General features: G+C 40.7%; 4 protein-coding genes across 6 annotated transcripts; 2 read left to right on the forward strand and 2 right to left on the reverse strand.

Moving 5' to 3' along the window:
* Positions 1-64,726: 64,726 nt before the first annotated feature.
* Positions 64,727-79,586, reverse strand: si:ch211-140b10.6 (protein POLR1D-like). Its single transcript, XM_059964140.1, has 3 exons — positions 79,257-79,586; positions 74,881-74,955; positions 64,727-65,890 (listed from the first exon to the last, which is right to left on the reverse strand). Exons 1-3 carry the CDS (start codon positions 79,280-79,282, stop codon positions 65,605-65,607), a joined length of 387 nt encoding a protein of 128 aa, XP_059820123.1. The 5' UTR covers positions 79,283-79,586; the 3' UTR covers positions 64,727-65,604.
* Positions 79,587-79,807: 221 nt separating this feature from the next.
* lnx2a (ligand of numb-protein X 2a) lies at positions 79,808-197,412 on the forward strand. Of its 2 annotated transcripts, XM_059964141.1 has the most exons (10): positions 79,808-79,943; positions 102,680-103,193; positions 147,993-148,243; positions 169,203-169,402; positions 173,762-174,130; positions 174,231-174,383; positions 175,953-176,130; positions 178,534-178,765; positions 182,549-182,707; positions 193,230-197,412. In XM_059964141.1, the coding sequence occupies exons 2-10, from the start codon at positions 102,787-102,789 to the stop codon at positions 193,363-193,365; spliced, it is 2,085 nt and encodes a 694-aa protein (XP_059820124.1). In that variant the 5' UTR covers positions 79,808-79,943; positions 102,680-102,786; the 3' UTR covers positions 193,366-197,412. The 2 variants fall into 2 exon arrangements, with proteins under 2 accessions (XP_059820124.1, XP_059820125.1); XM_059964142.1 differs by lacking the exon at positions 178,534-178,765 and having other exon boundaries at positions 193,230-193,368.
* Positions 197,413-230,368: 32,956 nt separating this feature from the next.
* Positions 230,369-252,624, forward strand: mtif3 (mitochondrial translational initiation factor 3). Of its 2 annotated transcripts, none has more exons than XM_059964145.1 (5): positions 230,369-232,647; positions 238,241-238,740; positions 239,385-239,536; positions 241,070-241,235; positions 250,433-252,624. In XM_059964145.1, exons 2-4 carry the CDS (start codon positions 238,242-238,244, stop codon positions 241,217-241,219), a joined length of 801 nt encoding a protein of 266 aa, XP_059820128.1. In that variant the 5' UTR covers positions 230,369-232,647; position 238,241; the 3' UTR covers positions 241,220-241,235; positions 250,433-252,624. The 2 variants fall into 2 exon arrangements, with proteins under 2 accessions (XP_059820128.1, XP_059820127.1); XM_059964144.1 differs by lacking the exon at positions 250,433-252,624 and adding an exon at positions 241,917-242,068 and having other exon boundaries at positions 230,371-232,647.
* LOC132391235 (transcription factor IIIA-like) lies at positions 241,221-263,746 on the reverse strand. The gene is made up of 9 exons (XM_059964143.1): positions 263,504-263,746; positions 258,163-258,263; positions 253,650-253,746; positions 252,869-252,957; positions 252,720-252,793; positions 248,520-248,603; positions 244,085-244,314; positions 242,849-242,902; positions 241,221-242,018 (listed from the first exon to the last, which is right to left on the reverse strand). The coding sequence occupies exons 1-9, from the start codon at positions 263,729-263,731 to the stop codon at positions 241,797-241,799; spliced, it is 1,179 nt and encodes a 392-aa protein (XP_059820126.1). The 5' UTR covers positions 263,732-263,746; the 3' UTR covers positions 241,221-241,796.
* Between the last annotated feature and the right edge of the window lie 24,612 nt (positions 263,747-288,358).

The following is a 288,358-nucleotide window of genomic DNA, read 5'->3' on the forward strand; positions in this document are numbered from 1 at the left end:
TCCCACCATGATCCAACACCAACCATCACCAAATTTCCAATGTCACTCAACTCCAAACATCACCCAACTCCTACCATCACCAAACTCCCAGCGAAAACCAACTCCCACCATCACCCAACAACCACAATCACCCAGTAACACAGTCACAATTGGAACTGGGGTAGGGTGGGAACTGGGTGTTGTTGGGAACTGTGTGAGGGTGGGAACTTGGTGATAGTGGGAGTTGGGTAACCGTGGGAACTCAGTGATGATGATATCTGGAGATGGTGGGAATTGGTAGATCATGTGATTTGGGTGACGGTGGGAGTTGGGTGATGGCGGTACTGGGTGATCCTGGGTGTTGATTGATGGTGGAAGTTGGGTGACTGTGGTACTGGGTGATCGTGGGTGTTGGGTGATGATGGGAGTTCGTTTTCGTTGGGAGTTTGGTGATGGTAGGAGTTGGGTGATGTTTGGAGTTGAGTGACAGTGGAAATTTGGTGATGGTTGGTGTTGGATCATGGTGGGATCTGGGTATTGTGGAAACTGGGTGATGGTTGGAACTGAGTGTGGGTGGGAACTGTGTGCTAATGGAAATGGTTGATGGTGGGAGCTGGGTGACAGTGGATATTGGGTGACGTTGGCACCTGGGTGATGGTGGGTGTTGGGTGAATCTGGGAATTGGGTGATTGTGGGAACAAGGTGATGGTGAGATTTGGGTGATGGTGGGATTTGGGTGACGGTGGGAACTAGGTGATGTTGGGAACTGAGTGTCAATAGGAACTGGGTGATGGTGGGAATTGGTAGATTGTGTGATTTGGGTGACGGAGGGAACTGCGTGATGGTGGGACTTGGGTGATGGTGGGAACTGCGTGATGGTGGGAATTGTGTGACGATGGGATCTGGGGTAGGGTTGGAACTGGATGATGATGGGAACTGTGTGAGGGTGGGAACTTGGTGATAGTGGGAGTTAGGTAACACAGGGAACTGAGTTATGATGATATCTGGTGATGGTGGGAATTGGTAGATTGTGTGATTTGGATATCAGTGTGAACTGGGTGATGGTAGGTGTTGGGTGAATCTGGGAATTGGGTGGTTGTGGGTACTGGATGATGGTGGGATGTGGGTGACGGTGGGGAATGGGTGATGGTGGGAGTTGGGTGACAATTGGAACTGGGATAGGGTGGGAACTGGGTGATGATGGGAACTGTGTGAGGGTGGGAACGGTGATAGTGTGAGTTGGGTAACAGTGGGAACTGGGTGATGATGATATCTGGTGATGGTGGGAATTGGTAGATTGTGTGATTTGGGTGATGGTGGGAGCTGGGTTACGGTGGTACTAGGTGATCGTCGGTGTTGGGTGATGGTGCCACAGGTTGATCCTGGGTGTTGATTGACGGTGGAAGTTGGATGACTGTGGTACTGGGTGATCGTGGGTGTTGGGTGATGATGGGAGTTGGTTTTCGCTGGGAATTTGGTGATGGTAGGAGTTGGGTGATGTTTGGAGTTGACTGACAATGGAAATTTGGTGTTGGTTGGTGTTGGATCATGGTGGGATCTGGGTATTGTGGAAACTGGGTGATGGTTGGAACTGTGTGAGGGTGGGAACTTGGTGATAGTGTGAGTTGGGTAACAGTGGGAACTGGGTGATGATGATATCTGGTGATGGTGGGAATTGGTAGATTGTGTGATTTGAGTGATGGTGGGAGTTGGGTTACGATGGTACTAGGTGATCGTCTGTGTTGGGTGACGGTGCCACTGGTTGATCCTGTGTGTTGATTGACGGTGGAAGTTGGGTGACTGTGGTACTGGGTGATCGTGGGTGTTGGGTGATGATGGGAGTTGGTTTTCTCTGGGAGTTTGGTGATGGTAGGAGTTGAGTGACAGTGGAAATTTGGTGATGGTTGGTGTTGGATCATGGTGGGATGTGGGTATTGTGGAAACTGGGTGATGGTTGGAACTGAGTGTGGGTGGGAACTGTGTGCTAATGGAAATGGTTGATGGTGGGAGCTGGGTGACTGTGGATATTGGGTGATGTTGGCACCTGGGTGATGGTGGATGTTGGGTGTATCTGGGAATTGGGTGATTGTGGGAACAAGGTGATGGTGAGATTTGGGTGATGGTGGGATTTGGGTGACGGTGGGAACTAGGTAATGTTGGGAACTGAGTGTCAATAGGAACAGGGTGATGGTGGGAACTGGGTGATGATGGGAGTTGGGTGACGATGGGAACTGGGGAAGGGTGGGAACTGGATGATGAAGGCAACTGTATGAGGGTGGGAACTTGGTGGTAGTGGGAGTTGGGCAACAGTGGGAACTGGGTGATGATGATATCAAGAGATGGTGGGAATTGGTAGATTGTGTGATTTGGGTGACGGTGGGAGTTGGGTGACGGTGGTACTGGGTGATGGAGGGAGTTTGTTGTCGCTGGGAATTCTGTGATGGTAGGAGTTGGGTGATGTGTGGTGTTGGGTGCCAGTGGGAGTTGTGTGATGGTGGGAGTTGGGTAATGTTGGGAGTTGGGTGACAATCGAAATTTGGTGATGGAGGGTGCCGGATGATGGTGGGATCTGGGTATTGTGGAAACTGGATGATGGTTGGAACTGAGTGTGGGTGGGAACTGTGTGATAATGGGACTGTTTGATGGTGGGAGTTGGGTGACGGTTGGAGTTGTGTGATGGTGGAAATTTGGTGATGCTGGGTGTTGGGTGATGGTGTGAATTGGGCGATGGTGGGAATAGGGTTATGGTGGGAACTGGGTGACGGTGTGTACTGTGTAATGGCTGGAGCTGGGTGATGGTTGGAGATGGGTGACGGTGGGAGTTGGGTGCTGGTCGGTGGTGGGTAATGATGGCAACTGGGTTCCAGTGGGAGTTGGGTGACGTGGGAACTGGGTTATGGTTGGTGTTGGTGTTGTTGCGAAGTGGGTGATGTTGTGAACTGGGTAATGGTGGGAACTGGATGAGGGTGGGAACTGGGTGACGTTGGGAACTGAGTGTCGATGGGAACTGAGTGATGGTGGGTACTGGGTGATGGGATTTGGGTGTTGTTGGGAAGTGGGTGATGTTGTGATCCAGATGACATTGGCTCTGGGTGATGATGAAAACTTTGTGAGGGTGGGAACTGGGTGAGGGTGGGAGTTGGGTGTTCTTGGGAATTGGGTGATGTTGGGAACTGGATGACTTTGGCTCTGGGTAATGCTGGGAACTTTGTGAGGGTGGGAAATGGCTGAGGGTGGGAACTGTGTTCTAATGGAATTGGTTGATGGTGGAAGTTGGGTGATGGTGGGAGTTGTGTGATGGTGGAAATTTGGTGATGGTAGGTGATGGGTGATGGTGGTTCTGGGTATGATGGGAACTGGGTGATGGTTGGAACTGAGTGTGGGTGGGAACTGGGTGATTTTGGGATTGTGTCATGTTGGCATTTGGTTGATGGTGGGATTTGGGTGACGGTGAGAACTAGGTGACTTTGGGAACTGAGTGTCGATGGGAACTGGGTGATGGTGGGAACTGGGTTATGGTGGGAGTTGGGTGTTGTTGGGAACCGGATGACTTTGGCTCTGGGTGATGCTGGGAAATGGGTGAGGTTGGGAACTGGGTAATGGTGTGAATTGGGAGACGGTGAGATTTGAGTGACGGAGGGAGTTATTTGAATGTGGCTGCAGGGTAATGAAGGGAACTGGGTGATGCTGGGAACTAAGTGATGATAGGGACTGTGTGAGGTTGGGAGCTGGATGATGATGGAAACTGTGTGAGGGTGGGATTTGGGTGATGGTGGGAGTAGGGTGACGGTTGGAACTGGGTAATTGTGGGTACTGTGTGATGGTGGGATCTGTGTGACGGTGGGAACTGGGTGATGGTGGGTGTTGGATGATGATGGGAACTGGGGTAGGGTGGGAACTGGATGATGATGGGAACTGGGTGAGGGTGGGAACTTGGTGATAGTGGAAGATGGGTAACAGTGGAAACTGGCTGATGATGATATCTGGTCATGGTGGGAATTGGTAGATTATGTGATTTGGGTGATGGTGGGAATTGGGTGACGGTGGTACTGGATGATCGTGGGTGTTGTGTGACGGTGGGAGTTGGTTGTCGCTGGGAGTTGCATGATGGTAGGAGTTGGGTGATGTGTGGAGTTGGGTACCAGTGGGAGTTGTGTGATGGAGGGAGCAGGGTAATGTTGGGAGTTGGGTGTCAGTGGAAATTTGGTGATGGTGTGTGTTGGATGACGGTGGGATCTGGGTATTGTGGAAACTGGGTGATGGTTGGAACTGAATGTGGGTGGGAACTGTGTGATAATGGGACTGTTTGATGGTGGGAGTTGGGTGATGGTGGAAATTTGGTGATGGTGGGAGTTGGGTGATGGTATTTCTGGGTATTGTGGGAACTAGGTGATGGTTGGAACTGAGTGTGGGTGGGAACTGGGTGATGGTGAGTGTTGAGTAATGGTGGGCACTGAGTGATGGTGGGAACTGGATGACGGTGGGTACTGTGTGATGGTGGAAATTGGTTGGTCGTGGGAGTATTGTGTCAGCGGGAGTGGGTGATGATGGAAGTTGGGTGATGGGAACTGGATGTTGTTCTGTGTTGGGTGATTGTCACAGTTGGTTGACAGTGGGAGTTGGGTGACGGTGGGAATTCGGTGAAGGACGGAATTGAGTGAGGGTGGGAGTTGGGTGACGGTGGAAATTTGGTGATAGTGGGAACTGGGTGACACTGGGAATTGGTTGATGGTGGGAGGTGGGTGACGATAGTAACTGGATGTCGGTGGGGACTGGTTGATCATGTCAACTGTGTGATGGTGGGAAATGGGTGATGGTGGGATTTGCGTGATGGTAGGAGTTGGGTGCCAGTGGGAGTTGTGTGATGGTGGGAGTTGGGTAATGTTGTGAGTTGGGTGAGAGTGGAAATTTGGTGAATGGTGGGTGTTTGCAGGTGGTAGGATCTGGGTATTGTGGAAACTAGGTGATGGTTGGAACTGAGTGTTGGTGGGAACTGTGTGCTAATGGGACTGGTTGATGGTGGGATTTGGGTAACGTTTGGAACTGGGTAATTGTGGGTACTGTGTGATGGTGGGAACCGGGTGGCAGTGGATATCGAGAGATGGTGGGAACTGGGTGATGGTGGGTGTTGGGTGAATCTGGGAATTGTCTGATTGTGGGAACAGGATGATGGTGGGATTTGGGTGACGGTGGGAGTTGGGTGACGATGGGAACCAGATGATGTTGGGAACTGACTGTCACTGGGAACTGGGTGATGGTGGGAGTTGGATGACGATGGGAACTGGGGTAAGGTGGGAACTGGATGATGATGGCAACTGTGTGAGGGTGGGAACTTGGTGATAGTGGGAGTTGGGCAACAATGGGAAATGGGTGTGATGATATGAAGAGATGGTGGAAGTTGGGTGACTGTGGTACTGGGTGATCGTGGGTGTTGGGTGATGATGGGAGTTCGTTTTTGTTGGGAGTTTGGTGATCGTAGGAGTTATGTGATGTTTGGAGTTGAGTGACAGTGGAAATTTGGTGATGGTTGGTGTTGGATCATGGTGGGATGTGGGTATTGTGGAAACTGGGTGATGGTTGGAACTGAGTGTGGGTGGGAACTGTGTGCTAATGCAAATGGTTGATGGTGGGAGCTGGGTGACTGTGGATATTGGGTGACGTTGGCACCTGGGTGATGGTGGATGTTGGGTGTATCTGGGAATTGGGTGATTGTGGGAACAAGGTGATGGTGAGATTTGGGTGATGGTGGGAGTTGGGTGACGATGGGAACTGGGGTAGGGTGGGAACTGGATGATGAAGGCAACTGTATGAGGGTGGGAACTTGGTGATAGTGGGAGTTGGGCAACAGTGGGAACTGGGTGATGATGATATCAAGAGATGGTGGGAATTGGTAGATTGTGTGATTTGGGTGACGGAGGGAGCTGCGTGATGGTGGGAATTGGGTGATGGTGGGAACTGCGTGATGGTGGGAATTGGGTGACGATGGGATCTGGGGTAGGGTGGGAACTGGATGATGATGGGAACTGTGTGAGGGTGGGAACTTGGTGATAGTGGGAGTTAGGTAACACAGGGAACTGAGTTATGATGATACCTGGTGATGGTGGGAATTGGTAGATTGTGTGATTTGGATATCGGTGTGAACTGGGTGATGGTAGGTGTTGGGTGAATCTGGGAATTGGGTGGTTGTGGGTACTGGATGATGGTGGGATATGGGTGACGGTGGGGAATGGGTGATGGTGGGAGTTGGGTGACAATTGGAACTGGGATAGGGTGGGAACTGGGTGATGATGGGAACTGTGTGAGGGTGGGAACTTGGTGATAGTGTGAGTTGGGTAACAGTGGGAACTGGGTGATGATGATATCTGGTGATGGTGGGAATTGGTAGATTGTGTGATTTGGGTGATGGTGGGAGTTGGGTGACGGTGGTACTAGGTGATCGTCGGTGTTGGGTGACGGTGCCACTGGTTGATCCTGGGTGTTGATTGACGGTGGAAGTTGGGTGACTGTGGTACTGGGTGATCGTGGGTGTTGAGTGATGATGGGAGTTGGTTTTTGCTGGGAATTTGGTGATGGTAGGAGTTGAGTGACAGTGGAAATTTGGTGTTGGTTGGTGTTGGATCATGGTGGGATCTGGGTATTGTGGAAACTGGGTGATGGTTGGAACTGTGTGAGGGTGGGAACTTGGTGATAGTGTGAGTTGGGTAACAGTGGGAACTGGGTGATGATGATATCTGGTGATGGTGGGAATTGGTAGATTGTGTGATTTGAGTGATGGTGGGAGTTGGGTTACGGTGGTACTAGGTGATCGTCGGTGTTGGGTGACGGTGGGAGTTGGGTGACGGTGCCACTGGTTGATCCTGGGTGTTGATTGACGGTGGAAGTTGTGTGACTGTGGTACTGGGTGATCGTGGGTGTTGGGTGATGATGGGAGTTGGTTTTCTCTGGGAGTTTGGTGATGGTAGGAGTTGAGTGACAGTGGAAATTTGGTGATGGTTGGTGTTGGATCATGGTGGGATCTGGGTATTGTGGAAACTGGGTGATGGTTAGAACTGCGTGTGGGTGGGAACTGTGTGCTAATGGAAATGGTTGATGGTGGGAACTGGGTGACAGTGGATATTGGGTGACGTTGGCACCTGGGTGATGGTGGGTGTTGGGTGAATCTGGGAATTGGGTGATTTTGGGAACAAGGTGATGGTGAGATTTGGGTGACAGTGGGGAATGGGTGATGGTGGGATTTGGGTGACGGTGGGAACTAGGTGATGTTGGGACCTGAGTGTCAATGGGAACTGGGTGATGGTGGGAACTGTGTGATGTTGGGAACAGAGTATCAATTAGAAGTGGGTGATGGCTGGAGATGGATGATGATGGGAACTGGGGTAGGGTGGGAACTGGATGATGATGGGAACTTTGTGATGGCGTGAATTTGGTGATAGTGGGAGTTGGGTGAATCTGGGAATTGGGTGATTGTGGGTACTGGGTGATGGTGGGATGTGGGTGACGCTGGGGAATGGGTGATGGGATTTGGGTGACGGTGGGAACTAGATGATGTTGGGAACTGGGTGATGGTTGGAGTTGGAATCACCCAGCTCCCACCATCAACCATTTCCATTAGTACACAGTTCCCACCCACACTCAGTTCCAACCATCACCCAGTTTCCACAATACCCACATCCCACCATCACCCAACACCCACAATCACCCAGTAACACAGTCACAATTGGAACTGGGGTAGGGTGGGAACTGGGTGTTGTTGGGAACTGTGTGAGGGTGGGAACTTGGTGATAGTGGGAGTTGGGTAACCGTGGGAACTCAGTGATGATGATATCTGGAGATGGTGGGAATTGGTAGATCATGTGATTTGGGTGACGGTGGGAGTTGGGTGATGGCGGTACTGGGTGATCGTCAGTGTTGGGTGACGGTGGGAGTTGGGTGACGGTGCTACTGGTTGATCCTGGGTGTTGATTGATGGTGGAAGTTGGGTGACTGTGGTACTGGGTGATCGTGGGTGTTGGGTGATGATGGGAGTTCGTTTTCGTTGGGAGTTTGGTGATGGTAGGAGTTGGGTGATGTTTGGAGTTGAGTGACAGTGGAAATTTGGTGATGGTTGGTGTTGGATCATGGTGGGATCTGGGTATTGTGGAAACTGGGTGATGGTTGGAACTGAGTGTGGGTGGGAACTGTGTAATAATGGAAATGGTTGATGGTGGGAGCTGGGTGACAGTGGATATTGGGTGACGTTGGCACCTGGGTGATGGTGGGTGTTGGGTGAATCTGGGAATTGGGTGATTGTGGGAACAAGGTGATGGTGAGATTTGGGTGATGGTGGGATTTGGGTGACGGTGGGAACTAGGTGATGTTGGGAACTGAGTGTCAATAGGAACTGGGTGATGGTGGGAATTGGTAGATTGTGTGATTTGGGTGACGGAGGGAACTGCGTGATGGTGGGACTTGGGTGATGGTGGGAACTGCGTGATGGTGGGAATTGTGTGACGATGGGATCTGGGGTAGGGTAGGAACTGGATGATGATGGGAACTGTGTGAGGGTGGGAACTTGGTGATAGTGGGAGTTAGGTAACACAGGGAACTGAGTTATGATGATATCTGGTGATGGTGGGAATTGGTAGATTGTGTGATTTGGATATCGGTGTGAACTGGGTGATGGTAGGTGTTGGGTGAATCTGGGAATTGGGTGGTTGTGGGTACTGGATGATGGTGGGATGTGGGTGACGGTGGGGAATGGGTGATGGTGGGAGTTGGGTGACAATTGGAACTGGGATAGGGTGGGAACTGGGTGATGATGGGAACTGTGTGAGGGTGGGAACGGTGATAGTGTGAGTTGGGTAACAGTGGGAACTGGGTGATGATGATATCTGGTGATGGTGGGAATTGGTAGATTGTGTGATTTGGGTGATGGTGGGAGCTGGGTTACGGTGGTACTAGGTGATCGTCGGTGTTGGGTGATGGTGCCACAGGTTGATCCTGGGTGTTGATTGACGGTGGAAGTTGGATGACTGTGGTACTGGGTGATCGTGGGTGTTGGGTGATGATGGGAGTTGGTTTTCGCTGGGAATTTGGTGATGGTAGGAGTTGGGTGATGTTTGGAGTTGACTGACAATGGAAATTTGGTGTTGGTTGGTGTTGGATCATGGTGGGATCTGGGTATTGTGGAAACTGGGTGATGGTTGGAACTGTGTGAGGGTGGGAACTTGGTGATAGTGTGAGTTGGGTAACAGTGGGAACTGGGTGATGATGATATCTGGTGATGGTGGGAATTGGTAGATTGTGTGATTTGAGTGATGGTGGGAGTTGGGTTACGATGGTACTAGGTGATCGTCTGTGTTGGGTGACGGTGCCACTGGTTGATCCTGTGTGTTGATTGACGGTGGAAGTTGGGTGACTGTGGTACTGGGTGATCGTGGGTGTTGGGTGATGATGGGAGTTGGTTTTCTCTGGGAGTTTGGTGATGGTAGGAGTTGAGTGACAGTGGAAATTTGGTGATGGTTGGTGTTGGATCATGGTGGGATGTGGGTATTGTGGAAACTGGGTGATGGTTGGAACTGAGTGTGGGTGGGAACTGTGTGCTAATGGAAATGGTTGATGGTGGGTGCTGGGTGACTGTGGATATTGGGTGATGTTGGCACCTGGGTGATGGTGGATGTTGGGTGTATCTGGGAATTGGGTGATTGTGGGAACAAGGTGATGGTGAGATTTGGGTGATGGTGGGATTTGGGTGACGGTGGGAACTAGGTAATGTTGGGAACTGAGTGTCAATAGGAACAGGGTGATGGTGGGAACTGGGTGATGATGGGAGTTGGGTGACGATGGGAACTGGGGAAGGGTGGGAACTGGATGATGAAGGCAACTGTATGAGGGTGGGAACTTGGTGGTAGTGGGAGTTGGGCAACAGTGGGAACTGGGTGATGATGATATCAAGAGATGGTGGGAATTGGTAGATTGTGTGATTTTGGTGACAGTGGGAACTGCGTGATGGTGGGAATTGGGTGATGATGAGATCTGGGGTAGGGTGTCAACTGGATGATGATGGGAACTGTGTGAGGGTGGGAACTTGGTGATAGTGGGAGTTAGGTAACACAGGGAACTGAGTTATGATGATATCTGGTGATGGTAGGAATTGGTAGATTGTGTGATTTGGGTGATAGTGGGAGTTGGGTGACAGTGGAACTTTGGTGATGGTTGGTGTTGGATCACGGTGGGATCTGGGTATTGTGGAAACTGGGTGATGGTTGGAACTGAGTGTGGGTGGGAAGTGTGCGCTAATGGAAATGGTTGATGGTGGGAACTGGGTGATGGTGGGAACTGGATGATGATGGCAACTGTGTGAGGGTGGGAACTTGGTGATAGTGCGAGTTGGGCAACAGTGGGAACTGGGTGATGATGATAACTGGTGATGGTGGGAATTGGTAGATTGTGTGATTTGGGTGACGGAGGGAACTGCGTGATGGTGGGAATTGGGTGATGGTGGGAACTGCATGATGGTGGGAATTGTGTGATGATGGGATCTGGGGTAGGGTGGGAACTGGATGATGATGGGAACTGTGTGAGGGTGGGAACTTGGTGATAGTGGGAGTTAGGTAACACAGGGAACTGAGTTATGATGATATCTGGTGATGGTGGGAATTGGTAGATTGTGTGATTTGGATATCGGTGAGAAATGGGTGATGGTAGGTGTTGGGTGAATCTGGGAATTGGGTGGTTGTGGGTACTGGATGATGGTGGGATGTGGGTGACGGTGGGGAATGGGTGATGGTGGGAGTTGGGTGACAATTGGAACTGGGATAGGGTGGGAACTGGGTGATGATGGGAACTGTGTGAGGGTGGGAACTTGGTGATAGTGTGAGTTGGGTAACAGTGGGAACTGGGTGATGATGATATCTGGTGATGGTGGGAATTGGTAGATTGTGTGATTTGGGTGATGGTGGGAGTTGGGTTACGGTGGTACTAAGTGATCGTCGGTGTTGGGTGACGGTGCCACTGGTTGATCCTGGGTGTTGATTGACGGTGGAAGTTGGGTGACTGTGGTACTGGGTGATCGTGGGTGTTGAGTGATGATGGGAGTTGGTTTTTGCTGGGAATTTGGTGATGGTAGGAGTTGAGTGACAGTGGAAATTTGGTGTTGGTTGGTATTGGATCATGGTGGGATCTGGGTATTGTGGAAACTGGGTGATGGTTGGAACTGAGTGTGGGTGGGAAGTGTGCGCTAATGGAAATGGTTGATGGTGGGAACTGGGTGATGGTGGGAACTGGATGATGATGGCAACTGTGTGAGGGTGGGAACTTGGTGATAGTGCGAGTTGGGCAACAGTGGGAACTGGGTGATGATGATAACTGGTGATGGTGGGAATTGGTAGATTGTGTGATTTGGGTGACGGAGGGAACTGCGTGATGGTGGGAATTGGGTGATGGTGGGAACTGCGTGATGGTGGGAATTGGGTGACGATGGGATCTGGGGTAGGGTGGGAACTGGATGATGATGGGAACTGTGTGAGGTTGGGAACTTGGTGATAGTGGGAGTTAGGTAACACAGGGAACTGAGTTATGATGATATCTGGTGATGGTGGGAATTGGTAGATTGTGTGATTTGGATATCGGTGAGAAATGGGTGATGGTAGGTGTTGGGTGAATCTGGGAATTGGGTGGTTGTGGGTACTGGATGATGGTGGGATGTGGGTGACGGTGGGGAATGGGTGATGGTGGGAACTGCGTGATGGTGGGAATTGGGTGACGATGGGATCTGGGGTAGGGTTTGAACTGGGTGATGATGGGAACTGTGTGAGGGTGGGAACTTGGTGATAGTGTGAGTTGGGTAACAGTGGGAACTGGGTGATGATGATATCTGGTGATGGTGGGAATTGGTAGATTGTGTGATTTGAGTGATGGTGGGAGCTGGGTTACGGTGGTACTAGGTGATCGTCTGTGTTGGGTGACGGTGCCACTGGTTGATCCTGGGTGTTGATTGACGGTGGAAGTTGTGTGACTGTGGTACTGGGTGATCGTGGGTGTTGGGTGATGGTGGAAGTTGGTTTTCTCTGGGAGTTTGGTGATGGTAGGAGTTGAGTGACAGTGGAAATTTGGTGATGGTTGGTGTTGGATCATGGTGGGATCTGGGTATTGTGGAAACTGGGTGATGGTTGGAACTGCATGTGGCTGGGAACTGTGTGCTAATGGAAATGGTTGATGGTGGGAGCTGGGTGACAGTGGATATTGGGTGACGTTGGCACCTGGGTGATGGTGGGTGTTGGGTGAATCTGGGAATTGGGTGATTGTGGGAACAAGGTGATGGTGAGATTTCGGTGACAGTGGGGAATGGGTGATGGTGGGATTTGGGTGCGGTGGGAACTAGGTGATGTTGGGAACTGAGTGTCAATGGGAACTGGGTGATGGTGGGAACTGTGTGATGTTGGGAACAGAGTATCAATTGGAAGTGGGTGATGGCTGGATTTGGGTGATGATGGGAACTGGGGTAGGGTGGGAACTGGATGATGATGGGAACTTTGTGATGGTGTGAATTTGGTGATAGTGGGAGTTGGGTAACAGTGGGAACTGGGTGATGATGATATCTGGTGATGGTTGGAATTGGTAGATTGTGTGATTTGGGTGAAGGTGGGAGTTGGGTGATGGTGGTACTGGGTGATCGTCGGTGTTGCGTGATGGTGGGAGTTGGTTGTCGCTGGGAGCTGGGTGATGGTAGGAGTTGGGTAATGTTGGGAGTTGGCTGAGAGTGGAAATTTGGTGATGGTGGGTGTTGGATGATGGTGGGAACTAAGTGATGTTGGGAACTGAGTGTCAATGGGAACTGGGTGATGGTGGGAGTTGGGTGACGATGGGAACGGGGGTAGAGTGGGAACTGGATGATGATGCGAACTGTGTGAGGGTGGGAACTTGGTGATACTGTGAGTTGGGTAACAGTGGGAACTGGGTGATGATGATATCTGGTGATGGTGGGAATTGGTAGATTGTGTGATTTGGGTGATGGTGGGAGTTGGGTGACGGTGGTACTGGGTGATCGTTGGTGTTGGGTGATGGTGGGAGGTGGGTGATGGTGCTACTGGTTGATCCTGTGTGTTGATTGACAGTGGAAGTTGGGTGACTGTGTTACTGGGTGATTGTGGGTGTTGGGTGATGGTGGGAGTTGGTTTTCGCTGGGAGTTTGGTGATGGTAGGAGTTGGGTGATGTTTGGAGTTGAGTGACAGTGGAAATTTGGTGATGGTTGGTGTTGGATCATGGTGGGATGTGGGTATTGTGGAAACTGGGTGATGGTTGGAACTGAGTGTGGGTGGGAACTGTGTACTAATGGAAATGCTTGATGGTGGGAGCTGGGTGACAGTGGATATTGTGTGACGTTGGCACCTGGGTGATGGTGGGTGTTGGGTGAATCTGGGAATTGGGTGATTGTGGGTACTGGGTGATGGTGGGATGTGGGTGACGGTGGGGAATGGGTGATGGGATTTGGGTGCCTGTGGGAACTAGATGATGTTGGGAACTGGGTGATGGTTGGAGTTGGGTGACAATTGGAACTGGGGTAGGGTGGGAACTGGGTGTTGTTGGGAACTGTGTGAGGGTGGGAACTTGGTGATAGTGTGAGTTGGGTAACCGTGGGAACTCAGTGATGATGATATCTGGAGATGGTGGGAATTGGTAGATCATGTGATTTGGGTGACGGTGGGAGTTGGGTGACGGTGGTACTGGGTGATCATGGGTGTTCGTTGACGGTGGGAGTTGCATGATGGTAGGAATTGGGTGATGTGAGGAGTTGGTTGCCAGTGGGAGTTGTGCAATGGTGGGAGTTGGGTAATGTTGGGAGTTGGGTGATGGTGGGAGTCGGATAATGGTGGGAACTGGGTATTGTGGAAACTGGGTGATGGTTGGAACTGTGTGGGTGGGAACTGTGTGCTAATGGGACTGATTGATGGTGGAAGTTGGGTGATGGTGAGATCTGGTTAATGGTTTTTTTGTGTATTGTGGTAACTGGGTGGTGGTTGGAACTGGGTGATGGTGGGAATTGGGTGATAATGGGAACTGGGGTCTGGTTGGAACAGGGTGATGGTTGGAACTGAGTGTGGTTGGAAACTGGGTTATGTTGGGACTCTATGATGTTGGTAGTTGGTTGATGGTGCGAGTTGGGCGACAGTGGGAACTGGATAATGATGGGAACTGTGTGAGGGTGGGAGCTTAGTGATGGAGTTTGTTTTTTGTGGGAATTGGGTGAAGGTGGGTACTGGGTGCGGGTGGAAACTTTGTGATGGTGCTTGTTGGTTAATGGTAGACACTGGGTGATGCTGGGAACTGAGTGATGATAGGGACAGTGTGAGGGTGGGAACTGGATGATGATGGGAACTGTGTGTGGGTGGGATTTGGGTGATGGTGGGAGTTGCTTGATGGTTGGAACTGGGTAATGGTGGGATTTGGGTGATGGTGGGAGTTGGGTGATGGTGGGAACTTGGTGATGTTGGGAACAGAGTGTCAATTGGAAGTGGGTGATGGTGGGAGTTGGGTGATGATGGGAACTGGGGTAGGGTGGGAACTGGATGATGATGGGAACTTTGTGATGGTGTGAATTTGGTGATAATGGGAGTTGGGTAACAGTGGAAACTGGGTGATGATGATATCTGGTGTTGGTGGGGATTGGTAGATTGTGTGATTTGGGTGACGGTGGGTGTTGTGTGACGGTGGGAGTTGGTTGTCGCTGGGAGTTGCGTGATGGTAGGAGTTGGGTGTTGTGTGGAGTTGGGTGCCATTGGGAGTAGTGTGATGGTGGGAATTGGGTAATGTTGGCTGACAGTGTAAACTTGGTGATGGTGGGTGTTGGATGATGGTGGGAACTGGGTATTGTGGAAACTGGGTGATGTTTGGAACAGAGTGTGGGTGGGAACTGTGTGCTAATCCGGCTGTTTGATGGTAGGATTTGGGTGACGGTGGGAGTTGGGTGACGGTGGGAACTAGGTGATGTTGGGAACTGAGTGTCAATGGGAACTGGGTGACGATGGGAACGGGGGTAAGGTGGGAACTGGATGATGATGGGAAATGTGTGAGGGTGGGAACTTGGTGATAGTGTGAGTTGGGTAACAGTGGGAACTGGGTGATGATGATATCTGGTGATGGCGGGGATTGGTAGATTGTGTGATTTGGGTGACGATGGTACTGGGTGAACGTGGGTGTTGGGTGATGGTGGGGGTTGGGTGACGGTGCTACTGGTTGATCGTGGGTGTTGGTTGATGGTGGGAGTTGGTTGTCGCCGGGAGTGTGGTGATGGTAGGAGTTGGGTGATGTTTGGAGTTGGGTGACAGTGGAAATTTGGTGATGGTTGGTGTTGGAGGATGGTGGGATCTGGGTATTGTGGAAACTGGGTGATGGTTGGAACTGAGTGTTCATGGGAACTGTATGCTAATGGGACTGGTTGATGGTGGGAACAGGGTGACGGAGGATATTGGGTGACGTTGGGAACTGGGTGATGGTGGGTGTTGGGTGAATCTGGGTATTGGGTGATTGTGGGTACTGGGTGATGTTGGGATTTGGGTGACAGTGGTCTGGGTGATCGTGGGTGTTGGGTGACGGTGGGATTTGGTTGTCGCTGGGAGTTGCTTGATGGTAGGAGTTGGGTGATGTGTGGAGTTGGGTGTCAGTGGGAGTTTTGTGATGGTGGGAGCTGGGTAATGTTGGGAGTTGGGTGATGATGATATCTGGTGATGGTGGGAATTGGTAGATTGTGTGATTTGTGTGACGCTGGGAGTTGGGTGAAGGTGGTACTGGGTGATCGTGGGAGTTGTTTGTCGCTGGGAGTTGCGTGATGGTAGGAGTTGGGTAATGTTGGGAGTATGCTGACAGTGGAAATTTGGTGATGGTGGGTGTTGGATGATGATGGGAACTGGGTATTGTGGAAACTGGGTGATGATTGGGACTGAGTGAGAATGGGAACTGTGTGCTAATGGGACTGGTTGATGGTGGGTGTTGGGTGATGAGGGGATCTGTGTGATGGTGGATCTGGGTGATGGTGGTTCTGGGTATTGTGGTAACTGGGTGGTGATTGGAACTGGGTGATGGTGAGAGTTGGGTGATGATGGGAACTGGGGTAGGGTTGCATCTGGGTGATGGTTGGAACTGAATGTGGTTGGAAACTGGGTTATGTTGGGACTCTATGATGTGTAGAGTTGGTTGATGGTGCGAATTGGAAGACGGTGGGAACTGGGTGACGTTGGGAACTGGGTCATGGTGGGAGTTGGGTGATGATGTGAACTTGGGTAGGGTGGGAACTGGATGTTGATGGGAACTGTGTGAGGGTGGGAACTTGATGATAGTGGGAGTTTGGTTTTCATGGGAATTGGGTGAAGGTGGGTACTGGGTGAGAGTGGAAACTGGGTGATGGTGGTTGTTGGGGAATGGTGAGCATGGGGTGATGCTGGGAACCGAGTGATTATAGGGACTGTGTGAGGTTGGGAACTGGATGAAGATGAGTACTGTGTGTGGGTGGGATTTGGGTGATGGTGGGAGTTGGTTGACAGTTGGAACTGGGTAATGGTGGGTACAGTGTGATTGTGGGAACATGGTGATGGTGGGATTTGGGTAATGGTGGGGAATGGTTGATGGTGGGAGTTGGGTGACGGTGGGAGTTGGGTGACAGTTGGAACTGTGTAATTGTGGGTACTGTGTGATGGTGGGAACTGGGTGACAGTGGATATTGGGTGACAGTGGGATCTGGGTGATGGTGGGATTTGGGTGACGGTGGGAACTGCGGTAGGGTGGGAACTGGATGATGATGGGAACTGTGTGAGGGTGGGAACTTGGTGATAGTGGGAGTTGGTTAACAGTGGGAGCTGGGTGATGACGATATCTGTTGGTGGGAATTGGTAGATTGTGTGATTTGGGTGATGGTGTGAATTGGGTGACGGTGGTACTGGGTGATCGTGGGTGTTGGTTGTCGCTGGGATGTGTATGATGGTAGGAGTTGGGTGATGTGTGGAGTTGGGTGCCAGTGGGAGTTGTGTGATGGTGGGAGTTGGGTGTTTGTTTGTGGGAGGTGGGTGGCGGTGGCAACTGGGTGACGGTGGGGACTAGTTGATGATGGGAACTGTGTGATGGTGGGTATTGTGTGATGGTGGGAGTTGCATGTTGTTGGGAAGTGGTCGATGGTGGGAACTGGGTAATGGTGGGAACTGGATGACAGTGGGAACTGGTTGATGCTGGGAACTGAGTGATGATGGGAACTGTGATAGTGGGATCTGGGTGATGGTGGGAATTGTGTGACAATGGGAACTGGGTGATGATGGCATCTGGAGATGGTGGGAGTTGGGTGATGCTGCAAATTGGGTAATAGTGGGAAATGATTGATGGTGGGAGTTGGGTGATGGTGGGTGTTGGGTGAGGGTGGGAACTGGGTGATGATGGGAACTGAGCGATAGTGGGAGTTGGCTGAAGGTGGGATTTGGGTGATGTTGGGAATTGGGTGACAGTCTGAACTGGGTGACGGTGCGAACTGGTTGATGGTGGGAACTGGGTGATGGTGGTAACTGGCTGATGGTGGGAACTGAGTGATGGTGGGAACTGTGTGATGGTTGGAACTGGGTGATGGTTGGAACTGGGTGACGGTCAGAGTTCGGTGACTGTGGGAGTTGGGTGACGGTGGGAACTGGGTGACAGTTGGAACTTGGTGATGTTGGGAACTGGGTGATGGTATATGTTGGGTGAAGGTGGGAGTTGGGTGACTGTGGGGATGGGGTAATTGTGGGAGTTGGATGTCTGTGAGCATTGGATAATGGTGGAAGTTGGGTGATGGTTGGAGTTTGGTGACGGTGGGTGTTCGGAAATGGTGTGAACAGGGCGATGGTGGGAATGGGGTGAAGGTGGTAGTTAGTTGACGGTGGGAGTTGGGTGATGGTGGAAAGTGGGTGTTGGAGGGAGTTGGGTGACAGTGGGAGTTGTGTGATGTTGGATGTTGGATGATGTTGGGATCTGGGTATTGTGGAAACTGGGTGATGTTTGTAACTGAGTGTTCATGGGAACTGTGTGCTAATCTGGCTGGTTGATGGTGGGTGTTGGGTGATGGTGGGAACTGGATGACGGTGGGTACTGTGTGATGGTGGAAAGTAGGTGATCGTGGGATTATTGTGACAGTGGGAGCGGGTGATGGTGGGAGTTGGGTGATGGGAACTAGGTGTTGTGTGTTGGGAAATTGTCAGAGTTGGTTGACAGTGGCAGTTGTTTGACGGTGGAAATTTGGTGATGGTGGGTGTTGAATGACGATGGGATCTGGGTATTGTGGAAACTGGGTGATGGTTGGAACAGTGTGTGGGTGGGAACTGTGTGCTAATTCGACTGGTTCATGGTGGGAGTTGGGTGACAGTTGGAACTGGGTAATTGTGGGTACTGTGTGATGGTGGGAACTGGGTGACAGTGGATATTGGGTGACAGTGGGAACTGGGTGATGGTGTGAGTTGGGTGATGATGGGAACTGAGTTAGGGTGGGAACTGGATGATGATGGGAACTGTGTGAGGGTGGGAACTTGGTGATAGTGGAAGTTTGGTTTTCGTGGGAATTGGGTGAAGGTGGGTACTGGGTGACAGTGTGAACTGGGCGATGGTGGGAACGGGGTGATGGTGGTAGTTCGTTGACGGTGGGAGTTGGGTGATGGTGGAAAGTGGGTGATGGAGGGAGTTGTGTGACGGTGGGAGTTCGGTAATTGTGGGAAGTGGGTGATTGTGGGAACTGTGTGATGGTGGGAACTGAGCGATAGTGGGAGTTGGCTGAAGGTGGGAGTTGGGTGTTGTTTGGAGTTGGGTGGCAGTGGGAGTTGTGGTGATGGTGGGAACTGCGTGACGTTGAGAATTGGGTGACCGTGGGAAAATGTTGATTGTGGGAGTTGGTTGACGGTGGGAACTGTGTGATGGTGGGAAGTGGGGGACGGTGGGAACTGGGTAATGGTGTGAGAAGGGTGATGGTGGGAACAGGGTGATGGTGGGAGATGGGTGACAGTGGGAGATGAGTGACAGAAGGAAATGGGTGACAGTGGGAGTTGGGTGACGGTGGGAACTGGTTGATGGTGGGAACTGGGTGACAGTGCGAACTAGGTGACGGTGGGAATTTGGTGTTGTTGGGAGTTGGGTGATTGTGGGATTTGGGTGCTGGTGGCAGTTGGGTGATGGTGGGCGTTGGGTGACGGTGGATGTTGGGTGATGGTGGATATTGGGTGATTGTGGGAACTGGGTAACAGTGGGAACTGATTGACAGTGGGAGCTGGATAATGGTGGGAACTGTGTGACAGTGGGAACTAGGTGATGATGGGAACTGTGTGATGGTGGGAGTTGGGTAATAGTGGGTACTGGGTGTTTTTGCGTGTTGGGAGATGGTGGGAGTTGGGTGACGGTGGGAGTTGGGTGATGTTGGGAGGTTGGTGATGGTGGGATTTGGGTGATGGTGGGAACTGGTTGATGGTGGGAACTGGGTGACAGTGCGAACTAGGTGACGGTGGGAATTTGGTGTTGTTGGGAGTTTGGTGATGGTGGGATTTGGGTGCTGGTGGGAAACTGGGTGAGGTTGGGAACATGATGGTGGGAGTTGGGTGATGGTGAGAATCGAGTGATTTTTGGAGTTGGGTGACGATGTGAACTGGGTGACGATGGGAACTGGGTGACAGTAGGAATTGGGTGAGGTTGGGAACAGGTGATGGTGGGAGTTGAGTGATGATGGGAACTGTATGAGGGTTGCTACTGGGTGACGTTCAGAGTTTGATGATGGTGGGAACTGTGAGATGGTGGGATCTGGGTGTTGATGGGAGTTGGGTGACAGTGGGAGCTGGGTGATGGTGGGAACTGGGTGATGGTGGGAGTTGGGTGATGGTGGGAGTTGGGTGATGGTGGGTGTTGGGTGACGGTGGATATTGGGTGATTGTGGGAACTGGGTGACAGTGAGAACTGGGTGACGGTGGGAGTTGGGTAATGGTGGAAACTGTGTGAGTGGGAACTGGGTGATGATGGGAACTGGTTGACGGTGGGAGTTGGGTAATAGTGGGAACTGGGTGCTTTTGCATGTTGGCAGATAGTGGGAGTTGGGTGACGGTGGGAGTTGGGTGATGATGTGTGTTGGGTGATGGTGGGAACTGGGTGATGGTCAGAACTGGGTGATGGTGGGTGTTGGGTGATGTTGGAAACTGAGTGATGGTCGGAATGGGTGACGGTGGGAACTGTGTGACAGCGGGAACTGGGTGATGGTGGGACTGGGTGATGGTGGCAGTTGGGTGATGGTGGGCGTAGGGTGACGGTGGGTGTTGGGTGATGGTGGATATTGGGTGATTGTGGGAACTGGGTAATGGTGGGAACTGATTGACAGTGGGAACTAGGTGATGATGGGAACTGTGTGATGGTGGGAGTTGGGTAATGGTGGGTACTGGGTGCTTTTGCATGTTGGGAGATGGTGGGAGTTGGGTGACGGTGGGAGTTGGGTGATGTTGGGAGGTTGGTGGTGTGAGAAGGGTAATGGTGGGAATAGGGTGATGTTGGGAGTTGGGTGATGGTGGGATTTGGGTGATGGTGGGAACTGGTTGATGGTGGGAACTGGGTGACAGTGCGAACTGGGTGACAGTGCTAACTGGGTGACAGTGCGAACTTGGTGACAGTGGGAATTTGGTGTTGTTGGGAGTTGGGTGATGGTGGGTGTTGGGTGCTGGTGGGAAACTGGGTGAGGTTGGGAACGTGATGGTGGGAGTTGGGTGATGGTGAGAGTCGAGTGATTTTTGGAGTTGGGTGACGGTGTGAACTGGGTGACGATGGGAACTGGGTGACAGTAGGAATTGGGTGAGGTTGGGAACAGGTGATGGTGGGAGTTGAGTGATGATGGGAACTGTATGAGGGTTGCTACTGGGTGACGTTCAGAGTTTGGTGATGGTGGGAACTGTGAGATGGTGGGATCTGGGTGTTGATGGGAGTTGGGTGACAGTGGGAGCTGGGTGATGGTGGGAACTGGGTGATGGTGGGAGTTGGGTGATGGTGGGTGTTGGGTGACGGTGGATATTGGGTGATTGTGGGAACTGGGTGACAGTGAGAACTGGGTGACGGTGGGAGTTGGGTAATGGTGGAAACTGTGTGAGTGGGAACTGGGTGATGATGGGAACTGGTTGACGGTGGGAGTTGGGTAATAGTGGGAACTGGGTGCTTTTGCATGTTGGCAGCTGGTGGGAGTTGGGTGACAGTGGGAGTTGGGTGATGATGTGTGTTGGGTGATGGTGGGAACTGGGTGATGGTCAGAACTGGGTGATGGTGGGTGTTGGGTGATGTTGGAAACTGAGTGATGGTCGGAATGGGTGACGGTGGGAACTGTGTGACAGTGGGAACTGGGTGATGGTGGGACTGGGTGATGGTGGCAGTTGGGTGATGGTGGATATTGGGTGATTGTGGGAACTGGGTAACGGTGGGAACTGATTGACAGTGGGAGCTGGGTAATGGTGGGAACTGTGTGACAGTGGGAACTAGGTGATGATGGGAACTGTGTGATGGTGGGAGTTGGGTAATAGTGGGAACTGGGTGCTTTTGCATGTTGGCAGCTGGTGGGAGTTGGGTGACAGTGGGAGTTGGGTGATGATGTGTGTTGGGTGATGGTGGGAACTGGGTGATGGTCAGAACTGGGTGATGGTGGGTGTTGGGTGATGTTGGAAACTGAGTGATGATCGGAATGGGTGACGGTGGGAACTGTGTGACAGTGGGAACTGGGTGATGGTGGGACTGGGTGATGGTGGCAGTTGGGTGATGGTGGGCGTTGGGTGACGGTGGGTGTTGGGTGATGGTGGATATTGGGTGATTGTGGGAACTGGGTAACGGTGGGAACTGATTGACAGTGGGAGCTGGGTAATGGTGGGAACTGTGTGACAGTGGGAACTAGGTGATGATGGGAACTGTGTGATGGTGGGAGTTGGGTAATGGTGGGTACTGGGTACTTTTGCGTGTTGGGAGATGGTGGGAGTTGGGTGACGGTGGGAGTTGGGTGATGTTGGGAGGTTGGTGATGGTGTGAGAAGGGTAATGGTGGGAATAGGGTGATGTTGGGAGTTGGGTGATGGTGGGATTTGGGTGATGGTGGGATTTGGGTGATGGTGGGAACTGGATGATGGGTGGAACTGGGTGAAAGTGGGAGTTGGGTGATGATGGGAAGTGGGTGATAGTGGCTGGGGTGATGTTGGATGATGTTGGGAGTTGGGTGATGGTGGGATCTGAGTGATGGGTGGAACTGGGTGAAAGTGGGTGTTGGGTGATGGTGGGAGGTGGGTGATAGTGGCTGTTGGGTGATGGTGGGAGTTGGGTGATGTTGGGAACTGTGTGACAGTGGGAACTGGGAAATGGTGGGAGTTGGGTGATGGTGAGAGTTGGGTGATGATGGGAGTTGGGTGATGGTGGGAACTGGGTGATGGTGGGAGTTGGGTGATGGTGGGAGTTGGGTAATGGTGAGAGTTGGGTGATGATGGGAGTTGGGTGATGGTGGGAACTGGGTGATGGTGGGAGTTGGGTGATGGTGGAAGTTGGGTAACAGTGAGAGTTGGGTGATGGTGGGAGTTGGGTGATGGTGGGAACTGGGTGATGGTGGGAGTTGGGTGATGGTGGAAGTTGGGTAACAGTGAGAGTTGGGTGATGGTGGGAGTTGGGTAATGATGAGAGTTGGGTTATGATGGGAGTTGGGTGATGGTGGGAACAGGGTGATGGTGGGAATTGGGTGACGGTGGGAACTGGTTGATGGTGGGAACTGGGTGATGGTGGGAGTTGGGTGACAGTGGGAGTTTGGTGATGTTGGGAACTGGGTGATGGTGGGAGTTGGGTGATGCTGCAAACTGGGTGATTGTGGGAATTAGGTAACAGTGGGAACTGGGTGACAGTGGGAACTGGGTGATGCTGGGAGTTGGGTGATGCTGGGAACTGGGTGACGGGAGGAACCGGGTGATGGTGGGAACTGGGTAACGGTGGGAGTTGGGTGATGCTGGGAGTTGGGTGATGCTGGGAACCGGGTGATGGTGGGAACTGGGTGACGGTGGGAGTTGGGTGATGGTGAGAACTGTGAGATGGTGGGATCTGGGTGTTGATGGGAGTTGGGTGACGGTGTGAACTGGGTGACGATGGGAACTGGGTGACGGTGGGTCTGCATGATGGTCAACTCTGGGTGACTGTGAGAAGGTAGGAATTGGGTGAGGTTGGGAACAGGTGACGGTGGGAGTTGAGTGATGGTGGGAACTGGTTGTGGGTGGGAGTTGAGTGATGGTGGGAACTGGGTGACGGGAGGAACCAGGTGATGGTGGGAACTGGGTGATGGTGGGAGTGTGATATGAATAACGTGAGAGCTGGAGGAGGAGAGAGTCACTATCTGTAAAAGTTGATTGATGTGTCCAGTTGCAGACAGCCCATTGTCACATTGGCCATGCTGAAGTACTGAGAAGCAGGTTTCATGTGGAAGTCATAACCAGATGTTGCCATGTTGGAACACCGCAAGGAACGGAGCCCTCACTTCTGGCCCAAATGTTCTTATGCTACGGTAGCCTAGTATTTAAATTACTGGACTAATATCCAGAGGCCTGGGCTATTGATCTGGAGAACTGGGTTCAAGCCTCACCTTTGTAAATTCTGTATTTCAATTCAAATAATTAAACAAATTTGAAATTTAGATGCTCAGTTGTCAATAAACTACTGAATTGTCATAAAAGTCTCTGATTCACTAATGTCACTTTGGGAAGGGAATTTGCTATCTCCATTTGCTTTGGAACTCCAGACCACCACTGATGTATTTGATTTTATCAGTCCTTAGGCTTTCAAGCCGTTCCTTTTGGGGTGAGTGGTGGACAATTAGGGTTGGACGTTACAACCCAATCCATCACAGGAAAAACCCTCCCCACCATTGAGTACATCTACAAAGTGCACTATCATCACCAAATACACGCACTGTCCTCACTGCTGCCGTCATGAAAGTGGCAGAGGAACCTTAGATCCCATGGAATCAGGTTGAGGAACATTTATTACCCTTCAGCCATTCAGCCTCCTGAATCAAAAGGGATAACTTCACTTGCCTCAACACTGAACTGCTTCCACAACCTGTACTCTCACTTTCAAGGACCTTACAAATCATGTTCTCAATATTATCTATCTGTCCATCCATCCATTTATTTATTTGTTTGTTTGTTTATTTATCTATTTGTTTGTTTATAGCATTTGCTCTGTTTGTCTTCTATTGCATATTGGTTGTGTGTCCGTCTTTACTTCATTGTTCATTGGTTCAATTGTGTTTCTTCGTATCTCGATGAATCTCAGGATTGTATATAGTGATACACATGTGCTTTGATATTAAAATTTATTTTAAACTTTGAACTTAAATTCTGACGCTTGCTGTTAAATGCCGACACTTGTTGGAACATCCACATTCTGCTGATGATCGGCAAAAACAGAGACTGAGAATCCTTCTGTCCTACTTCAGAGAAAAGGTGAATGGTACAGGCAGAGCAAATCAAATAGGGAGAACCATGCTGTACAAACATGAAATATTGCATAAAGGAAACCAGGAACCTTGCTGAGATCTTCACAGCTTACCAGTGATGTGAATGGTAAATTGGGCTGGAAAATGGAAGTTCAAAATAAATTTATTATCAAAGTACATTCTGTGTATGTCACTATACACCACTCTAAGATTCATTTTGTTGTGGGCATTTACAGTAAATTCAAAGAAACGCAGTAAAATCAATGAAAAACCACACACAACAAAGATGGACAACAACCAATGTGCAAAAGACAATAAACTGTGCAAGTACACTAAATAGTGCATGGAATGGGCTGCCAACGATGGTGGTGGAGGCGGATACAATAGGGTCTTTGAAGAGACTCCTGGACAGGTACATGGAGCCCAGAAAAATAGAGGGCTATGGGTAACTCTAGGTAATTTCTAATGTAAAGACATGTTCGGTACAGCTTTGTGGGCTGAAGGGCCTGTATTGTGCTGCAGGTTTTCTATGTTTCTATGTTTTCTAAATAAGTAAATAAATAGATAAATAAACACTAGGTATTGAGTACATGAGTTGTAGAGTCCTTGAAAGTGAGTCCGTAAGTTATGGAATCAGTTCAGTGTTGGGGTGATAGAAATGATCCCCTCTGGTTCAAGAACCTGATGGCTGGGGGGAAATACCTGTTCCTGATGGTGTAGGATCTGATGCTACAATACTTTCTTCCTGATGGCAGGAGCAAGAAGAGAGCATGTGCTGGGTGATGGGGGTCCCTGAAGATGGTTGCTGCTTTCATGTAGATGTGCTTAATGTTGCAGAGGACTTTAGCTGTCATGGACTGGGCTGTAACCATTACTTTTTGAAGGTTTTTCTGTTCAAAGGCGTTGATGTTTCCATACCAGGCCATGATGCAACCGATCAGTATACTCTCCACTGCACATCTATAGAAGTTCGTCAAAGTTTTAGGTGACATACTGAATCCTCGCAAACTCCTAGGTTAGTAGAAGCGGAACTGTGCTTTCTTCACAATTGCACTTAAGTGCTGGGCTAGGGACAGGTCCTCTGAAATGATAATGCTGAGAAATTTAAAGTTGCTGACCCTCTCCACCTCTGATCCCCTGATGAAGACTGGGTCTTAGATCTCTGGTTTCCTCCTCCTGTAGTCAATAATCAGTTCTTTGGTTTTGCTGACAATGAGCAAGGGGTTGTTTTTGTGGCATCATTCAGCCAGATTTTTAATCTCCCTCCAAGATGCTGACTTATCACCACCTTTGATTTGGCCAACAACATCGGTCTCATCAGCAAACTTAAAATATGGCGTTGGAGCTGTGCTTAGCCTCACAGTCATAAGTATAAAATGGGTAGAGCAGAGGCTAAGCACACAGACTTGTGGTGCACCTGTGCTGATGGCGATTGTGGAGGAGATGTTGCTGCAATCCAAACTAACTGGGGTCTGCAAGAGAGGAAATCGAGGATCCAGTTGCACAAAGAAGTATTGAGGCCTAGATCTTGGAACTTATTAATTAGTTTTGATGGGATGATAGTGTTGAATGCAGAGCTATAGTCAATGAAGAGCATCCTGATGTATGCATCTTCACTGTCCAGATGTTCCAGGGTTGAGCTAAGAGTCAATGAAATGGCATCTGCTGGAGGCAAAATGGAGTGGATTCAAGTCACTCCTCAGGGAGGAGTTGATCCGCTTCATCACCAGTATCTCAAAGCACTTCATCACAGCGGATCTAAACGCTATTGGACGAGAGGCAGGTTGCCATGTTCTTCTAGGACACAGGTATAACTGAAGCCTGCTTGAAGCAGGTGGATACCACAAACTGCCAAACTAAGAGGTTAACAATGAAAACTTGAGCTAGTTGACTAACGCAGGCCTTTGTACTTGGATAGGTACCTCTCCTGGGCCGGATGCTTCCATGGGTTCACTCTCCTGAAGGATGCTCTTACGTCGGCCTCAGAGGTTGAAATCACAGGGTCATCTGGGTGCTGCAGGAGTTAGTAAACTTGCCTCCATGTTCCATCGGTCAAAGTGAGCATAGAAGACATTAAGCCCATCCGGGAGTGAGACCTTGTCACATATATCGCTTCGTTTTACTTTATAGGAGGTAATAGCATTCAAGGCCTGCTACAGATGTTGAGCACCCTTTAGTGATTCAAACTTGGTCCAGATTTCCAATTTGCAGGTGAGATGTCTTCCTGGATTCTATATCTGGACATCTTGTGTTTTACTTGGTCGCCCGACCTGAACACCACTGGTCTGGTCCTCAGCCGATTTGGGATCTCTTGGTTCATTCAGAGCTTCTAGTTGGGGGAAATGTTAAGTGATTTTGTGGGGACATAGTCATCCATGAGTGACTTTAGGAAGTCTCTGACAACCGTGGTGTATTCATTCTGATACTCTGATGAGTCCTTGAACATGGTCCTGTCCGCTGACTTGAAGCAATCCTGTAGCTGCTCCTCTGCCTCCTGCAACCATCTCTCTGAAATGCTTACCTCTGGTGCCGTGCCCTTTAGCCTCTGCCTGTATGTAAGTCGGGGAAGGACAGCCCAATGATCAGATTTTCCAAAGTGTGGTCTAGGGATGGAATGGTAGGCGTTTCTTATGATAGTGTAGCAGAGATCAACTGTGTTGTGACCTCTGGTGCTGCAGGTGGTATGTTAATAATTGGGCAGAGATTTCTTCAAGCAAACCTGACTCAAGTCCTCTGCAATTAATTTTTTTCATTCAATCAATCCTCTGAATAGATAAAACAAATAATTCTTTGCAAAAGAATTTGACTGGCTATTCAAGAACAAAGTATAATGAATTTGTATATCCCTCTAAAGACTGATTTATACTTCCATGTAGGCTCTATGCTATAGCCTACACAAGTGGCCTACATCATTGTGAGCATTTATTCTTGTGCGTTGGTGCATCTGTGTCGCTCTACAATTCGCTGCTAAAACGCAGTTTCTATGCCACTGTGTTGAGTTTCTTCATGCTCGTATGTGTATATTTTTGGACTTCCTCAATTAACCTCTCCTCAATTTGGTCCATTTTCCAACTCATGTTCTTCTTCTTTTTTCTCTCTCAATTCGAAAATGGCGGAGAAGAAGACACAACCGGAAATGCATAGGAGGAAATGCGATGCTACCAAGTGGACCGACCACCATTGTTGCGGTCTGCGTCGCCACGACGTGTAGTTACATTTTTGGGGAGGTGCGCGTCAGGCTACGGCGTAGGGTACCTATGGTATAAATTCAATGCAGAAGTATAAATTGGCCTTTATCATTAATTCTTTAAAGTATTAAAGTAATACTTTTACTATCATTAAAGTTTGTACTTTAGTTCCCAAAACCAAAACTGTTTCTCAGGGCAAAATGACAAGTACTTTGAGGCCTGAAATTTTGTTGCTTTCAAATTGTTCTGATTTTAGCTTTAACAATAAATAAGTTCGAAAGGACTCTGCTGTACTCAAAACAGCAGAGGACAATGATTGACTTCAGTTCTTTAAAATGTACACTTCCTTTGGTTAACTCAGTCTCACAATTTAACTCCTTAGCAATAAATTGAAACGATATCAATGGAATGTAATTTTTTTTATCTAATGAAATGATCTGAGTAATTCCCCATAAGCAATAGTACTTTAATGCAAGGAATCTTTAAATTATGCAGTTATTTTGTTGAAAATAATCTGGTATAATTCTGTACTACCTCAAACATGGGCCCCATGTATACTGATGTATCAAGGTCCTTGGATATGAAGCACAATAACAAGACTTGAAGACCATTATCAGTATGATACCTCCCGCTTGGCACTTTAAATGGTAGGAGTAAAGGGAACAAATGAAATAAGTGGAAGAATAGCTTTTGTAAAACTAATTGAATTGTGGTAATTATAGTTTCTAAAACGCATCTGCTTAGTTGACTGACACCTTTTATGAATGATTCATGGATTCACATTGAGTGTTTTGATTGGTCAATATGATTCAGACTTGTTTTATGTTATCTTTCATTTAAATTGGGAGAGATCAGAAGATTTAGGACACTTGGAGGATGTTAGAAGCCTTAACAATGTCTTTGAAATTTGAGAGTGAACAAGAAAGAAGTATTAGGAGTTTAAAAAACTTATTTTGGATCCAAGTGAACGTAAAATATGTGTATTCAAATAGTTAAGTAATTTCATTTTTAGTTGTTGAAAAAGTGCAGTCACCAGAATCAGAAACAGGTTTAGTATCACCGGCATGTGTCGTGAAATTTGTTAACTTAGCAGCAGCAGTTCAAGGCAATACATGATAATACAGAAAGATAAAAAATAAATAAGTAAATCAGTTACTGTAAGTATATATGTATATCAAATAGTTAGATTAAAAATAGTGCAAAATTGAAATAATATAAATATATTTTTTTAAAGTGAGGTAGTATTCATGGGTTCAATATCCATTTAGGAATTGGATGGCAGAGGGAAAGAAGCTGTTCCTGAATCGCTGAGTGTGTGCCTTCACGTTTCTGAGGCTTAACCAATAAAAACAAAACCAAATTTAAGAAAAAAGATAGAAGAGAAAAGATGACAGCCGTCTAGGAATCTGGCTTGTAGCAATGGCGTATCCAAAGCTTAATAAAGAAGAAGAAAGATTTACCACGTGCACAACAAATGTGTTCTCTACTTGCAACTTGCTTGGAAAATGTATTCAACAAGTCAAGTCAAGTCACTTTTATTGTCATTTCGACCATAACTGCTGGTACAGTACACAGTAAAAATGAGACAATGTTTTTCAGGACCATGGTGTTACATGACACAGTACAAAAACTAGACTGAACTACGTTTAAAAAAAACAACAACACAGAGAAAGCTACACTAGACTACAGACCTACACAGGACTACATAAAGTGCACAAAAACAGTGCAGGCATTACAATAAATAATAAACAGAACAAAACTAAATTAATTCTAAATTCTGACAGTGAGATGCTGTCATTAAATTATTATCTCAGTTTTCACTGACCACAGATATTTGTAATTGTGTTGAAGTATAGTTTTTAAAATAAGCAATAGTGGCAATTCAATGTTTGAAGTTCCCAGAAAATAAAAGATGAATTGCACATCACTCAATGTTATTACTGAGACCCTGATTTGGTCAACAAGTTTGTTTCCCTGCCGAGATTATAAGAAAAGGTACATATGATTTTTGTCCCTTCTATACTCACATCATTCTACAAATGCACAGTAGGGAACATGTAACAAGCTGCATTACTGTATAGCATGGACCTGCAGTGAGGCGGACAGGGAGGCTCTACAATGGGTAGTCAAAACTGCTCAACACATCTCTGGCACCTGCCTATCCACCATCAAGTACAAATATACAATATGGAAAGGTGCTGGAAAAAGGGCCAGTAACCTGAGCAGGGTGGGTGGGAGCCTTGAAGGATTGTTTATCCCACTCCCATCAGGGAAGAGGCTATGGAGCATCTGCACCAGGCCAGGATCACCAGACTCAAAAACAGTTACTTACCCCAAGCAGTAAGTCTGATCAATGCCTCCACACACTAACCCCCAAACACCACTACTTCCTATCATTTTCTGTAAGTCAACTTATGTGCAGACACTCCTCTGCCTAGTTACTTGATGGATATACAATCAATGTATGTATGTAAGTTATCTTACGTATTCATATTTATTGTGTTTTTACGATTATTATTGTGCTTTATCTTATTGTGATTCTTTTTTGTGCTGCATCGGATCTGGAGTAACAATTATTTTGTCCTCCTTTACACTCATATACTGGAAATGACATTAAACATCCTTGAATTGAATTACCTTTGGTTTTATTCTGGAATTTTGAGCATTTCCCTGAGCATATATCATGTGCCAACTAGTGGCTGAAGATAGCATCCAGTATCATTTGTATCTGCTTACATATCTTGGAGCAAAGATTTGTCAGGGAGGAGTTATCTGATTAGATGTGACTTGATCCACAAGTATAGCAATGAAACTTTTGACTAAGCACATCTGTTCCTGGACAAGTGGTCCTAAGGAGATTATCCCTAGTTGGGGGTTGAGTAATTTAAAAGGTATAAAGAAAATTTTGGAGACTAATAGTAAATATCCTCTTTTACTTAACAGCATGTCAGTTAAAACGGGAGGGAGATTCATGTACAATGTACAGAAATTAAGTGCTCAGGTTACAGTTGTACAAAGCATTGGTCAGACATTGAAGTATTGAATTCATTCTGGTTACTGCACCACAGAGAGGATGTGATAACAATAGAGAGAGAGAGAGAGAGAGAGAGAGAGAGAGAGTGCTGAAGATATCCACCTGGAGATTTGAGTCATAGAGAAGTACAGCACTGAGACATGCCCTTTGGCCCGTTAGTCCATGCCAAAACCATTAAACTGCCTACTGCCATTGACCTGCACCAGGACCAGAGCCCATCATACCTCTACTATCCATGAACCTATCCAAACTTCTCTTGTGCTGACAGTTCATTCCAAACTCCTATGACCCTCTGAGAAAAGAAGTTTCCCCTCATGTTCCCCTTAAACTTCTCTACTTTCACCTTTAAGCTATGACTTCTTGGAGTCCCACCGAACCTCAGTGGAAAAAGCCTGCTTGCATTTACCTTACCTATACTCCTCATAATTTTGTATACATCTATCAAACCTCCAATCAATCTTCTACATTCTGAAGAATACAGACCTAACCTAATCAATCTCTCCTTATAACTCAGGTCCTCCAGACCTGGCAATATCCTTGTAAATTTTGTCTGCACTCTTTAAACCTTGTTTACATCTTTCCTTTAGGTAGGTGACCAAAACTGCACACAATACTCCAAATTACGCCTCACCAATGTCTTATACAACTTCAACATAACATCCCATCTCCTGTACTCATTAGCCTTCACAATTCAAAGGCCAATGAGCCAAAAGCATTTTACATCCTATCTATATGTCACTTCCAATGAAATATGAACCTGTATTCCTGGATCCCTTTGTCCTACCGTACTCCTTTGTTCTCTACCGTTCACTGTGTAAGATCCACCCTGGTTATTCCTACCAAAGTGCAAAACCGGCATCAAATTCCATCTGCCATTTTTCAACCCATTTGGCCAGCTGGTACAGATCCTTCTGCAAGCCATGATAGCCTTCCTCACTGTTCATTACATCCCCAATCTTGAAGTCATCTGCAAATTTGCTGATCCAGTTAACCATATTATCATCCACATCATTGATACAGATGACAAACAACAAAGGACCCAGCACTGATCCCTGTGGAACACCACTAGTCACAGGCCTCCAGTCAGACAGTCAACCCTCTGGCTTCTCTCACAAAGTTAATGCCTGATCCAATTTACTGCTTCCTACTGAACCTTGTTGACCAGCCTTCCATGCAGGACATTGTCCAATGCCTTGCTAAGGACCATGTAGACAACATCCACTGCCCTGCCTTCATCCACTTTCCTGCTAATTTCCTCAAAAGTCTCTGTAAGATTGGTTAGACTTGACCTACCTCACATGAACCCATACTGATTATCCTTAATCAGTCCTTGTCTATTCAAATATTTATGGATCCAGTCTCTTAAAGTACCTTCCGTTAACTTTCCTACAGCTGATATTAGACTCACTAGCTTATAATTTTCTGATTTATGTTTAAAGCCTTTTTTAAACAGCTGGACAACATTGGCTATCCTCTAAACCTCTGGTACTTCTCCTGTTGCTAAGAAGATTTATGCATCTCTGCTAGGGCTCCAGCAATTTCTGCACTTACCTCCAAAACAGTCCAAGGAAACACCTTGTCAGGCTCAGGGGATTTATCCATCCTGATTTGCCCCAGGTCAGCAAACACCTCCTCCTCTGTAATCTGTACAGGGTCCATGAAGTTGATGCCCCTTTGCCTCACTTCTATAGACTCCGTGTCCATCTGCTGAGTAAATACTGATGCAAAGAATGCATTTAAGATCTCCCCCATCTGTTTTGGCTCCACACATAGATTACCATTCTGGTCTTCCAGAGGTCTAAGTTTATCCTTTGCAATTCTTTTGCTCTTAACGTATCTGTAGAGCTCCCTAGGATTCTCTTTCACCTTGTCTGCTAGAGCAACTTCATGCCTTCTTTTAGCCTTCCTGTTTCTTTTCTTAAGTGTTCTGTTGCATTGCTGTTGCGTTGTGATACGAGGGCTGCAACCAGAAAGAGAGATTGGGTGGGCTGGGTTTATATTCACTGCAGTGTATGAGGCTGAAGTGTAATCTTTTAGAGATTTATAAGATTATGGGGGCAGAGATAGGACAGATAGTCAAACACTTTGTTCCAGCCCAGGGCAGTCTAGAGCCAGAGGACCAACAGTTTGCTGGAAGTACTCAGCGGGCTGAGCAGTGTCTGTGGGAGGAAAGCAATTGTCAAGTCATAGTACATAGAACATAGAATAGTATAGCACATTACAGGCCCTTCGGCCCACAATGTAGCGCCGACCCTCAAACCCTGCCTCCCATATAACCCCCCACCTTAAATTCCTCCATATACCTGTCTAGTAGTCTCTTAAACTTCACTAGTGTATCTGCCTCCACCACTGACTCAGGCAGCGCATTCCATGCACCAACCACTCGCTGAGTGAAAAACGTTCCTCTAATATCCCCCTTGAACTTCCCTCCCCTTACCTTAAAGCCATGTCCTCTTGTACTGAGCAGTGGTGCCCTGGGCAAGAGGCGCTGGCTGTCCACTCTGTCTATTCCTCTTAATAGAGCCCCAATGCAGGAATTTTACCTGAAGTATTGACAATTCCTTTCATCCCACAGACACTTGTGGGCTCGCTGAGTCAGCAGATTGTTTGCTGTTCCAGATTCCAGTGTCTTTAGCCCTGCTGTATCTCTGTAGAAGTAGAGGGCACAGATTTAAGTGAGAGGTGAGAATTGTAATGGTGATCTGGGGGGCAGGGTACATTTTTCACAGAGGATGCTGGTTATGTTAAAGAAGCTGTCAGAGAAGGTGGTGGAGATAGATATGATTGCAGTGATTAAAAGACAACTAACTTCAATAGGAGAGGTGGACAGGCAAGATGCCTAGTGGAGGCAAACGGGATCAGTACAGAAAGGCATTACAATTGGACAGGATAAGGTGGGCAAAAATTACTTGTTTCTGTGCTGTACAATTTTATTATTTTATACTGCACACGTTGGATTTTTTCTCAATTCAGTATTTTACGTAATATGCAGTGGCTACTTTATTAGCTACAACTGTAAACCTGCTCACTAATGCAAATTTCTATCAGTCAATCATGTGGCTGCAACTCATTGCATAAAAGCATGCAGATGCGTTCAGTTGATGTTCAACCCAAACATCAGAATGGGGAAGACATGTGATGTACATGACTTTGACCACGGAGTGATTGTTGGTGCCAGACAGGGTGGTTTGGGTATCTCAGAAACTGCTGATCTCCTGGGATTTTCACGCACAACAGCCCCTAGAGTTTATAGAGAATTATTTACTTACCATCCATTACCCTACTGATGCTTAGAGCAGCAATGAAACTCCTCTATGTCTGCCTGTCCTTGGCCACTCACATGTTGAAGGATTCTTCATTGCTGTTTCCATAACAATTGTTAGACCTGAGCTGAACCCCTGAACCAGGAGGACCAGTGAACCACTCCTAGTCTGTCCTCTACCCTTTGACCTGCTAGGCATGGGTGACCCTACCAGGAGTCAAAGCATAAAGCCCTGACTCCAGTCAGCTTAGCTCTCCAGGTTACTGAGGCATGGAAGCCTCCAACCATGACAAGGCTGTTGTCCTCCTGGAGGAGCTTACAGAGAATGGTGCAAAAAAAGGGTTTATTAATGGGAGAGGTCAAAGGAAAATGGCCAGAGTGGTTCAAACTGACAGGAAGGCGACAGTAACTCAAATAACCGTGTGTTACAACAGTGGGGTGCAGATCAGCATCGCTGAATGCACAACATGTCAAACTTTGAATTGGACGGGCTACAGAGGTTAAAAGACCACGAACATACACTCAGTGACCACTTTATTAGGTACAGGAGGTGTAAGTGGCATTTAGCATTCTAATTCTCCACAGCAGTAAGTAATTCAAAGATTTAATAGAATATAATGAAGTATCTAAGGTCTGTTTCTATAATGTACTATACAAACTTGATGTATATAATAGCATTTCCAGTGATTTTATTGGCACCTGTGTTCCCAAAAAGTATTAAACACTCAGCTTAGTGAAATGTTTCTCACTGCATCAGCAATTACTTTCCACCCTGTTTATTTATTCTATTCTTTAATGCACAGTAAGGATAAAGCACAGAAACAGGCTTTTCCAGTCCAACAAGCCCACACCACCTACTTACAGCAATGTGACCAACAAACTACCAGCCCATACATCCTTGGAATGTGGGAGGAAACAGGAACACGGGGAGGAAGCCCACATGGTCGTGAGGAGTACATGCAAACCCTTACAGCCAATGGCAGAACTGAGCCAGGTTGAAAGGCATTGTAACAGCATTACACGAACTGCCACCTGATAGCAATATTCTGTCATTTTTATTAATCAATGCATTTTAATGTATTTATGTTTCTCATTTGCCAAATCATACACTTTGCATCTTTACATTTTTACAATATGAATTGCATAATATTGTTTAGCTTTGCCCCATTTAATAAGGTTATATTGTTTAATCTGTGTGTTGTTTAGATAAATAAACAGTGTTTTGTAGTCTCATAATTATTGTTAAAGTCAACAGTACTCACTAGAATATGTACCTTTGCCAAAAATAATAATTTATTTTAGGGTTTGTGATATTAAACATGATTTGTGAATTGAGTTAAGTAGTCATACAGAATTTTCATGCTATTTGTAATGCATTAATAGTTGCATTATACATCAGGGAATCAGAACCATTTGTTTTTGTTAAAAAATAATGCATTTAATATTTTTGGTCCTTGTGTGACCTTTCTGAGTGGGATGATGACAAAATACAGTTTTTAATTACAAAACATTTAATAGGTATGTTTAATTTGGCAACAGAGTATAGATAATAAAATGCTTTCTTAACATAGCGACTTTAAACAAAATTTCTTGTGAAGTTTTCAGTATCTCAGTGAAAGGAAAAAAGCCACAGCCTGTTACCGTGCTGTGTAAATACTGGCAAACTTACAAATTAAAAAGTATTTACATACGGTATTTACTGCTGCTCTCAAGGCATTGTGGAACTTGAAGTTTTCCCTGAAGTATTTCCTGTATCAAATGAAGCACAGGATATATTTATACAAAGATTTACCCTGATAAGTACCTAACCTTTAACCTCAGAAGAGCATCCCCTACTGCACGAGCAAGATTTTCCATGTTCCAAAATGATTTTTATGGCCTCCTCTGAGTGAGATTCTGAAATAGATGCTAGTATTGCTGAATCTAAAGGAAGTTTCAAGCTGTGGACCCGTGTCCAAAGAGACAACCCTAAACACTGCAATCCTGAACAGCCATCAAAGAGAGGAATTCTTCAGTCTGCCTATCCAGGATGGGTTCAAACTCAGGTCCCAGAGGTGAAAGGACAATGTTCCGAGTGAATCAGGTTTAAACTGAACTGATCGAAATTAAATTGATGTGAATTGGTATTGTTGAGCCTGCTGCTATAAGCAAGAAAGAAAAAGAAATATATCCTTCATCTCTATTAAATAGAATGTTCACCCCTTGATCTTCTTAAGCTCCTTTTGGTCAGAAGAAGGATTACATATGCTATTATCTGTCTTTGTGAGTCTGACTTGCTCTACAGTTCCTTTAAGCATTGTGAGTAACCGAACATTCTAACAAAATGCAGGTTTCGGAAAAATCCATGCTAAAATAATTTGAAACTAACTGTATAGATATATTATTTAAATTTATAGTACTTTAGAATTTAATCTATGTTTTACTCTGAAAGATTTTAATGTAATGAAGTAAATTGAACCTCTACAAGTACGCTGGACGTAGTAATAGATAGTGGACAATAGGGAATTAGAGAACCATTTTAATTCTTGCCTAATGTCCTTCTCCATTCACTTCATTAGAAAAGGAAATCAGGAGAGGGGGAGAAAAAACAGCTGTTGATTCGGTGCCACCTACTTTTCACCAAGCAATAAAAGTTATGGTAATTGCCATTGATTTTGGATATGCATATACCAATTTCCAACAAGTTGTAATTCCCAGTATCTTTTAATGTTTATTCTGATTGCTCGTTATAAAGTGCTTGTTAGAAAGGAAATTCAGCTGTTCTTTATTTAAGATGTGAGTCTAGGGCAAAAAAAATCAATGGTGATAACCCTACTGTTATTTATATCACCATATATCCACAGACAAATCTCAGTCTGAGTAGAAAATTAAGAAACGCCTGCTATAACTTTGAATGACTACATCGAGCAGTGGAAATGGTTTCAAAATTCAAAGTTTGTTTAAATATTTACCAAATAATTAATTGAAACCTCAGAGCAAAATTATGCATCTTATACAATTATGAAGAAAATATATGGGATTCATATTGACCCAGACTGTTCTCCTCAGTACACATTCTCCCATAAACATACTCTTTGTGGAAATACATAATTATTTCCCTTTGGAAACCCAGTAGGTAAAATTATTTCAACAGTTTCAACACTGTTCATATGGAAATGAAGGAAAAAGCTTCATTCTGGCACACTTCTGAACTCACTGAAAGCTTAGCAGAACTGACATTTTGATTCAGGAAATCACTGTCAGTGAAGGAAATGGAAAATGCAGTCTCAGTCCTGAAGAATATAACTAACTATTGTAAATTTTACCATTGTATCTACTCCATTAGCTTTGGGTACACTGGAAGGAATCATTTAAGTTAACTCCTCCCCTGCTTTCCATTTCAAATGGAAAAGAACATCAGCAAGATGTGAAACAGTTGCTAATTCCCTGTTGTCCACTTACTGATTTTTCAAGCACCAATATCTTTACATTTAAAAAACATAAATATTAAGAATATTTTTTCTTCTTAGCTGAAAGGTTACTGTATTTGGCTCAGAGGGTGATTTGACTCAGGGGTTTGCTGAGCAGCAGGACTCGAATGGCTGGAAGGGCCCATTTCACACTGTCTCTCAATAAATAAAGAAAATAAATATTTTAGTGAAAGATGGCTGAAGGACAGAGACGTGCTTCAGGTTTAACAACTGAAAATGATAAACTCCACAACAACCAATTGCACTACTACCAAAAGTTTCACTTTTCAGAAACTTCTTGTAGAAAGAGATATAAATTACTGCCTAACTACACATAAAGCAATTATATTTCCCAATAAAATATTACAATTTGCAAATACCATAAGCCAGCACCAGCACTGATGCAGTTAGCACTCTCAGCTGTAAGGTGGAAACTAAGTGCAAAATTTCAGGTGGTAATCCCAGGAAGTAGCGATGAGTTGACTGAAAGTTTTGTGTTTCGGATGAAAAGGAATAAGATACTCATTCCATCACTCTTTCCACTTTAACCTGCCTTCTGTGTCAGTCCATAAGGACGTAACATGTTAAAGAGAGCTGAGTGTCCAGTGGGGACCAGAGGTGAGTGAGTTGTCCCAGACTGAACGCAACAAGCCCCCTCACCAGAGGTACTACCCATCGCTGGACACCTAAACAGTAGCTGTTACATACAACAGCAGCCATATCCCAGTCTCTGCTTTGACTGGGACTAGATTAGGCGAGGGTAGCTGGTGCTCTTTGGACTCTGGTGAGATAGGAATATGCCTGTCCTAGCATGCGAAGCCAGCTCCAGGTGAGATCTATAGTGAGATTCAATGATCAGGAAGGCAGTTCTGCAACACTCTGTGGAGAGAGTAAGGGCATGACAAGGCACAAAAGAAGTTGTGATCATCCACTGTGACCAAGGAGGACCCCAGATGTGAGGCTTGTTCATACCTCTGGACCTGGACTTCCGAGGTCGAGAGTGTGGTGCGAGGGCTTCTCCACTTTAAAAACTCTCCTACACAGGTCTCCTGTCATTGTCAGATAAAATGGACAACCATCAAAATGTTAAAGAAAAAAGGAGTGGTAGGTCATTTCTTTCTAAGAGGTGTCTGAGGAGGAATCTAGGAAAATTTTGGAAGTTCTTCACCGATACATGCTAATCTTCAGGCAGACTATCAGATCCAGCTTAGCCTTTCATTCTCAATTTCTCCATTACTATTTTTAAATTAATAGTTACTAAATTTATCACTGTTATTAAGCACATTGTTATCTACTTCTTATGGTATGTTTATTGTGTCATTTTTAATTAAGGATACAAATTATTTGCATAATTTCTCAGCCGCTTCCTTATGGTTGATTTTAATTTCTACCTCTAAGGGACCCACATTTACTTCTGCCATTCTCTTCTTCTAAACAGGTTCATAGAAATACTTCTTACTTTATATTTATGATTCATCTGCTCTGGTATTCTCTCCTTTCAGTCTGTGTCCTTGTTCAGTCATTTGATGCTAGTTTTCAAAATTGTCCCATTCACAGTTTCCAGCTCATATCAAATTTATTTTCACCATTTTTAGTTTAAAATTATCAAATTTTAGTTAGCCATACATTGACCAGTTTTACTGTAGAGTTTTACTTCTTAAAATGTTTACAAGTGCTTCTTCTCAATTTAAAGCCAATTTCTTCCTCAAAATCTTTGCGATTGGTTTAATTTGAATTCTATCTCTGAATGAATTAATGATCCTTCTGAATTGGTATAAAGTTTAATAATACTGTAATCATTTTTCTTTACAGAAGCTTTATAAAGATGACAGTGATGGTACAACCAGTTCTTATTTCTTGATTCGTACTTTTTCTTCCTGAGTTACTGCTCTTAGAGGATCTGCAAACTCTTCCCCTGAGTGTGTTTTGTCCCTTGTCCTTTCTTATCGCCAACCATTCTGGTTGTAATTCCTTCTTTCCCAGGTTAAGATCATATTTCTCTACTAACCTTATTTCAATTTTCATTATTATTATTACTAGCACCAATTAATTTAGTTCACCTCCTAGCCACCTTTTCCAGAACATTTATCCCAAATGTTTTTGGCCATGCTTACAAGAGCATTTTCTAAAACGTATTGTTATTTTCTTCTAGCATTTTCCCAAAACAAGTAGTAATCTGCAACGACAAATGGGTACACAGAATAAGTCCACCCCAAGTCCCTGCTTATTACGTTTTACCAGTTCTGGGAGATGTGTTTGGATTACCTGGAGTTCAGTTCTGCATCTTCTTTCTGAAAACAACATTCATTCAAAACTACATATTCAATCTGAAAATTCAGTCTTCTCATTCAAGGGTATACTTTACAAAGTGTATTTCTCACATAACTTCTATGGTCATTGAGAGAAAAAGTATTGAAACAAACCCTACAGCCACCAAGTACAACCTTCTACTTGCATTAATCCCATTTCTTATCCTCACCAGCTTCCCAAGATTTTACCACTCGCCAATGGGCTAGGTACAATTCACAGTGAACCAATCAACCTACCTACCTTCATATGTTTGGGATGTGGGAGGAAACTGGAACACCTGGAAGAAACTCGCATAGTCACAGGGAAAATATGCAAACTCAAAGGTTTCAAAGGATCATTTATTTATTATCAAAGTAGACAACTCTGAAATTCTTCAATTCTCTGGGTAACATGCACAAAGCAGCTGAGGTCATGATTGATTTCTGGTTATGGAGTTACAAGATATAACCTCTACTAGCTACTCTTTTACTAGCTACTCACTTGATGATTTTACAATCATTATTTTACAGTAATTATCATAGTGAGGTTGCTGCTGGACATACTCAACTCACAAAGAAGTCATACTTCAAGATATGGTACACAATATGGTTGCACCGTAGGGCAACTGGTGCAGAGACTGCTCCACAGGTCAGAAAACCAAGTGTAATCTCCAACACTTTCAATCTGCAGTTTGCACATTTCCTCTGACCACATAGGTTTTCTCTGGGATGCTTCACTTTCCTCCCACATGTCAAAAGAGCATGTTTGGTAGTCTAATTGGCCACTGTAAGTTGCCACGACTGTGTGACTGTGTGTTGGGTCTCGGGGAGAGATGTGGGAATGTCAGAGGAATAAAAATGGGTTTGAGTAGAATTAATGTAAAAACAGGTATTTGATGGTTGGTGCAGGCTTGGAGAACCAAAGAGCTCTCTGTGCTGTTTTGATATATTGAGAGGATCACAGCTAGAAAAGATTATTTTGTTCCAGAAATAATATCTACACATAACACACCAGTTCCGACTTTGATTGACCAACAATGAGATGTCTGCAATGATATTCAAATCTATATAAGGCTGTGTTAATGAAAATATTAAACTCCACATTTGCACCTAATATAGACTTGCTCTTCCAGATATTTGTGGTTATCATTTCAAAGCTAAATTGTGATGTAAAATACTTTATCCTGCCTGGAACAAAGGAGAATGTTAAGGGATCAGTCAACTAAAACTAAAGCTGCATGAACTAATTTCAAAAGTATTATTTGTCTTCAGGTAGGTTCACCACACTCCTGTGTCATTTTTTGAAATGAATAGAATGACCTTGTATTCATTTAACTAATCCAAATATTGTCTCAGATTTTCAAACAACCAAGCCTCATTCTCTAAAGATCAGTTGCTTTCTCAGCCAATGTACCCCCGACAGCAGATTTATCTATAGAACATTGATTTCCTTGATCTAAGGAGGATTAGGCCAAAGAGAAAGGCCACCCATTGCCTTTGGTTTCATTTAGCTCTATAGACAGAATATTGAGCCAAACATACAACAAAACTGTTCAATATCATTTTCTAAAATCATTCTTTTAAAGCCTGTAGGTAAGTTGTTATGTGTGTAACAAATGTGTGAGATAAATAAGACATAACTTCAAAGAAACCATTTCTTGATAGCCAATTTATAGTGTCTCACTTGCGTATCCTACAGAGGAAATTAAATTGTACACCACATTCAGATAATAAATTAATTTTAACCAAAACAAGGTTCCAATTCAAAGCTCACAATCAAAGATTTTCTTCAATGAGGTTCAAACAAGATAAAAGAAACAAACTCGTTTTCTGAGTGTTGAAGCCTCAGTTCTGGACTTCTGTGTGACCAACATATCAGCTCACAGTAGCTTCATAATGCCCTTTCTTCACATGTTACATAGTTTAATAAGGTGTAAAGCACTTTGTTCAGAGAAGGTTTCTTGCATGGGAACCAATACACTTAAATGAATTGACTTCTAGTCCTCAAAATACAGGTCAAATCAATGAATTTAATGAAGCTAGGTTAACACAAAGAATGTGGCTAGCATTCTGACCTCGATAACTAAATGTGTCAGTGCAGGTCACAAGGCTTTAACTGAAGCATAAGTGGTTAGTACACAAATGAGACAAAATGTTTGGAATCTCTCAGTCTTGTCATGCCCATTTACACGCTGTTAAAGGTGTATTTAGCAACTGCACTGCTAAACTTGGATGAAGTATAACTTTAGCATTTCTTTTTGTTTGTCTGCACTCATCCAAAAGCTCTTGAAAGTTTTTGAAAGATCTTTTAAGAAAATCCCTATTAGCTTCCTGAATGCTTTGATCTTGGCCAGACTCTTCCCTTAGCCTTTTCCACACTCCCAACATTAGTAAAAGATCAATGGCATTTCCAAATGTAATTGGTATTTGTGTTCAAACAGCATTAGTTCTTCTTTATTATAGCTTCAGTATCTCCTTTTACATTTACTATTAGTGATTGGATTAGTACAAATAAGAGTAGTACTGATTATAAGTGAAATTAATAACTCTTCCACAGATATATTTAGTTAAAAATTAAACCACAATTTATGTACAGTTCTGTAGAGACAATTTTTGAATGCCTAATTGTCTAAATGAGCAATAGAAAATATTTTCAGGGTTTCATTCACCCTTCCTTCAGTTCCTATCATGAAGAATATTCTGTTGTTCATATTTCATATGCTAAGCACTGACACGGTATGAAGGGTCTCGGCCCGAAACATTGTCTGTTTATTCCCCTCCATAGATGCTGCCTGACCTGCTGAGTTCCTCCAGCATTTTGTGTGTGTTACTTTGGATTTCCAGCATCCAGAATCTCTTGTGCCTATGCTACGATGAACATTGGGAGAGCATCTGCAAATGGGATTATTTTCTTTAGAAAACAAGGCATACCATTTAAGAGAAGCTTGAATTATAGGTTAATCTTATTTTAAAAACATGAAGTTATGTTAATGACAATGTTCATGCCATCATTTCCACCTTTCAAGACTATTTTATTGATGGTAAACTGAAAAGAAATTAAACTTAAAAATCACTTTCTCTGACATGGAGGTTTCCACGGTTACAGCATGAACTGGAGATGCATTATTCAAAATCTTTAAAAATGTTTACACAATGTTCTGTTCACAAATATAAAGCCACGCCTCAGGTCTGCCAAAGATACTCAGGAAATTACATCCACTGTTTACTGCTGTCATTTTTACCACCCAAGTCAAGAATATACTGTAGGCCGTATTATTTTTTTAACTTAGTTGGCAAAATTACACCAGATTAATCATGCATTGTCACATGTTCTTTTCCTTCTTCTGAAATAGTTAAATCAATTGTACAGATAATTTATAGAAACTGCTTCAGTAGAAATGTTTCAGGGGGATCCCTTAACATGTGGGAAACAATCAACATTTTTTTGTTTCCTTTTTCTGGCTGTCAGTAAATACTAGAAAGGAATTAAAATTCTCCAGAAAATATATCTCAGGATTTTATATCTATTTTTATATCACCATCAAAATTTGCATTACAAATAGCAATCACAACATAACTTAGTATAAAGGAATATATTTTAGATTCACCAGGATTTTCTTCTTTTTAACACTTTCAGACTGCCAGGTTGGAATCATTATTAAATCAAGCAATGTACTTCAAAAAGTGACCACTTCTTGGAATCCTTACCTCCTCTGACAACTTAGTTCAACCGTGAAGCTTCTGTATTTTAAAGATATGGTGCTAGGTATGAGATGTTAATCCGTGTTTATGGTCATCTCGTCTAAAGGACAGTGCTATTCAAAAAATACAGGCTATTTTCCCAGTGTCTCAGCATCACCTATTTCTTGAGCACCATTTGCATTATGTGACATATATTTCATTGTTACTCTTAGGGCTTTGATGCTTGTGAAAGACAGGGGCTTTTCCTTACATTATAAGAATAACCGCACCTCAAAAATATTTACTTGGCTCTAAGTAATTGCAGACTTCCTGTGGCTCCAAAAAACAATAACCAATCAGAAGAAAAAAAAACTGTTGGGCAGGATGCCTTGGGAATCCGTTGAAATTGTATATAACCAAAATTGTATTCAACAGTCTTCTTAGCTTGCAAAAAATATGCTATTGTTTTTATGCTTAAAGTATATTTTTTCCAATGGTTCAACATTTCCCTTTGACATTAATTCCCTTTTCCTGACAATCATTAAGCTTCATTTTATCTGTATCACCAGCCAAATATAATTTTCCTTCTTAATGTTTCAGTGATACTCCTTCATTTTATATGAAGTATTACTAATCATAACAGAAAGTACTTCTCCAGAAACATTGCTTCTTAATTGACAATAGAATCCTATATCAGAATTATTCAAAAAATCCCCAAGTAAAAGAATTTTGTGTTGAACTTTAATGCTATGATTTCTTCAACATATTTTCATACTATACCTTATATATAATATTTAACATCAGATAAATAATTATGCAGAGATTCAGACCTGCAAAATAATAAAAATCATCATTGCATAGATGACAAATGCATTAAATATTTTTTGTATGATTTGTGGTGAGTTCATCCTGTGATTAATAGACTCTTGAGTTTTTGTGCTGAATTTTCATGTATTCTCACACTAACTTACAGATGTCCAGGTTGCCTCAAGGATGTCATTATTAGTCAAATGTCAAATATTTATTTGACATTCAGTAAGGGGAAGTCGGGAAAATACACTCCATCCCTTATTTGAATGGTCAGTGGTGGAAAGGGGCAGCTGCTTCATGTCCTTAGGTAGCAATATCTCAGAGGATCTATCTTGGGCTCAAAACATTGATGCAATCATGAAGAAGGCATTAGGAGTTTGAGAAGATTTTGTATGTCACCAAACACTCTCATAAATTTCTACAGACGTGCATGGAGAGCGTTCTGACTGGTCGCATCACTGCCTGGTATGGAAACTTCAATGCACAGGATTGTAAAAAGCCAGAGAGCATTGTAGGCTCAGCCAGCTCCATCATGGGAACTAGCTTCCCCATCATGAAGGAGATCTTTAAAAGGCAGTGCCTTCAGAAACTCCATCAAGGGAACTAGCCTCATTAAAGACCCTCAACATCCAAAACATGCCCTCTTCTTATTACTATCATCCATAGACACACACTCAACGTTTTAGGAACAGTTTCTTCTCCACTATCAGATTTCTGAACAGTACACGGACATATGATCATTCCCGCACCATTTTGCCCTCTTTTTGCATTATTGTAACTTAAAGTTATTTTTATGCATTGCACTGTACTGCTGCCATAAAACAACAAATTTCATGACAGTGATAACAAACCGTATTCTGATCTGGATTTTGACAAGATCTTGAACCATTTTAGAAATAATAACAACCCACTTTGTTCACTCGTGGAAAAGAAAACAGATTTTTAAAATTCTGGGTCACATTGAATATTATTTAAACATCAGATATATTTCTCCTGCAGAAGTAAGTGGAATGTTGCACACCACTCTGCAAAACATGCTGCAGTAGTTTGACACAAAATGGGATGCCTGTCAACATAACCACACTGGTTTTCAGCAAGTTCTCCCTCACAACTAAAGGGCCAGGAAAGTCAAAGGAGATCCTGCAAAATGGTTTCACATGCATCACAGGAGAAATGAGTAAAACATCAAAGGAAGATAATCTGCCAAAAGAGGTGGGACCAAAAATCTTCTCCTTCCATTCTTCTACCTTGGAAGCTTATTCTAAGCAATATCTTCTCAGGCAAAGAGGAACTATCGCACATCTAACTCTCTGAAAATCTTATTTACAGTGGCCAGTCCGTGACTCATAATTGCTTTCCAAGTCAGGTCAACCTCACTCTCAGAAACCTTGCCTCAGGACTCCGACTGCTGATAGATGTCACACTTGGTGCTTTGCTGCCAATGCTGCTTTGTCGCTCAGATGAAGTTCCACTAACAAAGTAAGGAACTTTTAATAATTGTTCAACAAAACTTTTGCATTTACAGCCATTTAGCTGCATTTCAGGGTTCTCAGAAGTGTAAGATTTCAGAGATCATCCATGCCCTTTCATATACTTAGTGGTCAGATTCTCATTAATCCTACAGAATGTTGAAAGGCCTTGATAGAATGGATGTAAATGTTTCCTGTAGTGGGGAGTCTAGGTCCAGAGGGTGCAACCTCAGACTAGAGGGAATTCTATTTAGAATAGAGGTGGTGGAATATCCTTAGGCAGAGGGTGGTGAATCTGTGGAATTCATTGCCACAGGCAGCTGTGGAGGCCTGGTTACTGGGTGTATTTAAGACAGAGGTTGATAGGTCGTTGATTAGTCAGGGCATGAAAGGTTACAGGGAGAACGCAGGAGAATGGGTTGAGAGGGTAAATGGATCAGCAATGATGGAATGGAGGAACAGACTTGATGGGCCAAATGGCCTAATTCTGCTCCTGTATTTTATGGTCTTATGGTCTAATTCCTTGGGAAAATCCTGTCAGGTTTCCTATAAACACGGAAGCTGCCTCCTGCATGAGCTGTGCTTCTGAAGCCTGTGCTAGTTTCTCTGCACCCATGGGAAAATTCTGACGATCCTTCTTTCTCCACATTGTTCCTATTAATGCAGCATGGACTTATTCCTTGCCTACAACATGCCTCAGTTGCTGAAAGAGTGAAGGTTTTGTCTTTAAGGGCTACATCCCAAGCTCAGAACATTGAGGGCAATTGATTCTAATCCCCAACCCCTATGACTCCTAAAAGCACAGTTAAATAAGAGAGACCACAAGAACTGATTTGGAACAGCACTTGCAAATTTTCTTGTTCTTAATATGGCTGTAGATTGATTGCTAATATGTTAAGAGTTTATGTCCCTGTTTTAATGCCAGCTTGGTGTCTTCCGGTAGAACAAGTCTGAAATTTAAACAATAAATGCTGATCTGAAATATGTTTCCTGAAATTGTTGCTTATTTCTCAAAAGATTCTTGTCGTTTCTTCCTTTCCTTCCACACTGAGCTTTGTAGCAAATGAAGTAGCTCTTACGTAGTGAAATTTAACACAATTGCCAAAGATGTACCTGAAATATCATTCCATCATTTTTACTGTGAACGCTGACAAACTTTCCAAGTTTTTCTACAATTTCTGACTTTATTTCAGAATTACATTTGTATTTTCTTTTGTATGTGAAAAACCATTGTGCATTACATAAAGAGAAGTTGTCCGTGAAGCCATTGTGTTAAGCGGTTAAACCCCGTGTGTGTGGATGGCCACAATGGATGGGCTGTACTGTCTAGATGCTTCGTACCAGACCCCTGAAACAGGCAGTCCATTCCAAACTCTGTATGGGAAGTGAATGAAGGAAAAGATTCATAAATGTGCTCAAAGTTTCCTTGAAAAATGGAACATCCCCATTGACTCCTAGGAATCCCTGGCCTTTGACTGCCCAAAGAAGAGAAGGAGTATTTGAAATGATATTGAGAACCTCAAGACCATGTGACAAGAGTACAGAGAAGCCCTACATAAACAGCAGAAAGAGCACACCAGCTCACAATCTGTGGAGAAATTTGCCTTCCCCACTTTGGGAAGTGATAATGGACTCTCTTTCTAACCATGCAGTCCAAGAATAAATATCAAAATATAGCTTCAGTAAAAAGAATATACAATTACTGACCTTATTACAAAACTACAATATTTTCTTTTGTATGTGAAAGACAATTGTATATTGAATAAAAATTTTTGCGGAGTCAGTTCCCTTTTCATTACAGTTTGCATTCTACATTCTCTCTGTTTCTAATCATTCCATTGTAATAACAGAATAAAAGATTACATTCAGTCATCACTCCAAACCATATTTGTAAATCCAGCCATGATATAAACCATACCACTATAACTGCAAATGAATCCCTTGAGCATTCCCTTTGGTCCTGCTTCTGTGCGTCTGTTCCAATGCTTGCTCCTTCAGTGCCTGTTGATGACATTCAGTGTGGTGGACTGCAGGTAGACTGTAAGATGATCCGAAACAACTTTGAGCCCCAAATACCTGTCTTCACACCATCGCGTTTTCTCACATGTGGTTGCAGCATTGGCTGCCAGCAACAGTAAGAAGACCAGCCGAGTGGCAGATTGAGAGGAAGAGTGGATACCAGGACCTTACTCCATTGGATTCCCCCGTTCTCCTTTACTTTTCACACCTGCATTCAGGAGACCTGTCAATCACCGGGCATTTCATGGTGTGTGCACATTATTAGCTTATCGGAAAGGACTTACTTACAGCAGAACCCTTGAGTTTACACTGATTGAAGCTTGTTAATCAGAAGAGATTGTGGATTTAGGGGAATGGAGGAAGCAGGAATTTCTATGTCAGGTGCACTGTGCTGGGGCTTACCATGGATTTTGTGGCCAGTAGTCTACTCTACAAAGAAACTGAAGCTCCATTCATCCCTGTGTGCTTGGTGCTCCTGATGTCAAATGTGCGACGGGTATGCTAGTAACCAAAAAGGCACAAGCTTCCACATCCCATGTTATGCCTTGGTCCTGCAGCAATATTGTTTTGTGCTTAATGCCCAATTAAAAGTGCATCAAGGAGCAGGGACTCGATTAACCCCGGGATGGTGGAGATGCTGCCCTGCTCCAATGGAAGAGGTCCAAGGAGATGGAAGTAGGGGGTCAGAAGGGCAGCTGCCTGTTGGAAGATCCATAAACTGGGCTTTATGCCGTGAACCTGTCATGTGGAACTGCTCTGAGTGACACAGGAACAGCTGCCAGTGGTGCACACCAGGAGATGTGGGTGTGAAGCTTAGCACAGTGTTAAATGTATACAGTCCTCATAGAACATTTAACGGTAAGCTCCCTGTCCTAACTAATAAAGCCATGTGCCTTGAGGATCAGATTACAGATTTTAACCTCCTGCATCACTGCATCCATGTGGCTTGTTTCCTGTCCCTCACCTCAGTTGTTGCTTTCTTTCTCTGCAACCTTACCCTGTGCCTCAAAACGTTGCAAAATCCCAATGAGTGAAGACCCTCTCCCCTCCATTTGTCTAGCAAGGTCTCCAGAAAACATAGGTGGTCATCTTCACCCATGTTTAGTCATGCCCTCTGGCATCTAGCACCTCTGGAAAAGCTTCTGCCACTAGCTGAAGCCAAAATTCAACTCCATTTTCAGGGCTATAGGCTGGCTTCAATGAGCCTGAGCTGGCTTGAGCAGGTGTTAGCCTGACATTAAGAACTATTGTCATACACCAACAACAGTAATAGCACAGTTGGTGCTGAATAGATGCTGAAGTCATGTTAATAAAAGCACAACGCAAATTTTGTGTTCAGTATACACTTGGTCAAACTGGCTGCATTAATCATAATTACTGGAACCCTTTTCTGCCACTATCCACTTTAGACTTCACTATGTATTAAATTGTTACATTTGAATTATAAACTCAAAGGTTTCAAAGGTAACTGAGATGAAGTCTAATCATACTTGGGGGCTTGTGTGTTTGAAATATTTCTTTTCATAATAGTAAAAATCATATTAAATCACTTAACCTGTTGGCAAAATGGTGAAGTATGACTGTTGCATTAAATGATAGTTGGAAATCTTAAAACCCAGCATATTCCTGCAGTTATTTCAAAATAAGATATCATTACCAAATCATAGTGAATTGACTTGGTGCTTTTCTAATCAGAAAAGAGAACAGGTTAGATGAGCTTAGTTTTGTTACAAAAGGCCTTCAATTTTAGGAAGAATCTAGATCTATATATATAACAGAAAATAATTCATTATGTTTGATATAATACAGAATTCACATTTATATTATTTTACAGCTTTTCTCTAGAAAGCGTATTTTTCTGTTGCATCATATGTCTATCTAGATTTTATTGCATTTTGATCTTTTGTCTTTAGATTTGCTACATTCATCGATCAGTTACTTTTTGTCAAACATCTTTGACTGTTCTACTTATATCTGCCTTAAAGCTGTCATTTACTGCTGCTTCTTTCCCTCTATATTTGACAGCACTAGCTTTCATTAGCTTTTATCTTTTTTCTTCACATTATGATGTAATCTGTGCAAAGTGGCACAGCTTCCCAGTTCTTATATGTAAAATTTGCAACATTTTTTTGAAACGGGTCAGTGCCCATTTTTGGTTCCTTTCTTTATTGAGTACCGTGCTAAAACTTTTTTTGCAGATGCATACTATTCAGGAGCAGTCTGTGGCTACATGCAGAGATGTGGAAAGAAGAAAAGACCTTTCCTTTTTCTGATTACCATAGTAACTAGAACATTGCCCACCGCTTGTCACTTAAATGGGCAATAGCAAGTTAATATAGTTTCCTGTGCAATCAAGCCCTCTACTGGAGATTGTGGCTTGTGTGACACAGGGTTACTGAAAGGCCAATATGGTTGTTTCAATTAAAATCAAGCATTTTGCTTAAAATAATACCCATTTGTATCCATTTTGTTCACTATAAAACAGCTGCTGTATTCAAGATGACAGCAGTTTAACCAGTGTATCATGTGATAGATTGAAAATAATTAAAGAATGTTTTCTCTAACAAGCTAAATTTAGATTAGGAAATCCTTAACAATATTATTCACATACACATTCGCATCCAAACACACAAGTGCAAGCATGCAAATCCACAAGTGCTTGATATTCATATGAATATCATGCACAGCATTTACTACTGAATATGATGTGAAATAGAGATTTTATTTCAAATAGTAAACAATTAAGTACTTTTCATCCAATTGGTATAAAATACTTATGCCAAATTACTTTATATCTCCACCTTGCCATTCTAGAATAATAACGTTAGACAGTGGATTCTGGTTAATTGGGCCATTGTTTAATCGAGACAGCCACTTATTTGAGGCAACTGTTAAAAGAACAAAAACGAATCCAGAAAATAGCTTGGGACACTATGCCGCTTAATTGGGACAGGAGACAGTTTACTAGCATCAGCCACATGCACGTGTGTGTGTTCTGCTAAGTAGTACATTGTGCTTAGAACAAACAGTTTTAAAATAGCACCAGTTGCTTGTGCTTGTGTTCAAAAAGCAATGATATTTGTCACTGATAATTAGCAAGAAATAAGCAGAGAGGCAATTCAGAACAGTTTTTCACACTGCAGTTTCAAGCTTTCAGTCTTGGAAATGCCAGAAATGGCTGGAAGAGAAAATGAAATGATTCCTTTACTTCTACAAGTTAGCAAATATGAAGGATTTGAAGGTATTGTTTTGAATGTTGCAATGAAAATGAGGATTTGGAGGATTTGAAGGCTGTCCATTATCTGCACTAGGTGTCTGCACTGATTTTGTTCATTTACAGTCAATCTAAAGAACATGGCAATGTACACACAGGAGGAATTCTGCTGTCAATAAATATCAGGAGCTATAGATTTATAGTACTGTATTAGTATTGTTAGTATTCTAATATGTTCTGTCTTTTATTGAAGTACATATATAATTTGTTACTCAGTTAAATGGTAGTTTGCCTTCTTTATACATTTTTAACTATTTCCATGAAACCTCAACTAATTGGTGCAGTCACATAATTGAGCCAAAATATATTGGTCTCGATCTGTCCCAATTAATTGTAATCCACTGTACTTCTGCTTGTAGTAGCATAATAAACAAAAGCATTTACTATTAATATTTTATGAATATTTTAAAGAAGCTGGTAAACCTAGATAGTAATGTGTGTAACATAAGTTGCAGGTTCAGCTCCTCTTTTCAAATATCATAATCCATTCATCCACTATGAGGCTAGTCAGGTTTGAAACCATTTGCCCTTATTATTGAAATAGATTATTTGAGATCAGCAATCTGCTGCATATCAGGATTAAATAGTTATTTATGAAAAACGTATAAATATGTATCCGGTATTCTCCATCTGCATTAAAATAAAACAATAGTTCATCAATCTATTTCAGTGTTTAGCTATTACCTAGAACTTTTTTGATTGACTCTCTCTGGTACAATCCCTGCCGTGCAAGAGTACCACAACAGTTCTTACTGAAAACAATAATAGGTTTGTTATTGTGATAAGGTGATCTACCCCATTGCTTTGTTCTCAAACTGCCCGCAGCCTTTCATGTACAATTCTCTTCCCATGACTCCCAACTGTTGACCAGCTTAGTAGGATCATAGTCAGCTGGTTCCATTTCCTCTCTAACAGTCATAGATGGAAAATCACCAGTATAGTCTTCTCTGTCCATAACTGTGCATTTATTTCCATAGCTCTCCATAGCCCCTTCCAACTTCTTATCTATCTACATTTTTATTGATGACAATCAAACTTACCTCCTCTCTCAGCACCTTCATCCCCCATGCAACACGCACAAAATGCTGGGGGAGCTCAGTAGGTCAGGCAGCACCTATGGAAATGAATAAACAACCTTTCTTCGGGGTTGGGAAGGAATTGGGAAGAATAAAAAGGTGGCGGGAGCAGAAGAACGATAGAAGGTGAGAGGTGAAGCCAGGTGGTTGGGAAAAGTAAAGGGCTGGATATGAAGGAATCTATTAGGAGCGGAGAGGGGACCATAGGAGAAAGGGAAAGAGGATGGGCACCAGGAGGAGTTGAGAGGAGGTAATGGACCAGAGTGGGGAATAGAAAAAGTGGGGGGGGGGAGGGAATTTTTTTACCGGAAAGAGAAATTGATATTCATGCAATCATGTTGGAGTCTCCCCAGATAGAATATAAGGTGTTGCTCCTGCACCCTGAGGGTGGTCTCTTTGTGGCACAAGAGGGGACCATGGGCAACATGTCAGAATGGGAATGGGAATCAGAATTAAAATAGGCAACTGGGAAGTTCTACTTTTGGCAGATGGAGCGGAGGTGCTCAAGAAGGGAGTCCCCAAATTTACGATGGGTCTCACCAGTGTAGACGAAGCCGCATCGGGAGCATAGGAAATGATAGACAACCCCAGTAGGTTTTCAGGGGGAGTGTTGCCTCACCTAGAATGACTGTCCGGGGCCCTGAATGAAGGTGAGAATGGGGTGGTGCTGCACTTTGGCTGGGAGTGAGAATAGTGGGGAAGGATGAATGGACAAGGGAATCATAGAGGGAGCAATCCCTGTGGAAAACAGAGAGTGGGGGGGGGGGAGAGGTAGAGACATGTTTTGTGGTAGGATCCTTTTGGAGATGGCCCAAGCAGCAGAGAATACTGTGCGTTGAACATGAGGCTCATGGTGCGGTAGGTAAGGACAAGAGGAACCCTATCACTGTTAATGTGGCAGGAAGATGGGGGGGAGCACGGATGTCTAGGATATGGGGCACCAGGAGGAGGGTAGTGGTGGAGGGGAACTGGTACAACAGCACCCCCTTTGTCTGTGAGTTTGATGGTGAGGTTGGTATTGGTGTGGAGGGCAGTGCATTTAGAAGGGTTAAGGTTCGAGGAGGAGAAAGAAGTGCTGAAGTTGAGCTGGTTGATGTCTTGTCAGCAATCAGAGATGAAAAGATGCAGGGGAGGCAGAGAACCAGCACTGGGTGTCCAAGAAGAGGAAAGGAATTGGAGATTATTGGTGCAGGATGGGGAAAGAAGTGGGCTCATAGATGGAGGTGATGGAAGAAGAGCTCAGCGTTGTGGTGGGTGTTTAACTCACTGAGGTGCAAGTGAAGGGGGACAAAAGTTAGGCCCTTGCTAAGAAGAGCTGCTCGGGGGGGGGGGGGGGGGGGAGGTCAACGGGAATGGTAAAGACACAGCAGGGATTAGACCTCGGATTCAAGGGTGGAGGAGATTTGGAGGGTCAGGGTGCTCAGGGGAGGTAGGGTGCACAGAAGGTGGAGGCTCCAAGAACAAACAGGTGACAGTAGAACTTGAGAGATCTGCATTGGAGGGTTGTGGTGGGCGAAGAGGAGCCCAGGGGCCCAGTGGCAGTGAGGAAGGTAATGGCCTGGAGGTGCTGGTGGCCTTGGTCTAGGGTAGAGCTGGAGCTAGAGGCCACACAATTTGCAGTCTGAAGGCCCCTATGCTGTCTGACAATCAATATTTTCCAAGTAAACAGACGTACTGAAACCAGCATCTTTGGTCCCCATTCCCAACTTCACTTCATTATTTGAAAAGGTGGAAATATGTTTGCAGACAACATATCAGTAAATGCTAATTCCCATCTCCATACAGACTCAACTTCTGTCTCAGTCATCAGTTATTGAAACCCTCACAAATCTGGTCTTGATTATTCCACTGTTCAAAAGGCACAAACACTACAGGTGCAGAATACATCAAATAAAAATGGAAAATTCCAGAAATTGTCAGCATCTGTGCAAAGAAGAACAGCATTCATATTACAGGTTGATTAGTTATTAGAATGGTCAGACTTGTCTTTATTCTTCCATTCTCCTCGATTCGAGTTGCTGCTCATGTGTGATCATCCCCAGCTCTCTTGTCATGTTCTAAAGTTTACCAATTCACATTCGCCTACCATTCCTATTGACCATCACTGGATTCTGGTCATATATGATTCAATTTCAAAGCTTCTCAAATGTTTTGTACACTTCTACTCCTCTGTCATCCCTCTCCACCTCCTTATCCCATTATTGCCCTTGCCCTTACCTACCCAAAGCTCAACTAATTTTGGTATCTTGACCATACCTGAATCTAATCATTCAAGCAATGGTGGTCAGACCTCTAGCTGCCAAGGCTCTGAGCAATGGAACTATCTCCTAAACTTCTCTCTATCACTCTTTGCTTTTCTTTGACGAAGCAACTGCTGTAATATATCCTTATGTTGCTTAACACCACTTTTGATTTGATAATACTCCTGTGAAAAAACTTTTACAGAAAACAACACTTTTTCAAATAAGTGTTCCTTTGTATTTACTGTGTATGCCCACAAGAAAATGAATCTCAGGATAATATATGGTGATATTTATATACTTTGATAATAAAATTACTTTGAATTTTTGACATATTTTGCCATATTAAAGTGATTATCTCAAAATTATTGTTGTAATCTTATTAAAATTCCACATCTGGTTTATCATATGATTATACAAAGCTCATAAAATAGTGAACACGAGGAAATCTGCAGATGCTGGAAATTCAAACAACACACACAAAATGCTGGTGGAACATAGCATGCCAGGCAGTATCTATAGGGAGAAGCACTGTCGACATTTCAGGCTGAGACCCTTCATCAGGACTGAAAATAGTGATGCAGTTTTAACCAAACACATTGATTTAATTTTGTCATATCAAATACTTTCAACTAAAAACCTTCTAAGTTTTTATGGTTGAAATAAGTTTGTGCACTTTATATTAGATATGTAGTAAAGAAGTTAATTTACCAGATTAGCAGCCAGAGGCCTGTACTACTGACCCGGAAACAGAAATTCTAATTTAATTTCAAATAATTGCCTGTCAATAGTGAGCAGGATTGAACACCTTGTGCCTTCCAATACTCAGTGATTTCACTTTGAAATTCAATCGCACATCACTATTTCCATATAACTGAGAAGTCCCTTTAGCTCTTGAGTGTATTTATGCAGTAACTTACCTCAACCATAAAGCACACTAGACTTAGGAAATTTTCTCTCTTAAATATAATTAAACATCCTCCTGAATTAATTATGTGGTATTTTAAAATGTAAAAGGAATTGATTTTTTTTCTTATAGATATGCAGTATAAGTCTTTTTGTTCATTTTTTTCCACCAACTTCCTTCCATTCCCACTTTCACTCTTCCTCTCCAGTGTTGAAATAGTTACTTCCTTGTTGAACGACTATTCTTGCCCAAATGGGAATTTTAATTTGGTGAATATGACCAAGCTATTCCTCCTCAGCATCTTGGATGAGCATACTCCAAACCACACACTTGTTTTTACCTTTTTTTCCAGAGAACAGTAACCGCAGGGCAATTTCACTGTCCTGACCTAGAGACACTGAGAATAGTTACTGAAGCTGAATTGGCAACCAGATTCTGATTAATTAATTTATAAGGTAAATTATGAGTTTTCTGGATGTGTAAGTTGTGGGTATGCTATGTTGCCATGAGAAGAGTGGTGACACTTGTGGGCTGTGTCCAGCAACTAGACACAGTTACATGTCCATGTAACGGGATGTGTAACAAATAAAGCTCATCTTCAAATCTCTCTAGACCATTGGAGGCCAAGGGGATACCTGATTGAGGTTTTTTAAATTATCAGGGTCATATATAGGGTGGATGGTCAGAAACCAGGGTGGAAATGTCACCAGAGGACTTGTTTTTAAGGTTAAAGGGGGGAACCTTAAAGGTGATATACCTGTAAGAGAAATGTTTGTTTTACATACCATGCTTCAAACAGGTTATCAGGGATAGTAATGGAAGCGGGCAGTTTGGTGGAGTTTAAGAGGAGCTTAGATAGGCACATTCTATATTCTATGGCAGAACACATTCTATTCTATATTCTATGGCAGAACTGTTCATAATTTCAAAGCCTACAATTAAAATTTCATGCTGACTTCCATATCCTGACTTTCTCCATATAAACAGAGCTGCCCATCTGTTGGAGGTACCATGCTGCGTGCTGCAAGGCAGTGAACTAGGATGGATAGTACAGAGCAAATAGTGGCATGACAGTTATTAAGAGGAAAACAGAATACAATTTAACATCATTATAATAGGTTTCCTTGAAAACTAAGAATTCTGCAAAATTCTGCTAAACAACTTGGTCAGATTCCAGTGCTTCGAGCAACTACTTTAGTTAGGAGTTAGGTTTACAAAATTGGTTGGAAGTAAGTACAAGGTTGTGGGTCCTTATTTCATACTGGTTGAATCTCTCTCGTTCACTATGTCCTGTGGGTCAGCATGCTTTGAATCGGTGGTGCAGATCTGACTGATTAATTAATTAATTACAACGACGATCCAAATAAAATTAAGTAAAATTGCTACTACCTACCAATGCAACTTTCGCAATCTCAGCCAACAGTGATCTTAGCTGATAACATTTCCGACTTATGGAAACTTTGGTTTACAGATACTCCTGTACCTAGCATCACTTTATGTACATAAATTATAAGAGAGTTCTTAGACTCCTCCAGTGTCCATTTCCCACAACTGTCCCTCAGTACTTAACAATAACAGTTCTCCCGAGGAAGATGATCAGGCTGCGTTTTCTGTGGTCTGACATTTCCCATAGTTCCAGTCAATTCCCAAGTGTGCCTGACTAGAGAGGTTCAACCTGTATTTCTACACTCCACCATTACAAGTGCTAGGCTACAACAAAATTTTGTATGCTTGCAGTGTTTATTTTTTAAGTTATGTTATTAAAGCTTAAGTGTGTGAAAAGTTAAATAGAACAAGAATTATAAATGAAGATCATCTTACATGGAATTTCTTCAGAGCCAGCACTAGTGTAATGGGCTGAATGGCCTATTCCTTGCTGTACAGTTTTAAGTGGATAGAATGCTAGTAGTACAGAACATGGGTCGGCTACCACAGTGCCTATTGTTTTCCATTGAATTTAATTGAAAGGATAATTGGGTGTCTGATATAATAAACAGCCTATGTGCTGCCTCCTGCCTTGCCAATGTTGATTTTTTTTTAAATGCACATAAAGCCATCATGGAAATACTGTACGTTAGCAGAAAAAGCATTTTGTTGCAGGTTAAAAATAACTAAAATAAAAAAGGGAAAAATTGCATTTTAAAGAATGAAAAATTTGATTATAAGTAGTGAGTATAGGTCAAAGGATATCAAAAAAGGAATGTTAGAATTCCATTATCTTGAAAACCTGAAATTGAAGAAAATAATGATTATTTTATATGTCTTTCCCCATTTTTTTATAAAGCATTTGAACTCATGGGCAGATATTATTACATAACAATGTAGTTGCTATTTACTTTGGCTCTGAGCCCTCTAATATTTACTAGTAAAATAAGACTTTCATTTATTAGAATTTGAGCTTTTTACTCCATTTATTTCAGTTGTCCTGGATCATAGATTCATACAGTTATCATTTTATCTGCATCATTTTATGCCATAACAAAACTATATTAAAAAGTTGATAGTGGAAAAACAAAATTTATTGTAAGTTATGTCAAGTTTTTAAGTTTTACATTTTCAGTATCTTATAGAAGTAATTACATTCTGCTTTAACAAAGAACTCACTTATATATAAAAACTATAGGATTAAAGCAGAAATGTTATTAGTTCAGTTCTCAAGTTCATGGTCCCAAATCATACAGATGATAATATTATTTTAAAAATGTGCCTGCTCAAAACAGTGTGTCTCAAAACAATCTTTGTGCAAGCTCTGAACTCAAAATGAACAGCAAATGTAAAGGTAGAATGAAGAGAAGTTTTAGAAAGGAATGCAATGACTCTATTAAAGAAACTAAAAATCATAGAAAAAAGTGCTAGTTTTATACTACAAAATCAGTTCTTTGGAACTTTGTAAAAGTGTGGTTTATTTTAACAAATCAAATAATTAATTCTGGAGATTGCTTGTCCTTCCTATTTAAAGAAAGCTATAACGAGATAGATTCAACATACCAAAGTCCTTTGGTTTCAAGTGATTATTTTAAACATATGGTATCCCTATGTACTATTGATCACATTGTCACCTGCACCAGTTCAGGTTGATTTTGTGTTCTTTTATATTATCTAGTTATTTTTAATTTATATGTACTGGAAACGTATCTTTCTCTGCTATAAATTTCTCATGTAACACTGAGCTGTTTAGTTTTTTTTCTAATTCTGTATTGTTGCCATAGATACAAGGTTGTGGAATTCTTGATTTAAATCATTTATATACTGTACTGGACTGAGCTTATTGTTTAAAGTTGTATTCACTCAGTGTTTTGAAGATTTACATTTTTAATGGCTCATTTATGTAATCCCATAAATAAAACACCAGAAAAAAGCACCCCTACACAAATGAACGTGAATTGGGGTTTGAAAAGCTGTCGGAACAGGTCACAGAGGGTCTCAGCTGCTGGGCCTTGATTGGTATCAACTACGAAACTACTGTGGCAAGAGACTTAAGACCACCCAGTCAGCCAAAATGGTGTTTTACCAAGCAATAGTGGGATGGTGCAACAGTTCACTGTCCCTTTTTTAAAAAAAGAATATGGAGTTCTGCAGCAAAACCATTGCTGTCTAATACCCTTTTACTTATTGCTTTGACAGCTGCACATTTCAATCCTATGTTCAGATGACTAGTTCTTCTATCTGCAGACTTCAATTTTTATTTTGGTGTCCTAAAGGAGTTTAGTGACGGTTATTTCTTATTAAACTGCATGTTTATAATTTATTAGACATTTGCTAAAATGGGGTTGATATAGCTACAGCCAAAATATGATGGAAGTTAAGAACCATTCCAACACGTAATTTTGCACATTCTTTTCACATTTCATTTTTATCCTGGAAGTCTCAAGTGTAAAAATGTTTATTATTTTCTATCCACTTTTTAATCAATTATTATTCTTGAAGTTATGTATGTAAACTTTCAGAGTTTTAATTTGGAATAATACTTCAGAAATAAACAAATCAACAATTCACAATTCCATCTATTTAAATGATATATTGGTAGGATCAAAGGAAATTTTCTATTATTTAGAACATGGTCTGTTAGTGGATTTACTAGTCAAATATGTAAATGCTTAATAAGAAGATTAAAGTGGAAATGTATTCTGCATAAAGTCATATTTCCCACTGTAACTGGTTCTTAAAGAGAATTTAAAGACTGCAGTAATTCCTGCTTCAATTTGTTTTCACCCACTGTCTTGAATCCACAGTGCAATCATTTACTCCTGAGGAACTTTAAATTATAATAATACATTAAGTGCCTTCTCTCATCAGCAAAGTTATAGAAGATTTCATCAATATTGACGAAAGAGCTGAATTCCAGAGGTAAGGTGAGAACGTACTATCAAGGTGCCTAGTAAAACTGGCCAATGAGCATCAAAGAGAACACAGTCCAGTGGTTGCTGTCATAATTCACACGTACCTAGGCCTCACTGCATGCAGGCTGGGGCTACTCCCTTTGCTGAGGACCAAGCACTTATCAACAAGCATCTCCTTTTTCCATGCCTGCATGCTGTAAGAACTAGAAAACATTTAAGTATATGCTGATACGTGGCAAGCAAAGCTTGAACCACAAGTGTTAGGTACTGAGCAAGTCCAGTAAGAACATTTCTAACCACTTAAATGCAATGGCACTACCATCACTGAGACCTCCATCATCTATATCCTGGGATCACCATTGACTATAAACTCAGCTGGACCAGCCATATAAATTCTGTGATTAAAAGAGCAGGGTCTGCTGTGGGAAGTGAAATACTCACTGCTTGCCTGGACGAGTACAATGCCAACAACTCTCAACACCATCCAGGATAAAGCGACCTGCTTGACTGGCATCCCATTGACAACCCTGAACATCCATTTCTCCAGCACTGCCCATGACTTTGTGGCTAGGTATAGCTCAAATACCATCTATGAATTTGCTGATGATACAACCATTGCTGGTAGGATCTCAGATAGAGATGAGAGAGCGTACAAGAGCGAGATATACCAGCTAGTTGAGTGGTGCCACAGCAACAACCTCGCACTCAGTGTCAGTAAGACCAAAGAGCTGATTGTGGACTTCAGGAAGGGTAAGACGAAGGAACACAGACTAAATCTCATAGAAGGATCAGAAGTGGAGAGAGTGAGCAATTTCAAGTTTCTGGAGGTCAAAATCTCTGAGGATCTAACCTGTTCCCAACATATTGATGTATCTATAAAGAAGACAAGACATTGGTTATTTATTAGGAGTTTTGAGAAATTTGATTTGTCAACTAAAACACATGAAAACTTCTATAGATGTACCATAGGGAACATTCTGACAGGCTGTGTCACTGTCTGGTACTGGGGGGTGGGGGTGGGGGAGGTTTCTGCACAGGACTGAAAGAAGCTACAGAAAGTTGAACAATTAGTCAGCTCCATCTTGGATACTAGCCTCCTTGGATACAAGATACAAGGCATCTTGTTAAAGCGGTGCCTCAGAAAGGCGAGGTCCATCATTAAGGACCCCAATCACTTACAACATGCCCTCTTCTCGTTGTTACCTCCAGGCAAGAAGTACAGAAGCCTGAAGGCACACACTCAGCAATTCAGGAACAGATTCTTCCCCTCTGACATATGATTCCTAAATGGACATTGAACCCATAAACACTACCACACATTTTTTTTTCTTGATATATATTATTTGTTTTTGCATTTTTTAAAAATCTATATATGTATGTTTGATTTATTTATTTCTATATTATCATGTATTATATTGAACTGCTGCTGCTAAGTTAACAAATTTCACAACGAAGGCCCAGATAATATACCTGATTTTGATTCATATTCTGGCTTCAGTGTGAACTAATGTTCACACTGCAGTTACTTGTCCTGGTTACTTGAAATCTATGATATTTATCACCAAAAAAAAAGGATTCAGCTACTTTGAATCACTCTCATTCCCACTATAATTTGTACACAATAATAACTTCAAATTTTAAAAATATATACATGAACTAACAGCACCATGGGAGGGCCTTTTCCTGAAGAAAAACAACAGTTTAAGAAAGTGGTTCAACATCATATTTTCATAAATAATTAGGGATGTGCAATAAATGCTGGCCTTGCCAATGAAGGACAGATTCTGAAAATAATTTTAAAGAATGAAATGTATTTCCAATTGTGAAATATTCCAAGTTGTACGACCAAATTGAAAACATATTAAGCTCATGTGTAAAAAAATAACTCACACTTTGTTTTTCAAGAAACAGAAATTAGGCAGTGTGTTTCTTTAGCTTATGCATATATACATACATATATATACATACCTGTCAGATATGTAGAAGCAAGTACCAGATCATGGGAAGTGCTAAGAAAGTGGCAAAGAATTAATCATTTGGATCAATTACAGGACATGATATCCAAACTCTCCTCTCCTATCAGATTCCTTCATGTCCATCCCATTACCTTTCCCACCCACCTATCACCTTCTAGCTATCCTATTTCCCCTCCTCTTTTTTTTATTTTGGCATCTTTCTCCTTCCTTTGCATTCTTGAAGAAGAATCTCAGCCCAAATCATTGACAATTTGCTTATTTCCATGGACGCTGCCTGACCTGCTGAGTTTCTCCAGCATTATGTTATATTGATAGAGGATTTGTTGGTTAGGAGAACGGAAAGGAGGTCCTGTAGACAAGATCGAGATTCCTGGAAGGTTTATTGCCTCCTGGATGCCAGAGTCAGGGACATCTCAGATTGAGTCCACAGCACGCTTAAACGGTAAATGGAAAATTAGCTGAAAAATGGCAGGTGGGATTTAATGCAGTCAAGTGTGAGGTGTTGAACTCTGGTGAGCAGTAGAACAGAGGAGCCTGGCAATACAGATCTACAATTCCTTCCAAGTTGTGCCACAGGTAGATAGGGTTGTAACGCAAGCTTTTGGCACACTAGGGTTCATAAATTAACATTAGAGTTGGGATGTTATGTTGAAATTGTATAAGATGTTAGTGAAGCCTAATTTGGAATATTCTGTGCAGTTTTGGTCACCTACTTACAGGAAAGATGTAAATAAGATTGAAGAGTGCAGAGAAAATTTACAAGGATGTTGGCATGTCTTGAAGACCTGAGTTATAAGGAAAGGTTAAACTGGCTAAGACTTTATTTTATAGAATGTAGAAGAGGGAAGATGATAGAGATATACAAAGTTATTAGGGGTATAGACTGAGATAATGCAAGGAGTCCTTTTACACTGAGGTTGGGTGAGACTAGAACTAGAGGTCATGGGTTAAGGGTGAAAGGTGAAGTTTAAGGGGAACTTCTTCACTCGGAGGGTGAGAGCGTGGAATGAGATGCCAGTGTAAATGGTAGGTGAAAAGTCAATTTCAACATTTAAGAGAAATTTGGATAGGTATATGGATGGGAGGGGTATGGAGGGTTATGATTCAGGTGCTGGTGAATAGGACTAGACAAATAATTGGTTTGGCATGGTCTTGATAAGCCAAAGGGCTTGTTTCTGTGCTGTAGTTTTCCATAACAAATAATGTGGTATTGTTCATAGACAGTTCAGAAATCTGACAGTGGTAAGTGGAGTACTGCAGGCAGGGGTCAGTGCTGGTCTCACAACTGTTCATTATATACATTAACAATTTGGAAGAGAGGACCAAGTGTAGCGAATCTAAATTTGCTGATGACACCAAATTGAGTGGAAAAGCAAATTGTGCTGAGGATGCAGAGAGTCTGCAGAGAGATATAGATAGGTTAAGTTAATAGATAGGACAAGGGTCTAGCAGATGGGAGTGCAACATTGGTTATTGCGAGGTCATCCACTTTGGAATGAAAATAGATCAGATTATTATTTAAATAGTGAAAGATTGCAGCATGTTGTTGTGCAGAGCAAATTGGAAGTGCTTGTGCATGATTGATTTGTAGGTGCAACAGGTTATCAAGAAGGCAAACAGAATGTTGGCCTTCATTGCTAAAGTGATTGAATTTAAGAGCAGGGAGGTTCTGCTGCAAATGTACAAAGTACTGGCGAGTAAGCACCTGGTGTACTGTGTGCAGTTCTGCGCTCTCTACTTAAGTAAAGATATCCTTGAGTCACCTGGGACTAGAATCACTGGAATTCAGAAGAATGAGACGGGATCAAATAGAAACATATAAAATTCTGAGAGGGATAGATAAGATAAAGGCTGGAAAATTGTTTCTACTGTTGAGTGAGACTAGAGCTAGGAGACATGACCGCAAGATTCAGAGGAATAGATTTAAGACAAAGAAAAGGAGCAACAGCTTTTCCCTTAAGACATTGGAGCAGAATTAGACCATTCGGCCCATCAAGCTTGCTCTTTTCCCAGGAATTAGTGAATCTGTGAAATTCTCTGCCTGCAGAAACTTACATAAGGTGGAAATGTCAGGGCCAAGTTTTTTACATTGAGGGTGGTGAGAACGTGGAATGGGCTGCCAGCAACAGTGGTGGAGGCAGATATGGTAGAGTCTTTTAAGAGACTCCTGGATAGGTATATGGAGCTTAGAAAAATAAAGGGCTATAGGTAACCCTAGGTAATTTCTAAAATAATACATGCTCGGCACAGCATCATGGGCCGAATGGCCTATACTATGCCATAGGTTTTCTATATAAATATATTTAAGAAAAAATTAAATAGGTTTTTGTATTACAGGAGAATAAAGGGTCTTGGTGGAAAAGGCAGGTCGATGGAGCTGATTTCACAGCCATATGGCCTACTCCTGCTCCTATTTTTTGTGTTATTATTTCCTATTCACCTATAATTGCATCAATGTCTAAAACAAGTTAATGAGATTGAGGCTCAAAGCATCTCAACTCTTTTGGTAACAAGATGAAACAGGCCTTATCAACATGTAGCTAAAAAATCCATCCTATATTTCCTAAACAAGAGAAAATCTGTAGATGCTGGAAATCCAAGCATGCTGGAAGAACTCAGCAGGCCAGGCAGCATCTATGGAAAAAAGAATAGTTGAAATGGTGAGGGGGGAGGGGGTTACTGGGGAGAGTAAAGAGCTTAGAAGTTGATTGGTGAAAGAGATTCAAGGCTAGGGAAGGGGAAATCTAATTGGTGAGGACAGAAGACCATGGAAGAAAGAGGGAGGAGCACCAGAAGGAGGTGAAGGGCAGTTAAGGAGATAAGGTGAGAGAGGGAAGTTGGAATGTGGAATGGAGGAGAGAAGGGGATGGGGTTACCAGAAGTTCAAGAAATCGATGTTCATGCCATCAGGTTGGAGGCTACCCAGATGGAATTTGTGTTGCTCCTCCGACCTGAGTGTGGCTTCATCATGACAGTAAATGAGGCCATGGACTGACAGGTCTGAATGGGAATGGGAAGTGGAATTAAAATGGGTGGCCTACCACTTTTTGTGCAACTTATAGTGCAGATCTTATACGCCCTCTATGATATGCTGAACTGTGAAAAATCAGCATACCCTTTGGCTATTATGTCTGTAAGGTTTTTCATACAACAGAGTAATAAAGTCTGCTTTATTAAAGTTATTATACGCTTCACAACATTACTTTAGGTAATATTACCACTCACCAGTAAGTTCTGGTGTAACCATTCATTAACATTCCGAAAAAAAATTTATGCTGTTAAACATTTCCACAATGCATATTGCTAGTGGTTAATTTGGAGTGGGGAAGAAATAGAGGACATTTTTTTCTGAAGTTCTGTATACCCTAACTGCTGACTCTTAATATAGATTGTGTATTTGAGACATCACATCTGTAAGAACAGATTTTCAGTTTGAAAAAATAGCTTGTCCACATGAATAAATATTGATTTTTGTAAATATTTAATTAAGTTTTAGTATAATCAGGATCTATACATTAAACAAACCAATCTAACAAAGGTTATGCTTATCCAGTTTTGCAACAAAATATAAACCATAACCAACCATCAAAAGCCATTCAATGACTTCAATGTTTTACTTCAACACTAATCTGGTCACACCATGTTCCTTTCTTTGAAAATATGTAGTAAGAAAATTGCATATAATTACTGAAACTATCTGGTGTGGATTAAAAGAATGATTTTCTCCAAGTTAATAGAGAACACAAAATGCCAAAACATATACACAATTGTCAAAAAAATAACTAGTTATCTGTATTATCAGTAAGCACTGCACCATATTTCTGGATGGTAATGAATTCTTCATATTTCTGTATTTTATTGCATCATCTTCTATATTCAACTACTACTTATGAAAGAGCAATTGAGCACTCTGGTATGTGTCAATTACTATACTACCATTGAGTGACAATGTTTACCATTGACACAATTATGTAGAACATGGAATAGTCATATGGTATTATATGGATGTTACAGTGTGTATGCTAAAAGCTCCCCATAAAGACAATTCCAGTTGTTCTTGTTCTAGGACAAAGTCCAATTATTTTTAAGCAAGTGCTTCTAATTATTTGAGTGCACTTTTCTGTTCTAATGTTTTTGTCGCTCATCTGATGTACACAATTTTCAATAATCTTTTGTACTCTTGTATTTTTTGGCGTTTCTTTTTGAGTCATTTTCCCTTGGAGATGGAGTCCTGTTGGATTTCATTCTTGTTTTTGATTCATGTTTATAGGGCTGGAAACTGTTTTTATGAGGCTTATCTTTTTTTCTTCGTTCATTCTCATTTAGATCGGGATCTTTAACCTCCTCGCTCTGTCTGTGATCATATGTTGACTTTCGAGATGGCACGGTATTCTTAAGAGTGTTGATCAGAAAACGTTTGTTAGTTCCCGGAAGAGGACACTTCATCCTGTTAAAACAAAAAATAATGTATGCTCTATATTTCACCATTTATAATATAAAAAATAATAAAATCACTTTAGAATTAAACAAGAAATTTAATGGTGCCCCATTTAGGTTTCTACTTCAGAAAATTTAAAGTATTGTATAAATTTAGTTGGAGGGTTTCAATCCTGACAAATAACTATTTGTGAGCAGGAGTCATTCGTACCAGTTTACACTTGTATACCACCTTTTATATCATCAAAGATTTTAAATAGATTCATAGACAAAAACAAAAGATATTGGTTGAAAGTTGCTTGGGTGGTCCTACTGAACTCTCATGGAGCTTCACAATTTCTAGCTAAAGTCATGCTGTGCTGATCTCTTTGAACTGTATGGAGTTTGCCAATCCTGATGATGTCAGCTTTAAATATACAAATATTCAAAAAGCCTTTTTTATAAGCAACACACATAAAATGCTGGAGGAACTCCTCAGGCCAGGCAGCATCTATGGAAAGGAATAAACAGTCAACATCTCAGGCCGAGTCCCTTCAGGAGTGGAAAAACGGATCAGCTATGATTGAATGGTAGAGCAGACTCAATAGGCCAAATGGCCTATTCCTGCTCCTATGTCTTATGGTTTTATCAGGAGTGGAGAGGAACGGGAAAAGTCAGAGTAAGAAAGTGCGGGGTGGGGTGGAGTGAGGCGAGGACGGTGGCAGGCGATAGGTGAAACTGGGAGAGGGAAAGGGATGAAGTAGAGCTGGGTAGTAGATTGGTGACAGAGATAAAGGGCTGGAGAAGGGGGTTAGTCTGATAGGAGAGGACAGAAGACCATAGGGAAAAGAAAAGGGGGAGGAGCAGCAGAGGAAGGTGATGATAGATGAGGGTAGGGAGATAAGGTGAAGAGGGGAAACAGGAATGGGGAATGGTGAAGGAGAGGAGACCCCCCTCCCCACTGAGAGAAGCAGGAATGTGGAATCATTCCCCATTCCTGTTTCCCTCTCTCACCTTATCTCCCTACCTGCCCATCACCTCCCTCTGGTGCCCCTTAGGTTCTCAACAGAAGGGAATACAAGACAAGCTTATCCAACCTTGTCCCATAAGGTATCTGACTCATTCCAAGAATCAGTCGGACAAATTTTCTCTGAATTGCTTCTAATAAACTTACCAATCTTTCATAAATAATACCACTATTGTAAGCAGTATGATAGATGTGTCCTTGCCCCAGATAACAGCATTCTTTAGTATTCAAATCACCAAGCAATAAACATTATTTGTTAGCCCTCTTCATTACTTGCTGCACCCACATACTGAATTTTTATGAATCATGCCCTAGGATATCCTCTAAATTTCAAAACTCTGCAAACCGTCAACGTTTACTTATCCTGTCGAAATAGGTATTTTCACATTTTCTCATACTGCACTCCATTTAGTATTCATTAATGTACTTGCATCCTTTGTAGTTTTTGGATGCTATCATTACAACTTAATTTCCTGCTGAATGTTGCACCAAATTTCCATCTGAAAAATTATAACTTCAGTGGAATAAATGCTGTCAGAGCCATGTTTATGTGCATGTCTAAATGCCACATTATACTGGCTGGTAAGTGGCCTAACTTTCCAGCCAAGCAAGCAGGAAGTGAGAAAAATAAGTTGGAAAAACTGCCTGCTAGACGCAAGTTACAAAAAAAATAACGGTTTAAGAAAGCAATAGGTTTTAAAAGAGAGGGAAATGAGACACAGATATTTCCAGATTTTTTGAATATAGGCCATGACCTGAAAGAATTTACAAAACTAAAGTGAAGGGATATGCATGTGTTGAAGATTTCTGAATTCAATGTTCAAGACATTAGGTAGCCATATGAACACCAGAAAGGCCAGGAATGGTGGCATTATGACCAACATTTTGCACAATGTATGACATAGATGGTGAAGTAAAGATTGGAAAGGGTAGCTCATGAAAGGTATACTTAAAATCTTTTCTATTACAAGACAGGAGAAATTGTAAGAACCCAAGATGAAAAGGCAATACATCCTTATTTACTGTATTTTTATAAATATTTCTTTTTGGTTATATAGGCTTTTGATTTATAAATCCATATTAAATATCTATGCTTACTTCTATTCAATAAAATGGGAAAAGATGCACAATCCTTTTAAACTGTCATAACATTTTAATCATTTGATTCTTATAGTGGTATAACTATGGTCATTAATACAACAACTATTTGAAGATCAGCACTTCTATGTGAAACATAACAAAACTAATCAAGTATAATCCTTCTGAAATGCAAATTTTGGCATTTGGAAATTATAGTTATGGTTCAATAAGCTTGAATATGATTTATCATTTAGTGGTGTGGTTACAATCCAAATATTAACATGCCAAGTAAAGAAGTCACAAAGTATTAATTAATTACATTTCTGAACCCCACACAGGACAGCTCTCCACATTAAAGTGATATACATTATTAACAATTGATTTGTGCAGGAAAAAGACATGAGGACTTTTGATAGATTTGATTGAATTTTTAATTTTATAATCCAACAATAATTCTTTAATGTAAGAATTTAATTGTAATAATGGACCTGTAATTGTACCTTTCCCAAAAGTAGAATGAGTAGAATGTAATTGTACCTTTCCCAATCTAATCACATTAAGGATCTATATCCTTTTTTTCGGTCAGTTAAATTTTGTGCCCTATGTTTTTCAAAATATCTTAATAGTTTTCAAATAACTTGTTGTTCTAAAAACTAGTTAACTATTTGTCAAATACAAAAATACCCTCCAGTCTACAACAGTACACAGGAGGATTCTTGATGTAGTCTTTTTAATTAGCATATTTAAGACTGGACCTTCTCAGATATAAATGAATTATGCAATCAGATAAATTGTAGGATATTAACTTATTTCCACTTCAAGAGAACAAATAAGGATGAATTAAATAAGTTTGGAAACTATTGTATATTGAATGTGCCTTCAGGGGAACATGGTCCAAGTATATCCAAGGTGCTTAATTGTGGATAAATTTACTATATTAATATTTTAGAAATCTGCAGATGATGTGTTGTGCATTTAATATTTCAGTAATATTGTACATACATTGCTTGATTAAGTATTCTTTGCTTGTTTAAATAATTCATTACATGTTATAGTAAAAGTATTCCGCCTCCAACCATTTGTTCACATAAATTAGTATTACAACCAGGGATATTGATCAATTTAACTGAGAACTTTTATTTGTATTCCTTGTTTCATAGTAAAGCCCAAAAAAACAGAAAATTGTTAAGTATGAAAAGCTAAAAATATAAAAACTGAAAAACATCAGCGGTTCAAAAATATTCACCTCCTTTGCTCAGTACTTAGTCACAGTCTCTATTAGCTTTGCACAATGTGATGGAGCAAGATGTGCCCTTTTCCCCTTGCAAAATTGCTCAAGCTGTGTCAGGTTAGTTGGGAGCAGCAGTGGACAGCGATCTTGAGGACTTGCCAGAGATGTTTGATCATGTTAAGGTCAGGACTCTGACTGGATCACTCAAGGACATCAATTTTCTTCATTTGAAGCTACTCCATGGATGCTCAGGCAGTGTGCTTTGGCTCATTGTCCTTCTGAAAGATGAACATCCTCACCATAGAACCATAGAACATTACAGCACACAATCAGGCCTTTTGGCCCTTCTTAGCTGTGCCGAACCATTTTTCTGCCTAGTCCCACTGACCTCAACCTAGACCATATCCCTCCATACCCCTCTCATCCATGTACCTGTCCAAGTTTTTCTTAAATGTTAGAAGTGAGCCTGTATTCACCACTTCAACTGGCAGTTTAAACTTTTTGGCAGAGGCTAGCAGGTTTTTATCCAGGATCTCTCTGTATTTAGCAGCATTCATCTTTCCATCAATCCAGACCAGATTTCTAGTCCCTGCTCCTGAAAAGCATCCTCATAGCATGAACGTACCTCCTCCATTGTTTACAAAAGGGATGGTGTTACCTGGCTAATGCATGGTATTAAATTTAAGTCGTCGCATTAACGTTGAGGCCAAAATGTTCCATTTTAGTCTCATCCAACCACAAGATCTTCTTCCACATCTTTACAGTATCTTCTAAGAGAAGCTTTGCAAAGTCTTCACAGGCAAGGATATGGTTTCTTTTAGCCATGGCTTCTTACTTGCCACTCTTCCATAAACACCCTCTTTGTGCAAGGCCTTAGAGATTGTGGAGCCACAAGCTTCATCTCCAGTTAGTCACTGACTTCTGCAGCTCACTCAGTGACTGCTGGCATCACAGTAGACTCTCTTACAAGTGCCATTCAGCTCCTTCTAAGTATAGAGAGGCGGCTTGACCTAGGCAGCGTGGCTGTGGTTTCATGATGGACTGTACTGAGCTCCGAGGTATATTCCGTGACTTAGGGATGATCTTTTACCCTTCCCCAGATAGGCGCTTTTCTATTGTCATTTCCCTGTCTTGTCCTGAATGCACTTTTGTCCTCATTCTGGTTTGCTCTGTTGAAAATCTACCATATTGTTGCATCTTACAGTCAAGGAGTATTTGCTCTGAAGAATTCAATGAAAACAGATGATCCTCCAATTTTCCACATTAACAAATTGAGTAAGGTAATACAGTATATTGCTCCTGAGGAAACTTAGCAGAGTAATTATAAAATGATGAATACTTTTTCAGCCTCACAATTTAGGTTTTTACATGTTTATAAGTTTTTCTTTTGATTTGACATGATGGACAATATTTTGTAGATTAGCTCAGAAATCCTACTTCAATACATTTTAAATTTGGAAAATGAAATGGTAAAATGTGAAAAAAGATGTGGGGGCTGAATACTTTTTCAAGGCACAGTAATAATTGGTGAACAGCATACATCATCACACCACCACGTCATATGTGTGTGTCTCACTAAAATAAAAATGAAACTAAGACACATGTTCCTGGGTTCCTGTCTCTTTGCTTTCAATGAGCTTTTCGGTTTGGAGTTACAAAACCTAACAGTGGTGATGAGGAAGTTTTAAACAAACCCAAGACGACTGTTGTAGCACAGCAAGACATTCCAGTTAAAAAAAAAGCAGTGCAGCACGTGCTTCTTTGGAAAGGGACAACAACAGTTGAGTTTAAAACAAGGACAAAAAAATGGATGAACTCATGGGTTTATCAACAGTGAGTACTGAGTGATAATAATCATAAAGTTTAAAAAAATAAATGGCTGGCTACAGAAAGATGGATGTGTTCGACTGCACAAGGCACAACAGTAATATGTATACTGAGTGAGCTGAGCTGTATTTTGAAGCAAAATAAAATAGCCAATGTGAAACAAATGCTAGTTTTGCTGAATGCATTGGGTGGAAGAGCATAGAATTTGCTTAGAAGCTCCAACCAAACCAACGAAAATGAGCTTTCAAATCTTCTGAAAGTAATACAGCAACATTTAGAACTAAAACCATTGTTGATTGCAGAACACTTTAGGTTTCATAAGCAGAATTAATGGGAAGGTGATTAAGCATATTTCAGCACATGGCTGAATTAAAGAAGTTGTCTGAGCATAGCCAGTTTGGTAATGGGCTTAATAATGCACTGAGATTGTTAAATTTGTGAAATCTTATAAGAAAGCATTCAAAAATGGCCCCGAACTGAAGCACAGCTGAGAGTTAAAAAAGCTGTATTAATAGAAACAGGAGACAAAGGGATGCAATTGAGTTGTAGTCAGGAATGAAAGTGAGTATGAACAAAATTACAAATCTATACAGAAGCCTGGGCTGCTGGCTCAAAAACTGTGTTACTGTTGTAGCGGGGGCTCACATACACTGGACCAATGCAGATCTGAAGGTGAAATGTACAGAAAATGCAACAAAGTAGGATACATACAAAGAGCATGCCAGGCAGACAAAAATAAATGGACTGAACAGGGAAGAGATAATGATGAAAGTGACACCAAACTGAGAAGCCTTAAGATTCACAATATGACAATTAACCAGAAACAAGCATAATGGCTTACACCAGAAATAAGCGGCAAATTAATTAAAATGGAATTGGGACATTGGCTTGGCTGTTTCAGTGATTCCACAAAATGAGTTTGAATGGCAGATATCCATTCAAATTGAAGCCTGCAGATATCCAATTAAAAACTCATAAGCCCATAAGACATAGGAACTGAATTAGGTTAGTTGCCCCATCAATTCTGCTCCACCATTTCAACATGGCTGAATCCATTTCAACCCCACTCTTCTGCCTTCTCCCCATAACCATTCATGCCATTGTTTTAGATTAGATTCAACTTTATTGTCATTGTGCCGAGTACAGATACAAAGCCAAATGAAATGCAGTTAGCATCTAACCAGAAATGTAAAGAATAATGTTATTTACAAAATAACTGTGAATAAAAATTAAGTGCTACAGCACACAAATATGAAAGTACCGAGGCAATACAATATGGGTGCAATACTGCTTAGCACTGTGATGTGAGGTTCAGCAGGGTCACAGCCTCAGGGAAGAAGCTCTTCCTGTGCCTGCTGGTGCGGAAGTGGAGGCTCCTGTAGCGCCTACCGGATGGGAGGAGAGTAAAAGGTCCATGGTTAGGGCGAGATGCATCCTTGATTATGCTTTTTGCCCTGCCCAGGCAGCGTTTATGGTAGACATTCTCAATGGTGGGCAATTGGGTGCTGATAATCCGCTGGGCAGTTTTCACCACACACTGGAGTGCATTGCAGTCCAATACAGGACAGTTGCCATACCACACTGATGTGTAGTTGGTGAGTATGCTCTCAATAGTACAGTGGTAAAAGTCCGTCAGTATCCTGGGACAGAGGTGAGCTTTCTTGATGCTCCACAAGAAATAAAGGCGCTGTTGCACCTTTTTGATCAGGATGGAGGAGCTCAGGGACCAGGTGAGATCCTCGGAAATGTGGACACGAAGGAATTTGAAACTTGATACAAGCTCCACTACAGCTCCACCGATGTAGATGGGGACGTGAGTGTGGCTCTGAGCATGCCTGAAGTTCACAATGATCTCCTTGGTCTGCCTTCTGGGTGTTAAGGGCCAGGTTGCTGTCGGCACACCACGTGGCCAGGTGCTGGACCTCGTCCCTGTAGGCCGTCTCGTCATCCCCTCTAATCAGGCCAATCACAGTAGTGTCGTCTGTGAACTTGATTATGGAGTTAGAACCATGTACAGGAATGCAGTCATAGGTGAAAACTTACCAAGAAACTATCAACCTCTGCCTTAAATGCACGCAGTGATTAGGTCAACACAGCCACCTGTGGCAATGAATTCCACAGATTCATCAACTTCTGGCTAAAGAAATTCCTCCTCATCTCTGTTCTAAATGGACGTCCCTCTATTTTGAGGCTGTGCCCTCTGGTCCTAGACTTCCCCACCAAAGGAATCCTTTAGTGTGGACCTTTTCACATCTACTATCTAGGCCTTTCAACATTTGATAGGTTTCAATGAGAACTGCACATTCCTCTAAACTCTAGCGATTACAGGCCCAGAGCGTTCAATTGCTGCTCATATGATAACTCGTTCATTCCCAAGAATCATTCTCGTGAACTTCCTCTGAACCCTCTCCAATGACAGCACATCCTTTCTTAAGTAGGGGGCCCAAATCTGCTCCCAGTACTCCAAGCGAGGTCTCAGCAGTGCCGAATACAGCTTCAACAATACATCTTTGCTTTCATATTTTAGTCCCCTTGAAATGAACGGCAACATAGCATTCACCTTCCTCACCACTGATTCTATCTCCAAATTAACCTGTAAGAAATCCTGGACGAAGACCCCTAATCCCTTTGCACCTTGGCTTATTGAATTTTCTCCTTATTTAGAAAATAAGTCTATGCCTTCATTCCTTCTAAGGACCGTGACCATACACTTGTCGACACTCTATTCTATCTGCCTGTTTTTTGGACATTCTCCTAACCTGTCCTCTGCAGGACAAGTTGGCCACAAAGCCATCAATTTCATCATCCAAATCATTGACATACAACGTATAAAGAAGTGGTCCCAACACAGACCTCTGTGAAACACCAGCAGCCAATCCAAAAAGGATCCCTTTATTCCCACCCTTTGCCTCCTGCCAATAGTAACGTTTGAGCAATATTGTAAATATATTGTTTGTTTAAGCATTCTTTACTTGCTGAAATAATTCATTATGGGTTATATGTGACAGTATGTGAGTGGTACATGTCATCATGTCACCACATCACTTGCGCACGTCTTGCTAAAAAGTAAAAACAAAGTAAGTGTTTATCCCTGTCTCCCTGTGTCTTTCTTTTGATTAATTTATGGAGTTACCAAAATATAACAACATGTTCAGAGAATAAAAGTAGTGGAATGAGTACCAGCATGACAGCATGGTAGGCAAAGAAACACTTCAAATTTGCAGAAAAGGCACAAGACTTTACTTCAGCAGATGTTTTAATAGCAGGGTCACTTCAGTAGCAGTGGCGCTAATAGGAGATGTAAATTCTTTATCAACCAAAGTGTTGAATATTTATTTGTGTGTCATGCTTTATACCTCTTTCAGCACCACCTTGACTTTACCACAATCTAGTAAAGGTCTCCATACAATACTGCACTTGCCCTCCTGCAAATTTGTATTTGCTTCTAGCATTCCTTTTCTTTCATCTTGGGCTTTATCAAGCTCCTTCAATGTCACAGATCGCTGATGAGTTTAAGGTAACCATACAAGACTCTCCAGAAATGTTGATTGTTTTCCCTACCTTTTATGACATACCCATTATTAGTGTAACAAACACATTTATCATCCTTTACCAACTGTGTCATCAACACCTAGAAATGGGAATAATGATGTAACTGATTTTTCACTAGAAAATCAAGTAATATTATAGAGTCTATGCAAATCTTAAGCGTTATATCAATTATATTAGAATTGGCACATACCAACATGTCAAATTAGTATTAATATCTCTTGCATATTTCACTGGCATATTGCATTCTGAAAGTATTGTACAACATTTGAATGATGTTAATGTTTAATTTTAAGTATATCCTTACCAGCCCATGGGTCCCATTGTTTCAGCCCTAGCTTTTCCACGTTTTGCTTCTGTAAGAAGTTCTTCCACAGCTTTCCTATTTTAAAGCAAAAATTGTTTTACTGATAGAAAATGGAAGCTCAGCATACAATTTGTTAATTATTACTCCATTCCAGCAAGCTTCCAAACCCAATAGACAATAGACAGTAGGTGCAGGAGTAGGAGTAGAGCCCTTCTAGCCAGCACCGCCATTCACTGTGATCATGGCTGATCATACACAATCAGTACCCCGTTCCTGCCCTCTCCCCATATCCCTTGACCCTGCTATCTGTAAGAGCTCTATCTAACTCTCTCTTGAATGCATCCAGAGAATTGGCCTCCACTGCCTTCTGGGGCAGAGCATTCCACATAACCACCACTCTCTGAGTGAAAAAGTTTTTCTGCATCTCTGTTCTAAATGGCCTACCCCTTATTCTTAAACTGTGGCCTCTAGTTCTGGACTCACCCATCAGCGGGAACATGCTTCCTGCCTCCAGTGCGTCCAATCCCTTAATAATCTTATATGTTTCAATCAGATCCTCTCTCATCCTTCTAAATTCCAGTGTATACAAGCCCAGTCGCTCCAATCTTTCAACATATGACAGTCCTGCCATTCCAGGAATTAACCTTGTGAACCAACGCTGCACTCCCTCAATAGCAAGAATGTCCTTCCTCAAATTTGGAGACCAAAACTGCACACAATACTCCAGGTGTGGTCTCACCAGGGCCCTGTACAGCTGCAGAAGGACCTCTTTACTCCTATACTCAATTCCTCTTGTTATAAAAGCCAGCATGCAATTAGCTTTCTTCACTGCCTGCTGTACCTGCATGCTTGCTTTCATTGACTGATGTACAAGAACACCTAGATCTCGTTGTACTTCCCCTTTTCCTAACTTGACTCCATTTAGATAGTAATCTGCCTTCCTGTTCTTGCCACCAAAGTGGATAACCTCACATTTATCCACATTAAACTGCATCTGCCATACATTTGCCCACTCACCCAACCTGTCCAAGTCACCCTGCATTCTCATAACATCCTCCTGACATTTCACACTGCCACCCAGCTTTGTGTCATCAGCAAATTTGCTAATGTTACTTTTAATTCCTTCAACTAAATCATTAATGTATATTGTAAACAGCTGCAGTCCCAGCACCGAACCTGCGGTACCCCACTGGTCACAGCCTGCCATTCCGAAAGGGACCCGTTAATCACTATTCTTTGTCTTCTGTCAGCCAGCCAATTTTCAATCCATGTCAGTACTCTGCCCCCAACACCATGTGCCCTAATTTTGCCCACTAATCTCCTATGTGGGACTTTATCAAAAGCTTTCTGGAAGTCCAGGTACACTACATTCACTGGCTCTCCCTTGTCCATTTTCATAGTTACAATGTAGCTGAATGCAGAATTTTCACAGTACCTTTATTACTTTGCAAATGCAATGTTATAATCTTAACAGAAAATTCCTTAGCTATCAGTTTGAAAATTAATAGTCTCCATCATCAAGTAATAAAGATGGCTATCATATTTAATTTTTTTGAAAATTTTAAGTGTGTTTTCTCATTAAAATATCTAATAGGAAGCAGGTCAACATTTTCAGAAAACATCATGTCATTCTTGTTTCTTAACATTGGCAACATTAACATCATACTCTTCTAATCTTAAATGAAATAGATCATAGAGTTTTAATATATGTTAGATAAATGATGTGCATTAGCCCTTCCTCATGCAGTCCTTGCAACAATGACATGCAACTTGAACTTGAGTAATTCCCTTACACACAGACCCACACTTTTGAGCATGACAGTTTGCAACACTTGCTTGTGAACAACCTACTCTGGAATTCAAATGAGTTTTGGGCAAACCAGAGAACAGGTTTCACTGTATTAACCATTCCCCAACAGCAGCTGACATCTGTCTTCATCTCTAGGAATTCTCTGTACAGCTCAAAGTTCTGAATTTTGAAGTTGTTCAGGATAGACCTCCACCAGACCCTACAGCCTGATTCCGCTGAAAGACACTGATGACATTTTAAACAGACATCAGACTAATTGATTGTGGTCAAAAATATTTTTGATAATATATTCTACAAGAGACATGCTGCAGAATGATCTAACTAAAAAGAATGTTCATCCTTTGCAGCACTGGGGGGAAATAAAACATATTTTGTATGCAATTAATTTCAAGAACTGGTTAAAATTTAAATACCTTATGCTGATTTGCTTTATGTCAAAGCATTGTACAACGGGGCACTTTTTGTGGGAGTAAGATACGAGGGAAATATGAATTATAAAGGATATTGCTTTAGATGTTTAAGAAGTCCAACAGCGGAACATTAGGGTTTCTGAAAATGTAACTCCTCTGAAGATTACCTTAGCATGTCTATAATAATGTCCCTAATTTATGCAACAATAATTAGAATAGTTATTAACTATGGTAAAAAATTGTCAAAGAATCAAAGATACAGAAATCACCTTAGACAAAATTGAATTCCACCTGCACTGACAAGAGAAAGTCTGCAGATGCTGGAATTTCCACCTACACTGATTTTGCATGAGAGAAAATAATTTTCAGAACCACCATAACATGTCATCTTTCTCACAGATAAGACAGGATTTGAAAACTTGCAGTACCAATTAAGGAGAACATTTGTAGATCAAATTTGAGATCTGAAGTGGCTCATTTTCTTTAGCTATCACCACCAACCTTGCAATGTGTTTACTCTACAGAAGTACCTAAGGCAACTGCTACTGTAAGCAGCTATTTTGCCAAAATAAAAAAAAACTTTATGTAATGAAGCTGAGTTGACTTACGACTAACTACCAAGACTAACAGCTATCAAACAGAAAGTATCCCTGGAACCTGCCCCAACAGATTTCTCACAGGCTGTAATTGGAAACCCATGGGACATTAATGCTTACATTGTATGGCTCCATTGACTTTTTTCAGTACCAGATAAATTAAAACTTAAGAAATGGAAGTAGGATGAGGCATATGGTTCTTAGGGCCTGCTCTGTCATTCAATAATATTATAGCCAATTTGATTTTAGCTTTAATCTGACTTTTGTGCTTCACCTTTCTCCATTTTCAGTCTGCTCTCTGACTGGAACCAGCTCTACCTCATGAGAAACTTCTCAGGTTCAGTGGGTCAGGCATATTTGGCACGTCGTATTCAGAAATGCCAAGGGCACGGAGATCAGAATCGGTATACTTCAACCCCATAACTTTTTGGACACCAGCAAAGGAATTGAGTGAACAACATCATAATTTGAAAATGAAACCAAACTTAAGGGTATTGTAATTATGGAAAAGTAAAATATGACATTGTTAGTTGGAGGAATCTTCTACAAATATACCAGATGTTAGACAAATATGTTGACAATTCAGGGACAATGAGACAACACTTGAAGTCATTAAGGACGTATGTCAAACGTGATGGATTTCAGACAATGGTGCCATCCACATAGGTAAGAAATTGGAGAAGCACTCAAGAGAAACCTTGGAGGACACCAGTGCAGGTAAGGAAAAGAACCAATGATTTTTCCAGCTTTGAATGAACAGTACCCAGATCAGCATAAGACCCAAAAAGATTAACACTGAAGAATTATTGATCCAAAATTTAAAAAGTAAACAGAGCAAATGCATTTGTTGCAATCACATTGATGTAAGAGTGGGGGAGGGGAGAAGAAGAGACAGAAAAGATACTTTGACCAGAGCTATTGCAATACGTTATTGAGATAGATACTACTACATTGGAGGTCTTCAAAGTATGCTGGATGAAATGGGCACAGACTTTCATGTATTTAGGCTACAAATAATGGCATTATCATCAAACAGCATGGATTGCAATTAAAAACATCATGTACACATGGCATATTCCACTGTGATGATATATCGTGGTGTACCTTTAGTATTTAATTTTCTTAATTCAACTGGCATTTAATTTGAACAAAAACAAATGATCGCAAATGCTAGGTAGATCACTCTACTGAAAGATGTTCGATTGAATCCTCTCCCCACAGATGCTGCGGGTCTGCCGGATATTTCTAGCCTTAAGGTTAAGGGCAGTGGACAGTTCACCGCTTGAGGCCATGATCTGCTTGTGAGTGGGGAAAATGGCCATGAGAAGCAACACTTCACAGCACCCTGGACTAGTATTTAGGGACACATACACAAATCGGAACAAGTCGAGCGTGAGGCGGACTTTAGCCAGGGGGAAATACAAAGCATGTAATCTTTTAATCACTTTGGAAAATAATGGTTGACAAGGTAAACAGGGGAGGAACAGGCCTTGCGCCGACGGCCACACCGCTGCCCGCACTAACGTGGCTCCAGTTGGAAGGGCTGAAGGCGCTTCGTACCTCTCGAGCTCGCCATCTTTCTCCATGACAAACCCGCGTGTTTAAAGCAGGTTGAACCCCTTGACTTATTCGGTCACTTCTAAAATCGGGCCCGACACTTTCAGCTGCACTGGGCGAGCGCGAAGGACCGCTGAAGCCCAGCGTTTCCCCGCCTCTCTCCACAATACCGTGCACCAAGATGGCACGTCTCAGTCGCCTGATCGCAGCCCGCCTCCCGCGCCGACCTTCAAATGCTGCTGCTTTTCAAGTAAAACATTTTAAGTGGGAATGTTCTGAAGTGAACTACAGTTTATTATTCCCCCCGCCCTCTCCTCGGTCCGGAATCTCCCTCTCCCATTCATTCAGGCGCTGTATGAAGACGGAAGACCAGGCTCACCCTAACTTGTTTGAGGAGGCGGGCTGACTGTGTCCCCGCCCACTCTGTGATTTAACGTTTTCATCTCCAGCCAGTGGGCAGGATGGTGAGCTTCCCCGCGCTACAATTGGACAGATCTCCTGTCAATTTATGGCGGCTGGCGCCTCAACCAAGCAAGTTAGGCTGACTGGTAATTTTGTGCAAATCTTAAGGGTCGAGTCGGAGTTCTCGACTGTAACTGTTCAATCTTATTGAAATATTTAGCTCCTTGTATGATTTTGTGCAATAATTTGAAGTATATCGTCCGCTGACGCAATTTACATTAACAGAAGGTAAATCGTTTATTTCTAAAAGGTTCCCTGATATTTATTTTGCTGTTGGTTGCCTCTTGACAGCAGAACCCGGGAGAGAGGATCCGTGCGAAAGGGGAAGCACAGAGTCCTGGATTTCATGCGCACCCCTCCTCCTAGCCCACTTTTTTGTTGTTTTATTGTGGATGTATTCCGGTCGGTGAAATGTTTCTTTTCCGTAGACAGCAGATTTGACGGAGAAGCGGGTACAGATTTAAAGTACCACGCAATGTATGCTTGCTGGAGAGTACAGTCAGGGTTGATTTAATGGCATGTGAAGAAAACCGCTTAGCTCAAGTCTTCAGGAATGGGTGTAGCAACTGTTTTAATGTTTGCCTTTATTACGTCTGCATATAACGGCGTGGATTCGGAAGCATCTTATTAGTCGAGAAAACCCGTTAGCCCCGTTCTCACTGTCAAACCAAGCATAAAACGTAGACTCTGCAAGCAATCCTTTTTGGATGAAATCACTCCCATCATGACATTGGCTAGGGGTTTATGATGTGTATTTCACGTTAGCATGGTTGACATTTTCCTACTGGCTGTCGCGTACCTTAGGACAGAAGGAGTAATACCTTGTTTCCTGCAGGGATGCAACTTACAACCTTAGCTGAGCCCAAACAAAAAAAAAGTAGGAAAGTACCATTATGAGATTAGTAGTGTTGTTAGCCTCCGATTTCAATGTTCAGTATCACTAGTTATGGTTTTTCTATTCAAGAACAGGGCTAGCTGCAAGCTGAGATCTCTGGGCCCTCAATCATTTTGCCTTCGTAGGTGCTTGAGGTTAGGTTAGGTTTTATCAAGGTCCACACGCGAATGCTTAGACACATGGGAGATCACTGTGATCACCTCTGCATCTTCCCCCTCACCTTTAAAGCAACCTTTTATGTAACAGTCGTGGAGAGTGTTCATTCCCTTTGCAGCAAAGATGAGGCAGGTTTGACTTTTTGCTGAGGAGATAATTGATTATGGGTGCAACAAAAAAGAATGAAATCTAATTTCCACGCAATTATTTCTGCCGATCACCATATTGCTTTGTATACTGAACACAGGTCAAATATATTTTCTGTGCAATATTAACAATTGATTTATACCTGGAGCAATAATAAACATGTTACATTTTGCCTTTCAGTAGCATTTGTATTATGTCCCTATTTTTTATAAATGCTATTTTAATATAATTAATTAAATTTGTATATTTTTCCACAGAACTATTAATATGCCCATTTGCTCCTGTTATTTTGATTTTCAGTATGATGAGCTCAGACTCAACTTTTTTGGACTTTGACTATGTTAGAAGTACTATATACTTTTTTGGATTTATGATTTGCACACTTCCTAGCAGTGGATATCTGTTTGACATTTGGAAGTAAGTTTTAAAGTAAACTACTGGGCTGGCTCACATTGATATTAAAATACCTTATTCTGTGATTAGGAGCAATAATAAATTATGTAAGTGCTCAGAAATATTTGAAATGCATTTGTATTTTGTTAGTTTGTCTTCTCCCAAATTGAAGGGATAATGTTTTATATTTTAAATACAGTGGGAATTATTTTGGATTTTTGAATAAATGTAAAATCTATTTTATTCTGTAGTTCAAACATTTATTTATTTTGTTTTAAGTTTATGTGGCAGCATGGTCAATAAAATAGTGAAGAAGGCATGCTTGTCTTCACAGGTCGGGCAGTATACTATCTAGGAAGGATATGATTGTGCTGGAGATATGAATGTGGTGGGCCAAAGGACCCATTTCTGTGCTAAACAGCTCTGTGACTGTAGGGTTATTCCATTTCTTGTAAAGAGAAGGTTGAGGGGTAGGCCAGTAAAAATTATTAGGTGACTTGACAAGAATATTTCTACCTTTGTGGATAATAAAATTGATTGTTTTTAGTGAGGAAGGTTGATTGCCAATCATGAAAAGTTATTACAATGTTTAAAGGGTAACCATTTTACATCATGAGAAGTTATTATAATGTTAAAAGGGTCACCATTTTATAAATAACTGGAGTTGACTTCCTAAGGCAAAATTAATGAAATTATTTTGTAAATACAAAGACTTTGTAAGAATCATGAGAAGGTTAAGCATGTGATGAAGTTATCACAAAGTAATGGAAAACATTCAGGACTTTATGGTAAATTTAAAGTGAGAGAGTGCTTTATTTTGGTGAGGAGGAAGGGTGTAGGAAACAGTGAATGTCTGTGATAGGAAGCAGGTCAAAGTTTTTTTTCTCTAACAGCCATTTTTAAGTGATCATTTTTTGAGTAATTGTTAACTAGACTATATTTTATTTTATTACATTGCTTCTGTTCTCTTCTCCCTCACCACCCATCTGAACTTAAAACATTTCTTTTCTCACTTTGCTAGGTCTGATGAAGGGGCCTTGCCATATCAACTTGGGTTTTCTCCCCGCAGACGTGGCTCAATGTACTGAGCGCTTCCAGCACCTTCTGCTTCTGTTAGCGATTTATGTTGATTCAATATTTATAAGGCATCTGTTATTTTGCACAAGTTGTCCAGTCCGTGCATTGTCAATCACATTCAGTGATTCACTGTTATTTTTGCTATTTTTATAGAAAAGTTTGGCCTAAGATCTCAGGCCTAATAGTGATCAAGGTTTTATCCATTTCTGCTTATAATCTGCCTCACTGGATATGATATGATGTACAATTGACAACCTGATTCTATTTTACATTCAAAATACTACTGTCCAAATTATGTCCTGTACCAAATTCCATACATAAGACATAGGAATAGAATTAGGCCATTTGCCCCATCGAGTCTGCTCCACCATTCCATTATGACAGATTTACTTTTGCTCTCCATTTTCCTGATTTCTCCCTGTAACCTTTGACACCCATACTAATCAAGAACCAACCAACCTCTGCTTTAAATATATCCATAAATCAAGCTTGAAGTTAAGGCACATTTATTATCAAAGTATGTTTGCAATATACAACCCTAAGCTTCGTCTTCCTGCAGGCAGACCTGAAAAAGAGAACAAATGAGTTCAAATAGGGACCAATACTAGTTTGATTCAAACATGAAAGCAGGGTTTGCACATGCAGTACAAGGGCAATGCTTGTATAAAAGAATTTTAAGTAAGTGGTTAAATTCCATGCGAAAAGATCTGGAATTGCTTGCAGTTTCTCTGTGCATAAAGCAATTCATATTCACAGAAGAGTTCAAAACAATTTGCAACATTCAATGTAAACTTTCTGTTAACACTGAGATTTGACGGAGTTTTAATGTTGATTGGTAGGTGGGATGTTACTCCGGAATCGATCACAAGAACAGCAAGCTGCATTTATATAGTACTTCTAACATAGCAAAACAATCCAAGACTCTCCACAGAAGCATTATCAAACAAAATTTGCCACTAAGCAATAGACACTAGAGCTATCAAATGGGAAGTCATTTTTACAGAGCATTTTAAAAGGGGAACAAGAAGTTGAGATGTCTTGAGTGTGAAATCTAACTCGAGCGGCTACCAACTATGAAGCGGCAAATTCTTGATTTTTGAGGAGCCAGAATTAATGAAGTGTAGCTATGTCAACAGGACATTAAGAGCATGGAATGATTTGAAAACCCAGATAAGAATTCTCTAAAAGAATAGGCTGTGATTAACCAGGACTGAATGTCATATGTACATTTAGAACAGAGATGAAAAGGGAATTTCTTCAGCTTGAGGGTGGTGAATCTGTGGAATTCATTGTGACAGGCAGCTGTTGTGGAGAAATCTATATATCTATAATATATGATCTGTCAATATCCAAATTATCTTGTATGTAACATCAGTCAGATTTTAAGTTAGTTGTTTATCAGTAGAAAAAGTCATCTCATCCTCCCTTCGCAAAAGTCTCCATCAGGAATTCCACTAGCAGACCTCAGCAAGTTCACCTTGCCACCTAAACAGCTAATCTTCTGTCCTGGTCTCACCTCTAACGTAGATATTCCCTTCGTCCTATCAATCCCTACCTGCCACCTTCTCTACAAATAAAACCATTTTAAAGTCTCTTTCCCCATTCTGGCAAAAGTTTTTTGACCTGAAACATTTATTCTTTCTCTTTTGCCACAGATGCTGCCAGGCCTACTGATTGTTTCAAGCATTTGTTTGTTTTTACCTTGACCTATGCTCACCTTTCTTTGCTAGCACTTCTCTCATTTCTTTCTAAAGTGCCTGTCATTTAGGATCTCTTCTTCAGTTCAGTCACTAGGTCTACATTTTCAGAAACAGCAGAGAGAGGGCCTTTCTGTTTGTATGTCTACCCATGGTAGACACTGTTGCATCAGGTGATGTGCAATAGAAAACTACAGTGGAGAGCCACACACACAACATTTGGATTGTTTGACCATCTATTCCGAATTTAGTTGGCGCTAAGCAGTTCCAAGGCCCATAAGTTATGGCAGCAACCATCATGTGCTGTTCTGAATAACAAGGTATGAGTACGAACAGGAGAGATTCTGCAGATGCTGGAAATCCAAAGCAGCACACATAAAATGCTGGAAGAACTCAGCAGGCCAGGCAGAATCTGTGGAAATGAATAGATAGTCGATGTTTCGGGCTGAGACTCTTCCTCAGGACATGAAAAAGGTACTCAAGATATGAGTTCTCTTTTAGTCATTTAGGTAATAATTAATTATATTTGCTGTATAGAGTGTAACTGGCCTGAATTAGGTCAACCTTTTTTTCTGAAACTATACAACCAAGCCAAAGGAAGCAACACCCTTCCCTAGCAGTGTTCAGGTGCCAGTAGAAATGGTTTTTTTCCTTTTAAGATGGGATAGAATAGAGTATCCAATCCAAAAATGCCTTGCATTGGTGATCATTGGCTGCTGAATCCCTGGGTCATTTTCATCAAACCAATCGTAGTACTTTTGATGCTGAATCCAAGAGTCTCTTTACAGATGTTAGTTATGTAGACTTTGGGGCAGGCTGAACCTTATGGGCACTATGTAGCTTGTTTTAGGGTCATCAGGTTGTCTATGAGGAGCTGTTTGAAGATAGTTACTTTCATAGGGTCCTTGAACTTTGTCCAATCAGTCAATCTATCTATAATTCTATAGCAGAATCACAATGTCATCATCACAACCTGCTCTTCCATCTATTTTCATATCATCGACAAATTTAAAAACCTTACATTTCATTCCCACATGTTATGAATGTAAATAGTAGGCAGTTGAGGGTCTAAAGCAATGTTTCTCAATCCTTTTTAGGTTACTAGCCTCTTGGTTCTCCATCTACATCCCTAGCACTCCCTCTCCCTTTCTGGCCATTGCATAAAAAACTATAAAGAATTTTAATTTGTGATGTACAGATAAAGGGAAGGGAAACTGCTAATTCAAAGCAATGACAAATAGTTGCAAAAAATATTCAATCTATTTAAAGCTATAAATAAAATTAGCACTTTAATTGCAGTAAAAACAATTTCCACAAACAATTTGAGCATACGTTAGTAGTCCAACTCTTCATGACCTCATTGATTTTTCCCCTTTCAGTGAAATGGATGCAGTGATATCAGCTTCACAACATCAGGCTGACTGTAACTCAGGAGACTCAGATACCCATGTTTAGTCATTTGCAATCTGTTTCAATGATTTTAATGAAGTTGGGCAACTGCACTGAAACCACGCTCCACGACAGAAGATGTTGGAAAGGCAATAAAGAAGATCTTGACCTTTTTCAACAGAGCATTGAATTGAATTGACCTTATTTCTTACATCCTTCACATACATGAGGAGTAAAAACTTTTACATTATGTCTGCATCTAAATGTGCAATGTGCAACCATAGTACTTTATAATAAATAGAATAGTCAATGTATCATAGAAGCTTTCCCAGAACCTGTTCATCCTGGCTTTTATGCTGCGGTACCGCTTCCTGGATGGTAGCAGCTGGAATAGATTGTGGTTAGTATGTCTTGGGTCCCCAATGATCCTACGGGCCCTTTTTACACACCTGTTCTTGTAAATGTCCTGAATCATGGGAAGTTTACAACTACAGATGCACTGGACTGTCCACACCACTCTCTGCAGAGTGCTACGATTGAGGGAGGTACAGTTCCCATACCAGGCAGTGATGCAGCCAGTCAGGATACTCTCAATTGTGCCCCTGTAGAAAGTTCGAGATTTATTTCTACAACCAAAAGTCTTAAAATGAGTTTTTAGAACCTTGGCTTCAGCTTAGTTATTTTGTAGCAAGATCAGTTCTTCCTCCATCCTTCCTGTTAACTCCTCATTACAAGTGTTCAGAAATGGATTTATCACCCAGTCTAGAATTTGGATCCAGAGAAGATCCTGAAATCTCTATGACTTGTCTTTTTGCAGCTCACCCAGGTAGGCAAAGTATACTTGAAAATCAACATCTGGTATTCTTTCTTTCTCTTCCTACTCAGAAAGGTTCGGAAATTCGAAAAGGTCGTAACAGCCTATGTTGCTCCTAATGGGGTTAACTTGGACAGAAATGTGGTAACGACTAATTTGACCTTAATAAGATTTGTATTACCTTCTTTCAGTTGAAGATCAATTTCATTAAACTGAATAATTCTGACAAATAACCAATGTCATGCCTAATGACTGAATGAAATATTCAGAGAAGTATATCACAGTTTTTAAAAGCACATAGAAGTACCTCAGGCAGTTTTGTTTTGGGAACCATGGGATTTCTTTGTGCATTAAGAAGTATTCAAGCTGTCCATTGTTCTCAATACAAAGCTCTTGAAATAGTTGAGAATTGAGAGCATGGGACTTGATTTTATTTGCTGCTGTAATAACACTATTTAATGATTTGTGCAGCTGATCACAGGATTTTTTGTGATAAGATGCTGTCTGTGAAATATGTTAGGTACAGCTTTTTCCAAATAAATAATAACTGTCATTGATGGTACCCCATTTATTGCACAAGCAAGAATGTTGATGAGAGGAATGTCCTTCTTGAAAAATAACCCTAAGTATTGGCTTGCCCTTCGTAGTTGTTTTTAGTGCCCTTGCAGATAACAACTTTTAAACCATGCCTTCATCTTTAGAAGCAAACACAATCAAAAAGCAAGGATTTGTTGCCCGGCAAAGTTGACTTATCCGATTGCAGAGCAAATTTTGTGTCCTGAGTACATTACACAACATGCCATCCACATTCTTGGTCATTTCATCTGTTCATCTTTGAACAGAGTTGTCTCAGAGTGGAATCACTTTAATTATTGGGTCTGGTGACTTGTGCAAAACCATACTTAGAATCTCCTTTGCTGCTTGTAGAATCTGTTCTACTCCAATTGTATGGGACTTTCCAGATTTAGCAATGAAATTTTGTATGAAGCACTCAAACCAACATTATTTTGTTGTGCAAAAACGAGGAAATCTGCAGATGCTGGAAATTCAAACAACACACACAAAATGCTGGTGGAACACAGTAGACCAGGCAGCGTCTGTAAGGAGAAGCGCTGTCGACGTTTTGGGCTGAGACCCTTCGTCCTGACAAAGGGTCTTGGCCCAAAACATCGACAGTGCTTCTCTTTATAGATGCTGCCTGGCCTGCTGTGTTCCACCAGCATTTTGTGTGTATTGTTTTGTTGTGAAGTGCTGGCAGATATGTTTTGAAGCGATTTCTGTTTCTGAAAGTTTTCACAAAGTGACTGAAAGCAAATCAATTTTCCTGCTTGTTTTACAAGAGTGAATTCTCTTCAAATGTTCAAGGAGCCTGGATTGGTTCATTGTTCATTTGAAAAAAACCTTTTCACGCAACAGACACATTGGCTGGTTGCTTAGTTCCTATATAAATCCATATTCAGATACCCCATGACTATACTGTCTGCACTTTTTCATTTGGTCTGCTTCTGCCATTTTCTTTATGGATTCATGACCATGGTCAATCACCTATAACTTTCCCCTTTATTGAGTTCAGTTTCAATAAAGGGGAAAGTTATGACTTCATCAGAGCTCAAGCAAAACTTGACTGTCTGCCTGAAAGTACATAAAGTGCTGCAGTGATATCTTAGTTGGGCCATGGGCTAGAGAAATGCAGTCAAGACCAATAGAAAAGGCAGATTCTGAACTTTACTCCATGAATGATATACCCTAATTCACAGGAATTGCATCCCTGTGTGATTAGAGTACGGGAATCGTATTAACTAACATTACCACAGTAATAAAAGACAATAATATATGAACTAGGCCTGGAAATAACACGATTTCTTCACTCCAGATGCATCATAATATACCAAATACAGAAGTGTTACATTGCTTTTCAACAACTATAACATGCTTCAAGCAAAGTCTGTGAACGGTGCGTTAGCAAGAGATGCGATGATTATTTGATCATTGTAATCAATTATGAGGCATTGAGGATCAACTGCTTATAATAAGTAATTAATTTCTTAAATTAAGCTTGTAATCCCTCAGCTTCCTCCTTGTCCCCTTAGAAACCCCCCCTACCTCCAGGGGTGGGGGGCACAATATCACTCACTTTGGAAACCACTGGTCTAAAGCCAATCCCCGAAGTATTTCACCATATAGGTCCTCCAACATATAAAGGACCCACTTATTCCAATCCTTTTTTTCTGTATGACAACTAGTTTAAAATCTATGCTAAAACACTCCTTTCAATATATTGGGCTGTTAATTTGTGCATCAGTTTTTTTATGTGGCACCTTGTCAAATGTCTTTTGGAAATGTAAATACACTTTATCTGCAGGTTCCCCTCTATCACTTCTCCCTTTCACAGCCTCAAAGAATTTGAGAAAAATTGCCAAACACGATTTACCTTTCCTAAAACTGTGTTGACCTGGTTTGATTGTATTTAGCTTTCCTAAATGATTAATTGATTTCCTCTTTGATTGCTGACTCTATAGATGTCATCTTGTTAACAATAGATGGTAAACTAACTAGCCTATAATTCCCTGTCTGCTTTTTTGAACAGGAAGTCACTTTGGATTTTTCTAATCTGTTGTCAACCTCCTGGAATTCAGTGAGATTTGCAATGTTTCAACCAATGAGTCAAGTATCTCTTACAGCCTTTTGATAAAACCTTAGAGATAGGCCATCAGGTTCCAGCAATTAGTAAGCCTTGTCTTCTGTGACATCCTCCCATGTGATTGACATGTTTTACGAGTTCTTCCCTGTTACTTGAAAGTAGTCCATACATTATCTTGGATATATTTACAGTGTCCTCCACAGTGATGAAAAAATTGATTTGATTTATCTGACATTTCTTTGTTTCCTCCCATTAATTCATTAGTCTCATTCTCTGGAAGTCTCACTTTTGGCCACCTTCCTCTTAGTTATATATCCAAATATCTTATTACATGCAAAATATCCCGCAAAAACAGTTTTCACTGTTGTTGTAAGCTTTTTTAGTGCTGCTGGCCTATGGTGAAGGGTCTTGGCCCAAACTGTTGACTGTTTATTCCTCTGCATGGTTGGTGCCTGCCCTGCTGAGTTCCTCCAGCATCTTGTGCATTCCACTTTGCACTCCAATCCCTACTTTTCAATTTAACATTATCTATTACCTCCTTCATTAAACACTGATATGCTGGTTGAAGTTCGTGAGATGTTTGATGGCAATGCTCATGAAAAACAGCACTATTCCTCCCGGATGATCATATCTCCATATCTCTTCAGAGAACATGCTAAGGAAATGGAGCTGCAACTTGATGACCTTTGGTTCATATGGGTAACTGGGGAGGTGATAGATAGGAGCTACAGGGAGGTAGTTGCAGGAGGTAGGTGAATGGGTGACTGTCTGGAGAGGGAAGGGAAATAGGCAGCTGATACAGGGTACCCCTGTGATCATTCCCTCAATAAGAAGTATATCAGGGTACTCCTGTGACCATTCCTTCAATAACAAGTATACCAGGGTACCCCTGTGACCATTCCCTCAATAACAAGTATACCAGGGTACCCCTGTGACCATTCCCTCAATAACAAGTATACCAGGGTACCCCTGTGACCATTCCCTCAATAACAAGTATACCATTTTGGATACTGTTGGAAGGGATGACATACCAATGGGAAACCACAGTGACCAGGTCTCTGACACTGAGCCTGGCGCTATCGTTCAGAAGGGAAGAGGGCAGAAGAGGAATGCAGAGGTGATAGGAATTAACATTCTTAGAGGAGGAGAGCCTTTGGACACGATAGAGGGATCCCAGGTCCAGGGTCAGGGATGTCTTGGATCATGCCCGTGACACTTTAAAGGAGGAGGGTGAGTAGCCATATGTCTTGGTGCATATTGGCACCAATTTAGAGAGCTAGGTAGAAAGCTGAAAATCAGGACCTCCAGGGTAAAAATCTTGATTGCTGCCTGTCCCATGTGCTGGTGAAGGATAATTTGGCAGATGAATGCATCCCATCTGCTTTAAAAAGACAACAATCATATCAGTGCCTAAGAAGAGCAGGGTGAGCTGTCTTAATGACTGTTTTCCAGTACTACTCACATCTATGGTGATGAAGTGTTTTGAGAAGTTGGTTATGACTCAAATCAACGTCTGCCTCAGTAAGGACCTGGACCGACTGCTGTTTGCCTATCACCACCATAGGTCTACAGTGCACACAGTCTCACTGGCTCTTCAGGCAGCCTTGGATCACCGGGACAGTACTAATACTTACTGTATGTCAGGCTGCTATTTATCAACTACAGCTCAGTGTTTAATACAATCATTCCTACAGGTCTGATCGAAACCTGGTCCTCTTTACTTCTCTGTAATTGGATCCTCGACTTCCTCACTGGAAGACCGCAGTCTGTGTAGATCAAAAATAATGTATCCATCTCACAGATAATTAACACTGGCACACCTCAGCACCTCAAGGATGTGTGCTTAGCCCACTGCTCTACTTTTTCTACACTCATGACTGCATGACTAGGTACAGCTCAATCGCCATCTGTAAATTTGCTGATGACACAACTATTATTGGCAGAATTTCAGCTGGTGACAAGAAGGCATACAGGAGTGAGATTTATCAGCTATCTGAGTGGTGTAACATCAACAACCTTGCATTCAAGATCAGTAAGACCAAAGAATTGATTGTGGACTTCAGAAAGGGTAATATGAGGGAACACACAGCAGTCCTCATAGAGGGATCAGAAGGACAAAGTTCCTGCATGACAACTTCTCAGAGGATCTATCCTCAGCCTAACATACCAGTGCAGTTACAAAGAAGACACAACATCAGCCATATTTCATTAGGAGTTTGAGGAGATTTGTTATGCCACCAAAGACGCTCACAAATTTCTATAGATGTACCATAGAGAGATTCTAACTGGCTGCATCACTGCCTGGTATGGGGGTGGGTGGTGAGGGGGAGGGGGAGCTACACAGTATCAAAATAAGCTGCAGAAAGTTGTAAACTCATTCGGCTCCATCAGGGCACCAGCCTCCCCAGCATCCATGACATCTCCAAGGAGCGATACCTCAAGAAGCCGGCATCCATCATTGAGGACCCCCATCACCATGGACATGCCCTCTAAACATTGATACCATCAGGGAGGAGGTACAAAAGTGTAAAAGCACACACTCAATGTTACAGGAACTTCAGCTTCTCCTCTGCCATCAGATTTCTGAATGGACACTGAACCTATGAACACAACCTTACTTTTGTTTTGCACTACTAGTTCTGAGAAATTGGTGTAGGGAGCAGGACTTCAGATTTATGGATCATTGGGATCTCTTCTGGAAAAGGTATGGCCTGTAACACAGGGACAGGCTACACTTGAACCCAAGGGAGACCAATATCCTTGCGGGCAGGTTTGCAAGAGGTGCTAGGAAAGATTAAACCAATTTGGCAGGGGGAGTGGAAACCAAAGTGATAGGGATGTTGGTTTAAAGCAGAGGTAGTGTTTCGTGAGTCTGTCAGGCAAGATGGGCTGATGTTAGGGCAAAATTGCAGTAAGTGGGATGGTTTATAGTATAAAAAGGGAACAAAATTGAAATGGGTGGCAAATACAGGACTGAAGGTTTTGGACCGAAACATCAACTGTACTGTTTTCCATAGATGCTGCTTGGGCTGCTGTATTCCTCCAGCATTTTGTGTGCATTGCTTGGATTTCCAGCATCTGCAAATTTTCTCTTGTTTGTGACAATACTGAAGGTGTTATATTTGAGTGCATGCAGTCTATGAAATAAGGTAGATAATTTTTTAGCGCAGTTAGAGATTGACATGTATGCCATTGTGGGTCATGGCTGGAAGACTATTGTAGTTGGGATTTAATATCCAAAGATACACAATCTATTGAAAGGACAGGCAGCCAGACAGTGGAAGAGGAGTGGCTCTGTTAGTAAAAAATGAAATCAAATCTTTAGAGAGAGCTGACATGGGATTGGAAGATGTAAAATCCTGATGGGTAGAGTTAAGAAACTGCAAGAGTAAGACGCTGATGGGAGTTATTTATAGGCTTCTAAACAGTATCCTTGATGTAGTCTACAGGTTACTGCAGGAGATAGAAAAAGCATGTCCAAAAGGCAATATTATGTTAGTTATGATGATTTCAATATGCAGATAGATTGGGAAAATCAAGTTGATGCTGGATCCCAAGAGAGAGAGTTTGTGAAAAGCCTCCAGGTTGGCTTTTTGGAGCAGCTTGTGGTTGAGCCCGCTAGGGAATCAGGAGTTTTGGGTTGAGTGTTGTGTAATGAACCAGATATAATTGGGGAGTTTATGGTAACCCATGGGAAACAGTGATCATGATATGAAAGAATTCACCCTGCAATTTGAGATGGAGAAGCAAAAATCAGATGTATCAGTATTATGGTGGAGTAAAAGGAATTACAGAGGCCTGAGAGAGGAGCTGGCTAGCGTTGATTGGAAGGGGACTCTAGCAGGGATGACGGCAGAGCAGCAATGGCTGGATTTTTCTGTGAGCAATTCAGAAGGGTGCAGGATAGATAGATCCCAAAGAAGAGGAAATATTCTAAAGGCAGGATGACACAACCATGTCTGACAAGGGAAGTCAAAGCCAACATAAAAGCAAAAGAGAGGGCATATAATAGAGCAAAAATTAGTGGGAAGGTTAACAATTGGGAAATTTTTAAATATCAACAGAAGGCAACTAACAAAACTGTGGAGGGGGAAGAAGATGAAATATGAAGGTAAGCTAACCAATAACATCAAAAATGATACCAAAAGTTTTTTCAGATATATAAAGCTAAAAGAGAAGCAAGAGTAGCTATTGGACTGCTAGAGAGATAATAACGGGAACAAGGCAATGGTGGGTGAACTGAGTAAGTACTGTGCACCTGTCTTCACTGTGGAAGGTACCTGTGGTATGCCCGAAGTTCAAGAATCTCAAGGGCAGGAGTGAGTGCAGTTGCTGTTACTAGGGAGATGGTGCTTGGGAAACTGAAAGGTATGAAGAAGATAAGTCACCTGACTTGATGCACTACAGCCCAAGGTTCTGAAAGAGGCAGCTGAAGAGACTGTGAAAGCATTAGTAAAGATGTATCAAGAATCACTAGGTTCTAGCATGGTTCTGGAGGACTAGCAAATTACAAATGTCATTCCACTCTTTCAAAAAGGGAGGGAGGCAGAAGAAAGGAAATTAGCGTGACCTCAGTGGTTGGGAAGATGTTGGAATTTATTGTTAAGGCTGTGGTTTTGGGGTATTTGGAGGCACATGACAAAGCAGGGCAATGTCAGCATGGTTTCCTTAAGGGAAAATCTTGCCTGAAAAATTTGTTAAAATTCTTTGAAGAAATAACAAGCAGGATAAACAAAGAAAAATCAGTGGATGATGTGTTCTTGGATTTTCAAAGGGTCTTTGATAAGGTGCAGCACATGAGGCAGGCGAACAAGATATGAGCCCAGTGTATTACAGGAAAGATACTGCATAGATAAATCATTGGCTGATTGGTAGGAGGCAAAGAGTGGGAATAAAGGGATCGTTTTTGGATTGGATGCCAATGTCTAGTGGTGTTTCACTGGGTCAGTTATGGAATCATTTCTTTTTACATTTTGTCAATTTAATGAAGAAGTTGTTGACTTCGTGGCCAAGTTTGCAGATGATAGGTGGAGGGGCAGGTAGTGTTGAGGAAGCAGAGATGCTGCAGAAGGACTTAGGTTAGGAGAATGAGCAAAGAGATGGCAGATGGAATACAGTGTTGGGAATTGTATGGTCATGCACTTCAGCAGAAGGAATAAAAGCATAGACTATCTTTTTAAACAGAGAAAATTCAAAAATCTGAGGTCAAAGTGATTTGGGAATTCTCGTGCAGGATTCCTGAAAAGTTTATTTCCAGGTTGAATCGGTAATGAGGAAGGCAAATGCAATGTTAGCACTCTTTTCAACAGGACCACAATATAAAAGCAAGGATGTAATTTTGAGGCTGTATAAGGTACTGACGAAGCCTCACTTTGAGTATCATGAGCAGTTTTAGGCCCTTTATGTGCTGACGTTGGAGGAGATTTACGAGAATGATTGCGGGGATGAAAAGGTTATCATATGAGCAGCACTTAAAGGTTTTCTTCAGCCAGATGGGGGTGAATCTGTGGAATTCATTGCAGTAGTTGGCTGTAGAGATCAGGTCACTGTGTGCATGTAAGGAGGAGGTTGATAGGTTCTTGATTAGTCAGGACGTGAAAGGTTATAGGGAGAAGAGAGGAGAATGGTGCTGAGAGGGGAAATAGATCAGCCATGATGAAATAGTGGAGCAGACTTGATGGGCCAAATGACCTAACTCTGCTCTTATGTCTTATGGTCTTACATCCTTAAATACTATATGATGTATGATAGATCTGGCCCCTCCAGTATTATAAATATAATCTCCCTATCATTATATTCAAATTTGTACAAGCCTCCTGGTAATAAGCAAAACTGTTCTGTTAGCTTTGCTAATTGCTGTAAATCTCTGATTATCCATCATCAGATTGTTCATCTGTCATTTTGCACTCCAGGCTCAGATATGATGCTTCCTTTAACACATTAGGACCAGGTTCCCATGTTCTCTTTTACACCCCAGGGCTTTCTCTGCTGTGTTCTCTTTAACCACATCAGGGACAGTGTACAACTAATTGTCTGGTGTGTTCAAGTTATTGTAATATTCTGGATCGCAGGTCTTGAATACCACAGATCATGCACTCAGCAGACAGCAAATCTTCTGGTTCTCCCAGGGCTTTAGGTTTGTGACAATCTGGTAATTGTTGCGTTCACTGGAACTCAGAAGAATGAGGGGTGACTTCATTGAAACCTATCGAATGGTGAAAGGCCTTGACAGAGTGAATGTGGAGAGGATATTTCTTATGGTGGGAGAGAACACAGGCTCAGAATAGAGAGGTGTCCTTTTAGAATGGAGATGAGGAAGAATTTCTTTAGCCAGAGAGTGGCAAATTGGTGGAAGCTGTGGTGGCCAAGTCTGTATGTACATTTAAGGCAGAGATTGATAGATTCTGGATTGGTCAGAGCATGAAGGGACATGGGGAGAGGGAGGGGGGGATTGGAGCTGAGAGGAAAATTGAATCGGCCATGATGAAATGGTGGAGCAGACTTGATGGGCCACGGGGCCTGATTCTGCTCCTATATCTTATGGCTTTTATGTTCTGGAAGACACACACTTATTCAGGCAACTGTAGATGAAATTGGTGATGGCTGTGGCATATTCATTCAGATCCAAACTTGAATACCAGTATATGGTTCAGTCTACCACTACAATGCAGTGTTATAAACTGGTGCCACCTATATGCCAGGAGAAGAAGTGAGGAAGCCAGGTGTGCTCAAAATAGAGGGATGTCCATTTGGAATAGAGATGAAAGGAATTTCTTTTGCCAGATGGTGGTGAATCTGTGGAATTTGTGACAGTGTGGAATGGCATAGTAAGTGTTCTTGATGGTGGTGTTGAAATGATTGAATGTGTTGGCCCCTCTGGTTCCACAGTTGGCATGTGGTAATTTGTCAAAGACTTTTTCAAGCTAGCCTAGTTGAAGTCCCCTGCAATATTTGGTAAATCGTCAGGTGTCCCAACTTTTCATCTCCTTTTGGCTTTACATTGATTGGGTCAGGTTATTATCATCTGAATAAGTTTGGTTCTCAAGGCATGTTCATATTACCCCAGAATGTACTTTACTGGAAAGCTTCTGCTTGCCAACAAGCCGCTGTTCTGTAACCAAAAAGGGAAAAAAAGTCTTTGTATGCCTACAAGAGATTCCCAGTCAATTGTCTTGATGTCTTTATGCTGTGTTAGTCTACTCTTCCTGATTTCTTCATACAAACTTGCTGGTTGATTGGACAAGGTATACCTCCTTAAATCATGTCTGTTGACACCCTACTGCCGCTTCCACAGTGGAGTCTATTAAGACAGCAATGCATCCCTTTTTTAAGCCCCTCCCTCAGTGCCAATCCATGTCTCATTATTCTACATATGATAAGGAATCCTGGCAGTGATTAACAAAAAAAAGATTTTGACTAGAAAGAAGCAGCAATAAATGAATTTTATTTGAGTTCAAGGAACTGGAAGTTTAGAATTCAGAATCAAATTTATTATCACTAATTTAAATAACATGAAATTTGTTGTTCTGCAGCAACGATATAGTTGCATTCTGACAGTGAATAAAACATGCGCACTCCTATACAATAGCAAATTAACTCTTTCTTCTTGGAAGTACTGTGTAGTACAACTTGCGTGATTTTAAATAACGTAGAGGCAACCTATGTAGATTTCTGCTCTGAAGAATGAGATAAGTACATGGTGGATTATAGCTTAGAGGGATTTTGGCCAAACACAGAAAAATTGGGACCAACATGCTGAGCTGGAGCAAATGAGCAAGTCAGGCAGCATTTATGGAAATGAATAAACACAATGTTTCGGACTGTGACCCTTCATCAGGTTCTTCATTTCCATTGATGCTGTCTGACCTGCTGAGTTCCTCCAGCATTTTGTGTGTGTTAGTCTCTATTTCCAGTAACTGCAGAATTTCTAGAAGTATGGGCACTGTGGTTGCCGTGTACTCATTGGGCCAAAGGGCCAGCATCAGTACTGTATGCTATATGACTCTCTATTGAGTCTATGCTCTTATCCAACATTTTCTGGGTGTGGAGCATGTAAGATTTCGACCGTAGATTCCTCCATCTAAGATCATAGATTCATAAGGTCCTTCAGTGCAGAAACAGATCCTTTGGCTCACCATGTCCATGCCAATCATCAGGTGACTATATCTATACAAATCCCATTCATCAGGATTAGTTTGTAGTCTTTTATGTGTTGGTAATTCAAATTCATCTGTTATGTTACTCAAATATTTTGAACATACATAACTTTACTATCCTCTCTATCAGTTCTTTCCAGATTCCAACCACCCTCTGGATGGAAGGTTCTTCCTCAGATCCTCTGTAAATCTCTTGCCCTTTCACTCTTGACCTGTGCCCTATAGCTTTAAACACTTCCACTGTGGAGAAATATTTCCCACCATCTATCCTACTTCTCATAACTTTGTATACTTTAATCAGGTCCCTCATCAGCCTTATCCAAACTACAGAAAGAAAACCTCACCTATCTATTCTCTCCTGATAACTGATGATGAAGAACTGTATCTCCAGAAAACAAATAGGCCAATTTTTATCTTATTTGCACTTTCCTTGTCTTCACCTACTTCCTCATAGACCCTATTCAATTTTCTGCCAGCAAAGAGCTGCTAAACATTATGCTGGAAGTCAGTGAGTCACTGAACACTTGTATATACCGGATCACGTACCCTTTTCTATATAGCATTTGCTGAGAGTCTTTATCCATTGTTGGGATTGCTATGAGATAGAAGTGTTCTTAAAATGCCACATCTGTGTCCAGCTGAACAGGAGATTGGACAGACCCGAGCCTTTTGTTGTGGATTTTCTACTGCTGTCTTTATCTCCATTAGCAATTGCTCGGTTATGATGTGTGTGTCATTGGGGGGGAAATAATTTTCTTATCATGTTTTACCGAACTTCAATAACCTGAGTCACTGAATGCATGGCCACCTTCTGCACCAATGGGTTGCCATTCTATTAGATCTTCCATAGGATGGGGAAGGCTTGAGTCAGAAATATCAAGGCAAGAGTGTTTTAAGATGATCATTTGTACATATTTTTCATCCACTACTAACTTCAAAGCATATGCAAGTGGATTATGTAAAATTCACTACGTAACTGTGATTTTCCTAGAGTCTTTGTTTCTGATAGGCATGTATTTGATTGTGGAAGTTGTCTCTGTGCTTGTTTCCTTGGCAGAAGTGAGTTGCGTATTAGGTTTAACACCATTTATATAAATTGGATCATTCAGACACAGGAAGCCATTTGCTTCATGAAGTTGATGATTACTGTTTGTGTAGCAACTCCATTGCTCCCCTCTCTTAGCTCTGTAAATAATTTCTTCTTGTGCCTATCCAGTTTTTTTGATTTGATAACCAGATTGCAGTGTTACAGAATAAAATCATTCCCTACATGGATAAAGTTGTGTTCTACAGCCTCAATATATTTTGGTGATCGCGTTGAGATGGTGACCTGGTATTAAAACAGCTTCTTATTTTAACTCTATCTATAGTTCTCACTTCACCTGTTCCCACTCTACTGATTCTTGTGGACTGTCTGAAAAGTAGGCAAGTGGTCTTGCTTTGTGCATGTCATTTGGATGACCTTCCAAGTGCAGCTGTATGGCAAAGATTGGCAGCAACTTCCTGCAATGACCTTGAGGCAAGAAAGCCAAGAGAAACTATGGCTTTGTCCTCCGTAGGTAAAGCTGTCTGAGTACCTATGTGAGATTATTTTTGAGGTGACAGGTAATCGATTTCAAAGAGTACAAGTACAATTGAGTGTAGGCCCTTTAGTAGGATAGTTTGAAGGAGAGCAGGATTAGAGAAAAAAAAAGCTATCTCTTTTATGGGGAAATAAGAATGATCACCTTTCAGTGTTCTGATGCTTCAAACCTAATTACATGTGATTTTTGCGAGCTGTTGTTGCCAATCTTTGCCATGATGCAGTTTGCTGCTCACAGCTTCATTTGGAAGGTCATCCAAACAACATGCCCAAAGCAAGACGTACCATTATTGCCAAAATCTGAAGGAGATTTATACTGGAAAATAGAAATGTGGTCAATAACATCATGTTGAAAGTATAAGAGTTGAATTTATCAGTGAATACTTCTCCAAGAGACTTGCACAAAATTGATCCACTCTAGTTTGAACCAATAGCAATTTATATCTTTGGAATTGTACCAACAAATTTTCAGGCTCTTGTCTCTTCTTGTACTCTCCATCAATATATAATTTTGTACTTTCCTACAATATATTCTTCTTGTCTCTCATGTTCATGTTTGTGTAGTTCTCCATCTCTTCCTGGTATGTTGTGCTGCCTTTCTCCCTGCAGGAAGGAAATAAGAGAGCTAATGAGCGAGAGAAATAGCGTGTGTTGTTCAAATGGTTGAAAACTTGTTTGATTTTTTTGGCACATTTAACTGTCAATTTTTTCCTTTCTTGCATTTATTGCAATCATTTCCAGAATCCATGAAAGTTCATGCCTGCAATATGTTTTTACCTAATGGAGCTACAATTGGATATTATGATCTTCACTTCTTCACTACAGTCAATCACTTTCATTGCTCAGAAAATGCAAGAGAATGGGGCAGATCTTCTTTGACGTAGAAATGCCTAGTCATCTGGTTCCAATGCCATCCTGTTCTTCCTGAGCTCAGATTTTTTGCATCTAGCACACTGCAATGTGAAGTTGGCTGTCTCTCAGACAGGAGTGATCATATTTTAACCTGGACGTACTCACAGTCTTGTAAATATTGAATGTCTGCACTTTGTGTATTTGTTCTGTAGATAACATTTTACAGTTCTGTTTTTTTAAAAAAGGGCAAAACAGTGCTTTTCCTGACTCAAGATCAGTATTTAGTCAAGAACAGTATTAGTGACAGCAAATTCCACCACAGCCTAATTCTTTCCCAGAAGGCCAACTATCAAACCGAACCTAAATATCTAGGGCATTTACAAACATTCTTAATCCCTAACGTTAACAAAATTAAACTTTAAATTGATTTAAAAGTATGAATAAACCCACACACTTGCTTAAAACAATTAAAACGGTATGCAGCACACACAGAATCCACCTGCAGATTTCTCTTGTTTGTGATTGGAAAACAGTTAGCTAAATTAGTTAAGTCAAATAAAATCCTTTATTTATTTCTCGCTGACAGCCTCTTCTCCTGACTTTAATTGGACTTGTGGCAGGTTAACCTGGTATGGATTCACTAACTGGATTTCCTAACCTGTTTGCTGAAAAATTATTGGAACTACACTCTGCCTTTATTGAATTCCATGAGGAATTCACCTATATAGCACAGAAATTCATGCCCAGCACTCTGCTAAGTAGCAGACTTGGAGTTCTGCTCGTGCACTGTCCAATTTTGGACAAATCTGCTGTCTTAATTGTTCTGTATCTTGGTAGAATATTTGCCCAAATTCATTCAAAGTATTGCTGCTTTAAAATAGCTCTAACAATGTGGGTACAGAGAATTCTGGATCTGGCCTCTATTGGTATCCCTCCTCCCCCCCACCCCCTCCATCAGCCCTACTGAAATTAATGTTCAGCCCATTTTCTCTTCTGCCTTCTTGGTGTGATTTTATTATTTGACAGAACCATGCTTCCCAATAGCACATTATAGCCTGTCCTTTGCAGTTGCTTTAAAGCAATTAAGGCAAAAGTGTTGCACCATTTTATTTTTGTCCCCATTGTTAGGTACCTCCCAGTAGAGCAATAACAGAAACTAGAAGCTTAGCATTTGACAATTATTGGAGAGAACCTATATCCTTTAACTCTACAGTACATTAAAATATTGCATTATCCATCATTAAGCCTGACATTCTAATGTTTATAAATATTTAATTTTATGCTGAAATGTAATTCTATTCATTGCAATGTTAAGAGGGAGTAAAAATATGAAACCAGGAAGTTAAATGGGGTTTATGTTATAAATTAGTGTTCTGAACTGTAATATTTGTTACAGGAATGGAATTACAAGTGGGTAATAAAAATAGGGGATCATAACATCCAAAAATGGGAAACATAATGTAATTACACATGCAACCAAAGAATTAAACCAGTGATGAAGTTCTTGACTGAAAATTCAGTGCTTATGATATTAAAAATATAACTTGGCTGGATAAATAAAAATACATTAGTAAACAAGTTAACATTGTACAGCTATGAAAATCACTTTGGATGAAAGGAAGTATCTAAGAAGAAGGGGCAATTTAGATAGTGATAATTTTGTTGAAATCCAGCAGAGAACAACAATGCACCAAGTGGACCCCTACTCTACACAAGCCTAATTGCAGTAACGTTTTTCTATCCTTAAAGCTGATTTTGCTGTATTAAAATAATGCTAATAAAAGGAATATTTAGAATTGGGAAAGATTTCAGTGCATCAGATTATACAGTATTAGCTCCTACAAAGATAGCCAGACACCGCTAGTGCTGAAAATTCAGCTTAAAAATTAATGTGCAATTGTATTCTTCTGGTTTTAGACTAGCTTGTACACAAATCACTTCTATGATATATTGACGCAGAACAACAGTATGACTCACTCAGAGTGGGAGGCATAAGTCATGATTTGTTATTTGAAGACTAATGCATTACTGTGGGTAGTACATAATTTTGATGTATATCAAACAACTATGTAATTTCAAGATAGATATTGCACTCTTGATAATACTTAAATAGCAGTTACAGCAGAAGAAATTGTAAGTCAAGAGAGTAGATGATTCAGAGTAAGGCAATGGATGTCAACAAATATCCTTGGTTCAAGTGAAGCTCCTTGGTCATCACTCCATCCTTTATCAATATTACAGCTATTAACATTTTTAATAGGAAATAGTTAAGTGAATTACACCTACAGTAATATTTAAAATGCTCAGATGGAGATGAGAATTTAAAGGCATTTCTCAGCCTGAAAATGGATCAACTGTAGCAGTTGATTGAGACTGGTGAATATTGGAATACGTTCAGCAGCAGTACATGAGACCAATCTACTGTAACTGAGAATTCTGTATGCTAGAAGTTCATTTGCTTCAAATCTCTGTTAATGCTTCAGAGTGTTGTGTCCTAGTATCAGTTTTGAAAATGATTAGACATGTTTTTTATTTACAATCTGTGTGTAACAATGGAGGCACTATGTTTTAACATGCTTCCCTATTTGTAAAATGCCATATCCTACAAAAAAATAGTTGCATTACTGAAAGGCTTCAAAATGCTTGTTGAAGTGATCAACGTATGGGAAGTATTTTGTGTCACTGTTCTATAGGGGTCCAGGAGTTCATCTTGGACAATAGCCAGGCAGGCACTTGTGGCAGGATGTTGTGTAAATGACCTCCTAGAGTAATATCCAGAGAAATCTGCAGTATACGGGTAAAATATTATGACTTCGTCATACATGTGGTGGCACCTTTTTCATGCATACTTATGATATGATTCTATGAGTATTTGACACCAGTTCTCACTTCGTCACACTCGCTGACAGCTAGACAGTGGTAATAACTTTCATGAAGGAAAATGGATTTTGCTTTTGTCTAACTACAATTCTATAATTACTACCTTTGTAGAGAATTGTAAGATACCTGGATGTCTTGGATGAATACATCAATTGGGAGATCACCCTTAAATGCTTCCATTTAAGCATTCTTGTCCTTCAAGTTATGTCTTCTCAGTAAATGAATATTGACATAAGACAGCTATATATTGATGGACATTTAACTTTATGATTCTTTCCTCCACAGAACAATGAAGCTCTGGGATTGCTGTGACCAGGGTAACTTTAATGAATATCTGACCATGAACTGATGACTGAATGAATAGCTGATTTATAACAGCTGTGCCAAATTGAATGACCATGAGTACTACCAATGCTGATGTTAATGGAGAGGAACGGGAGTTCCCTGTGAACCCACTATGCTTTGTATGTGGTCAGCAGCATTGGACACGAGAGAACCATCTGTACAATTACCAACATGAAATGGATGATGACCTTGTCTGCCATATTTGTCTCCAGCCATTACTGCAGCCAATGGATACACCCTGTGGACATACGTTTTGCTACAAGTGCCTCCAAGACTTTTTGAGACAGAAGGACTTTTGCCCGTTAGATCGCAAACGGCTTCACTTCAAATTCTGCAAAAAATCCAGCATTCTTGTTCACAAACTTCTAGATAAACAGCTGGTATCCTGTCCCTTTGAAAGTGATTGTCAAGAAGTAATGCAGCGTGGTGACTTGGAAGCACATCTTAAATACAGGTAAGATAATATCTGAAAAATAGAAAACAAATTAATTGCATTTTTCCCATATTAGTTGTGCGTGCAATCTTTTTCTGTGGCAGCAAAACATATTAAGTCAGTGATACACGCAGTGGCTAATGTACAGTATGTTTTATATGTATGTCCACACAATTCAGTTGCACATGATGTAAACTTCAACAAATTAATGTTAAAGATCTTGCAAATTCTACCACAAGTTTTGTGCAGAAAACTTCTGCAATGGCCTTTGCACCATGTTTGGATGGTGATGGAGAAAGGCTCCACTTCGCTGACAGTCGACACTGGCGCACCTCAGAACTGTATGGCTAGGCACAGATCAAATACCATCCATAAATTTGATGATGATACAACCATTGTTGCCAAAACCTTAGATGGTGGCAAGAGCATGTGCAGGAGCAAGATATAGCAGCTAGTTGAGTGGTGTCGCAGCAACAACCTTGCACTCCACGTCAGAAAGATGAAAGAGCTGATTGTGGACTTCAGAAAGGGCAAGACGAAGGAATACTCTCCAATGCTTGTAGAGGGAGCACAAGTGGAGAGAGTGAACAATTTCAGGTTCCTGGGTATTGATATCTCTGAGGATCTAACCTAGTTCCAACATATCAATGCAATTATAAAGTCAAGTCACATTTATTGTCATTTTGACCATAACTGCTGGTACAGTACATAGTAAAAATGAGACAATGTTTTTCAGGACCATGGTGTTAGATGACAGTACAAAAACTAGACTGAACTACATAAAAAAAAAACCACAGAGAAAGCTACACTAGACAACAGACCTACACAGGACTGCATAAAGTGCACAAAAATAGTGCAGGCATTATAATAAATAATTAACAGGACAATAGGACAAGGTATCAGTCCAGGCTTCGGGTATTGAGGAGTCTGATAGCTTGGGGGAAGAAACTGTTACATAGTCTGGTCATGAGAGCCCGAATGCTTCGGAGCCTTTTCCCAGATGGCAGGAGGGAGAAGAGATTGTATGAGGGGTGCATGGGGTCCTTCATAATGCTGTCTTCTTAGTGTAAATGTCTGTGATGGCAGGAAGAGAGACCCCGATGATCTCAGCTGACCTCACTCTCCACTGCAGGGTCTTGCGATTGAGATGGTACAATTTCCGAACCAGGCAGTGATGCAGCTGCTGAGGATGCTCTCAATACAATCCCTGAAGAATGTGATGAGGATGTGGGGTGGGAAATGGACTTTGCTCAGCATTCACAGAAAGTAGAGATGCTGCTGGGCTTTCTTTGCTATGGAGCTGATGTTAAGGGACCAGATGAGATTCTCTGTCAGGTGAACACCAAGAAATTTGGTGCTCTTTACGATCTCTACCGAGGAGCCGTCGATGTTCAGCGGGGAGTGGTCACTCTGTGCCCTCCTGAAGTCAACAACCATCTCTTTTATTTTGTTCACATTAAGAGACAGGTTGTTGGCTCTGCATCAGTCCATTAGCTGCTGCATCTCCTCTCTGTAAGCTGTAAAGAAGGCAAGACAGCAGCTATATTTCATCAGGAGTTTGAGGAGATTTGGAATGTCACCTAAAACACTTGAAAATTTCTATGGATGTAGTGTGGAGAGCATTCTGTCTGGCTGCAACATCATCTGGCATGGGGTTGGCTTCTGTACAGGATTGAAGTAAGTTGCAGAGAGTTGTAAAATTATTTATCTCCATTATGAGTACTAGCCTCTGTAGTATCCAAAACGTCTTTGAGGAGTGGTGCCTCAAAAAGGCAACATCCATCATTAAGGACTCCCACCATCCAGGACATACCTTCTTCTCATTGTTGCCATCAGAAAGGGGGTACAGAAGCCTGTAGAAACACATTCAGCAACTCAGGATAGCTTCTTTCCCTCTGTCTTCTGATTTCTGAATAGACATTGAAACTATGAACACTACCTCACTACTTTGTTCAATTTCCGTTTTTGCACTACTTATTTAATTTAACTATTTGATATACATGTATATAGACAATAGATACAGGAGTAGGCCATTCAGCCCAAGCCAGCACTGCCATTCACTGTGATCATGGCTGATCATCCACAATCAGTATCCCATTCCTGGCTTCTCCCCGTATCCCTTGACTCTGCTATCTTTAAGAGCTCTATCTAACTCTTTCTTGAAAGTATCCAGAGAATTGGCCTCCACTGCCTTCTGAGGCAGAGCATTCCACAGATCCACAACTCTCTGGGTGAAAAAGTTTTTCCTCAACTCCATTCTAAACGGCTTACCCCTTATTCTTAAACTGTGGCCTCTGGTTCTGGACTCCCCCAACATCGGGAACATGTTTCCTGCCTGTAGCACGTCCAATCCCTTAATAGTCTTCTATGTTTCAATCAGATCCCCTTTCATCCTTCTAAATTCCAGTGTATACAAGCCCAGTCGCTCCAATCTTTCAACATGTGACAGTCCCGCCATCCAGGGAATTAACCTTATGAACCTACGCTGCACTCCCTCAGTACCAAGAATGTCCTTCCTCAAATTTGGAGACCAAAACTGCACACAATACTCCAGGTGTGGTCTCACCAGGGCCCTGTACAACTGCAGAAGAACCTCTTTGCTCCTATACTCAACTCTCCTTGTCTTGAAGGCCAACATGCCATTAGCTTTCTTGCTGTATCCTTACTGTATTTCAGTTTTTTTCTATATTATGTATTGCATTATACTGCTGCTGCAAAGTTATCAGATTTCACAGCATATGCTGGTGATGATGAAATCTGATTCTGATCATGGGGTGGGTGGATTGTGTAATGGGAATTGGTTGCTGGGCAAGGTGGGATCAGGATAACAGTTCAGTAATACTTAAAGATTGAAATCACAGTTGACTGTTGGATGAAGGGCCATAGTTGCAGTGACGCAGGGATACAGTGGAGGGGAGTTGTAATGAAGGCTATGGATATAAGTTGTTAAAAGTCTGAAGTATGATCCTGACCCTAGTCAGTCTGACCCCTTTAAGTCTTAGTGAAACAGGCCAAAAACTTGTTATGAAGACTTGTTTCTGCATGGTTGGCTACACTGCTGTGGGATATTCATGACACAAGCATTGAATGACCCTGTGCAGTTCTAAGTACTTTTGTGTATAAATGCTCCATGTGTGTCGAGACACTGGAAACAAATTGCTGATCCTTGAGGAATATGCAGTAAGAACTCAGTTGTTGTAAGCAGCGATTTTTCTGATTAAATCCTATTGAGTGGTGCACAAAAACATTACACTTAGTAATGGAATTTCCATGCTTTGCTACTTTTGCAGAATAAACAATATATTAGAAATTATTTCAGCATTAAGCAATCCACAATTTAGAAAATCTATCTGGAAATATTAATAATATGGGATGGAAAATACGGATCAGTTTTGTGTATCATAATTTTGATAACACCAACAAACGTGTTCTTCTTTTGTTGGAAAATTCAGCTGGCTATCTGGTAAGAGTTTAAAAGGTTATTAAGTGGAAAATGTTTTACATTGCCCATCTTAAGCTATATACAGTGGATTCAAGTTACTGCGACACATTGGGACCAGTAGATTTTGGCCTAATTCAGTGGCAGACCCAATTTAATGATTCATGGAAATGGATAAAAGAAAAAAAACTATAAAATTGTGTATTGGTTTTGAATATTTATTGATGGAGATATTCATCTGCCGTGTTCTTTTGATTGACAGTAAATGAACAAAATCAGCCCAGATACCTAGGACAAATAATAAACTGCTTTCACACAATGTTTTAAATGATCGCATCCTCAAAATCTTTGTTTTCATTGTAACATTCAAGATGATAGTCGATAATTTCATAATTCCTAACTTGTTGAAGTAGTGAAATCATTTCATATTCTCTCCTGGCCATTTCTGGCATCTTAGTGTCTGAAGGCTTGAAACCATAGTGAGCGAAATGGTTCAGAATTCTCTTACTGCTTATTTCTCGCAAATAATCAGTGACAAAAATCACTGCTTTGTGAACACAAACATGCACAATTGCCACTATTTACAACATGATTGCTCTAAGCATAGAGTAGTATTTAATGGCAGCATAAATGCACGTGACTGACGCTAGTAAGAAACTGTTCAGCTCCAGTCTCCTGTCCCAGTTAAGCAGCATCGTGTCCCAACTAAACAACGGGAGTCCAGGCTATTTCACAATTTAGTTTATGTACTTCAAGAGCTGCCCTAAATAAACAGCTGCCCGAATTAACAGATGGCCCGATTAACTGGAATACATTGTATATAATAGAGCGATGTTTAATGCATGCTTTGGTCAGTTATACATTTGTGTTAATTAATTGATTGGTCAGGGCATGAAGGGATACAGGGAGAAGGCAGGAGATTGGGCCTGAGAGGAAAGTTGAATCAGCCATGATGAAATGGCGGAGCAGACTTGATGGGCCAAATGGTCTAATTCTGCTCCTATATCTTATGGTCCAATTAATAAGATTATAGGTTGCTGAGAAATTGGATTGGTATTAGTCATTATGTTTAAGAGTGCTTTGCTACCATGTTATTTATACTCAGTATTTTTCAGGTTAGTAATATTCATCATGTCACATTATTGCACATAAAATTAGTCGGGATGTCATAATTAGTCAGGGTGTCAGAGGTGACAGGGAGAACGCAGGCGAATGGGGTTGGGAGGGATAATAAATCAGCCATGATTAAATGTTGGAAGTGGTGGAGCAGACTCAACGGGTTGAATGGCCTAATTCTGCTCCTGTGTCTTAAGGTCTTGTGATACAATATGTTTTGCTAACTACTGTCTCAGTATTTCATGTACTTTAGGGGTCGTATAGGTCCCTGAGATCCCTCAGTATTTGCATGCGGTTACTGATGACATATCTTAAAACCAGAAAGGAGGAGATCGTATAAGAAGTTATGCTCACAAGAGGACATGCCTGCTACACTCTTGTACAGAGTGGCTGTATTTTCTTAAATATATGAATATAAACCTAGCACATTTTGCATTTCTCCTCTACGTATCTGTGAAATGAAACTTTACTTCCTTGTGCTACTTATGTCTTGCTCCTGAATGTGTTCACACTCTCCTTCAAGACCCACAGGTCATGGTCTCCATGTTTCTCTCCCTCTTCAGCCTGCTGCAGCCCTGAAATATATTGCAATCAGTGGTCTACATGATTGGAATATATTTCAGGACATTCCTGGAGCAACAGAATCTCACACATATTTGGGAGAACAATTGTGTCTTTCACTACATTCTGATAGATTGGTGGCTCCTGTATTGGTATTGATGCTGCTTATCTTTTGACGATACCTCTTCTCTGTAACTGACTTGGTGGATTTGATGCCATCAATCAGAGAGTAGTTCTCTGTGACACAAGTTATTTGTATACTGTCCTCCTTTGGATCACCATGCTCAGAATAGAGTGTCACCAGGAAAACAGCGTTGTCATTACCTTCAGACATTGCAAAGTTTCTCTTGCCATTGTACTCCATACAACTCTTCGTATCCTTTTTGATTGCTTTTTGATCCTTTTGATTTTGATTGCTGAGATGAAAATCTTCCCTCTTCTCCCGTCAGTGCAATAAAGTGTCCCCCTTGAGCACCTCCATCAGGAAGATTTCCAAGTGAGGCATCATTGAAGACACCAAGCCTCAGTGAGCTATTTTTTCCAAGCTGTTGAAACTTTGACTTTTTCCAAAAGAATTCTGCGCAATAAATTGTTGGTCTCACGTAAAGTTTGTAGTGGCATTTTTTGTGCTGGATGCTAAGTTGTTCTGCTTCAGCTTCACTGAGGGGCACATCCCATTGTGTGGCATGTGAGAAATGTGAAATATCAAATTGAATTATTAAAAGGAGTTGGCATAGGGTCAGAACGTCGAATCATTGTGGATCGAGTTAAGAAACTGCAAGGATAAGGAGACCCTGTTGGGAATTGTATACAGGCGCCCAAACAGTGGTAAGGATTTGGTCTACAAATTATAGCAGGAGATAGAAAATGCATGCCAAAAGGGAAATGTTACAATATTCATGAGGGATTTCAATAGGTAGGTATATTGGGAAAATCAGGTTGGTGCTAGACTCCAGAATGGGGAATTTCTAGAATGTCTACAAGATGCCTTGTTAGAGCAGCTGGTGGTTGAGCCCACTAGGGAATCAGCTATTCTGGACTGGGTGTTGTGTAATGAACTGGAATTGATTAGAAAGCTTAAGGTAAAAGAACCCTTGGGGGTCAAGTGATCATTATATGATCAAATTCACCCTGAAATATGAGAAGAAGAAGCTAAAGTCGGATGTGACATTATTAGTGGAGGAAAGGGAATAACTCCACTGTTTAGAGTTCGTTGGACAGCAAGAAGATCCAATAAGTCACTACTTGAAGAAATACAGCCAGACTGCTCAATAGGAGTCTTGATTATGAGACAAAAGCTCAAATACTTTGGCCACATTATAAGACAGGATTCCCTGGAGAAGACTCTCATGTTAGGTAAAACAGAAGGTAAAAGGAGAGGATGACAGAGGCTATGATGGGTAGATAATATTACTCAGACAATGCGCATGACCTTGGAAGATGTTAGAGAGGCAGTTTCCAACAAGAAGGCTTGGTGTGCAGATGTCCATGAAGTCACAAAGTCAGATTCAACTTAACAACAAGAACAGAAGCAAATTACAGGGGCACGAGAGAAAAGTTGGAGATAATTGATTAGAAAGGAACACTGGCAGGGATGACATTGGAGCAGCAATGGCTGGAATTCCTGGAAGCAATTTGGAAGGCACAGGATATAGAGTATGCATCCCAAAGAGGAAAAAGTATGATAAAGGAAAGATGACACAACCATGGCTAACAAGAGAAGTCAAAGCCAACATAAAAGCCAAAGAGAGAGCATATAATAGAGCAAAAATTAGTGGGAAGTTAGAGGATTGGGAAGCTTTTAAAAACCAATAGAAGACAACTAAAGAAATCATTAAGAAGTGTAAAGGGGGTTTCTTCTTTTTTCTTTGTTACTGTTGGGAAAGGGTTTCCTTTTGTTAACTAGCAGGAATGATAATTTACTGATAACGAGAATGGTATTCTTTTGTAAACCAAATGGGGATTAATGTTCTTTCTTCTGAGTCTGTAAGCTTTTGTTGACGGGCTTTTGGGGAGATCGGCACGAGGGGGTCGAGAGAGAGGACGCAATGCTCTAAGCTGGGCGAGGATCGGACCCCAAAGGGGGGGTCCGAGGCCGGGAGGTTCTCCGAGGAGGGGGGGATGCAGCTAGATGTGCTTGGTTGACCACTCGGAGGGTCCTGAGCTGCGAGTCGAGGAGTTCGGAGGGGATCGAATGGTGGCCAGAAGACTTCAGTAATTGAGCTCCAACGGTTGTGCATGAAGTGGTTTGGACTTTGATAAGTTTGGAGCCTTTTCTTGAATTTTCTCTTCATATATACTGTATCGTTATTAATCACTTAGTTATAGTAACCTTTATAAATTGTACTCATTTAATCGCTTATGGTGTACCGTCTGTTTTTGGGCGAGGCGGGGACATCACACAGCATCCACACCAGCTGATTACCCAGTTTGGCAGGGCAGATGGCTGCTCCCCCTAGACGAAACGAGCTGAGCGAGCCTGAGGCGACCCAGGGGGTTACAGAAGGAAAAGATGGAATATGAAAATAAGCTAGCCAACAATATTAAAGAGGATACCAGAAGTTCCTTCAGGTACATAAAGTGTAAAAGAAAGGTGAGAGTGGATATCGGACCACTGAAAATCAATGCTGGAGAGTAGTAATGGGGGACAAAGAAATGGTGGACAAGCTGAATAAGTATTTTGCATCAACCTTCACTGTGGAAGGCACTAACAGAATAATAGAAGTTCCAGAAAATGTGTGAAGTTACCATAATTAGAGAGAAGCTTCTTGGGAAATTACAGGTGTAAAGTAGATAAGTCACCTAGACTTGATGGAGTACACCCCAGGGTACTGAAAGAGATTGTTAAAGAAATTGTGACTGCATTAGTAATGACCTTTCAAGAATCATTAGATTATGGAATGGTTCCGGAAGAGTGAAAAAACTGCAAATTGCAAATGTCGCTCCACTCTTCAAGAAGGGCGAGAGGCAGAAGAAAGGAAACTATAGGCCAGTTAGTCTGACGGTATTTGGGAAGATGTTGGATTCAATTATTAAAGATGGAGGCACATGACAAAATAGGCCATAGTCAGCATGGTTTCCTCAAGGAAAAATCTTGCCTGACAGATCTGTTGGAAATCTTTGAAGTAATAACAACCAAGAATATAACGAGGAATATAAAGAATGTAAGAAGAATCTTAAGAAAGAAATTAGAAAAGCTAAAAGAAGATACGAAGTTGCTTTGGCAAGTAAGGCGAAAATAAATCCAAAGGGTTTCTACAGTTATATTAATAGCAAAAGGATAGTGAGGGATAAAATTGGTCCCTTAGAGAATCAGAGTGGATGACTACGTGTGGAGCCGAAAGAGATGGGGGAGATTTTGAACAATTTCTTTTCTTCAGTATTCACTAAGGAGAAGGATATTGAATTGTGTAAGGTAAGAGAAACAAGTAGGGAAGTTATGGAAACTATGACGATTAGAGAGGAGGAAGTATTGGCACGTTTAAGGAATATAAAAATGGATAAATCTCCGGGTCCTGACAGGATATTCCCTAGGACCTTGAGGGAGGTTAATGTAGTGTTACGTATTCAGGCAACAATAAATACATGAGTTTGGCAAGGGTTTTTTATAACAAACGACACGTTTATTAAACACAAAAAACAAACCCCCCAAAAGTAAACACTAACGTAACCGGAAACAAACTGCAGTGCGGCAGCTCAAACAGTTCTTAAAGCGATATTGCAAAAACAGTTCTTTAAAGTGGTATTGCCAAAAGTTCGATATGCTCACAGTCCATGTAAAAGGGAGAGACTTTATAAGACGATTCAAATTCTCTTTCACATCGCTTGCTTCGATCCCCGATGTCGAACTTCCCACGAAGAATTTATGAAACAAAACGGCTTAAAGGCACTGACCTTTCCTCTTCACTACCTTCAATCCTTTCTGGTTAAACCCAGGGATTAACATGAAGATAGTCAATGAAATCCTTCCAAATAAGGATCAAACAAAGGTTGAAACCCATTTCACCGTAGAAAGCGATTCTCCTCGATCTTTAACTCCCGAACTTCCGATCTTCACTCTCCACTGATTTTCGAACTAGCAGAATTGTAAAGAACCTGCTGGCAATGACCTTTTAAACTTTAGGCATTAGATAAAAATTTCATCCTTCAACTAAACTGCATCATCACTTAAAACACGCAATGGCATGAAGTCAACTTGGCAAATCCAGCCACGAACTGCCCCTCCTCACAAGGTGGGGTCTATCTTTTATAACCTGTAAAAAAAAACCTGTCACATGATCTCCACTGGCAGGAAAATGACATCACTCCACCATCACAAGACCATCACTTCAAGTCCAGTATAGCTTCAACCCCAGTCACGTGACAAGGGCACCACTGTCATGTGTCACGAGTACGTAACAGTAGAAATAGCAGGGGCTCTGTCAGAAATATTTCAAATATCATTAGAAACGGAGGTGCCGGAGGATTGGCGTATTGCTCATGTGGTTCCATTGTTTAAAAAGGGTTCTAAGAGTAAACCTAGCAATTATAGGCCACCATCTCCCTCTAGTGCTCCCCTCCCTCTTTCTTTCTCCCAAAGCCTCCTGTCCCATGATCCTTTCCCTTCTCCAGCTCTGTATCATTTTCACCAATCACCTTTCCATCTCTTAGCTTCATCCCACCCCTTCGGTCTTCTATCATTTCGCATTTCCTCCTTCCCCCCACTACTTTCAAATCTCTTAGTATCTTTCCTTTCAGTTAGTCCTGACGAAGGGTCTCGGCCCGAAACGTCGACAGTGCTTCTCCATATAGATGCTGCCTGGCCTGCTGTGTTCCACCAGCATTTTGTGTGTGTTGTTTGAATTTCCAGCATCTGCAGATTTTCTTGTGTTTGCAATTATAGGCCTGTCAGTTTGACGTTAGTGGTGGGTAAATTAATGGAAAGTATTCTCAGAGATGGTGTATATAATTATCTGGACAGACAGGGTCTGATTAGGAACAGTCAAGGTGGATTTGTGCATGGAAGATCATGTTTGACAAATCTTACTGAATATTTTGAAGAGGTTACGAGGAAAGTTGATGAGGGTAAAGCAGTGGATGTTGTCTATATGGACTTCAGTAAGGCCTTTGACAAGGTTCCTCATGGAAGGTTAGTTAGGAAGGTTCAATTGTTAGGTATTAATATTGAAGTAGTAAAATAGATTCAACAGTGGCTGGAGATGCCAGAGAGTAGTGATGGATAACTGTTTGTCAGGTTGGAGGCTGGTGACTAGTGGTGTGCCTCAGGGATCTGTACTGGGTCTAATGTTGTTTGTCATATACATTAATGATCTGGATGATGGGGTGGTAAATTGGATTAGTAAGTATGCAGATGATACTAGGGTAGGTGGCATTGTGGATAATGCACCTTAGGTTTTCAAAGTTTGCAGAGAGATTTAGGCCAGTTAGAAGAGTGGGCTAAGCGATGGCAGATGGAGTTTAATGCTGATAAGTGTGAGGTGCTACATTTTGGTAGGAATAATCCAGATAGGACATACATGGTAAATGGTAGGGCATTGAAGAATGCAGTAGAACAGAGTGATCTCGGAATAATGGTCCATAGTCCCCTGAAGGTGGAATCTCATGTGGATAGGGTGGTGAAGAAAGCTTTTGGTATGCTGGCCTTTATAAATCAGAGCATTGAGTATAGGAGTTGGGATGTAATGTTAAAATTGTACAAGACATTGGTAAGGCCGAATTTGGAGTATTGTTTACAGTTCTGGTCACCAAGTTATAGGAAAGATGTCAACAAAATAGAGAGAGTACAGAGAAGATTTACTAGAATGTTACCTGGGTTTCAGCACCTAAGTTACAGGGAAAGATTGAACAAGTTAGGTCTTTATTCTTTGGCCCGTAGAAGGTTGAGGGGGGACTTGATAGAGGTATTTAAAATTATGAGGGCGATAGATAGAGTTGACACGGATAGGCTTTTTCCATTGAGAGTAGGGGAGATTCAAACAAGAGTTGAGAGTTAGGGGGCAAAAGTTTAAGGGTAACACGAGGGGGAATTTCTTTACTCAGAGAGTGGTAGCTGTGTGGAACAAGCTTCCAGTAGAAGTGGTAGAGGCAGGTTCAGTATTGTCATTTAAAGCAAAATTGGAAAGGTATGTGGACAGGAAAGGAATGGAGGGTTATGGGCTGAGTGCAGGTCAGTGGGACTAGGTGAGAGTAAGCGTTCGGCACGGACTAGAAGGGCTGAGATGGCCTGTTCCCATGCTGTAATTGTTTTACGGTTATGGTTATAAGATAGATAAAGGAGAATCGGTTGATGTTGTGGTACTTGGATTTTCAGAAGGCCTTTGGCAAGATGCCACACATGACTGCTTAACAAGCTACGAACCCGTGGTATTACAGGAACAATTTTCGAATAGATAAAGCAATGGCTGAAGGCAAAGATGGTAATAAAGGGAGCCTTTTCTGACAGGCTGCTGTTAACTAGTGGTGTACCACAAGGATCTGTGTTGGGACCGATTCTTTTTAGGTTATATGCCAATGATTTGCTTGATGGAATTGATGGCTTTTTTGCAAAGTTTGCAGACAGTACGAAGATAAGTGGAGGGGCAGGTAATTTTGAGGAAGTAGAGAGGCTACAGAGGACTTAAACAGATTAGTAGAATGGGCAAAAAAATGGCAGATGGAATACAGTTCCAGGAAGTATATGGTCATTCACCTTAGTAACAAACATGAAAGGGTTGACTGTTTTCTAAGTGGAGAGAAATTACAAAAAAAAACTGAGGCACGAAGGGACTGGGGCGTCCTTGTACAGGATTATTTGCTCCAAAAATCTCTTCAGTGTTGATTTCATAGATGCAAATGTAAGTTCTGTACATGCAGTTAACGCTAGCTGTCTGTCCTCTATGGCTAGACATATGGTATCCAACTATTTGAAAGCTGATACTGTGTCAGGAAGTGCCATTTTGTATTTACACACGTGTAATGCCCTGCTTCATATTTTTTTACTGTTATGCTGTATGTATTACATTTTGGCAGCTCTGTGAAAGCAGTCTGTTCTGTTTTCATGCTTGTTTGGGTTACTGTTGAAGGTAAGAGAGAGGAGAAATGTGTGCCATCCAATTAGGATGGTCGGATTAAGAGGAGGTTTCTTTGGTGAGGGGCACTAAGGTTGGGATTGGAGCTTTTGTTGGAGAGGAGATGAAAAGAGAAGATGCTGGGGAGAACCAGTCATCGCATATGATCCAGTGGGAGACCTGTTTGTTCAAGATGGATTGCGAGCAATATTCAGAACGTGGTATATGCTTTCACATTGACTGAGGGCCCAGCATGAGTGACAGAAAAGTTCCACATGAGCTCCAACTTGTGGACATTTGACTGTTTAATTAGAATGGGCCCTTTTCTTTTTGTTATTCTTTACTAACCCGTTAGTTAAGATTCATGAATATAATTCCTTTAATCGTATGTAGTGTATTGTCTGTTGTTTCCTGGCACTAATTTGTAACAGGGTAGCAAATGACTCAGCATCCACACAAACCGGAGTTTGGGGTGGGATTGAGCTCGCCTCAATCTCACAAGTTTGGCAGGTCCAGAGGTTGTCGTTCCTAGACTTATGCAGCCAAGAAATCCAGGGTGTTTCACATGCAAATGTACTTTTTATTCAAAATCAGTAATATGATCAGCCATATTTTTAGAACTGTTTTTATAAATTTTGTCAAAGTCTGAATATGCCTCATAAATCCAATCCTTTCCTCGCTTCAAAAAAACAGTCTTATTTATTAGCAAGGGCCCGCTTCTTCTCAAACTTCATAACACGAGTCCATATTCCAATTTTATTCTTTCAGTTTTCATAAAATTTGCTCTCACCAAATGCTAGCAGGGTCCTATAATTGGTCCTCTGCTACCGCAGTTCATGGTCAAACAACAAAGGCAATTTTTGCTTTAATTCAAACAACTTTTACTTTCAACGTCTCCATTAAATACATGAGGGCCACCACCTTTTATCCCCACAACCACCACCCCCCCCAACTGTCCTTTGGCATGCATACACATAACGGGTAGTGTGCATGCTTATTAAATACTTACATAGACCAAATGAACAGAACTCAATATGAGTGAGAGTCAATATCATCTCTGTCTCTACTGCAGTGAACACTGAGCTGTTCTGATGAGGAGAAAGGCAGGAGAAATTCAATGATGTAAGTGATGGTGGCAGCTGGAAGAGTGTGGTAGAGCAAAAGGGAAAGTCTGCATCACACTGTGCTTGAAGGTAATCCAACTGGCACACTCTGGTTAAAGGTATTTTTGTGCATGGTGGTTTTCACATTTAGAAAGACCTGAGAGGTTGAACCCAGCACACTAGTTAATTTAAAAGCACTGCTGGTATGTACACACAGGATACTCTGAAGATACTTGCATCTTCATGCTCTCTTGTAAAAATGCAAGCGCTGTAAATTAATTATTGTCATATGTGCCAAGGTATAGTGGGAAAACTTACCTTGCATATTGTCTGCAGATCAACTCATTACAACAGTACATGTCTTTGATATTCTTGGCACTGATTCTCATGTGAATTTGTGGTGAGCAGCAATCAGTCTCTTTAATAACTGAAAAGTAAAGTTGTAATAACAGACCAGAGTTCAAATAGGTAGTCAGAATGATTAATTAAGACTGGATGAGTTCATGACTGATCATGGACTCAATGGGCCGAATGGCCTAATTCTGCTCCTATGTCTTATGGTAATGGAAAATAGTCATTATGGGTTATTGTTCTACAGGCTGTTCAAATGGAAGCTCTTAATTTGTTATTTTACCAAGGATTCTTATTCTTTTATCAAATCACAAGTATCATTTGTTTAGCAGCCAACTGAAACCTTAGATAAGCCTCTTGCCATTGTACCTCTGTTTCCTGTCATTTTATGAGCTGCCTGATTTAAAGGAAGAGAACTAACTTTAACTGCCAGTTGGCTGCTAGCCTTGAATAATTATAGTGAAGAGGATTCCTGTAACTACAGCACTCAGTCTAAAGATAAATTTTACTGTTGAGATCCAATTAGCATGTGTGAATAAGGATGCTGTTGGCATTGGAATGATTACTTAGTACTCCTGCCAGAGATTTCCACTGAAATTGAAGGGAGCTGACTGGTATTCTGAAAAGTGGGCGAAGAGAAAAGAGAAGGAAAAGAGAAGGATCAAGTGTATGCAGTGTTTTACAATTGCATACCGTTTTCAAATGTGGCATTGCTATTTCTTGACCTTCCAACACAAGGTCTTGACCAAATACCTATTTGTAAGATAATTATCCCAGTTATGAATTGGATTCCTGTTTTCCACTCATCTACTTATGAATCTGATGGAAGCATAGACACACAAGCTTCCAGTATTATTCTGGGGGTGGGCGGGGGGGGGGGAGCTAGAATATTTTCTTGCCATTCCTGGAGTCTTCATTTTCCTACATTCAGCAATACTTATGCACAATCAGCTGTTTCAGCAGCTTCATGTGTATGAATTTTGGGATTATGCCAATAGTTTCATCACTGATATCAATGGAGATTCAGTTTGTTCCAAGTAGTTTAATTTCCATAAAGATTGCTCTCTCTGTCCATTGTAACCTTGCCAGGAAAACCAGAGAAGCTAGAGTAAATGATGAGAGCATTTGCAGTACAGTAATCCATTTCCTAAGATTAAGAACGAAAGGGTCTTTGTAACAGAGTTTACTAATAGTAAAATATACTAAAGGCTCTTTGAGAAGTTGCCCTGATGCCCCAAGCCCAAAGACTAATCAGATCGCTGAAATTCTAAGTTGCCTAAATGGAAATTCCAATCCTTGCAAAAGTTACTTATCCCCTATTTCTTTTAGATCAGTGATTCCCAATGGGGTTGGTTCTTCCCCCCCCCCCCGCCCCCAAAGGGCCGGTTACGCATCCTAAGGGGGCGTTAGGGAAATAGAAGTCATCAGGGGTGCGTTCAAGATTCTTGGGGTTTGGTCCTAACTTGAGTCGTGTGACTTGACTGACCATTAGTATAGCGGGTACTTGCAAAAGAAAAAGGATGAGGTACTGGAATACAGGAACAACCGTAACTCTGCAGCTGGTGAGCACTCGTTCATCACAATGCATCTGAAACTTGGCAATCTCATCCGACCTTACCAACCAAATAAGGTTGGTACCAAGACCCTTTGTCAGGACTAACTGAAAGAAAAGATGGTAAGAGATTTGAAAGTAGGTGGGGGAGGGGGAAATCCAAAATGATAGGAGAAGACAGGAGGGGGAAGGATGAAGCTAAGAGCTGGAAAGTTGATTGGCAAAAGGGATACAGAGCTGGAGAAGGGAAAGGATCATGGGACAGGAGGCCTAGGGAGAAAGAAGGGGGGAGGGGAGCACCAGAGGGAGACGGAGAACAGACGACGAGTGATTTTGAAGGGGGCAGAGAGAGGGAAAAAATGGTGAGACAGAAACAAAAGGGGGGGGGGAGATAAATAAATAAATAAGGGATGGAGTAAGAAGGGGAGGAGGGGCATTAACGGAAGTTAGAGAAATCAATGTTCATGCCATCAGTTTGGAGGCTACCCAGACAGAATATAAGGTGTTTTTCCTCCAACCTGAGTGTGGCTTCATCTTGACAATAGAGGAGGCCAAGGATAGACATATCAGAATGGGAATGGGACGTGGAATTAAACTGTGTGGCCACTGGGGGATCCTGCTTTCTATGGCGGACAGAGCGTAGTGTAAGGGTAGCTTACTGAGCACCAGCTCTATCAAACTAACATCCAGATTCCAATCTGAATCCTTGTCAATGTAATCTTCACTGTTGTGGTCTTCATCTTCACCTTGCCTTTTCTTTGCATGCTGCTACCATCATTCCATATATTTCAACTCACTGTTGTCGTCAACATCTTATAGGCATTCCCAGTTTGCCCCATTAATGATGGATAAATACATTCAGCCCAATCTCTATGAGTCTGAAGGTGAAGTCTTGAATTCTAATTCTGCTAAGAAACAAAAACTACAGAAAGTGCGTCAATACAATGTTACATACCTATAGTATGGTTTTATTCTGTTCCTGTCAGATCAGCAACACCCCAAGTATCTTATTTGTAATACTGTACTGCCTAATGAAGCCATGAAATCATCAAAATTGTACGAACACTTCCACAAAAGACACCCTGAAAAGGCTACTTAAGGTATTACTCAGTTCCAGAAGATGAAGGCATTTGAAAAGCATTGCACACTTGAGTCATTTGCCAAGTAAGGATCTTGATAGTGGTCTCATTGCTTCTGATACTACTTTCAAAATGATAGCAAAGTGTGGAAAATTGGTGAAAGATTAATAATACCTGCTGTATCAGAAGTGCTCACCAGTATTCTCAAAATGGATACCAGTATTTTAAAATCAATTCCTCTGAGTAATAAATCTATAGCTCGTCGTATTGATGAAATGAGTGAAGACATTGGTATCAACTATGCAGAGATCTACAGTAAACAGAATTTGGATACAACTGAATGCATTTACTGTGTGAGACATTGCTAGTGGCATATCTATGATTTATCAAAAATGGAAGCATTTATGAAGAGATACTCTTCTGTATGTAGTGCCCTGGTTCACATCTTTACTGTTATGCTGTAGGTATTTCATTTAGCAGCTCTGTAAGAGCAGTTTGTTCTGCTTTCAGCCTGTTTGGGTTATTGTTGAAGATAAGGGATGATGTGAAAGATATATCATCCAATTAGCGGGAGGTTTTCTTGGTGAGGAACAGTAAGGTTGGTCTTGGGCTTGTGTTCGAGAGGAGATGAAGAGAAAAGATACTGAGGAGAACCGGTTGTAGCATACGATTCGGTGAGAAACCTGTTTGTTCGAGATGGATTGTGAGCGCCGTTTGGAAGGTGTGGGCTTTCACGTTGACCAAGGGCCCAGTGCGTGAGTGACAGAAAAATAGCAAAGTGTCCAACTTGTGGGCATTTGACTGCTTAATTAGAATGGGCCTTTTCTTTTTGTTACTCTTTACTAACCCTTTAGTTAAGACACATAAATATAATTCCTTTAGTCGTATGTACTGTCTGTTATTTCGTGGTATTCATTTGTATTAGGGTACCAAATTGCACAGCGTCCACACATACAGGGTTGGGGGTGAGCTCGTGCCTCATTTTCACACATTTGACAGGGCCAGAGAAGGTCTTCCCTAGACTTAAGCAGGCAAGGAAACCAGAGTGTTTCATATAAAAAGTTTACAACAAATTTCAATGGAGAATCAATCTACAATGAACTCAAAATGTATATTGAGTATAAAAGTATCCCAATTAGGAACATGATTTCTTGTGCAACAGATGGAGCACCATATATTGACAAGTTGCCATGCTGGTTTAGTGACAATTACGAAAAAAGAAATTCCGAGTCTGTTTGCAATCCATTGTGTAATTCATCATCAACTTCTCACAGCCAAAACCCTCCGCCAGTGACCTTTTCAGTCATGACTCGTGTAATATTTGCTATCACCAAAATTAAAGCTCATCCATTAAGCAGAATATTTTCCTTGGGAAACAAGATTGAACTTTTACAAGGAGATATGGCATTTCTAGCCAATCTGAATGACAAAATTAACATTCTAAATATGAAACTGCGGGATAAGAATTTCAATCTAATCCAGGCAAAAAGTGCAGTGTCCACTTTTATTGGAAAATTGGAAACGTATATGCAAAACATTGGGAGAAGAATGTTCCTACAGTTTCCCTCCGTGGAAAATATGGCAGTCCCTTGCACAGATGATGATTTGCAAGAGTACTGCTTACACCTGCAGCTACTGAAGAAGGATTTTCTGAATTGAATCAAGGATTTGAACAATCTAGAAATTCCATGCTGGGTAATTAACCTGTTTCTTTGCAAGGTGGAAAAACAGGAAGAGAGCTTGCAAGAAGAAATTATCAAATTTCAGAATGATGAAGAAGCAAAAATGCTTTTCAAAAATGTCAGCTTTTGTGGTACACTGTCATATGAAGATTCCTGGTCTTTGCAAATGCCCTTCATTGCATTTTCTTCCCCCTGCCTTTTTGAAAGAGGCTTCAGTGCAGTGAACCACATACTCACAAAAAACAGAAACCGCCTGGACATTGTGACATGTGGGTACTTAGGCTGAACTACAGAGGTCGGGGTGGAGGTCTGCCCCCTGCACACGCAGCACACAGAACCACCAGTGTGTGGACATGCCCTGATGCTTGTGAACAAGATCCCCACCTGTGGGTAAATAGCCCCACTGCCTTGTGGGCAGCTACAAGAGTAAACCCAGACAGCAGATCCATAGTGGAGCCCCTAAGGCGCCTGGACGTCATTGAACATCGTTCCAGCTGCTCCTGCAGCCAAGCTGGTGCTGAACGTATTGCTTCATAAGCTTTCCTTTGGACTATACTGGTGACCTTGACAACTGGGCATCTCAGGATCTCCATATCATCCAGCAAGGCTTGAGACGATGATGATCATCGCCTATTGTCCTTTGAGACAGATGGATGCCAACCATGAGGCAAGGGCCAGGATCTGGGCCTTGAACAGTGAGGTGTTCAGGAATGTGGGTTTGGTGCGCATCTATAGGTAGTGTTGGGATCAGACTGGGGTACACTGGGGTTCTCTATAGCCCTATACCTCATGAGTACAATCAGGTTATGATTACCTGTTGCTTGTATTGTGATTTTCTGTTATGTGAAGCCATATCATCTGTGCATGTGTTGAGTGTGCAAGTTGTATAAAAAAGAATTTTTAAGTAGTTGCTTTTTTTTCTTACATACATTCCATATTAATGAATTTTACTCTGCATCTCAAACTTTTGGGCAGTGATTTGTGAATTCCCTGAAGGCAAATTTCCGATACCCAAACCACTAATGCTGGGGTCACCTATAATGACAACTTTGTGTAATTAGGTAATTGCACAGTCAATTTCCACACAGCGATTTCCTACAAGCAGCAATGCAAAAATGATTAGATAATCTATTCCTATTGTTGTTGTTTGAGGAATAAATGCTCCCTGGAACACCAGCAGAACTTTGCCTATCTGAATTTAAATTATATTGGAGGAAAGCCGAGTAGTGTTACTGGAGTGCACAGTCAACACTCCAAATTCTAAGCATGCAGTTTAAACAGACACATCAATGGAATCCCTTCAAGAATGTTTAATTTCCCTTTTTAAAGTGAGGTCCCTTTACAAAATTAATAATATAATTCCAAGATATTTAAAATGATATTTTAATTGTATGGTTATAGATGGTAAAATCTTAGAAGTTATATTTTGTCTATTTTTGAAATTCAAGCAAAAATAACTTTTGAGGATTACTAGCAATTCTTAATGAAACATTGGTGAATGAAAGCATGATCACTATTTATGTGCAATGTGCTAATAATTAGTATAAGCAGAACAAACAAGCCCGAGTCATAAATACATTCCTTATCTAGAAACAATGGTATTTATTAGCTTCTATTAGCCCCAAGATAGTATCTTAGATATGCTGTGCCTACTGGAAACAGGTTGTGAAGTAAGTTATAACCACAACAAAATGTATTTATTTCCTCAGTATGAAGAGCTTCCATGAACAAGACACACTGACATCTATAAGTTTGAAATTTACAATTATGGTGCTTGGTGAAAGTAACTCACATAGCCAGTCATTTAAGAACGTGCAAGGCATAAAATGAATGCATTGCCCTTGAATTTTAATTTTAAATGACCATTTTACACTTTTGTATTCAAAATCATTGGCCTTCTAAATTCATACCCACTTCAAGTACGGAATTCAAATTTGCCAAATTACTTACTATTCATATTTTTCTAAGGATTTCTAACCCATGCATAATCTGTTAACCCACTTTTCATTTATAGGCTGTTGTGATTAACTCATCTTATTTTTCTATTTGAATAAATCACCATGGCATAAAACAATCTTGGTTTACACAGTTGAAAGAATTCTAAATGTTTGCTTGGGTTGGGTAGGTAAATAAATGTATGCATAAATATTTTTTTATTGATTTTAGAGAGAGTACAGAGATTTACTACAATGTTACCTGGGTTTCAGCACCTAAGTTACAGGGAAAGGTTGAACAAGTTAGGTCTTTATTCTTTGGAGCATAGAAGGTTGAGGGGGGACTTGATAGAGGTATTTAAAATTATGAGGGCGATAGAGTTGACATGGATAGGCTTTTTCCATTGAGAGTAGGGGAGATTCAAACAAGAGTTGAGAGTTAGGGGGCAAAAGTTTAAGGGTCACATTAGGGGGAATTTCTTTACTCAGGGTGGTAGCTGTGTGGAACAAGCCTCCAGTAGAAGTGGTAGAGGCAGGTTCAGTATTGTCATTTAAAGTAAAATTGGATAGGGATATGGACAGGAAAGGAATGGAGGGTTATGGGCTGAGTGCGGGCCAGTGGGACTAGGTGAGAGTAAGCGTTTGGCACGGACTAGAAGGGCCGAGGTGGCCTGTTTCTGTGCTGTAATTGTTATATGGTTATATTTTAAGCTGTTAAAAATTAGTAACAACAGCTTTCAAGTGAACAATGGCTCAAAACATCATCAGTTCATTGAGAAAATTAGGGGAGCCACTGTAGCATAACGGTTAGTGCGGCGCGATTACAGCTTCGGGTGTCAGAGCTCGGAGTTCAATTCAGACACCGTCTGTAAGGAGTTTGTATGTTCTCCCTATGAGTGCGTGGCATCTTCTAGGTGCTCTGGTTTCCCCCCCCCACATTGCAAAGTTGTCCCAGTTAGCAAGTTAATTGATCATTGTAAATTGTCCTGTGGTTAGGCTAGGGTTAAATAGGTGGGATGCTGAGTGGTATAACTCATGGGGCCAGAAAGGCCTATTCCAGGCTGTATCCCTATAAATAAATAATACATTTAAATATAAGATTCTAATAAGCTACTTTTGTTTGAAATATTATGAAAAAGCAACTCCAGTTTTATTTGGAACAGTATCAGTATTTCTGCAACTTCTTCAATGGAGAAAGAAAATAAATCCACTATAAAGATTCTACTAAAATGACATCTCCATACACAGGTGATCCCTGCATTACAGGGTGTTAAATTCCTAGAAATTGCAAGTTCTTTTTGAGGTGATTGGTTAATGGTATACGTTCAAATCAGTATGCAGTATTATGTGGAGGGGAACCTATTGAGGATGGTATGAGTTTAGACAGAGGGAAGAGTGATTAGTATAGCAATTTTATTGAGACTGGATATCCAAGACATTATTGTGCTTCTGAATCACAAACTTGTCATGAATAATTGAGACACTTATGGATATATTCTACGCCATCGACAATAAAGAGTGGTCAGACTGATTCAGATTACTTGCTGCGGTAGAAGAATGGATTCAGATGTATTTCAGTGCCTGGCAATGGAAATATCATCCTGATCTTTATGGATATTACTTTTGATCAAGGCCCCCAGCTGATTATACTTTCTTTAGATGCACATTTTTCTGACAATCATATAAAACCTATTGGAATAACAAAGTGATTTAGGGAAAAATAAACTTTTAAAAATTATATAAAGACACTAAAACACCAATAAATAACTAAAAGTGTTTCACTGTTTTATTTGAGACCGCAGAGACGGTGACCACAGTCAAAAGTTTGGGATCACTGTTCACACCAGCTTCTTCAAGCGTGAAGCTGAGGACTGTATGCAAGTAACATCTAGATCCTCTCATCATGACTTTGCCACTAGACATGATGGTGAAACTGGTGGCAGAACAGACAGGTGCACGACTTCTGACCCTAGACTTGCACTGTACTGCTGCCACAAAACAACGCATTTCATGATATACATCAGTGATAGTAAACTTGATTCTGATTGTATGTCTGAGGTTTGCTGAGATGAGAGCTGAGAGCAGGGATTGGTTTATTTTATCAACTGCACTGAGATAAAATGTAAACCTTAGTTCTCCAAATATAGATTATTTCAAAACAGAAGTACACTGAGGTAGTGCAAAGGAAAGGCAATAACAGAATGCAGAATTTAGCATACAGTTGCAGAGAAAGTGCAGTGCACATAGACAATAAGGTACAAGAATTAGAGTGAGGTAGATTGTGAGGTCAAGAGTCTTTTATAATTGTAGGATAGAAGCTGTCCTTGAACCTGGTGGTGCATTTTTTTCAAGCTTTTATATCTTCTGCCTAATAGTTTCTGCTCAACTTCCTTTAGAACTGCCAGCTATCAATCAACTTGATTTAGGTCTTTGGTTCTAATTGTAAATGCAGAGAAGCTCTACAATGTTTAGGTAATGAAACAAAATTCCAGAAATTTCTACTGATTTCTGGTGGAGAACACTCAGGCTGGTTGCAGTACAGCCTGATATTTAGACCTAACACTCAGGACTGCAAGAAGCTGTTGTAGACTCAGCCAGCTCCATCAAGTTTCCCCGTCGTCATCTTCAAAAGGCGGCACCTCAGGAAGTTGGCATCCATCACTAAGGGCCTACACCATCTGGGACATGCTCTCTTGTCATTGCTACCAACAGGGAGGAGATACATGAGCCTGAAGAACCACACTTAATGTTTTAAGAACAGCTTCTTCCCTTCCACCACCAGATTTCTGAATGGACAAAGAACCAACTCTATCTATCTATCTCTGCTACAAAGCATCAAATTGTACTACATATGTCAGCAATAATAAACCTGATTCTGATTTTGATGGGCTACGGCTCCATTATGTTCTTATAGACATGGTAATCATGTTAAAATCATGATAAAATTAGGTGCATGCTAATCTTGCTGGTAATGTCACCAACACTTGAATGAGTAATTTTAAAAAACGCACCTTGTGTACTTTTTGATATTTGGTTTGAGAACTAAATTTTACATCATTGATGTTAAACCATAAGACCTAGGAGCAGAATTAGGCCATTTAGCCCATTGAGTCTGCTCCACCATTCCATCATGGCTGATCCCAGATCCCACTCAGCCTCATATACCTGCCTTCTCACCATATTGTTTGACGCCCTGACCTATTAGGAGACTCAACTTCTGCTTTAAATATACTCACAGACTTGCCCTCCACTGCAGTCTATGACAGAGCATTCCACAGCTTTACTACTCTCTGGCTTAAAAAAAAATCCTCACCTTCGTTCTAAAAGTTCACCCTTCAATTTTGAGGCTATGCCTTCCAGTTCTGGATAACCCCACCACCACCGGAAACATCCTCTCCACATGCACCTTATCTAGTCCTTTCAACAAAAGATATCTGAATAATCAGTGTCAATATAGACTTGTTGATATCTATTGGTTTCTGCTGCAGAATAATACAATAAAATGCTAACAGATATCCATGAAACATTCACAATAACCTGGTCATTGATTTAGATCAGTGTCACATGACAACCCTGGAGAGATCAGCCTGGGCTATAGTTCATTAACTGTATTGTAGAGTAATGCTTAGTTTTTCAAGCGAGTAAATGCCTTTGCTTTCTGTAGAGTTTTTGTTCTGGTAAAGCTGCTTTCAACTTAACATGATGTGATAGCAGATTATGTGAGCGATTAGTTTTGTTAATATCATAACACCATGATACCTTAAGCTAAGTCCAGAACTAGATGTTATTCTAAGTAAGATCATTTCCAATGAAAGCAATATAAAGCTAATTAGAGAAATCCTTGTTTTTAGTTGTGTCCAGTAAATGTTAATTATGGGAGCAAAAGTCTGTCATAAGGACACCAAGATCATTTTGTGAATTGTGAGGCCTTCCATTGCTCAGGGTCTACCATGGATATTGCAATGTAGCTGTCTATGTGATATGCAAACCAGGGTAGTAGGATATGGAGAACAAGCTGTTTCCTACAGCGAGCTCCCCACCTCCATGCAGCTGAATTTCAGGACAAAGGAGATGTCTTCCTTTTTTAAACAAAGGGGCTTCCCTGCTTCCACCATCAACTCTGCTCTCAAACGCATCTCTTCCATTTTACACACATCTGCTCTCACCCCATCCACCCGCCACCCCACTCGGGATAGGGTCCCCCTTGTCCTCACCTACCACCCCACCAGCCTCCAGATCCAACATATAATTCTCCGTAACTTCCACCACCTCCAACGGGATCCCACTACCAAGCACATCTTTCCCTCCCCCCCCCCCCAGGGATTCCGCAGGGATCGCTCCCTACACGACTCCCTTGTCCATTCTTCCCGTCCCCCCAATCCCTTACCACCAATCTCCCTCCTGGCACTTGTCCCTGTAAGTGGAACAAGTGATACACTTGCCCTTACACTTCCTCCCTCACCACCATTCAGGGCCCCAGACAGTCCTTCCAGGTGAGGCGACACTTCACCTGTGAGTCGGCTGGTGTGATATACTGTGTCCAGTGCTCCCAGTGTGGCCTTTTATATATTGGTGAGACCAGACACTGACTGGGAGACCATTTCACTGAACACCTATGCTCTGTCCGCCAGAGAAAACAGGATCTCCCAGTGGCCACACATTTTAATTCCATGTCCCATTCCCATTCTGATATGTTTATCCATGGCCTTCTCTATTGTCAAGATGAAGCCACACTCAGGTTGAAGAAACAACACCTGATACTCTGGGTAGCCTCCAACCTGATGGCATGAACATTGATTTCTCTAACTTCTGTTAATGCCCCTCCTCCCCTTCTTACCCCATCCCTTATTTATTTATTATTCCCCCTTTTTTCCCCTCTCTCTGCCCCTCTCACAATCACTGTTCTCCATCTACCTCTGGTGCTCCCCTCCCCCTTTCTTTCTCCCTAGGCCTCCCGTCCCACGATCCTTTCCCTTCTCCAGCTCTGTATCCCTTTTGCCAATCAACTTTCCAGCTCTCAGCTTCACCCCACCCCCTCTGGTCATCTTCTATCATTTCGGATTTCCCCCTCCACCTCACACGTTCAAATCTCTTACAGTCTTTTATTTCAGTTAGTCCTGACAAAGGGTCTCGGCCCGAAATGTCGACTGTACTTCTCCCTATAGATGCGGCCTGGCCTGCTGCGTTCCACCAACATTTTTTGTGTGTGTTGCTTGAATTTCCAGCATCTGCAGATTTCCTCTTGTTTGCGTTTTTAAATTTAGCATAGAACTGCCTTAGCGATTCCAGCTTCAGGATTTACTCCCGAAGCCTTCCCCATGAGTGGGTGTAACCACAAGACAATGGAAGTTTGCGTTTGGAGTTCTCCTTTTCCTAAATGAGCTGCCAACCATGGCTGAGGCGCCCCATCTGCCCAAAGCAACTGGTTTTATAGCGCCAGTAACCCACCTTTGCCCCTTCTGTCAGTAGAAACAGTTCTGCCTGGCTTCATAGCTAAGCCACACATGAAAGCCGGCAGCTGGACTTGGTTGTCAAAAGCTCTTTGATAATTTGGGAGCATTTACTATGTAGTGTGAGCTTAACCCCACTTTTTCCCCTAGCTATGACAACTTGAGAGAATTTGAATTGCTCTAATATAAAGTAGAGGTGCTGGTGAGCTTTGTTGACTATGTAGGATGTGTTCTGGGACAATCAGAAGTTGTGTGTGAATTGCTATTATATAAATTAGGACCGTGTGTGTCCTTTGTTTCACGGAATCCTGGTTAACCCCCTTCCGTACCAAATGCAGTGATTCAGATCAATGGGTTTACTATACACCGTCAGGATAAATCTACAGAGTTTCTCAAAAGCAGAGGTGGAGGAATATACCTCATGATCAACTCTTCTTGGCGCATGAATATATCAGTGCTGTCCCTATTTTGCTCACCAGACCTGGAATATCTAGCAGTTAAGTGCTGTCCATTTTACCTACTACGGGAGTTCTCTGGGGTTGTTTTGGTTGTTTTTACATTCCACCTCAGGCCAATGTCAAACAGGCTTTAGATAATCTGAGCAATGGGATCAATGTGCACGAAACAGCGCACCCTAATGTCTTCACCATCATTTTGAGAGATTTTAACCAGACAAGTCTGAAAAAATTCACTAAGCAATTACCATCAACAGATCACTTGCAATACCAGATGCACTGAACAACTTCTACGCTCATTTTGAGGTGGAAAAATGACATGGCGGCAAAGAAGTCCACCCCTCCTCCAAATGACCTTGTGCTGTGTCTCGCCGTGGCCGATGTGAGGAAAACCCTGTGCAGGGTCAACCCATGGAAGGCTGCTGAACCAGACAATATTCCTGGCAGAGTGCATAGAGGATGTGCAGATCAGTTAGCAGATGTTCTCACTGACACCTTTGACAATTCCCTTGAGCAGCGCCATTGTTCCAACGTGCTTCAAAGCCACCACCATCGTCCCCATGCTGAAGAAGTCTTCAGTGTCCTGTTGCACTTACATCCATCATCATGAAGTGTTTCGAGAGGCTCATCAAGACCCTGCTTCCCCCCTCACTGGAGCCCCTGCAGTTCGCGTACTATCCCAACCGCTCAACAGATGATGCCATTGCCACCACTCTCCACCTGGACAAAAAGACATGTATGTTTGAAAGCTGTTCATAGACTTCAGTTCAGCATTCAACACAATCATTCCTCAGAAACTGATTGGAAAGCTGAGCCTACTGGGCCTGAACACCTCCCTCTGCAACTGAATACTAGACTTCCCTACTGGGAGACCTCAGTCAGTCTTGATCAGAAGCAGCATCTCCAACACCATCACACTGAGCACAGGTCCCCCCAGGACTGCTGTGTGCTCAGTCCACTGCTGTTCACTCTGCTGACCCACGACTGTGCTGCAACACACAACTTGAACCACATCATCAAGTTTGCCGATAACACAACCGCGGTGGGTCTCATCAGTAAGAACGACGAGTCAGCATCCAGAGAGGAGGTGCAGCAACTAACAGACTGGTGCAGAGCCAACAACCTGTCTCTGAATGTGAGCATAACAAAAGAGATGGTTGTTGACTGCAGGAGGACACAGAGCGACCACTCCCCACTGAACATCGATGGGTCCTCAGTAGAGATCGTGAAGAACACCAAATTTCTTGGTGTTCACTTGGCAGAGAATCTCACCTGGTCCCTCAACAACAGCTCCATTGCAAAGAAAGCCCAGCAGCGTCTTTATTTTCTGCAAAGACTGAGGAAAGTCCATCTCCCACCCCCCATCCTCAACACATTCTACAGGGGTTGTATTGAGAGCATCCTGAGCAGCTGCATCAGTGCCTGGTTCAGAAATTGCACCATCTCGGATTGCAAGACCCTGCAGCTGATAGTGAGGTCAGCTGAGAAGATCATCGGGATCTCTCTTCCCGCCATTACAGACATTTACACTACACGCTGCATCCGCAAAACGAACAGCATTATGAAGGACCCCATGCACCGAAGCATTCAGGATCTCACGACCAAACTATGTAACAGTTTCTTCCCCCAAGCCATCAGACTCCTCAATACCCAGAGTCTGGACTGACACCAACTTACTGCCCTCTACTGTGCCTATTGGCTTGTTTATTATTTATTGTAATGTCTGCACTGTTTTGTGCACTTTATGTAGTCCTGAGTAGGTCTGTAGTGTGGTTTTTTCCTGTGTTGTTTTTACGTAGTTCAGTGTAGTTTTTGTATTGTTTCATGTAGCACCATGGTCCTGAAAAACGTCTCATTTTTACTGTGTACTGTACCAGCAGTAATGGTGGCAATGACAATAAAAAGTGACTTGACTTGACTTGAAACAACACAATGGACCATTGCTACACCACCATCAAGAATGCCTACTGTGCTGTTCCACGCCCTCACTTCAGAAAGTCTGATCACCTGGCTGTACTTGTACTCCCTGACTATAGGCAGAGACTTAAGACTGCAGCACTGGTGGTGAGGACCAAGAAAGTATGGACAAGGGAAGCACAGGAGCACCTACAGGACTGCTTTGAATTGGTGGACAGGTCTGGATTCAGGGATTCACCTTTGAACCCGGATGAGTATGCAGCAGTTGTTACCAACTCCATTAAAACCTGTGTGGATGATTGTGTGCCTACAAAGACATATTGTACATTCCCAAACCAAAAACCATGGATGAACCAGAAGGTATGTTGTCTGCTGAAGGCTAGATCTGTGACATTCAAGTCTGGCAACCCAGGCCTGTACCAGAAAACGAGGTATGATCTTCAGAGGGTTATTTCAAGGGCGAAGAGACAATTTTGAATGAGGTTGGAAGCTATATCAGATGCACAGCAACTCTGGCAGGGTATACAAGACATTACTTCCTACAAAGCGAAACCCAATAGCATGAATGGCAGCGATGCTTCACTACCAGATGAACTCAACACCTTCTATGCACGCTTTGAAAAAGAAAATATAACTACAGATGTGGTGGTCCCTGTGATCTCTGTCTCAGAGGCCAATGTTAGGCTGACTTTAAAGAGAGTGAACCCTTTGCAAGGCAGAAGGTCCCGATGGAGTACCTGGTAAGGCTCTGAAAACCTGTGCCAACCTCTCACTGCTACGAGCAGAAGTTCCCACTCGCTTGAAAAAGGCAACAATTATAACAGTGCCTAAGAAGAATAATGTGAGCTGCCTTAATGACTATCGTCCAGTAGCACTCACATCAACAGTGATAAAATGCTTTGAGAAGTTGGTCATGACTAGACTGAACTCCTGACTCAGCATGGACCTGGGCCCATTGTAATATGCCTGTCGCCACAATAGGTCAATGGTGGATGCAGTCTCAATGGCTCTCCACGCAGCTTTAGACCACCTGGATAACACAAACACCTATGTCAGGATGCTGTTCATCAACTAGCTCAACATTTGATACCATCATTCCCACAATCCTGATTGAGAAGTTGCAGAACCTGAGCCTCTGCACTTCCCTCTGCAATTGGATCCTCGACTTCCTAACCAGAAAATCACAGTCTGTGCGGATTGGTGATAACATATCCTCCTCGCTGACAATCAACACTGGTGCACCTCAGGGGTGTATGCTTAGCCCACTGCTCTACTCTCTATATACACACAACAGTGTGGCTAGGCATAGCTCAAATACCATCTATAAATTTGCTGACGATACAGCCATTGTTGGTAGAATCTCAGGTGGTGACGAGAGTGAGATATGCCCAACTGATGAAATGGTGCTGCAGCAACAACCTGGCACTCAACATCAATAAGACGAAAGAGCTGATTGTGGACTTCAGGAAGGGTAAGACGAAGGAACACATACCAATCCTCATAGAGGGATCAGAAGTGGAGAGAGTGAACAGTTTCAAGTTCCTGGGTGTCAAGATCTCTGAGCATCTAACCTGATTCCAACATATCGCTGTAGCTATAAAGAAGGCAAGACAGTGGCTGTACTTTATTAGGAGCTTGAAGAGATTTGGCATGTCAACAATTACACTCAAAAACTTCTATAGATGTACCATGGAGAGCATTCTGATGGGCTGCATCACTGTCTGGTATGGAGGGGCTACTACACAGGACTGAAAGAAGCTGCAGAGGGTTGTAAATCTAGTCAGCTCCATCTTGTGTACTAGTCTACAAAGTACACAGGACATCGTCAGGGAGCAGTGTCTCAGAAAGGCAGCATCCATTATTAAGGACCTCCAGCACCCAGAGCATTCCCTTTTCTCACTTAACATTAGATAGAAGGTACAGAAGCCTGAAGGCACACACTCAGCGATTTAGGAACAGCTTCTTCCCCTCTGCCATCTGATTCCTGAATGGACATTGAACCCTTGGACACTACCTCACTTTTTTTAATATACAATATTTCTGTTTTTTGCATGTTTTTAATCTATTCAATATATGTATACTGTAATTGATTTATTTATTATTATCTTTATTTTTTTTCTCTTTTTTCCTCTGCTAGATTATGTATTGAGTTGAACTGCTGCTACTAAGTTAACAAATTTCACATCACATACCAGTGATAATAAACCTGATTCTGATTCTGAATTATAAATTAACTTTGAAAACCTCACACTTTCCAAAAACTCAAGACTATTCAGTTTCATTTCCAGTACACAAGTGTCAAGGAGAATGAAGTCATTGTTACTCCAGATCTGACGCAGCACCAAAATCACAAAAGATGAAGAACATAATAATAATAATTTAAAAAACACAATAAATATAAATACATAAGATCGTGTATGTGTGTGTGTGTGTGTGTATATATATATATATTTTTTATATATATGTTGATTGTCCATAAAGTGACATAGGTTGTACATAACATAACTGATAGGAAACAGTAAAGTAGTGTTGCAGTTAGTGGGTGGAGGTGTTGATCGGCATTACTGCTTATGGAAATAGTCTTGGCATGGATGGTACGTAACCTCCTCTCTAATGGGATTGGGACAACCAGTCCATGAGCAGGGTGGGTGGGATCCTTCATGACTTCAGTGGCCTCTTCTCCAGCACCTTTCTGTATATATGTCCTTGATGTCCAGTGATACGTTGGAAAGTTCTGATTACCCATTGTGGACTGTTCCTGTCCGCCGCAGTCCAGTTTCCATACCAAGCAGTGATGTAGCTTGTTAGGGTGCTCTCTACTGCGCATCTGCAGAATGACATGAGTATGGACCTGCAAAGTCCAGCTCTCTTCATCTTCTTCATAAAGCAGGGCCAGTAGTGAGCTTTCTTGATTGTGTAGAATGTGTTCTGGGACAATGAGAGGTTGTGTGAGAAGTGGACTCCCGAGAGTCTGAAACTGCTTGCAGTATCCACTGGTGTGCCACCAGTGTAAAGTGGGGTGGGAGTGTTGCGAATTCTCCTGAAGGTGGTAACCATTTCCTTTGTCTTGTTGAAATTTAGGAGAAGATTATTTGCCTGGCACCAGGCCTCGAGCTCTTCCAGCTCCCCTCTGTAGGCCGTCTCATTGTTGTTGGTGATGAGCCCCGCCAGTCTCGTGTCATCAGCAAACTTGACTATGTGATCTCTCAGGTGTGTGGCCATGCAGTCATGTGTGAGCAGAGTGTACAGCAATGGGCTCAGCACACAGCCCTGGGGGGCACCCGTGTTGAGGATGATGGGGAGGGAGGAGCGGTTTTGCATCCAGACTATCTGAGGTCCGTTTGTTAGGAAATCCATCACCCAGTTGCACAGTGGTGTATTTAGACCGAGGAGTTGGAGTTTGTTCACCAAGGTCTCTGGGATAATAGTGCTGAATGCGAACTGAAATCCAGAAACAGCAATCTGACGTAAGTGTCCTTGTTTTCCAGGTGTGTCAGAGCCAGGTGCATGGCACCTGTTGTAGAGCGTTTCTGTCAGCATATTGAAGAGTATCCATAGTGACAGGAATGGAGTTTTTGATGTGTGCCATTGTCAGCCTTTCAAAGTTCTTTATGGTGATTGGTGTCAGTGCCACTGGGTGGTAGTTGTTTACTTCTGAAGGTGTAGAGTTCTTTGGTATGGGGATTAAGGTGACTGATTCGAAGCATGTGGGTCAGCAGCCTGGATGAAAGAAGTGCTGAAGATGTCAATGAAGACGTCAGTGAGCTGATGTACACCCTCCCTGAGCAGTCACCCTGGGATGTTTTTTGGCCAGGCCACCTTATGGGGGTTGACTCTTTGCAGGGATGCTGTTACAAACAGTGGCTTTCAGCAGTGTTCTTGTATAACTTTGATCTTGGACTTGAATACAATGGATTCCAGTTAATTGGAACACAATTAACATCGAGACCAGTGTATGTTGGCCCAATTATATAGCTTCCCCAAATAGCTGAAGTTTCACGGAAATAGTTAAAAGGCATAAAAAAGACAAATTAAGTAATAAATTATGTATTTAAGTAAAATACAGAACAAATTAGAACACTACCAATACTACTGCAGTACTATAAAACTCTGTATTGGTTCCTAATCGTTATCAACGAAGGAATTCATCCAGTGTATGCAATGAACAAAATCAGTGCAGGCACCTTGTGCAGGGGTGGCATGGTAGCACAATGCTTTACAGTACAGGGTTCAATTCCCACTGCTGTTTGTGAGGAGTTTGTACGTTCTCCGCGTGACAACATGGGCTTCCTCCAGGTGCTGTGGTTTCCTCCCACAATCCAAATAAGTACTAGTTGATTGGTCATTGTAAATTGTTCTGTGATTAGGCAGGCATTAAGTTGACGGATTGTTGGCTGCTTGGCTCAAAGGGCTGGAAGAGCCTAATCTGTGCTGTATCTGAAAAATAATGGACTACCTTCATACAATTCTATCAACAATTGCATCTTCCAAGTCTTCATTTTCAGTGTAACATTCACAATGATTGTTGATACTTTCAAATTCTTTGTAGTCCTTAACTTGTTGAAGTGGTGAAATCACGTCATTTTCACTCCTGGTTGTTTCTGGCATCTCCAAGCCTGAATGCTTGAAACCACAGTGAGCAAAACTGTTCAGATTTGTTCATACTGCTTATTTCTAGCAAACTGTCAGTGACAAAAATCACTGCTTTTGGAACACAAACACATTCAACTGACACAATTTAAAAACTGCACTCTAAGCATGGTGTAGCATCTAATAGACAACTGATGTTAGAACAGTCCCCTGCCACAATTAAGCGGCATAGTGTCACTGTATTCTTCTGCTTCAAGTGGCCTTGCTTAGTAAACTGGTATTTTAAATCTACATTAAGGGTTTTGATCATGGAAATATTTGTGAGGTTGGATTATAATACTAGTTACTAATTTGTACATCGAACAGTACAGCAAAGTACAAGCCCATGATGTACCAACCTTTAAACCTATGTCAAGATCAATCTAATGCTTCCCTTCTGCACAGCTCATCCGTCTTTTTTTATCAAAACCACCAAACCTATAACATAATAATTATTATTTTGTTTTTATTCTCTACATTAAGTAATGATGCTATTTAAGTGCTTTAGAGCAGTGAAATGCTTTGGGATATTCTGCAGGTGTAAAATTTGTTTCATAAATATAGATTCTATTTCTTTCATTGTTTCTGTTTGCCTATATTGCTTTGTAAATTTTCTGGTGCTTTCCCTGTGTTATGCCATTCAGCACTGCATGAAACAAAAAATCTGAATTGTGTATGGTGAGAGTGTATTTGTCAGCTTCAGAGTAAACATATGGTGCTTAACAGAATGCTGATCATGAAACAAGCAGATATCTATCATGATGAACTGAAAATTGAAGTAATTCTGAATATTCAGCAGGCTGGCTCAGTAAAAGAGTTCATTTTTGGAGAATGAGGAGAGTGCTGGCTCCTGGAAAATGGTGTTTGTTTGTGGACATTTGTGATTTAAATTGGAGCAAGAGGCTGAGAGTGAATTAGTAAGGAATCTCGGAGAGAAGCCTTTTTTTCACACTGCTCGGGGAAAAGAGGCTAGACTGCTCAGGCACGTGACGTAGAGCGCCGAAGGTTTAAAAAGGAGAGGAATTTTCAACAGTTTCTTTTAAATCAGAGCAAGAGGCTGAGAGTGAAGGAGTAAGGAATCTCGGAGAGAAGCCTTTTTTTAAACTGCTTGGGGAAAAGACTGCAGGCGCGTGACGTAGAGCACCAAAGGTTTAAAAAAAGACCACCATATACAGTGGGCAGCAGAGTGTGAGGGAGCAGAGTGGGACGGCTTTGTCATGAACAGGCAGAGGCAAGGGTAGGTTCCGGTAAGTTTTGTTTCGTTTGTTTAGAATAGGGAGTATGCTACGCAGAATGTTGGAATACTGCTCTTGCAAGATGCGGGAATCGGGGAGACCTCCGGTGTCCTTGACGACGACACCTGCAGGAAGTCCATCCAGCTGTAGTTCCTAACAAATTGTGTTAGGGAACTGGAGCAGGAGCTGGATGACCTCTGGATCATTCAGGAGAATGAGTAGTTTATAGATAGTAGTTTCAGGGAGGTAGTTACGCCAAAGGAGCGGCACACAGGTAATTGGATTGCTGTCAGGCGAGGGGAGGGGAAAGGACAGGCAGAGCAGGGTTCCCCTGTGGCCATTCCCCTCAACAGCAAGTATACCGATTTGGATACTGTTGGGGGGATGACCTACCTGGGACAAGCTGTGGCAGCCGGATCTCTGGCACTGAGTCTGGTTCTGCAGTGCAGAAGGGAGGGGGCAAGAAGAGGAGGGTGGTAGTTGATGCACCATCAATAACTCTCTGAGACGTGAGGCGAGATATCGGCTTTTATTGACTGGAAAGAACAAGCAGCAATTGACCACCATGCTACATCCTGGAGACTGAGGGCAGGGCTCAGGCCTCAATCGCCTTTATACCGGGGTCTGTGGGAGGAGCCACAGGAGCAGTCAGCAGGTGGGTGGGTAAATGTAGTTCACCACAGTAGTGATAGGGGACTCCATAGTTAGAGGTACAGACAGGAGGTTTTGTGGTCAGGACAGAGACTCCCGGATGGTTTGTGCCTCCCGGGTGCCAGAGCCAGGGATGTCTCTGATCGTGTCCACAGCATTCTGAGGTGGGAGGGTGAGCAGCCAGATGTCATGGTACACTTCGGTACAATGATGTAGGAAGAAAGAGTGAGGAGGTCCTGAAGAGTGAGTATAAAGAGCTTGGTAGGAAGTTAAAAAGCAGGACCTCGAGGGTGGTAATCTCCGGATTGCTGCCTGTGCCACGTGCCAGTGAGGGTAAGAGTAGGACGCTCTGGAGGATGGACACGTGGCTGAGGAACTGATGTAGGGGGCAGGGTTTCAAATTTCAGGATCATTGGGACCTCTTCTGGGGCAGGTGGGACCTGTACAAGAGAGACGGGTTACACCTGAACTACAGAGGGACCAATATCCTTGCAGGGTGGTTTGTTAGTGCTTTGGGGAGGGTTTAAACTAGATTTGCAGGGGATGGGAACCAGAGTGACAGAGCAGATAGTGGAGCAGGGGTGAAAATAAATGATGTTAAAAGTTCATGCAAAGTCACAAACAGAAGGATTGTGTGTGGGGGTAATAATCTGAGGTGTGTCTATTTCAATGCAAGGAGTATTGTAGGGAAGACAGACGAGCTGAGGGCATGGATTGACACATGGAATTAATACATTATAGCCTTTAGTGAAACTTGGCTACAGGAGGGGCAGGACTGGCAGCTTAATGTTCCAGGGTTCCGATGTTTCAGACATGATAGACGCAGAGAAATGAAGGAGGGGGGTGGTGGCATTGCTAGTCAGGGAAAATGTTACAGCAGTGCTCAGGCAGGACTGATTAGAGGGCTTGTCTACCAAGGCCATATGGGTGGAGCTGAGAAACAGGAAAGGTATGACCACATTAATGAGGTTGTATTATAGACCTCCTAATAGCGAGAATTAGAGGAGTAAATCTGCAGAGAGATAGCAGTCAACTGCAGGAAACATAAAGTTGTGATATTAGGGGATTTTAATTTTCCACATATTGATTGGGACTCCCATACTGTTAAAGGTCTAGACAGGTTAGAGTTTGTAAAATGTATTCAGGAAAGTTTTCTGAATCAATATATAGAGGTACCAACTAGAGAGGATGCAATATTAGATCTCCTATTAGGAAACGAGTTAGGACAAGTGACAGAAGTGTGTGTAGGGGAACACTTTGGTTCCAGTGATCACAACACCGTTAGTTTCAACTTGATCATGGATAAAGATAGATCTGGTCCTTGGGTTGAGGTTCTAAACTGGAAAAAAGGCCAAATTTGAAGAAATTAGAAAAATCTAAAAAGCATGGATTGTAACAGTTTGTTCTCTGGCAAGGATGTGATTGGTAAGTGGGAGGCCATCAAAGGAGAAATTTTAAGAGTGCAGAGTTTGTATGTTCCTGTCAGGATTAAAGACAGTGAATAAGAATGAGGAACCTTGGTTCTCGAGAGATATTGGAACTCTGATAAAGAATAAGAGAGATGTATGACATGTATAGGCAACAGGGAACAAATAGGGTGCACGAGGAGTATAAAAAGTGCAAAAAAATACTTAAGAAAGAAAACAGGAGGGCTAAAACAAGACATGAGGTTGCTTTGGCAGTCAAGGTGAAGGATAATCCTAAGAACTTCTACAGATATATTAAGAGCAAAAGGATAGTAAGGGATAAAATTTGTCCTCTTGAAGATCAGAGTGGTCAGCTATGTGTGGAACCAAAAGAAGTGGGGGAGATCTTAAATAGGTTTTTTGCGTCTGTTTTTACTAAGGAAACTGGAATGGAGTACATCAAAATAAGACAAACAGGTAGTGAGGTTATGAAACCTATACAGATTGAAGAGGAGGAGGTTCTTGCTGTCTTGAGCTGTCTTGAGGCAAATCAGAGTAGATAAATCCCCAGGACCTGACAGGGTATTCCCTCAGACCTTGAAGGAGACTAGTGTTGAAATTGCAGGGGCCCTGGCAGATATATTTAAAATGTCAGTATCTATGGGTGAGGTGCTGGAGGATTAGAGGATAGCTCATGTTGTTCTGTTGTTTAAAAAAGGCTCTAAAAGTATTCCGGGAAATTATAGGTTGGTAAGTTTGATGTCATTAGTAGGTAAATTATTGGAAGGAGTACTAAGAGATAGGATCTCCAGGTATTTGGATAGACAGGGACTTATTATGGAGAGTCAACATGGCTTTGTGCGTGGTAGGTCATGTTTAACCAATCTCTTAGAGTTTTTCAAGGAAGTTACCAGGAAAGTGGATGAAGGGAAGGCGGTGGATGTTGTCTGCATGGACTTCAGTACGGTCTTTGATAAGATCCCGCATGGGAGTTTAGTTAGGAAGATTCAGTCACTAGGTATACATGGAGAGGTAGTAAATTGGATTAGACATTGGCTCAATGGGAGAAGCCAGAGAGTGGTAGTGGAGGATTGCTTCTCTGAGTGGAGGCCTGTGACTAGTGGTGTGCCACAGGGATCAGTGCTGGGTCCATTGTTATTCGTCATCTATATCAATGGTCTGGATGATAATGTGGTAAATTGAATCAGCAAATTTGCTGATGATACAAAGATTGGAGGTGTAGTGGACAGTGAGGAAGGTTTTCAAAGCTTGCAGAGGGATTTGGATCAGCTGGAAAAATTGGCTCAAAAATGAAAATGGAGTTTAATACTGACAAGTGTGAGGTATTGCACTTTGGAAGGACAAACCAAGGTAGAACATACAAGGTAAATGGTAGGACACTGAGGAGTGCAGTAGAACAGAGGGATCTGGGAGTACAGATTCTCTAAAAGTGGTGCCACAGGTAGATAGGGTCGTAAAGAGAACTTTTGGTACATTGGCCTTTATAAATCAAAGTATTGAGTGTAAGAGTTGGAATGTTATGGTGAGATTGTATAAGACATTGGTGAGACCAAATTTGGAGTATTGAGTGCAGTTTTGGTCACCTAATTACAGGAAGGATATTAATAAGGTTGAAAGAGTGCAGAGAAGGTTTACAAGGATGTTGCCGAGACTTGAGAAACTGAGTTACAGAGAAAGGTTGAATAGGTTAGGACTTTATTCCCTGGAGCGTAGAAGAATGAGGGGAGATTTGATAGAGGTGTATAAAATTATGATGGGTATGGATAGAGTGAATGCAAGCAGGCTTTTTCCACTGAGGCTAGGGGAGAATAAAACCAGAGGACATGGGTTAAGGGTGAAGGGGAAAAAATTTAAAGGGAACATTAGGTGGGGTTTCTTCACACAGAGGGTGGTGGGAGTGTGGAATGAGCTGCCAGATGAAGTGGTGAATGTGGGCTCACTTTTAACATTTAAGAAAAGCTTGGACAGGTACATGGATGAGAGGGGTATGGAAGGATATGGCCCAGGTGCAGGTCAGTGGGACTAGGCAGAAAAATGGTTTGGCATAGCCAAGAAGGGCTGTATTGCACAGAGAGGGAGAGGGAGAGGGAGAGGGAGAGGGAGCGGGAGGGAGAGGGAGAGGGAGAGAGGGAGAGGGAGAGAGAGAGAGAGAGAGAGATGTATGTATGTATGTTTTGGAGCTGTAGTCCTAAAGGTCTGATGGTTTTTTCTCTTTCGTCATTTTTTTGTTATTCTGCCATTTTTCTGTACTGTAAATATTTTTGCACTTTTTCTATTTTTTTTTCCTCTGGCACACAATAAACACCTTTATGCTGAATGTGCTATTGCAGCCTGCCATCTGATCTTTAAAGTCCACACCTTCATGAGGGCATGCAACCCTCACCAGAACCCAGGTTGTGACAATAAGTTTGCCAAGATCGTCGCTGATGAAAATCTAACACACTGAGAGACTGCATCAGAGTGTATGTGTGATGAACAAGTGTAAGACAAATACTGCTTACCGGTAGCTCATAAATTCTGAGTCAGAAATTATGGTGATCCCAAGGTATCTCATTATATATTCCAGAATCTGAAATCCAAAACACTTCTGGCCCCAAGCATTTCAGATAACGTGTATTCAATCTGTATACACAAACATACTTCATATCCTTGTATATTAGTTGATAAACAGTTACAGTAAAAGTAATGTTTGATTGATTTGAGTGTATTACACTTCTTTGGCTACTGAATATGGTAAACACTAATTGATTAAATATGCATTATTAGAAAAAAGTGTAACAAAAATTGTATCAGCACACACAAATGCTGAAGGAACTCTCTGAATCAGGCAGCATCTGTGGAGGGAAAGTATGTTTCGAACCAAGACCCCTCGTCAGGATAGTCCTGATAGTATGGTCAGTGCTGACTAAATTATTATTTTCTGAATAGTTTGTTTACAGTTTATAGCTCCTGATGTTTACAGTTACTATTCTGTAGATTAGCTAAGTATGCCCATAGATAAAGAATCTCAGGGCTGTAGGTGGTGACACATATGTACTGTGATAATAAATTTTACTTTGAATTTTATCTTGTTGCCTTAATTGATAAGAAAAATAAATCTGCAGATGATTGTGGTTTCCTTAAGAATCTATTTGTTTTACTTGGTATTTTCTTTCTTAATATAAAGAAACAATAAAATGTGTGCATGATGATTGATGAGGCCTGGCATTACAACACACAACAAAGTTGCCTTGATAATCGATGAGCATCAGACTTACTTGAAGTGCATGCATTTAAAAGCACCTTACTCCATCACTATAATTCCATCTCTGCAACAGAGAATCACTTGCCTCCAGCTTAACTGAGGATCCCTGAAAAGTACCAATGGCTATTGCAAACTTCTTTTGATAAATAAGTCCTCTAATCCAATTAACAAGAAAGGTTTGAATTCATTGTCAGTGTTGATAAAGATATCCAGGAGTCTAGAATGCTGACTTGCATGGAGATTGTTAACATTGCGCAGGAAAAGGAAGCTGATAGTAAATGGATCCAACAAACATATGAAATGGTTTAATATTATGGTGTCAAATTGTGTGGGTGTCAACTAAGTCAGATATCCTGATAAAACTTTTTTTTTATCCTGCATTAAATAGAATTGACAGTTTGTGTACAAATGTGTCGTTAGCTGGGGGCAAGTGGCAGTCACAGAGTATTTTACAAAATGGCTATATTTTATGCTTCACAAATTGCATGATACTTAGGACATACGGTAATTATGTGAAATTCAAGTTGTTTCATGTGCTGTGGCATTTACAATGCTCTGTGGTGTTTTGATATACTCTTATTAATTTATTTTTATCTGCACTATTGTGCCATTAAAATTTTGGAGTGCTCTTCTCAGACTCATGGGGAAGGTTAAGGACCTTAGGCTTTCCTTTTCTTCCTACAAGACTCTTGCAAAGTCACCTTCGTGCAGTTTTATTCAGTTAGTGTTGCTTCCACAGACAGTTCACAACAGCTAACACTTCCTTCTCATTGTTGATAGCAGATGTGAACTATGATCTTGCTGGCCTTAAAAAAACTGACTGTATTAGTTAATATTTCCTTTCTGTTTCTCATTTCATTGAAAGCATGGTTATGTGATTTGCTGTTTGGTCCTTTCAAAAGAGTGGAATGTGTTCATGAGAATGATTTCAATATATTCTGCTCTTCACAAACATATGAAACAGCAACTGAATGATCCTTGGGGAGGACAGACACATCCAACAGAACAGAGTAAACAAGAGCAAGAGAGGGATGACGGGCGGTAGATGTCTGTCCTGATGCAAACAGGAAGACTGAGTTCCCTAACATGCCCAGACAAAAAAAAGAGGCATTGTTTCTCAAGCTTATGTTGAACTTCTTTGCATCAGTGAACAGACTACATACAGAGGTCAGAGTCAGAGTGTGATGTCACTTTAATTACCCAACCCATTCCCACTTGAACTTTCCTGTCCGTAGTTTTCTTTGCTGTTGTATTGAGACCCAATACAAGCTCAGGGAATGACACTTTGTCTCTTTACTGGACATATTACTGCCCTCAAAATGCAATGCTAGGACGTGGCAATTTGTCTGTTTCTAATTCTTTGTCCTTCATGATGGTGATTCCTGCAAGGTATTCCATTATTTGAGACTAGTCTATTGGAAATTCTACAGGGTATTTGCAAAGTATAGATTTAACTTGTATGCCTTTTTCCTTGCTTCCATTATTAAGTTCCCATTCTCACTCGATGTGGGCCTCATGTTTACCCTTAATACTCTTTTTTAATACATCTATAAAGCCCTTGTTGTCCGTTATGGTATTTGTCAGTTCTTTCTTTAAACTATAAAAAACAGAGATTTTACAGATGTTGGACTTCTTGAGAAAAACGCAAAAAATACTGGACAAACCCAGCAAGTCAGGCAGCATCTATGCAGGGGGGTAAACAGTCAATGTTTTGGGCTGAGACCTTTCATCAGGACTGGAAAGGAATGAGACAGAAGCCAGAGTATGAAGCTGGAGTGAAGGGAAGGAGTACAAGAGTGAGAAGCTGGGAGGGGCTAGGTGGAAAAGGTATAAGGCTAAAGAAGAAGGAATCTAATAGAAGAGGACAGTGGACCATGGAAGAAAGGGAAGAAAGGGCAGATGAGGAAGAGAGAAGGGGAGAGGAGGGTAACCAGAATGGGGAATAGCCAAAGAGAGAAGGGGAAAGGGGGAGTGATTACCAAAAGTTAGAGAAATCGATAATCGTGTCATTGGGTTGGAGGCTACTCTGACAGAATATGAGGTGTTGCTCCTCCTCTCTGAGTTTGACGTCATCATGGCAGTAGAGACCATGGACAGATATGTCATAACATGAATGGGCATTCAAATTGAAATAGGCAGCCACCGGGATATACTACCTTTTGCATCAGACAGCAGTTATTCACTTTGGAAGAAAGAGTAAAAAGCAAATTATTATTTGAGTGGGTTTAGTCCTGAATCATCAGAAGTTTATTCCCCTCCATAGATACTGCCTGACTTGCTGAGTTCCTCCAGCATTTTTCTCAGAATCAGTTTTCCCTTGCTGCTGGTTCCTGTTTTAATAAATTTCAGAAACTATCAGTCTCATGTTTGTTTATGAGAACCAATTGAACGTCTTCTGAGTGGGGAGGATAATTCTCTTTATCTTAGCCAAAATGTCTTACTCAATTCCTGAGCCCTTTCTTTCAAGTTATTGACTCTCTTGCCAGAAAATGCAGTTTCTCAGTAACTACCTTCTCAACATCCACTTTCTCAAACCCTCCTTACAGGAATGTACACCCCATCCTAAACAATTTGTACTTGGCTAATACACCTTTTACAATCACAACATATATTTTGCACTCCTATCTCCTGCTACACTATTTGTTCCACGATTAGGTAAGGATTAAATCAAAGGTTGCTGGACGACATGGCTCAAAGGGACGGAAGGGCCTAGTCCACACTGTGTCTCAATAAATAAACAAACAAGTGGAGTAACTTTTGCAATTTTCCAGTCCTCAGGAACCACTCCAGAATCTAGTGATTCTTGAAAGATCATTACTAATGCCTCTATAATCTCTTCAGCTACCTTTTTCAGAACCCTGGAGTGTAGTCCATCTGGTCCGGGTGACTTATCCACTTTCAGACATTTCAGTTTCCCAAGCACCTTCTCCTTAGTAATAGCAACTGCACTCAATTCTGCCCCCTGACACTTTCCAATTTCTGACATACTGCTGGCATCTTCCTCGTTGAAGACAGACACAAAATTCTTATTACATTCATCTGCAATTTCTTTGACCCCCATTACTACCTCTCCAGCTTCATTTTCCAGCTGTCCAAAGTCCATTCTCGCCTCTCCTTTACTCTTTACAGATCGGAAAATACTTCTGGTATTTTTCAGCTACTTACCTTCATATTTCATCTTTTCTCTCCTTATTACTTTATTTTAGTTACCTTCTGTTGCTTTTTAAAAGCTTCCCAATCCTCTAACTTCCCACTAATTTTTGTTATATGACCTCTCCGTTGCTTTTATGCTGTCTTTGACTTACCTTGTCAGCCGCAGTTGTTTCATTCTGCTACTACTTCTTTCGGATGTATCTATCCTACGCTTTCCAAATCGCTTTCAGAAACTCCAGTCATTACTGTTCAGTCAATAACCCTGTTAGTGTCCCCTTCCCATCAGCTTTGGCCAGCTCCTCTCTTGTGCCTCTGAAATTCACTTTACTCCACTGTGATACTGACACTCCTGCTTTTAGCTTCTCCCTTTCAAACTGCAAGGTGAATTCTATCATATAATGATAAGACATATTAAACCATGGGAGTTGCTGGACCACAGACTACTGGATTACAGCATTTCAACCTGTTCTATAACCATTGGTTTCCATTCTACACCCTGTTCATTTCTTTCTCAAAGACAACTCTCAGGTTTGTTGTGTGATTTCTCTTTGATGATTCTAACAAGTTATGTTATGATTTTTTTAATGTTCTGTAACTATTTTCTTGTTAATTGATTTGTGCAAGCTGGTCTGTAGTTCCTCGTTTTTCCTTCTCTCTCTTGAATGGTGGTATTATATTTGTCATCTTGCAATCCACTGGTACGCTTTTGCTATCTTGTAGAAGATTACTACCATAATATTTCCTGCTATTGCAACCATCTATTTTTGAATCTTTTAGATGCAGAGCTTTCTGACAAGGAGATTTATCAACTTTTATTCCATTTAATTTCTTCTGTCATTCTTGTTGACTAATATTGATTGATATAATGATATCTCTCTAATGATTAACTATAGGTATGTTCTTATTCTCCTTTTTGAAATTACAGACATGCAGGGATCTAAAGTTACTTTTATGCTGTGCTTTTAATGAAGAGTAAATCATCTTCAAGCCACATGAGGAGATGTTAGGGCAGTGAAACAAAGATTTGGTTAAAGTGGTAGCTTCAGAGAGGAGACAAATAAAGCAGGAAGCAGAAGACAGAAAAGCAGAAAGTGACACAAGTAGAAAAGGGGATCAAAGTCTTTTCTTAATATTTAAAATTACAAATTTAAAGTAGCTGCATGCTTGAGGCTTCATTCAGACAATATTATCTGCCTTAAAATCCAGCATATTATTTGATGCAAACCAGCTTATGGATTCTAAATAACACTGAACTAAAATGCTCGGGATTCTGCACTTCTGGCTGCAACACGCAGGATCAGAAATTTGCTAAGTAGTGAAATCTAAGAAAATGTCTGTCATTTTGCTTCCTCAAAAGTTGGAGTGGATTTATAAACAAGTTGGCAGTAGTTAAAAGTTCTGGTTATTCAACAGACAATTGATATTATAATAGAGGGATTAATGTTTCCTGCTGACAGGGATTTAAAATGGATGAAACGGTATTAAATCTGATGGACTTTAGTTATTTAAATATATTACATAGCATAATTTCATTAAAAAAACAATGTAAATACAGAACACAATAAAGTCTGCAGATGTTGGAAATCCAAAGCAAAACACACAAAATGCTGGAGGAACTAAGCAAATCAGGCAGCATCTACAGAAATGAATAAACAGTCGATGTTTTGGGCCAAGACCTTTCTTTAGGACTGAGAAAGAAGGGGGAGAAAAGTTTGTGTAATACTTGTGAATACCTTATCCAAATAAAAATAAAATTTAAAAAAAATGAAGGGGGAGAACATAAGAATAAAAAGGTGGAAGGAAGCTAGCTGGAAGGTGATAGGTGAAGTAAGATGGGTTGGAAATGTCAAGCGCTGGAGAAGGAATCTGATGAGAGGAGACTGGACCATAGGGGAAAGAGAAGCTTGCGGGGGGGGGGGGCGGAATCCAGAGGAAGTGATAGGTAGGTGAGAAGAGGTCGAAGAGCGAGGCATAGGGGAAGGGGGGAGGGATTTTTTTACCGGAAGAAGAAATCGATATTCATGCCATCAGGTTAGAGGCTACCCAGATGGAAAAGAAGATACATACACAACGCTGGAAGAACTCAGCAGGTCAGGCAGCATCTGTGAGAAAAGAGTAGCCAACATTTCGGGCCAACACCCTTCATCAGGAATGGGGGGGGAAGAGAGGGCCAAAGCCCAGTAATAGAGATCGGGAAGGGGTAGGGCCTAGAGGCACCAGGTGGAAAACCAATCAGAGGGAAGATAGATTCCCTCCCCCTCCCCCTTCCCTCATCCCAGGTCCCTCTCTGCCTCTCTCCCCTTTCAACTTTCTGTTTCTTTGTCTCTACAGTTCTTTCATGCTTATCCCCTCCCCCCCCCTTATCTATCCTCTGATTGGTTTTCCACCTGGCTCCTCTAGGCCCTACCCCCTCCCCATCTCTATTACTGGGCTTCAGCCCTCTCTTCCTCCCCCATTCCTGATGAAGGGTCTCGGCCCGAAACATTGGCTACTCTTTTCTCACGGATGCTGCCTGACCTGCTGAGTTCTTCCAGCGTTGTGTACATATTCTTTGATCCACAGCATCTGCAGTTGTATTTTTGTGTTTGGAAAAGAAGATGTTGCTCCTCCACCCTGAGGCCTCATCTTGGCACAAGTACTGTACATCTTAATTTTTAAAAGCTGCAAATTTTGAGAATTATTGCTTATGTTTCCCAAATCACTGAAATTTCAAGAATTCTGTAGTATGTTGGCATTTCCTATCATTTCTATCTTTCAAAATTGGCTAAAATATTTTCATCTCTGCTTTCCTTTTAGGTGTTTGGGAGCTTCCAACCATAGGGCTGCCGTAGAGGTTTGCAAGTCTTGCCGGCCAAGTGGATCGGAGAATGAAAGTGGCTGCAAGTTTTCTGTGGGAGGCCAAGAGGATCATCCCCCTTCAGATGCTGACCAGTTACAGATTCAAGTGGCAACTCTGGGTTGCAGCAGTTTTGCTTCACCAGCATCAACATGTCCAGATGAATCTGACCAAGATAACCTTGCTTCTGAAGAAAACACTGAGGAAAACAGTGAGTAATTCAGGCTGACAATTAAATTCATAGTAACCTTGGAAATGCTGGTAGATCTGCAGACATAGTTTACCATTCCTTTTAGAAATGTTATAACTACTTAGTAAAATCAAGGAGCTAATAGATTTTCAATTGGGCATCTTCTCTCTTCTTGCAAGGAGGAATTGAGAAATTCTTTTCATATTTCATTATCAGGAACCACTTTCTAATACTTAAACAGAAAACAATAAAGTAAATATATCTCTAGGAAGTTTTGACCACTTCATAATTCCATTTCACTATACTTTTGAAAATATGGAGGCCAGTTTTTCTTAGAGTTTTAATAATAAGGAAGTAGATATTGTGAGTTATAGCTTAGTGAAAGGAGATATTTCTTCTGATTGTATCAACTTCCAAATATTTCTGAGTTAGACAGCTCTTCAAAATTCCATTGGTGCAAATGAGTACACTTTTTTTTAAAGAGTTTATTTATGTATGCAATGTAAAACATTTTTTTATTCCATAGGAAGGAATTTCTTAAGGAATTCCCTAGTTGCCTACAGTGTAACTTGATTAAAGATAAATAATTTTGTTAAGAGTCCTGGCATCAATCTGGAGAATTCCCAAAGAAATTCCAGGCACAGATGTTTACTAACAGCTGTAATTTTTAAATAAAAATATATTTCAAAGTTACTGCAATACTAGTAATAAAGACCTCCATTATTGTTATGTTTAAGGAAAACTAATATGATATTGGATATCAGGAGGTGCAGAAAAACTAACATTTGAAATCATGGGTTTCAAAGAGAAAACAGCCTCACAGTGAGTTTCTGTTGTATAATTAAATATTGATGGTTCTTCATGTGTAGAGCTGTATAATTTGTGTTTATACAAATAACATGCTTATGAACTGTTATTCATGAGGGATGTACTAATCTGAGGTCATGTAAAAATTATTGGTGGCTACCTTCCGATGCACAATATGACAGTGATATGGTGATGCTGGCAGAACTGGGAATGAGGCCTTACACCAGCTTATATAGTATTAGGAAAGATATTAAACAGTGCCTCAAAGGTCGTAACCTCTAGATTACCACTTCACAGTTATCAACATTCCCATGGATAGTGAAGACAAAAGTAGTAAGATGGTATATGAGAGTATGTGGCAGAAAAGATTTGGTAGAGGTGTAGACTTTAGATTCTTGGGTCATTGGGTCTGGTTCTAGATCAGTGTACACCAATACAAGCTAAAGGGCAAACAATGGGAAGTTATTTAAGACAGAAAGAAGCCAAAATTAGATGTGGTAATCTCGAAGTTAGAGACTTGGCAAATAGACACATTTCTGGACCCACAGAAATGTTAGTACAGAAATAGAAGAAAATATCAATAACCCCAGTGTTAATTGTGACCAAATCAATAAACATTTGAGTACAGAATTTTCATTCTTTTATTTTGATGAAGCAGGCCAAATAAAAAATGGACCAGTTGTGGAATTATTGTCAGGATGAAGAGCATTTTTATAGAAGCAATTATATTTTTAAAATTATGTTTCAGGATGTGGGTATAGCTGACTGTTGCCCATCCCTAAAGGCTAGTGAGGAGCCACCTACAGCTAAAGTGGTTTGCTACACCATTTCAGAGGGCATATTAAAGGTCAACCATTATGGGGTAGTCTAGATTCACTTATAGATTAGACCAGGTAAGAATAGCATATTTTCCATGAAAGGTAGGTGGGTTTTTACAATAACCTAGTAATTTTCATGGTGATCATAAATCACTGTTATTTTCCAAATTCCAGATTATTAATTTGAATTTAAATTCCGTAAGTGTCATCGTGGATTTTGAGCACATGTCTCTGGATTGTTAGTTCAGGCCTCTGTATAACTAGTCTGGTAAATTAATTATTGTGCTATCATCATACTAATAATACAGGCAGATTTAGTATGTAGCATTAGGTAAACCTAATTCTCAGTGAGAATTGAGTAAAAAAATACCAGGATTACTCAATTCTGATATTATTTAGCAAAAGTCTATTCAAGGATAAATGTTCAGAATTCAGAGCAAATAATTTTCTAGTTAGAACAGGTGTGAGAAATCTAGCCCTTAAATATAAAGAATACATCAAACAAAGGATTTTAAAAAATCAGCTAACTAACAATACTGCATGATTCCTGAACTAGTACAGAAAATGTAGGGATGCAATTATAAAGAAACAGAAGAAAGTGGAAACATCAATGAATAGTCAAGGAGAAAGGAAAAGATTAAGGTAATGAAGAAGGAAAAGGTAATGTTTGCTTATGTGTGTGTGTAGGTAGAAGACATGAGAATATTGTAAATGAATACATTATATTTACTTTCACAGAACCATAAAATGATTACAACATTGCAATTCCCAAAGTGTGATGTATTGAATATCATAAAAGTGGTGAGAGAGGGGAAATATTTTGAGGTTTACATCTTTAAAACTGGTTAATATGTATCCCAGATTATTGAAACTAACATAGCAGCATAGCGCTGAGGCTCTGACTATCTTTTTCCAATTCTGTCTGAGGACCAGAAGCTGCTGATGTGACATTAAGTAACTTTGGAACATTCAGTCTAACATTGGTAAATTATTGAAAAAAATTACAAGAGGCAATATGCCTCATCAGTTACAAGGGCACAAGCAAGTCCAAAAACAGCAAGCTAACACACATTAAGGGAGAAGATTGAAAGTGCAGAATGTCCTTTGGAAGTTCAATCCAAAGTTAGCTCAGTGGCAGGATGCAAAGGTAACAGAGATTGGACTGGGTGTGTTACAAGAATCACCCCTTGTAATAATGATCAGTGAGGCACAGAGAATCTGTAGTTACCGACAAGTAACTTCTGTTGTTTCAACTAAAAGCACCGGGGTTCACAAACTGTCTCTCTGTGTGTACCCTACTAGAATTCCCTGACAGTCCATGAAGAGTCAATGAAGAGAAACTGATATCACACGGGAAAGGGGTTAATGCTGGCCAGGCGTTCCTCAAGGTCCCGATCTCCACGAGTCCGTGGGGTCCTCCTTAACCGCGATGGTTGGTCTCTGGCGATTTTTCTCTTCATTTTTACCCTCCGTCCACACTAAAATGGCATTTTCATCCCCTGAAACCAGAGCTTTTCAGAAACTCTTTCCAGGCTGTGTAATTTTGAAAACACCGCTTGGGCGGATCAGTGTGGACGGGGTAACCGGAGAAATCTGAAAAAGCTGTTAGGAGGCAGTGCACTATTTCATTGCTTTCTTGAACGCAACCTAACAATTTCAGAACAGACGGCAATGAGACTGAGTCAGAAGAGTTAGAAATGTACTCACCAAATACTTTGACACATAACTTACTGAATAAATAAGTATACTCACTTTGCCCTATTTTCTGTTCTTGCTTGTATGAAGGTGGTTTACCTATTTATGCAAGTACTTCTCTGACAATAGATGTGTAACAGCCTAATGTAACATTGTATGGAAATACAAGATAACACTGATGCAGACATGTTTTACACATTTAACAAGGTGCTTTATTAATGCAACAGAATTAGTCAGTTTTTCAATGTTCGTTGTCAGCCGGGTCATACTATCCATGAACTCCCTGTCAGTTGTCTCCATACAATTCAGTATTTGTTTTTTTTTAGTTTTAAGTCCTCCTGCGCGAGAGCCAACATCTGCCGTCATTTAAGTTTTTCTAGTCTGTAATTGGACAAACACGCATTGTCTTTCACAGCGAGATTCGACACCAAACATGTCGCTTGTTTTCGGGAGGTGTGTCCTGTGCATGCACAGTAGGAGGAAATTCGCCGAAATATCCGTTTCAATGTGGACAGAGATATTTTTTTAAAATGCATAGTGTGGATGCCTATCATTTTTTACGTGAAACCAGCATTTTCAAAATTATCCGGTCTAGTGTGGATGTAGCCTCAGTTGCTCTGATTAGATTATCCAAGAGCAAGAAACTGTTCAGAGTCCACAAAATGGGGGAAACAAAGACAACTGGCTTGTCTGCTTCCCCTGTCCTTGATCAGACTGAAGTTTCCTCTGGCCAACATCTGCGAGAAATTTTGTTTTTCCACATTGGTGTTAGACTCAAATCTAAGGAGTATGATATCAGAGCAGCATTTGCATCAAGGAGGCCTGGTAAAACTGAAGGCAAAGGGAAGCAGCTGAGAAAACACCCTACCAACAGAAATATCACCTCATAAAAGGGAAGGCAGCTGCTGCTGTTGTTTGGAAGTAGATTACCTCAGTCCAAGATCATCATTGATCTACTTCCTCGTAGCATTCTTCAGTTACTTCATCAATGACCTTCCTTCCAATGACAAGTGAAGCTTAAGAATGCGTAGGGCTCTATTCAGCTTGCAACTCTCAAGAAAATGAAACTGCTTGTGCCAGCATAATGTTGCCAACACTTGGGCATTTTGATGAAAAAGTAAACTTGTGTCACTTAAGTGCCAAGCAATGACCATCTCAAACGGGACCCTTGGCATTCAAAGTGCTCCTCCATCAGCTTCCAGGGAGTGACAACAGACAGGGAGCCTACCTGATTAAGCTACAAGAGTTTTTCAGTGACAGGGTACTCCTCATGAGGGATGCACTTCCTGATCCTCCAAAGCATTCCCAGTGTTTTCAAGGCAAAAGACAGGAATGTGATCGAATGCTCTGCATTTGCCTAGATGACTGTAGCTCCAGCAATAATAAAATTGAATATCATTCAGGACGAAGAAGTCAGTATGATAATTTCTTCATCCATCATCTTGAGGGTTAATTCCCTGCACCACTGGCACAAATCTGCTATACTTACCACCTGCAAAATGCACTGTTGACACCAGAAATGGTTTCAGATGCCAGCGTCTGCTGGTTCTCTCCTGAGAGAACTATCCTGAGTTGGAAATATATTATTGTTTCTGGGTTTAAATCCTGAAACTCTCTATTCCATATTACAAATGAACATCTCAACACCACATCACCAGCTTCAGAAAGGCATTTTGTCTTCCTTGTGACAACACATTCCATGAAATATGAGTGTAGGAACAGAATTGGGCAATTTGGCCCATCTAATAATCCATTCAGTTGTGGCTGCTTTTTTTTTTCAACTCCATTTTCCTACTTTCTTCCCACAATCCTCAATCCCTTATTTATCAAGTACCTATCAATCTCTCCCTTAAATACACCCAATGGCTCGGCCTCCATGGCCTTCCGCAGCAACAAATTCACTACCCTCTAGCTGAAGAAATTCCTCTTCAACTCAGTTTTAAAGGGACATCCCTTTATTCCGGGCAGATCTTGACTCTCCTACTAATGAAAAGATCCTCTTCAGATCTCTGTCCAGGCTTTTCAGCATCTGTAAATTTCAAAGGCATCTTCCCTCATCTAAACTCCATCATTCACAAGCTCAGTGAAGTCAAACACTCCTTATTACAACAGTTCTTAAACTAGGGTCCATAAACACCTTGCTTAATGGTATTGATCCTTGGCATAAAAAAGGTTGGGATTCCCTGTCTTATAGTCTAAGCCCTTCATTCCTGGGGTCATTCTTGTGTATGTCCTCTGGACCCTCTCCAGTCTCACCACATATTTCCCTGGATTCAGGACCTAAAATTGCTCACAGGATTCCAAATGCAGTCTGACCAACACCTTATAAAGCCACAGCAGTATGTCCTTGCTTTTATATTTTCATCAAATGGAAAAAAATTGTATTTGAAATATTGAATTTGGAAATGATCAGCAGGATAAGGGAATACATATAAATAATGCACTGAGAAATTTAGAGAGTCCACAGATCTTTGGTGGGGGCAGAGCATGTACATAATATGGTATGCTTACATGTATTGCCAAAATGTACCATACACTAATCTTCAGCTCAAACTGCATAAAACACTAGTTTGGTCCACAGATGTATACAGATCTGGTAGGGAGTTCTAGCATTTAGACCTGGCGGCAGTATTGGAAGAATATGAATTCACAAGAGATGGGTAGAGGAGATTTACAAGGACTTTATCAGGCCTCAAGAAGATTGGCTCAGTGTAATTGTTTTCTCAAGGAGGTTGAAGGGAAATTTGGAAGTCATACCTAAGATACTGAAAACCCTAAATATTTTGCATGAAAAATAAAAAAAACTACAAATACTGGAATCAGGATTTTAAAAAAAACTATGCTTGAAGAACTCAGTGCTATATCAGGGTAGTCCTGATGCAGAGTTTGACCAGAAACATGAACGTGCATCTTTTGTTTCCACAGATGCGTCATGATCCACTGGGTTCTTCCTGCATTCTAGTTTTTTTTAAATTAAAATGGAAAGGCAAGTGAATAGTTAAAGAGAAATGGTTCATACAATGTGTAATATTGGTCTGGAACTGACTGCTTGAAAAGCTGGTCATTGTTGGTTAGGTAAATTGATTTAGAAAGACATTTGGTTTAAAAATAAATGATAGATTTTTTTAGAATTGGAGCTCTATCTAGCTTAAATGTTGTGTGCTGTCAAATAAACCCTCAGCAGGTTCGGAAGTAAAAGCAGAAAGTGCTTGAAGCATTCAGCAAGTCAGGCAGCATGTTTCAGTTCCAAGACCCTTCATCAGAAAGTTCAAACCAAGGGCCTCTGACCTGAAATGTTAATTCTTTTTCTCTTTCTATAGATGTTGTTTGACCTGCCAATTATCTCTAGCATTTTCTGTTTTTATTTCAGATTTCCAGCATCTGCATTTGTTGCTTATTTTCATCCCTATTACATTCTGCCTGATTGGACACTCATACTCAGCTCTCAAGAAGGAGGAGAGCTTATGTCAGCCAGTTTACACTGATCATTTGAGTTAGTTGGGTGAGGTGGTCAAAGACTTAGTGTTTTTCCTGTCTGCTTGACCAAGGAATCATCTGCTTCAATGTCAATGCAGCTGAACACCAGAGTCACAATATCTAAGGACGCAAGAAATTAATAATAGATGCATAAGGGAATATAAACAGAACCTTGCCTAAAACAGCTAACAGCAAACACTCTTGTGTAATATATTAGGAGCAGAGGTGTAAAGGGAAGTGAGTGCTCATTATAAGCAAAGGAGGTGGGGTGCAAAGAAAGGAAATGTTGGAAGTTCTAAAATAAGTACTCTGTATCCATTTTCACAGAGGAAGAATTGGAGGAAATCTCAAAGTTACAATACAAGGAGAAGAACGTAGTGGATTTATTATGTAAAGTAATGATGGTGGAGAAAACAGTGAGACAGTATAAAGTTTCAGAACCTGATGCCTTTCATCCCAGGGTAGATAAAATTGCTTATTGCTTACAGATGCTTTAAGTTTCTAGATTCATGAATAGTGTCTTTAGCTTAGAAACTGAAAATGTTCTCACAGTATGAGGAAGTCCACAACAGTACAACGTGAATGTGCATCAGTTTGAGGTACCTATTGGACATGGATAGGTAATTGGTTAGAAGATTATAATTAAGAATGAAGACTATTTTCTGTTTGATGAAATACAAGTGATGGTTCCTGTAGGACCTAAACTGGGGCTTCAGATTTTTATTATATGCATTAATGACTTGGATGATGGAATGGAGATTTTACATATATGTAGCAGATGATAAAAAGTAAACCTGTTTTATCTCATTCTCAACAATATGCCTATTGCAAATGGATCTCTCCATTACAGTATTGGTAGAAGTGACTGGAGCATAGCTCTTTCAGACACAGGGTTCTATCTTCATACACTTTCCATTGTGTCCTGATACATTTTGATTGTGCTGCAGTAGGATTATATTCTAAGAGAACATCTTGCATTTCTCAAACTCAAACAAAGCCGTCAAGCAAGTGTACCAACCTTTACTCATGTACAGTGCTATCCTGGAGTAGCATCAGGTACATCTAAACTGAAATACCAATCCAATGAAGCTAAACATTAGACGGCATGTTTGCTAAGCAATAGAATAAGATTGTAAAAAATGGTGCTCCCACTAGTGAAGATCACTGCAGCCCTGTTATATCCTGTCATGAATGATGGTGAACCTGAGGAGCCTCCTAGAACATTGCCATCCTCACTGAAAGCAGAGCAGCATGTGCATGTAGCCAGTAGCACAGAGTGGTTGCTCCCTTTTGACATCCACTTGTGGTCCTAGTGTCAAAGTTAACTTTTATCCAGACTGATATAGATGTGATCTCGGCTAAGTGCTGATCATGTAACCAGACAATAGATAGTGCAGAACATTTCTACATTTGAATCACTCTGCTTTCAACCAAGTTGGTCAAGTGGAGGTATAACACTGAGATCTCAAGATTCAAGATTGTTTAATGTCATTTCCTATATACTGGTATAAAGGAGAAAGGAATAATTGCTATTCCAGATCCAATGCAGCACAAGAACAACATTAAGATAAAGACTCCAATCATAATAAAAAAGAATAAATATAAATACATGAGCGCTTATTTACTTAGATTAATTGTATGTCCATGAAGTAATGCCTGGCTGTTAGTGGTTGGAGGTGTTGATCAGTCTTGCTGCTTGGGGAAGTAATTGTTTTTGTGGCATGGATGCTATGTTGCCTTCTTCCCGACAGACAGTGGCTATACTTCATTAGGAGTTTGAGGAGATTTGGTTTTAAAACACTCAAAATTAAAACACTCAAAAACTTGTACAAATGTACTGTGGAGAGCATTCCGACTGGCTGCATCACCATCTGGTATGGCAGAGCTACTGCACGGGATCGAAGTAAGTTGCAGAGAGTTGTAAAATTAGTTATCTCTATCATGGGTACTAGCCTCCGTAGAATCCAAGACATCTTCAAGGAGCAGCATCCATCATTAAGGATCCCCATGACCCAGGACATGCCCTCTTCACACTGTTACCGTCAAGTAGGAGGTACAGAAGCCTGAAGGCACACACTCAGCGATTCAGGAACAGCTTCTTCCCCTCTGCCATCCGATTTCTAAATAGACATTGAACCCATGAACACTACCTCACTATTTTTTGTTTGTTTCCTGCACGACTTATTTTAACCTAATTATGAAATAGGCATATATAAACTTAAAGTAATTCAGTTTTGTTGCTCTAGTTAACAAATATCATGACGTATGCTGGCAATATTAAACCTGATTCTGATTCTGAAGTGGGACAGACTGGATCTATGAGCAGGGTGGGTGGGATCCTTCATGATGTTACTGGCCCTTTTCTGGCACCTTTTTGTATATTATTCCTTGATGGTGGGTAAGCATATTTTTATCATTTTAATCAACTAGAATTATTTTTACAAAATACTCTTTCCTATTTTAATTTTTTTATTAATGCTGACTGCTAATATGACTCAGAGTACAGTTACCATCTTTTCTGCCTTTCATAACTTTGAACTGTTGCTTTCACTGTCTCTACTGTTTCTCTTTCCTTTCATATTGTTGGCAATGGGAAAAGTAGCCATGAATAGCTAAGAGAAGACCTGATGGATGCCTCTGTCCCAAATTGTGTTAATATAGTCCCCCCACATTCCTATCAACATCCTATCCTTCCTGTTTGAACTATCCACCCAAACTATTATGCTGACTGATTTGCTACCACAAAAATCAATCCTTTTCAGTCTAATTGCTGTTATTACCATAAAGACTAGGTGCCAAAACACCGGGGGTTCAAATTTGCTTTTAGTTTATTAAGGGAAAGATACCCCCCCCCCCCCGGGGGTGCCCGAGAGGGGGGGAGGATGAGCACCCCAGTTGGACGGACACAACGGCATCAGACCCAGGCAACAAACAAACGACTATGAGCAAGCAAGGTGCATGTGGCAAAATCTGCAAGAAGGATCGCGACTTGAAGATCCACCGAGCGAGGATGAAGTGTCTGGCGGGAGCAGGAGCAGCACAACGCGCAGGTATCCAGCCTGGTAAGACGAAGGAGGTGCCAGGCCTGGAATCACCCCTTAGTGCCCAGAACCTCCAAGTGGTGCAGATTGATCTCTCTAACATCAATTCTAACAGGAGGCGGATCAAATGGCCTGCAGCTAACATGACGTCAGTGTGGAAACAGTTTGATGAAGATGTCAACCAAATTCTGGAGGTGATGGCGAAGGGAGGGGTCGATAGGAAGCTGCAAGCCACAACAACAATCATGGTCAGCATCGCAGCTGAACGGTTCGGAGAAGAGGAGAAGAAAGAGTCCAGAAAGGTGTCTCCCAGTGGAAGTGGGGATTCGCAGCCCATTCCTTAGCCAGAGCCTACAGCAATTTGGGCATCGAGGGAGAGAGGAAGAGGAGAGCCATCCGCAGTACCACCGATGCGGCAGAGAGGGCCTCAAGGTGGCTGTGGCTTAAGAGAGGGGAGCCATGGAGTCATGTGTAGCTAGCCGTCTGGATACAAGCTGGGGTCTGATCAGACCCGGCTGGGTCACTTGGAGAAGGGTGTATGATGTTGAAAGATCTGAAACACCCGATGATTCCAGGAACATCACTGATGATGTGTCCAGAAACATCAGAAGATGTATGCACACAGCTAAAGTAGTTGTGGTTGGTTTTCAAAATTTGATTCCATTTAAATTAATATTTAAATATTTGAACACTTACTGCAATTGATGTAGAATGAAGTTCTATTCCAGAGAAAATGCCATTCTTAACTATAGCATTTCCCACTCCTATTTTTTCCCCTGTATTTCCCTCAGAAATTTTGTTTATTTAAAGAAATCAACTTTTTAAATATGCAAATTCAACTACCCATTTCGCTTTCTTGCTGCCTTCTGGCTCAGTCTTCATCATACTTTGCTTTTTTTTTCCATGTACTAATAGATAATGTAAAAACGAGGAATACAAAAGTATAAAACAGTACAGTACAAGCCCAAAATGCCTGAACATTGAGATTTTCGCACAGTAATATTTATCTGTTGTAAGATTCGTTTGCCTTATTTTCGAAAATGGTTTGAAGAAATTAGACTGGTGGGGGACTAATATCCTAGTGGGAAGATTTGCTAGTGCTGCACGGTGGGACAGGGGTGATGCTTAAACAGGAGTTACAGGGGGGTCATAACCAGAGCTCTAGAATAGATAATGGAGTGGTTGTAGAGGAAGATGTTGTTAAGCCTACATACAAAGTCGGGAATCAAAAGGTTAAACATAGTGGGGCTAATGTTCTGAACTGCATATATTTCACTGCAAGTTGGATTGTAGGAAAGGAAAATGAGCTTAGGGCATAAATCAATGCATGGAATTATGACATTGTAGCCAGGAGTGAGATTTTGTTGCAGGAGGGGAAGTTCAGTGTACTGGGTTTCCATTGTTTTAGACGTGATAAAGCGGGAGGGATTAAAGGGGGAGGGGTAGCATTAGTAGTCAGGAAAAATATACAGCAGTGCTCAGACAGGAAATACTGGAGAGCTCGTCTAGTGAGGCATATTGGCAGGTCTGAGGAACAAAAGATATTGCTGTGCATTTAATATTTCAGTAATATTTGAATGATGTTGTAAGTATCTTGTTTGATTAAGCATTTGTTGCAGTTACGTAATGCATTACAGGTTATATGTAAAAGTATGTAAATAGCATACATTGTGACGCACCACGTCTTACCTGAAGTAGAGACGAAACCAAGACATGCATTCTGGACTCTCCACGTTTTTCTTTCCATTAGTTTAATGTGTTGAAGTTACAAGACATAAAAGAGGTAATGAGTAAGTTATAGAACAAACCTAAGGCTGTTTCCGACCCGTTGAAGTGCAGCAAGATATTCGAGTTATTTTTAAAAAGAACAGCATAGTACGTGGCTCTTCAGCAGGGAGAGAGAGAACACGGTCAAGTCTTTAAAAAAGGCAGAAAAGGGACAAATTCACAGGTTCATATGCAGTGAGTGCCAGGTGATGATAAGCATAAATAAAAGTAAAGCAGAAATGGCTGGCTACATGGGAAAGATAGACACATTCATTTGCACAATGGATAATTGGATATTGTATGCTGAGTGAATTGAGCGGTATTTTGAAGCAAATTAATTAGCCAATGAGAAGCAAGTAACAGTTTTGCTGAGTGTACAGTATTGGGTTTAAAAGCTTAGTTTGCTGAGAAGTTTGACTGCTCCAACCAAATCAGCTAAAATGGGCTTTGCTGATACCATGGAAGTAATGCAGGGACATTCAGAACCAAAAAGCATTGTTGATTGCAGAATGCTTTAGGTTTCATTAGCAAAATCAAAAGAAAGGAGAGTCCATTTGCACACATGGCTGAATTAAAGAAGTTGTCTGAGCATTGTTAGTTCAATGATGGGCTTAGTGATACACTGACGGATCATTTAATTTGCAGAATCGTACAAGAAAGCATTCAAAAACGGCTCCTAACCAAAGCACAACTTACATTTAAAAGAACAGTTGAAATAGTTGTATCAATGGAAACAGCAAAGATAGACTGAACTGAGTTGCAGTCAGGATTGAAAGTAAACGTGAGCAAAATTGCAACATCTGAACAGAAACTGACCTGGCTGAACAAATTGTGTTGATAAAAGGTAACTCCTGAGGGAATGACATTGGTAACAGTGAAATACAACAACCACATTGAGCTTCTATGTGGTAAGTACAAGAGGGCCAGTGTTGTGGGGACATGAGTGGCTTAGACAAGTACAACTTGATTGGAGAACTACCCACACTTTGCATGTCCCATCCCCTGCAATAGTCAATTGAAAGCAAATAATACCACAGCAGTGTTCATAGAGGGCATTAGAAAACTCAAACATATCAAGGTTGTGTTGATATAAAATTGCGTTAAATGAAAATACCACACCAAAGTTCTACAAAGCGCGTCGGTTCCTTATACCATCCATGGTGAAGTAGCCAGTGAGCTAAGTTGCATGGAGGCTGAAGGAATTCTTCCGTAGGCTGAGTGAAGCCCATGGGCAACTCCAGTAGTCCCAGTATCCAAGAAGACTGGGTCTGTCAGCATCTGTGGTTATTTTAAGGTCACCATTAACCCAGTTCTGAAAGTAGATCAATACTCTCTGCCCAGGATAGACAATGTAGAAACATAGAAAACCTACAGCACAATTTAGGCCCTTCAGCCCACAAAGCTGTGCCAAACATGTCCTTACCTTAGAAATTACCTACAGTTTTTATGAAGAGTAGGGGTCCCTGAACAGATCCCCTGAGGCTCACCACTTGTGACTGACCTCCATTCAGAATATGACCCGTTTACAACCACTCTTTGCCTTCTGTGGGCAAGTCAGTTCTGGATCCATAAAGCAATGTCCTCTTGGATCACATGCCTCCTTACTTTCTCAATAAGCCTTGCATGGGGTACCTTGTTAAATGCGTTGCTGAAATCCATATACTCTACATCTACTGCTCAACCTTCATCTATGTGTTTAATAACATCCTCAAAAAATTCCATCAAGCTCGTAAGGCACGACCTGTCTTTCACAAAGCCATGCTGGCTATCCCTAATCATATTATGCCTCTCCAAATGTTCATAACTCCTGCCTCTCAGGATCTTCTCCATCAACTTACCAATCACTGAAGTAAGACTCACTGGTCTATAATTTCCTGGGCTATCTCTACTCCCTTTCTTGAATAATGGAAGAACATCTGCAACCCTCTAATTCTCCAGAACCTCTCCCGTCCCCATTGATGATGCAAAGTTCATCGCCAGAGGCTCAGCTATCTCCCACCTCGCCTCCCACAGTAGCCTGGGGTACATCTCGGCCGGTCCCAGTCCCTTATCCAACTTGATGCTTTCCAAAAGCTCCAGCACATCCCTTTCTTAATATCTACATACTCAAGCTTTTCAGTCCTCTGTAAGTCCATCCCTACAATTGCCAAGATCCTTTTCTGTAGTGAATATTGAAGCAAAGTATCCGTTAAGTACCTCTGCTATCTCCTCTGGTTCCATACACACTTTTCCGGTGTCATACTTGATTGGTCCTATTCTCTCAAGCCTTATCCTTTTGCTCTTCACATACTTGTAGAATGCCTTGGGGCTTTCCTTAATCCTGCTAGCTTTATAATCTCCTAGAGCTCGATTGTTACCTAGTTTTTTGAACCTTTCAGAAGTTCTTCTTTTCTTCTTGACTGGATTCAATCCCGTTGCAACCCTAGCTCAGGATCTGACTGCATCTCTTTGCTGGGATCACGCTCCCAGGTTCCATGGAGAAGCCTCTTGGATATTATTCCAAAGATCACTCTCCATTAGGCGGATCCAATTCCAGACCCCTTCCATGGAGATCCCATTTCCGGCCCTTTCCACCAGAATTCCAATCCCAGGATTTCCTGGAATGCAATGCCTCCCAGTACCTGTAACCCTGGAAACATTCTGGATGCTCGAATCTGTCGGGGACGCCCGGGTGCACTCGGTAATACTGGCTGGTCTGTGGTGGGACATGTCGGTGATAGTAGCTGATTTTAACTTGCCCCATATTGACTGGGACACCCATACTGTGAAAGGACAATGGGAAAGTGGTTGTCAAATAAGGAGTGTGCTGGAACAGAGGGATCTGGAAATACAGATTCATAATGCCTTCAAAATGGCATCACAGGTAGATAGGGTCATAAAGAAGTATTTTGGCACATTGGCCTTCATAAATAAATGTATTGAGCACAGGAGTTGGGATGTTATATTGAAATTATACAAGACATTGGTGAGGCTTAAAATGGAATATTGTGTCTAGATTTGGTCACCTACCTACAGGAAGATGCAAGATTGAAAGGGCACAGAGAAAATTTACAAGGATGTTGCTGGGACTTGAGGACATGAATTATCGGGCAAGGTTGAATGGGACCTAGAAGATTAAGTGTAGATTTAATAGAGGTATACAAAACTATGAGGGGTATAGATTGGGTAAATACAAGCAGGCTTTTTCCACTGAGGTTGGATGAAACTTCAACTAAAGGTTAAGGGTGAAAAGTGGAATGTTTAGGGGAACTTCTTCACTCTGTATGGTGAGAGTATGAAACAAACTGCCTGTGCAATTGCTGAATGCGGGTTTGGTTTCAACCTTGAACTGAAATTTGGATAGGTACATGGATGCAGAGTATGGAGTGCTGTGTTATGAGGGCCAGTCAATGGTCTGGTATGGCCTAGATGGGCCAAAGAGCCTGTTTTTGAGCTGGTTTTGACTCCAAGTGTCACTGCCAGAAAGTGCTCTAGGGAAAATGAAAAATCTGACAATTGTATCTGACTGAACAATATTAATGATTTCTAGGGAATTACAGTATGTAAACTACATTCACTGAAGCAGTTTTTGTCAAATATATCAGAATCAGGTTTATTATCACTGATGTATGCTGTGAAATTTGTTTTGCGGCAGCAGTATAGTGATAAATAAAAATGTCTATCAATGATAATAAGAATGTATAAAAATAAATAATGCAAAAAGAGAGCAAATGGTTAGGTAACGTTTATATGCTCATGGACCATTCAGATGTCTGATGGCAGAGGGGAACAAGCTCAATCCCGGGAGTATGGGAGATTACAGATGTTTTCATCTAAAAATTTGAGTTAAACAATTAAAGGATACAAGTGACATTTCATTAGATAACTTTGATCTGTAAAGTACACATTTTGGATATATTTTGGGTATATTTAATTATATAGTAGATATCAGAAATGTCAGCTATTGAGGAAAATGGCAGACAAAATTCTTATTGGAGGAATTTGTGATAAACTTATTAACAGTGTGAGGCAGAAAATGTGACATGTCTAACACTGAATCTATGACATTGTAACAATGGGAATTACAAATACCTACCACAAGAAATCCTGTTGACTTTCTAATAATTCATCCCACATGATATTAAATTTGCTCTTAAGTTTATTTGGTAATATGAAAAGGAGTTGTTTTGGGTTTATTCAGCTACATGAAAAATGTGGAGTTCACATTTCATTCAAATATAATTTGGGTAACAATTATCCTTTAAAATATTGGGTAACATATTTTGGCCAGCTTTATAAGCCTTTTAGCATGCCCTGAGTAAACAAAATTTTACATGATGGTGCAATACATAAAAATCAGTGAGCTTCTATTTCAACTCCCTTTTGTCACATGGTGCGAGCAGAATCATCTGCAGCTTAATGTGAAAAAGACGAAGGAGCTGGTGGTGGACCTGAGGAGGGCTAAGGCACCGGTGACCCCTGTTTCCATCCAAGGGATCAGTGTGGACATGGTGAAGGATTACATATACTTGGGGATACAAATGGACAGTAAACTGGACTGGTCAAAGAACACTGAGGCTGTCTACAAGAAGGGTCAGAGCCGTCTCTATTTTCTGAGGAGACTGAGGTCTTTTAACATCTGCCAGATGATGCTGAGGCTGTTCTACAAGGCTGTGGTGGCCAGTGCAATCATGTTTGCTGTTGTGTGCTGGGGTAGCAGACACCAATGGAATCAACAAACTCAATCGTAAGGCCAGTGATGTTGTGGGGGTGGAACTGGACTCTCTGACGGTGGTGTCTGAAAAGAGGATGCTGTCCAAGTTGCATGCCATCTTGGACAATGATTCCCATCCACTCCATAACGTACTGGTCAGGCACAGGAGTACATTCAGCCAGAGACTCATTCCACCCAGATGTAACACTGAGCATCATAGGAAGTCATTCCTAACTGTGGCCATCAAACTTTACAACTCCTCCCTAGGAGTGTCAGACACCCTGAGTCAATAGGCGGGTCCTGGATTCATTTCCACTTGGCATGATTAACTTATTTTTATTTAATTATTTATGGTTTTATATTGCTATATTTCTTCACCATTCATGGTTGGTGCAGCTGTAACAAAACCCAATTTCCCTCAGGATCAATAAAGTATGTCTGTCTGTCTGTCTGTCTTTTGGATTTTGTCGAGTTAGTAAATCTCAACCAAAACAATTGCGGCCTTCAGATTTGGATTTTATATTCTTAGAGTAGGAAAAGAGGAAATTTTACCTGCTGACTCTACTTCTTTGGATATCAAGGATAACTCACAGGGTGATTTTGATTTTTTTCTTCCATTCTTTCACAACACTTCTTGAACTATTTTGTACTTGTTTATACAGAGTGGCCATTTATCTAAAATGCCAGAAGTTTATCACTCTAAAAGCAGCCTTTTGAAAGGGTGTAGGAAGTAAGATTAGGAAATTATAAATGAGGTGTTATCATGAGCACTTTGGTTTTGGTAGCACAGGTAAATTAGTAATCCAGTCCGGAGAAATGAATTCAAACTCCATCTAAGGCAGCTAAGGAATTTAAATTCAATTAGTTAAGTTAATTCTGGAATAAAAAATTTTGCTCACCTTGAAGTTGCCAGAGTGTAGTAAAACCCTGCTGGCTTACAAATTTTATAGTCTTTGACAGCTACAACACAGAAACAGACACTTCTGCCAGCCAAATTTTGGTGACTGCCAAGCACTCATGTTATCCTCCCCTAGGAAACCCACAGAGCGACAGGGCGTATATGCAAACTCCACGGACGCACCAGAAGTCATGATTAAACCTGGGTTACTGGAGCTGTAAAGCACCAGCTTCACTAGCTGAGTTACTGTCCTTTAGAAAGGCAATTTGTTATCTTACCCAGGTTGCAATTTATGTAATTCCAAAAAATTCTGTAAGGAGTCTTGGTACATCCTCCCCGAGGAATGTGTGGGGTTTACCCAGGGTGCTCCAATTTCCTTCCTCAATTCAAAGACATACCAGGTAGATTGACTGGTCATTGTAAATTGTCCCATGATTAGGTTAGTGTTAATCAGGATTATGGGCTTACTGGAATGGCATGGCTCAAAGGGCCAGGAGGATTTATTCCACACTGTATCACTAAATAAATACATAGCAATGTGATTTACCTTTTATTTCCTCTCTCCATAAGTGCTGCCTTGCCTGCTTAGTATTTCCCGCGCCTGTAATTTTTTTGTTTGCTTCCTGGTTGCTGGTTATTTCTTACTTGTTGTTACTTTCTCAAATTGCCTAACAAGGCAAAAAGGGATGGAAATTGTGCTGAGCAGGCAGGAAGGCTCTAAAATAGGTAGCAGGAACTGCCCAGTGCATCACTGGCACCGGCCTACTGCCATCAAGACATACATACAGAAAGGTGTGGAAAAGGACCAGTAACATCATGAAGGATCCCACCCACCCTGCTCATGGACTGTTGTAGGACTACCAGACTCAAAAACAGTTAATTTCCCTAAGCAGTAAGGCTGATCGACAACTCCACACACTAACCCAACCACCACTGCTTTATCATTTCCTGTCAGTCACTCCTGTGTCTAGCATCACTTTATGGACATGCAGTCCATCTATGTGTGTAAGTGATGTATTTATAAGAGTTTATTGTGTTTTAAAATTATTATTGTTTTCTGTATTTTAAGTTTTTTTTACTGCATTGGATTTGGAGTAACAAATACTTCTTTACACTTGTGTACTGAAAATTATATTAAACAGTCTTGAATCTGGGAAACAAAAGACCAAGAAACCTCCAGAAAGTGTATGAATTGCCTTAGTTACATCCTCATTATCTTATTCAATATTCTTTTACGGACAAAATTGACTTTTATTTTGAATCTGTCTGTATCCTTTGCACATTTTGTTCTTACATCCCTGCTTTTCTTTTGATATTTCTGTGCAATTATGAATTTAAAATGTTAACCGGGCTCACTTAATATTTATATATTTTTGCTTCTAAATTTTGCTTTTAATTTAAATATTGACCTACACTGAAGATTTCTGAATATAAATGTATATTTAGCCTGCATTTACTGCTGAATGTCTTTGCATTTTATTTTTGAGTAAAATCAGCCTTCAGTTTATAATGTTGCATTTGTCATTCAGTGCTGCCATGAAGTAAATTAAATTGCTCTCTGAGTATGTCACATTAGTCTACTGAGTCACTGATGTCTTTCAGGTCATTACTTGAAATTTACATTAGATATATAACATTTTTAATAAAACATTTTGCTGAATGCTTCCTTAGTATTTAAAGTATCCAGTTGGATATAGTCCAGAGGCTCTTACAGCACCACTGGCAAATTTCCAAGAAGCCTGTTCAAGCAATAGCCTGAATTTTGCAGTAACTGCTGGCATTTCACTGTGCAAAAGCCAGCAAATTCAGAATGCTCACACATATGCATGGATTTCCAACATGCTGATTGCAGTTTATCGTCTTTCTTTATTTCAGAAACTGTCATGGCTCCTCATGGAGTATAGCATAGATTCCCACTAATTATAGAAGAATATAAAGAAAATATGAAACAGCAGTCGGAGGAGGCCAAGTTGTGTTTCCCTTGGCATAAAGCAATGAATGAAATCACCATTTTCTTCTGTAAATTGTCCTCAATCACAATGTAAAACCAATACATTTACATAAATATTATTTGATATTAGTTTAATGGCCATATTGTTTGTTGCATTATTCAATCCAATTAATTAAAATCAAATTAAACAATTAACATTGCCCAATACCTTTCTTTTGCAGTAGCATTTATACATTCTTCTCATTTTTGGTCCTCACGTTGGTCTGTGGTCTTGTAAAGATTTCTTAGTTTCTCTAATTTCATTTCAATTGTTGCCAAGAGTTTACCTCATTAGTTATTAAAGCCATAGAACCATGCGTCATGGAGGTAAGCCCTTTGGCTCACAATGCCCATGCTAATCATCGTGCGGCCATGTACACTGATTGCATTTTTCAACGCACAAGGTTCACTTGCACACTAGGGACAATTTACAGAGTGGCATTTAACCGAAGTGTGGTGAGGGAAAGAAACAGAACTCAATGAGAAACACATGCACTCACTCATAAGGAAAGGTGCAAAGTTAGAAAGTGCACCACCAGATTGCCTGAGCTGTGAGGCAGCGGTCCCAATAGCTACGTGTCCTACATTTTCCCCAGCTCCTTTTCTTCTTGGATTTGAACCAGAGCTATTTTAAGTATCTTCTGTACATTTCTTGCCTAAAATTTAGGATGGACAGATATGGCAGAAACATTGAGCCTCTCATTACATAAGCATCAATTTTTAAGACAGCATTTTAGTAACAATCCAGAACTCCTGGCGAAATAAGCAACAGGATTGCAGGAGCAAGAGGTGCCTTCTTCTTCCAGAAATGTTAGGTTATGAAACCAATCCAAATTTAAGCCATCTCCGCAGTCATAATGCTTCTTGATTACCAATATTGCTAACTTCCATTTTTATTCATATATTTGTGCACTTGTATTACGTACAACTGAATATAGATAGAATTTTTAGTATTTTTTATCTCCATGTCCATTTAAGACAGTATTTAGATCTCCCACCATATCCTCTCTTTGCTTTCTGTCTCCTCATATTTTTGCAATGTACATTTCAGCTTAACTTTCTATTCCAGTAGTTTCAATGCTCTTCCTTTCTGGGATCAATCAACACATTTTGCCATTCTCTCATCTCCATTAACTTAGATTGAGTATCACTACTCTGTTCTTGCTCTGTAAGTGCTGTAGTGCTATTTGATCCAAGATAAATGTTCTTCTTTCAGCCATCATTCTTGTGCCCAAGTGTGTCAATTAGTCTCTCTCATATCAATCATTTAATTCCTAACTGTACAATGCATGGAAAACTATGCAATTTAGAGATTACCATGCTTAAGGCTTTCTTTGTTAATCTATTGCTTACTCTCTTAAACTCTTTCATCAATGTTTCAAATGTACTCCATCCACATCATGACTGTCTTATGAATCATGACATTTTTTTTTCTGCTTTCCTTCTCTTCCCAAAGGTTTTTCTATTTACTTGACTGCTTCACTGACTGATCAAAGGTAAGACATGACCTCTTCCTAGGATTTGGTTAATACATCCTTTCTTTGATCATTTACATTCTAACCTTCCCTCCCTCCCCTTGGACAGGTACCATGCTTACAGTTGATACATCTCCTGGATATCCAACACAAAAAGAGGCAAAGTGTGAAAAATCACAACCTGCAACCCTCAACCTTTCACATGCAACTGAACTGTAAAAGAAACAAATATTGCAAACTAACTTTTAAAATACTTAAATTGCTGAGAAATTTTCTCAATTTATTATTAAATACAATTGTTTTTGTATTTTAAATGCAGCTCTATCAAAGCAACCTGGTTTGGCTGAAGGAGAGATTACTGGTATTGAACTTCACAGGGCTGATCCCAATATGGAACTAGGCCTGAGCATTGTAGGTGGGATTGAAACTCCATTGATTAATATTGTAATTCAGGAAGTTTATCGAGATGGCATTGTTGCAAAAGATGGAAGGCTTCTTTCTGGTGACCAAATATTACAGGTAATAAACCAAAGCATTTTCTTATACCTATTTAAGATGAATCTGTAGTCAGCATAAAGCAGGCTGTACATGCATTCTTTTTGTGTAAGCTATACTTATCCTGTCCACATTGTTCTCAACCTTTCCTGTCCCAGTGGAAAACATTGTTATTTCCTAAACACTGCTGTGAAATTCTTATAATGTATTTATCATTCTGTGATTGTTAAGCTGCCTCTTTGAACTCCTGGCATGCCATGGACACCATATGAGAAACTACCTTATGATAATTGTTGCCTTCAGGTGCTGAGAAACTCAGTTATTAAACCAGACAAACACGAGGTAAACCTCTCCCTTGTGCCCACAACCATAGACATAGAAACAGAATTAGGTCATTCCATTATGGCTGATTTAATATATTTCTCAACCCCATTTCCCTGCTTTCTCCCCATAACCTTTGACACTGGCTAATCAAGAAACCATCAACCTCCGCCTTAAGTATGCCTAATGACTTGGCTACAACAGCTGTCTGTGGTAATGAATTCCATAGATTCACTACCTTCTAGCTAAAGAAATTCCTCCTCATCTCTCTTCTTCATGGATGTTTCTCTAATTTGAGGCTGTGACCTCTGGACCTGGAGTCCCCGACTATAGGAAACATCCTCTACACATCCAATCCATCTGGACTTTTCAATATGCAATAAGTTTCAATGAAACTTACCCTCATTCTTCTAACCTCCAGTAAGTATGGGCCCAGAACCATCAAACTCTTCTCATACATTAATCCTTTCATTCCTGGTATCATTCTCATGAACCTTTGCTGAACCCTCTTCAATGCCAGTGAATCTTTTCTTAGATAGGGGCCAAAACTGCTCATAATACTCCAAGTGCAGACTGAAGTACAAGGCTTCAGAATAACACATCTGTATTTATATTCTACTAATCATGTGCCTTCCTTAGCACTGACTCCACCATCAAGTTAACTTTTAGGGAATCCTACATGTAAACCCTTTGCACCTCTGATTTTTGAACTTTCTCCCCATTTGGAAGATGGTCTATGTCTTTATTGCTTCCACTAAAGAGCATGACCATACTCTTCTGTACACTATATTCCACATGCCACTTCTTTGCCCATTCTCTCAATACGTCTAAGGCCTTCTGCAGACTACAGTGTCTATAAAAAAAAAAGTATCAATCACCTTGGAAGTTTTCATATTTATTGTTTTACAACAAATAATCACAGTGGATTTAATTTGGCTTTTTTTGACACTGAGCAACAGAAAAAGACTCTTTCATGTCAAAGTGAAAACAGATCTCCACAAAGTGATTAAATTAATTACACATATAAAACACAAAATAATTAATTGCTTAAGTATTCACCCCTTCAAGTCAGTATTTAGAAGATGTATCTTTGGTAGCAATTACAGTCTTGAGCCTGTGTGGATAGGGCTGAATCAACTTTGCACATTTAGACTCTGCAAACTTCTCCCAGTCCTCTTTACAAAACTGCTCAAGCTCGGTCAGGTTGCTTGGAGATCAGGATTGAACAGTCCTTTACAAGTTCAGCCACAAATTCTCAGTTAAATTAAGGTCTGGACTCTGACTTGGCCTCTCCAGGACATTAACTTTGTTGTTTTTAAGCCATTCCTGTGTAGCTTTAGCTTTATGCTTGGGGTCATTGTCTTATTGAAAAATAGATCTTCTCCTAAGTCACAGTTCTCTTGCAGATGACATCAGGTTTTCCTCCAGGAATTCCCTGTATTTTGCTGCATTCATTTTACCCTCTACCTTCACAAGCCTTCCAGGACCTGCTACAGTGAAGCGTCCCCACAGCATGATGCAGCCACCACCATGCTTCATGGTAAAGATGGTATGTTTTTGATGATGTGTGGTGTTCGGTTTATGCCAAACATAGTGTTTAGTCTAATGGCCAAAAATCTCAATTTTGGTTTCATCAGATCATAGACTCTTCTTCCAGCTGACTTCAGAGTCTCCCATAAGCCTTCTAGCAAACTCGAGCCAAGATTTCATGTGAGATTTTTATCCAACAGTGGCTTTCTCTTTGCTACTCTCTCATGAAGTTGTGACTGGTGAAACACCTGAGCAATAGTTGTATGTGCAGTCTTTCCCTTCTCAACCACTGAAACTTGTAATTCCTCCAGTCTCTTGGTAGCCTCTGCACTAGTCCTCTTCTTGCACAATCCTCAGCTTTTGAGGACAGCCTGCTCTAGGCAGATTTCTAGCGGTGCCATGTTCTTTCCATTTCTTGATGATTGACATAACCGTACTCCGGGGGATATTCAATGACTTGGACATTTTTTTTTCATCTCCTGCCTTGTGTTTTTCGATAACCTTTTTCCAGAGATACTTGGAATGTTCTATAGGCTTCATGGTGTAGTTTTTGCTAGGATACTGACTCACCAGAAATTGGACTTTCCAGATATCTGTGTATTTTTACCACAATCAATTGAAACACCTTGACTACACCCAGGTAATCTCCATTTAACTGATTATGTGACTTCTAAAGCCAATTGGCTACAGCAGTGATGATTTGGTGTGTCATATTAAAGTGGATGAATACTTATGCAATCAATTATTGTGTTTTATATTTGTAATTAATTTAGATTACTTTAGAGGTCTATTTTCATTTTGACACAAAAGAGTCTTTTTCTGTTGATCAGTGTCAAAAAAGCCAGATTAAATCCACTGTGATGCAATGTTGTAAAACAACACATGAAAACTTCTGGGGGGGGTGGTGAATACTTTTTATAGGCACTGTACCTGCCCCTCCACCTATCTTCATATCAACTGCAAACTTGGCCACAAAGTCATCGATTCTGTCATCAAAATCATTGACATGTAACATGAAAAGAAGCAGTCCTAATACTGACTCTGTGGAACACCACTAGTCACCCAATATGCAGATGGATTTTCCCAATGCACCTGCATATTGAAATCCCCCATTACTACTGTAACATTATCCTTTTTACATGTCTTTTCTATCTCCCATCGTAATTTCTACCTCACATCCAGCTACTGTTTGGAGGCCTGTATCTAACTCCCATCAGGATCTTTTTAGCCTTGCAGTTTTTTTTAAACTCTACCTCTTCTGATCCTATGTCACCTCATTCTAAAGATTTGATGTCTTTTTTTAATCATCATTTGCCCCAACCTATCTGCCCACTTGCCTGTCCTTTTGATATCTACACTTAACTCAATTTTAAATCACCATTTAAATCAACATCATAATTAACTTTTCAGAAAATATCTCTTTAGAAATAATTTCATGTAGTGCAATAATTATTGTAGAAGCAATTACTTAAAGTACAGATCCTGATCAAATTGCTCCTTACACATGGTAACTGGGCATGCACAATTGCTTGACTAAGCACCTTTTGTAAAAACACACACAAAAAACTGGAGGAACTCAGCAGGCCAGGCAGCATCTATGGAAAAAAGTACAGTCAACATTTCGGGCCGAAACCCTTTGCCAGGACTGGAGAAGAAAAAGCTGAGATGTAGATTTGAAAGGTGGGGAGAAGGGAGAGAGAAATGCCCAGTGATAGGTGAAACCTGGAGAGGGAGAGATGAAGTAAAGAGCTAGGAAGTTGATTGGTGAAAGAGACAGAAGGCCATGGTAGAAAGAAGAAAGGGGTGGGAGGAGAAGCACTAGAGGGAGGCAATGGGTGGGAGAGGTGATGACATGAGAGAGGGCAAAGGGGATGTGAAATGGTGAAGGGGGTGTGGAGGTTACTGGAAGATTGAGAAATCAATGTTCATGCCATCAGGTTGGAGGCTACCCAAACGGAATATAAGGTGTCGTTCCTCCAACTTAGGTTGTTTCTCTTGTGATTTTTTTACCTTTTGTAGAAAGCTCAGTTGCATTTGCAAGGATACTCATGCAGAAGCAGGCCTCACAACAAGTGTTCAGCTTGCTTCAGCAAGACAAAGGAATCCTTTCTGACCATGTCAGTGTGAGTTTGCTCTTGGAAACCTCTACCCATGTGGTCTTCTTAAAGTTCTGGACTTACTTTTCACTGCACCGGAGTAAAACTAAACCCAAACCATTTGACCTCTAGCCACTTGATTGTGACCCTGATCCTCCATCAATATTGATTAGATTTTTGGGCATTGTGCTGCAGTGGATTGATTGTTTATGGCATAGATCCAAAAATGTATGACACTGAGTCACTTGGAAGATTTGAGGTACAAGAGGAGAAGTTTCCAGAAGACGTCTAAACAGTTGTTGGAGTCCCGCTGCTGTGCCTGTCTATTGTGCTAATCAATGTCAATTAGAATATCTAGCTGACTGTGTCATTTTAGATGACCATATAGGTTTTATGCCCTGAACTCGATGCTATACTGCTACCTGTTTTGTTCCAGGTTAATGGTGTCGATATCAGCAATGTACCTCACAACTATGCCAGGGCTGTATTTACACAACCCTACTCTACTCTACATCTAATAGTTCTGCGAGAAAGACGATTTAGTGGATTAACACACTTTAACCCTGATGGCAGCTCTATTCGAGAAGATGGATTTCATGTGACTCTGCTTAAAAGAGAATCTAGTGAGCAACTTGGTATTAAGTTGGTTCGTAGACTGGATGAGACAGGCATCTTCATCCTGGACCTTCTGGAAGGTGGATTGGCTGCTCAGGATGGGAGATTGTGCAGCAATGATCGGGTGCTTGCAATAAATGGCCATGATCTAAAGCACGGAACACCTGAACTTGCTGCTCAAATTATCCAGGTAAAGTTACTTCAGTGCATTCAATATGTTGCTAGATTTTCAATTTTAATTGCTTTAATATTGTATCAATAATTACACATTTTACTTTTATGCTTTTTAGAACAGTGGTGAGAGAGTTCATTTCGTAATCTCTAGAACAACAAAACAGCAGTTCTCAAATGTTATTCGAGAAAAGGGATCACATACAAGTAGTCATCAACATTCTACCCAGTTAACACAGCTCATGCCCCATAACAAATCTAATCTGCACAAGGTAAGTGGTGACAGTAAATGACCATGTATTTCATTGAAGTACAAACACAAGGAAATCTGCAGATGCTGGAAATACAAACAACAACACACACAAAATGCTGGTAGAACACAGCAGGCTAGGCAGCATCTATAGGGAGAAGCGATGTCGACGTTTCGGGCCGAGACCCTTGGTCAGGTGTTCTACCAGCATTTTGTGTGTGTTGTTTCATTGAAGTACATGGTTTACATTGATCGAGCCCAGTCAGAATCTATTCATCAGTTCTGAATCAGTGAAGTCCTCAGTTGACGATCAAATGATATTCAAAGTTCCGTTATAATTATATTGCTAACTTTTTTTACATCTGTAATGATTTTGTGTGATATTTTTCATTATTGGCATCTTCATGAAAATACTGTGAAATGGGTTTAAAAGTGTCAGTCATCTGGAGAGTATTGAGCCTGGAGAGTGGCAGCCCATTCTTAGGGCAGATTAGTGGCTTTCAGGGATGATCAGAGGGTTTGGTCTGGGGGAAGTGCTGCTGAACAATCAAGAGAAGGTGATATGAGGATGTTTGAGAAACTGCAGAATATTATTTCATCCTTTAATATTATTTTTGGATACAATATATGTATCTTAAACTCACTAGGATTTATAAGGAATTGATATGGATCTGTGATTCTGCAGCAGTGTTCCCACACTTTACAGGCAAAGGGACAAACAAACCAGATATTTTACTTACCCTACCCTCCCAATGGAAAGGATAATGAATAACAACAGGTTTCCTTTCAAAATTATGAAAACGCTTCCAAGCAAAATTTGATGCTGAACTACTGAAATAAATATGAGGGTAAATGAGAGAAAGCGTGGGTAAAGTTTCAAAATGAATCCTTTTCTTAAAGGACCAGAGAGATAGGTAGAGATGAAGGGATTACTAAACTTAAGGCCTAAGCAGCAGAAGCACACCTTCCCATGGCACTGCAATTAAATTCAATAATTTCAAACATCTCAGGCAGCAATATGGCTGGAGTGAGAATATTAGGTCAGGCCAAGATTAAGATCTCTAAATAAGCTTAGAATTTTAATGTCATGTATTTTTGGATCAGAGAAAGATACCTGGTTAACTGCAGAGTTAAATTAAATGCTGAGGTTGTGAATGACTTAGTTAAATTTTAGCAGTCAGAACACAGGATGAAATCAGTGTCTGGGGATTGGAAGGATAAACCCTTTGAGGTTTCCAGAGTTAGGGGTAGACATAAGGGAAGAGGGGTCGTTCCAGATCTAGCCACAACTAGAACCAGACAGGAATGGAACTGGGAAGGGCACTCTGAGCTACAGAAGTCAGTTACTGGAGAAGCATGATGTGTGGTTAACGTGTCAAAGGCTGTGGAGTTTAAAAATGACAAGGAGGGCTAATATGTCTCAGTCACCACCACATTGCTAAGTAACTTTGAGTGATCAGGTTTGAAGCTAAATGAATTTAAAAAAAGAAATTAACTACAGTAAAAATATTTTCCAGTCCCTATAAATGGCAGCACCATTTCACAAAATTCACAATTTAATATCTTGAATGTTTTTTTGCTCTTTCCTCAGGTCCTGTCACAATGTGTTACTTGTCAAGAAAAAGAAATCACTATAAAGAAAGATTCTCATGAATCTTTAGGAATGACTGTAGCTGGTGGACGGGGCAGCAAAAATGGTGAACTGCCAATCTTTGTCACCAGTGTCCAGCCACATGGCTGCCTCTGCAGAGAAGGGCGGATCAAACGTGGTAAGACTGCATAATGACCAGAGCCTCTTTTTCTTTGCTTTTCATTTCTGTCTAAATGTTAAAATACAGTTTGCATTCACCATGCAGGTTTAGGTCTGGTTCACCTTTGACTTGAGACCCAACTGATATAGTTGTTTCTTGAATGCTAACAATTCACTCAATTGTACTGTTATTGTTACTTTCAAACAGAGAAGGAATAAAACTAGACGGACCACAAGGCAGCAAATTCAGAGATATATTCAAGTCAGAAAGCCACCCCAGAAAACTGCAAAATCTTTCCAACAAACATATGGGAACTTGTGTTTAAATTGGGAGAGCTGACCTGCAGGCCAGTCAACTCACCTAATCACAACTTAAAAACAAGGATGATCTACATCCCAGAGTTTTGAAGGATGTTACTTAGTCAGTTGATGCTTGTGCTGCCATCTTCGAGTGTTCTATTGATCATATTGGGTTGGAGGGAAAGGATGAATATAGAACTACTGAACTTACCATAATGTCAGTGGAAAGGAAAATATTAGAATCTTTTAAAGAATGCTACATCCCTAATTTAAATGATACTTACCATATATACCTCACTGAAATGTCTCTTTTTGAATAATGGCTACTCCTCTATTGTTAACAAAGCCCATGACTACATCTCATCCACTCCCTCTCCCTCTGCTCTCAACCCATCTCCTCCAGGACAGAATTCCAGATCCTCACCTTCACCAGCCTCCACATTCAACAGATTATTTTGCACAACTGCTCCCAAGAGATGCCACCACCAGACAGGTCTTTCCCTCTCCTTCCCTTTCAGCATTTTGCAGGGACTGGTCCCTTCTTGACTCCCTGGTTTATTCTTTTGTTCCCACCAACTCCCCTTTCCCACCGTCACAACCCTCTTCCCCACCGTCACAACCCTCTTCCCCTTTCTTTCCGCACCTTCCCATTCAACTGTGGGAGATGCAGTGCCTGTTCTTCACCCTTCCTGTTCACCATCCAGGAACCAAAAGTCTTTCTAGCCTTTAACTTGCACTCCTTCCAATTGAGTGTTTGCATTCTGTATTTATAGCGCACCCGCCTCCATACTAGTGAAACCAGGCATAGGCTGAATGACCATCTGCACTCCGTTCAGTCCACAGAGGTGACACTTATGTGCCAGCTGCTTGCTACTTTAGTTGCCATCCCACTCTCACACCAACCCATCTACAGGCCTACTGTAAGCTCAAGGAACAAAACCTTACTCTGACCAGGCACAAAGTAGACTTCTGAATAACAGCAGGTAACTTGATTTCTCTACAACAGCATGCAATTTGATTTCTCAGTCTCTGTTAATCGTCTGCCTGTAATATTTGCTCAGCTTGTCTCTCTGTCGCTCTCTTTCTCTCGAACATGCCCAGCCTATACTGCTGGAGCTGACTTGTTACTCTGCATTTCACAACTCCTCATTCCTTTGTTATTTTTCTCACTCTGAACTGCTCCCATTCATCTATGAACCACATCACCTTGTTTACAGCTTATGCACATGGTGTCCACAGTTTTACCTTATCAGAGACATCCCTTACCCTCCCTGAGCTTTACAAGTTTCGCTGATCTTCTCACTTTTGAGTAAGGGTCTCTGACATGAAACATCGACTCTATTTCTCTTCCCACAGCGGCTGCCTGACCTGCTGAGTATTTCCAGCATTTTCTTTTTTTTGTTTTAAACTTAATTGTTGTTATTATCATTCTATCTCAAGTTCTGTTCAACTGAATTCTAAAAAATTTGTGTCGAATGTTTCAAAAATAGGATTTTTCAGATACAGGGCATAATCTTATGAGTCAATTGTGAGAATGTAATAAAGTTATATTCACATAAGTTTTATTTTTGATTAATGTAATTCAACTAAAGGTATCTGATGGTTGGTAGATAAATTAAAGCTATTTCAATTATTTATATTTTGTAACATGTTGCCTAAATATGGACTTGAGAATTGAAAAGTTAGAGCACTTTAATAACATTATTCTTTATTATTCCCTTTATCAGCTTTCTGAATGCCTGTGGAATTCGTATTCAATTAATTTATTGAAGCTTTTTTGAATTGCTTTACTTTGGGACTGAGGGCTGAGATAAGAATGAAATCAAACTTCCTGTTCCAAAAACTTTTAATGTTGGCATTTTAATCAATAAATAAGCCCATTATTTATTCTAAGAGACTCCTACAGCAAATCTAAAGATTAGAATAAGAACTGTATATTATATTTTTCTTCATCAAAGAAGAAAATTATTTGGGAGTTTCAAAATGCATGCTCAAGTTATATGTTAATCCGTGAACTCGGAGAGGATATCTGTTTTTCAATTTGTTTAGGAAATGCAAGTCCCTGAAGAGTAACATACATTGAATTACAGGAAGTTGAATATAAGTATGATTATTTAAACAGGGGATGTACTACTGAGTATCAATGGTTCAGATCTGACCTGCCTAAGTCATAGTGAAGCAGTAGCGACATTGAAAGCTAGTGCTAACTCCCCAGTTGTAATACTGAAAGCACTGGAAGTACAGACAACAGATGAGCAGAGTCAAGCTGCAGACGAGCATCAGAGCTCAAACAACGAGAATGATGTGGATGCCAGCTGGTCACCATCATGGGTTATGTGGCTAGGATTGCCAAGGTGTGTATCTTCAGCACTTCATTTTATAAATAGGTGAAACACAAACATCTTTCAGCATTAATCAAGTGGTAACCATATTAGCTTATTAAATCAATGGCTATTAATCAACCTAATCCCTCCTAAAGTGATAAAGGCTACATAGTAGATTTTCTGTTCAGTTTCAAGTAACAGGAGCTGTTACTTGTTGTGAGAAGCAGATTTAAAAAGCAATGCCTGTTGAGGCTTTCTGTTCAGTTTTAAATTGATTGGGTGATCAGGTGATTGTCAAGGGCCAATTAAAGGAAACTAGGTTTAAGTGGAGAAGCCATAGTGTGAGTGGACAGGGTCAGAGTGGGAAACTCTGGCAAGAGGCAGAAGCTAGGATGAGATTTCTATCAGGTTTCTCTTTTTTTTAATTAATGCACAAGTAGTGCAGTGAGAATGGAGTACAGGGCAGTATTGTGTTCCTCATGCACAGATTAGATTAGATTAAACTTTATTGGCATTGTGCTGAGTACAGGTACAAAGCCAAATGAAATGCAGTTAGCATCTAACCAGAAATGCAAAGAATAATGTTATTTACAAAATAACTGTGAATAAAAATTAAGTGTTACAGCATGCAGATATAAAAGTACTGAGACAGTACAATATGGGTGCAATACTGCTTAGCACTGTGATGTGAGGTTCAGCAGGGTCACAGCCTCGGGGAAGAAGCTCTTCCTGAGCCTGCTGGTGTGGGAGCGGAGGCTCCTGTAGCACCTACCGGATGGGAGGAGAGTTAAAAAGACCAAGGTTAGGGTGAGCTTTTCGCCCTGCCCAGACAGCATTTATGGTAGACAATGGTGGACAAGTGGATGCTGATAATCCACTGGGCAGTTTTCACCACGCACTGGAGTGCTTTGCGGTCCGATATGGGACAATTGCCATACCACACTGAGATGCAGTTGGTGAGTATGCTCTCAATGGTACAGCGGTAAAAGTCCATCAGTAGCCTGGGACAAAGGTAAGCTTTCTCGATGCTCTGCAGGAAATAAAGGTGCTGTTGTGCCTTTTTGATCAGGATGGAGGAGTTCAGGGACCAGGTGAGATCTTGGAAATGTGGACACCAAGGAATTTGAAGCTTGGTACACTCTCCACTACAGCTCCATTGATGTAGATCAATGTGAGTGTGGCTCCTAGCATGCCTGAAGTCCACAATGATCTCCTTGGTCGTCTGGGTGTTAAGGGCCAGGTTGTTGTCGGCACACCACGTGGCCTGGTGCTGGACCTCGTCCCTGTAGGCCGTCTCGTCATCCCCTCTGATCAGGCCAACCACCGTGGTGTTGTCTGCGAACTTGCTTATGGAGTTAGAACCATGTACAGGAATGCAGTCATAGGTGGAAAGGGAGTACAGGAGAGGGCTCAGTACACAGCCTTGAGGCACACCGGTGCTCAGGGTGAGAGTGGAGGAGGAGAGGTTGTCTAACTTAACAGATTGGGGTCTGTTAGTCAGAAAGTCCAAGATCCAATTGCAGAGGGATGAGCTGATACCAAGCTGGTGAAGTTTGGCGATCAGTTCGGAGGGGGTCACAGTATTGAATGCCGAACTGAAGTTAATGAACAGCATCCTGACATAAGAGTTGGGGCTGTCCAGGTGGGTCAGGGCAGAGTGAGATGCTGTGGAGATGGTATCCTCTGTTGACCTGTTGGTGTGATAGGCAAATTGATGGGGGTCCAGGGTAGTGGGCAGACAGGATTTCAGATGTGGTAGAACCAGTCTCTCAAAGCAGTTTGCAATGATGGGGGTGAGTGCAACTGGGCGGAAGTCATTCAGGCCCATGGCAGTGGAATGCTTTGGCACTGGCACGATGGTGGCGACCTTGAAGCTTGTGGGGACAACTGCCTGGGCCGTGGGCAGATTAGTTAGTTCGGGAAAAATCAGGAGATTCTGTAAACACGAAAGAGATTCCCGGGTGGCATGTTGCCCCCTCTGCTGTGGAATTGATCTAAGTCATCCTTGATGCCAGGGTCAGAGATAACTGAGTCCACAGCAAGAGGGAGAGTGAACAACCAGAAATTGTAACACTGACTGTTACCAATGATGTAGCTAGGAAAAAGATTGAAGTCCCAAGAGTGAATATAGGGAGCTAGGAAGAAAGCTAAAAAGCAGTTCCTCAAGGGTAGTAATTTCAGGATTACTGCCTGGAAAGGGCTTAAGAAGGGCCTTACATGAGAAGGCCTTGGTAAGTAAGATTAATGAAAGCCCAAGGTGTTTCTACACATAAGTAGGAACAGGCAGATGACTAGAGTGAAGGTAGAATCGACCAGCAATAAAGGAGGAAATATGTGCCTCGATTCAGAGAAGGTAGGGGCAGTTGTTAATGTATACATTGCTTCAGTATTTACCAGTGAGAGGGACCTTGTTGAATGTGAAGTCAGCATACAACAGGCTACTGTACTAAATGTGTTGAAGTTATGAAAGAGGATGTGTTGTAGCTTCTGAAAAATATTAAGATGGGTAAGTCACAATAACTGAACTGGATATTAGATGAAATGAGGAAGAGATTGCTGCACTGTTGGCAATGATCTTCAAATCCTTATTGGACTTTTTGAGGAAGTGATGAAGGTAAAGTGCTGGATGTGGCGTATATGGATTTTAATAAGGTGTTCAAGAAGGTTCTCCATGGTAGACTTTAAGAAAGTCAGGAGGCATGGGATCCAGGAAACAGAATTGGCTTACCCACAGAAGGCAGAGGGTGGTAGCAGATGGAGTGTACTCTGCTTGGAGGTCATTGACCAGTGGTGTTCCGCAGGGATCTGTTCTGGGACCCCTGCTTATTGTGATTTTTATAAATGACTTGGATGAAGAAGTGGAAGGGTAAGTTTGCATATGACACGGATGAATGTTGGTGCTGTTGTTGATAGTGTAGAAAAGTGTCATAGGTTCCAACAGGATGCTGATAAGATGCAGAGCTGGGCTGAGAAGTGGCACAGGAAAGTATGAAGTGTTACACTTTGGAAGGTCAAACTTGAAGGCAAGAGTACAAGGTTAAGATTCTTTGCAATGTGGAGAAACAAGAAGATCCTGTGGTCCATGTCTATCAATCCCTCAGAGTTGTTGCGTAAGTTGATTGTGTGGTCAAGAAGGCTAATCATGTGCTGGTCTTCATTTGTAAAGCAATTTACTTCAAGAGCCACAAGGTAATGTTGCAGCTCTAGAAAGTTCTTGTTTGGCCACACTTGGAGTATTGTGTTCAGTTCTGGTTACCTCATTATTGGAAGGATGTGGATGTGTAGAGGAGATTTACTGAGATGCGTCCTGGTTTAGAGAATGTGTCTTGTGAGGAAAGGTTGAGTGAGATTGGCTTTTTCTCTTTGTAATGAAGGAGGATTAGAGGTGTACAAGATAAGAGGCATTGACAGAGTGGCTAGCCAGTCCCAGTATCTTTTTTTCCCAGGGCAGCAGTGACTTATCAAAAGGGCATCATTTTAAGGTGTTTGGAGAAAAATATAGGAGGGATGTCATAGGTACAGAAGTTTCTTTTAACACAGAATAGTTAGTGCATGAAATGCCCTACAGGGTTGGTGGTAACAGTAGATATGAGGGACATCAAGAGAATCTGAGATAGGTACATAGATGAAAGAAAAATGGAGGACTATGTGGGAAGAAAGGATTAGACAGATCTTGAAGTAGATAAAATGTTGGCACAATATTATGAGCCAAAGGACTTGTACTGTGCTGCACTGTTTTATTTTATATGTGATAGGCAAGTGGCAATGCAGAGGTTTAGTAACCACTTACTGCAATGTTTCATTTCTTTTCAGCTCCCTTCATATCAGCCATGATATTGTTCTACAGAGGAGTAATTCAGGAAACTGGGGCTTTAGTATTGTTGGAGGTTATGAAGAAAATCACTGTAATCAGCCCTTTTTTATCAAAACAATTGTGTTTGGCACACCAGCTTATTATGATGGAAGACTGAAGTAAGTAATCTTTTTTTTAAACTAACTTGTCTTGGAGAAATGCACACAAGATGCTGGAAGCTCAGCAAGTCAGGGAAATATTCCAATGTTGTGCCAAGACCCCTCATCAGAACTGGCAAGGAAGGGGCAGAAGCAGAAATAAGAATTTGGGGGATGGGGGGAGATATTACCAGAAGTTAGAGAAATCAACATTTATGCCTTCAGTTTGGAAGCTACTCAGACAGAAATTCTTGAAGAAGTTGGCTTTTTGAAATGAAACTACTTATAAATTATCCATTCCTCTGTTGCTCAGGGAGAATTTAATCACAAATAGATGCTTAGCAAACCTTACAACTATTGTAATAATTGAGTAATATTGTGTACAGACATAGTTAGGTACCAGCTTGGGTATAAATGCTCAAGTGTTGAGAATCCAGTAAATGAGGATGACTGTAAATAATTTACATGTTTTAGAATTTGACACCATTCACCTACATATTCAACTGACATAAAACAGTTACTTCAAAATAAGTGAGTGTGAGCATTGTATTTGTGTCAGTCATTATTTAGAGTTGTTTCTACAATACTGTAAGCAGCTAATGTAATGTAATTGAGTTTTCAGAGTACAAGTCTGCAAACGCAGGTTTTTTTCATGACTTTAAGTGGAGACAAGGTAAAGCAGGATGCGTTAGATTTAGAAAATGGTTCACCATTTTAAGAGAAATTTTATGCTCTTATTTTTTTGATTATTTTAATTTCCTTTATTCTACTAATAATGGAACTACCAAAGCAGTATTTCAAAGATCGAAGTACATGTATGTCACTGTATACAACCCTGAGATTTGTTTTCTTGTGGGCATACACAGCAACTCTAAGAGCCGTAATAGAAACATGAACGACTGCACCCTACAGGGCAGAGAAACAACAAATGTGCAAAAGAAAACAAACTGCAGATACAAAATAAATAATAAATACATAACCAATAAATATTGAGAACGTGAGATGAAGAATCATTGAAAGTGAGTCCATAGGTTGTGGGAACAGTTCAGTGAGGGACAAGTAAAGGTATCCCTTTTGGTTCAAGATCCTGATGATTCAGAGGTAGTAACTGATCCTGAACCTGGTGGTGTGAGTCCAGAGGCTCCTGTACCTTCTTCCTGATGGCAACAGTGAGAAGAGAAAATGACGTGGGTGGTGGGGGTTCCTGATGCAGCTTTCCTGTGACAGTGCTCCGTGTAGATATGCTCAATGGTGGGAAGAGCTTTACCCATGATAGACCAAGTCATATCCATGTAGGTGTTTCCATTCCAGGTTGTGATGCAGCTAATCAATATACTCTCCACCACACCTCTGTAGAGGTTTTTGCTCCCATCACAATGGTTATAATTACAGTGGTAGGAGAATATAATTACACTATAGTACTTTAGCCAATTCTAAAATAAGTGTAATTACAGGTATTTAGGACCTTCAGGAGAAGGAAATCTGATGCCCTAACACAAGTTCACCTAAATGTGACTCAGACCCACAGCAGTGTGGTTGCACCTTCAGAAGCCGTTCATCTGTATCAAAACAGTTACATTAATGTAGAATGACAATAGAACTGCCACCATGAAAATCAAATGGAGTAAAGTCACTCCCAATCCAGTCATCCTTGAAAAGTTCAGTTCAACCGGGAGAGCTACCCCACTGACCAATAAATGGTTATCTCCTGCTCAAACTGCAGTTTACTTCACTGTAAGCATGCCAGCAGAGAAATGTTACAAAAACAGCCATGCTACAGCTTGAAGTTTAGTGAAGATCACTTTGATGCTGCTGAAGATGAGATTTTTGTAGTGTGAACACTCCACAGTTTTCAGAGCCAGACCTCCTCATCATTGTTGACCTACTGATAACCAGTGGGCTGAAAATCTGGAGAGGGGTGAGGACTTATACGAAGGCCACATGAAGAGACGGAAGAAGAGACTCAGTCCGGCCCCCATCATCAGCAGTCTCGTGTCAAAGAGAACAGCTTTCTGGGTGTGCAAGCGAGCACTTGGCTCCATGAGAATCACATTTTAGAGTCAGAGAAGTATAGAGCACTACAGCACGGAAACAGGACTTTTGGCCCATCTAATAGGCTCGTCCTATCGACCCGTGCACTTTTCACATTTTCCCCACTTCCTGGGCACTCATTCCAAATTATTCACACATCCTTATGATCTTTTAAGTCAATATAGGATCTTAAAGTACTAAGTCTATGATTCAATAATTAATACCTTTATACTATAGCCTTACTTGAACTATTATTACTAATGATTTTACTTAAGCTGGATATAGACTGTTACTGCCATAGGCTCCAGTTTCAGTTCTTGGTTTCATAGGGGGTAACTCAGACCAAAAGACATGCTTTCTAATGAAGTAGTATCACAGTAAAGCTGTGTACAAATTTTAATATTATTCCTTATTACCCATAATTGCATTCATCTTTCCTTTGTTACACCTGCTGCATTCTCAATTAATCTGAGGTTGAATACCTTCAAGGCATGCTCATCCCTTTTGCAAACCTTAAAGTTACTCACCAAATGGCAGCCTTAAGAGCTCTTGCATTTGATTGATAGTTAGGAACAGAACAATTAAGAAGCAGCTGAGTTTCTCAATGAGGTCAGAAGTGCACTTACGAATATCCTCTTGATTCAATGGACTATTTAGGCATCAGCAACAAATGGCCATTGTTTCACTTGGAATGTATAAAGTAGTCTCATACAGATTTCACAGAACTACAGCCAAATCTTTAACACTGCAGCCCATTTTGTTTTTCCCATCAATATAACTACAAATGACAGACAGGCTGCTAATGCCCCACAAAGCCTTTCATAAAGGCATTGGAACTGTGCAAAGATGGACTTCAAGCAGATGTATCTATCTCTACCCTTCTGTAAATATTTTTCCAACAAATTTTTTATGACAGACATTTCTCTTTCCCTTCCAAGGTTTCAAATCTCAGTGTGATTGCAAAATCAAAACCGTTTTGATATTTCCAAAAGCAATTAAATTCTTCAAGTCAGACTTTGAGATCAGATCCATGACATCACTCTGTACAACTATTGGATTTTGCTGAATAAACACAACTTGTAAAGCAAGTTATTGTGGTTATGCAGCACAGAAATGGGTCCTGCAGCCCAACCTATCCATTCCAACCGAGGTGTCTTCCTAACCTAGTCCCACTTGCCTGCCCCTGGTCCATATCCCTTTAAACCTTTCCTACGCACATACTTGTCCAGTTGTCTTCTACACATTGTAATAGCACCTGCCTGTACTGCTTCCTCTGGCAACCTGTTCCACATACCCAACCCCTTCTGTGTCGAAAAATCTGCCCGTCAGGTCCCTATTAAATCTTTTCCTTCTCCTAGGTTTTTCCCTCTAAAGCTACGCCCTCTAGTTTTAGACTGTACTAGTCTGGAGAAAAAGAATCTATCTTATTTATGCCCCTCAAGATTTTATAAACTTCTATAAAATAATCCATTAGCCTTCGTTGTTCTGGGAGAAACAGTCCCAAGCTATCTAATCTCTCCTTAAAACCCAAGTCCTCCATTCCCAGCAACATTCCTGTGAATCTTTTTTGTACTCCTCTAGCTTAACCAAATCTTTCCTTTAGTAAGGTAACCAGAAGTGCATACAGTATTCCAGATGCAATCTTTTCAATATCTTGTAGAACTATACCATGATGTTCCAATTCTTGTACCCAATGAAACCATAAGTCTGCTGTCATTGTTAACATTATATCAGTGAGTTGTGAGAGGGTTGGCAACAGACTGCCTAGGCACCGTAATTTTCTGTCTGATGTCAGACTCTGTAAAGTAACTCCATGCTCCTTCCTAAAGTGCCACGGTAGATTGTGTTGATAATAGTGGTTCCTGTGCTGTCCTTTGAATAATCCTGTGAAATTAGCCTATGAAGGGATAGGAATCACACAAGAATAAGACTATATTTCTGCAGCATGTAATGGTAGGATGCATAGATTTGAATCTTATGCTTTGCAGTCAGAGCTGCACAAACACTGCAGTGCTGTTGCCAGACTTAGCGAGGTTAGGTAGGAGTAAGGAAAATGAGCAGGATATATGATATTTAATTTAAGTTATTTCACCCAGTACGAATTAACCAAGAAATGGAGCAACACTTAAATGGAATGAAATATTTGTTTGGAAAGTTTTAATAAAACAATCTTTGAAGCTAGTGAGTATTGCATTTGAATCTTCATAACGCAGTACAGTATTCATTCTGTTGAGCTTCATCGAGAGTTGGCATGGTCCTGAAGGTTTGCTGCAGCCATAATGATAAAGTAAAAAGTTAAAGAACAGTGGTTTATATCTTACAGCCATAATTTCATAGAGCAATTGCTACTTTGCCGCTCCACTTTCACAAATCTTCCATAAGTGAGAAATAATGAGGGTCCAGGTACATGTTCCCATCAGTCTAAAAAAAAAGGGGTTTAATTACAAGAGGATTTGAATATTGATTCAAGTAGAAATTAGATTTGGAAAACAGTCAGTAGTTCCATTTTGGTAATTCTGACCTGGAGGTTAGAAGGAAAAAGCCAAGTTATTTTTTTTATTTGTGTTTTTATATTATGTACTCTGAAGTCTTTTAAAACCACCTCAGTCTTTGAAAGGAGGGGAAGATTAGCACCCATCTTTGTTAGGGCTTCCTGGGGCAAGATCGCATTGGTTCACCACTCAAGGCCTACATGTTGCTGAAGCCTCACTGCACATGCAGCTCAGTTGTATGGATGGGGGAGGGCTGTAGGTGGACAGTATCAGTATAGGCCAAATCCAGCACAATTACCAATTCAACCCAGTATTACTTTCCAAATTGGACACCTGGAAATTCCAATCCTGCATTCATTCCACCAAAATTTAAACCTGTGAGTGGACTTTCAGTTTCTCTGCCAGAAAATCCCGAGATCATTTTGACAAGAACAACTTGGACATGAGGCATTTTCGAACTGAAAGTACTGTATGATGCCCTCCATTGGTCGGGGTCAACTATGGATATTGTGTCCCAGCAATATTGCATCTACATGATACACAAGTGAGGGCAGTATGATATTGAGAACAAGCTGTTGCCCATATAGCAGGATCCTTCTCCACACAGCTTCTGAATGCATAGGAACAGTGGAGACTGATACAGTTTGGCACCAGCAGCATCACAGGAGTGGCCAGTTAGCATTGAACTTGATGTTGGATTGCTTTAGGGACTCCAGCTCTGGATTTTTCTGAAGCACATAGTCTTAAAGCACCAGTAATCGGTCTTTACCCCTTCTCCTGTCAGTAGAAACAGTTCCACCAGGCTTAGTAGCTGAGCCACTTGTGAAGGCCAGGGGGTGGACTTAAAAGGTTATTTGAGATGCATGCCGTTGGGAATATTTACTGTAATAAGTAATGGGAGCTTATCTCCACCACAACCACGGGCTATGACAATTTTAAGAAGCCAAAGGTACTATAACACGTCGCAGAAAGTAAAGATCAGATGGTTGATGGAAATTATACACAAGATCCACCATCTAGTTAGTAACCATAATTTCTTCATTACAGTAAAAAAAATCCTCTACTACCCGTCCTACTAAGATCGGGAGCACATCAAGGACAGAAGGGCAATCAGCATCTTTCATCGACTTGCCCTTACTGCCAAAGTGCACATGGTACCAGATTTCAAAAGAAGGCTGAGCAAGCAATTTCCTGGACAGAGAAAATGTTTCAAGACACACTCTAAGCTCAATAGGCTGGGTGGGGTGAAGAAATACCCCAAGTGGACTCCCAAGTGCATAGGTGCTTAACGGTTAAGAAGCATCTGATGTTTAGGACTTTTCCAGGAGCACATGGAGGCCAAGCACTACAATGGAAGGAGCATGATAGAATTCAAACAGGATGCACCTGCCCTGCAAAGCTTCAATTATCCCTTCTGTGGCATGGTTTGCAAATCCAACATAGAAAGAAAGAAAAAGATCAGGTTTAGTTGTTACATGTCCACCAAAACATACAGTGAAAATGCATTATTTGTAACAAACCAAATTGATGATTCAAATTAAAAATAAATCTGCAGGTGTTGAAAATCAAAGTAATATGCACAAAATGCTGGAGGAACTCAACAGGCCAGGCTGCATCTATGGAAAAGAGTAAACAGTCAACGTTTCGGGCCGAGACCCTTCATCAGGACTGGACTCAGCCTGAAATTATGATGATTCAAATAGCAGGGTGTGACTAATGTCCTGAGCTGTGTATAATTCAATGCAAGAAGTATAGGAAAGGCAGATAAGCTCCGCATGGATCAACACATGGAATTATGATATTGAAGCTATTAGTGAGACTTAGCTGCAGGAGGGGCAGGGCTGGCAGCTCAATATTCCAGGGTTCCATTATTTTAGATGTGACAGAGCAGGAGGGATTAAAGAATGGTGTTACTAGTTCAGGAAAATGACATGACAGTGCTCAGTCAGAACAGACTGGAGAAGTTGTCTGGTGAGGTATTATGGAACTGAGGAATAAGAAAGGTATGACCAGGTTAATGGAGCTATATTGCAAACCAGTCCATGGGTTTTAGAGGAGCAAATCTGTAGTTTGCAGACTGTTGCAAGAAACATAAGGTTCTTGTTATAGTAGAGAAGTTCACTTTTCACAGATTGACTGGTATTCCCATACTGTAAAAGGACTAGATGGGATAACAGTTTGTCAGATGTATTCAGGAAAATTTCCTTAATCAGTATGTAGAAGTCCTAGTGAGAGAGTGTGTGATACTTGATCTGCTATTAGGAAATGAGACAGGGCAGGTGACAGAAGGGTAGGGGATTGCTTTGCATTCAGTGATCATAGTGCCGTTAGTTTCAAATTAAGTTTGTAAAAAGTTAGGTCTCATTCACAGGTTGAGATTCTAAATCGGTGAAAGGCCAATTTTGATGGTATCAGAAGGGATCTGGCAAGTGTGGATTGGGACAGGCTGTTTTCTGGCAAAGATGTAATTGGTAAGTGGGAGGTCTGCAAAAGTGAAATTTTGAGAGTTTAAAGCTTGTACGTGCCTGTCATAATAGGAGGTCAGGATAACAGGTTTAGGGAAACTTGGTTTTCAAGAGATATTCAGAATCAGAATCAGGCTTATTATCACCGGCACATGATGTGAAATTTGTTAATTTAGCAGCAGCAGTTCAATGCAATGCATAATCTAGCAGAGAGAAAAAAAAATAAAATAAAATAGATTTTTTAAAATGTGCAAAAATAGAAATACTGTATATTTTTTAAAAAACTAGGTAGTGGCCAAAGCTTCAATGTCCATTCAGGAATAAAATGACAGAGGGGAAGAAGCTGTTCCTGAATCGCTGAGTGTGTGCCTTCAGGCTTCTGTATCTCCTATCTGATGTTAACAGTGAGAAAAGGACATGTCCTGGGTGCTGGAGGTCCTTAATAATGGATACAGCCTTTCTGAGACACCGCTCCCTAAAGATGTCCTGGGTACTTCATAGGCTAGTGCCCAAGATGGAGCTAACTAGATTTACAACCTTCTGCAGCTTCTTTTGGTCTTGTGCAGTAGCCACACCATACCGGACAGTGGTGCGGCCTGCCAGGATGCTCTTGATATTGATGCCCTGGGTAAGGAAAAAAAGGGTGCATAGTAGGTACAGGCAGGGTAACAATAAATGAGGTGCTTATGGAGTATAAGAAATGAAAGAGAACACTTGAGAAATCAGGAGGGCTAAAAGAAGGGTCTTGGCCCAAAACATCAACTATACTCTTTTCCATAGGTGCTGCCTAGCCTGCTGAGTTTCTCCAGCATTTTGTGTGTGTTGCTTGGATTTCCAGTATCTGCAGATTTTCTCTCAGTTAAATTGGATTAGACATTGGCTTTGTGGGAGAAGCCAGAGTGGGAGTAGATGGTTGCCTCTCTGACTGGAAGCCTGTGACTAGTGGAGTGCTGCAGAGATCAGTGCTGGGTCTGTTGTTGTTTGTCATCTATATCAATGTTCTGGATGGTAATGTGGTTAATAAGATCAGCAAATTTGATCTTGGGGTGTAGTAAACAACGAGGAAGACTATCAGAGCTTGTAGTGGGATCTGGACCAGCTGGAAAAATGGGCCAAAGAATGGCAGATAGAATTTAATGCAGACAAGTGTGAGGTGTTGCACTTTGGTAGGACCAGTCAGAGTAGGTCTTGCATAGTGAATGGGAGAGTACTGACAACTGTTGTAGAACAAATGGATCTGGGAATACAGATCGATAATTCATTGAAAGTGGTGGCACAGATAGATAGGGCCATAAAGAAAGCTTTTGGTACATTGGCCTTCATATATCAAAGTATTGAGATGGAATGTTATGTTGAAGTCATAAATGACATTGAGACCTAATTTGTATTGTGTGTAGGTATTCCTACCTACAGGAAAGATATAAATAAGGTTGAAAGAGTACAGAGAAAAATCACAAGGATGTTGCTGCGACTGGAGAACTGAACTCTAAAGGAAGACTGAAAAAGTTAGGACTTTATTCCTTAGAACATAGAAGATTGAGAGGAGATTTGACAGGTGTACAAAATTATGAGGGGTATAGATAGGGTAAATGTAAGCTGGCTTTTTCCACCAAGGTTAGGTGGGACTACAACTAGAGGTCATACGTTAAGGGTGAACGATGAAAAGTTTAAGGGGAACATGAGGGAAAACTTCTTCACTCAGAGGGTTGTGAGAGTGTGGAATGAGCTGCCAGCGTAAGTTGTGCATTTAAGCTCAATTTCAATGTTTAAGAGAAATTTGGACAGGTACATTACATGGATGATAAGGGTATGGAGCTCTATGGTCCCAGTGCTGGTCTATGGGAGTAGATAGTTTAAATGGTTGGGCACTGACTAGATGGGCTGAAGGTCCTGTCTGTGCTGTACTTTGACTGGGGATTATGTTGGGCAGCCTGCAATTGTTGCCATGCTTCTTCCGCTGGTGCAGAATGCCCAAACTCACTAACCCTAACCGTATGTCTTTGAAATGTGGGAGGAAACCCGTGGGGTAACGGAGAATATACTCACTCCTTCCAGACAGTGGCAGGAATTGAACCAATTGATTATCACTGGCACTGTAAAGCAATGCGCTAAACTCTACACTACTGTGCTGTCACTGGTTGCCTTTTAATAAATAGAAAAGCTATTCCTGACCCCAAGCTTCTGACAAAGAAGAAAAGTCCATTTTCAATCAGCAGACACATCATATTCAATAGTGGAGCTCCTAAGTTGTACATTTACATTGCAGTGTCTGGGCTCCTCTCTCCAGGAAGAGCAGGAGGTGACTATGAAAGGGAAAGCAATAAGTTCATTGGGAAAACTCAGGACAGACTTTTCACAGATTAGCTAGAATATGGATCAAATTCCCACATGGAGTAGCTGAGATATAGCATGGATGTGTTTCAAGATAAACAAGGAAGAGTATAGGGATTAGCATTAGATGAAGGAGAAGGACAGAAAGAAGCTTACAGGAGCATAAATCCAGATTGCCTGTGAAATTTCATGTAACTCTGAGTTTAATTAAGTAATCCAAAGACTTTAATTACTGTAACACAACAGTGTTCACTAACTGCCAGTTCTATTGTTCTCAATAACTGTCTAAAATTGAATCAGACAAACTAATTGCACCACCAGTAATGATGTTTATCACCCTCGCCCTGCCCATCTGGCACTGAAAACCTTACCCGTTGTGTCTGGATAATTGATAATTAAATAATTAGTGCTCTCCTAACCAGAAAATGATGGTTGTAAAATCCATCAGTTGGTCATCTGAAACTCTGCTGTCCACACCCTAAACCAGCACTGTTCTTCTTTCCCTTAAAGCTCCCAGTTTAAAAAAATCTTAATTATAAGATTATTTTCATCTCAAATCCATCCATGGTATCACTCCCCTTTCTAATTCTGGAATCTCCTCCAGCCACCCAACTTTCTAATATCTCTGTATCAGTCCACTTCTGGCCTCTCGAACAATTCTAATTGTAATCACTCTATCTTCTACCATCATGTCACCAGTTCTGTTGCCATTCCGCCCCCCCCCCCCCATATGTTTCCATTCCCTTTTGGCCATGGACCTTAACATACCCCTTAGAAAGTCAAATATTGCTTGCAAGCACAGCTGTTGCAGCACCTTGGGATGTTTTACTACGACTAATGGTGCTATACAAATTATTATTGTTGTTGAGGGAGGTGGAAAAGCTAGCTACGTTAGTGTTAGGTACTGAATAATTTTTTCTCATTGTACAGTATCTCAGTCAGTCTTCATTTGCTGTCCTGTCTGGTAGTTGAATGCAATATTTAATAACTGAAAATTTGACAGGATCTTGCTCTGAAAAGTAATAATCGTAAATAGTCAGTAAATCAAACTTCATTCCATTTTAGTCATATGATTGTTAAATTATATTTTCTGATTTTTCTGCAGTTGAATTCTACTGATTATATTTGAATGATATTGTAAGCTGTCATTCTTGGTAAATGATTAAAGACAGAAAAAGTAAAACCTGTGAATTCTAAAGGAAAGAATGTGTTTTCTCTTCACAGGTGTGGTGATATGATTGTCGCAGTGAATGGACTCTCAACAGCAGGCATGAGCCATTCTGCACTTGTCCCAATGTTGAAAGAACAACGAAACAAAGTAACGTTAACAGTCGTATCATGGCCTGGAAGCCTTATTTAAATCAAACTAAGCAATTGCAAATCATGCCTTCTACCAGACCTTTAGATTCAAATACAAAAGAAATTCACTGAGCATTTTAATCAATCAGCAACCAGAAAGATATAAATCTCAAATGTTCTGTTCTGTAAATGTTTTGAATACAGTGGATTCCGGTTAATTGTGACACATCAGGACCAGTACATTTTGGCCAAATTAAGCAGCTGCTTCAATTAGCCGAAGTTTCATGGATTAAAAAAGGTATAAAAAGATAAACTATCCTTCAATTGAGTAACAAATAATGTATTTAAATAAAATACAGAACAAATTAGAATACTAACAATACTGCTACAGTACTATAAAACTGTATATTCGTTCCTAATTGTTATCAATGGATCTGTAGATAATGGACAATGTGATCGCCAGTTTCATCCTTCAAATCTTCATTTTCATTGGAACATTCAAGATGATTGTCAATACCTTCAAATTCTTCATAGTTACTAACTTGTTGAAGTAGCGAAAGCATTTCATTTTTCACTTCCAGTCGCTTCTGGCATCTCCAAGCCTGAATGCTTGAAATCACAGTGAGCAAAACCGTTCTGAATTATCTTGCTGTTTATTTCTCACCAACTATCAGTGACAAAGGTCACTTCTTTTAGAACATAAGTGCACACAACTGATGCTATTTAAGAACTTTGTTCTAAGCATGGTGTTGTGTCTAACAGCCACACAAGTGCACGCATCTGACGCTAGTTGAAAACTGCTCGGCAACAGTCCCTTGCCCTAATAAATGGCACAGTGTCCCAAGTAAATGAAGGGAATCCTGGCTATTTTCTGGATGGCACAATTGGTCAGAATCAATTGTTTACTAACATTTGATATAATCATATAACATCAATTATAACTAACATTATAAATTCAACTATATGATCAGAATATCTCATTGTGATTTTAAATCAGTATTCTTATTTCATGGAATTTAAAAATACACCAGTTCAAGATGATCAAAAATTACATAATTAGATATATATGTAACATATCTTAAAAGCCTTAACAGATAAATTTCTGACAGTTACAGTAGTCCAAGCCTTGTGACTTTTGAACCTCATGCTACCATGAATGTAGCTTCAATGTGAAATAAGTACTAGAAATAGAATATAGCTAGTGTTATGATCCATTTTGATGAATTATTGCACAAGCTCATTAATATGGGTATACTTAAGTTTTACTTTGATGTATTTTGTTGAAGGATAGTAGTTAGTAATACTTGCATCATGGGGAAATATTAACTTCCAAAACTTTGCAATATTAGATGGGAATAAAACATAATAAATTAAAATATTCAAATATATATGTGTACAATGATCCAATTTAACAGTTAACATAATCATTTTAGAAGTTCAAGCCGTGAATTTTCTGTCAAATTGAGACTGCCTATTTTAATCTATGAGTTAATGTTTTCTATTTTAACTGAGTTTTTAAGGGTTTTCCTGGTTTATTTTTTAATCTCCTTATAGCAGTTGCATTAATGATTTACTGATTTATTGAAAGATTTTACAAAAATTATAATCAAATAAAAATTTCTGAGACTATCAGTAATATAAAACAGGCTTTTGTTACATATGCACTTTCATATGATTACATGAACTTTATACATAAAAACATTTTAAAAGCATTCTTGCAAAATGAAACAATAAAATTTTGGAAATGCATGTGGGCAGTCGGCACTTAAAAAAACTGATGTTTCTCACCCTTTTACTGAAGTCTTTAAAAAAAAATTACACACTAAACTAGTCACCCACTCCTGTCCCTCATTTCCATAATGAAGATTTGTTTGACTATTTACAAAACTTCATTTTTATTTTCAATTTCCTTCATTCATGTTTTTATATCCTTCATATCTAAGATAAGACAGTTATTGTATTTCTTTCTGTAGCTTAAGTAAAGTTAATGATTGAAAGCATTACACGACTCTCACTATTTCTTATATTCAGGGCATAAAGTTAATTGAGAGCCACTTATAAACAATACCTTTGGATATGTTAAGATTTTAGTATACTTCAAATATTCACTGATGTAATGCTGGTACAAATAAGATCTGTCACCACTAATTTGCACTTTTTACCGAGTTCATCATTAAAGCAGTAAATTGCAAGACAGGAGAGCCCTTTAATAGTACTGAAGAAATCTAAGAGTTATTAATACACCTCGGGTATTAGGAAAACCAATTCATATCATTAATGCTTGGATTAAGTGCTATAATAAGCTTTTAGAAAAAGAAAGTAAGTGTCAGACACAGCTGTGACTACACTTTGGGGGAAAAAATGAACCAGGAAAGAGATATTAAATTGCGAGGTAAATTTACAAGTTGGCTTTCAATTGCAAATAATGTAGGAAGAAATGGATAGTCAAAAGGAAATATCTCTAAATGGTTGAGGCTAGGTATTTTGTGAAGACCTCAAATAGGTAAGTTAATACTTTGTGTATTTATTTATTTTTAAATGATACAGCGCAGAGTAGGCCCTTCCAACCCTTTGAGCCACACTGCCTCAGTAACACCGCACCCCCCCCCCCCCCAGACAACCCCAATCAAACCTATCCTAATCGCAGGACTGTCAACCTATGATCAATTAACCTACCCTATATGTCTTTGGACTATGGAAGGGATGGACCATGCAGGGAAAATGCATGCATTCCATGGGAAGGACACACAAGGACTCCTTACATACAGCACTGGAATTGAACTCCGACCTCTAATGCCCCAAACTGGAACAGCGTCCTACTGACCACTATGCTACCATGGGGCAGGGTAAAGAGAGAAAAAAATTAATGTGAACTATGAAATGGGAGTGGTTAGTGAATGAGAAAACAAAAACCATTCTATCTTCTAATTAATCCAAAACGATTGAAGATTATTTAATAGCCCAAGAACATACAGTATCCCAGCCTAACTCACTAGTTCTATGGCAAGAGCAGGCTGTCAGAATTTTGAATTTGAATTTTTCTAAGAATTTAACTGTTTAAGCAGTGACGGTGTGATATTGTACACCACCTAGATATTTTGTAAAGTTATGTTTGAATTAATTCAGTGCAACAGGAAATGGGGGCTCCTGCCCACTCCCGACATGCAGAGGAGCCAGAACAGATGGCAATGCATGCTTACAAATATGCATGGTGATGCTGGGATTATTTAAAAAGTACAGATAACACTTTTACCTAGGCCTGCCAAATAGACAGTGATCTGAAAGTGGTACCTAAAGAAGGAGGTTTGAATTGAGATTTCAAACAAATGCACCAAGTTTATGGTTAACACTGGTTTGAGCTATGACTAATTCTAGTCTAAAATTCTCATTAAAAAACCTACAAATAACATTCATATCTGATGAGCAAAAATTTCTTTTATGCATTGGAAACCTAGCTGACTTGGTCTTTCTCAAAATGTTGAAATTTGAATTTTAACTCACTATATAAACCATCTAGAGTAGAAGCTTTTAACATTTTTTTCCCCAACATGCCAATTTGGAGGGGCTCAGCCTTAATTAATTCAATATTTGCTACCCAGAGCAGTAGTTGGTTCATGAAGTCCAACATTTTTAACTGTAGTATTGTGGGTAATTCAGCTGTGCACGGAGAGAGGTGCAGAGTGCAAGGGCTAAAGTAAGTAGAATAGGCATATGTTCCTGCAGCCTAAATCCAAAATGGTGGCAGAGTCAAGGATGTCACAACACAATTGACTTTTCTAAAGAAAGACTCAAATAGCAAGAGCTCTTGGGGTTATCTATATAGATAAAATGAGAGAAGTTGTGTTATATGAATTTAGGGAGCTAGGTAGCAGTTTAAAGAACAACAAGATATTCAAGGTCATAATATCTGGGTTATTTCCGGTGCCATATGCTAGGGAGCATTGGAATAAGATGAACCCCTGGCAGAAGAGGCAGTGCAAGTGGGAAAGCTTTAGATTTCTGGATCATTAGAACCATTTCTGGAGAAGGTGAGGCCTGTAAAGGACCAGCAGATTGCATTGGAATCATAGTGAGTCACAACCTTTTAGGGAGGTTTGTTGGTATAGTAGAGAGGATTTAAACCAATTTGGGGGGGGTGGGTTGGGGCATGGAAAGATACAGTCAAATATAGAAGTGAAATTATGTCACCACATCAGGCTGGATGTAGAAAGGCCTGATGAAGCAGAGCACAGGAGAGCAAGTTTAAATTCCGTCTATGGAGACTGAACTGCAGTTGATCAACATGTGGGAATATGGCATTATTACTTTCACAGGGGCATGCTTACAAGAAAGGCAATGGCTAGCGACTCAACATTGCTAATGCATAGGATCTTAAGGCTGGATTAAGAGCATGTATAAAAAAGGTAACGTTAGTCAGAGTCCATTACTGAAGTAATGAGGGAAGTTACCTTTGAAGTCCCTCAAAGAGCTTAGAAACAAAAAGGGGGTGATCACTCTCCAACATGCTACAAGCCTCACAAATGTTGGGGGTGGCAGGGGCGGGGTTAAAGGAGCAGATATAATAATAGAGTTATAGTAGTGAGAGATTTCAACTTCCTCAATGTTAACTGGGGTTGCCTTAGTGTAAAAGACTTGGATGTGGAGTTTTTCCAAAGCATCCAGGAGACCTGTTTGAGTCAGGTACGTAGGTAGTCCAGCTAGGAAAGAGGCAAAACTGGACCTAATCTTAGGAAATGTAACTGGGCAAATGTTTGGATGTCATTTGGAGATTGTGAGTATATCCTAAGTGTCATGGTAGTTATGGAAAAGAATAAAAAAGGACCAGAAATGAGTGTCCTGGATTGGAAGAAAATGTGGTTAAATTAGTATTTCTCATTTATATTCAAGTCAAGTCACTTTTTATTGTCATTTCAACCATAACTGCTGGTACAGTACATAGTAAAAATGAGACGTTTTTCAGGACCATGGTGCTACATGAAACAGTACAAAAACTACACTGAACTACGTAAAAACAACACACAAAAAAACTACACTAGGCTACAGACCTACCCAGGACTGCATAAAGTGCAGGCGTTACATTAAATAATAAACAAGACAATAGGCACAGTAGAGGGCAGCAAGTTGGTGTCAGTCCAGGCTCTGGGTATTGAGGAGTCTGATAGCTTGGGGGAAGAAACTGTTACATAGTCTGGTCGTGAGAGCCCGAATGCTTCAGTGCTTTTTCCCAGATGGCGGGAGGGAGAAGAGTTTGTATGAGGGGTGTGTGGGGTCCTTCATAATGCTGTTTGCGGATGCAGCGTGTAGTGTAAATGTCTGTAATGGCGGGAAGAGAGACCCCGATGATCTTCTCAGCTGACCTCACTATCCACTGCAGGGTCTTGCGATCCGAGATGGTGCAATTCTGGAACCAGGCAGTGATGCAGCTGCTCAGGATGCTCTCAATACAAGCCCTGTAGAATGTGATGAGGATGAGGGGTGGGAGATGGACTTTTCTCAGCCTTCACAGAAAGTAGAGACGCTGCTGGGCTTTCTTTGCTATGGAGCTGGTGTTGAGGGACCAGGTGAGATTCTCCACCGGGGAACACCAAGAAATTTGGTGCTCTTAATGATCTCTACCGAGGAGCCGTTGTTGTTCAGCAGGGAGTGGTTGCTCCGTGTTCATTGCAGTTGGAGAAATCAGAGAAATGGCCTGTACAATGGCAAATGAAATATAATTCTGATCAATCAGATGTGATGCACTTTGTGAGGACTAGGGAAAACAGCATGTGACAGAGCCTCACTACCTTAGAGGAATGCAAGGACTGTGGGTACAAGTCAAAGATTTCTTGAAGTTTGCAGAATACATAGTGGTTGAGAGGCATATGGGATACTAGTCCTCATCAGGCTGGCCACTGTATTTCAGAGGGAGGTTATGAATCAACATTATTAAGTTTTGGTTAGGTCACAGATAGAGTACTGAGTACAGTTCTGGTCACCACAATATGGGAAGGACATGATTACACTGGAGAGGATGCAGTGGAAATACACCAGGATGGGGTCTGGGATAGAGAGAGCAGTTATGGGAGAGACTAATTAGGCTGGATTTGTTTTCCTTGGAGCAGAGGAGGCTGAGGGGGAGCCCTGATTGAGGCACATAAAATTGTGAGGGTATGGTTAAGTTCATTGCTAAGAAACCTTTCCCTATAGCAAAGGTGTCTAAAACTAGAGCACGTACCTTTTAGCAGGTTTACAGGAAAACTGAGCAGGAGACTTTCTCCCCTAAGTGATTGGAATCTGGATTATGCCGCCTGAGCCAGACACTCTCACAACATTTAAGTATGTAGACAAGTACTCGAATCGCCAAGAGGCTAAGTGGGAGAAAACCAGATTACTATAGATGAGCACTCTGTGGCCAGTCCAGACACATTGGGCTGAATGGCCTATTTCTGTACTTTCTCATTGTATCACTTATACCATTTTAGTAAGTACCAATAAGCAGTAACCAAGGAAATGTAGTTCATACAATTAAAACACCATATCAAGCTCTGTCATATTATTCAATCAACTGATACAGATAATGTTTGACAGAAATGATCATTGATATCCCAGGCTCAAAGGCAATGTGTGTCTGTTACTTGTTCACATTCAGTGTCAGCAGTTCCCAAATAGCTACAAGTAGACGGTGCTGATTTATGGAATAGCATTGATCTATATCGATAAAAATCTTAATTGCTTATTGAAAACTTTCAATCATGTACAGTGACACATTGATCAATAGAACTGGGGAAATACCTAATAAATGTACTTCGCATCAACATAACCAGCAAGCAAACTACAATTATATAACTGACAGATAAATTCAATGTTGTACAGATTAATGTGTGATTTGATTTGAAAATCATTGTATCTTATACAGCGAGTTGAATAATATATAATTACATTTTACAGCATACTTGATTTACCTCAGAATGCATCTGTTGTTTTTACATCATAATTTTTTACAGAGTTTGATTAATGGATACATGGAATTTGTGAAAATAATTGTAAATTCAGCCGGCTGTTATTTAATGAGCTGGTGGTGTACATTTTAAGCTGGACTTTAAAAATACATTTTGAAAACATCAATATGTATCAATTACGTACACATATACTATGTTATAGAACAGTACAATTCAATTTAAAATGCCCAAAATATTTAATTGGAATTATTGTGTTCTAATGCAGTGCTAAACCACTCAACTTGCAGCTACATGTCTGTGTGCCAATAAAACATTTATAAACTATGTAAAGAGTTCTAATTTATGTATTTGTAATAGTTCAAACTGTAGTTTGTAGAAATCTTAATATAGCACTTGAATATGTATAGCACTTGAAATACATTTATTATTATAGATATGTTGCAAATGATGCCCTAAATTAATACAGTGCAACATTAACACTTCAAAATTCAGTTCTATAGCATGCAATAAAGGTAGGTAAAAGTTGAAATAAGAATGTTTGAAAAGAATTCTTTCAATAACTGCCCTAGTAATTTCATGACAATTTGAGTCTTGTCAAGCTTTGAGCTTATAGTTAAAACTAGCTCAGACTAGTCCCTATCAGTATAGCATGGCAAAATATGAACTTAACTATCCCAAATTTCTCTTTCACCTAGTATTTTCCCTTTACCATAAACCACAGTTATTTTTCATGAATACTGCAAATGTACATGGTATTAGATGCACTCCAGCTTCAGAATTTAGGCAGTACAGTTCTATTCCTATTCCTTATTACTGAGCATTACCAATATATTCCTTTTCTAGAATAGTGCAGTTTCTTGTGGGATGCTGCAGGGATCATGGATCTCCAGTGCTCCATATTCTACACCACCTATTTGAATACAGGAACTAAGTGTTTCCTGTGATATTAATCTAGGTGGTTATATGAACTATGAGGAATGAATACAGGTTATGTGACTGGACAAGAATATGACACATTGAATAAAATGTGGTAAAATACTGAGGTTAAAAATTGAACAGAACGGAATCTAAGGACAATGGCTTAATCTTTCTTCTGTTACATTTCCATTAAACCCGATGGGCTTTGCATTGTAGGTGCACACCAAGCACTTCCCCTCTATGACTTGCACACCTTTGGTTTGACAAGTACTGTTTGTATCAATGACTGGATTGTTTCACAATAAAACAATGGTTTGAAAAATTCCTTGTGAATGGGGGAAATTTATCTTCACCCAGTTAACAAAAAACTGAGAAAGGTATGAAGGGATGTCTCTCAACCTTAAAGCATACTGCCTTCACTTACGCTTACAGCACCACAGTTAAATTTCTCACTGCAGTGTGATGAATAGCCATACATCCCTCAGTAAGCTAAAGGTGGCCTTTCAGACCACACATCCATAATTCTGTCCAATTTAAGTTTTCCTTCTCCCAACCTTCTGTTTGTGAACAATGCAATGATCCAAACTTATATTTGCTAGAAATACAGTATGAAATAAAGATGAAAATTCAGCAAATATTCAGAAGGTCAGATAACATCAGCAGCAAGAAAAAGAATTAATTTTTCATGTTGTCATCATAAAACCTCTCTCATAAAGATGCTGCCTGACCTGCTGAGTATTTATAAAATATACTGTTGTATTTCAAGCACAGCAACATTACTTAATTCCCATTCCCCAGCCTCTTTCCAGTGGTAGGCCAACAACTAATAGTTCATTGTTCTAGTCGAATTCTAATTAGAGTGCCTCGCGACCCCCCACTGCCTTCCGCGGTTGAAATTGCAAATAAGGTGAGGGATCCCTGGAGCAAGAGCAGACTCACTTTGAATGTTAAGCTGCCAAATGCAGTAGTAATCAAATGCTGATGACTGGAGTACAACTCTTCTGTGTATATTATAATGACATCAACCATGAATAAATCATGAATAAAATGCAAGAAGTACGCTACTGTGCTAAGGTTCCAAAGAGCATTAATTGAAATGTAGCTTGTCTAAAACTAATAATACAAAAACATTTTACATATATACAGCTGTATGGTTATACTGTGTTTGCATGGTATGATTACAGTTCTGCTATCAGTATGAACCAATTGCCTTTGCAACTCCTTACTCCACTTAACATGCATGTAAAATGAAATTTTAGCCACCCTCACCTAAAAATTAAAATATTCTAATCTAACCATCATTTTGTTTGAATTTTAAGTATTTCTTAAAGTTGTTCAATCAAAATATATTTTTATTTTGTGAAGAGTAATGCTAACTTTCTCTGCCAATTGCTAAGTAAACAGTTCAAATTTTTAAAAATCTTCTTCATAAATCTCTCATCTATGATAGCTTTTTATATTGCTGTAATAGTTGCCTTTTAAAAAGAAAGGCAAAGAAAAGTTAAGTTACATTCTAAATAATAAGCTGGAAGCATTTCCTAGCTACTGTACTGTCTCCTAACACAAAAGCCACCAGCAGTCCTCATTGAAACACCCTGGCCAGTCCTCCCACTGCCTGCTCACTATGTACAGAATGTTAATAACTAGCAGTGGATGAATAGGCTTTGTGGTGTACTTGAAACATATAAAAATGGCCTAAGCATTAAAAAAGATAAAAGGGAAAAGGGCAGTAATGAATTTTGTGGAAAATGAACATTAATGGTACTAGCATTACTCATGTTCCATATAACAAATTATTGGAAATTTGACAAGCACACCAAATTATCTACTCATCTACTGCTGTAAGCCCTTTGGAGCCATCCAAAGCCAGCCGAAGCAAGACAATTTAAGCTAATTTTACTATTTATAACAATAGAGTAGACCATTAAGACAAATTAATGTCATTATCAAGTTTCTATGAAAATGACAAATACCACCATTTCAAGCAGCTTTAGAGGCTGTTGACTATAATGAAATTGCCTGTACAGGTACTGAAAAGAAACACTCCAAATAATTATTTTCTAGTAGCTTGTTTGTCTCCTGTCCATTCATTTGCCTACACTACAATTAGTTCTACACACAATATGTGGACACTAACAGTCAACATTATGCAGCATTAGTCCTAATTGGGCAATTACAGTGCAGTTTTCCTCCTTTATAGCCACTGAAGAGAGATCCATATACACATTCTGAAGGGCATGAACAGGCTAGCTGCGTTAACTTGAAAATGATCAATTTCTGTTCTGCTATTTTATCTGTGCTCCCCAGCCCTGTAACAAAGCTCTTATTATGAGTCCATATGTACCAATTCATTCATGATTATTAATATTCAGTCTATTTTTCTCATGCTTGTCATAATATTAAAGGTATAGTTTTTATGTAAGTATTCAACTAATAACAACAGTGGGATATGATGTGAAACTTTGTGCATTTAATGGGCTAAAATGAAGAGATGTCACATTTGAAGTGACTACTTGATATTAAAACCCTGCACAAAAGTCTTTTTTAAGACAACCACTTGAATTCATATTCTACTGATGTAGTTAGAAATATGGAATATATCATCTGATTTTCACACAAAGACAAAATATATCTGTAATGCACTTGAATAACTTATTATCACCTCTGTGATTCATTCTGATACAGATCTGTCAGCTTCAGTTTATGGGGCCCATCAATAGACCTTTAGTTAAACTAGGCAAAAACAAAAAAAAACATGTCATGGTGATTATTACACCCAGTCCTAATAAATACACAGTTCTCAACTACACTGACAAGATTTATATGAATCTGTCTAACAGACAGAATGTATAAAATTGATCAATTGACTTTACCCTTCCAGATCATCTATTTTTATTACAGTCCTCAACGGTTACATCACAAAGGATAAAAGAGATTGTGATAATAATTAAAATTGCTTTGTTACTTAACTGCAGCTGAAGATTACTAAATAATTAATTTACTTTGTATCAAAAGATACAGGCTTTATTTCACTAGAAACCAGTCAGCATGATTTATTAAATAGTTTTTATATAGAATTAAAACCTTACTGGGTAAACTTGTCAGCTGTCATCCAAAATAGTATTACCACAATTACTGTCATTCCACCCAGTCTGTTAATGAAGGCAGGCTCTAAAGCTTCAGTGGGGCTGTCGCCAGTTTCTTTTATTTAACTAATTGACAGGAAACACATTGTTAACACCGGTATGTGCCTCATGTTCAGAAGCTGGAAGAAGCTGATATCTTTTCTTGCCTTTACAGCTATTTAGCATTACTTCCCCCCCCCCCCCCCCACACCCAGTCAATGCAGTGCAAGTGTTATATAAAAGAGTGATACATTAAATTTCTGAGTGGAATCAAGCCGGGGATGTAGCGTTTGCATCACTGACAGCTTCATTTATTTGCAAGTAAACATCAGCATCAGCTCATCGCTCATGATCAGCATCATTGTGCATCAACTAATTAAACTCTCTTTCACAGCATTTACTCTATTAAGTGCTTCTGAGTGTATCATGCATTAGTGTAAACCATGGTATCTGCATTTAAGATAATGGATATATTTTTATTGAAGTAAAATACAGGCTATTAATCACTGCTATCAATATTGTTGTTGAGCAGCCTTATTAGCACACAGAACAGTCTGCAAGCAGCACTCAGTGCCAATATTCTCTGTATAATGTTTTAGTTGAATGGAAGCTTTATTGTATCACCAATATGTTTCTGCATATTATAATAATTACCTCATGGCACAAAATTATATTCAAAATGACATTTTAAAATGAATATGAATGTTGTAGAAGATAATGTATACATATTCTATTAAGTAATTATGTATCATTATGTATCATTGAAACAAAAAGACAAAGAACAAAAAACAACCTGTTTCATAATACAATTAACAAAATTGTAAAGAAGCTAATAAAAATATTTAGGCAAATGGATGAAAATTCCAAAAGCATAGTTTTAAAATATAGAAAAATATCTCCTATCAAATTAGCATTTTGTTTAAAAATAAATTAAAGTTTTAAGGAAATTATATATATAAATTAACACTAGTTTTCACTATCAAATATTTACAAGTAGAATATTGATTAGTTCAAACATTTTAGAGGTTCTGTGAAAAACATTGATCTGCAGGTAATACTTACTATCATTTAACAAGCACTAAATCAATAACTGGTGGGATTTTCACGTGTGAAAATCTAACCCCAGAAATACATAAAATGAAAGAATTTTTTCTTTAATGTATTCATCCATTACTGTTGTATCACTGTTTAATGCAAGTCTCATAACAAACCAGTGCATTAAATGCATAATTATAAAGCAACTTGCTAAGCATCAGGAAGCCTTTTTAACATGACAGGCTTTCTTTCTGTCCTATAGCTAAACTTTTAAAATCCACTGAACCATGCTTGCAGCTCCACCTATTTGAAAGAAACCCACAGATTTAATGAAAGCTGTCTTTTCTAATTGGTTGTATAAACATGCAGTGTGTTAACTGCAACTTCCATCTTTTGTCAGCTTTCTTGCTCGCTTTCCAACATTCCCCATTACCCCAAGTTCAGCTATTGCACAGCTTCTTTGAAGGCACCAGACTGTCTTTCAGTTGTGTGAATTACTTGCTATGGCCTATTTTATGGAAGAGCTTCATTGAAACTCACAGCTTATTAATGTCTTTGATTTCAGTTCAAATATAACATAATTACACAATTTTTAAAAATTAATATTAACTTCATGGCTCCACCCAATGCACAATAAGTCTACTCAGTGAGTAACTAAACCATATTGATAAGCCTCAATCTTGATTCCTGGCTTGTGCTAGTTAGTTCGGTCCAGCAATAATAACAACAACAACTTATTTATAGAGCACTTTCCATACAAATGATGTAGTTCAAAGTGCTTTTCAATGGGATAAAGTGCAAACATGAAAATAAAAGACAAAAAGATGTTAGTTAAAAGCAAGGTTAAATAAATAGATTTAGAGCTGGTGTTTGCAAGTGTCAACTGAGTCTGCATCCCTTATACTCTTCAAAAGTATTGAAGTCCACAGTTTAGGAGCATAGTTAAAATAAAGCTGACTTTCCAATTTTCTTTTGAGGAGATCATTTATCTTTAAGAGACTGGCAGAAGAAGACCTGAGAGCTCGAGCAAGATTACAAAATGAAAGCGATTCTGTGATGTATTCTGATCCCAGGCCATTAAGAGCTTTAAATACAAGTAAGGAAACCTTAAGATGCAGGAAGCCAATGCAGAGTAGCTAGGATAGGGTTAATATGCTCCCTTATCCTGGTTCCAGTTAAAAATCTAGCAATGGCATTCTGAGTGAATTGAATTTTGTCAATAGATTGTTTTGGAAGTCAAGTAAAAAGTGAATTGCAGTAATCCAATCTATTCAATATAAAGGTATGAGTTGGTTTCTCAGCATCATTACGTGACAGAAACAGATGTACCTCTCCAAAGTGTGAAAAAGCTGCTCTGGTCACTTTCTTTATTACAATTCAAATTTGAATCAAGGTAACATCCAGGCTTGTTGCTTCTGATTTTACAAGAAGAGGCAAGTTCCCAAGTTTATCAGTAAGTTATCTCTCTCGGCTTTGGAACCAACCTGATGTATTTTAGTTTTATCTTCATTTAGTTTTAGGAAATTATTGTTCATCCATTTGTTTACTCCAGCCATACAGGAAGTCAAAGAAGATCATCATCAGGCTCAACCCAGATATACAATTGTGTTCCATTGGTATAAGTGTGGAAATCAAAGTTCAAAGTAAATTTATTATCAAAGTACATATATGTCACCTTACACAATACAGAGATTTGTTTTCTTGCTGGCATACACAGAAAATCCAAGAAATATAATAGAGTCAATGAAAGCATGGAAAATAAAATGTACAAAAGACAATAAATTAAAAAAAGATATAATAATAATAAACAAGAACATTAGATGAAGCCCTTGACATTGAGTTGATAGGCTGTGGGATCAGTTCAGTGATGGGGCAAGTTTTAGCTGACATGCCGAATCTTCACAAACTTCTAAGAAAGAAGAGGAGCAGCATGCTTTCTTCATAATTCCTCTGAAATAATAACACCAAGGAATTTAAAGCTGCTGACACTCTCCACCTCAGATCCCCCCATGAGGACTGGCTCATGGACCTCCAGTTTCCTCCTCCTGAAGTCACTCATCATCTCCTTGGTCGTGCTGGCATTGAGTGAGAGGTTGATGTATTCAAGTTTAAGCTCTCTAATAAAGTCTCTTAAAGGGATCATGTAAACAGAGAAGAGCAGGGGACCAAGACATCTTCACTGAGCAACACCATATCTCTTAGAAAATTGGTCTCCAAAACAGACAAAAAGATTTCTAAAATATATGAGCAAAACCAGTTAAAGGCACTGCCAGAGTGGCCAACCCAGTTTTCGAGGCAATCCAGGAATCTCGTAATGCAGCACAGTAATAATTAAACAAAGCATCCCTCAGTTAAAATGAGAAAAATTAGTATGGATTCCTGGTCCTCACTGCTGTCAAGCGAACTTATCTGGATATCAATACTTTGGCTAAAGACACAATTAATCAAATAGTATCCCGACAGTTCGAGCCTAGGTTCACAAAGGTCATTTGGGTCTCATATTGGAAGAATTTTCACCATATATTTGTCCTCTTCCATGTAGCATTTCTGAGTTTAGATTTTCACAAACAGGAGACAAACGGTGAGAACATTTTTACTGAGGAATTTTGTTCTAATTTATTTTAATGGATTCTCTCCATTCAGTAACTTCTCACAGCTCTCTTTTGATAAATTTAACACCCACAAATTGTAGCCGAACTAAGAATATTAAATAGTTCCGTGTAACATCAAACAGAACCAGACAGTGAAATATTAAATATTTTAAGTACATATTTAAGAACAGTTTTAAATCTGAAATTAAAAATTCTATTAGAATGAGAATGGGTAAATACAATTCATTCAAACATAGTGTTTGCATTTTATTACTCTTGAAAAACGGCTAATAGGCAATGAAACAAAATCATTTAATATTTTTATGTGTAACATAAATAAGTTATTGTGCCAAAGTATTAAGTCCGTGTGACTGTTGAAACCCATTCTCTGCTTCATCCTGTACATTCTCAGAGAAAGTTTTATCAGTATAAATATTGCTTACGTAACAAACTTTTTCAATGTACTTAGCCCTTACCAATGGGTGTTGCAGACAGGCAAGTAAAGTATGCCAACAACACACATAAAATGCTGGTAGAACACAGCAGGCCAGGCAGCACCTATAGGTAGAAGTACAGTCGAAGTTTTGGGCTGAGACCCTTTGTCAGGACTAACTGAAAGGGATAGTAGGAGATTTGAAAGTGGGAGGGGAGGGGGAGATCTGAAATGATAGGAGAAGAGAGGAGAGGGAGGGATGAAGCTAAGAGCTGGAAAGATGATTGGCAAAAGGGATACAGAGCTGGAGAAGGGAGAGGATCATGGGACAGGAGGCTGAGGGAGAAAGAAAGGGAGAGGGGAGCACCAGAGGGAAATGGAGAGCAGGCAAGGAGTGATTGTGAGAGGGACAGAGAAGGGAGAAAAGCAAAAAGGGGGGGTAATAATTAATAAATAAATAGATAAATCGATAGATAAATTAATAAGGGAAGGGGTAAGAAGAGGAGGGGGTGCATTAATATAAGTAAGAGAAATCAATGTTCATGCCATCAGGTTGGAGGCTACCCAGACGGAATATAAGGTGTTGTTCCTCCAACCTGAGTGTGGCTTCATCTTGACAGTAGAGAAGGCCATGGGTAGACATATCAGAATGGGAATGGGATGTGGAATTAAAATGTGTGGCCACTGGGAGATCCTGCTTTCTCTGGCAGACAGAGCATAGGTGTTCAGCGAAACGGTCTCCCAGTCTGCGTCCGGTCTCACCAATATATACAAGGCCGTACCGGGAGCACCGGACGCAGTATATCACAAAAATTGTGTGTTGCTTGAATTTCCAGCATCTGTAGATGTCCTTGTGTTTACGTTAACATTTCCTCTAATTTATTTTCTAGCTGCATGGAAACCATTGTTCTGAGCAGGAAATGTCCACGTGGCCTAAACACTGACAATGTAAATACATTGAAGCTCTAAAAGGATTTAAAGTAAAGATTGCGGTATATTTATTACTTAGAAAAAGTATGGATTATATTTTTAACAACTACAGGATATTTCACAATTATATTAACAAAGCTTTCAATATTATATTATCATAATTTAAAAATTATATTAACATTATATAAAAGAAAACTCCAGATATGCAGCATCAAAGGCTCTGTGCGCAGCAACATATCAGTTACTGTGCAGCCACACACCCACCCATCTTAGATGGAACAGCTAACCGATATCACCACATTTGCAAACAGTGTTAGGATGATTTGCCTTTATTCCTTTCACAATGTCTGAGGGTGATATTCTGTTATATATATTCACCTACCTTTCTCCAGTCAATTATGAACCAATATTATCCATTCTGAATGTCTTCAATCAAATGTCTACCACAGTGTAACTAATGACCAGGAATTATCACTTTTCCTTGTTTTTTTTTCCCAACTATGATTTCAGACCACTTTCAGGCTACGTCCGCACTTCACTGGATAAATCCATAACCGAAGCTTTTTCTCTTCGCTTTTACCGTCCCTCCACACTAAAACAGCATTTTCGTCCCCTAAAAATGGAGATTTTCGGAAACGCTCTCCAGAGTGTGTAATTCTGGAAACGCTGGAGCAGTGTGGACAGGGTAACTGGAGAAATCTAAAAACACTGTCATGATATGCCGGTACAGATGGTGACAGCAGTGCGCCATTTCATTGTTTTCTTGAATGCAACATAACAATTTCAGAACAGACGGCAACAAAACTGAAGCCAGAAGAGTTAGAAATGTACTCACCAAATGCTTTGACCCATAACTTACTGAATAAATAAGTATACTCACTTTGCCCTGTTTTCTGTCCTTGCTTGTATGAAGGTGGTTTACCTATTTGTGTAAGTACTTCTCTGACAATAGATGTGTAACAGCCTAATGTAACATTGTATGGAAATACAAGATAATACTGATGCAGACATGTTTTACACATTTAACAAGGGGCTTTATTAATGCAACAGAGTTCGTCAGTTTTTCAATGTTCGTCGTCAGCCGGGTCATACTGTTCGTGAACTCCCTGTCAGTTGCCTCCGTATGTTCCAGTATTGTTCTTTTTTAGTTTTAAGTCCTCCTGTGCGAGAGCTAACAGCTGTCCGTCGTTTTAAGTTTTTCTAGTCTGTATTTGAACAAATGTGCACCAACCCTTTCATGGCAAGATTCGACACCAAACATGTCATTTGTTTTCAGTAGATGTGACCTGCACATGCGCAGTAGGAGGAGATTCGCCGAAATATCCGTTTTAATGTGGACAGAGATATTTTTTAAAACACCTATTGTTTTTATGCAAAACTGGCATTTTCAAAATTATCCGGTCTAGTGTGGACGTAGCCTCAGTCCTTTGCTTTCACTAGGTTATGAAGACCTGGAACTATGATTTCTCCTACTAGCTATGAATCACAATTGCTGGAGTTCCCCAGGGTAAGGGCCACTGCTTTCTCACCCTCCTTAACATTGCTTGACTCCAATGCTTTCTCAAATAATTTGTCACCGAAACCTAAATCATACTCATTTTCAATTTCGGGTTTGATTATTACTCAATCTCACCAAGTTGGCATCCTATTTTCCATCTAACTTGTCCTGCTGAAGGATCTCGGCCCAAAACATTGACTGGACTGTTTTTCCATAGATGCTGCCTGGCCTGCTGAGTTCCTCCAGCATTTTGCATGTGTTGCTTGAATTTCAGTTTATTCAAAATTCTCCCTATATTCTATCCCATTATTATCATGTTCACACGATCTATTCTTTGCTATATTAGCATTTAACACCAACGTCTCAGCTATAAACCTGCAGTACTTCATACTCATATTCCCCTTGGCCTTACCAGCCACTAATTGCCTCTACACTACTGCCATCACATGCTTATTTTCCTCATGGAGTACTTGGAGTATTGTGAGCAGTATAATCTTAGAAAGGATGTTCTGAAACTGGAGAGGGTTCAAAGGAGGTTCATGAAAATGATTCCAGGATTGAATGGCTTGTCATTTGAACAGCGTTTGATGGCCCTGGGCCTGTATTCGCTGGAATTCAGAAGAATGAAGGGTGACCTCATTGAAACCATCCGAATGGTGAAAGGCCTTGATAGAATGGATGTGGAGAGGATGTTTCCTGTGGCGGGAGAGTCTAAGACCAGAGGCCACAGCCTCAGAATAGAGGGGTGCCCTTTTAGATTGGAGATGAGGAGGAATTTCTTTAGCCAGAGAATGGTGAATCTGCGGAATTCTTTGCCACAGGCACCTTTGGAGGTTAAGTCTTTATGTATATTGAAGACAGAGGTTGATAGATTCTTGATTGGTCAGAGCATGATGGGATATGGGAGAAGGCAGGAGATTGGGGCTGAGAGGAAAATTGGATCAGTCATGAAGAAACAGCGGAGCAGACTCGATGGGCCAAATGGCCTAATTCTGCCCCTATATCTAATGGTCTTATGTTGGATTTTTTTCTGCTTTAACTGTTAGCTTTTTATATGATTCACTTAGTTGCCGTCTGTGTGAAACACCCTGGTTTCTTTTGCTGTGTAAATCTAAGGAAGACAACCTCCAGGCCGCCAAACTCGTGAGATTGAGGCGAGCTCGATCCCACCCCAAGCCGCAGTTTGAGTGGATGCTGAGCCATTTGCTATCCTGTCACAAATTAATGCCACGAAATAACAAACAGTACACTACATTCGATTAAAGTAATTATATTAATTGAAGGGTTAGTAAAGAATAACAAAAAGAAAAGGGCCCATTCTAATTAAACAGTTAAATACACACAAGTTGGAGCTCACCTGGAACTTCTCTGTCACTCACGCACTGGGGCCTCGGTCAACATGAAAGCATACACCACCTTCCAAATGGCGCTCACAAACCATCTCGAACAAATGGGTCTCCAATCAGATCGTACGCTACGACCAGTTCTGCCCAGCGTCTTCTCTCTTCATCTCCTCTCGAACAAAAGCTCCAAGCCCATCCTTAGTGTCCCTCACCAGAGAAATCTCCCCTTAATCCGACCATCCTAAAGGGATGGCACACATTTCTCCTCTCTCTTATCTTCAAACAGGCATGAAAAAAGAACAGAACAGACTGCTCTCACACAGCTGCCGAAGTGAAATACATACAGCATAACAGTTAAAATATGAAGCAGGGCATTACATGTGGTTTAGCCTAACAAAGTCTTTTAAATTAATAAGTTCCTCAGTTTTAACTCCAACTCTTTTTCAGGATCTACTTAGCCTTTTGATTTGGTCACAAATCACTATTTCCTTTTTTTATGAAAATGTCATCTTGTGCAAGCCTTATTAAGAACACAAGAATGTTAAGGGTCCCGGAGTAATTTACTAGAATGGTTACGAGGACAAACACCTCAAAGATTGCATCACAAACATGAGAAGTACCTTGTATTTCTTTCTCTCCTTCCCCCAGCTTCTTACTCTGATTTCTCCCCTTCCCTTCCAGTCCTGAAGACAGGCCTCGGCCCAAAACATCAACTGTTTACTCTTTTCCATGGATGTTGCCTAACCTTCTGAGTACTTGCGGCACTTTGTGTGTTTTGCTCTAAGATTGCATCTATGAATTTAGACTGGAGTAGATAAAGTTGCTCTCCTTGGATCAAAAATTGAATGAAAATTTGATAGAATTGTACAAAACCATGACAGGTAAAGATCAGGCAAGTAGGGAAAATTGATTTCATTAGCAGATGTTCAACAACCGGCAACACAGACACAAAATGATAGGGTAAAAGGAGGGATGAGGCAGAAAGCAATTTTATGCAGTCTTCAAACAAGATCTGCAACACCATCTGCTGGGGTGTTGTCAACAGCATCAAACAGGCTTTTAATAGGAAATTGGGTTTTTGTTTTGTAGCTCTAATACGTACAACTAACTGAAAGAAAAACACAGAGCCGGGAATAATATGTGTACTCCAGTTTCATTTTTACTTTTAGTAGCTATGCACTTATGGTGTGGTGGCATAATGATTACGTATAACCTGTAATGAATTATGTAAACAACAAAGAATGCTTAATCAAACAATATATTTACAATATTACTCAAATATTACTGAAATATTAAATACACAACAATACTCCCTGTTAAGTATAAACTCCAACGCAATATACAATGCACCTCAACCTTATATATAGACGTATAAAGTTGAGAGGCAGGTGAGACTTATGGCTGTGAAACAATCTCAGGTTCTGAGACCTCCTGCATTGAGGTTGTAGGAGTTGACTCTGGGACTGCAAGAAGTGGTTCTGACAGCTCTGGGCACCCTTCTTCTCTAACAATTGACTCTGCTTTCCTCAACTGATCAATGTGTCGTCTCCAGATGATATCAGATGCAATCTCCACTGTGTAGGAGAGTGCTCCAGTTCTATCCTAAATCTTTCTGAGTAGCCACTTTTCATCACCTCTGTAGTCCCTTGCCAGGATCACTTGTCCAGAAGTGAAACATCAAATCTTCTTGTTTGAGGGGACCTGAATTTGTTTCCGCTTTTTGGCTTGCATGCTCCTTCAGACGTAGGGTTTGACATGCAAGCATGAGTACAAGGGACTACCGAGGAACAGCAGAGTCTGTGAGTTGTTAGTTGTGGATTGTGCTGCATTGCAAAATGCGAGGAGGAAATTGGTGAGCTTCTGATTCATCATCAGTGTAGTGTGTTACTTGCAGTGCATTCTTTAAACCCCGGACAAGCCTACTTGTCAAGCCTTTTGTAGCTGGGTGATACAGTATATGTCTTATTCCATTCGTTTTCAGGAATGACTGAAACTGTTCCACCACAAGCTGTGGTCCAGTATCACTGACTGAGTGTTCTGGTACACCAGTCCTAGAGAAGAGGCTTCTCAACACATCAACAGTGTGTGAGGCTGTAGTGGAGGCTATTGGGAACTTTGCAGCTGCATCCATTACTACCAGGAAATTTTGCCCATGAATCGTCTGGCAAAATCCACATGAATCTGCTGCCAGGACAGTGCAGGCCATTCCCAGGGATGGAGAGGTGCTGCTTTTGGCATCTTCTGCGTTTACTAGCATCTTGAACAGTGCCTCGCATGCCGCTTGATCTGCTGATACAAAGCTTTGAGCCAACACTTTCATTTTGAACATGCCTAGATGACTGGCGTGTACCTCCTCCAAAACTTTAGCTCTCAGCTTGAGTGGTACAACAACTCCCGATCCCCACATAAGGCAAGTACATCCTGGTGTGGGTACAAGTGGAGGAAACTGGAATTTCTGCTGCACACTCCAGCCATTTTGGATTGCCATACAGACCTGAGACAGTGTAAGATCTTTTCTGGTTTCCTTTTGTATCATCTCTGCTGTATTAGGGAAACTTCCAATTTGCATTAGGGAGAGTGTGTCAAGAGATGTGTCCTCAGCTGTAAGTTTCTCAGGTATTTCCTTTTCCAGAGCCACATGGGGGAATCCATCATTAGTTGTCTACTTTAATTCGATCTTGTATTTGTGTCTTGCAAGAAACTGAGCCCATCTCTGCACTTGTGCTGCTACAGTTAGTGGAACACCATTCTGGGGATTGAAAATTGACCCTAGCGGTTGATGATCAGTAAACTCCCTCCCATATAAGTACTGGTTAAAACATTTTACATCCCAAACCAGACCCAAGGCATCTCAGTCAATCTCTGCATAATTTTGATTTTCAGCGGTCAGGGAACATGATGCAAAGACAATGGGGCATTCACTATCATCACTCATAACGTGACATGACTGCACCTGCACCATCTGGTGAGGCATCACAGGCAAGGTCCACTGGATGATGTGGATTATAATGTGTGAGCACAGTGTCTATCATCACCATTTCCTTTGCTTTTTTGAAAGCCACCTCACACTGTTTCGTCCATTGTCACTTCTTCTCAATCTGTGGTAATGAGTTCAAGGGGTAGAGCACAGTGGCTAGGTTTGCCAGGAGCCTGTTACAGTGATTGAAAAATCCTAAAAAGGGTCACAACAGTGACATGTCCTTTGGCAATAAAAACCTTTGTGAGTATTTATGGTGAAAAACACATTGGACTCTTCTTCCATCTCCATCCGTAGGTAGGCCTCAGCTAAGTCCACTTTGCTGAAGTGTTTCTCTCCAGAAAGGTTTGCAGAGATATCCTCTATCCTGAGCAGAGGGTATTGATCTACTTTCAGTACTGGGTTGATGGTGACCTTAAAATCACCACAGATCCCAACAGACTCAATCTTCTTAGCTACTGGGACCATTGGTGTTGCCCATTGATGCACCATCAATAGCTCTCGGAGACGTGAGGTGAGATATAGGCTTTTATTGGCTGGACCACCACACTACATCCTGGAGACTGAGGCCGGGGCGGTGTCTCCAATTGCCCTTAATACCGGGGTCAGTGGGAGGAGCCACAGGAGCAGTCAGCAAGGGGAGGCGTGTCCAGACAGATACATGTAGTTCACCACACCCATAAACTTCCCTCAGCCTCGGAAAGCTCACTGACTACGTTATCACGGGTGGTATAAGGAACCAGATGGGCTATGGGTGCGGCATTTTCATTTAACACTATTTTACCCCTGATATGTTTGAGTTGTCCAATCCCATCCTTGAACACTGCTATGGCATCATCCAGTACCTTTCTTAATTTGCTTTCAACTGACTTTATTGCAGCAGATGTGGCATGCAAATGGTGGATGGATTTCAAATCAAGTCTCATAGCCTGACAATGCTGGCCCTCGGGTTTTTATTACATCCAAGCCCAACGTGCCTTGTTGGTTGTTGTATTTCACTTTTATGAATGTCATTCCCACAGGAGTTAGCTTTTCTCCAGTATAAGCTCATGGGAGGATATCGGCAGACTTCAGTTCAGAATCAATGAAAAGCCATTCAAAGTCATTTTGTAGAATGACTTAAAGAGCTGAGACATTGTCACAATTTAACTTTAATTAATTTGCTGTTCACTTCTGGTGTAAGCCACATTGCTTGTCTCGTGTCAGTTTTTCACATTATAAATTTCAAGGCTACCCAGTCTGTGTCACTCTCATCATTATCAATGTTTTTATCAACAGCATGCAGATTGTTGCTCTTTTAAAAACTGCAACTTGACTTTTTATCATTTCCTCTTTCCTGTGTGGTCCATTTATTTTTGTCTGCCTTAAATGCTTTTTGTAGGTGCCCTACTTTGTAGCATCCTCTGCAAGTTTCGCCTTTAAACATGCATTGGTCTGCAGTATGTGAGCCTTCGCCACAACAGTAATACAATTTGTTTGACCAGACCAGTTTCTGTTTAGTCATTGCAGTTCTGATCACAGTCACTTTCATTCTTGACTGCAACTCAATTGTGTCTCTGTCTGCTGTTCCATTGATACAGCTATTTGAACTGCTCTTTTAAATGTGAGCTGTGCTCAGTTAGAAGTTATTTTATAATGCTTTTTTGTAAGATTCCACAAACAAAACAATTTGTCAGTGTATCGTTAAGTCCATCACTGAACCAACAATGCTCAGTCAACTTCTTCAATTCAGTCACGTATGCTGAAATGGACTCCCCTTCTTTTTCATTCTGCTTATGGAACTTAAAGCAATCAACAACAGTTTTGATTCTAACTGTTCCTGCATTACTTTCACAATATCAGCAAAGCCCATTTTGGCTGGCTTGGTGGAGGAGACAACTACTAAGCAAACTGTATGCTCTTCCACCCGGTTCACTCAAAAGATAATTGGCAAAACTGGCACTCATTTCACATTTGCTTCTATGTGCAAATCAAACACATCTATCCTTCCAATGTAGCCAGCCATTCTTTGTGTTAAGATTACCATCATCTGGTACTCACTGTTTATGAACCCTTGAATTTTGTCTTTTTTCTGTTTTATTTTTCTTAACTCAATCGTTTCTGTCCCTTCCCAAAGAAGCAAATGCTGTGTTTTCGTTTAAACTCAAACGTCTTGCTGCGCTTCAACAGGAAAGTAGTCGGCTCGGGCTCATTTAAAACTTTCTCGTCACCACTGTCATGTTTTGTAACTTCATAAATTAATCAAAAGAAAACACAGGAGAATCTGGGACAAACGTGTACTCGAATTTAGTTTTGACTTTTAGTAGGCGTGCAATTATGACATGGTGACATAATGATGTATGGCATTCACGTACTTTTACATCTAACCCATAACAGATTATGCAAGCAACAAAGAATGCTTAATTAAACAAATTATTTACAATATTATTCAGATATTATTAAAATGTAAATACACAACAGGGTGGGTAGATTTCCCTATAATTTGCAGGGGTAAGGAGAATGATTAGGTATAGAAATGTTTGGATTGTTCTACAAAGACACAGAATTTACGAAGAGCTGAATAGTTCCTTCTGTGCTATTACCGTTCAGTCACTTCATGATACTAAAGAATGGCTTAACGATGTAATTTGTTAATAAATCCCTTCATTCCTTTCCCTCATGTTCACATTTCTTCACATGCTCAATGTACCCAGGTTTATGGCTTTAATGTACTCAGGATAATAAACTGAAGAGCTTTCTTTGGCTGTTTGAATTATTCCACCTTTAGATAATCTTTTTCACTTCACCAAATAGCAGATATTCACCCAATTTAGATTATGTGTGAACAATGTTCATGTGCAACGTGTCGAACTTTGTCAAAGATTGATGGCAGAGTGAGCAAAGGAGAAAGAAGCAATAAATTATAAAGATAAGTTTTCCAGATTAGTAGAACAAGCAAATTGGAGGGCATCTATTACGAAATGTGAAGCAGACTGTGGGGTGCAAGAACCAGTTAAGTGTCTATGCTGATTAAAATGTCATATACAGGCTCAGAAAGTAATCAAAAGAATTGTTAAAGGAAGTTGACCTTCTTTTATGTAACGGGCAGAGGGTTTGCTAAGGAAGAATACCCTAAGAATTCAAGTTAGAGTGCCATCTGTTTTTCAGCACTTCACAGTGGAAAATTAATTTCTTTTCAAGAGAAAAGGACATTAAATTGTATCAACTGAAAACTCAAACACTCATATTCAGTCAAGATTCACCTCTGCCTCCCTAATGCAATTCCTGTTACACATGGGATGATGTTGCTCCCTGGACAGAAATTAGACCCAGAGTTACTGCTGGGACAATTAGATCTTTCTGCGGTGCATTTAGCTTGGAGCCACCAAAGGTAATTACCATATTTAACTTGGATCCTTTGTGGTACTCTCACCAACAAAGACAAAGGGTAATAGAAGATGGAACGTATTCTGCCTGGAGGTGGGTGATTGGTAGTGTTCCAGAGGAATCCTTGCTCTTTCTGATTTTTATAAATGATTTTGATGAGGAAGTAGTGGGGTGGGCTTGTAAGTTTGCAGATGACAAAAAGACTGAAGGTGTTGTGGATAGTATAGAAATTGTCATAGGTTACAGCAGAATATAGACAAGATGAGTATTCGGTGCAGAAGTAATAGGTGGAGTTCATTCCGAAAAGTATGAAGTGATACACTTTGGAAGACTGAACTTGAAGGCAGGGTACAGGGTTAATGGCTGGATTCTTAGCATCAAGATTCCTCTGTTCCTCCAAAATGCTAAGAATCCACCCAGTAACCTGTACTCTGCCTTCAAGCTCAATCTTCCAAATTGTATCAAGATCAAGTATATAGATTCCTCAAAATGGACACACAATTTGATAAGGTGGTTATGAAGGCGTATAGTGTGCTGGTCTTCATTAGTTGCGGACTGAGTTCAAGAGCCCCACGGTAATACTGCAGCTCTAAAAAAACTCTGGTTAAACCACACAGAGTATTGTGTTCAGGTCTGGTTGCACCATAATAGGGTGTGGAGTGTGGAAGCTTTAGAGAAGGTACAGAGGAGATTTACCAGAATGCTGCCTGAATTTGAGAACATGCTGTGTGAGGAAAGGCTGAGTGAGCTAAATATCTCTCTTTGGAGTGAGATGGAGGATGAGAGGCAACTTGATAGAGTGGTAGATGTCTGGAACACACTTACTGGGGTGGTGGTAGACGATGATACAATAGGGACATTTTAAAAACACTCGGGTAGATACATAGATGTAAGAATAATGGATGGTTATGGGCTATATAGAAGGGTACGGTTAGATTGATCTTCACTGAAACACCTAAAGGTACATAAATCACCTGGACCAGAGGAACTGCACCCTAGGATTCTGAAAGAGGTAGTGTTAGAGATTGTGGTGGCATTAGAAATGATCTTTCGAAAATCATTGGACTCTGGCATGGTGCCAGAGGACTGGAAAACTACAAATGTCACGCCACTCTTTAAGAAAGGAGGGAGGCAGCCGAAAGGAAATTATAGACTAGTTAGCCTGACCTCAGTGTTTGGGAAGATGTTAGAGTCAATAGTTAAGGATGAGGTGATGGAGTACTTGGTGACACAGGACAAGATAGTACAAAGTCAGCATGGTTTCCCTCAGGGAAAATCCAGCCTGATGAACCTGTTGGAATTCTTTGAGGAGATTACAAGCAGGATAGATAAAAGGATTGCAGTGGATGTTTTATATTTGGACTTTCAGAAGGCCTTTGACAAGGTGCTACACATGAGGCTGCTTACCAAGTTAAGAGCCCATGGTATTACAGGAAAGTTACTAAAATGGTTAGCTGATTGGTAGGAGGCAGCGACTGAGAATAAAAGGATCCTTTTCTGATTGGCTGCCAGTGACTAGTGGGGTTCTGCAGGGGTCAGTGTTGGGGCCACTTCTTTTTATACTGTACATAGATGATATAGATGATGGAATAAATGGCTTTGTTGCCAAGTTTGCAGATGATACGAATATTGGTGGAGGGGCAGATAGTGTTGAGGAAACAGGTAGGATGCAGAAGGACTTGGACAGATTAGGAGAATGGACAAGAAAATGGCAAATGAAATACAATGTTGGGAAATGCATGGTCATGCACTTTGATAGTAGAAATAAATGTGCAGACTATTTTCTCAACAGGGAGAAAATCCCGGAATCTGAGATGCAGGGGGACTTGGGAGTCCTTGCGCAGAACACCCTGAAGGTTAACTTGCAGGTTGAGTTGGTGGTGAGGAAGACAAATACCATGTTGCATTCATTTCAAGAGGTCTAGAATATAGAGCAAAGATGTGATGCTGAGACTTTATAAGGTACTAGTGAGGCCTCACCTTGTAAACAGTTTTGGCACCTCATCTTAGAAAGGAGGTGCTGGCATTGGGTATGGTCCAGAGGAGGTTCACAAGTAGATTCCAGAAATGAAAGGGTTATCATATGAGGAACATTTGATGGCTCTGGGTCTGTACTCACTGGAATTCAGAAGAATGAGGGGGGGAATCTCATTGTATCCTTTCGAATGTTGAAAGACCTAGACAGAGTAGATGTGGAAAGGATGTTTCCCATGGTGGGAGAGTCTAGGACAAGAGGGCATAGCCTCAGGATAGAGGAGCACCCTTTCAAAATAGAGATGTGGAGAAATTTTTTTAGCCAAAGAGTGGTGAATTTGAGGAATTTTTTGCCACATGAAGCTGTGGAGACCAGGTCGTTGGGTGTATTTAAGGCAGAGATAGATAGGTTCTTGATTAGACATGGTATCAAAGGTTACGGCGAGAAGGCCGGGAACTGGGGTTGAGGAGGAGATAGAAAAAAAGGATCAGCCATAATTGAATGGTGGAGCAGACTCAATGGGCCAGATGGCCTGATTCTGCTCCTATGTCTTATGGTCCTATGGAATTTGATTTATATAGGTCAGCGTAATATTGTGGACCGAAGAACCCGTACTGTGCTGAACCTCACACCAACTTCCACCCACCAATCTCCCACCTATTCTCTAAACTTGTTAAATCACATAGATATTGGAACCCTGCAGTACAAGCCCACAATATTGTACCAAACTAACTAAGCTAATAACACCTCATCACTGCCATCTACTTATAGTCTATATTCCTCCATTCTCTATGCACATCTATATACCTAATAACCTCTTAAAGACCTCCACCCTGGTAATGCATTTCGGACACCCACCACTCTCAGTGTGAAAAAATTTACCCCACATATTTTTTCTGAACTTTCCCCTTCTCACTGTAAAAGTATGCCTCTTTGATCCAGGAAAAAAGATAGCAGCAATCTATTCTATGTAGGCATCAGATGATTTTATAAACTTCTATCATGTCTACCCTTACCCTCCTCTAATCCAGAGAAAAAAGCACTTATTGTAACCAACTTCACTTTATAGCAACTGCTCTTTAATTGAGGAAACGCCCTGGCAAACCCCTTCAGCAGGGCCTCCACAACGGGGTGACCGGAACTGAATCCAATACTCCAGGAACAGCATAACCAGAGCTTTATGTTTTATTTTTATTTAGAGATACAGCATGGAACAGGCCCTTCTGGCCCAGCAAGTCAAGTGGCTCAGCAACCCACCTATTGCCTCATCGCAGGACAATTTACAATGACCAATTAACCTACTAACTGGTTTTTCTTTGCACTGTGGGAGAAAACCGGAGCACCTGGAGGAAACCCACATAGTCACGGGGAGAACATATGAACTCCTTGCAGACAGCTTCAGAATTGAACTTTGAACACCAACACCCTGAGCTGTAATAGCATCAGACCAGCCGCTAAACTACCAAGGCATACGTGAGCTTGCAACATAACCATGACACTCAGAGCCTTGGCTAATAAAGGCAAATGTGTTGTATTTACCACCCTATCAACCTGTATAGCCACTTTCAGAGATAAAGGGACTTCAAGCCCAATATTCCTCTGTACATCAACCCTGTTCCTTAAGGGTCTTGCCAGGATACTTTCCTTTTACATATGATCTCTCAAAGTGTAACACCTCACACTTTTCTAAATTAAACTCTACTTCTCCATCTGATCTGCTATATATATAGCTGAATCTTTTGGCAATCCTCTGCATTATCCACAAGGCTATCAGCAGACTTACTACTCCATCCATCTATGTTTTCATCCAGGTGATTTATATATAATCACAAAAAAAAGATATCTCTGTAAGGTGCCCTGTGGAACACCACTAGTCACAGCTAGAACAGGCCTCATTGACCACAACCCTCTTCTATTGGCAAGCCAATTCTGTATCCAAGTGGCCATGACACCATAAATCCGTACATCTTGATCTTCTGGTTGAATCTATCATGAGGGACCTCATGGAATACCTTTCTAAAACCCACATGGACAAGATCCAGTACTCTAACTTTGTTCACCACCTTGATAACCTCCTTGAAAAACTCAATCAAGTTAGTAAGACATGACCTGCCATGCTGATTGTCCCTAATTAGAACATGGTTTTCCAAATATTCATAAATGCTACCCATAGGAATCATCTCTAATTGGTTCCCTATCACTCATGTGACACTCATTCTTCCATAATTTCCAGGATTACCCCTACTTCCCTCCTTGAGCAAAGGAACAACATTCACTCCTCACCATTTCTCTGGGATCTCACCTGTGGCTAGAAAGTAAACAAAGATCTTAGTCAAGGACCCAGCAATCTCTTATCTTGCCTCTGTCAATAACCTGGGGTATGTTCCACCAGGCCCTGGGATTTTATCGGCCTTAACTTTCTTCAAAAGACCCAGCATGACCACTTTTCTTTATCTCAGAATGTGCTAACATATTAGCATATTCCACAATGATCTCACTATCTTCTTTGCCCTTGTACTTGATCAATATCCTTGCTCTTGATGTATGTATAGAATGCCTGAGGATAATTTTTAGTCTTACTTGCCAAGGACATTTCATGGCTCCTCCTGGTTCCAATTTCCATTTTGGTTTATTTTCTTCTTGATATCCTCCAAGGCCTCTGTTTGATTTTAGCTTCCTAAACCTTATTTGTGTTTCCTTTCTCTCATTGACTAGGTTAATCTCCTCTCTCAACATCTGGTTCCCTTCCCTTGCCATCTTTGTCCTTCCTTCCAGGAATGTTTATGTCCTGTACTCAGTGCAGCTGGTCTTTAAATACTCTCCACATCAGGTGGGGACTTACCCAAAATCATCTATTTCCCATTAACTCACCAATGCAGTCCTGCCGAAATGTTTTGGCCCCAAACATTGACTGTACTTTTTTCTATAGAGGCTGCCTGGCCTGCTGAGTTCCTCCAGCATTTTGTGTGTTTTGCTTGGATTTCCAGCATCTACAGGCTTTCTCTTGTTTGTGACTCTTGTGATTTGTCCTGCTCCAATTTAATACTCTCCTGCAAGGTTCATATTTATCCTTAACTGTAGGTATCTTTAAACTTAAGGAGACGTAGATCTAACTGTTCTCCCACTGAAAAGTCAGTCACCCGACCAGGTTTGCTACCCAACATAAGTGGGACATCAAAAATGGTTTTTGTTCATATGCAAGGGACAAAGGGACATTTTAGGACTAATCTATTTATAGTACAGCAACTGCCAAAGAGCGAGCAAGATCTCCAAGTAACAGATGACTTCACTTTTTTTCTACTATTCAGATTACCTTCACAAATTGTGGAATAATAATAAGCATCCTGTTAAGACTTCCCTTGTATTGCATGCCCATTGTATAAATGACTGTTGTGAATATACAGAGAGGCAAAATGATTTTATTGTCAGCATTAATATTAATGCACTTGCAAACTAATCTGGTGGCCAGACATATCAGAATTTTAGTAGCAATCAAAATCAACCGTGGCATTATGCCAGGAGGGCTACAACTGTACTCTGGTAATAGAAAAATTACTTGTTCAAAGATATCACTGTTTGTATAATAATTCTCAATCAGCATGAAAACATGGCCTAAATGGCGCTTCCTGTGAGATGAAGGCCAATATGTCATGTTATCTGTAGCTTCTAAGAACAGCCACAATATACTAATCATAAAGTGTTTGCCACAGTGCAAAGCATTTTAATCAAAATGTATGAAGGTTTAGAAGCTATGGTGGTAATGATAGGGGAAAAGGGAATGATATAATCTTTATGGCTCTCTTGAAGAATATGCTCTGAAAACTAATTCAAATATTGGAAAAGGATTTGCATAAACTCCTTTAATATACTATTAGGAAAGGAAATCAGATATAATTTTAGGGCTGTTGTAATAATTAAGTAATCATAACTGTCCAGTACTTCAGTAAAGAAATAAGCACTTTTGAAGATAAAAAGGAAAAATGGCAGCAGATAATCTCTTGAGACTGATAAACAAATCTGCCAAACAAGTTGGACCGTAAAATTTCTTGATGTAATTTTATTATATTTAGTCACATTAGAATAAATCTAATTAGATATTAGATCTCCTACCATGACTTCAATGACAATGTTGACATAGCTGACCAGAGACACTCCACAAACCTGTCTCTTCTGCGCAAGTCGTAATATCTGTAATTGTCAAAAGTTTATCAGCATCAATTTATAAATTAACTATTGACCCAGCATTAACTGCTGTTTAATTTAGAGATTTCTAAATTCTTAGCATCTTCTTCAGGAAGAACAATTGCCAAATTTCATTCCTGGAAGGACTGCAAGTCTTAATCAAATATAAGGATTTCTGTACATCTACTCTCCAATCCTCAAAATATTCTGAAAATTTGCAGTTGGATCTTCCTTAATCTTTCTAAATTTCAACCTTAAACTTTCTAAATTTCACCCTTCCAACATTCAGTAACCTCCTCAATCTTCTCCTTCTGTGGGTTGCTCCAAAAGTTATGATCCTCCTGTGCAATTACATAATGTTATCCATAGGAAGAATACACATTGTCAACCAGGGACTGACTGCACTGAGAATTATCTCTGGATCTGACCATAGAACCATAGAACATTACAGCACAGAAACAGGCCTTTTGGCTCTTCTTGGCTGTGCCAAACCATTTTTCTGCCTAGTCCCACTGACCTGCACCTGGACCATATCCCTCCATACACCTCTCATCCATGTACCTGTCCAAGCTTTTCTTAAATGTTAAAAGTGAGCCCGCATTTACCACTTCATCTGGCAGCTCATTCCACACTCCCACCACTCTCTGTGTGAAGAAGCCCCCCCCCCCCCGATGTTCCCTTTAAGCTTTTCCCCCTTCACCCTTAACCCATGTCCTCTGGTTTTTTTCTCCCCTAGCCTCAGTGGAAAAAGCCTGCTTGCATTCACTCTACCCATCATAATTTTATATACCTCTATCAAATCTCCCCTCATCTTCTACGCTCCAGGGAATAAAGTCCTAACCTATTCAACCTTTCTCTGTAACTCAGTTTCTCAAGTCCCGGCAATATCCTTGTGAACTTTCTCTGCACTCTTTCAACCTTATTAATATCCTTCCTGTAATTTGGTGACCAAAACTGCACACAATACTCCAAATTCAGCCTCACCAATGCCTTATAAGACCTCACCATTACATTCCAACTCTTATACTCAATATTTTGATTTATAAAGGCCAATGTGCCAAAAGCTCTCTTTACAATCCTATCTACTTGTGGTGCCACTTTTAGGGAATTTTGTATCTGTATTCCCAGATCCCTCTGTTCTACTGCACTCCTCAGTGTCCACTTCTACAACCTTCAAATACGCCAATGTCTTGTCTGGTAACACATTACAGATTGACAATGCATTTATATTAGTACCTTCAGGTCTATTTCTGCAGGTTTCCAAGAGCTGTCATCAATCCATTTTCAAATGAGTTATGAAGTACATAGAATATAGTAGCTGTTAAGTTACAGGACTAACAGTCAGAGTCCTGGGCTGCTATTTCAGAGACACAATTTGGAATCTCTTGTTGGCTGCTGGAGAATTTAAATTAAAGTAATTAAAAGAAAAAACTGGATTTTTTTTTTTAAAAACCCTGTTCAGAGGTATATGCTGTGAAATTACAGGCCATCCCTGGGTTACAGACACTCAGTTATGGACACCCATACATAGAAGCAAGCTCCCATATTAACCTCAAACATTGGAATTAGAATTAGTTTATTATTATCACACGTACTGAGGTACACAGCTTGGCTTGCATGACATTCTTACAGATCCAATCGCTAAACAGTGTCTTGAGGTAGTACAAGGTAAAACAATAAAATAATGCAGAATATCATGCAACAGCTACCGAGAAAGTGTAGTGCAGTAAGACAGTCAAGAGCAAGATCATAATGAGGATGACTGCAAGGTTTGGAGTCCATCTTATCATACTAGGGAACTATTCAATCAGCTTAAATAGCAGGATAGAAGCTATCCTTGTGCCTGATGGTACACGTTTTCAGGCTTTTGTATCTTCTGACTCATGGTAGGGGGAGGAGAGAATGTCCGTGGTTGGTGTGGTCCGGGGTTTATGCTGGCTGCTTCGCGAAGGAAACAGCAAGTAGAGGCAGAGTCCACGGAGTGGAGGTGGGTTTCAGTGATGTGTTGAGCTACGTCTACATTTCTCTGCAGTTTCTCCTGGTCACAGGCACAACAGTTGTCATATTAAGCAGGTACACGTCTAAATAGAAGGTTTTCTAAGGTGCATCAATATATATTGGTAAGGGTTGACGGGAACATACTAAATCTCTTTAGTCTTCTGAGGAAAGAGGCTTTGGTGAGCTTTCTTAGCTATGGCACCTCTTGGCTGCACCAAGACAGACCATTGGTAATGTTCACTCCTAGCCACTTGAAACTTTTAACTCTCTCGACCTCAGCAGACACCGTACACCAGCGTTCTTCCTGAAGTCAGTGAGCAGCTTTTTTAGTTTGCTGACACTGAGAGAAAGGTTGTTGTCATGACACCACGTCACTAAGCTCTCTAACTCTTTCCTATGCTCCAATTCACTGTATTTTCCATACAGCCCACTACTGTGGTATCATCAAGCTTGTAGACGGAGTTAGAGGAGTCTCTGGCCACACAGTCACGAGAGTACAGGTAGTGAGTAGTGAGGCAGCTGAAGACACAACCCCGTGGAGCACTAATATTGAGAGTAACTGAGGTGGACTTATGCTGTTTATCCCTACTGAATTGGGGTCTGTTGGTCAAGAAGTCAAGATCCAGGTTGCAGAGGAAGGTGTTGGAGTTTGGTGATGAGTTTGCTTGGAATTATATTATTGTAGGCTGAGCTGTAGTTAATAAACAATAGTCTAACGTAGGTGCCTTTACTGTCCAGACTCTCCAAAAATGAGTGTAGGGCCGGGCATCTACTGTGGACCTATTTCAACAAAAGGCAAATTGCAGTGGGTCAAGTTTGGCTGGGAGGCTGGAGTTAATGTGTGCCAAGCTCAGCCTCTCAAAGCATTTCATGATGATAGATGTCAGAACCACTGGGCTGTAGTCATCAAGGCATGTTGCCTCGTTTTTCTTAGCTACCGGGATGATAGTGGTCTCCTTAAAACCAGTAGGAAAGTCAGAGTGAAGCAAGGAGAGGTTATAATGTCTACAAGTACACCTGCCAATTGATCTGCATAGGTTCTGAGGACATGGCCAATGACACCATCCATGCCAGATGCTTCCATGGGTACACCCTCCGGAAGACTGATCTGCAATGGTGACTGTGGGTTCAGTTCCACTGGAAGATGGCAGGATGAGTGGTGACATACCAATCCCCTTCTGTTTAAAACATGCGTAAAATGCACCTAGGTCATTGGAAAGGGATGCACTGTTGTCAGCAATGCTATCCGACAATTTCATATGTAAGCCCTGTCACAACTGACAGCTGGTCTGGGAGTTGATTGTTTCGCCATCTCTGATAGCTTTACAGGTTGTATCTCGATTTCTTTTACAAGGTCAGGATCACCTGATTTGAATGTCATAATCATAGAGTTCAGAAGGGAGTAGATCTCCTGGATCAGTCTGGGAACAGCCATACTGTTCTCTTGGTAGGCAATAATCCACACATTTGCTGATAAATCCACAACAGTACATCTACACTGGCTGCTGAGATGAATATGTCCAACATACTAAAATACACATTTCTATGAATGGCAGAATTAGTTTCCTTTCTCTCCACTTTCAGTAATTGATCTTGCCTAATCAGTCTTGTATGCTTTTTATTCATTAATTACAATATTATGGAAATATGATTCCATATGATTCCATGTTTTTGTGTAATTTTGGACTTGAGGACAAAATTGGCTTAAAGACATCCGTAAAATCATAACCTATTCATTATCTGGCATGGCTTATATTGAACTTTTACTAAAGTTCAACTGATTCACTAATATCTGCCACCCTCATCCAGTCTGATCTATATGTTACTCCAGATTCACCAGTACCATTTGCTCCCATCAGGCTTTTAAGAATGAACAATAAATGTCATCATTGCCAAAAAAAATTCACATCCCATGACCAAATAAGGTAATATATGTGGTCTCCAGGCACTCAATTGATAACTTTATTTCAGCATACAAATAGAATAAGGAGGGCAGACTGGTGCAAGCTGTGGCATCATCCCAAGGCTAGAGGTGTAGAGTTCTACTAATGACAACAAAGAGCTCTTTTTCCATTTTTGACCTCAGATACTTGAAGCAGTTTATATCTGCTTGCAATAAGATCTGAACAAAGATCAGACCTAGGAAGTAAGAGTGACTTACTACTTGTGTCCTGGTTCATATTTTTGTACTCTTATGCTATGTGTATTTCATTTTGTCCAGCTCTGGAAGAGCTGTTTGTTCTGCTTTCAGCCTGAATGGGTTATTTTTGAAGATAAGGGATGATGTGGAGTGTGTGCCATCCAATTAGCAGAAGGTTTTTCTTGTTGAGGGAAAATAAGGTTGGTTTTCGGCTTTCTTTCCAGAGGAGATGAAGAGAGCTGACACTGGGAGAACCAGTCATAGTATACGATCTGGTGAGAGACCCGTTTGTTCGAGGTGGGTTTCGAGCGACATTCTGAAGATGATGAGGGCTTTCACGCTGACTGAAGGTCCAGCACGTGAGTGACAGAGAAGTTCAAGATGAGCTCCAACTTGTGCACATTTGACTGTTTAGTTAGAATGGACCCTTTTCTTTTTGTTATTTTTCACTAGTTAAGATTTATAAATATAATTCCTTTAATCACATGCAGAGTACTGTCATTTTGTGGCATTAATTTGTAACAGGGTAGCAAATGACACAGCATCCACACAAACCAGGGTTTGGGGTGGGATCCAGTGCACCTCAGCCTCTAAAGTTTGGCTGGGCCGGAGGTTGTCTTCCCGAGACTTTCGCAGCCATGGAAACTGGGGTGCTTCACCCACAAGATATTCTCCAACAAGAGGAAGTCTAACCACCCTCCCTCAAAACTCAATGGCATTAGAATCAGCAAAGCCAATATCAAGATCTCAGGGGGCTGGTAACCACGGGCCTGAAATTTAAATGGAGAAGCTATATCAATCTGGCTAGCACTAAGAATTCTGTATTCTACAAAGTGATTCACCTCCTTAATAGGATCAACTGCATCAGCAAATTTGCGAATGACAACAAGATTAGGGGTGGAGTGAACAATGAGGAAGACTAGCATGGCTTGCAGAGAGAGCTGCGTCAGTTGGAAATATGGGCTAAAACATGTCAGATGGAATTTAATGCAGACGTGCAAGGTTTTGTTCTTCGGTAGGACCAGCCTGAGTAGGTCTTACACAGTGAACGGTAGGGCACTGAGGAGTGTGGTAGAACATAGGGATCCTGGGAATATAGATCCATAATTTGTTGAAAGTGGTGTCACATCTAGATAGGATTGTAAAGAAAGTTTTTGCCACCTTGGCCTTCATAAATCAGTATATTGATTACAGAAGATGGGATGTTGAAGTTGTATAAGAAATTGGTGAGGCCTAATTTAGAGTATTGTGTGCAGTTTTGGTCACCTACCTACAGAAAAGATATAAACAAGGTTGAGAACAGAGAAAATTTACAAAGGATATTGCCAGGTCTGGAGAAGCTGTATTATAAGGAAAGATTGAATAGGTTAGGACTGCATTATTTAGAACATAGAACAGGGGTGGGCAAACTTTTTGACTTGTGGGCCACAAAGGGTTCTAAAATTTGACAGGGGGGCCGGACCAGGAGCAGATGGACGGAGTGTTTTGGTAATACACCTCAAAAGAGAAAATAAAATATCACGGGATATGTAGAAAACATGTGCTTTAATTTCAATTGAAAATGAACAAATGCATTACAACAAAATATCTGTCTTTGAAGTCCCATGGTATTTAGCTATTTATTGAAATGACTTTTAAAACACTGAAAATTAAGTGAATAAAATACAGCTTTTTTTAATAGTAACAGTTATTATTTTAAAGCACTGAAAATTCTGTTATCCTTCAAGATATTATCATCATCACTCTCCTCCTGCCTGTCTTTATTTCAAAAACGGTAGGAGATGCAGGTCTACTTGTCCTGCTCCTTCTTATTCAATTGTCCCCTGTGCCAAAACTCAACAACGACCAGCACAAGGACAGAACAGTGACAGCGCGCCAGTATGCGGAGCGCGTTATTTGATCTGGAGCGCATTTTTTTATTTTGAGAACGTACGTGCACCTGCGCACTACTCATGTCCATCACTTAACAGAAATGACATGTAACATGTAAGGCTTATTGAAAAAAATATTTTCAAATGCATTTTTTACATAACACAACGAAGAAACTTATTTTGAATTTCAGTGGGAACAGTGTTGTTGGTCTCCCTTTTTAGCCAGCGCATCAAAGTCTGGATTTAGTTTTGTTGTGGTGATTCTCAGGATGGATCTGAGGTGTTGGTCAGTTAACTTGGATCTGTGGCTGGCTTTGTTGATGTTCATGACGCTGAATGCCTGTTCACACAAATAGGTCGAGCCGAACAAAGAGTAAAGCGCAAATGTGGAGTAATACGCTGCACCTCAACAAAGGTCAATGTGTAGCGGTGTAGCAGTGTGCTACATGCAGCGCTAAAATTACGACACGGAGTCGGTAACTGCAGTGGAAGAAAAAACTTTATTTGAAATCCCCAGCCTCACTTTTAAGCCTCCCTCAACCTGCCCCCCTGCGCAGAGGCTCCAAAGCTCTGTGCTCGCAAATCCCCGCAGGCTATCTCCCTTAGCCAGAACGCTGGCTAATTGTGAGCCGGTTCGGATGTGCCAGGAAATGGGTCGCCACAAATGTATATAGGGTGCGTCATCTATTGGGAAAACGCCAGAATTGCGGGGAAAAAACGTTAACAAGGTTTATTAATATAATTTCATCAAGTTCTGCGGGCCGGATTAAAAAGCTTAACAGGCCGCATATGGCCCGCGGGCCGTAGTTTGCCCATGCCTGACATAGAAGGATGACAGGAGATTTGATAGAGGTATACAAAATTATAGATAGCGTAAATGCAAGCAGGCTTTTTCCATTGAGTTTGGGTGGGACTACAACACGTCAGGTTTAAGGGTGAAAGGTGAGAAGTTTAAGGGGAACATGAGGGGAAACTTCTTCATTCAGAGGATCATGAGAGTGTGGAATGAGCTGCCAGCACAGGTGGTCCATGTGAGCTTTAGTTCAATGTTTAAGAGAAGTTGGATCCATGGATGGTAGAGATATAGAGGGTTCTGTTCCCATCGCAGGTTGATGGAAGTAGGCAGTTTAAGTGATTATGGCATGGACTAGATGGGCCGATGGGCCTGTTTCTGTGCTGTGCTTCTTTATGACTCCTATCCAAAGCTCAGTAAAGATCATCAATGCAAAGGAGTGATATAATACGTTCTACCAATACGTTCTAATGTATGCAGCTCCAACAAACTTATCAGGGACAAAATAGCTCATTTTGGGTACCAAGGAGAGTTTATGGTCACTTGAAGGCACCAGATTTTTCTATAGTTCTCAGCTATCAAGATGTTAATAAATTTTTACCAATCATTAAAAGTACATATTGAAATCGTTATATTAAAATCAAAGTTTTAATGGTTGCAGGATTTAACCTTACAAATGATTATATCATCTACTAGCACAAACACACATCTTCCACCACTGGAGCTGTAATTTGCAATGCAGTAACCCACTAACGTTGGGCTCTCTGCAAAACACACAAAATACCGGAGTAACTCAGCAGGCCGGGCAGCATCTGTGGAAAAAAGTGCAGTCGACGTTATGGGCAAGACTGGTCTCCAGCAATTTGTGTGTGTTGCTTGGATTTGCAGATTTTCTCTTGTTAATGTTGAACTCTCTGTTCACTTGTACAAGGGTGGCATCCGAAATACCTTTATCTACAGTGCCCCGGTTCCAAGTACAGTAGGGCAAATGAGTAACTGTCAGAATCTTCCAATGCCTCTTACTCGTCGTTCCTGTTCTGTGTGCCGTCATTGGGCAATGCTTGGTTTTCTCAGTCTCTCCTTTCCGCCTTTCGCTCGGCACGTCCTCTGCGCGGGCGGTACTCCTCTGACTGACTCGGGGCGATTCGGTTCGGATGCTTGGTGCTTGTGAGCGGACACCGACTCACGGATCTGCAGCCGTGAAGCGGACTCAGCCCGAGAAGCCAGGAGGTGAATATAATGAGCGGCCGCTGAGACCGGGGCCTAGAACGGGGGACCGAGCCTCGGGCCCAGAGTTGAGACTGGCCCACGCCAGCTCAATATGGAGCCGAATCCGCGACCAAGTGGCATTCGCCTGCATACGGACTCGAGTCTACTTCATTCAACATTTTAAAGCTCTAAAATGCGAACGGCTTCTCTCCTCACTTTTTTAAATGTTTCTCGTTTAAAATCATTACGTGACGCGTCCCTTGGAGCTTAATAACAAGAATTCGTTGATATTTTGCCGTTGATTAGTTATGCATTTGTTTCGTGTGCGCAATGGTTACTGATTGTCGAGATTGGTATGTCAACAGACTGGCCCCGCTAGGTAGACTGAAGGAATTGGCGTTAAAGTTTTTTTTAAGCAAGCACATTTAAGCACGCTTCTCTACCAAATCCGAATAGTGTTTAAGGATTTATATGCATATTTTCAGGATGGGGAAGCGGGAGGGGGTAAAGTTCAAACTTATAAAACCAGGTACGAGACAATTCCTTGCCCCCCATAGGCACTACTCGACTCACTGATTTTATTCACGAGTTGGGTTTTGCCCTTTTATTTTGCAGCAAACCTTAGGAAATTAAACTCTCCATTGTAAGGGGGGGGGGGGGTAATCGTAAACAAGCTGGAATAGCATGAAATAGGAATGCAAGTGGCATTGTGATTGAGTGATGTGCTTGCTCCCCGAGGGGGGACGGTTTCATCTGGCTGCACAGATCTTGCTATGTGACCAGTGTTAGGTCGCCCTTTATAAACAGGAATAACACCAGTTTTGCATTTTCGTAGGTAATTGATAGGCCAAGATTTTGCCTAGGCAGTCAATGCGAAACGCATAGGTGGCACAAAAGCTACTTGCATGGTGGGCAGTTTAGGAGTCGGTATGCTCATTCTGTCATTTACACTGGGTCTTCCTGTAATGTGGATTCAAGGTACCAAGAGCTGTAGTGAATGCTGTTTCTCCACTTTAAGTTATGGAACAGGGATTCCAACTAGTTTGTAGTGCCATTGAACTTCAGAGAGTCTTTTATCCACATCTTATTGTGACAGGCCTCACTATTAAGTATATGTTTTGGGAATCTGCTATTGGGTCTGTGAATGAGGTAGCTTGCTAGATAGATAGATCTGATAAGAGTGTGGTTGAGGAAAATGCTGGGGCTTGTTGACCCAAGAGAGAGCATTGACAGTGATTCACTGGGCCTGTCAGTGAATTTGGATGATTTTTGAATGTGTCCCTCCAGTGCTTTGAGGTACTTGCTGTAAGTAGTCCAATTCTCAGGGGGAAAAAAACAGAACATAGATTGCTGCTGCTGTGTTCTGTGCTGAATTTAAGGTCTTCATCTCCAAAAACCAATTTCCTATAACATCCCAAGACTTATATTTGTGCTGTAAGGGTGAAGGTGAGTTTACTCCTGAGCTGGGGAGAGATGGTGGGTAGAAAAGGTAAAGGGCCTTGAGAAGAGAGTAAACGATAGGAGAAATGGAAGGGGAGGGGCACACGAGGGAGGTGATGAACAGGGAAGAGGTAAGAGGGGGAGCCAAAATGCAGAATAGAAAAGAGGGAGGAGGAGAAATTACCATAATAAATTTCTCTAACTTAATGCCATTCCATCTTTTTCATTAATATTTTGTCGGTGGACAACAGTATACAGCAGAAAGGTTGATAGACCTTGTTTTGAGGACATTACAAGAAAGATCTATGTTTCAGTGAAGGAATTAATGTTAATTGGTCTATAAATACAGAAGTGTCTTCCTTGCACTGTTTGCTGTTACTGGGGTGACCTTGGTTGAACAGTAATTATTTTATTGTGATTATTGACATGGAATAGGCACTTCGAGCAACCCCAACTTAACCCTAGCCTAACCACAGGACAGTTTACAATGACCAATTAACCTACCAGCCAGTACGTCTTTGGACTGTGGGAGGAAACCGGAACACCCAGAGAAACCCCAGGCAGTCACAGGGAGAACATACAAACTCCTTACAGGCAGCTATGGGAATTGAACCTGAGTTGTTTGGGGAAACTTGTTGGGGAAAAAAATTGTAAAACAGCAGGTGTCTGCAATGAGATTGGATCAATTGTGGTTTGTCATTGCTTACATGCCACCGTGTAGCAAACGTTATGATGATAAACTTTTGCAGGCAACCAAATGTATTACAGTGCTTTCTGTGTCATAGGCTTTAGTGACATGGAAAAAGGCCTTTTGTGCTCCCCAGACTGATGCCAGCACAATAGCACGCTAGCAGTTGCTGTCTCCCAACTCCAGCAGCTTGGTTTCAATCCTCACCTCTGCGACTGTGTGGAGTTTATGTTCTTCTTGTGACTGGATGGGTTTAACATACAGACTGGTATATTAATTGGCTAGTTTAAGTATCCTCTGATGGGTTGGGGAGTGGTCCAAGCCAGAGTTCTGGGGAAATTAAAACCAGATTATTGTAGACTGGGGCTAGATTCAGTCTTTTGACTCTATAACACATACCCAGCTGGTGCATACCCAGCTATTTACTGAGTGAATGGTTAAAGTAGAAGCAGGTAAATTTGGCTACTGCTATCGGCCTTTTTTAATGTCCATTACATCAAAGTGAACATTGAAAGCAGGTAGCAAGTAATCCCCTTGTATCAAAAGTTTTGAAAGTAGTAGCAGAAGTTGTTTCTCTGAAAAATTGATCTTTTGTTGTGCTAATTCTCAACTTAATTATAAACAAAAAGCTCAATTCTGGGAAAATTAAAATACAAGGGGTTTTGATTAGGTAAATATGAGATTAGGTAAACACAGCAGCAGAAGTATTCTCAGGAACTAATTGAAGTGCTAAAGGAGATCCAGTGTGTGCTTAGTTGGATCTTCTAACTAGCACCCACTGCTGAGAATCTCTAGATATTCAGTGCTCAAAAGAATATTACCATCAAGTGTAAAGCTACTTTTAGACTTTTAGCAATCTATTTAGGACTGAACAAATCAAAAACTAGAAGAAAAATTGAGGCCATGATCAAAACCAGGAAATCCAAAGAGTTAAATAAGCTAGGCTCAGTTTGGTTGTAGTCTAGTACAATTCCAGAATTATACTTAATTTTTCCGTAAAGCACATGCTTCAACTGTTAAAGAGAATATATAACTAAAATCTTGTGAATTGCTTGAAGAATTAACCTTTAATAGAGCTGGTGAGAAGCATCAACCCAAATTCACTGAACCCTGAATTGGGTATACTCCAAAATGCAATGAATCTAGAGGCAGGAAAGGTCAGAAACATTGTGCAGGTTACAGAAAATAAGAGAATCAGCCTAAGTTTAAGTGTTCCTCTAATTCTAAATGTATTCTTCCAAAAAAGTAAACAGAATAGGTAAATTGGTTATGAACTCTAATTATTACCTTTGGGTGTATCGTGTAAACTACAGGGTTCAACTAGTGCTTGTAGATGGCAAACTGCAACAAGCCTCTAATGAAAGTAACGATTTTGAGATTTGCACCTCAAGAATATATCCGGATGTTGAAGGGTGTTAAAGAAATTTAATTTTGCAAATAATGCTTTCTGGGGAAAACAAATTTTAATATTGTAATTAGTGAAATTAGACAGTGGGGAGAGTTGTCATCTTGCATTGATGGAACACAAAATTTAGGAATTGAGCCACCTGCGAGGAACCAGTGGAGAAAATCACTGATCTAAATGCAGTACTTCCAGAAAGATGCAACACACTAAGTACTGGAGGAACTCAGAAGATATAGCAGCATCTGTGAAGGGCAATAAGCAGTTTTGAGCAGAGACCCTTCATTAGGACTGGGAAGGAAAAGGGAGGAAGCCAGAATAAGGTGGTGAGGGGGAGGGAGGAGTAAAAGCTGGCAAGTGAAAGTAAAACTAGGCAAAAGGGAAAGTGGGTGGGTGGAGAGAGAAGCTGGGAAGTTTTAGGTGGAAGAGGTAAAGGGCTGACACTTTGAGAAGGGTGAGGGATGAGAAGTTACCAGAATTTGGAGAAAGCAATGTTCATGCTATCAGTTTGGAGGCTACCCAGACAGAAATCGCGGTGTTACTCCCCCCAGTCTGAGTGGTCTCATTACGGCAGTTCGAGGCAGCCATGGACCGACATGTCAGAAGCAGAAAGAATAAATAAAATGGGTGGCCACCAGGAAATGCTACCTTTTGTGCCAGATGGTTAAGGTGCTCAAAGAAGCCTCTTTTCTGGCTTCCCTATTACCCCTTCTCACCTGCCCATCACCTTCCTGTGGTGTTCTCCTCCCCCCACCCTTTGTCCCAACTCTATCAGGTTCCTTTGGTCCTTTACCTCTTTCACCTACCACCTCCCATCTGACTCCATTCCTCCCCCCACCTGGTTTCACCCATCACTTGCTAGCTTGTACTGCTTCCCCATTCCCAACTTATTCTGCCTTCTTACTTCTCCCATTCTAGTGCTGATGAAGGGTCTCAGCCCAAAATGTTGACTGCTTATTCCCCTCCATAGGAATTACCTGAGTTGAGTTCCTTGTTTTGGAAATCCAGCACGTGCAGAATCTCATGTTTATTCTTTCAGAGTATTAATTCTGAATTATTGTAGCAAAGAATCTGACACAGCCTAGAGCTTAACAGATTATTGATTTCACATAATACAACTCCATAAGCTAGTGCTCAAGTTCCCTATTCAGGACATGAAACTGCAATCTTTTGTCGCTGAAACAGTCACTGGAGAGACTTTGCTGGTGTATGTGAAGTAGTGTCTGTATTTGACAAAATGAGGCAGGCATCATATGGAGACCTTTTCAGAGGAAGAGGTCTGCTCAACAACATTGTTTGTGCTAAAGATAGGACAATTCCATATTGACAATGCATCCATTATGCTTCCTTTGAACTACACACAAATGTCATGGCTCCCGCTTCACACCCACACCATAGTCACCAAAATCCATTTTAATCAGCATTGTCCGGTCTTCCCATTAACTGTGACTCACGACTTTTAGGAACCCATTGTTCAGAGCTGTGTCTTAAATTTAATCTAGTCTACATTCAGATTTGAAAATTAGTGACTGAAGTTCTTTGCTACCTAATAACCCCCAAAATCAACCACAAAGCAAAGTGCAGTTTCCTATCAAACCCAAATACATGGGGTGATTGATATGTTCATGGCCTAAGATAGAAGGAGTCCATTTTAGAAAACCTAGCACATTTATTTTTCAACAGAGTCCCCTCCTACATTTACACACTTGGTCCAGCGGTCGTGGAGCATATGGAACTTAGACCTCCAGGAAGTGTCCACAACAGGAGTGATTGATAAGTTTGTGTTCTAAGGTAGAAGGAGATGAGTTGTACAGCTTTCGTTACATGCACATGCAGTTCAACACTTCGAGTGATTATGCAGAAAGTTTGAAGTTAACTCATCAGGGTGATTGATAAGTTCATGGCCTAGGGTAAAAGGAGATGTTATTAACTAAGGGGACTATGTTGAAAAATGTGCTAGGTTTTCTAAAATTGACTCCTCCTACCTTAGGCCACAAACATATCAATCACCCCTCAATTTAAAAATTACTGCACTTATATTGGCATTATAAGTACTTATTCATTTTCTCTGTATTGTCTTTCAGGATGGCTGCAAGTTACATAAGGAAATTTGCTTTCCAAATTCTACAAAATAAAACTGGTCAGTACTTTTGTACTAAGAATGCAAGACATTTTCATAGTTTATCTGTACAAACAGCAACAATGATTCCCCCATTCAGCTGTATCATACCCAACTGGAAACAAGCTTGGTGGATACCACCTCACAGAACCTTCACAACAGCTGGTGAAAACGAACCAGAGGCAGTGCAACACAAGACAAAAAAGCATCCAAGAGCCAGAACAACAATAGGAAGCGTTGGTAGAAAAATTAGTCACCGCATCATCCATGTAATAGATGAAAATGGAGAAAATCTAGGACATCTGCACAGAGCCAATGTTATTCGTATGATGGATGAGCGTGATATTAAGATTGTGCCTCTCAATGAAAATGCAGATCCTCCAGTATATAAACTAATGACAGGAAAACAGATCCATGAGGAACAACTGAAACTCAGAGACAAACAAAAGAACAAACTCAGAACTGGTATGTAAGAGGTCATACTGTTTCTCATGAGACTTCTTTCACCAAAGCCTTAGAGTACTTCTGGGGTCCATGGACCCCTTGCTTAATGGCAAGGCTCCTGTGGTATAAAAATTGTTTAGAACTGAACATCTGATTCTATTCTTTCTATGATTCAGTCACTGGACTTGCTGTCCATTGGAATCACTGGAAAATTTAATTGGCATTGTTGAAACATGGAGAATTCCCTTGCAGTACAAAATGTTTCTATGAGCTCAAGTAACCAGGTTCTAAAGGAAAACAAATGCCAAGCTATTTGCCTTGTTGATAAATTAGTGCCCAGAATCTGTATTGCCATCCAGTGGGCAGAATGCAGAAGTGTCACATTACTGGGGAAAATTCTTTAAGCTGTCAATTGTAGACTCAATATAATTAGGAAAAAACATATGAACTGCCTGTTGGCATTGATCTTCTGAACAAAGACATGAAAAGCAAAATACCGCAGCTGTTAGGAATCCGAAATAATTCAGGTATGCAGGTTTGTCAAAAATGTCATAAGACATCCACCCACTAAACAAATGCAGGAAGAATATGGGTTTTGAATGTGTTGTCTAGGTGGGAAAAGCAAATAGTTAACTTCATTTTCTGTTTTCTTTTTAATGTCATAGTTTGCCAAATTAAGGAACAAAATTTCTCAGCTGATATTGCAAAGCATGACCTTCAAACGAAAATTAAACATATCCAGCAGTGGCTTGAGAAGCACCACCATGTTCAAATTACTGTTCGAAAAGGAGCTGCTACAGATAAACCAGATGAAATGGTAAGACTATGCACCTGAGTGACAAAACTGATTAACTCTATTATGCCACTGTTGACCACAGATCAAAGATGCCTAAGATCCTTTGTATTGCTGTTAAGGTTTCAATTAATTTTGTAAAAATTTTAGAATCATTTGCAATCCACTATTTTGCATGGAATGCAGAGAATGGTATTAAATGTAATAGACCTTAATTGACAATCTACAAAGCTGTGTAGAATTAAGATGGCAAATGTGATGCAATAATTAATGCATAGAGCATGTATACTTGTTTGATATATATTCAAATGCAAAGCTATGCATTACTAGATTCAGGTGTACAATACATATTAGTCCCAAGACCATTTTTTATTTGAAGGACTTGAATGTGCTTGATTTCAGAGAATGATCAGACCCAAAGATAAATAACCACCAACTATTTATTACAACACTCATGTTTTTTCCTTTATTAAATAAAATTTCTGATTTTTTTTTACAATTGTTAGGAGTTGTGGTTTTTTGATTGTTGTATATACATAGCGTAACATTTTACCTAACTGATTTTGACTGTACTTTTTTTTTTACTGCTGTTTATGTTTTTTGTATTATTTGTTTGCTAAACTTCTCCTCTGATTTGTATATTCTTTACTGGAAAAAAAACTAAAAAATTGAAAAATGAAATGAAGGATTTGCAAGGATCCTTAGGCCTATAATAAGCACAATGATACAACGAACTGCATAGAGTTTGCTTAGCCATAGAGCACTACAGTAGAAACAGGCTCTCTGGCCCATCAAGTTTGTACCATCCTGGTTTCCTTCTCTCATCCATGGACATATCCAAACTTCTTAAATCTTACACTTGAACTCACATCTACCACTTCAGCAGGCAGCTCATTCCATAATCAGACCACCCTGAGTGAAGTTGCCCTGAGATTCCCCTTGATTATTTCACTTTTCACCTAACCTGTGACCTCTAGTTCTAGTCTCACCAACCTGGGGGGGGGGGGGACCCTGCATGCATTTACTCATCTATATCCCTCAATTATTTATACCTCAAGATCCTTCCACATTTTCCTTTGCTCCATGGAATAAAGTCTTAACTTATTCAACCTTTTTGTATCACTCAGTTCCTCAAATCCTGACATCTGTAAATTTTGTCTGCATCCTTTCAAGCTCTGTTTTCTTTTGGGTAAGCAGATGACCAGAACTGCAAATAATCTAAATCTGGCCTCACAAACATCTTATACAAATTCAATATAACATCCCAATTTGTTCAATGGTACCCCCCACCCCACCTCTGAGTGAGGCTGTTCTGCTCGGCCTTATGAGTTTTCATATAAGAGATTCACTGTACTAATTCTGAAAGAAACAATTTTCAGTATATGCATAAGCTCTTAGCTACCCATGGGGAATTGACTGCAATGCAAAGTTTAAAAACTCCATTACATTTCAAGAACTTTACTTAAGTCTAGAGGTTTTTTTTATTAAGTTGTAATTCATCTAATTTGAATAGTATGTACTGCAGTTTTTCCTAACTCTATACATTAATCTCAAAAGGAATTGCTGCTGGATCAGATTGTTCAGTCCATGCCAGACAAGGCTACCTACATGTCCAGACCAAAGATCATTAAAGAAGGGAAAGCTGTTGTGTGTGTTCTGCGGCATCTATCTGAAAAAGAAATCAAACTGAAACAAAAGGAAAGCTGAATTGACTACTTAAAAGGTATAAGCTTTGAAACTTTGATAGAAATTATTTCAGTTGAATAGCTTGTTCACTGTATTTATTATGCTTTGGTTCAAAGCTGTGCAAATACCTAACATTAGATTAATAAAAATACATAAGAACACATTCCTTCTCAGATATGTGCATGTTGATAGAAAATTGATCAGACTGGTTCAAACGTGAATTAAGATCATTTGGGTCAAGTGCAACAATTAACTAGCAGCAATGCAACTGAAAGAAAACAGTCAAAAAGTAAATGTTGCTGAAACAGAAAGAGGGACCATTTGGTATTATGGTAAAACCAGATTTTCCAAAATAGCCATGACAAAGTAACAGGAAATAAATGATGCTAAGAAGCACATGCATGAGAGGGCGGAAAAATACTGAACTGAACTTCAGATTATTTTTTAAAGGCAAATCCAAGTATCACCAGCATTACATTGAAATTATTCACAAGATTTTTCCATGGATGGAGTGCCTCGAAGCCAATCTTTAGTCTTCACAGTTTCAACACCCCGTTGCAGAAGTTAAAACACTTTGAAATACTATGAAGTTCACATATCAATGTGACATACATTTTAAGTCTAATGTTTCTTTCATTGTAATATTGTGAACATTAGCTACCAAAGGCTCCATCAGCTCAGTTTTGTTCTTTATTTCTGACATCTTGGCCTTTTCAAGCATTTCAGATAAGATCACCATGGCCACAGCAGGTTGTTTCCTGGGAGGAATATATCCAGCAAGACGAGATGCAAGACTACGCTTGGGACGTCGCTGTTTTGCCTGTGGGAAATGATGCAAACTTCATTCTATTAAACAGTTTTCTTCTCAGAGATTGTTCTAGCCATTGTGCTGCATGCATCAAATACAAATGGAAGTTTTAAAACATTCTTATTTTGAAAAAATGACATCTGGTATCAACAAATAAGTAGTGAAAGGTAATTTTGCCCTAAGCTTTACCAGTTGAAGATTTTTTTTTTACAACTCTGCCACACCAAGTTATTATCAGTAAAATTAATGTTAGTGTAAATAGAAATAGCAGACAACAAGGGTCTGTCAATTAGATAATGAAGTTTTAGGACCTCAGTGAAAATGCAAAAGTACTTTTGCAATTCTGGTGAAGGAATATGCGATTTGATTAGGCTGAAAATTTTGAAATCATTTTAAATAAAGCCAGTGATCAACTATGTTGAAATTGCAGTTGTTATGAGACAAAAATTGAGTGCTCTGCAAGAACTTAGAGAAATAGAGGACTATGGATAACCCTAGGTAATTTCTGAAGTAAGTACATGTTCAGCACAGTTTTGTGGGCTGAAGGGCCTGTATTGTGCTGTAGGTTTTCTGTGCTAACTAAAACACTGAAAATTCATGCATTACTTGCTCAGGACATACACATCTCATTGATAGCTCTTTCACGAATACAATGAGGCATTAGATCTCTCTTCCTTTACTTGCACCTGCAGTGGTGAAAGTTGGTGTTCACAAGTTCCAAGAATGAATGGATCACCATTTGTACAAAATTTCAATTAAACACTAAATTATCCGCATGCAGTTACTTCTTAGTTCCCAATATATTTACAAAACACACAACTGAATAAAAATGCAACATGTACCTTTAATTTCTGTTTTTTAGGGTCATGGACAACAGAATGGCGGTCCAAACTTTGCTGCAAGAGAAAAAGCAGTAGTATTATTTTAAGTATCTTACACCATTGATCTATTCAAAGCATGTATGGCAATTAAAGGGAATATGCCACATTTATAAAGTGGCCAAACATAAACATTTTCTACATTTTGCAGATTGTGCACAGACTCTAGAACTTACAACTACTTTTAAATCTGAACTAACACAGCAATATTAATGCTCACATCTACAGTTAAGCTGCTATGTAGAATCATTTACAGCATTAACAATTAAAGGTTTCCACTACATGCAAATATAGATTGTCCAACTAGTGACAACGTAGCACCACCTTATCTTAAGAAATGCAATGGGTCAGTTGGAGAAAGTGGCAGTAAAGAAACACTTTGGGCACAGTAATATAATTAACTTACAAGGAACGCACAGAAAGGGGAAAGGCTAGCTATCGAGTTGAAAGTCCTAATTTGGGGCAAAGGCAATTTTGATAGCACAAGAGGGGTTCTGGCAGAAGTAAACTGGATACCGATATTTTGAAGGTAAAACTCTGCTGTAGGTATGAGGAAAGTTTTCCAATCCTATAATAGGATATGGGAAGGTGCAAAGTTGGGCAGATTACTGGCAAATGGAATTCAGTCCAGACAAGTGCAAGATCATGCAGTTTGAGAAGTCAAATGGGGGTATCACTTTCGTTAAATGGCTAGTAAGGTTGATGAATAGAGAGACCCAGTTGTCTCATGGCAATACAGACAAATCAAATGATGGTCTTCATTAGGTTGGGCCACAGTATATAAAATATGGATATTACATTCCAAACCAGAGGGAATATCATACACATTTTACGTGCACGACTGGTCACCACACTATAAAAATGAGATTGCACTGGAGAATGCAGAGGACATTCACTAGGATGCTGCCTGGACAGGAGCACTTTAGTACGGGGAGAAATCAGACAAGCTGATCTCACCTAGTGTGAAAGAGCCAGGGATGATCTGATAGAGGAATGCAAGAGACACAGGCAATCAGAATCATTCTCTCCCTGGTGGAATCAGATACAATCTCTACTTACAAGAGACACGTATTCAGACAGGCAACGTGGCCAAGGCAAGGCATATTGGTATAAAGACATAACGCAAGCAAATTAGAGTGTAGACCAGCAAAAAGAGTATGAATGGATATTTTTTTTAAATTTGAAATGTAAAAAACTTACTTTCATGGAAAAAGCTTTCTTACAGTCAGGATGTTCACAAACAAAATTCCGCTGTTGCTCATGAAATGAGAGAATATGGCTTTGCAGGTTGAAAGATGTAGTATAAGTTCTCTCACAGCTCTCTCTGGGACATCGAAAGACTTCCCTTTCTTCAGCATGAATTTTAAGGTGTGCTTGAAGAGTGTCTTTCCGTTTAAATTTCTTACCACACTCACTACAAATAAAGGGTTCTAAAAATAAATACATACAAAATTGTCATTCTTGCACTACATTTCACGTGGATGAGTTATTCTAGTGAGCTATATGATATGCAAGCATGCATTAGCTAGCAGCATAATGCTTTATCTTAATGAAAGTGATCTATAATCAACAAATTCTGAAACTAGGTACTGTTTCCCTTCAAAATATTTTAAAGAATACCTTTCTAACAACATTATTAAGATTTTGTAATAATTGAAATTCAAAACAAAAAATGCTGGTAAAATGAAATAACAGATAATGCTGGAGCTTTCAACAGGTAAGACTGCATCTGCGATCATGAAAGATTTCAGGTCAAATCCTTTATCAAAACTGGGAAAAGGACAAGTTACAGGCTGTCCTCAGGTTAAGAATGCTGGACCTATAAATGGCCCTACATACAAACAAGCTCTGTAATATTAGAAAACTCCAACACACCATACATTCTTTTTCTACAATTGGAACAACGAATTCATCTAAGAATTTAGTAATAGTTCTTTATCAGTCTTATGTGCTTTTGATGGCATTCGTTTCAATACCATGGAGGTATGATTTCCATTTAAAGTGATTTCTCCGCACTTTCCTGCGGTGCATAAAATTTGACTTACGGCGGTCTCTAGAAACAGAACACATTCATTATCCAAGGACAGGCTGCAGAGTTTGCAGGAGGGATGTATGGGAGAAAGGGATCTAATAGAGCGAGGCCAGGCGTCAGGAGCACAAGAGTGAACACAGCTGGCTAGATTCAATTCTTACTCAGGCTTCCTCCCTCAACTCTATAGTACAGGGAACCTTTTTTATGCCACGGAACCCCTTCATTAACCAAGGTGTCAAAGGACTTCACATTGGGAACCCCTGCTCTAGTATATTGGTGCTTCCATTACTATTAATTAGCAAATGGAAAATTCATTACTTTTACTATGGAGCTCTGTCTATTGATCAAGCAGCAAAGAATTGTGACAAAAATACATTACAAGCCCACAATTACCTCAACCATACACAATCCCAACCAGACTCCTTTAAGCAGTTTATTTATTTTACCAGTTTCTCACATCTACAGTTGAAGTCATTAAAACTCATTGTTTAACCACTCCACTGATTTCATATTAGCAAACTATAGTTTTGGCAAGACATTGAGGACATCTACTTTGTGCATGACGAGTAATTTTTCCAACTTTTTTTTTAAAAAAATTGCACTTTTAATTGACTATATCACAATTCCAGTGGGTGAGAGGTTTACTAACAAAATCAAAAGAAATCAGCCAAGACCTCAGAAAAGTAAAATTGTGGACCTCCACAAGTCTGGTTCATCCTTGGGAGCAATTTCCAAATGCCTGAAGATACCACGTTCATCTGTACAAACAATCGTACGCAAGCATAAACACCATGGGACCACGCAGCCGTCATACCGCTCAGGAAGGAGATGCATTCTGTCTCCTAGAGATGAACGTACTTTGGAGCGAAAAGTGCAAATCAATCCCAGAACAACAGCAAAGGACCTTGTGAAGATGCTGGAGGAAACAGGTAGACAAATATCTATATCCAGAGTAAAACGAGTCCTATTATCAAAATAACCTGAAAGGCTGTTCAGCAAGGAAGAAGCCACTGCTCCAAAACTGCCATAAAAAAGCCAGTCTACAGTTTGCAAGTGCACATGGGGACAAAGATCTTACTTTCTGAAGAAATGTCCTCTGAGCTGATGAAACAAAAATTGAATTGTTTGGACATAATGACCATTGTTATGTTTGGAGGGGAAAGGGTGAGGCTTGCAAGCCGAAGAACACCAACCCAACCGTGAAGCATGGGGTGGCAGCGTCATGTTGTGGGGGTGTTTTGTTGCAGGAGGGACTGGTGCACTTCACAAAACAGATGGCATCATGAGGAAGGAAAATTATGTGGATATTTTGAAGCAACATCTCAGACATCAGCCAGGAAGTTAAAGCTCAGTCGCAAATGGGTCTTCCAAATGGACAATGACCCCAAGCACACCTCCAAAGTTGTGGCAAAATTGCTTAAGGACAACAAAGTCAAGGTATTGGAGTGGCCATCACAAAGCCCTGATCTCAACCCGATCGAAAATTTGTGAGCAGAACTGAAAAAGCATGTGCGAGCAAGCAGGCCTACAAACCTGGCTCAGTTACCAGTTCTGTCTGGAGGAATGGAACAAAATTCCAGCAACTTATTGTGAGAAGCTTATGGAAGGCTACCCAAAACACTTAACCCGAGTTAAACAATTTAAAGGCAATGCTACCAAATACTAACAAAGTGTATGTAAACTTCTAGCCCATTGGGAATGTGATGAAAGAAATAACAGCTGAAATAAATCATTCTCTACTATTATTCTGACATTTCACATTCTTAAAATAGTGATCCTAACTGACCTAAGACAGAGAATGTTTTCTAGGATTAAATGTCAGGAATTGTGAAAAACTTCTGTATGTAAACTTCTGACTTCAACTGTATATTTATTCCAATACAAATTCCTCTGAAATAGTTTCTTTCCTGAAAAGATGGCTTTCACCCTACCACAGCTGATAAAGCCCTTGAATGAATATGCTCCTGCCTCTCACCCAAGGTTCTCTTTTTAAAATGCCCTCTTAAACAAACAAATAATGGCCTTTTGTCTGTTCAAGATATTAGTTGTATTGTTGTTTCATATTACCTGAAGAAACATACTGTACATAGTTTTCCATGATCCTTTCTGAAGTTCTTTTAAGGTGATGATTTATAAATACAACCCTTTATCCCATGTTCTCACCTTGCAACGTTCTTTCCAAACACATCATAGTGAGAGCATGGTTTAAAGGCTGAAATTAGAAACCGGATAAACAAAATGAGTTTGTTTAACTCACCTAATTTGTGATTCCTGTGATCTTAAGTTGTCTAAGCTTTAGCTTCATAGTTAATAAATTGAAATACAGTAGATTCGAGTTAATTGGGCCTTCGATTAATCAGGACAGCAGCTTCCTTGTGACAGCTCTCACAGAACAAAAGCTAATCCAGAAAATTGCCAGGTTCCTTCATCTATTTGGGACACCATTCCACTTAATTGGGACAGGAGACTGCTGTTGAACAGTTTCTAACAAGCGTTAGTCATGTGCACTTGTGTGGCCATTAGGCACTACAGCATGCTTAAAGCAAGTAGATTTTCCCAATAGTGTCAGTTGCGTGGATTCATAATGAGGGGATTTTTGTCGCTGAGTGCTGGTGAGAAATAAGCAGTATTATAATTCAAACTGTTCGGCTCGCGGCCGTTTCAAGCATTCAGGCTTAAAGATGCCAGAGACAGCTGGAAGTGAAAAGGAAACAATTTCACTACTTCAATAAGTTAGAAACCTTGAAGTATTTGAAGGTATTGACAATCATCTTGGACGTTACAATGCAATTTTCAAAAGCAGTGTATAAAGTCAGTCCATTATCTGCATTAGACGCCTGCACTGATTTTTTTCATTTAGTCAAAATACTACAGCATACGCTGGATCAATTCCTCGTCAATATTCACTTAGGACCCAATACAGCTTTATTATTAGTATTCTAATTTGTACTGTAAATATATAACATGTTATTCAGTTTTGTCTTTTTTTTATTCCTTTTTAGCCATTTCCGTGAAACTTCAGCTAATTCGGCAGCTGCTTAATTGGGCCAAAACATTACTGGTCCCAATGTGTCCCAATTAACCAGAATCCACTGTACAATGTTTCTTGATCAGGCAAATAATAGGACAATAACACTAGACCAGAAAAATATTACATTTGATATTGGCAATGTTGTCACCTCTACATTGGAGAAACTAAACAAACTAAACACAGTTATTCTTTGCATAACTCCCATGTTGAGTCCAAAGGATGACCACAAACTTTCAGTTACCAGACACTAATGCATCACATCTGTTTATGGCCAACTGCATTGTTATAGAGGCCCACAGCACTTTACAGGAACACAACCTGTCATGTTATTACACACGTTAACCATTAGCACTTCAAACATCTCTACTGCAGACTTCAATTATTTCTTACTTATTTCAGTTAATTATTCCACATGGCTAGATTCAAGAGAAAAAAATTCAGACTATTGCAACTCTCAGCAGAGAACCAACTTCACGCCCTACTTGTATTAAATAGAAGGCAATGCAGATTATACAAATAATATAGACATGTCTATATAATGAAGGCTAATTAGTTGATACTCATGTGATTACCTTTGTGTTGCTTCTGCTTGTGACTAAGTAACTCTGTCCAAGTTTTTCCAATAAATGAACAACATTCCACTTTGCATGCATAACCTGAAAATGAAAATAATTTCAATTGATAAAAACTTGCAACTACAAATAATTACAAAGATAGACATTTTTCATTGCTGCTGCCAGTGTGATAAAAGTTTTCAGTTTAACAATCACTGGCTCAGAGAAAAAAAATTCTGTATGAAAAGTGTGCCTACAGACAAGGTAAAACTTCATTATATACAATGAACTATTTCTTCATTAAAATAATTGTACTGTAATTTTCAATTTTAAAATCATTCTTTTGACAATGCTGGTCTAACACAAATCTTGAGTAGCAAAATGAACTGTTCCCATTTAGAGAATATCTAATTTTATTCAAACTTAGTTGCTGATATTATAATAAAACCAGTAAATCTCTTTGCAAGAATATTGGATTTAATGGAGAAGGCATCTTGGACAGCTTATCAGAATCACGTTTAATATCACCAGTATGTGATGTGAAATTTGTAAACTTAGCAGCAGCAGTTCAATGCAATACATAATCTATCACAGAGAAAAAAAATAAACAAGTAAATCAATTACATATATTTAATAGATTAAATGTACAAAAACTGTATATTTAAAAAAAGTGAGATAGTGTCCAAAGATTCAATGTCCATTTAGGAATGGCAGAGGTGAAGAAGTTGTTCCTGAATCGCTGAGTGTGTGCCTTCAGGCTTCTGTACCTCCTACCGGATGGTAACAGTGAGAAAAGGGCATGCCCTGGGTGCTGGAGGTCCTTAATAATGGACTCTGCCTTTCTGAGACACTGCTCCCTGAAGATGTCCTGGGTATTTTGTAGGTTAGTACCCAAAATGGAGCTAACTTATCGGCAAGGACATATTTGTAGAGTTTAGGAATAAAAAAGCTGCTTATACTCTACATGACGAGATTATACTACTTCTACTAAGGTTGATGAATTAGCACACAAGAGGAAGATTGAAACCTAGGCTGAGTGGTGTATTAACAACAACCTCTCACTAAATATCAGTAAGATCAAGGAACTGATTGTAGATTTCAGGAGAGAGAAACCAGAGGTCCATGAGCCAGTAATTATCAGAGATCAGAGGTGGAGAGGGCCAGCAAAATCAAGTTCCTGGGTGTCAATATCTCATAGGAACTGTCCTGGACACATCATATAAACATTATTGCCAAGAAAGCATGACAGCACCTCTACTTCCTCAGGAGTCTGCAGAGGTTTGGCATGTCATCGAAAACCCCGGCAAGCTTCTATAGATGTGTGGTGGAAAGTGTGCTGACTGGCTGCTTTACACCAGTCTGGTATGGGAACACCAATGCCTTTGAGCAGAAAATCCTACAAAAGGTAGTGGATTCTGCCCAGTACCTCCTGGATAAAACCCTCCCAACCACTGAGCACATCTACATGAAACATTGCCTTAGAAGAGCAGGATCCATCAAAGATCCTCACCACTTCCCCCCCCCCCCCCCCCCCCACCCCAACCAGGGCATGCTCTTTTCTCACTGCTGCCATCGGGTAGGAAGTGCAAGTGCCTCACATCACCAGGTTCAATCCTCAATCATTAGGCTGCTGTACAAAAGGGGGTAACTACACTCATTTAATGACCCCGCTATATTGATGATGTCATATTGTTATTTCAGATTCATTACTTATTGCTATTTATTAATATCTGCATTTGCACAGTTTGTTTACAGTTGAGCTTGTGATGTTTACTGTTCTATAGTTGTGCTAAATATGCCCCCAGAGAACATATCTCAGGGTTGTATGTGGTGACATGTATGTACTCTAATAATAAATTTTACTTAGGACTATATACTTATCACTGTATTACAAGCTATTTAAATTTTTTGCTCAACTTTTTCCACTTAAGGGGCACCATCAAGAAGGCTACTTGTGCAAGCAACTCTGATGGAAACCATTAAAAATTTCCCATTTCAATCTACTACAGCTTAGAACCACAACTACATCCAAGGTCTGTACAGTTAGTAACATCGTTTTGAGGCGATTAAATAATCTATTGCAACTTAAAAGTCCACAGAACTCAAATGGACTTCTGTCACTGGCAGAGTTCCCCTGTAAGACAGCGGAAGAGAGGATGCCACTCTGTTTTAAGAGTTTATCTAAGGAAGCGTCGCTCTTGTCTATCAATACTGACCATCTTGCTAGCTAACGTACAGTCACAGGTAAATAAAATCAAAGATTTTATATTTCCAGCAGTAAAGAAAAGATCCAAGTGCTAGAAACACCTGGGTCAGATACTCCACAAGCTATTGCCTGACTTAAGTGTTTGTAGCCAACACTTTGTTTACTCGCCATTTCAATCTAGTCTCTGAAAATATTACAAAAGACCCAAAATTATCAACCGAAATTTACTTTATGAAAATTCACAGTACACTTTATTTTACTATGAAATATTCTCATCTCAAGTTATTTCCCTACAAATTCCTACACTAAAGCAATTACTTTACACTTGGTTAATAACTAAAATTTCTATTTTCTTGTACATAAATTTACAACCAATTGAAAGCATCAGAAACCAAAGAATCAATCAATGCAGCAATATTTAACAATTCCTTATTATGTTAGAAATTATGTTTCTTGTAGACGCTCATATTCTTATTGAACAGACCATTTTATTCCTAATATATTCTGAATTTTGAACAATAAATCACTACAAAGTGAACACAATTCCTCTAGCCTTTAAATTATAATTGCAACATGGTGATGGATACATTTACAAATGTATTCTAATGTATGGACTGTAAGTATCTCCCTCACATCTATCTGCTTTTCCACTTGCTGTTGATCATCTTGTATTTTAAAGAGCAATAATCATACAAGTATTTTGAGGATTTGATCAAAGAGCATAATGGTGTAGAAATCTTTTAGTCCTTTGTATAATTGTACCATAGCTACAATGAATATTTCCAATTATAACTAGCAAAATAACCCTACACATTTAGGTAAAAAAAAATTATGTCTCTGAATTTTGCATATCAACAAATACACTTCTATAGTTGTACCGTGGAGAGCATTCTGACAGGCTGCATCACTGTACAGTATGGAGGGGCTACTGCACAAGACTGAAAGAAGCTGCAGAAGGTTATAAATCTAGTCAGCTCCATCTTGGGCACTAGCCTACAAAGTACCCAGGACATCTTTGGGGAGCGGTGTCTCAGAAAGGCAGCGCCCATTATTAAAGACCCCCAGCACCTAGGGCATGCCGTTTTCTCACTGTTACCATCAGGTAGGAGATACAGAAGCCTGAAGGCACACACTCAGCGATTCAGGAACAGCTTCTTCCCCTCTGCCATCTGATTCCTAAATGGACTTCGAAGCTTTAGACACTACCTCAGTTTATTTAATAAACAGTTATCTGTTTTTGTACATTTTTAATAATCTATTCAATATACATAATTGACTTACTTGCTTATTTATTATGTTTTATTTATATTATTATTTTTTCTCTCTCTGCTAGATTATGTATTGCATTGAACTGTTGCTGCTAAGTTAACAAATTTCGCATCACATGCCGGTAATAATAAACCTGATTCTGATTCTGAAGTCAGCCACCTTGTATGTTAGCAACTTTGCACGCAATATCAGCAAGACCAAGGAACTGATTGTAGACTTCAGGAAGGGGAAGAGAACACATACCTGTTCACATCAAAGGGTCAACAGTGCAAAGGGTGAGCAGCTTCAAGTTCTAGGTATCAACATAGCTGAAGAGCTATCCTGGGCACAACATTAATGCATTCATGAAGGCATACCAGCAGCTCTATTTTATTACGTGTTTGAGATTTATGTCAGCAAACACTCAAGCAAATTCCTATGGACAGACCAAGGATAGCATTCTGATTGGTTACATCACCTTCTGCTATGGAGGTACCAATGTAATACACACTCAACAGTCTCTCAATCAGACCATGAACACTACACTCTCTGCTCTACTTTTTTTTTTTAAAATGTTTCTTATTTTAACTTATATTTTATATATACTGCACTGTAAATGCTGCAGCAGGACACCAAATCTCCTGACATGCCAGTGATAATAAACCTATTTCTGAAGTGTTATGTCACTAAACGTTAGTTAGTTGAAGAAATTCCCCTTTTCCTTAAATTAAATATGTGAAGAAACATTCGAACATAGGACACACCTGCATGTATCTTCTCATGACGCTTCAACTTGCTTGGAAGGCAAAAGCATTTGTCACACCCTTCATAATTGCACCTAGCAAAGAAAATAATGATTAGTATTTCTTCAATGTTTAATAAAAATGAAATTTAACCATAGCTTAGCACCTACTTGAATGACGGTACACGTGTGTGCTCATATTGATGGACTTTGAGATGCTGATGCTTCTTGAACGATCTACCACATCCTTCAAAATCACACTGCATGATGAAATATAGAGTTATACATTTGTTCTTGTGCAACAGCTCAAATACCACCACTCAGTATACAAGTAATCTTTTACTGTATATAATCAACATTTCAGGAAATTTAGTCAGCTCAACTCCAACAGTTTATGATTTAGTACATCAGGGTTCAAGCTCTACTCCAGCATGTATTGCAAAATTTGTGCCAAGTTTTCAGCTCCTTGGCATCCAGATACTATATTGCCCAAAGTTCTCTTTTAAAACTGCCCTCTTTAAGTTGATATAAATCAATAATGGCCTTTTGTCTGATCAAGAGATCAACTCCATGGACCAGAAAATATTTTGCAGGATATTCATTCTTGATTACTATGCAATAGCCTTTAATAGTGCCACATCAGAACAGCTATTAATGTTTCCATTCTTTCATCCACACATCAACTAAATAGAACTTCTACATAAAGTCAGCTTAATAGCCATAGAAGTGTACTTACTCAGTTTCAGAAAAAGATGGGGACAACTGTCAAAACACTTAAACTTTCTGCCTGTTTTTATTTTGGAGAGAAGTGGCTCAACAAACTCATTTAGAACAAACACAGGCACAACTAGTATTTGTTGTCAGTTTGGAATGTTCTATTCAGGACTTCTATTTAAACACACACTGGTAATTTTAAAGTTTAAGAAACAGTTAAGGATACAGGATTAATTACCAAATAAAGCTTATCTTTGCTGTCATGCTTTCTTGAGAGATGTTTCTTTAAGTTATCTTTTGTTGTGAAAGTTTGATTACATCTTTCATCGGTACACCTGAAAGGCATCAATTGTTAAAGGATGAAGGACTGTTAAAAGATTCTGCAAAGTTCAAAGCTAAATATAATTTTAACTGTCATACAATGATCCTTCACTTGAGAATGAATTTTGCCAGAAGTGCCCAATTCAGCCCTCTGGCCTGGAAAATCTAAACTGTTTCTCAACAATTTCATTTTTACAACATTGGTCTTCTCAGTGTCAAAATCTACCAATTTTGATATCTTACTTTGTAGAAGTGGCAGCAGCCTTGAGTTTTGACTTATTCACACACACTTTGACACCAACCCAGTGTTTGTATGATTTCTCCATACTCCACCCATGGTGGAAAAATCTTCCGCTGTTGTGGTCCTGAGGTCTCTGGTTCTCTTCCTAAAGCCACCATTTTACACTCTTGCTCTATTTTTGATCACTATGCAATACTCACTTACTCTTAAAAATTTGTCCAAAACAGAGACTAGCACAGTGGTCACCCCTGTCCATGTCCCTGATGGGCCAAATTAACGTTGTCAAAATGAATGTCCTTCCTAAATTTTTATACCTTTTTCAATCCATTCAAATTTTCATTCCTAAAGCCTTTTTTGACTCACTAGACTCAGTTATATCATCCTACCTATGGAAGGGCAAGTGTTCCCGACTGAATAAAGTTCATCTTCAAAAATCTATAAGTGTTGGGGGCATGGCTCTGCCCAATTTCCACCTATACTACTGGGCAGCTAACATTCATTGTCTCATCTTTATGATCAATCTGATTGCCCATTATGGGTGACAATGGAGCTGAACACTACTAAGAATGTTTCCACCTCCACACTTCTTGGATTCACACTCCCTTTTCATATGTCTAAACCAATTGCTAATCCTGTCATCAGGCACACCCTGAGAGTGTGGGCTCAGTTCAGAAAGCTGATAGCGGTCTCCTTGCCTTCTCTCTTTCAAGTATTCTACATAATCATCTCTTCCAGCCTTCTATACATGATTCAACATTTCCAAGACTGGTGCAGAAAGGGCATCAGGTGCTTTAAATATCTTTTTTTTTAAAGACAGCTGTTTGCATCATTTGATCAAGTGTCTGCAAAGTTTAATCTACCCTATACTTATTTCTTTAGATATATGCAAATTAGACATTTTATCTGCCCTCTGATACCAAACTTCCCTGAGACGCCCAGCACAAACGTCATTGATATATTTCTCTGTACGAAACTATTGCGTAAAGGTCTAATATCTTTTATCTGCGACAAGCTGGAGGCTCTGAGGTGAGCCTCTCTAGACAAAATTAAAACTGCCTGGGAACAAGATTTAAATTTTTCAATGTCAGATGAGATATGGGACAAAGTCCTCTAATTAGTTAACAACCTCTCTACGTGCCTGCCACTCACTGCCTGTTACAGTTCAAGGTCGTACACAGGGCCCAGATGTCTGCAACTAAATTATCTCACATTTACCCAGATGTTAATCCCTGCTACGACAAATGCAAAAGGGGCGAGACTTCCCTTATCCATATGTACTGAACATGCCCTAGCTTGGAAAAAATACAAGAAAGAGGTCTTCCAAACTCTATCCCAAATACTTAATTACAATTTGGAAACCAACCTTTTGATTACTCTTCTTAGCACCTCCGGAGAGGGGGACATGCACCTAAGTCTGACTAAATGTTACACACTGTCTTTTGCTTCTCTGCTGGCCAGGCACACAGTTTTGCTCAAGTAGAGGGATGCTGCCCCACCCACCCACAATCAATGGCCCAAGGACATCATGTCCAGTCTACACCGTGAGAAGATCCACTATTCAATTCGGACATGAAGTTCCAAAAGGTGTAGGGACCCTTTCTTGAATATTTTCAAAATTCCCAGCCAGGCTAAAGGTCCTTACTCTCCTCAGTACATAAATCCCTGACCTCCAGCATTTTCCGGTAAAACTCTTTGGACTCAAATTTGTTATCATACACCAGCCAATGCATTAGAAAAATACACCTTCTCTATACCAATGCAGCTCTGTGGGGACAAAAGTTCTGTTTAAATTGGGGACTGGGAGGGATGGGATGATAATCAAAGCATGTTTGTACTATGGGTGCATCTTTTTCATAAATGTGAATTGTACATTTGATACATTTGTTATGCACTGCACAATTCTCCTTTATACTATGTTCTCCTTTTTAAAAAACAATAAAAATATTGTTGGAAAAAAATTTGTCATCTCTCATACTCGATGGAAGTTTATAAAATTATGAGGGGCATAGCTAGGATAGACTGCCAGAACCCTTTCCTTTCCCACCCCACCCCGAGCAGAAACATTGAATACAAGAGGATAACTTTAATGCGAGAGGAGGAAATTTTAAGGGATGAAGCGGGCCAATGCTGCTTGGGGTGGTAGCAGAAGCATAAACAGTGGCATCCAAAAAGCAGGAGTATGGATCATGTACAGGGAGAAGGGATTAGTTTAGTTCGACATCTGCTTGATCCTGCACTATTCTATATCCAAGATTAGTGTCAGTTGTAAAACTTCTGCACTACCCTGAGTGATTAATTTTGATTTAAAACTAATCACTCAAGGACATCTTATGATTGTGATATAACAGATTCCAGTGCATCTAGATCAGCACTGGTTGGGCATGATTATCTACGGCAGGAGTCTTACACATTTACATTTCTCTATCCGTCCATTGCTCCTGCTTTTACAAATATCACCAGGAAATGTTACATTCCCGAGCAAAAGCAGGTAAGAGTCTAAGGACCTACCCTGAGACATCCTAGAAAAAAAGTCTTTTCCTTCTCCTACTGTCCAAGGGCAGGACAAATTTATTTGATGAAAGTGCAGCAGTCCTTTGAGATTATGGGCAGAAACATACTGAAATAATGGCTTGTAAACTTTTTTATTTGAATTTGTTGGGTGGTGTGTTTTAATTATTTACAAGTGTGTGCAAGTGTTTAATATTCTAAAACTGATTTTTAAAAAATACTTAGTGCATTTGTGATAGTTCATGTTGGCCCAACTGCAGGCTTACAATACTCTTAACTGTTCCTTGGAATGTCCCAAAAAATCAACCCAAAATTGCATTAAAATGATAAAAAATGGATTTTGGACTACAATGAATTCCAATTAATTGGGTCATCACTTAATTGGGGCAACCCTTTTACTTGGGACACTATGGCACCTAACTGTGGTAGGAGACTATTGCCAAACAGTTTCTAACTAGTGTCAGTTTCATGCACTTGTGTGGCTGTTGGGTAACACTGCATGCTTGGTAAAGTTTTTAAAATAGTGTCAGTTGCATATGTTTGTATTCATCATTGGCAAGAAATAAGTAGCAAGACACTTCAGGTCTGTTTTACTGACCACAGTTTCAAGGATTCAGGCTTGGAGATACCAGAAGCAGATGGGAGTGAAAATGAAATGATCTCATTACTTCAACAAGTTATGGGTTATTAAAGTATCAACAATCATTTTGGCCATTACAATGAAAATGAATGTTTAGAAGATGCCAACACAAGGAAAACTGCAGATGCTGGAAATTCAAACAACAACACACACAAAATGATGGTTGTACACAGCAGGCCAGGCAGTATCTATAGGGAGAAGCGCTGTCAACGTTTCGGGCCGAGACCCTTCGTCCTGAAATGTCGACAGTGCTTCTCCCTATATATGCTGCCTTGCCTGCTATGTTCCACCAGCATTTTGTGTGTGTTGGTTAGAAGATGCGATTGTCTAAAACATTGTATGAAGGCAGTCCATTATCTGCATTAGGTGTCTGCTGATTTTATTCATTTGCTCTCAATTAAAAGAACATAGCTGATGAATACCTCCATCAATAACTATTAGGAACTAATAGACAGTTTGATAGCACTGTAGAAGCATTGGTAGTGTCCTATTCTGTTCTGTATTTCATTTAAGTACACAAATTGTTACTCAGTTAAACAGTAACAGTTGTCTTTTTTTATCCTCTTACCCATTTCAATGAAATTTTGGCTAATTAATTGGACCAAAATGTACTGTACCTAAAAGTGCCCTAATTAACCGGAATCCATTGCCTGTAGAATAAAGTAGAAATTTTAGGAAACTTGAATCAGTCAGATCTATATTGATTGCTCAGCTCAGACTTGATAACTTGCCCATATTCAGACTAAGAATTTAACATTTATTGAAAAATATCTGTTGTCAGTTTTTATAAAGTTATAGTGGTGTTTGCAATATCAAGATGCTACAAAACCATGCATTTTGACAAGCTTAGGGCAATAGTGCAGGAAACCAACAAGGCACAGTCAAGAACACAGAGGATATCTACTACCCCAAGTCCTGTAATAAGCTTCTGGGCAAGGGTTTGTATACATTTAACAGACGTTATAATATCAATCTTTAATACGTTTCTGTAACAACTTTAAAGAACACCACAATAGAAATTACCTTAATACATACACTGACCTGAATGGTTTTTCTCCTCTATGAATCAGAATGTGCCTTGCAAGATGATCTTTTCTAGAATAGCTTTTATTACAACCTTCATATTCACAAGTAAATGGTTTCTGGGGGGGAGAAAAAAGCATCAGGATCGTCATTTTATGAGATTACTAGCTGTTTTCAATCTCCACGCAATAAAGTCAAAAAAAGCTTTACTTGAAGAATTCTCCACATACACCCTCTTTCAAATTCTCAATTGTTTTATGTCTTTTTTTTGTTCAGTTATTTTCACCCCCAACTTCATCTTCAGCAAAACACCTATTCTTCCATTCTTGTTATTTCTACACCCCTCAGTTATATAACTGCCAAAGATCCCCCAAGTTTATATTTGAAGATAATGACATTCAATTGGATTAATCATTCTTTACCCAATCCTGCTCAAGGCTTTGTTTCTCCTGCCAAAACAGTTCATCACTCTTTCATCTAAGGATCATCTCAAGGAGGAAATTAGTGACTTCTAAGTCACTATCTTTTAAAAATTTCCACCCTGCTATTCAGAAGTATTGACATAAGAAATAGCAGGGATATGCCACTGTTTTATGAGCCTGCTTTACTATTTAATGCAGTTGGTCATATCTTAATCCCCATTACACTTTCCTACACATTTTCCTTAATGTTTACTCCACAATTATCCAAAATATGCATTTTTTAGGCCTAGAATAATTGAATGTTTAATCTACTGCACTTCTATGCAAAGAGATGCAGTGTTGAAGAATTTAAGGAAATTAGGATTAATTAAAATGTTTATTTGAGTCATTAGTGAGAATGAAATCTAATTAAATACAAGGACGTTATCTATATTACAGAATTTTGAAAGAACTTGGAAGATTTTATCAATTCTGTAATGGTTTCTGAAGATCTGAGGAAATATGTGACTTACTATTTAAGAAAGATTAATTATTCTAACATTAGGAAGAAGGGATATGCTGTAATCCAAGGGATTTATTAATTGTATACCAACAAAAAAATGAATAACAGGATTGAGTCAGAATAAGATTATGAAAGGAAAAAGTCAAGTCAAAAGACTTCGAAAAAAAATCTTGTCTTCACCTACCACCCCATCAGCCTCCGCATCCGGCACACAGTTCTCTATAACTTCTGCCGTCTCTAATGGAATCCCACACCAAGCACATCTTTTCCTCTCCCCCACTTTCCACAGGGATTGCTCCCTATGTGACTCCCTTGTCCATTTGTCCCTCCCCACTGATCTCTCTCCTGGCACTTATCCTTGCAAGCAGAACAAGTGTCAGAACTCCTCTGACACCTCCTCCCTCACTACCATTCAGAGCCCCAAGCAGTCCTTCCAGGAGAGGCAACACTTCACCTGCAGGTCTGTTGGAGGTCTTCTACTGTATCTGGTGCTCCCAGCACAGTCTCTTGTGTATCAGTGGGACCCAGCGTAAATTGGGAGACCGCTTCACCAAGCACCGACACTTTTTCTGCCAGAAAAAGCAGGATCTCCCAGTGGCCACCATTTTAATTCCACTTCCCATATGCAAGTCCACAGCCTTCTCTACTGCCTTGATGAGGCCACACTCAGGTTGGAGGAGCAACACCTTGTACTCCTTCTGGGTGACCTCCAACCTGATGGAACGAACATCAATTTCTCAAATTTCCAGTAATCCCCACAACCCTCACCATCCCCAGTTCCCTCTCTCACTTCAAATCCTTATCTGCCCATCACCTCCCTCTGGTGCTCCTCCCCCTTCCTTTTCCTCCATGGTTTTCTGTCCTTTCTTATCAAATTCCCCTTCTCCAACCCTGTATGTCTCACCAGTCGACTTCCCAGCTCTTTACTTCACCAGTCCCCCATGCGTCACCTATCACCTAATACCTTGTATTTCTTCCTCCCCTCCCTCCAACTACCATCTTAGTAGATATCTTAGTACCATCTTACCAACTTCTTGTCTTTCCCCAGTTCTGATGAAGGGTCTCAGTCAAAAACATCAACTGTTTACTCTTCCGTAGATGCTACGTGGCCCAGTGAATTCCTCCAGCATTTTGCGTGCATTGCTTGGTTTTCCAGCATCTGCAGATTTTCTCTTGAATGAGAACAAATCCATCTTTCCCATGTTGGAAAGCTGTGACCAGTGGGGTGACAGTGCCTCAGCGCAGCTCACCACAAATTTACTGAGACCAAATATCATATTTTCAATTTTTCTGATTCTACATAACTAGGTAGATCTCAAGTAATGAGACTATAGAGGGGTTTCATGGAGATATAGAAAAGCTAATTGAACAAATAAAGATATGGCAGAGGAAGTATGAATTGACGGTGCACTTTGATGCACAATAGAAAAGTAAACCATATATTAGTGACAGGTTGGGAAATTACTTTAGAAGGGATGGTACACACTAAGTTAATGTGTACATGCAGAAAGGAATTAGAAGTTGCAGAACCTGGGCCTCTGTACCTCCCTCTGCAATTGGATCCTCGACTTCAAAACCGGAAGACCATAGTCTGTGTGGATTGGAGATAACATCTCCTCCTCCCTGATGATCAACACTGGCGCACCTCAGGAGTGTGTGCTTAGCCCACTGCTCTACTCTCTATATACACATGACTGTGTGGTTAGGTATAGCTCAAATACCATCTATAAATTTGATGGAGGTACAACCATTGCTGGTAGAATCTCAGGTGGTGACATGAGGGCATACAGGAGTGAGATATGTCAACTAGTGTGGTGCCGCAGCAATGACCTAGCACTCAACGTCAGACGAAAGAGCTGATTGTGGACTTCAGGAAGGGTAAGACAAAGGAACACATTTCAATCCTCAGAGGGATCAGAAGTGGAGGGAGTGAGCAGTTTCAAGTTCCTGAGTGTCAAGATCTCTGAGGATCTAACAGGTCCCAACATATCGACGTAGTTATAAAGGCAAGACAGTGGCTGTACTTCATTAGGAATTTGAAGAGATTTGGTATGTCAACAAATACACTGAAAAACTTCCATAGATGTACCATGGAAAGCATTCTGACAGACTGCATCTCTGTCTGGTATGGGGCAGTGATGTAGGGGTAACAGGACCAAAACAAGCTGCAGAGTGTTGTAAATCTAGTCAGCTCCATCTTGGGTACTACCTACAAAGTACCCAGTACATCGTCAGGGAGTGGTGTCTCAGGAAGGCAGCGTCCATTATTAAAGACCTCCAGCACCCAGGACATGCACTTTTCTCACTGTTACCATCAAGTAGGAGATACAGAAGCTGGCAGGCATACAGTCAGTGATTCAGGAACAGCTTCTTCCCCTCTGCCATCCAATTCCTAAATGGACATTGAACCTTTGAGTTACCTCACTTTTTTAAAAAATATACAATATTTATTTTTGAGCTTTTTTTAATCTATTCAATATACATATATATTAATTTATTTAATATACGTTTTCCTTATCATGTATTGCATTGAACTGCTACTGCTAAGTTAACAAATTTCACGTCACATGCTGTTGATAATAAACCTGATTCTGATTCTGAACATAGATGGTGTGATGGCCTTTATTGCTAGAAGATTTGAGTACAAAAGCAAAGACATTGCAGCAATTATATAGGGCCTTGACAAGATCACACTTAGAATACTGATTGGACTTCTTAAGTTCAAAACGATATATTTACCATTAAGAGTATAAGAAAGATTTGGACTGTTTCCTATGATGGCAGATTTTTCTGTTGAGGCAAGACTGGGTAGGCTGGCCTCTTCTCTCAAGAACAAGAGTAACATCACTGAAACTTATAAATTTCAAAAGGGCCAATGCAAGGAAGCTTGTTCCAGCTGAGATATCTAAACCCTAAAAGCAGTGTGTCAGATGGCATCCAGGACGAAGTGAGATATTTCTTCATTCAATGACCCATTCTTTACTGAGTATTCATATCTCCCTCAGTCAGCGACAACAGGTTCACCAACACAACCTACCAGTATTTTACCATCACTCCTCATGGCCTTTTCTAAGCCTGTTTTGTCACTCTCATCCAGTTATGAATGAGCTAGTAGTGCCTCTGATTAAACCAAAATCAAGAACAAGAAAATCTGTAGATGCTGGAGATCCAAGCAACACACAGAAAAGGCTGAAGGAACTCAGCAGGCAAGTTCTAACCATATGAACTCACTGGAATTCAAGAATGTCATCTCGAAACAGAGCTGTTACATTCTCCCTTATGGAAAAAGGCAACACCTTCTCCTTTTTTGTACCTCTGTCATGCCTGTAGCATCCATTAAAGATGAAGTTTATTTGTCACATGCACATCCTGGAGCAGTGAGCTGCCAGTCCTGCTCTTTTCTCAACCATGGTTTTGTTTGTGGTGAGAACATCCTAGTCCTTAGAGCCAATCCATGCTCCGAATTTGCCCGCCTTAACTGTTATTCCTTGTGCATTAAAATTAGTTCCATTTAATGAGTATTCCTTCCTTTTCCTTTACTGCACCCTTGGCTATCCTGATTATTGAACTTGCTCTAGCTAACTACCACTTTATCCCATGACTAGCTTTTGCACAGACTCACCACATTACCAGAGGGACACAATTTTTCCAGCAAACATTTCTTACCCATTTATTCTAACCCTGGGCTATCCCAGAGTCGGGCTTCAGAGCCTCAAATCCTCTAAGCACAACACTCCAGTCAATTCCCAGATCCACTCTGTAATATGGTCAGAGCTTATGAGGTCATTCTCCATTCATTTGTCTGTTTAGGAGCTTCTATTCCATCTTCCACCAGGACCTCAACCTAGCTCAAGCTTTCCATATAAGGACTGAACTACACCAGACCTCAACTTCTCCTGTGCCAGAATTTATGTCAATGCTACTGTAACCCCTTGGGATTCTACAGGTTTTAATTAGATCAACCTCATTCGACTGAACGCCAAAAATGCACAATCAACGTCTTTAGTCTTTCTCGGTAGAATATGCTACTCTTGCCAGGAATTCGTCAGGTTACTTTCTCCAGTCCTACTCTATCCCTTCTTATATAAAGGGACGGTAATAGTAGTTAAGGTGTAACCTCAGGAACATCCACTACAGATATAACAATGTTTCCTTTTTCCAAACACCAACCCCTTTTCTATAGAGATCACTATGTCACTTGTATTAACTATTTGCTTCACCTACCTGCTATTTTTGTTTCCCTGTACAAAAAAACATGCCTCCCCAGAGCTTTACTGCCCAATCGCTGGCTCAGTTCATGACTTCTCTTCCCTTCCCATGCTGCCGTTGACAGGAAGCCGGCTGATTAACGTTCTGCATGCTTTTCTACTCTTTCCAACTGACTTGCTACTGCCCTGCAGACGTCTAAACCAGACCGAGCAAACGCCGCTCCTACCTCCCCTGTGTGTCTGCATAGATGAGCTTCTAGCCGCCAGTTCTTGGAAAACGTGGCTCCGCAGCCAAAAGAGCAAATGAAGAGGCTCCCCGAGAATTTACGCCGTGTCTGTCCAGGTCTTTCCGTCAACCTCGCCGCTCCGTCAGCAGAAGCCACAGCTGACTCTGGTTCCGCAGCGGCCTCATTCACGCCGGCGTTCGCCGCCGCCGCTGTTACCACCGCCTCCATCACGGCCGCCGCTCGACTCTTCCTTCTCGCGAGGTCCGTACTCCAAACTCCGCACGCTTCCCGCTGTCGGCTTCACAGCATGGTTACCGACTGACGTCACCGAACCGCGCAGCCACGTGCGGCCGGGTCTGAGCGCATGCGCGGTCAGTCCGCGCCGCCGTCGGGCGTTCTGGTCTGGGCACGCGCTTGTCCTCTAGCAGCAATCGAAAATGCTGGAAACACTCAGTAGATCAGGCACCATCTGTGGAGACCGTACAGAGTTTCAGGTGGATGACTTCTTTCTATTGACGTTGGCTCCTACTCAAAAGGTTCAGCTTTAAAATCCTCACCCTTCTCTCCACGCCCCATCGCCGTGGGCTAACGGCCATCTCCACCCAAACCCCAGGGTCTGAACTCCCTTCTGTGTATGTTAGTCAGTGAAAGTCAATTCCCATTTAATTACTGTCCATGGGATTTACCTGTCACCCAGCAACTTGTGGTCATCTACGTGCAAGCAAAATAATTTTTTAAAACTTTGTGATTTTTATAAGTGACCTGGATGAGGAAGTGGAGGGATGGATTAGTAAGTTTACTGATGACACAAAGATTGGAGGTGTTGTGGATAGTGTGGATTAAAGCGGGACATCACTAGGATGCAGAACTGTGCTGAGAGAAGTAGCATATGGAGTTCAACCCAGATAAGTGTGAGGTGGTTCATTTTGGTTGGTCAAATATGATGGCAGAATATAGTATTAATGGTAAGACTCTTGGCAGTGTGGAGGATCGGATGGATCTTGGGGTCCGAGTCCATAGGACACTCAAACTGCTGCGCAGGTTGACTCTGTGGTTAAGAAGGCATTGGCCTTCATCAACCGTGGAATTGAGTTTAGGAGCTGAGAGGTAATATATCTATATAGGACCCTGGTCAGACGCCACTTGGAGTACTGTGCTCAGTTCTGGTTACCTCATAGAGGAAGGATGTGGAAACCATAGAAAGGGTGCAGAGGAGATTTACAAGGATGTTGCCAGGATGGGGAGCATGCCTTATGAGAATAGGGTGGGTGAACTCGGCCTTTTCTCCTTGGAGCGAAAGAGGATGAGAGGTGACCTGAAAAGGGTGTATAAGATGATGAAAGGCATTGATCGTGTGGATAGAGGCTTTTTCCCAGGGCTGAAATGGCTAGTATGAAAGGGCACAGTTTTAAGGTGTTTGGAAGTACGTACAGAGGAGATGTCAGTAAGTTTTTTACACAGAGAGTGATCGGTGTGTGGAATGGACTGCCGGCGATGGTGGTGGAGGCGGATACAATAGGGTCTTTTAAGAGACTCTTGGATAGGTACATGGAGTTTAGGAAAAATTAGAGGGCTATTGGTAACCCTAGGTAATTTCTAAAGTAAATACATGCTCAGCACAGCATTGTGGGCCAAAAGGCCTGTATTGTGCTGTAGGTTTTCTATGTTTCTGGCCAGTAAGGACCCTCCCCAGGTTAATGTGCTGTCAAACGTTCTGTAGCATCTAGAATCTTTTAAAAGGTTTTAACATTTCTACAGTTAAGTGGAAAACTAACTCATTTAATAACAATTAAAGCATTGAATTTATTTGAATAACTAACTGTGCAGCATAAGTCCATGATACACTGTAAGTGGCTGAACCAGTAGGGTTGGATATGGTTCATAACTGGCACCTCAGTTCTATAGGAGTCATAGCTAGCACATCTGGTACAGTTACATTCATTTGAGTAGGGTCACCAATATTCATTTTCTTTGTTTCAATAAATATGTTTTCAGTCAATTACTTTTAGGTTCATATGCTTTTAAATAAATTTATAATTTTCTTCTTATCTGGGTCTACTGGCCCTTGCAGAATGGCCGTAGTAGTAGTGTAGAATATAGCACAGAACAGCACAGGAACAGGCCTTTCAGCCCACAATGTTGTGCCAAACTAATTAAGATGCTAATTAAACTAATCTCTTATGCACACACATTGTATGTCCCTCCATTCTCTGCATATTCATGTGCATATCTTAGAGGCTCTTAAATGCCTCTATCAAGGTTGAAGTTCAAAGTAAATTTATTAAAGGTTGCCATGTACAACCGTGAGATTCATTTTCTTGTGAAAATTTACAGTAAGCACAAGAAACACAACAGAATCAATGAAAGACCGTGCCCAATAGTCTATGTGCAAAAGATACCAAACTGCAAATGCAAAAGGAAAAGAAGAAACAATAATAATAAATAAATAAGCAATAAACATCAAGAACCTGAGGTGAATAGTCCTTAAAAGTGAGCTTATATGTTGTGGGAATCATTCAATGATTGGGTGAGTGAAGTTATTCCCTTTAGTTCAAGAGCCTGATGGTTGAGGGGTAAAAACTGTTCCCGAACCTGGTGGTGTGGCTCCTGATGGCAGCAGTGAGAAAAGATCATGGCCTGCATGGTGGTTGCTGCTTTCAAGCAACAGCACTCCTTGTAGATAAGCTCAGTGGTGGGAAGGGCTTTACCCATGGTAGATTGGGTGATATCTACTACTTTTTGTAAGCTTTTCCATACCAGGCCTTAGTGTAACCAGTCAACATACTCTCCACCACACATCTTTAGAAGTTTGTTAAAGTTTTAAATGATGTGTTGAATCTTCGCAAACTTCTAAGAATTGCTTTCTTCGTAATGACATGTACGTGCTGGACCGAAGACAGATCCTCTGAGAAGATAACACTGAAGAATTCAAAGTTACTGACGCATTCCACCTCTGATCCCCTGATGGGGACTGGCTCATGGACCTCGTGTTTCCTTCTCTTTCAATATGCTGATTTGTCACCACACTTGATTCAGCCAACAACAGTGGTGTTTCAGCATCTTAAATATGGCATTGGAGCTGTGCTTAACCACACAGTCATAAGTATAAAGTGAGTAGAGCAAGGGCTAAGCACACAGCCTTGTGAAGCACCTGTGCTGTTGGAGATTATAGAGGAGATGTTGTTGCCAATGTGAACTGATTAGGGTCCGCAAGTGAGGAAATCAAGGATCCAGCTGCTCAAGGAGGTATTGAGGCCAAAATCGTGGAGCTTATTGATTAGTTTTGCGGGGATGATAGTATTAAATGCTGAGTTGTAGTCAATGAAGAGCATCCTGATGTATGTATTTTTGCTGTCCAGATCTTCCAAGGTTAAGTGAAGAGCCTATGAAATGGCATCTGCTGTGGACCTGTTGTGACGATAGGCAAATCGAAGTGGATCCAAGTTGCTTCTTTGGTAGGAGTAGATATATTTCATCACCAAACTCTCAAAAGTGGATGTAAGTGCTACTGGATGATAGTCATTGAGGCAAGTTACCAGATTTTTCTTTGGCACTCATATAATTAAAGTAGGTAGCTATCTTACACTGCCAAAGCAAGAGTTTAAAGATACCGGTGAACACTCCAGCACAGGTCTTTAGTACTTGGCCGGGTACCCTGTCTGGGACAGATGTTTTCTTGGGTTCACCCTCCTGAAGGACACTCACATCCACCTCAGAGACTGACATCACAGGGTCATTGGGGGCAGTGGAAGTTTGTGAAGGTTCCATGCTTTGATGGTCAAAGCAAGCATAAAAGGCATTGAGCTCTTTGTTTGGTGAAGCCTCGATGTCACCCATGTCCCTTGGTTTACAAAACAAAGGTGCTGGTTGTGGACTATGGGAGGAATGGAGACCCTATTGACTTCAATGGATCTGGGGTTGAGCAAGTGAGCAGCTTTAAGTTCCTCGGCATAAACATCACTGAGGATTTCACATGGTCTGTACATATCGGCTGTGAGGTGAAAAAGACATAACAGTCTCTTTCACTTCAGACGATTGAAGAAGTTTGTTATGGGTCCCCAAATCCTAAGAACTTTCTACAGGGGCAAAGTTGAGAGCATCCTGACTGGCTGCATCACTGCCTGGTATGGGAACTGTACCTCCCTCAATCGCAGGACTCTGCCGAGAGTGGTGTGGATAGCCCAGCATGTCTGTAGATGTGAACTTCTTATATTCAGGACATTTACAAATACAAGTGTGTAAAAAGGGCACAAAGGATCATTGGGGACCCAAGTCACCCCAACTACAAACTGTTCCAGCTGCTACCATCTGGGAAATGGTACCGCAGCATGAAAGCCAGGACCAACAGGCTCCGGGACGGCTTCTTCCACCAGGCCATCAGACTGATTAATTCACACTGATACAATTGTATTTCGATGTTATATTGATTGTCCTGTTGTACATTCTATTTATTATAAATTACAATGTAATGTGCACATGGCACATTTAGATGGAAATGTAATGTAAAAGATTTTTTCTCCTCATGCATATGAAGGATGTAAGTAATAAAAGTCAATTCAATTCACTTTGTAGGAGCTGAGAATATTCTAGCCCTGCCACTGCTGTTAAACATCCTTCAGTGATTCAATTTTGATCTTGAATTGCCACTTCACATTTGAAATAATTTTCCGAAGATTGTACCTGGATCTTTTGTATTTTCCTTAGTCACCGGACCTGAATGCCACTGATCTGACCCTTGGCATATTGCAGATCTCATGGTTCATCTAGGGCTTCTTACTGGGAAAAACTCTGAATGATTTTGTGGGGGCACAATCATCTACAGCTGTTTTTATATTATATCTGCTTCCACCACTCCTGGTTTTGCATTCCAGATACCCAATACTCTCTGGGTAAAAAAAATTCTCTGAACTTCCCACCTCTCAACTTAAATGCCCTCTTGAGTTATATATTTTGACCCTGAGAACAAGATATCTCCTATCTATGCATCTCACAATTTTGTAAATGTCTATCAGGTTTCTCCTCAGTCTCTGCTATTTAACAGAAAACAACCCTAATTTGTCCAACCTCTCCTATAGCATCTAGCACCTAATTCAGTCAGTGTATTGGTAAATAGTTTCTGTGCCCTCTCTTCCTACAGTGGGGTGACTAGAACTGAATGTAATACTCCAGGTGCATCTAACCAGAGTTGTAAAAAGCTACAATATAACTTCTTGACTCTTGACCTCAATGCCGACTAATAAAAGCAAACATCCCATATGCATTCTTTACCACACTATGAACATGTATAACGACTTTCAGTGAGAGATGGACTTTGATTCCAAGACCCCTCAGTAAGTAAATATTGTTACGAAGTGCAATGATGCACTCTTACCCAGATTAAACTCCATCTGCAATTTCTCCGCTATTATCCATAACAGATCAAATATCCTGCTGTATCCTTTTGCAATCTTCTACACCATCCACAACACCATCAATCTTCAGAATCAGGTTTAATATCACCGGCATATGTCATGAAATTTGTTGTTATGTGGCAGCAGTTCAAAAAGTAGTAGTGAGATAGTGTTCATGGCTTCAATATCCATTCAGAAATCTGATGGTAGAGAGGCAAAAGCTGTTCCTGAATTGTTGAGTGTGTGCCTTCAGGCTCCTGTACCTCCTTCTTGATGGTAGCAATGAGAAGAGGGCATGTTCTGGGTGATGGTGCTCCTTAAAGACGGATGCCACCTTTTAGAGGCATCACTCCTTGAAGATGTTCTGGATGCCGGTGAGGCTAATGCCCATGATGGAGTTGACTGAGTTCACAACTTTCTGCAGTTTATTTCAATCCTGTGCCTGCCCCCCGCCCCCATAACAGATGGTTATGCAGCCAGTTAGAATGCTCTCTACAGTACATCTGTAGAAATTTGTGAGTGTCTTTGGTGACAACCAAATCTCCTCAAACTCCCAAAGAAATATAGCTGCGGTCATGCCTTCTCTGTAACTGCATCGATATGTTAGACCCAGGGTAGATCCTTAGAGATGTTGACACCCAGAAACTTAAAATTGCTCACTCTTTCCACGTCTGATCCCTGGATCCCCGGTGGACTGGGGTGTATTCCCTTGTCTTACCCCATCTGAAGATGAAGGTGGAGATCCACACAGATTGTGGTCCTCCAATGAAGAAGTCGAGGATCCAGTTGTGGACGGAGGTACAGAACCACAGGTTTTGGAGCTTTTTGATCAGAACTGTAGTCAACAAACAGCAGCCTGACATAAGGATTAGTATTATCCAGGTGATCCAGGGCTGCATGAAGAGCCACGGAGATCAGATCTGCTGTAGACCTATTGTGGTGAAAGGCAAATCGCAGTGGGCCCAGGTCCCTGCTGCGACTGGAGTTAATTCTAGCCATAGCCAACCTTCAAGCACTTCATCACCATAGATGTGAATGCTATTGGATGATAGTCATTAAGGGAGCTCACCCTGCTCTTCTTGGACACTGGTATAATTGTTGCCCTTTTGAAGTAGCTGAGAACTTCCAACTGTAACAATGAGAAATTGAAAGTGTTTTTGAATACACCCACCAGTTGGCTGGCACAGGTTTTCAGAGCCATATCAGGTATCCCATCAGGGCTTGTTGTCTTGCAAGGATTCACCCTCTTGAAAGACGATCTGTCATCCATGAACTTCCAAACCCAACCATTCACACTTTTATCCAAATTATTTGAATATATCTCAAACAGCAATGGTCCCAGTTTGGATTACATTGGAACACCACTAGTCACAGACTTCCACCCTGAATAAATCACATTAACCAGTATCCTCTGTTTTCTATGGGCAAGACAATTTTGAATCCAGTCAAGTCATTGTGGATCTTGCATCTTATTCTTCAGGACGAGCTCACAGTGTGAAACCTTGTCAAACACTTTACTAAAATCCATGTAAAAAACATCTATTGCTTTGCTATCATATAAATAAAATTGCAAAGAAAGCACAACAACACCTCAATTTCCTCAGGCATCTACGGAGATACAGCATGTCATCAAAACCCTTGGCAAACTTCCCTAGTTAAGTAGTGGAAAGTGTACTGACTGGCTGCATTACGGTCTGGTATGGGAACTCCAATGCCTCTGAGTGATAAACCCTACTAAATGTGGTAGATTCTGCCCAGTACATCACAGGTAAAACCCTCCCAACCATTGAGCACATCTACATGAAATGTTGCTGTAGAAAAGCTGCATCCATCATCAAAGGTCCTCTCCACCCAGGCCATACTCTTTTCTTACTGCTGCCATCAAGTAGAAGGTACAGACACCTCAGGACTCACATCAGCAGGTTCAAGAACAGTTACCACCCCTCAACCATCAGGCTATTGAACAAAAGGGAATAACTACACTTATTCTATTTCTATTGTTCCCACAACCAATGGTCTCACATGCAGGACTCTTTATCTTGTTATTTCATGCTCATTTTTTATTGCTGTTTATTTATATTTGCATTTGCACAGTTTGATGTTCATTAATCCTGTTTACAGTTACTGTTCTATAGATTTGCTAAGTATGCCCACAGAAAAAGAATCTCAGGATCGTGTGTGGTGACACATATGCACTCTGATAATAAATTTTACTTTGTGAACTTTGAACCATTAATAAGGCATGCCTTCCCCCACAAAATTCCATGCTGGCTGTCCCCAAATGCTTATATCCCTAAGAATCCTCTCCAACAACTTCTCTACCACTGACACTTACCAGACAATAGATTTCAGGATTATCCCTATTTCCCTTTTGAATAATGGAACAACATTAGCTACTTGCCAGTACTCATGCCTGTGGATAGGGAGGACCTAGCAATCCCATTTCTTGTCTCTCAATAAACATTAGGCCTTGGGTACTTATCCACCTTAACTTTTTCCAAGAAATGCAAGAAGACCATTTTCTTTTTCTCAAAATGCCCTAGTAGATGTGCATACTCCACACTGATTTCACTACCCTCCATGTCCTTTTCCTTGGTAAGTACCGTCGCAAAATACTCATTAGGACCTCACTCACATCCTCTGCCTCCAATCATATGCTCCCTCTTTTCGCCTTGAGTGTTTCTACCTTATACCAAGTTATTCTATTGCTCTTGATGTATGTATAGAAAGGCTACCTAAACATACTTGCCAAGATCTTTTCATGGCCTTTTAGGGATCTTCCTTCTTGAATTATTTTCTTGCATCATTATAAACCTCAAGGGCTCAAGTTTTACGTACACTTCATTTTTCTTCCTAACTAAATTCACCATATCTCTTGTCACCTAAGGTTCCCCTATTTTATATTTCCTGTCCTTCATTCTTATTGAAACATACCTGTCCTATACTCTGTGCAGTTGGTCTTTAAACACCCTCAAAATGTTAGATGTGGTCTTGCCCAAAAACGGCTGTTTCCAATTAACACTCCCTAGTTCCTGCCTAATAGTCTCGTAATTTGTCACACTCATATATTCCTTAAAGCTGAAAGAATTTTGATCACTACTTCTTCAATGTTCTCCCATTGAAGGGTCAATCACCTGGACTGGCTCATTTCCCAACATCTAAACCTCTTGCACTGAGGAGTTCCCACTCTATATTGAGGAAGTTGGAGTTACCCACAACAACAACCCTGTTGTTTTTGCAAGACCTTGGGAGGTACATTGATGCACATATTAGTGTGGGTATGGGACTATCAAGGGCAGCAAGTGCCGGGATCAGTGCAAACCAATTTGTCAGAAAGAAATGCTCATGGAGTATTACCAGAAAGGTATCTATATTCCAGGAGTTAAATAATGAGAAAGGATACACAATTTCAGGTTTAATTCCTCATAATTTAGAATTTACATTGGGATTGAATGCAGTTTTCCATTTATCAGTTCTGGTGGACAACTCTATTACTTGTTAGGAATGTTAAGAGTTCAGAGTTCAATTCTGGCACAGCCTGTGAGGAGTTTCTAAGATCTCCCTATGAACTGAATGGGTTTTCTCTGGGTATTCCAGTTTCCTCCTACAGGTCCAAAGACGTGCAGGTTAGTTGGTGAATTGGTCATTGTAAACTGTTCTGTGATTAGGCTAGTGTTAAATAGATGAGTTACTGGGTGATGTGGCTCATTGGGCCAGAAGGGCCTGTTCCATGTACTATCTCAAAGTAAGTAAATAATAACACAAACAAGAACGTACTGGAGAAGTTCAGGGTATCTATTATAAAAGGCTACAGAGACTGTGAGTGCACAAGTGTTGATTATTCAAGATTCCTGACATTATAGAGAAGTACCAGCAATTTGGAAGGCAGAAAATGTAATTGCTGTGAAAGGTGAAAAAAAACAATGAATTATTTGAAATGTCATCAATTGTCAGCAAATTGCTTGAATCCAACAATATAAATGCAAGATTTTGTTTCACACTGAGGAACTATCTCAACCTGCATCCCAAACTTGGTGACATTCCTGCTTGCTCTATACTCACTCTGATAATATCCAGCTCTAGTGGCAGTATTTAAAACCTTTACCTTTTAATTCAATTGCCATGGGGCTTTTGCAGATTTCCCATACGCAGGCACATTTATTCAAGATGTATTCAAGATATATGATACTCACTTTGTGATTTTGTGAGAATCCTGACAGGCACTTATCATATTGTCAGGATTACCTTGAACCACCATAGAATACAGTTATAATCACTGCCACAAAAATCAGTTTCCATCATCAAAAAAGCCCAAATTCCAGGCCATGCACTCTTCTTACTACCAACCACTGGACAGAAGGTACAGAAGCTTTAAGTCCCACACACCCTGGTTTAGGAGCAATTAATACCCTACTACATTCAGGCCCCTGAAGTGGTGTGGATAACTTAATTCACCACTTCTTTGAATTAATTCTACACCTATGTACTCACTCCCAAGGACTCTTTACAATTCATGTTGCCAATATCATTTTTATTTACACAATTTGTCTTCTTTTGCTTATTGTCAGTCTTTGTCTATGCACAGCTTTTCATAAAATTCTGTCATATTTCTTTTTCCCTATAAATGCCTGCATGAAAATGAATCTCAAGATAGTGCATGGCAATAAATATATACTTTGATAATAAATTCGCTTTGAACTTTGAAATTTACTTTGAATTTTGCAATAGTTACAAGGGTTTTTTTTCAACTTGTCCACGAGGATGGATACTCCAGTTGTGGTTCACTGTCGCCATCTAGTGTTTGACTTCAGCATTTTGTTAAACTTGGTAATTAACAATAGAAATTGAGACGCTAGATTTTGATGATAGATATTTTCATTTAATCATGAAGCTAAAATTTTATTTATTTTTATTGATACAAATAATAAAATTGCATTTCTTGTAACAGGTCTTATTCTGGATGACCAATTTTGTCCTTTACAATTTTTTTTTATTTCACCATGAAGAGCAGAGAAAGCCTTTTGCCAAAATGATAAAATAATATTTATTATTTGCTTTTGCTAAATAATTTAATTATGTACAAATGAAAGCATGCTCTTATGCATATCTTTTTGAATAATTTTGTTGTGCCATGACTTCCTTTTGTTTGAGTTCACATTTTTATTACTGTCATCTGCTTTCCTTGTTCATAGAGTTAAAAACGAAGCCTGCTTGCAAATTATCAGGAAGGAAGAGTTAAGCAGGGTGACACTGTATCGGGTACCAAAGTGTTTGCTGGCAGGATGAAAATGTTGTACTAAGAAAAGCATGGATTTGTTTAGTGCACTGATACAGTATCAGTGTGGAGCATTACAACAGTAACAAACAACAAAAAGCAATTGATTTTAAAATGTTTTGGACTATCTTGAGACAATGAGAATTGTGTAAATATTATTTCAGTTTTAACTCATACTAGCATGGCTCAGACGTTCCATGTATACCCAGATTGGCCAAGGGAGATAAAAACAAGACAGCAGGTGTTGGATTCTGGAGGCCTGATACAGGGTCTCGACATGAAGTGTTGCCTCCACAGATGCTGCTTGACCCACTGAGTTCACCCAGTAGTTTGATTTTGCTTTGGTTCCTTCAACACATTATGCAAGTATGTTCTGGGATTTTTTTTTGCAATAGAGGAGTATAGTTGCACTCAATAGCAAAAGTTATTTTTAAATTCAAGATATACTGCTTAATAAATATCATTGTGTAAGATCACAGCAGTTAAGTTATTTAACTAGTAATCCAAAGGCCTGGACTGATTGTCCAGGAAACTGAGTTCAGATGCCACCCTGACATCTGTGAAAGTTAAATGCAGTTAATAATATGGAATTTACAAAATATTAATGAGGCAGTTGTCCTGGGAGCTTTTAACATATCAACATGGGCAAGGAAAACTTCCCCTGATTACTACCTGGCTTCCTTTTTCAACTGATGAACAAACTTGGGAAGGAACTCTAAAGATAGAAAGAGAACAGAATGACGCTGGCTGCAATATACCTGTGACCACAATGTGGAGTGCCTACTGGCAGCTATTTTGATGGAACTGGCCAAGTCCTGTGGGACATAGTTGTCAGAATGTGTTTGTGGCAGGTGAGGAGTGAATAAACATGCAAAATACATCTACTTCACCAATAAGTCGATTGGTGAAAGGGATAAAGAGCAGGAGAAGGGGGAATCCAATAGGAGAGGGTAGAAGACCATGGAAGAAGGGGAAGAAGGAGGAGCACCAGAGGGAACTGATGGCAGGTAAGGAGATAAGGTGAGAGGGAAAACGGAAATGGGAATGGTGAAGGTAGGGGGACAATTGCCAAAAGTTTGAGAAATTAATGTTCATGCCATCAAGTTGGAGGCTACCCAGATGGAATATCAAGTGTTGCTCCTCCAGCCTGAGTGTGGCCTCATTGCTGCAGTAGAGGAGGCCATGGACTGACATGTTGGCTTGAAATGGGAAGTAGAATTGAAAAAGGTGGCCACTGGGAGATCCTAATCTACTTCAGGTTTCACCAATATACAGGAGGCACTAGATACAGTGGATGACCCCAACTGACCCACAGGTGAAGTGTCAGCTCGCCTGGAAGGACTGTGTGGGACCCCGAATAGAAGTGAAGGAGGAGGTGTCAGAGCAGTTTCAGCACTTGTTCCGCTTGCAAGGATAAATACCAAGAGGAAGATTAGTGGGGAGAGATAAATGGACAGGGGAGTTGCGTAGGGAGCAATCCAAGTGGAAAGTGGGGGAGGGAAGGATGTGCTTGATGGTGGGATCCTGTTGAAGATGGCAGAAGTTACAGAGAGTTATGTGCTGGATGCAGAGACTACTGGGCTGATAGATGAGGACAAGGAACCTATCCCTGGTGGGGTGGCGGGAGGATAGAGTGAGGATAGAGACGCACGAAAAGGAAGAGGTAAGGGTGAAGACAGTGTTGATGGTGGAAAAAGGAAAAGTCTCATCCTGAGAGCAGATGCAGTGGAGTCAGAGGAATTGAGAGAAGGGGATGGCATTTTTACAAGTGACAGGGTAGTAAGAGGTATAGTCCAAGTAAGTTTGAGAATCAGAGTTTTTTTTTAAAGTATCAGTAGATAAACTATCTCCAGAGAGAGAGACAAGGGAGATCAAGAAAGGAAAGAGAGGTGTCAGAAATTTAAAATATATTGCTAATCTTTCATTATTGCTTGGTCTAAATCCTGGAAATTTCACTTCAAGAACCTCATGGAAGTACCTTCTCCGGAAATACAACAGTTCAAAAAGTGGCTCGTCACCATTTTCTCAAAGGCATGTACGGATGAGCAATAAATCCTGCTCATCCCAGCAATTCCCATGACCCAGAAACCGAAGAAAAATAATCTCATATAGTGTTTTTGAATCCCATCTATTAATTGTGTTTATTTCTTCATTATAATCTGAATTGGGGAAATATATTAATAATAAGCAGCTACATCAACATTTCTACAGAAGTACTTTATGATCAATGTTTTTCAAATATTACTGGAAGAGAATATACCCAGAACAGATTCTACCAGACTTAGACAATTGCTTACAGTTTCTCTGCTCTGCAAATTGTGTTGTTAAATTTTGAACTAACAGAGCTATCTACTGGCCAGTGTTAGTATTATTCAGTTCTTAGTTCTGTGGTGTAGGGTGATTTATAGCACTATTAGTATGCTCTTTATTATTGTTGAGTTGATCATATCAATTAACAGTTTAAATCACACACAAGCATTCTCTACTCTTGTAGTTATTTAAAACCCATAGTACAAGTCATCATGAAAGAGGTCATCCATCAATGAATAATGTTCAGTTTGTTAGCTAGCTTATTAGACATATTGACCTGATAAATAGATCTTGATCAAAGCTGTGGTTTATTCTTATGCTGATCTGTGTGGCTGATTTCAATGGTTAAAATAATGGAAAGTGCAGTTTAGCTACAAGAGAAAAAACAGTTATTGAAAAACACACAAAAACAGTGTACCATGTATACAGGAATCTGAAATAAAAACAATACCCCCAGTGCACCTTGACTTTATTGCAGTAAGACCTAGTTTATGTTTAACAGCAGTATACAATGACAAGTAGAATAAGCAGGAAGTAACATATCCCCTATGTTGTATGTAGCTACAATACCGGTAAGTAAAATACTGGCAAATCATTAAACATCCCAGAAACAATGACAACTTTAAATAGCCTCAAATAACTTGGTTAGGCAGCATTGCCATTTCAATCTAATGACAATGAGGAATGATGAGTGCACTCTGTCTCAAATACTAAAATGGCCATTGCTCAGTTTATCTTACTGGCATTAAATTATCACATCAAGGGAGTTTTGATTTTAGAGCTCATTCAAAAAAGCTGTGTTAATATTGTCTCAATGGAAGTTCACTAGGCTGAGTTTATCAACTTTTATTTGGTGAGCGTATTAAAGTATGAAACTGGAGTAACTGGTGAATTTGAAATAAACTCTGATGTTGACGAGATGAGCCAACCTGAGTATACAATAGCCTCTTCCCATTCCCATGATCCTAAGTCACTTGCAGAGCCAGGTGAAGCATATCACATGAGATGGTAATGATTTACATTAAAGCAACACAAATATTTCAAATCTGAAATAAAATGACAAAAATGCAAGTTATTTGGTATCCAAAAGAAAAAAATCTTTCTTGACTTCATCAAGATTGTATTATTACTATCCTCTGATTCTGTGCTTGATACATATTTTTTGGTATTGGAAGCTGTTCACTTCTTGCATTATGTTGTCAGGATCAGTGATTTAGCCGTGAATAAGCTATTATAGGGCCCTACGGTAGCATTGTGGTTAGCATGCTGCTATTACAGCTCTGGACATCAGAGTTCAGTGTTCAGTTCCGTGTCCTCTGTAAGAAAGTTTGTTTGTTGCTTCTGTGGGTTTCCACCAGGTGCTCCTGTTTCCTCCCACAGTCCAAAGACATACCAGTTAGTAGGTTAATGGGTCATTGTAAATTGTCCCATGATTAGGCTAGGATTAAATCAGTGGGTTGTTGGGTGGCATGGCTAAAAGGTTGGAAGGCATTGTTTTGTACTGTATCTCTAAAATAAATATCTGAAAAATACAAAGTTCATTCATAGGAAGGATGGAAAGTGAAGGCATCAGTAATATTTTACTTGTAATGAGTAAAAAGCGCAAAAAAAGCTTACATGCAATTCTCACAATGATGCAGTCCAAGAGTCCAATAAATCGAAATAACCCTTTTTTTAACCTGAGGACAGCATCATCTCCTCTATACATCCCTGCTCTCCATCACCACCACTGCATAGCACATAGGCCAAGAGTACCTGAGTAACACACAAAAACACCATTCTGACAATTTATTATAAAAATGAAGGTTTACATGGATTATTGAGGAATTGATTCACCAAGAGTGCTGGAGTTCTCCCTGTGGCTATTCACTTTTAGTTTATCAGGAAAGCCGCATCAGGAACCAGCCAATGAATGAAACAATTACCAACCAAGGGCACGTGATGAATGTGAGCTTTCTGTATTGACTTTGAAATCCTAAAGGAATTAGATTTCCCGGTCAAATAGATGTAAAGATACTTTATTCTGACAAGAAGCTTAGAATTATTGAGTCCTTTTTACAGGTTTTAAAGGAATCCATCTCAGAAAGTATTGTAAACTTGAAAGGATTTATCAAAGTCAATTTTTAATTACTACTCTTAACTTTTGATCAGGTTGTTACATTCCTCTAAAGCACACTCAAAAGAGGCATTCACGTGTAATTTGTGTTCTTATCTGCAACATAAAAGTGAAAGCTTGGAGCACTGAACTTTTAAAAATAACTGTGTGGAGTGTAACTCAGCAAGGTATCGGAATCAGTATATTACAGGTATTTTATTTTCTATTTTGGGTGCGGTTCTGTGTTTGCCATAGGAGGTGACTTGCAAGCTGCAGATGCTAATTCACAGTACGAATAGACACGCACACTGGCCACATGGTTGCCTGCATCATTTAGTTGTTGAATCAAGCAGAGTAAAAGTTAGATTGGAATAATTTGGTAAAAGACTGCCGTTGACTGTCAGTAAATTTCTCCTTGTATAAATCTCTACAAAGTGTGTACGTATCAGTAACTCTTCAAGGATTGTATGATTTTTATCTAATAACAAGCCTTTATCAAACTTGGGTCGCAATGACTCACCATCACAGTATTTGAAAATTCATTATTCTATGTCACATTACACCAAAGAATGCAGAATCTGTGTGCACATATTTCTTGTGCAATACATTTTTTTCAAAAATTTCACTTTAAAACCCTTCCTATAACAGTAAACAAGTGAGTTGATGCAGGGATCTGTGCTGGAGCTCCAGCTGTTCACAAGCTAATTAATAACCTGGAAGAGGATAATTATCCCATGTTTGCTGATAATACCAAGTTGAATGGCAGTCTGAGCTGTGAGGACTGCAGAGAGACTTCAGACAGGTAGATGGGTTAAATGAAAAGGCAAGAACATGGTAAATACATCATAATGTGTTGGAGTGGCAGAAGAGCAAGATATTTTTAAATGGTAAGAAAGCAAAAGGAGCTGCTTTTCAGAGGGACCTGGAGATCCTTGTATACCGATCAAATAAAGTTTATCCAAAAGTACAACTAACATTTAGGAAAGCAATGGTGATTTATCCTTGATTTCATGAGGACTTGACTACCATGGTGGAAATATCTTGTTTCAATTATACCGAACCCAAAATGAGACTACACCTATAGTACCACACAGATCTTATCTCCCCTCCTAAGGGAGAAGATAGGAATGTTGGGAATACAATAAAATTTCATCTGATTATTTCTTGATATACATATTGGTCATATTAGCAGACAAACTTGGTCTTTTCTCTCTAGTATTTAAGAGAATTAGACTTGATTTTTATTGAAACATTCAAAATTCCTATAGCATTTGGAAGGATCGATATGAAATTGACATTTTCTATAATGAGCTCTTCAGGCCAGTGCAGGGAGCCAGAGTGTTGGGCTCTGAGGTTTCTAGATAGATACTTTATTGATCCCAAAGGAAATTACAGTGTCACAGTAGCATTACAAATTGTAATATTTACAAATATTAAAGAGAAGTAAGAAGGAATAAAAAATAAGTTACCTCAAACAGTCTAACAGGACTGGTCATCATTTCCCTGGCTATAATAGAGCCTAATGGCTGAGGGTAAGGATGATCTCATATACCGCTCTTTGCAGCAGCACATTTGTCTTAGTATATTGCTAAACATGCTCCTCTGTTCAGCCAAGGTGACATGCAGAGGGTGAGAAACATTGTCCAGAATTGCCAGGATTTTCTGTAGAGTCCTTTGTTCTACCACAGCCTCCAGAGTGTCCAGTTTGACTCCTATAAAAGAGCCAGCCTTTTTCATCCATTTATTGAGCCTATTGGCATCACCCATGGTAATACCTTTGCCCCAGCACAGCACCATGCAGAAGATTGTACTGGCGACAACTAACTGGCAGAACATGTGAAGAAAAGGCCTACATACTCCAAAGGACCTCAGTCTCCTCAGGAAGTAGAGGCAACTCTGGCCTTTCTTGTACACAGCCTCTGTGTTGGTCTCCACTTGAATCTGGAGCACCTTAATTGGTTAACTGTGGTTTAATTACATTGGTTAATTACAGTATTTAACCTTGTTAAGTTTATTCCGATGGGCTTGGAGCTTCCGGGTCACCAAAGCTATTTAAGCAGATGTTTTTTAGCACTCATCATCAGGTCTTAGTTTTGAAATTGTTTGCATCTCACAGTGTTGCTTGGTCAAACAACCAATGTTCTGTTGCAATGCATATGTATGAGAATGTGTAAAGAAATGGTGGATGGAATAAGAGTAGGGAGTGTATATGATCATGCACTTTGTTAGAAGGAATAAAGATTATTTGCTAAACAGGAAGCAAATTCAGAAATTGGTGGTGCAAATGGACTTGGGAGTCCTAGTGCAGGTTAACTTGCAGGTTGAGCCTGTAATAAGGAAGGCAAATGCAATGTTACCATTTGTTTCAAGAGGACTAGAATATAAAAAAAGATGTAATGCTGAGGCTTTATAAGGCATTAGTCTGATCACATTTGGAATATTGTATTTGGGGCATCGTACCTAAGAAAGATGTGCTAACATTGCAGAGGGTCCAGAGGATCCAGAGGATGATTCCAGAAATATGAGTTAACATATGAAGAGCATTTGTTGGCTCTGGGCCTGTATTCATTGTTTAGAAGAATGAGGGGTGATCTTATTGAAATCTAGTGAATACTGAAAGACCTAGATAAAGTGGGCACGGAGAGGATGTTTCCAATAGTGGGAGACTCCAGAACCAGAAGCCATAGCCACAGAATAGAAAGACAGAGATGAGAAATTTCTTTAGCTAGAGGGTGGTGAATCTGTGAAATCCATTGCTACAGATGACTGTGGAGGCCAAGTGATACACCATCAATAACTCTCGGAGACGTGAGGCGAGATATAGGCTTTTATTGGCTGGAAGAAAGAACAAGCAGCAATTGACCACCACACTACATCCTGGAGACTGAGACCGGGGCGGTGTCTCCAAAAGCCTTTAAACCGGGGTCCATGGGAAGAGCCACGGTCAGTGGGAGGAGCCACAGGAGCAGTCAGCAGGGGGGGCATGTCCAGACAGGTACATGTAGTTCACCACATTCACCCCCCCACCACCTTTGTTTTAAAAGAGAGTCCCCATGGGGCAAAGTTTCTTACAAGTATACTTACAGGTTAAGTCTATCAGGTCGTTGAATCTGTCGCTGTGATCTACATAGCACTGGCTGTGATTGCACAGGTACCAGTGGTGATTGCACCGGAGATGGTGGTTGTGCTGGTTCCGGCCTGACTGGAGGTGTCAGCCCACTAGGCATCAGTGATCCCTCACGTGTGTGCGAGGAGCCTGGTATATGCGTGTGTAAGACGCCCGGTATAGGAGTGTCGTGAAGGAGTCTGTGTAGGGCTTGGTGTGCGCAGTGTCACCTCGGGTACAGGGTTCATAGTTACCGTGGAGCGTTCGAGGTAGTGATCTGCTGCTCCTGTGGGTGGGAGGACACGGACATAGGCCTTTATTGGCTGGAAGAAAGAACAAGCAGCAATTGACCACTACACTACATCCTGGAGACTGAGCCCGGGGCGGTGTCTCCAATTGCCTTTATACCGGGGTCGGTGGGAGGAGCCACAGGAGCAGTCAGCGGGAGGGGGGGGGGGGCGTGTCCAGACAGGTGTATGTAGTTCACCACACTAAGTCATTGGGCATATTTAAAGTGGAGTTTGATGGGTTCTTGATTAGAAAAAACATCAAAGGTTATGGGGAAAAGGCAGGAGAATGGTGTGAGAAAATAAATCAGCTATAATTGAGTGGCAAAGCAGATTTGATGGATCGAATGGCTTAATTCTGCTCCAATGTCTTACAGTCTTATTAAGACAATTAAAGTATACAAGTATGTGGATTGGAACTATAAGATCATCCCCAAATTCATTGAATGGGAGAGTTGGCACGAGAGACCGAATGGCCTAGTCCTGTTCTTTTATTTTCATATTAACTTTTTCTTCCATTTTCTATTTGGTTTCTTTTCTTTCTTAAGCATGCTGACTTTTTCTGAACACACTTCCTTACACAGGATGACAACCTTCCATATAACTGATCACTTTCATGTTTCAGTTTATTACAGTTAATATGTTTCTTGAGTGGGTAGGAAGATAGTTATCTTGATGTCAGCACATATAATAAACTTCCAACAAGAGTAATGAGAAGAAGAAACGAAGGCTGATGTGACAACATGCATTTCACTACTGTTCTGGCATTCAGTAAGATGACAATGCAAATTGTAAATCCGTTAAAATGAGAATACTACCTCAGGTGGAGATCTAAACACAAACATAAAATGTCCCATTCACATTCTGATATGTCAATCCATGGCCTCCTCTACTGTCATGATGAAGCCACACTCAAGTTGGAGGAACAACACCTTATATTCCGTCTGGTAGCCTCCAACCTGCTGGCATGCACATAGATTTCTCAAACTTCCGTTAATGCCCCTCCTCCCCTTCTTACCCCATCCCTAATTTTTATTTATTTATTTTTTTCTCTCTCTTTTCCTCACAATAACTCCTTGCCTGTTTCCATCTTCCTCTGGTGTTCCCCTCCCCCTTTCTTTCTTCCAAGGCCTTCTGTCCTATGATACCCCCCACCCAGCCTTGTATCTCTTTTACCAATCAACTTCCCAGCCCTTAGCTTCATCCCTCCCCCTCCTGTCTTCTATCATTACGGGTCTCCTCCTCCCCCTCCCACTTTCAAATCTCTTTTTTCCGTTAGTCCTGATGAAGGGTCTCGACCCGAAACGTCGACTGTACTTCTAGACGCTGCTTGGCCTGCTGCGTTCCACCAGCATTTTGTGTGTTGCTTAAAATGTCGGAAATACTCAGCAGGTCAAACAGAGAAAACAGAATTAAAATTTTGGGTCGATGACTTCTTGTTTCTATTGTTAATACAAGCCATTATTGTTCCTTTAACATTCTGTTTGTTTTTTTTAAATATTTGGCTATGAAATATTTTCGATCCTTTGCTTCTGGAATATTGTAGTAATCCAATCTGTATAAGCAGATCTGAATCAAGGTTACCTACTGAAATGGGGTTATTATCCTGACTTAATATCCTAAGATTCCTTTTACTCAAGGATTAGATAATGTTTGTCAGTGCAATTTATCATTACAGATATAGCATCACCTTCTTCACAATAATTTACTTTTGGTGCCTTAAGAGGTAAAATACATCTGTATTATAATTCTCAAGCATTCTCTGTCAAATTCTTTCATAGATGTAAGGTAATAGTGAGTAAACATGATAATAGAATAGTAAGCATGATAATAGAATTGTGTCAACTGTAGTCCAGCAGTGCAAACTTGCTTGACTTCGGTTTAAGTTTCACTCCTGAGATCTCAGCATACTAATCTAGGTGAATATATCAGTACAGTGAAATGTTAAACTGAGAATATTTCTGACTGTTGGTGCATGTAAATTATTGCAAGGCACTATTGCAAACAATGGCAAGTGAATAAGTTAGAAAAAAATGATTCTATCTATACCACAAAGCAAAGTACTGCAGGTGCTGGAAACATGAAATAAAACAGAAATTGTGTATTTAATATTTCAGTAATATTTGAGCAATATTGTAAAAGTGTTATTGATTAAGCAGTCTTTGTTTAAATACTTCAATACAGGTTATATGTAGAAGTATGTAAATGACGTACATCATCATGCCTCTACGTCGTATGTGCGCAACTCACTTAAAGTAAAAACAAAGTTAGACTCGCAGTCCCGGCTCTCTTGTTCTCCTTTCAATTAGTTTTTATGTTTTGGGGTTACAAAACATAACAGTGGTGACGAGGTATTTTTAAAACAAACTGAAGATAACCACCTACCTGTTGAAGCACAGTGAGACATTTAAGTTTTTAAAAAGTGCAGCAAGAAACAATCGAGTTTAAAAAAGTGTAGCATTTTTCTTCACCAAAGGAAAGATGATCAAGGTTTTTAAAAAATGCAGAAAATGGAAGAATTCATGGGTTCATAAACAGTGAGTACCAGATAATAATAATCATAAAAAGAGCAGAAATGGCTGACTATATTGGAAAGATTGATGCATTTGCTTGTGCAAAAGATAACTGGATATTATACACTGAGTGAATCGAGTAGTATTTTAAAGCAAATTGAATAGCCGATGAGAAGCAAGTGTCAATTTTGCTGAGTGCATAGGATTTAAAGGCATACAGTTTCCTTAGAAGTCTAACTGCTCCAACCAAACCAGCCAAAAATAGCTTTGCTGATATTGTGAAAGTTAAGTTGGAACGTTTAGAACTGAAACCATCGTTGACTGCAGAACACTTTTAGGTTCCATGAGCAGAATCAAAAGGAAGGGGAGTACATGGCTGAATCGTAGAGATTGTCTGAGCATTGTCAGTTCAACGATGGGCTTAATGAAGCACTAAGAGATTGTTTAGTTTGTGGGATCTTACAAGAAAGCATTCAAAAATAGCTCCTAACTAATGCACAACTTAGATTTAAAAGAGCAACTGAAATAGCTGTGTCAATGTTTACAACAGACAGATGTAATTGAGTTATAGTCGGGAATTAAAAGTGAGCATGAGCAAAATTGCAGCGTCTAAACAAAAACTTGTCTGTCTGAACATACAGGTTTAAAGGCAAAACTTGCAGAAAGTGCAACAAAGTAGGACACATACAAAGAGCATCTCCAACAGACAAAAATAAATCTGCGCAGCAGAGAGATAATGATTAAAAAATCAAGTTGAAGTTTCAAAAAGTGCACTAATCTGCATGCTGTTGAAAAATCTGACGACGTTGAAAAGGATACAGACTTGGGTAGCCTTGAGATATATAATGTAAAAAACTAACAGATGACAAGCAACATCACTTACACCACAAGTGAACGGCAGATTAATTAAAATGGAATTGGACACTGGGTCGACTGTTTTAGTCATTCCACAAAATGAGTTTGAATGGCATTTCAAGATACTGAACTGAAACCTGCAGATATCCAAATACAAACTCATACTGGAGAAAAGATAACTCCTCTGGGAATGACATTTGTAACAATGAAATACAACAAACACCAAGCCACATTGGGCTTGAAGGTGGTAAAAACAAGAGGGCCAGTCTTGTTGGGCCATGGTTAGCTGAGATAACTACAACTTGATTTGAAATCCATCCACTATTTGCATGTCACATCCCTGGAATAGATTAAACTGAAAGCAAGTTAAGAAAAGTACTGGACAGTGCCACAACAGTGTTCAAGGATGGCAATGGAAAACACAGACATTTTAAGGGTAAAATAGTGTAAAGGGGGTTTCTTCTTTTTTCTTTGTTACTGTGTATGTAATCAAAAGGGCTTCTTTGTTTTGTTAACTAGCAGGAATGCTTCTTTGTTGCGAGAGAGTGCTGGAAGCTTGTTTGGGTTAAAATTTACTGATAACGAGAATGGTATTCCTTTGTAAATCAAATGGGGATTAATGTTCTTTCTTCTGAGTCTGTAAGCAGTTGTTGACGGGCTTTTGGGCAGATCGGCGCGAGGGGGTTGAGAGAGAGGACGCAATGCTGTAAGCTGGGCGAGGAATGGACCCCAAGCGGGGGTCCGAGGCCAGGAGATACTCCGAGGAGGGGGGATGAAGCTAGATGTGCTTGGTTGACCACTCGGAGGGTCCTGAGTTGCGAGTCAAGGAGTTCGGAGGGGATCGAATGGTGGCCAGAAGACTTCAGTAATTGAGCTCCAATGGTTGTGCACGAAGTGGTTTGGACTTTGATGTTTGGTGCCTTTTCTTTATATTTTCTCTTCATATATACTGTATCATTATTAATCACTTAGTTATAGTAACCTCTATAAATTGTACTCATTTAATCACTTATGGTGTACTGTCTGTTTTTGGGCGAGGCGGGGACATCACACAGCTTCCACACCAGCTGATTACCCAGTTTGGCGGGGCCGAAGGCTGCTCCCCCTAGACGAGAATGAGCTGAGCGAGCCTGAGGCGACCCAGGGGGTTACAATAGTGTTAAATGAAAATGCCACACCAAAGTTTTGTAAAGCCTGTTTGGATCCTTATACCATCTGTGATAAAGTAGCCAGTGAGCTAGATCACATGGAGGCTGGAGGAATTCTTTCCAAGGTTGGGTAGAGCTGATGGACCCAGTAGCCAAGAAGATTAGGTCGTCCAGATCTGTGGCGATTTTAAGGTCACCATCGATTAAGTACTGAAAGTAGATCAACACCCTCTGGCCAGGATAGAGGATATCTTTGTAAACCTCGCTGGAGAGAAACACTTCAGCAAAGTGGACTTAGCTGAGGCCTACCTACAGATGGAGATGGAAGAAAATTCCAAAGTATTCTCACCATAAGCAGTCATAAAGGGCTTTATTGCTACAATAGGATTATTTTATAGAGCGGAATCTGCATCTGCACTCTGGCAGAAGGCAATGGAGTGCCACAAGGCTGCCCAGCCACTCAGATGACATCATTGCTACTGGTAAGGATGAGAAGGAACATCACCAAAATCTCAGGACATTAAAAGATTATGGGCTCAGAGCATGATGCAACAAGGGTGAATGCTTTAAACCATGCCTCACTTACTCTAGTCACATTACTGATGCACAAGGAATACACAAGTGCGCTGAGAAAACTCAAGAGCTGGTGGACGCCCCAAGGCCAAAGGATGTATCATGGTTGCGGTCCTTTTCAGGATTTATCAACTAGTATAGCAGGTTCCTGCCAAACCTGACTCCTGTGCTCCACCCATTAACTCAATACTACAGATTGGGAAGAATTTACAATGGGCAAGGCAGGGTGAGGTGGCTTTCAAAAAGGTGATCTCAGACATTGTACTCACACATTATGACCCACATTGTCCAGTGAAGTTTGCCTGTGATGCCTCACCTTATGGTGTAGATGCAGTCATGTCACATATTATAAGTGATGGTAGTGAACACCCCATAGTCTTTGCATCACATTCCCTTACCACTGCAGAGAAAAATAATGCACAGATTGACGGAGAGGCTTTGAGTCTGGATTGTGGTGTAAAATGTTTTAACCAGTATTTGTATGGGAGCAAGTTTACCCTCATTACTGACCATCAATCACTAGGGTCCACTTTCAATCCACAGAAGGGTGTTTCACTTATAGCAGCAACACGAATGCAGAGATGGGCTCTGTTTCTTGAAAGACACAATTATAACATCAAATTCAAAAGGATAACTAATCATGGAAATGCTGATGGATTGTCCCATTTACTAGTGGAAAATGAAATACCTGAAAAATTTACAGAAGAGGACATTCCCCTTGACATATTTTCCCTAATACAAATTGAAAATCCCCCTGTTATGGCAGAAATTATCCAAAGGGAAATCAGGAAAGACCCCACACTGTCTCAGGTCTATATGGCAACTCAAAACAGCTGGAATGTTCCCCCATTTCTACCAGTGCTGAGATGAACTTGCCCTTGGCAACGTTTGCCAGCATGTAAATATTAAGAAAGAGGGTGTGCTGGAGCTTTTGAAACACATCAAGTTGGATAAGTCGCCGGGACTGGATGAGATGTACCCCAGGCTACAGTGGGAGGTGAGGGAGGAGATTGCTAAGCCTCTGGCGATGATCTTTGCATCATCAATGGGGAGGGGAGAGGTTCCAGAGAATTGGAGGGTTGCGAATGTTGTTCCTTTATTCCAGAAAGGGAGTAGAGATAGCCCAGGAAATTATTGACCAGTGAGTCTTACCTCAGTGGTTGGTAAGTTTATAGGGAAGATCCTGAGAGGCAGAATTTGTGAAGATTTGGAGTGGTATAATATGATTAGGAGTAGTCAGCATGGCTTTGTCAAGGGCAGGTCGTGCCTTACGAGCCTGATTCAATTTTTTGGGGATGTGACT

The sequence above is a fragment of the Hypanus sabinus genome, chromosome 3, assembly GCF_030144855.1.
Source record: "Hypanus sabinus isolate sHypSab1 chromosome 3, sHypSab1.hap1, whole genome shotgun sequence".
Classification (NCBI taxonomy): Eukaryota; Metazoa; Chordata; class Chondrichthyes; order Myliobatiformes; family Dasyatidae; genus Hypanus; species Hypanus sabinus.

Coding starts and splice junctions, on each gene's coding strand:
- si:ch211-140b10.6 (XM_059964140.1), bottom strand. CDS start 79,282: ATGGAGAAAGATGGCGAGCTCGAGAG. Junction 74,956..79,256: donor AAAGATGGCGAGCTCGAGAG/GTACGAAGCGCC, acceptor GCTTTAAAATAG/GAAAGCTGTGGAAGAACTTC. Junction 65,891..74,880: donor ACAATGGGACCCATGGGCTG/GTAAGGATATAC, acceptor TTGTTTTAACAG/GATGAAGTGTCCTCTTCCGG.
- mtif3 (XM_059964145.1), top strand. CDS start 238,242: ATGGCTGCAAGTTACATAAGGAAATTTGCTTTCCAAATTCTACAAAAT. Junction 238,741..239,384: donor AAAGAACAAACTCAGAACTG/GTATGTAAGAGG, acceptor TTAATGTCATAG/TTTGCCAAATTAAGGAACAA. Junction 239,537..241,069: donor CAGATAAACCAGATGAAATG/GTAAGACTATGC, acceptor TAATCTCAAAAG/GAATTGCTGCTGGATCAGAT.
- lnx2a (XM_059964141.1), top strand. CDS start 102,787: ATGACCATGAGTACTACCAATGCTGATGTTAATGGAGAGGAACGGGAG. Junction 169,403..173,761: donor CTGGTGACCAAATATTACAG/GTAATAAACCAA, acceptor GTTTTGTTCCAG/GTTAATGGTGTCGATATCAG. Junction 174,131..174,230: donor TTGCTGCTCAAATTATCCAG/GTAAAGTTACTT, acceptor TATGCTTTTTAG/AACAGTGGTGAGAGAGTTCA.
- LOC132391235 (XM_059964143.1), bottom strand. CDS start 263,731: ATGGAGGCGGTGGTAACAGCGGCGGCGGCGAACGCCGGCGTGAATGAG. Junction 258,264..263,503: donor TATGCAGACACACAGGGGAG/GTAGGAGCGGCG, acceptor TCTCCCCCCCAG/AAACCATTTACTTGTGAATA. Junction 242,903..244,084: donor AGAAAGCTTTTTCCATGAAA/GTAAGTTTTTTA, acceptor TTTCTCTTGCAG/CAAAGTTTGGACCGCCATTC.